We start from the raw sequence: 288,358 nt of genomic DNA, 5'->3' as shown, positions 1-288,358 counted from the left end.
AGTCATGAAAATAAAGAAAACTCTTTGAATGAGCAGGTGTGTCCAAACGTTTGGTCTGTACTGTACATCACATGGGATAGGAGAGGGCTCTTATGACCTTGGGCATATCCGGGAGCTTCCTCATAATGCCTTGCAGCTACATCACATGGAATAGGACATCCTACAGAAGGGACTATCATAGTTTGTGTAAAAGCCTATGCAGAAAAGGCAGCGGCTATTTGAGGTGAACTTGAGTGTAATGTGCAGATAGTGTTTGACAACACAGCATTAAACAATGGTCACCATGCATTTACTTTTAGCCATATACTGTATGTTCAAGTCATTATGACAGTATTTAGGCTGTATTTTCCATAGCTGTCTAGAAAGACAAGGACCACACATCTAAAAATCATATATTGATCTAATGCTGCAAGGCAAAAATTTACAAAACTTCAACATGAAGTTCTTAGTTTAACTTTCTGATCAGATTGTATGAAGTCCGTTGCCACATCATGGTAAACCTCTCAGTGGGTCCCTAACTTCTTATAGTCATGCGCCAACCGTTCTCACAGCAATAGTATACCTGCAGGGTGGTGACTCATACCACCCATGTTGCAAAGCTGATTCCTCATAATTGCAGGCCAAACCAATCCACATGTACAGCACTACAACAACAAAGGCCACCACACAGCACCAACACCAAATGAAAGAAGCTGAAAAATGTGAGTGTTAAAGGGGTTTCTACTGGCAATTCTGAGATTGGCCGGAGCAGTGAAGAAAAATAAAAAATGAGGTGTGGTCTTAAAGCAGGAGAATGATACTTTTATAGTTTTACTGTGGCTGTCATCAGCAACAATTTCTGTGATTGGTTGGAGTCCCGTTTCCCTCTCACCCTCTGTGCCAGTGTCTGTGATTGGTTGCCTTCACACTAGCTGTTTGTGTCCAGAAGTGGAGAGTAAAAATAAATAATTTTATAAAAAGGGCGTAGGGTCCCTCGTATTTTGATATCCAGTGAAGATGAAGCAGACAGCTATAGGCTTCAGCCTCTATTCTGCACTTTATCGTGCCTGTGTATCAAAATACAAGGGACCCAATGCAGGTTTTTTTTATTTAAATAAATAATTTAAATGTTGTCTCATACCTAGCCAAGATAAAGCGGACAGCTGGGGGCTGGTATTGTCAGGCTAGGGAGGCCCATGGATCTTGGGCCCTCATCAGCCTTTAAATAGCAGCCTGAAGTCACCCCCGAATTGTTGCATCCATTAGATGCACCAATTTGGATGCTTTACCCGGCTCATCCTGATTTCCTAGGTGCTATGGCAATAAGGGATTAATGACAGCTGTGATTCATCAAAAAATCACAGCTGTCATCAATCCCAATGTTAGTAATGGGGAGGAGTATATGAGAGACCGCTTACTAACCCTGCAAGTCATAAGAAATAAACACAAAACACTGAGAAAAATCCTTTATTAAAAAAAAACCCCTTTCTCCAATTTATTAACCACAAAACAGCCCTTCGATGCCAACGTAATGTACACGAGGTCCCACAAGGATCCCGGCTCTGCTACATTGAGAGGTATTCATGTGCTGCTACATTAGAAAATGTGACCGTTCACTGCAGCATCAGGGACACATTGACGGAGCTGCAGCTGTGATAAATGACGTCACTGAGCTGACCAGATTAGACAATGTGCGCGCATTTTTGCATTGCAGACATGTCTGGACCAAATCTCCAGTTCCTGGCAAAAAAATCCAACCCAAAATCACATCAACATGCCTGTGGTATTGGTATGGGTTTTGCCATGAGAAGCTGATTTGGTGCAGAAATATCTGCAATCAAATACTGAACATGTGCACATAGCCTAATCCAGCGTTGAGTTAAATTACATCATCTGAGGTGATATCACTGAGGTTAATAAGTTCATCTCAGGTCAGTTCACTTGAGGTTACAGCTGGAGTAGTGTGAGAACTAACAACTGTGATCTCCAGTCAACTAAGTGAAGCCACTACCCACAGCTGTGGCTCCATCAGTGTGTCCCTGATGCTGCTGTGAATGGTCATATTTTCTAATGTGACCACATACTGCAACCTCAAAATATAGCAGAGCTGGGATTGTTGGGGGACCTCCTATGGATTACATTGAACCTGCAGGTTTTTTTTTGAGTGTTCATAAATTGGAGAAAAAGGATGTTTTGTAGTGGGGTTTTTTTTAAACCAAATTTTTCTGTGTGTTTTGTATTTCTTTCTTTCTACTTACAAGATTTATAATGGAAGATGTTTAATACACCACTCCTCATTTCTAACCTTGGGATCGATGACAGCTGTGAATGTTGTTAACCCAGATAGAGGCATTTGAGTTAGGGTCCCGGTACATTGAGATAAATCTTGTCGCTGGTTACCAGGTTCACATGCATACATAAACTAAATATCTCTTTTTCAAATATTCCTATAGCAGTAATGCAATACCAGAGTTCCCTTTTTCATTGTTAGCATTCTAGAGTGCAGCTGTATGTGTTTTGTAGTTATGTTGTGCTTTCACCTAGCACCTGTTCACACCTGTTTGATGTGTGGGTCAGTCTTTTTGATATATTTGTATTTAGATTTCTTTCTGCTTGAGCACTTCACCTTGTAACCAGGCTGTGTTCATACCCCTTTATAGCTTCATCTTACCTGTCCAGACATGTAGGTTTTTAACCCAGATAGAGGCATTTGAGTTAGGGTCCTGGTATATTGAGATATATCTTGTCTCTGGTTACTAGGCTTACATGCAATGGTAAATACATAAGCTAAATGTGTTTTTTTTTTTGTTTTGTTTTTTTTTCCAAATATTCCTATAGCAGTAATGCAAAACCAGAGTTCCCTTATTCATTGTTAGCATTTTAGAGTGCAGTTGTATGTGTTTTGTAGCTATGATTTTTTGACAAATCACAGGTGTCATTCATTTCTTTTATTTCCCCAATTGCCACCGCACTAAGGAAATCGAGATTAGCTGGGTAACCCTTGAAATTGGTGCATATAATGGATGCAACAATTCAAGAACCATGGGCCTCCCAAGCCTGAGAGTAACAGCCCCAACTGTCTGCTTTATCTTGGCTGGTAATTAAAAATATGGGTGACACCATAATGTTTTGTTAATTATTTATTTAAATAAAAAAAAACAAAACGTGTGAAGTCCCTCTTATTTTTATACAGAGCCAAGATAACGCACACAGCTGGTGGCTGCAGTCTGTAGCTGACTACTTTATTTGCACCAGGTGTCAATACACAGAGGACCCTATGCCATTTTTTACCAAATAATTTATTTATTTTTATGTCCCACTTCTTGACCTAGACATCTAAAGTCAGGGCTAGAGATGAGCGAACCGGTCGCGCTTCGGCTCGAGTTCGGTTCACCGAACGGAGGTCTCGTTCGAGTTCGGTTTGGCGAACCGGTTCGGCGAACCACTCGAACCACATAGGAAACAATGGCAGGCAATCGCAAACACATAACAACACCTAGAAAACACCCTCAAAGGTGTCCAAAAGGTGACAAACAACTCACAACACAACACAAACACATAGGAAAGTGACAAGGACATATACTCATGCGAAAACAAAAGAGCTGGACAAGGAAAAAGAGAAGGAGACACAGATATATGAGTATATGCAAGGAAACATCAATGCAATTACTGTGCAACTTGAGCCCTGCTCATTTTAGGCTTCCAATCTGGATAAATTGCCTGAGCTTGCCACGTACGCCTTGGGGATCTTGTCGTGTCCTGCAGCCAGCGTTCTCTCGGAACCTGTCTTCAGTGCTGTTGGGGGTTTGCTAGCAGATAAGCACACGCGTCTGTCCACTGACAATGTGGACATGGCTCTCAGAGGACTTTTCTTCCCCTGGGTCATCCAGGGAGGCGAAAGGCACGCGTATTTTTGAGAGTGCTTCATGCAAAGCATCTTTTTCATTTTGAAAAGGGGGATCAACTGATGCCAGTCAAGTGGGGTGTGTGTGGCCCAATTAGTGGAAACGAGGGAGACTGTGGTTGTAGTCCCCTCGCTGTGTTTCTAAAAGAACCAAGATGAACAAGTCATGCATCTCAGAGGACTTTAATTCCCCTGAGTCAGCCAGGGGAGGCGAAAGGCACGCGTATTTTTGAGAGTGCTTCATGCAAAGTATCTTTTTCATTTTGAAAAGGGGGATCAAGTGAAGACAGTAAAGTGGGGTGTGTGTGGCCCAATTAGTGGAAACGAGGGAGACTGTGGTTGGAGTCCCCTCGCTGTTTTTTACATGCTTTTCGAAGGGCATGACATGCCTAAGAGGTTTAGTTTCAGCATCTCAAACTTGTTGGCTACAAAAAGGCTGCCTTTACACCCTTTTGTCACCGAGGATTTTCGAGACCTTATGCCCATTGCAGTGCCCCAAGAGCCGATGGCCATTTGCCACTCCTTCTCCAAGAAAGGGGTGCCCGAGCTAACACAGCAGGTCTCACACAACATCACCGCTTCCTTTAGAAACTCTGTGTGTGACAGGGTGCATTTCACCACAGATACTTGGAACAGTAAGCATGGACAGGGGCGTTACATGTCGCTGACTGGGCACTGGGTAACTATGGTGATAGATGGAGAAGTGTCTGCTGTACAAGTCTTTCCGTCCCCACGAGTTGTGTGCTTCAATCCTTCATCTGTATGTACAAGTTCCTCCACTGCTTCTGCCTCATCAACCTCGTGTTGTTCCTGCACCTCAGCCCAAACCCTGTGTGGTCAGGTCACCCTTCCTTGTAATTGCGCCCAAGGAATCCCACACACTTCCTTACTATGCTGGCAGCAGAGCTCAAGGCCATCAGGCGGTCAAATGTTTACTTTGAAATGTAGGGGCAATGTGAGATACCGCTGAGGAGTTGTGGACGGTTAGCGCTGTAGAGTGAGACCGAGTTTCATCAATGGTTGTCTCCACTCAACCAGCAGCCAGGGAATGCCGGGTGCGACAATGATGCTAAACAGTCTGCGGCCCTTTTTCAGGGCAATGTGACACACGTGCCTTGTATGGCTCACGTGTTGAATCTCCAGCAATTTTTAAAACACTATCCCGGCCTACATGTCCTTCTGTCGAGGGCACGGTGTAACGCCTGCCTGGATCGACACGCTCAGACGGGCTGTAAAGGATAGGCTAGATGGAACCCACTCACCAAGCTGGACACCCAGAACCCTGAAACCCTTTAACTCCTATACAGTGATGTTGAATGACACAGGGCCCAAGTTGATCAATACCTGTGGAAGGCTGCAGTTCCAGAGAATAGTAGTCATGCAGGGTCAAAACATTAATTGAGGAAGAGGAACAGAATGGGAGGGACAGGACTTAATCAGAAAACAAGCAGAGGTGAAATGCAAATCGGCCAATGAGGTACCTAAAAAGCAAGCAGGAAAAGTAGTCAGGTAGCAAGCACACAAAATCATAAAACTGAACTGGGGGTAACAGTAACCAGAGGTTCATAGCTATGTCTGGCAGTGGTCTGCAGACAGGAGGGGCCTAAAAAAGGGTGTGGTGTCTTCCCATTGGTTGTAGCTGAATGATGGTACTTCATCTGTGAGATACCCACCACCTACATTCAGCCATTGGTTCTGCATATGTCAAGGTAACACATCCCAGTGGGTGAGCATAACCTGCGTCCACCTGCGCTGCTGGCGTCGACTCCTCTCCCATCATCAGCACTATGCATGAAAGGAACACGTTGTCACCTTGCGACAGGAGTACAAATTGACGTAGCGGACTACGGTGGTGACTTAACAGCCGTGTGCGGCAATGATGCAAACATGGCAGCGTGCCTTCGTCAGGCCAATGTGACACACGTGACTTGTATGGCTCACGTGTTTAATCTGATTCTCCAGCAATTTTTAAAACAACATCCCGGCCTACATGGCCTTGTACAGCGGGCACACTCGCTATGTGCTCACCTCCATCGTGCGCACACAGCAGCTCAACAACTTTCATCACTCCTGAAGTTTTAAGCTCTGGCGGTTAAACGTCTGAAATGCGATGTTCCGACACGCAGGAATTTTAATCTGCACATGTTGCAGCGTCTGTGGCAGCACCGCAGAGCCCTGCTGAAATACGGTATGACGTATACCCTGGGCTAACTTGATCCAGAGGTGGTGCAGATCACGCTGCTGGAGTGGTGTCAGATCGAGGACCTATGCACCCTGCTACACAGTTTACAAATGTCGACGAAGATGTTTAACACTGGCGATGACATTCTCAGCGTGACAATTTTGGTCATCTACATGCTGGAGCACACTGTAAGCATTATTCAGAGTCAGGTGTTGGTCCAAGAGGAAGGGAGGAAGTACAGGAGGAGTCATATGCAGAAGGGATAATAAGATCTACAAGGTCCAGACGGTCAGCGGCACCTTGGCGGCAGTCATGGTACGGTGGGGGAGAGGGATTATCAAGGGAGCATAGTATCAGCAAAACAGTTGAGGAAGGTGCAGGAGCCCAGGAAGAAATGGAGGACGAACTGGCGATGGGCATGGAAGACTCAGCAGATTAGTGAGAGCTTGCTCACATTTTGGTTGTGCGAGGTTGTGGGGAGAGGGCAGAGGAAGGAGGCACGATTCTCACCTCTCCGCCACCAACACACCAAGGACTTGGTCCTCCTAGATGCTCAAGACACATGAGCGCCTTCTTGCTGCACTACCTACAACATGACCCTCGGATTGTTCGAATTCCAAGTCATGCTGACTACTGGGTTGCCACACTGTTAGATCCCCGGTACAACACAAAATTTTGCAAAATAACTCCTGCCATAGAAAGGGACGCACGTATGCAGGAGTATCAGCAGAAGGTGTTACGCAATCTTACATCTTCTTTTCCACTAAACACCAGTGGTGCACAGAGTGAATCTCAATGCTTTGTCATGGATAGGAGGAAATGGTCTTACTTGTCCACATCTGAGGGACCGAGGGCTGGCTGCTGTGCTGAGACGACGTTGAGTACGGTGTCTCTGCAGAGTTGCATTTTTGGTCATATACAAACTGAGTTGAAAAGGACAGATGCTGGTGGAAAGGGGAACAGGTGTGTTGGAAAGGGTAAAAAAGTTTGTGTCCATGGGTTTGGTGGTTAAGCAACATTAACATTTGCTGAAGAAACAACATCTGGTATGGTGGGACTGTCAGATTTGGATAAGGTGGTATATACTGTTACCGCTATATAAAAAATATTAAGAAGAAAAGAAAGAGAAAAGTATATATCCCAATCGCCATTCGGTGTTCACCATGCTCACAGATGGAAAAGGAGAGGTTGGCAACTGGAAGGTTAGGTGGAGGATACAGAGCAGGTTGACTCTCAAACAAATAGTAGCCTGAACCGAGTTAGACGCAACTCGGATCTGGAGACTTGGAGCCCTGTTAGCGTGACAGGGTCCACACGACCACCCAGCCCCGGAACTCCCTGTTAACAACACAGGGGCCATTGGTTATGCTGTCTGTGTGCGTAGAGGACACACCTGTGGACAGCAGGCGCATCAGCAGCAGCAGGCCTGTTTATGCCACTGGGCTGCACTAGCAGGACTGGTAGGACAGGAGCTGTTCTTAAACGTTCTGTGTTACCAACTGTGGCTGCGTCGATGACCTATCCCTGCCTACCTCTGGCCTAATGCCACAATGGGTTCAACACATGGAGGTGTGCTCTTTCGGAGCATAATAGAAGACTGGGCACTTTCTTCTTGGCTCCAGCCCCTTTTATAACCTGGGTCCGCCCGAAACCAGGGTGGACCACAATGCACCTCCTGGAGACAAAAGCAGAGTGACACGTCATGAGTGGCATAACTAGCGTCCTATTTTGACAGCCACTTGAATGATGACCTCATGGCTGCCACAACCAAAACACCTCAACAGTCATCGTCTGACCAAAAACAATGAGGTGACAAGTCATAGGGGCGGGCCTCTGCAAGCCTGTTAGGAGTGGCCTGGCCAAATTGTCAGGACACCTGATGCCCTGTGGTCTATATGGGCCCCCCACATCAGGGGCAGGGCCAAAGAGTTCATTACCCGACCTAGCCTCTGATGCAGTAAGTGCCTGAGCATGCTCAGTAGCATGAAATACAGCTTCTGAAAAAAAGATAATCCGCTTCAGCATGCTCTCTAGGCACAACACAGGACTTAGACCCGGCACGGAGTGCAAGTACCTGTGCAAAGAGGCTTTTTGCAGTAAGTGTGAAGCACCACAGGTATTGTTTTGGTGCATTACCTTCAGGGACTCCACGTGGAGGAAGAGTCTGGTCACACTTAGGTTGCTTCTTTATATGTATTTTCGTGACGCCACTCTCGGTATTGCGGTGAGTGGGGACCGCCACTGCAGTGTAAGGGGACACCTGGGGCTGATGTTGGGTGCAGTTAGTTTTAGTGGCCTCCCGAGAGTGAGTCAAGCACCAGGGCCCTGTGTAAGTGTGTTGAGCCACAGGTCGCAGAATGACTCAGGCACAGTCCAAACGAGCATGCGCTGTAGCCCAAAATTAATACTTTGCCTCAGTAATGACACAGTCAGGCAGAGCATGCTCAGCTGGTGAAACACTGGAGTTAGGCTGCGGCTGGGGTAAATCGGCACACAGGAAGGAGCAACCGCGGAAACACTTCGTTCAATTGTGAGGGGAGTCATTTTGGAGTTTGGTGAGGAGTACCGTAACGCCAGTGAGCAGCATCCTGTGCCACAGACCAACATTTTTCCGGTGCTGTCTATACTGTTAACCATGATAGGAGCGTAAAGTCTGTATTTATGGCAACTGGACATCACAGTACCCGGGTACGGTAGGCTGTGCCCAGAGAGTAATGCGGGCACGCAACACTTTGTTTTATTATGAAAACACATATCTGTTCTGGGTAGGACGACTATATAGACAATCACACTTGCTGCCTCTGCACTGTCAAATTGTCACATACAGTTTAAATCATAAAGGGACAGCGACACATGTTTGCATTGAATGTTGCTTTTCAATATTTCCATGACTGTGTTGCAGAGCTGTATGGTTTGCATTCACACTGTTATCATCTGCATTATCTGTGAGGCTTCAGCTAACAAGGGTCTTCAGAGTGGGTGATGTGTTTTGTCTATGTTTAGGTAGATAACTGGGAAGCTCTTGTGATGCGCCACTAGTAAGTTGTCTTCGCACACACACACACAAACACACACACACAAACACACAATTACTGCTGCTACGCAGAGGGCTTAGCAGGTAGTAGGCCACTGAATAGATTGTTCTATTATTTCAATTTAATGCATGGTTCTTATTGTTTGTTTTGGGAAAGTGAAAGAATTATTTATGAACCCAACTGCAAACAGTGCTTTTCCTGTTGCCTGGTTTTGCTGCATAGTGTCGATCCCACCAAATACAAGACTTAAAATGAAGTATAAGTCGCAAAGGGAATTTCACTGTGCTACAATGCGGCCTAGCGGGGCTGTGCAGCCACCGCCTGCTCCATCAAGTGCATCTGCGTGCTCTTCATCCTCTGTGACTGTGGGGACAGCAGTCACACATGCTTTTTCACGATGAACTTCCACCCCGTTACCCGTAAGCGGGAGTGTGATTGGCAGGTCATCACTTGTTTTGGAAGTGGAAACAGATGGTATTGTTGAGCTGTCAGACATCAAGAGAACCACCATTGGATGAAGGCAACATTATATCCACGCCTGCACCTTCGTAACAGATTGGCTACCTGCAGTTAATTATTGCGTTCCAGAAATGGAAAGGAGTGTAGAATGCACATGTGTTGTACCTTGCTTGGCAGCAAAGGAACACTAACTTAGTATTCCAGACAATTTTAGGATGGCAGAAAAAGTGTCAGCTCTTTGGGCAAATTAAATAGCGAGGGAAAAGTGGGCAGGTGGGTACAGTGGCCGTGTACTGTGGGTACCAGGACAGTAAAGAAAGCCTCACTTTCTATCCCTCCTAATGATGAAATGCAGCAAGGAATTCCCTGAGTTTTGGTATAAAAATAGTGTTGCAAAATGTGCATGAGGGTGTAATGCAGAGGTGCTAGAAATAGCTTGGCACCAGTGGGGCACAAATGGAGTACAACAGCCACTTTTTGGATGCCACTAAGTTTACTCAGTGTTTGCTAGTATAATAGCTTAGTAACAATGAGCTTGAGTGTGCAAAGGGCAGGAGGGTACAGTGGCCGGGTTGTGGGTCAGTGTACAGGAAAGGAAGCCTCACTTTCTATCCCTCCTAATGGTAAAATGCAGCGAGGAAGTCCCTGAGCTTAGCTACACAGACGCTGTTATCTTCTGTAGCTGTTAAAATCTGTTTCCACGGCCCTGACTGTCTCCTATGGCTCTGAGCCTGCTGTAATTAGCCCTTACAAGGGCTAATAGAAACTTCTATCCCTATACTGTATAGCGCTGTGTGTGGAGCGTACACAGCAGTATCGGAGACAGGAGATACGCCAGCGGTGACTGACACCCAGACGCAGAAGAGATAATGGCGTCCGGACGGGCAGATGCCCGTTTTTATAATGCAGGGACATGCGACATGGACATCCTATCACACATGCCGTTGCTTCTCTGGCTAAAAGTCCACTTAGCTGTGTGTGTGTCTGGGATTGGCTGACATGCTGGCCCGCCCCACTACACACGCGCACTTAGGGAAGGAAGACAAGGAAAAAAAAAAAATGGCGATCGCCATTATCCCAGCAGCAGTGATCTGAATGTGCTGTTCCCGCACACTATACGCTGAAATTTCATAATAGTATGAGTCACAGAGTGACTTACACTATTACAGCGGAAAGCCAGCTAGTAATTAGCTTGGCTTTTTGCTGCTAGAACTGTTCTCGAACGTGACTAGAACTATCGAGCTTTAGCAAAAAGTTCGAGTTCTAGTTCGATCTAGAACAGCCCCCAAAATCACAACAACCGCGAACTGGAGAACCACGAACCGCGCTCAACTCTAGTCAGGGCAACCAATCACATACACTGGCACAGAGGGTGAGCCGGGAAATCGTGCTGTTCCCATTCAGTTTCAACACTTTCCCATTCTCTGCAGCATTTTTACACCCCTTCTAGGCCTCCCAAGTTCCTCCAGAAAAATTATTTGAGGTTCTCATTGACTTGGATTAGGTTCGTTATTTGGTACAAATACATGGACAATAGAAATTATTTGGCATGAAGAATCGAAACCAGAATATTTGACTATTCATAATGGATAATAATTCTGCACTAAATCTGCATCTCCTGGAAAAAAACATACTGATACCACATGCATTTTGATGCGGTTTTGGCATTGGGTTTTTTGCTAGGAGCTGCAGATTTAAAGCAGATATTTCTGCAACCAAATGCTCAATGTGCTCACATAGTCAGATACGGTAGTCTGGCATTAAGTTCAATGAGTTCTCCTGAGGTGAGGTCACTAAATTTAATGAGTTTACCTCAGGGCAGTTCACCTGAGGTCACAACTGGCCTAATGTGGGAACTCACTTATGTCACTGCTCACAACTGTGACTCTGCAATGCGTCCCTGATGCCGCAATGCTTTGTCAAGATGTCTAATATAACCACGAACTGTGACTTCAGGATGCAGTAGAGCCAAGATCATTGTGATACCTCGTATGGATTACGCATGATCTGCAGGAGTGTATTGGGGGTTAAACATTGGAGAAAGAGTGTGGGCTTTTTTAATAAGGGATTTTTTGCTTTGTTTTGTGTTTATTTCTTTTGACTTGCAGGATTAGTAATGATGTGGTAATTAGAGTTGAGCGATGTTCGAGATTAGCCAATTTCATGTTCAAGGGATTTTGGGGGTGCTCAAGATTGAACACGAGCTTTATGCTAAAAGCTCAATAGCTCGAGTTACGTTCGAGAACTGTTCGATCGGCAAAAAGCCTAGCTATTTACTAGCTGGCTTTTCACTGTAATAGTGTGAGTAACTCTGTGATTCACACTATTATCTAATTTCAGCGTATAGTGTGCGGGGGAGACGCGTTTAGATCAGTGCTGCTGGGATAATAGCATTTTTTTTTTTTTCCCTAAGCGCGTGTGCAGGGGGGCGGGCCAGCATGTCAGCCAATCCCAGAGACACACACAGCTAAGTGGTCATTTTTGCCAGACAAGCAAGGGCATGTGTCATAGGCTGTCCATGTCACACTTGAGGAGGTCAACAGAGGCGGTGGAGGAGGTAGCAACTGACGACGAAGTTACCTTGTGCCTTCCTGGACAAAGTCAGAGTACTGGTAGCACGTCTACAACTGCATCCTCTGCCACCACTCTGCCTCTGAGCACAAGTCGGGGTGGCTCTGCAGGTCGCATGTCCTCTAAGCCTTGCCTAGCCTGGTCCTTTTTTGACCTTGCAAAGGATCTCCCAAATAATGTGATCTGTAAAATTTGTAGTGAATCTATTAGTAGAGGCAAAAAGCTCACCAGTTTGACAACTTCTTCAATGAATCCTCATATGAATACAAGCATAATTCCCAGTGGGAAGCTCACTGTGCTGCAATGTGGCCTAGCGTAGCAGGCCAACCACCACCTGCCCCTTCCAGTGCATCCACGCGCTCTTCATCTTCTATTACTGTAGGGACAGCTCTCACACCTGGTTTTCCACGCGCACCTTCCACCACTGTAACCGCAACAGGCAGTTTGCTTGGTAGGTCGTCAGTTGGTTTGGAAGGGGAAACAAGTGCGGGTGTACAGCTCTCTCAGACATCGATAGCACCAACGTTGGATGAAGGCAACATCATGTCTACGCCTGCACTTTCCTCACAAACCTGCATTTTTCCAGGGACACACTACTCACCACCGTCTACACACAGCAGCCAGATCTCTATCCCTCAGATGTGGACAAATAAAAGGCCATTTCCTGCGACCCATGACAAAGCTAAGAGGTTGACTTTATCCCTCTGTAAGCTCTTGGCTACCGGAATGCTTCCTTTCCGCCTGGTGGACACACAGGATTTTTGAGACCTTATGTCCGTCGCAGTGCCCCAGTACCAGATGCCCAGTCGCCACTACTTCTCCAAGAAAGGTGTGCCTGCGCTACACCATCATGTCACACACAACATCACCGCTTCTTTGAGAAACTCTGTTTGTGAACGGGTGCATTTCACCACCGATACTTGGACCAGTAAGCATGGACAGGGGCGTTACATGTCGCTGACTGGGCACTGGGTAACTATAGTGATAGATGGTGAAGGGTCTGCTGAACAAGTCTTGCTGTCCCCACGACTTGTGCGTCAATCCTCTGTATGTATAAGTTCCTCCAACGCTTCTGCCTCTTCAACCTCATCTGGGTCCTCCACCTCCGCCCCAAGCCTGCCTGGTCAGGCCACCAGCGTTGTAACTGCGCACAAGGAATCACGCACACCTCCTTACTATGCTGGTAGCAGAGCGCAATGGCATCAGGTGGTCTTTAGCTTGAAATGTCTTGGAAATAAGAGTTACACAGTGGCTGAGTTGTGGGCAGCTCTGCTGTTCGAGTTTCATAAATGGTTGTCTTCACTCAACCTGCAGCCAGGTAAGGCCGTGTGCGACAATGCTGCAAACCTGGGTGTGGCCCTTTGCCTGGGAAAGGTGACACACGTGCCTTGTATGGCTCATGTGTTGAACCTTGCTGTCCAGCAATTTTAAACACACTATCCCGGCCTAGATGGCCTTCTGCATGAAAACTGTCTGCTCACTTCCGCCATTCAACCGCCGCAGCTGAGCGACTTGCATCGCTCCAGAAGTCTTTCGGCCTGCCGGTTCATCGCCTTAAAGGCGATGTGCCGACATGCTGGAATTCGACTCTCCACATGTTACAGCGACTGTGGCAGCACCGCCGAGCACTGGTGCAATACGTCATGATGTATAGCCTGGGCCAATGAGATGCAGAGGTGGAGCAGATCACCCTGTTGGAGTGGTCTCAGATCAAGGACCTATGCACCCTTCTGCACAGTTTCGACATGGCGACGAATATGTTTAGCGCTGACAATGCCATCATCCGCACGACAATTCCAGTCATTTACATGCTGGAGCACACGCTAAACACTATTCGGAGTCAGGGGGTGGTTCAACGGGAAGGGGAGGAAGTACATGAGGATTCATATGTGCAAGGGATAATAACATCACCAAGGTCCAGATGTTCATCATCACCAAGGCGGCAGGCATGGGACGGTGGGGGACAGGGATCAACAAGGGCGCATGGTAGCAGGCGAAATGTTGAGGAAGGTGCAGGAGAACATGAAGAAATGGAGGACAAACTGTCCATGGACATGGAAGACTCAGCAGACGAGGGAGACCTTGTTTACATTTCAGTTGAAAGAGGTGGGGGGGAGATGTCAGAGGAAGAAAGCACGGTTCCTCTATGCCACAAACACAGCAAGGATTTGGTCCGCATGGATGCACAAGACACATGAGTGCCTTCTTGCTGCACTACTTACAGCATGACCCTCGGATTGTCAAAATTAGAAGTGATGATGACTACTGGCTTGCCACACTATTAGATCCCCGGTAGAAGTCCAAATTTTGTGAAATAATTCCAGCTATAGAAAAGGACGCACGCATGCAGGAGTATCAGCAGAAGCTGTTACTCGATCTTAGCTCGGCTTTTCCACCAAACCCCAGTGGTGCACGGAGTGAATCTCCCAGTTGTAACTTGAGAAACATGGGACGGTCTCATCATCAACAGTCTAACCGTACCAGCAGCACCGTATCTGCTGCTGGTAACAGCAATTTTATTGAATCGTTTCATATTTTTTTTAGACCATCCTTTGGGAGAGGGGAGCCAGCACGATCTGAAAAATGGCATGCATCATATAAAAAGTGCAAATTCACAGATTTATTCCAACTGTACTGTAATATAAATGAGATTTTTAGCAAATAATTGATCAATTCTTTGAGCCACCCCTGCCAACGTCACGGCAAATCTCAATAGGGGAGTCCTACTCTATATTCTGTATTTCATGTGCCATGCGGCCTCCTAGATAAAGTTAAAAGCAGAACCATAATGGAGCACACATACCTGTAACCTGTATATATAACCGCTTCTATGTTGCAAAAGAGGCAATAGTGGATAGAGGCCAGCCCAGGTCCCAGCATGTGGAGCAAGCTCTACACATACCAGGACTATATCAGAACTGGCCCTGACTGACTGTAGTTATGCTACAAATTCTGGTGACTGACCATCACCATACCATGCATGCCTGATCTTGGTTTGCAATATATTCCTCCTGTTGGTAGCTGTTCACATTCAGTTGCCTCACCCTTTCCACAGGCATTGCTAATTAAGCACCATACTTGGATCTGGTCCGCCTTTATCAATGGTTGCTGTCTGGTACTGGGAGGGTCAGTTCTGATATAGTCCTGGTATGTGTGGAGCTTGCTCCACATGCTGGGACATGGGCTGGCCTCTATCCACTATTGCCTCTTTTGCAACATAGAAGCAGTTATATATACAGATTTCAGGTATGTGTGCTCCATTATGGTTCTGCTTTTAACTTTATCTAGGAGGCCGCATGGCACATGAAATACGTAATATAGGTTAGGACCCCCCTATTGAGATTTGCCGTGACATTGGCAGGGGTGGCTCAAAGAATTGATCAATTATTTGCTAAAAATCTCATTTTTTTTATTATAGTACAGTTGGAATAAATCTGTGAATTTTCACTTTTTATATGATGCATGCCAATTTCAGATCGTGCTGGCTCCTTTTTCTTAGACCATCCTTTGCAAGGCCAACAAAGACAAGAAGTCTGACACATAGTCAACGGCTGCAGAGGATGATACAGGAGTATCTCCAAATGAACATCGATGCCATGACTTTGCAACTGGAGCCTTGCTCATTTTGGGCTTCAAATTTTGAAAAATGGCCAGAGCTCTCCAGTTACGCCTTGGCAATCTTGTCGTGTCCAGCTGCCAGCGTTGTCTCTGAACGTGTCTTCAGTGCTGCTGGGTGTGTGCTGACAGATAAGCGCACGCGTCTGTCCAGTGACAATGTGGACAGACTAACGTTCATCAAAATGAACAAGTCATGGATCCACAAGGACTTTACTAACCATGTGTCATCCTGGGGAGAGTAAATGCTTGTGGATTTGGAATGTGCTTGATGCAAATCTACCTGTCAAGTTTGCAACTAGGGCACAAGTGCTGCCACTGAAGTGGTGTCTGTGGGGCCCAATTTTTGGAAAAAAGGGAGACTCCGCTTGAAGTAACCCTTGCTGTGTTTTTAAAAATGGGCCAAGATGAACAAGTCATGGTTCAGCAAAGACTTTGCTATACTTACCCCAGGGTCATCCTGGGAACGGTTAAGTATGGCGTATTTTGGAATGTGCTTGATGCAAATGTACCTGCGAAGTGTACAACTAGGGCACAAGTGCTGCCACTGAAGGGGTGGGTGTGTGTGGGGCCCAATTTTTGGAAAAAAGGGAGACTCCGCTTGAAGTAACCCCCTAAAAATGAGCCAAGATGAACAGATATGGGATCAGCAAAGACTTTCTTAGACCTTCCCTGGTGTCATCCGGGCGACAGCTAAGGCTGGCGTATTTTGGAATGTGCTTGATGGAAATCAAAACATCCTGCTTGCAACTGAGGCACAAGTGCTGCCACTGAAGGGGTGTCTGTGGCCCAATTTTTGGAAAAAAGGGAGACTCCGCTTGGAGTAACCCTTGCTGTGTTTTTAAAAATGAGCCAAGATGAACAAGTCATGGTTCAGCAAAGACTTTTCTACCCACCCCAGTTTCATCCTGGGGATAATTAAGGCTGGCGTATTTTTTAATGTGCTTGAATCGAATCTACCTGTCAAGGTTGCAACTGGGGCACAAGTGCTGCCACTGAAGGGGTGTCTGTGTGGCCCAATTTTTGGGAAAAGGGAGACTCTGCTTGGAGTAACCCTTGCGTTGTTTTCAAAAATGATCCAAGATGAACAGATCTGGGATCAGCAAAGACTTTGCTACCTACCCCGGTGTCATCCTGGGGACAGCTAAGGCTGGCATATTTTGGAATGTGCTTGGTGCAAATCAAAACATCCTGATTGCAACTAGGGAACAAGTGCTTCCACTGAAGTGGTGTCTGTGGGGCCCAATTTTTGGAAAATAGGGAGAGTCTGCTTGAAGTCCCCTTGCTGTGTTTTACATGATTTTAGAAGGGCATGCCATGCCTATATCTGTGTGTCCTCCTCTTTTTCCTCGTCCAGCTATTTAGTATTCGCATGAGTATTTGTCCTTGTTACTTTCTTATGTGTTTGTGTTGTCTTGGGAGTTGTTTGGCACCTTTTGGACAACTTTGATAGTGTTTTCCAGGTGTGTTTAGGGGTTTGTAATTGCCTCCCATTGTTTTCAATGGGTTCGAGAGGTTCGTCGAACGGATCGTCGAACGGGGCACCGTTTGACGAACGGAACCGAACTCGAACTCTAGGGGGGTGGCTCATCTCTAGTGGTAATCCCTCAGGGGGGTGATCCATCCCCATTACTAATCTCAGGCTTGATGACAGCTATTACTTTATGACAATCCCCTTATATTACCATATATTTTGGTTAACCCTTTACCCCTTCGGTGATTTTCTGTTTTGTTCTTTTTTTCATTTTTGTTTTTTTCTCCCCTGCTTCTGAGAGCTGGAACTTTTCCGTCAATCTTGCCATATGAGAGCTTGCCTTTTGTGGGACGAGTTGTACTTTGAAATGAAACTATGAGTTTTAGCATAGAGTGTATTGGAAAAATGAGCAAAAATTACAAAAAAGTATGATTGCGTGATTGTGTGTTTTTGTGCTATTTTATTCATTTTGTTCACTATATGGTAAAACTGATGTGTCAGTGCGATGTCTCAGGTCGGTACGAGTTCATAGGCACCAAACATATATAGGTGATTTGAACTTTTAGGGGTTTTTTTTAATATTTTTTTTAACTTTTTTTTTTTATTTATTTTACTAGTCCCCCTAGGGGCCTATAAGGATCAGCAGTCTAATTGCTTGTTCATTTCTCCTGATCAGAGCTGTACATTACCATGCTTATGCAGATCAAAGGTTTTGCAAATGTTAAATGGCGTATGCTATCTACAGTGTTTCTGCCCATTTTGCGCTTCAGAAGCTGAATGGTGCTCCTTCCCTTTTGAGCGCTTCTTTTCACCCAAACAGTAGTTTTCCACAACATATAAGGTATCACTATGCTCAAGAGAAATTGCACAGCAAATTATATTCTTCAGTTACCCTTGTGAAAATGCAAAATTTGGGGTTAAACATTTTTGTGTGAAAAAGTAACATTTTAATTTTTTTACTTCCATAATGCTTTAAGTGCTGTGAAGCATCTAAGAGGTTAATAAAATTTTTGAATGTGGTTTTGAGTAGATTAAGGGGTGCAGTTCATAGAAAAGTGTCACTTTCCGTATTTTCTGTTGTATAGGCCCCTCAAAATCATTTCAAATGTGATGTGGTCCCTAAAACAATTGTTTTTTAAATTTTGTTGGAAAAATGGGAAATGCTGATAATTTTTTTTAACTAGAGATGAGCAAACCTAAACCGTAAGTTTCGGTGTTTGCACCAAAAACGAACTTTACAAGAAAATCAGTGTTCCGGTTATGAGTTTGGGTGCTTTACGTATGCTAACCGCTTAATCAAGCATCGCTGTGCTCGGGTACGCAACAGTGCCCAGCCCAGTGCGAGCCACTTACTGTTTGAATAGTCCTCAATGGGGGTAAAAACAACTTTATTGGATGTAGTGTGTACAAAAAAAGATGAAAAAAACCAAACCCTCCATCTTATGGAAGTGTTCTGTTTATGGCTGGCTGTATGTGGGCGGAGAGCCGGACTGCCCAATCAATATCTTTTAGGTCAAGACAGTATCTCAAAATTAATTTTATCTAAAGTCCGGCTGAACCCAACAAACCCAAAATTCAACAGGTCCGATCATGTCCACTTTTAACTCTTCCAACTTCCTAATAAAAGAAAAAAAAATTAACCCCTTCAGCCCCCGGGCGTTTTCAGTTTTTGTTTTGTTTTTTTTTTGCTCCCCTTCTTCTGAGAGCCGTAACTTTTTTATTTTTCTGCCAATCTTGCCATATGAGGGCTTGTTTTTTGTGGGACAAGTTGTACTTTTAAATTAAACCATAAGTTCTACCATATAGTGTACTGGAAACCAGTAAAAAAATTCCAAGTGTGGACATACTGCAAAAAAAGTGTGATCGCACAATAGTTTTTGGGATATTTTATTCACCATGTGCATTATATGGTAAAACTAATGCGTAATTGTGATGACTGAGGTCGGTACAGGTTTGTAGACACCAAATATGTATAGGTTTACTTGTATCTAAGGGGTTAAAAAAAATCACAAGGTTGTCCAATAAAAGTGGCGCACGTTTTGCGCCATTTTCCGAAACCCGTAGCGTTCTCATTTTTCGGGATCTATGGCTCAGTGATGGCTTAATTTTTGCGTCTCGAGCTGACGTTTTTAATGGAATCATTTTTGCGCAGATTTTACTTTTTGATCTCCTCTTTTTGCATTTTGCGCAAACCTTGCAGTGACCAAAAAACGTAATTTTGGTGTTTGGAATTTTTTTGCTGCTACACCATTTTACAATCAGATTAATTGATTTTATATTTTGATAGATCAGGCATTTCTAAATGCGCGATATCAAATAAGTGAATATTTTTTTAACCCTTTAATTTTCAATGGGGTAAAAGGGGGGTGATTTGAACCTTTTAGGTTTGTGGTTTTTTTTTATTTTTTTAAACTTTTTTTGGGTCGTATGCTGATGTAAAGTAGATATGTGGAAAATGTTATTTATCAACTATTTTGTGTGAAATAACTCTCTGGTTTAAGGGCATAAAAATTCAAAGTTTGAAAATTAAAAAATTTCACATTTTTATGTCAATTTAATAATATTTTCATATAGAATCACCAATCCAAAATTTACCCATAACATGAAGTACAAGGTGTCCAAAAAGTTATCTCTGAATCCCTGGGATTTATTGGAGCATTCCAGAGTTATTTCCATGTAAAATGAAACTTGTCAGAATTGTAAAATTTGGCCTTGTTAGGAAGGTGAAGTCAGGCTAAAAGGTGATTGGTTAAAATAAGAACCTTCCAAGTCCTTACATTTTACACTGTATGATTTTTGGATACTCTGTTCATTTCTGTTTTCTACAGTTCTTCTATATTGCATTACTGTCCCCTCTTTTTTGTTTTGTGTGCTCCAGCACTCCTCCCTTTTGACCTAGGTATTTTTACATTAGCAGGAGACCGCAAGAGGGGTTTGGTCTATTTCTTTTTTTTCAACTCATTGTGAGAACATGTGAAGGTGAGTTTTTTAGATCTATTCACTTGGTGTTGGTGTAGTTTCATGGCCTTTGTTGCTGTGGCTTTGTGGCCCGAATTCATGGGGGCTCAGTCTTGCAATATAGTTGCTAATGGGCAACCAGGTTACCCACCATTCAGGTGCACAGCAATAGTGGGTAACACACAGCGCTGCACCTTCTTAGGCTAGATTCATACAGAGAGGTTTGTCGGGACATAGCAACGAGCTCCATAGAATCTAATAAAATATTAATTTAAGAACCTTATGGTGAGTTTTGTACATTTTTGCCTAGCAGCATGAGATCATGGTATGATTTTTCTGACAGTTCTGGCTTTCACGGGCTTCTACTAGCGCTGATCATGGGCTTCTACTGTCACAGGTCATGGAGGTCACCAATCTTCCTCCCAGCTCTGTCACAGATATTACTCTCAACCTAGGTCACCAATCTTCCTCTCAGCTCCGGCCTTCTCTGGGATCTGACTTCTCTAAAACCCTTCTGTAGTGATGGGGCTGTAAGCCCATTTCACTGCCACATGACTTTCCTCAAACAGGATTCTAGGACCAAATCCTGCCCTCTTGACCTGGCAAGGCCTTTTTAGATTTAGTAACTGCAACTCAACTGAGACCTGATTTGGCATCTTCTATAAATTCTTCCTCATGGAAAACACACACTCAACTCTTTTAGTTCCTCTTTGTTCTTATTACCTTTAGCCAGGAGATGGTGATATTTCTTGCAGACACTATGAAAGGTTACCTGTGTGTGTTCTCTTCTTAGCTGACTGTGTCTTCTTATTACCCAACTCTAGAACACATTCCTAGAGTGTTATACACATTTTCTATTAACAATTTGGAGGCTTTTCAGTAATTTAAATTTGTGCAAATGAATTTTATAAGAATTGAGTAAAAAAAGTTAATTGGCCAAGCAGGTGATTACACATTTCAATAGATTCACTCGTGTCTACTCTGAATGGTTGTAGAAGAATTTCAGAATTGTTTTAGGCACTTCCTAAACTTAGTCTGAACTGGTGCAAACTGAACATAATATAAGATATCAAAAAAAACAGTTGCACTCAAGTAAAGGGAAGAAGAAAAAAATGGAAGGATGTAAATAGTGAACATTGGAAGGTGAATATGCATTATTGCACAGAAAACATTTTTTTGGGAAAAATGAGTTACACAGCAAATAAAAATGGCTAAATTTACTTAAGCCCAATTACCACGTCAAGGTGTAACTCTCAACTGGGTCCTAATCTAATTTTTATGCCTTTCATCATGTCCAAACTGACCTCTTTTATGGGCTAGAAAAGAACCAGCAAACCTGCTATGTTCAGTTTGCCCTAGTTCAGACTATAAGTTTAGGAAGTGCGGTCAATTCTTCTATTTTATACTATGGAGTCATGTCCTTTGTCTGTGCACTCCTCCCAGTTACTTCAGGTGTTTTAATTTTTATTTTGCAGGTTCTTTTCTAGCCCATAAAGAGATCAGTTTGAACATGAAGACAGGCATACAAATTAGATTAGGACTCAGTCCTCTTTTCTATTCAGCTATATTATTTCACTGAACTATGGACAGCTAACACTATCACAGTCCCCCAAGACTTTTCAGACAGACTTCTGCCTAGAAATAGCTGCATTACTCTTGTAATGAAATTTTTACAAAAATAAATAAATGAGCTAAAATTCCAAGAATTGTTAGTAAAGCAAGTATTGCCAAATCAGATATTTCTATAATCTTGCAAGAGAGGAAGTGAAAACAATGTTAAGCAACAAAGATGGAAGTATCTGAGAAGCATGACAGCCTAAAAGAAAAAAAAAAAGATGGCACAAACCATAAAGAGGAAATAATCATATAGGAGAGAAACAAGAAGGTTCTGATCATCTACCACATTTCCTGGTTGGAATAATTATCATGTTCAATAGACTCAATGGTCAGAAGAAGAATTTGCTGGATCCTAACAATTCCACAATACATCGATGATCTACCACAAGCACTTTCTACTGAAGAGTTTTATGTGGTTAATGAATTACTAAGTGTTTCAATTGCAACTTGAGCACAGGAGGTAGAACCACCAGCGGGACAGTCTAACTTATGAACCTCTTTTATGGATATTTATAAATTAACTTATATATCAATATATCCATAAAACATTGTCTTAGCATATAAGCTAAAATTTAGTTTAGTGTCTCAAATTTAATATCAAGAACATGTCCCAACAAGTTTACTGTAAATCGTGCAAATGTCTAATCCAATATAAATGTAAAATCAGAATTTGAAAGTATGATGCTAAGAAGTTTTAGCAAAAAAGGACACAAATGTTGCACAAAAAAAGAACCATTAACGAAAGATATTGGGGTAGTCACTTAATACATGACATGCCAAATGCTTAGTGATGACAGATTAGGGCACATATGGATGTGTTAAGTGAAGGCCCAAAGCAGAGAGAGAATTTGTAGAAAACTGGAGAAAATAGCAGACATCAAGGGTGTCAAGAAGAGAAACGATCAACAATTTTGTTGATGGGTGCCAGAAGTAAGCTAAACCAAATGTTGAGCCATTAGCAGAAAAGATGGAGACTTCTGAGCTATCCATTCAAGTATTTAAGTGATTCATACATGAGCATATCTTTATTATGTAAATTCTGTTGGATTCTTCCACAAATGCAAGTCGGGAAGGTGTATCCTCAAAATTTCACAGCCAAGGTTTAATCAATCTATTAGAGAGAATGAAATGGAGCAGTCTGACACACTTGGCCACTTTATATGGCAGTGGTAGCATTGATAAAAGGACAACTTTAGTTGCCCAGGATAGATCAAACTCATAAATATGAGCTAAGAGCAAATTGATTTTCCTCTAGTCGCACTGGATGTGCTCCATGGTGCCCCTTCACTCTCCATAGCTCCAACATAGGTCAGACGTGGAGAAAAGACAAAGTGTAAACTAGGAGTCAGATATTATATACTTAAACTCTTTAAATTGTTTTCTTATATTTTGCAAAACACAGAAAGTTTACATGATAGATTACATGACTTTTAACATTCCTCTGAAATAAATAATTACATTTCCCATGTGACAATGAAGGCTGGTATAGAATTCTTCCTCTAAGGAGGAGGCTATACATTCAAGGTGTCAAATCAAGGCCCATGAGCAAACTCCAGCCCATTATGCCATTGTATGTGGTGCATGAAGTCAGGACACAGAAAGACTGCCTCTCCACCTGTCTTGAATGAAGAGCTAGACAGAGCTGTGAGGATGTGTGCAGAAGAGCTGAAAATCAAAGCTGTCACTCAACCCTGAGTGGGCACCATCCTCCTCTAACAAGTCCTGCCTATGTTCTATAAAGTGAACGCGGTCAGTCAGCACAAAAAGTGAACTGGATCAGCCAGCATAAAAAATAAATGCGGTCAGCCAGGACAAAAAGCGAATGTAGTCAGCCACCACAAAAAGTGAACGCGGTCAGCCAGCATAAAAAGTAAACATGATCAGCCATCACAATAAGTAAACGGGGTAAGCCGGCACAAAAAGTAAAAATGGTCAGCCAGCACAAAAAGTGATCGTGGTCAGCCAGCACAAAAAGTAAATGCGGTCAGCCAGCATAAAAAGTGAATGCGGTCAGCCAGCATAAAAAGTGAATGCGGTCAGCCAGCATAAAATGTGAACACGGTGAGCCAGCACAAAAAGTACATGTGGTCAACCAGCACAAAAAGTGAACACAGTAAGCCAGCACAAAACGTAAACTGGATCAGCCAGCACAAACAATGAATGCAATAAGGCAGCACAATAAGTGAACACAGACAGCAAACACAAAAATTAACAGTCAGCCAACATAAAAAGTGAATGCAGTGAACGCAGTCAGCCATCACAACCAATAAACGCTGTCAGCAACCCCAAACAGTGAACATGTCAGCCAACACTAAAAGTGAATGCACTCAGCCAGCACATAAAATAAACACATTCAAACAGCAAAAGAAGTGAAAGCAGTCAGCAGTCTTAGAACGTAAATGCATTGAACTTATTAAGCTAGTACAAAAAGTGAATGCTTTCAGCCTGCAGAAAAGATGAACATAGGAATACAGTCAGCCAGCCCAAAAAGTGAGTGCAGTCAGCAAGCACACAAAAGTGAACAAAGTAAAAGAGTCCAGCTCATCGTTGGTATCACTGGGAAGCAGTTTGGAGCATGAAGACATGGCTGGCCTCAGCTATGTGGCACTAGTGGGGTTGCAAAGGGAACCGGTAGACAACAGAGGGGGCTCTGCAAGGGGTGAGAAGTTCACTTTTATTTGCTGCTCCTGCAGTGCACAGGTTCCAGCAGGAGGTGCCCTCCCCTCTTCTGTGCTCTGTATTTTGTCTGCTCCCATCTTCACCTGAGAGAGAGGAGAGAAGCACCTCATATGCTCCAGCCGGAGAAGCTGCTGAAAATATCCACTGCTCTCCTTGAATGACTTCTATGTAGGTGAGTATAATGTGATCATGTGTTATGTGCTGTCTGCATGTGTTATGTATAAGATGTGTGTGTCCTGTATAGTGTGCAATGTCTATCTATGCCTTTATACAGTATCGATCTATTATCTATCTATCACTTTATATAGTATCTATCTATGTGTGTCACGTATAGGGTATAATGTATCGCCCAGGGATATGGTGTACTCACTTCCGGGCCATACGTATACAGGGGATGCTGTGTCACAGGTGTCAGTTGGCCGTGACCCGGTTCTGTGCCCTGGGGTTCTTTTTAAAAGGGAGTATTTACAAGGGAGGATAGTCAGTGTGATGCCACCTGCGGGTTGCGGCCAAAATGGTGGAACCACCGCTGCTGGATGGGTGCTTCCTAGGGCTGATAGTAATGACAGTTGTGGTGGTAGGCCCTCTGCAGGTAGGGCTGAGCCCTGGGACATGTATGGTGGAGCTTTCGCCAAGAGAAGGAGACCACACCATAGTTGTAAGTTATCTTTCCCTTACTCATTGTTTGGGGCCCACGGACGGCTGGTTCAGGTCCCTGTGGTTCCAGTGCCAGCTTGTTGACTCGGTTGCTTTGTCCCCGGCACTCTGAGTGTGTGGTTGAACTCCGTAGCGCGGAGCTGTTGCGGGTCCCAACTGTCCTTTTGGTAGCCTCCTTGTCCGTACGGCGGGCAGTATGGACCCTGTGGGGCCGAACTGTGTTCCAATCCCCGATCCTTTCTTTACTGCTGATGCCCCCGGATCTGTGGGTCAGTGAGGTCCGCGAAGGTCCCCTCACTGTGCAGGTATTTGCCAGGCTGTATGAAACTGATGCCTGACTTAGGGCCCTGTGCCCTGTGCATGCACAGGTCCCAGCGGTACGTGGGTGTACCTGCCCTGGCGACCTCTCTCCTGTGCCCCCGGGTCACTGCTTACATGACCCATCTCTAGGCACGTCTTTCCTCTTTCACTCTCTCTGACTGAACTGACTGTCCCCTCCCACCAGGCTGTCTAGTCCCCTGGACTGACCCCGCCCTCTGGGTGGCCATTTCTGTGCTGTCCAACTAGCAGTGACCCCTGGTGTGGAGTGAGGAGACTGGGATTTGAGGTGTGCAGTTGTTGCTGTCACTGGTGCTCCAGGTCCCAGGGGGTAGGCCCTGCATCCTTGGAGAGGATGCAGTTCCCTGCTGTGCCCTGAGGTCTTCAGGGGCGCTACAATAATATAGGCAGAGGCACAATGACCGGGCTTGTGACTGATGTTAGGCTATTGCTATTTCTTTTATACTTATACACCCTGCTTATGCCCTGCACCTGTGTAATGTGAATGTGTGTTATATATTGGTTGAATTTACATGTTTGTAATTCTGAGTATTTTAAAATATGTAAATACTTCTTTCTTCTTTCTTTTTTCATATGTTCACTGAAGTTGTTGCTTACTAACTTTTTAATGAGGTCCTTTAGTACTTCTCATCATTTTTTAATAATTCTGAGTATTGACCTGCCGTATCCTAAAGGTGTGTAATATGTGCTCTGTTAGGATTTTACTTGCAGATTCGAGTGATCATGTGCCGAATGATTTCTACCTTCCTGTTTATCTCACTTGAAAATTATAACAATGAGAGAAGCAGCAGGAGACATCATTCAGCAGATGACTGCACATTGCAAATCGCATGTGAGTGATCACATGACGACCACTGAAAGTGGAATCCTAACAGTGTATATCACATTGGAGTGCAGCAGGTCAGTGTGCAGACTGTCAAACCCAGCATAGACACAGCACAGTCCAGGGCAGCAGAGCAGGGAGAAGCTGCAGGGACTGGCCTCCTGGGTTCCGCATCCTGGTCACAAATTAATATTTTATCTGAAATGCAGCAGCATCAGAGTAAAACATACACGACTCCAATAATGGAGCTGATGTATAATTCCTTCCACCAGGGGTTGTGCAGGAAGAATCAGATTCCTTATCTTGTGGCAAAATAACAATGGAGCCACATACTTAGGCTAGTTTCACACTTGCGTTGAACGGTATCGGTATGTGTTGCATATAGTGGCACAACGGATTCAACGGATCGTACAAAACAACGGAATCAGCCTTTTTTTTTTTTTTACACAGTTTCACTGGCGGCAGACTATTGTGAACGATCAGCTAATCGCTCCCAGCAGCCGGTCGCTGGGTGATCAGCTGATCGCACCCAGCAGCAGCCGGTCGCCAGGTGATCAGCTGATCACTCCCAGCGCCGGGTGATCAGCTGATCGCTCCCAGCGCCGGGTGATCAGCTGATTGCTCCCAGTAGCCGGCCGCCGGGTGATCAGCTGATCGCTTGGCCGCCGAGAATGTGTGCGGGGGGCGGAGTGCGGAGTGGGTGGTGCCGAGCAGGGCCATGGCGCTGAGGACAGGTGAGTGTGTGTGTGTGTGTGTGTATGTCTGTTTATGTGTGTGTGTGTGTATATATATACATGCGGAGTGGAGTGCGGGAGGGGGCAGAGCCGAGCGGGGAAGTGTCGGGCTCCCTGCACACGTGGCCAGGGTAAATATCGGGTAAAGCACTTTGCTTGGTTACCCGATATTTACCTTAGTTATGGGTACAGGGAGCCTGAGAGAGCATGCGCAGTGAAATCCTAAGGATTCCGCTGCTCAAAAAAACGTTACATGCTGCGTTCCTCCCGCTGTGCGTAAGCAACGCAGTGTCTTGCCCAGCGGAAACAACGCAGGTCCTTTTGGTACAATCCGTCATCCATACAAGTCTATGGGAAACAGTGGAATCCGTTAACGGATTCCGCTGTTTTCCAAAAGGGCGAATTGTGACGGAAGGAAAACAACGCAAGTGTTAAAGTACCCTCAGAGATGAGCAGAACTGTGGAAGTTTGGGTTCTGCGGGTTCAGCCGGACTTTATATAAAGTTCTGTTCTGGACTGGACTTGACCTGAAATCCAATGGAAGTCACTGATTGGGCAGTTCAGGTCTCCGCCCAAATGCAGCCAGCCATAAACAGACCACTTCCAGGGAGGGAGGGTAGATTTTCTTTTTGTTTGGTGTACACTACATCTGATTGCGCTGTTGTTACCCTCAGTGCACACCATTCAAACACTGCAAGCGGCTCCCTTTATGAGCTGGATAGCTGCATTTACAATTTTGGAAGATTCTGGAGAAAAAAAACAGTAGAAGAAAGAAAAAATGCAAAAAGAAAATCTCACAAACCAAGAAGCACATTTTGTGTGCAGTTTATCACAGATCAATCAGTTCACAGTTAAGCTATGTTCACACAGGACGTTTTTGCAGCATTTTTTTCCTGACCAAAACCTGACCTTGTGGCAGGATGTCCCCTGGGAGTCATCTGCAGTTTTGGTGGCATTTTTTGTGGCATTTTTACAGTGTTTTTTTTATGTGATGTCAAGACCTGAAAGGATTTAAGAGTACCCGAGTGCTGGGCTGGGCCGGTATTGACCTGGATCCGGCACTCGGGTAGTTAAAAAAAAGAGGTAGAAGTAAAAAAAAAAAAAGTAAAGCAAGCATGCTATACTTACCAGTCTCTGTAGATGCTAGAGTGTATGGGCTCCTTCCAGGTATGACGTCATTCAAACAGGCCGCTATCACATGGTCACGCCACTAACATGGACAGAGCCCATACATTCTAGGATCATCCATACCTGCTCCCGCAGCCCCTCCTACTTGTAATGTCGCTCATTAGCCTCATGAATATTCACTGCTTTCCCCCTCCCCAACTGGAGTCTGCGAATCTATTGTACAGTAAAAAATAAATAAAACTGACGTAGGGTCCCCCATATTATGATACCCAGCAAGACAAAGCATACAGCTACAGCCCCCAGCTGTGGGCTTTATCTTGGCTGTGTATCAAAATAAGAGTGACCCAGCTGTTTTTTTAATTATTTAAGTAAATAATTAAAAAAACAAACAGTGTGCGGTCGCCTCCAATCTTGATACCCAGCCAAGATAAAGCCCACAGCTGGGGGTTGGTATTCTCAGGCTGGAGAGACCCGGCCTAAAAATATCAGCCTGCAGCCACCCAGCATTGTCACATTCATTAGATATGACAATCCCAGCACTTTACCTGTCTCTTCTCGAATTGCCCTGGTGTGGTGCCAATCGAGGTAATAAGGGGTTAATCGCAGCTCATAGCTGCGACTAAGCCCTAGATTGGTAATGGCAGGCGTCTATGAGACCCCCCATCACCAATTTATAATAAATGAAAAGAAATAAACAAAACATTGAAAAAATCCTTTATTTGAAGTAAAATGCAAAAGCCCCCTCTTTCACCACTCTATTAACCCCCAATACCCTGCAGCTCTGAAGTAATCCACACGAGGTCCCACGGCGATTCAGCTCTGCCACATCTGAAGATCGCAGCGAGTGCCATAGAAAAGGACTGCCTGCTGTGATCTCCAGAGGATGAATGAGCCACACGATCAGTGGTCACTTCACTCAGCTGATTCCTAGTCACAGCTGGCAATACCTGTGACCAAGAATAGCCTGAGTGAGATCACCGGTGAATGAGCGGCTCACTCACTCTCTATGTAGACCCACAGACTGGGTCTGTGATTGGTTGCAGTCAGATGCTGGGGGCACATATGACTGCAACCAATCACAGATGAAAGCAGTGAATATGGAATGAGCGGGGAAGTGGAGGGGCTGTGGGAGGTACAGCCTCGCCGGTGATTCAGTAAAATTGCGAGCCTGCTCCAATCTCCCTGTCCCCAGCACCATTTAAGTGCCAGCCAGATACCCTGGATCAATTACAGGTATCTAGTGAATGTGGACTTGCAGGGTATCTGTGAGTCCACCTGACACTAGGGTGAAAAACCGTAGCAAAAGCGTTGAAAATAATTGACATGTTCATTCTTTTCAGAACACAGCAAAACCGGTGGTATTTCACAAAACCGGTAGGAAGAAATCATGATGTGTTTTTGTGTGCATGAAATTACAGAAATATCATAGACTTTGCTGGTACTGTAAAAAGCAGCATTTTATTAGCATGGATTTGCATAAAACCAAGGCAAATCTGCAGCTAAAAAATGCTGCAAAACCTGACCAAAAATGCCCTGTGTGAACTTTACCTTACACTGACTGTGCAGGTCCAGCACCTTCCTATCACTTGAATCTTGGATTATTATTCAGACTTAAGGGTACTTTACACGCTGTGATATCGCTAACAATTTATTGTCGGGGTCACGGTGTTTGTGACGCACATCCGGCGTTGTTAGCGACATCGCAGCGTGTGACACATACGAGCGACCATAAACGATCGCAAAACAGACAAAAATCGTTGGTTTTGGAGAGGTCGTCCAAACACCAAATATCATTATCTGCTTAGTTGCGATGTTGTTCATCAATCCTGTGGCATCGCACATCGCTATGTGTGACACCGCAGGAGCGACGAACATCTCCTTACCTCCGTCCACCGGCAATGAGGAAGGTAGGAGGTGGGCGGCATGTTCCGGCCCCTCATCTCCGCCCCTCCATTGCTATTGGACGGCTGCCATGTGACGTCGCTGTGATGCCGCACGAACCGCCCCCTTAGAAAGGAGGCGGTTTGCCGGCTAGAGAGACGTCGTAGGGAAGGTAAGTCCGTGTGACGGGGCCTAGCGATGACGTGCGCCATGGGCAGCAATTTGCCCGTGTTGCACAACCGATGGGGGCGGGTACACTCGCTAGCGATATTGCAGCATGTAAAGTACCCTTTAGATTACAACTCTTATTTTCAATCTGTCTCAGACCTGCATTAGCAGAACAAAATCAGACTTAGGCCTTTATAGCCTTGTGATCTTACTTAGTATCCCTAGGTTTTAAAATACAGAAATCACCACTGCTTTGCCTGTTAATATATATTTTATAGTCTTTGTTATAGTTCCCCTTCATAGGCTGTGTTATACCATGTGACTTATGAAAGGCATAGGTCCAGAAAATTTTAACAGTGGCAAAAGTTTTTTCATTTTAACCATTTATCAATACATATTCAAGATACAGTTATATAATCAATATGGGCTTGAAAAGCAGTCTCTCAGCTTTAATTTAAGGGTATTCACATACTAGTTGGAGGAAGAGATTAGGAATTACAGCTTTTAAATATGTAGCTGTCTCTATTTTAAGGGACCAAAAGTAATTGCACAATTATCTCAAAGCTGCTTAATTGGCTGGATGAGCTACTCTGTCATTAATCCACCATCAATTAAGCATTTTAAAGGTCTGGAGCTGATTCCAGGTGTGGCATTTGCATTTGGAAGCTGTTGCTGTGAACCCACAAACCCACAACATGCGGTCAAAGAGCTCTCAATGAAAGAGAAAGAGAACATCATTAGACTGAAAAAAATAATAATATTAGTAATATATCATAAAATCATATCATAATCAAAATCATTAAATAGTATTATATCAGAACTAAAGTCCTCAGTGGTTGATACCTTTTTATGGCTAACTGAAAAGATGGTAATAATAGTAAGCTTTCAAGACTTCTCAGGTCTCTTCTTCAGGCTAAATATAACACAAAATCTGAAGAGTCACATATTTATACACAACAGGACATAGAATGGGGCAGTAAATAAAACAAGTTATGTGAAGCAGAACTATCAGTATGGCAAGGGGGCAAACTGTTGCGGCCTTAAATATTGCAGCAGTTCAGTGTGAAAGTTTTATTGTCCTCTGATTGAGGTCTGGTCCAGGGCTGTGATGCCCCTGGATGGTCTGAGGAGCCCATCTCTTAATTGATGTAAAAATACATGAATCCATGAGACACATTCATGCCTGCTCTGAATGTGTCAAAGGTAATCATAAGTTTGTACTCCCATAGTCTCCTGTCTCTCTGGGACTTGAAGTTACCTTTCAATACCAGCAATTTCATGACCATGATGCTGTGGTCTGGGTTACAAAGGTAGGTCTATCCTAGGGTAAGGATATATCTACCTGTGACCAACGAGTTTGGCGTCACTTTCTTTCGGTTGCTCTCCACCCCTCTGCTTCAATTGGACAGCTGTTGTGTGAAAAGGAGGCGGTTTGCCGGCCACAGCGACGTCACTAGGCAGCTAAGTATAGTGTGACGGGTCCTATTGATGTTGTGCGCCACGAGCAGTGATTTGAATAACCGATGGGGGCAGGTGCTTTCACCCACGACATCGCTAGCGATGTCGCTGCGTGTAAAGCAGCCTTAAGGGGTACTTTGCCGAGCGCGATAGTACCTGCCCTTGTCGCACATGCGATATCTTGTGATAGCTGCCGTAGCGAACATTATTGCATATAGCAGCTTCACACGCACTTACCTTCCCTGCGATGCCGCTCTGGCCAGCGACCCGCCTCCTTCCTAAACATCCCGCCCACCTCCTTCCTTCTGCATTGCCGGTGGAGGCAGGTAAGGAGATGTTCGTTGCTCCTGCGGCTTCACACACAGCGATGTGCGCTGCCGCAGGAATGAGGAACAACATGGTATCTCCTATTGGTGCGACATTATGGAAATGACCGACACGACACAGGTCACCAATTTTCGACGCTTTTGTGATTGTTTATCGGCGCATCTAGGCTTTACACGTTGCGACATCGTTACCGACGCCAGATGTGCGTCACTTTCGATTTGACCCCGATGATATCGCAGTAGCGATGTCGCTGCGTGCAAAGTACCTCTAAGTCTTTGGCATCAAACAGTAGGTAATCTTGTGTGGTTGTTTCTGACATCAGGACTTCACTCTTTGGCTGCTGCCCTCTTCAGCATTATTTGAACTTTTTCTGAGCATTCTTTTTACTTTCAATCCTCACAAATCAATTCACACCTTGTTCACGTTTGTTGGGACCGGTGAATTTCGGTAAATTTGAAATCCAATCAATTTGCAGCTCAAAACGCACATTTCTTGTTATAAGTTTTGGTCTCTATGGTCGTATCGTATGCGATTTGCAACTCCCCTATCTTATGTGCAGCACGTTCAATTTGTTGAACGTGCCGCACAAACGATTAACCCCCTGTCACACGTACTTACCTTCCATATGACCTCGATGTGGGCGGCGAAAGTCCACTTCCTGGAGTGGGAGGGACGTTTGGCGTCACATCGACGTCACGCGGCAGCCGGCCAATAGATGTGGAGGGGTGGAGCTGAGCGGGACGTAAACATCCCGCCCACCTCCTTCCTTCCGCATTGTGGGCCGGGAGCCACAGGAGGCAGGTAAGCTGCTGTTCATCGTTCCCGGGGAGTCACACACTGCGATGTGCGCTACCCCGGGTACGATGAACAACTTCACGTTCAATTAATCAGGAATGAACGACATGCATGCGATGAACTTTTTTTTGTTCAATCGCAATTGCACGTCGCTGTCACACGCTACAACATACCTTACGATGCCGGATGTGCGTCACTTACGACGTGACCCCGCCGACACATCGTAAGATATCTTGGAGCGTGTAAAGCAGGCTTTAGACATATGTTGGAATGTAATTTGCTGTCAGCTGATTTTGAAAAGCTTATGAGAGTATAAAATAAAAATATATATAAAAAAACAGAAGGAAATGTTGAAATAATTTACAGCTGTATATGTATCATGGGACAGAAAGTAAAAAAGGTCCAGTTGACGTACACTGCAATAATATTTGAGGCTGATTATCTGACTATAAGTGTCCATCTTGCCTTGTTCTTCAGTGCGGGTCTTAGGCGGGCTTTGCACGCTGCGACATCAGTAACAATGTGTTACCGATGCTGCAGCGATAGTCCCGCCCCCGTCGCACGTGCAATATCTAGTGAAAGCTGCCGTAGCGATTATTATCGCTACGGCAGTTTCACACGCACATACCTGCCGTGCGACGTCCCTCTGGCCGGCGACCCGCCTCCTTCCTAAGGGGGCGGGTCGTGCGGCGTCACAGCGACGTCACACGGCAGGCGGCCAATTGAAGTGGAGGGGCGGAGATGAGCAGGATGTAAACATCCCGCCCATTTCCGTCCTTCTCATTGCAGCCGGCGGCAGGTAAGGTGAAGTTCCTCGCTCCTGCGGCTTCATACACAGCGATGTGTGCTGCCGCAGGAGCGAGGAACAACATCGTACCTGTCGCTGCACCGGCATTATGGAAATGTCGGAGGCTGCAGCGATGATACGATAACGACGCTTTTGCGCTCATTCATCGTATCAAAAAGGATTTGCACGTTGCGATATCGACTGCGACGCCGGATGTGCGTCACTTTCGATTTGACCCCACCGACATCGCACGTGCAATGTCGCAACGTGCAAAGCCGCCCTTAGGCTAAAGTGGGATGTAGGAGGTGACACTGAGCAATTACTAAAAGTCCCAGAGAATGAAACACCAAGAGCCACTACGTGAAAATCAGTGAGGTCGGGATGTAATTCCACTAAAAAATGAATAAGGAATAATATCCGATACGCGTCTTTTTGATCTAACCTGTCATTTTTATGGATATATTTATTGCCGTCACATAAATTATTTAATACGTTGTGAATAAATTTATATTTCTTATGGAGTTCGGTTGCTGGAGTCCTGCTCTGGAAAAAATGTTATGTGAGCTAAACATATTCTGCTTGAACTATACTACTGTCACAGCCAAGGATAAAAACTATACCGGCCATATAATACAATAGAAAGGGGAAATGGTGACCCCTGACAACAACCTGCAGCCCACTCTCACTGCCCTCCCTGACCCTATACAGCTTCTGCACTTGTTGCTGAGCTGGATACCTCACCCTAAGCAAACCCTGATCTGGGCCTCAGGAGGAGGAATTAGAGAACACCCACATGGAGGACGCCATGAAGCGTGCTGTGGGAGGGTGACGGCAGTGAGTGAGTGGCATCCCTGCAGGGAGGAGGGCTAGCAGTGCAGGGATGCCGACGCTACAATATCTCTAATATGTCATCACGCTCTGCATTCCTAGTCTGCACCCACAAAGAAATATAAGTCAAAATACTGAGAGAGCAGAAAGCCCAACTTCAATCAATCTCAATGTCTCTTTCTTAAAGAACCAGAGCTACTATCACTAACCTATTCAGGTTTACATATGCAAAAAGGTAAAAAGACTGTACACAAGGCTTAGAGAAAAGGTATAATTTATTAAATCCAGAAAGTACAAAAAGGATAAAAGAAGTTAAAATAGGACTTTTAGTGAGAGGACCAGCAGGTGGTGTACTCACACCACAACTCAGTGATCAAGATAAGAATGAAAAGATGGCTGAACGACTGCACCATACAGAAATGCCCGCCAAACACTGCACATATTATTATATATACAGTCATATGAGAAACTTTGGGCGCCCCTATTAATGTTAACCTTTTTTCTTTATAACAATTTGGGTTTTTGCTATTTCAGTGTCATATATCTAATAACTGATGGACTGAGTAATATTTCGGAATTGAAATGATGTTTATTGTACTAACAGAAAATGTGCAATCCGCATTTAAACAAATTTTGACCAATGCAAAAGTATGGGCACCTCAACATAAAAGTGACATTAATATTTTGTAGATCCTCCTTTTGCAGAAATCACAGCCTCTAGTTACTTCCTGTAGCTTTTAATGAGTTCCTGGATCCTGGATGAAGGTAGATTTGACCATTCCTGTTTACAAAACAATTCCAGTTCAGTTAGGTTTGATGGTCACCGAGCATGGACAGCCGCTTCAAATCATCCCACAAATTTTCAATGATATTTAGGTCTGGGGACTGGGATGGCCATTCCAGAACATTGTAATTGTTCCTCTGCATGAATGCCTGAGTAGATTTGGAGCGGTGTTTTGGATCATTGTCTTGCTGAAATATCCATCCCCTGCGTAACTTCAACTTCGTCACTGATTCTTGCACATTATTGTCAAGAATCTGCTGATACTGAGTTGAATCCATGCGACCCTCAACTTTAACAAGATTCCCGGTGCCGGCGTTGGCTACACAGCCCCAAAGCATGATGGAACCTCCACCAAATTTTACTGTGGGTAACAAGTGCTTTTCTTGGAATGCCGTGTTTTTTTTCCTCCATGCATAACGCCTTTTTGTATGACCAAACAACTCAATCTTTGTTTCATCAGTCCACAGGACCTTCTTCCAAAATGTAACTGGCTTGTCCAAATCTGCTTTTGCATACCTCAGGCGACTGTTTGTGGCGTGCTTGCAGAAACGGCTTCTTTCGCATCACTCTCCCATACAGCTTCTCCTTGTGCAACGTGCGCTGTATTGTTGACCGATGCACATTGACACCATCTGCAGCAAGATGATGCTGCAGGTCTTTGGAGGTGGTCTGTGGATTGTCCTTGACTGTTCTCACCATTCTTCTTCTCTGCCTTTCTGATATTTTTCTTGGCCTGCCACTTCTGTGCTTAACAAGAACTGTACCTGTCTTCTTCCTTTTCCTTACTATGTTCCTCACAGTTGAAATTGACAGTTTAAATCTCTGAGACATCGTTGTATCGTTCCCCTGAACAACTATGTTGAATAATCTTTGTTTTCAGATCATTTGAGAGTTGTTTTGAGGAGCCCATGATGCCACTCTTCATAGGAGATTCAAATAGGAGAACAACTTGCAAGTGGCCACCTTAAATACCTTTTCTCATGATTGGATACACCTGCCTATGAAGGTCAAAGCTCAATGAGGTTACAAAACCAATTTACTGCTTTAGTAAGTCAGTAAAAAGTAGTTAGGAGTGTTCAAATCAAGAAATTGATAATGGTGCCCATACTTTTGCACCGGTCAAATTTTGTTTAAATGCGGATTGCACATTTTCTGTTAGTACAATAAACCTCATTTCAATCCAGAAATATTTCTCAGTCCATCAGTTATTAGTAGTGATGAGCGAGCATGCTTGTTACTACTCGGTACTCGCACGAGTATCACTGTACTCGGTCTACTCGGCGGGGACCGAGTAATCTCGCGATACTCGTGCTGTACTCGTGGTCTTCATTTCTGCATGTTGGCGCTCTTTTGAGAGCCAGCCCTCATGCAGGGATTGGCTGGCAGACCACTGCAATGCCACAGCCCTGTTAGTTGTGGAATTGCAGTGATTGGCCGGCCTGGACAGCGTGACCGAGCCTTTATACCGGCCGGCGCGCTGTGCTCTGCTCACAGCTATCCAGACAGTCAGTGCAGGGAGAGTGTTGCTGCTTCAGGGAAAGCTTTGCGGCCCTTTATAGTTATTTCCGTAGCAGGGCTGCAAACAGTGTGACCAAAAGTCCTTCTCAGGACTATTCTAGTTGTATACAGGCAGGCAGGGTATAGCCAGGTCGGAGTACAGTAGCAGAGTCCTTCTCAGGACTATTGTTGCTATATACAGGCAGGGTATAGCCAGGTCTGAATACAGGCTAGTGACCAGAAGAGTCCTTGTCAGGACTATTGTAGCAGTATACAGGCAGGCAGGCAGGCAGGGTATATATAGCCATTCCTAGTGGTGACCGTATACCAGCCTTCATCATATCTGGGGCTGGTGTACACAGTCTAAAACAGTCCAGATAGTGTCTGACTTGTCTGTAATTGTCGCTCCCCAAAAAAACCTGTTAGGTTCTTAGTGCGTCCGTGCTTGGTTTTTAAAACCGCACGTGTGTGCCTGTCGGTGGCAGCGTACAGGTGCACTTGTGTGCAATTTCCACAAACTTTGATATAACGCACAAGTAGTGAATACACGTCAGCACAGCATTGCAAAATGCGCAAGGGCATTGGCAAGGAACAAGGAAGTGGACGTGATGGTGGTGCAGGCAGAGGCCGAGGTCGTGGGCAAGCTCTAATTTCGCCACAACAAAGGGCCACATCTAGTCGCTCGCACGTCCTGTCCCAAATTCTTGGGGACCGCAGCAGTACACCGCTCTTGAACCAAGACCAGTGTCAACAGGTTGTTAGTTGGATAGCAGATAATGCTTCCAGTCAGATTGGCACCATCACAAACACTCTGTCTTCTACACGGTCAAGTGTCAGTAGCCGTGATACTGCACCGCACATTTCTGAACCTGATCCTCCTTCCTACCACCAGGCTGAGTACACGTCCTCCTCGGACATTAATGATCCCACACTTGGACACTCGGAAGAGCTGTTCACGTTTCCATTCACACATTCTGGCCTTTCGCCAGCTCATATTGAAGTGGGTCATGAGGAGATCGTCTGTACAGATGGCCAAATATTTGAGCAGCCACGTTCTCACGAAGTTGGCAATGTGTCTCAACAAGTGGTGGACGATGATGAGACACAATTGTCAGGAAGTCAGGAGGAGGAGCAGGGTGCGGAAGAGGAAGACGACGTGGTGGATGATCCAGTAACTGACCCAACCTGGCAGGAGGATATGCAGAGCGAGGACAGCAGTGCACAGGGGGAGGGAGGCGTAGCATCACAACAGGCAGTAAGAAGCAGGGTGGTGGCCCCAGGCAGAAGTCAGGCAACCGTTCCCCGGAACAACACGACGACACAAGGTGCCTGTACAAATGTTAGGTCTTCCCGAGTCTGGCAGTTTTTTAAGTTGGCTCCAGATGATTCTAAAAAGGCCATTTGCAACACCTGCCGTGCCAGCATCAGCAGGGGTACCAAAACTAGCAGCCTGACCACCACCAGCATGATCAGGCACATGTCAGCCAAGCACCCGACTTTGTGGGAAGTACAACAGAGTCGAGGAGCAGTGCTTGCTGATGTCACTGCTACGTCTTCGCTGGTTGTGCATGCGAGCCAATCCCCTGTCCATGCTGCCTGCGAACAAGCCTCCTCCACTCCTGCACCTGCAGTTGCCTACGCAGAAAGAACACCATCATCAAGCACGTCCTTGTCCCAGCGCAGCGTTCAGTTATCCATTCAGCAAACCTTTGAACGCAGGCGCAAATACACTGCCAACACCCCACATGCCACAGTTCTAAATGCTAACATTTCGCGACTGCTTGCGCTGGAAATGTTGCCTTTTAGGCTGGTGGAGACAGAAGCATTCCGCGACCTGATGGCGGCAGCTGTCCCACGTTACTCAGTCCCCAGCCGCCACTATTTCTCCCGGTGTGCCGTCCCCGCGTTGCATAACCACGTGTCACAAAACATCACACGTGCCCTGAACAACGCTGTTTCACCCAAGGTCCACCTAACCACAGACACGTGGACAAGTGCTTGTGGGCAAGGCCGCTACATCTCGTTGACGGCACACTGGGTTAATATTGTGGAAGCTGGGACCCAGTATGAGCGAGGGACGGAACATGTCCTTCCCACACCAAGGTTTGCAGGCCCTACCTCAGTCAGTGTTTCACCCACACTCTACAGCTCAGGAATGTCATGCTCTTCAGCCTCCTCCTCCTCCTGCGCATCCTCATCCACTGTACCCTCCACACCAGTCCCAAGCTGGAAGCACTGCAGCACTGCCTCGGCGAAGCGGCAACAGGCTGTGCTGAAGCTAATCTGCATCGGTGACAAACCCCACAATGCAGAAGAGGTGTGGACAGCTCTGAAACAGCAGGCAGATCACTGGCTCACACCTCTGAACCTAAAGCCAGGAAAGGTCGTGTGTGACAATGGCCAGAACCTGGTGGCGGCTTTGAGGCGAGTCCAGCTGACACATGTTCCATGCGTGGCCCATGTGCTCAACCTCGTGGTTCAGCGGTTTATAAAGTCATACCCAGAGCTGTCTGATCTGCTGGTAAAAGTTCGCCGCCTGTCTGCACATTTTCGAAAGTCAGCTACTGCTTCAGCCGGCCTTGCCGGCTTTCAGCGCCGTTTGCATCTTCCGGCTCACAGACTGGTGTGTGATGTCCCCACGCGTTGGAATTCAACTCTGCACATGTTGGTCAGGATATGTGAGCAGAAGAGGGCAGTTGTTGAGTACCTGCATCACCTAAGCCGTCGGGAAATGGGTCAAACTACACACATAACACCTGAGGAGTGGAGATGGATGTCAGACCTATGTACCATCCTCCAAAACTTTGAGGACTCCACCAAGATGGTGAGTGGTGATGACGCCATTATTAGCGTCACCATACCGCTACTCTGCCTTCTAAAACGGTCTCTGCTGAAAAACAAACATGATGCATTGCAGGCGGAGCGCGATGAGTTGCAGCAAGAAACAGTAGTGGGTGTGGGTGATAACACACAGCCCAGCCTCGTCTCATCACAACGTGCAGTGGAGGACTATGACGAGGAGGAGGATGAAGACATGGAGCAACTCTCCGGCCAAATTGAGGATATGACATGCACACCAGTCATATCCTCGGTTCAGCGTGGCTGGCCAGAGGACAGGGTAGATGAGGAGGAGGAGGAGGAGGAGGAGGAGGAGGAGGAGGAGGAGGACAGCATGTTCAGTCATCTTGTTGGTCAGGCTACTGAAGTCCTGGCTGTTAAGAGTCTGGCGCACATGGCTGACTTTATGGTAAGCTGCCTGTCTCGTGACCCTCGCGTTAAGAACATCTTGGCCGACAATCATTACTGGTTGGTAACACTGTTAGACCCACGCTACAAGGAGAACTTTTTGTCTCTTATTCCCGTGGAGGAGAGGTCAACCAAAATGCAGCAGTTCCGGAAGGCCATAGTCATGGAAGTAGGCAAAGCATTCCCCTCACAAAACGCTAGTGGCATAGGTCAGGAATCAGTGGACAACCGAGGCGTACAGCCGAGAGAGGCACAAGTCCAATCCGCCAGAGGTAGGGGAACAGTCTTTAAGATGTGGGACAGTTTTCTCAGCCCCTCACGTACCACAGCCCCTGAGGTGCGGGGTAGTGCCACAAGAAATCCTAAGTTTGCCCAGATGCTGAAGGAGTACCTTGCAGATCGAACAACTTTACTCCGACATTCCTCTGTGCCTTACAATTATTGGGTATCCAAGCTGGACACGTGGCATGAATTGGCTCTCTACGCCTTGGAAGTCCTGGCCTGCCCTGCCGCTAGCGTTTTGTCAGAGCGTGTTTTTAGTGCCGCAGGTGGATTCATTACAGATAAACGCACCCGCCTGTCAACTGAAAATGCTGACAGGCTGACTCTGATCAAGATGAACAAGGGTTGGATTGGGCCAGACTTCACCACACCACCAGCAAATGAGAACGGAATTTAAAGTTTGCCATGTACCTCCAGTCACCCATGGGTACACACTTCTGGACTTTGGATAATCGCTGGACTGCTCCTCCTTCTCCTCATGCGCCACCATGATGACCGTTACAAATTGCAATACTTAGGCCTTTGTTTCAGGTATACCCCCAGTGGTAAATTTTTTCGCCCATTCTTTGCAGAATGGACATTACAACGACAGGAGACCCGCTCCTTTGCAATGGGAACAATGTTTTGAGGCCCTCATGCACGTCTCTACCCAGGGACAACGTGGAGCCTCCCAATTTTTGGCTGCCCTGCCTAAGGGCTATACTATAATACACCCACTTCCTGACAATGGACACTTAATGTTTTGAGGCCCTCATGCACGTCTCTACCCAGGGACAACGTGGAGCCTCCCAATTTTTGGCTGCCCTGCCTAAGGGCTATACTATAATACACCCACTTCCTGACAATGGACACTTAATGTTTTGAGGCCCTCATGCACGTCTCTACCCAGGGACAACGTGGAGCCTCTCAATTTTTGACTGCCCTGCCAAAGGGCTATACTATAATACACCCACTTCCTTACAATGGGCACTTCAAGTTTACAGGCCCTCATGCACGTCTCTATCCAGGGACAATGTGGAGCCTCTCAATTTTTGGCTGCCCTGCCAAAGGGCTATACTATAATACACCCACTTCCTTACAATGGGCACTTCAGGTTTACAGGCACTCATGCACGTCTGTATGCAGGGGCATTGGTGAACCTCACAATTTAGGACTGCCCTGGCAAAGGAAAATACTACAAAGACTCACTTCCTCAAAATGGGCACATTAGACTCAAGAGGCCTTTATGTACGTCTCTTCTCAGGGACATCGGAGTGCCACACAATGTTTTACGTAAAATCTTTCATGTATTGATCTCAAAAAGTAACATACACCAGCTCTATCTCACTATTGGGTATGTGCCCTTAACATTTCCGCAATGAAAATTCATTTTGGTGTCATTTTGGAAGGTTTTCTGGTGAGTCCGTAAAAATGGCGTAAAACGCGGACAAAATTGTTCACAGCTGTGAGTTTTGAGTGATATATGCTTCAAGGGGTCTTCCCCATGCTGTTGCCATGTCATTTGAGCACTCTTCTGAGACTTTTGTGACATTTTTAGGGTTTCTCCATGCTGCCGGGGGGTCATTGCACAAAAATACTCGGGTCTCCCATAGGATAACATTGGGCTCGTTGCTCGGGCCGAGTACACGAGTATCTTGGGAGGCTCGGCCCGAGCTTCGAGCACCCGAGCTTTTTAGTACTCGCTCATCACTAGTTATTAGATATATGAAACTGAAATAGCTGTTGCAAAATCCCAAATTGTTATAAAGAAAAAAGGATAACATTAATAGGGGAGCCCAAACTTTTTCATATGACTGTAAATAGCTGCCATAAGACGTGCTCTAAGGACCAAATGTCCAAGTAACAACAAAATATGCGGTGCCAGAGTACACATCAGTAGGCGCAAGTGAATGAGCTGAAACGCTCTTCAGCACAGTAATAAATGAGTCATATAACTGAGTTGATGAGATGAGGATCAAGGAAAAAAGAGGAAACCATATAATTATATATGCGGTGTTTGGCGGGCATTTCTGTATGGTGCAGTCGTTCAGCCATCTTTTCATTCTTATCTTGATCACTGAGTTGTGGTGTGAGTACACCACCTGCTGGTCCTCTCACTAAAAGTCCTATTTTAACTTCTTTTATTCTTTTTGTACTTTCTGGATTTAATAAATTTATACCTTTTCTCTAAGCCTTGTGTACAGTCTTTTTTCCTTTTTGCATTCATGCTCTGTATATGGCTTCATCCATGTACCTATTATGGCACGGTTTGACACTCCGTGTATGTTGGTTGTTCTAACCCTATGTCAGGTTTACATATGCAGGTACAATTATTAGGGCTAGAAAACTATAATATAGTAGTACAGGGAATAAATAGATATTAATGGTTGCCCCTATAATAGTGCAGATCATAAAGATATCTGTTTCTATAGGTTACTCTTAAGGCACCGTTACACGCGGCGACTTCGCCAACTAGATAGCACTGGGGTCACGGAATTCATGACGCACATTCGGGCTCATTAGCGATGTTGTTGCATGTGACACCTACGAGCGACCGCTAACAATCAAAAATACTCACCAAATCGTTGATCGGTGACACGTCATTCATTTTCAAAATATCGTTGCTGGTGCTGGACGCAGGTTGTTCGTCGTTCATGAGGCAGCACACATCGCTACGTGAGACACCCCGGGAACGACGAACAACAGCATTCCTGCGTCCTCTGGCAACGAGGTGGGCATTTCATTAATTCAGCTGGTCTCCGCCCCTCCGCTTCTATTGGTGGCCGCTGTGCGATGTCGCAGTGACAGTGCACGAACCTCCCCCTTAAAAAAGAGATTGATCGCCGTCCACAGCAACGTCGCTAGGAAGGTAAGTCCGTTTTATGCGTCCTAGCGATATTGTTCGCCACAGGCAATGATTTGCTCGTGACGCACAAACGATGGGGGCGGGAGCTTTCGCTAGCAACATGGCTAAGGATGTCGCAGAGTGTAAAGCAGCCTTTAGAATTAGTAGTTCTCTTTATATGCAAAGTTGTTTTTAAGTCCTAAAGTCATTGAAAGTCCTTGTAATATCATTTTACGAAACAATTTTCACTGGAAACAGCACAGTTCTTACTCATGGCACCATTTCCCAACAACATACCTTTTCCCATGTAAATAAAGTTAGTAATATATTAATTGCAACATCTGAGCCCTGTGGTTTGACAACTAAAATGACCTTGATGTTTCCACACTTTAAGGCCGGTTTCACACATCCGGCTTTTCGCTTGTTTGCCGGATCCGGCGCTCTCCCGTACAGACAATACAGTACAGTGACAGCGCTGTAACTTCCGGGTCACATGTGCCGGTCACATGACAGCATGTGACCGGCGCTTGTTGCGCTGTCACTGTACTGTAGTCACTGTATGGGAGAGCGACGGATCCGGCAAACAAGCGAAAAGCCGGATGTGTGAAACCGGCCTAAGCCAACACTTCTCAAACTATGAGTTTTGACTCCATGGTTGGTTAAGTGCTAGTTCGTATTAAATATAATGTTACATAAAGGAGCATTTTTTACTGGCAGATAACTCTGCCTGCGCTTAGGGTACAGATTCACTTGCATTTGGCACGGATGAGAGCAATCTGATAAAACATCAGACTGCTCTCCCACCAGTGCAAATCTATGGGGCAGTGTCCATCAGCAATTGAGTTCTTATACCATATCGGCCTGAGAAATGAGAAATCGCCAACCAGAAAACCTACTGTGGGGAACCACACATGAGTGAGTCTCAAGAGCTGTTGACATATTCTATCCCATGTGCTTCAAAGATTCCCAGACTGAAGAGGAGAAAAGCATTTTTACTGATACCCAAAATCTTTGTGAGTTCGATCCTGACCTGGACGAAGTAGGGTCCCAGCAGGATTCTGACTCACACAGAGACAGACACACATAGCCACACAGAGACAGAGAAACAGAGACACACACACACACAGACACACAGAGGGACAGACACAGAGACATACATAGAGGCAGACACACACAGAGATACATATATAGAGACACAAACCGAGACACACAGAGAAAGAGACACAGAGATACACACAGAGACACAGACATACAGAGACAGACACACAGAGACACAGACATACAGAGACAGACACACAGCGACAGACACAAAGACAGAGACACACACACACACACACAGAGACACAAATAGACACAAAGAGACAAAGACACAGAGACAGACATACAGAAAGAGACACACAGAGACAGTCACACAGAGACTGAGACACACAGAGACAGACACAGAGAGAAAGATAGAGGCAGACAGAGACAGAGATGGAGACAGACAGAGAGGCAAGCAGACAGGCAGAGGGAGACAGAAAGAGAGGGAGACAGAGAGTCAGACAACCAGTCAGAGAGGGAAACCAGTAGTCAGAGAGGGAGAGAGGGAGAGTGGTAGAGAGGAAGAGTGAGCGAGACAGAGAGAAAGTTTGTTACTATCCCGGGCAACGCCAGGTACTACAGCTAGTTTATACATGTAAATGAGATCTCCTCTGAGACGTATTTTTTTTCTAAGCTAAACAAATCCAACTCTTTCAACCTCTCATCATATTTGAGGCCTTCCATTCCTTTCAATAATCTAATTGCCTGCCTTACTAACCATACCTTCTTAATATCCTTTTTAAAATGTTAAGCCCAAAACTGCATCCTATATTCCAGATGTGGCCTTACAAGTGATTTATAGAGAGGTAACAAAATGTTGGGATCACGGGATCTAATCTGTCTTTTTATACTCCCTAAAATTGTGTTTGCTTTTGCAGCTGCTGCCTGACATTGAGCGCTGCTGCTCATCTTACTTGTAATCTAAATGCACAAAACTTTCTCATGTTCTGTAGTCCCAAGTTTACTTCCATTTAATGTATATGCAGCTATAGGATTACTCCGTCCTAGGTGCATTACTTTACGTTTATCAAAATTGAATATCATTTGCCAAATGTCTTCCTATTCGGACATCTTTTACAGATCTTTTTTTACAATTGTATTATCATGGTTCATTTTGAATATCCTACATAGTTTGGTGTTGTCAGTAAATTAATTTTTGGAAATGTGTAGACTCCGAGTAGAGTAGAGTCTCCAAGTTTGCTTTTCTCTGTAGTGCCAGTGGTCAGAATGCAAGAGGCATACGCCGGTCTGTCATCTTGCTGTCTCTGGTGAAAATAGAAATGCTGGTTCAGGCCTTTTTCCAGGAGAAGTCCCATGCAGTCATGTTGCTTAGTTGGAATATTTGTAGTGTGCCAATTGTTGCACATTTCCTGTTGCCTTACCTTTAATTTTTGGAAATGTGGATACTTCAAGTAGGGTCTCCAAGTTTGCTTTTGTCTATAGTGCCAGTTTTCTGGAAGCAAGAGGCCTATGGCTGTCTCTCAAGTATCTGTTGAACTTTAAAATTGAAATGCCATGCCACATCCTGTGTGTAAGTCATCACAATTGGGCAGAGATTAAATGAATATGCATCGGATAACAAAGTGACGCAGCTGCATAGTTGTGGAACATTATCCAGGCTGAGTTTGATAAATGACTGTCGCCACTGAACCTGGAATCAGGGAAGGCCATGTGCAATAACGGTGCAAACCTAGTGGCGGCACTACGCCTGGGCGACATCACATATGCACGGCATGGATCAACCTAGTTGTTCAGAAATTTCTAGGATACTATTATGTCATGAGTCACTACTGCAGAAGGCAAGGTATCTGTGGGCTCATTTTTTAAAATTGAAATGCCGGGCCACAACCAGTGTGTTGTTTGGACCATACCTGACCGTTGTGCAAAGACATTATGGGGCGGGGGGGTATTGATGCTGCAATACTGCTGTCTGCCTGAAAGGTTTTTCAATGTCGAGACTCCAAGATGTGTTTCCATTAGTGATGAGCAAATGTATTCAACTATTCATCACTATTCGCTATTTGCAGAATAGTGCATTATTTGGGCTATTCATATATTGCGAGTAATGGTGTATTCACCTCACTATATTCGGATGTCCGGCTTAGCCATTTTAGCGCCCGATGTGCAACCAATATACAAGCAGAGCTTCTTAACCAATCACAGTAATGCCGCAGCCATCTTGTTTGTTGTATTACTGTGAATGGCTAGCCGCTCAGCATCATAAGGTCTATAAAAGACCTTCCGCCGCCATTTTGCACACATTGCATCAAGAGCCAGCATTGTATCAGCGTAGAGATAGCGCGAGCAGCTGATAAGGAGATTGTAGACCTCTTAATAACACAAAAAAGCCCGTTTCAGGGCTACCAGCAGTGTAGGTTAGTGTAGCGTATGAAGGGACAGATTTCCATGCAGGGACAGTGTTTAAGCAGTGTTTGTCACTACCTAGAGAAACCAGATACAATAGCTCTTTTAAGAGCTGATAGCACTGAAAAAGTCACAGTAGGGAGGGAGAGATTGTGGATTAGGTAGGGAATGTTTCCACAATATTTAAGGGTTCACAGCCTGCCTTGTTGCGTCCAGTTCAGCCACATTAATACATTGCTAGTGGCTTTTGCAAATATTACAAAGCAGTGATTTAGCAATCAGTGCTGCCTGATACAGTAAATGCAGCAGTCCTGTTTCCACAATATTTAGGGGTTCACAGCCTGGCTTGTCGCATCCACATCAGCCACATTAATACGTAGCTACTGGCTTTGCAAATACAAAGCCGTGCTCTAGCAATCAGTGCTGCCTGATACAGTAAAGCACCGTTCCTGTTTACACAATATTTAGGGATTCACAGCCTGGCTTGTGCCGTCTTTCCACATCAGCTATACTAATACATTGCTAGTGGTCTTTGCAAATACAAAGCAGGACTGCTGCCTGATTTTTTTTGCTGCCTGATTTTAGTTGACATTGGCCTGAATGCTTTTCTCTTTTCATATTTTTTTCTAGCATTTTGTGAAAGAGAGGGGGTTTTTTTGTTTTTGTTTTTTTTTGCAAACAATTTTTTTTCCATGGTTTACTGACATATACTTGAATATCAAGAAATTAAGATCAGGTACTCTCTCCTGTCCCTCTATTCTCATGATTGCTCACTTATATACAGATAACCGCTTGATAGTGCTCACTGTTATGGCACTGTTTTAGCTCACGTTATTCACATGACTTTATAGAAAGCACCAAGATTCATCTTATTTTTTCTTTTTCGCCATAATGATAGAAATTCATTATTATTTCTCCACTACATAGAAATATGAAAAATAAAAAAAATAATAAAAAATAGAAAAATTTTATTCACAAAAAATTTTTTTGTTCACAAAATATGTTGGAAGTTCCTTTTGAAATGGTTTTTCATGATTTGATTTCTGTTGTGTTTTATTTTAGACAGTTTATTGAAAAAGGCAATTGATGTTATTAGCCGAAACGTTTTATACAACTGTCAATTCTGGATGATCTAAAAATCTTTTTGTTGTGAATAAAGTGACGAATTTTTCAAACAAAGAATCTTGTTTTTTTCCTTTTGAGTGCCGAAGTTTGAGAGACTGTTTGATTTTATTGTAGATGTAAGCTCTCATGAGCAAGGTTGCCTTTTTTGCTATAATTATTGTATTTTCTATAACTGTTGCTTGTATATGAGCCTGTGAATTGTAAAGCGCTGCGGAATATGTTGGCGCTATAGAAATAATAATAATTATCATTATTATTACTGAGGTGCTTGGCTGCCATGTGGTTCCGCATACTGGTGGTTCTCAGGTTGCCTTTGCCCTGGCTATTGCTCAACTTGGATGGAAGATGCTACAGAGTACAATGTTTTTCTCTGAAGGACTCTAAGAAAAAACTTCCAGATAATGGCTGAAGGCCCCCTTGCCCTGACTTGGGCCACAGAGTGGGTGCTCATCGGAACAGATGACCCAGTTCTTACTCTGGGCAAACCACTACCCCTTGGTGCCTGTGTTGGTGCTACATATCCATCTTCCCCCTGTGATGCTGTGCTGGCTTTGCATGTCAGTGGTCCAGATCCGATCAGTAGACTCATCATCGACTACCTCGTCTTCCATCTCATCGTCCTTCCCAGGTGAGATTGTTGGCTGACCTGATGGCAACTGTGTATCGTCATCATCATCAGCTTCCACCACTGGAGACAGTAAATCAGGTTCCTCAAACCGGCTTTCTTCTGGCTGTAGGTCCTCAAATACTTGCACAGCAATAAAAGCAACCTCCTCACGTCCCTCTTCAATGCTACATGGTGGGAGGCCAGAGCCAACCAAAGGATACGTACAAAACAGATCCTCAGAGTGGCCAAGCTTGTGGTCATATGTCTCCTGTGACTGATGATGGGGGGAGGAAGGAGGACCAGGTTGAGGATTGGATGGGCCAGCCTTCTGTATATCCACAGTACACTATGTGGTCATGGAAGATTTGTTGCTGCTTGAGTAATGTGAAGAGACCTTGTTGGCTGCCATCCAAGACAGAATCTGCTCTTGCTTTTCTGGCTTACACACACATTTACATTCCAGACTGGAAAAATTGAGGAAGAGGAGGAGGAGGGCAAAGCCCAATGCCACAATGGGTGCACTGTAAACTGCTATGGAATATGTATTCCATCATCTGAGTCTCAATGGGGGAGCGACTGCCCACATGTTTAAGTAAGAGCAGTCCCTCCCAAACGTATGTTATTGGGCCCTCACCAAACTCAGCTTTTCTGACATGTGAGAGCCTCTGAAAACTTGAATTGAGGGCCGCAGAATGACATGGAGGAGGAGGGTAAAGCCCACCGCCACAATGGGCACATTGTAAACTGCTGTGGAATATGTATTCCACTACCTGAGTCTCAATGATGGAGGCCCTACCCAAATGTATAAGTAACAGCAGTCCTTTCAAAATGTATTTTACAGTACCATTTGAGGCCCATCAGGTCAAAGATCAACATACCAATGAGCACATTCTAGATGGCCTTGTGAAGTACTGGGGAATAGCTAACTAGAAATTATGTATGCCAGAGGGACCTACAAAATGTATAAATCAGGGGCCTCTCAATTGTAAAAGTAAAAAAAAATTCAATACACTACGTGTGAACAACCACTAAAAGGGATATTTTTGTTTCTCCAAATTATTTAGCCTTATATACTGTACGAATGATTATGCAGGAAAAATCTGGCGTAATAATATGACATCCTTATTCCCAGAAACCATATGTGAGTCAGAAATGCATGCAGACATCTTCAGTTTCATCACTTTCCCATCCATTTCAGCCTTTTCTTTAGGCCCACAGACCTCTATGTTGGGTCCAGCAGAAAATGACTCCCATTTCCAATTGACTTGCATTGTAATCGCTATTCAGAACAAATACGCGAGTATTACAAAGTACTCGTTGTGAGTATAGCGATTACAAATATTACAGTTCTCACTCATCCCTAGTCTCCACATTGTGTCTTATCTGTACCAGTAGGGGTATGGGAGCATTAGCCCTATACCTGTCTCTCATCCACCTCTATATTTCTTATCTCAATAGTCTAGGAAGCTAATAGCTATGCCAAAACAGTGGTACTTCACTCTTAAACATATATATGCTGTTTTTGACCCTCCTAAAGGTGTTTTCTTCGACTTTTGTTTGGCCTTCCATTTCATCCAATGGGGTTCTTTAACCCCTTCACGACCGCGGGCAGTAAAATTACGTCCTAAATGTCATGACTAGAGTTGAGCGCGGTTCGTGGTTCTCCAGTTCGCGGTTCGAGTGATTTTGGGGCCTGTTCTAGATCGAACTAGAACTCGAGCTTTTTGCAAAAGCTCGATAGTTCTAGAAACGTTCGAGAACGGTTCTAGCAGCAAAAAAAACAGCTAATTCCTAGCTGGCTTTCCGCTGTAATAGTGTAAGTCACTCTGTGAATCACACTATTATGACATTTCAGTGTATAGTGTGCGTGAACAGCGCCTTCAGAACACTGCTGTTTGTATAATGGCGATCGCCATTTTTTTTTTTTTTTTCCTTGTCTTCCTTCCCTAAGCGCGCGCGTGTAGTGGGGCGGGCCAGCATGTCAGCCAATCCCAGACACACACACAGCTAAGTGGACTTTTAGCCAGAGAAGCAACGGCATGTGTGATAGGATGTCCATGTCACATGTCCCTGCATTATAAAACCGGACATTTTCCTCCAGGACGCCATTATCTCTTCTGCGTCCTTGGTGTCAGACATCACTGGCGCAGCTCCGTCCTGAGTCCTATCGCCGATACTGCTGTATGCGCTCCATACACAGCGCTGGACAGCTTAGGGATAGCACTTTCTATCAGTCCTTTTAAGGGCTCGTACCGGCAGGGTCAGAGCCATAGGTGACAGGTCCTAAAAACAGTGACAGCGTCTGTGTAGCTAAGGTCAGGGATTTCCTCCCTGCATTTCCCCATTAGGAGGGATAGAAAGGCAGGCTTCCATTCCTCTACCCAGACCCACAACCCTGGAACTGTACCCTCCTGTCCTCTGCACACTCCAACTCATTATAACTAAGCCATTATACTAGCAAACACTGAGTGTACCTAGTGGCATCCTAAACGTGGCTGTTGGACTTCTGTATAGTTCCAGTAGTGCACAGATATTTGCAGAGCACGTCTGCCTGCATTGCACACTCAAACTCATTATAACTAAGCCATTATACTAGCAAACACTCAGTGAACCTAGTGGCATCCTAAACGTGGCCGTTGGACTTCTGTATAGTCCCAGTAGTGCAAAGATATTTGCAGCACGTCTGCCTGCATTGCACACTCAAACTCATTGTTACTAATACATTATAATACCAAAAATTGAGTAAACGTAGTGGCATACAAGAAGTGGCTGTTGTATTCCATTAGTGCCCCACTGGTGCCAAGCTATTTCTAGCACCTCTGCATGACACCCTCCTGCTCTGTTTTTAATAAGCTATAATGATAGCAAAAAATACTGCAACTTAGTGGCATCATAGAACTGGCTGTTGGACTCCTTTATTGTGCCACTTGTGCCAAGCAATCTCAAGCACCTCTGCATTACACCCTCATGCACATTTTGCTATGCTAATTTTATAGCAAACTCAGGGAATTCCTTGCTGCATTTGATCATTAGGAGGGATAGAAAGTGAAGTTTCTTTTACTGTCCTGGTACCCACAGAACACGGCCACACGGCCACTGTACCCATCTGTCCACTTTTGCCACGCTATTTAATTTGCCCAAAGAGCTGACTCTTTTTCTGCCTTCCTACAATTGTCTGGAATACTAAGTTAGTGTTCCTTTGCTGCCAAGCAAGGTACAACACATGTGCATTCTACACTCCTTTCCATTTCTGGAATGCAATTATTAACTGCAGGTAGTCCAGCCAATCTGTGACGAAGGTGCAGGCGTGGATATAATGTAGCCTGCATCCAATGATGGTTCTCTCGATGTCTGACAGCTCAACAATACCTTCTGTTTCCACTTCCAAAACAAGTGATGACCTGCCAATCACACTCCCTGTTGCGGGTAAAGGGGTGGAAGTTCAGTGTGAAAAACCATGTGTGACTGCTGTCCCCACAGTCACAGAGGATGAAGAGCATGCAGATGCACTTGATGGGGCAGGCGGTGGTTGCACAGGCATGCTAGGCCGCATTGTAGCACAGTGTAATTCACATTGCGACTTATGCTTCATTTTAAGTCGTGTACAGGGTGTGATCCCCAGTATGCAGCAAAACCAGGCAACAGGAAAAGGACTCTAGGCAGTTGGGTTGATAAATGATTGTTTAACTTTACCAAAAGAAACAATAAGAACCATGCATACAATTTAAATAATTGAACAATCTATTCTGTTGCCTACTACCTGCTAATACCTCTGCGTAGCAGTAATTGTGTGTTTGTGTTTGTGTGTGTGTGTGTGTGTGTGTGTGTGTGTGTGTGCAAACACGACTTATCAGTGGCGCATCACAAGAGCTTCCAAGTTACCTACCTAAACATAGACAAAACACATTACCCCCCCTAAATACCCTTGTTAGCTGAAGCCTCACAGATATTGCAGATGATAACAGTGTGAATGCAAACCACACAGCTCTGCAACACAGTCATGGAAATCTTGAAAAGCAACAGTCAATGCAAACATGTGTTGCTGTCCCTCTATGATTTAAACTGTACGTGACAATTTGACAGTGCAGAGGCAGCAAGTCTTAAGGCTACTTTACACACTGCGATATCGGTCCCGATATCGCTAGCGTGGGTACCCGCCCCCATCTGTTGCGCGACACGGGCATATCGCTGCCCGTGGCGCACAACATCGCCCAGAGCCGTCACACATACTTACCTGTCCGGCGACGTCGCTGTGACCGGCGAACCGCCTCCTTTCTAAGGGGGCGGTCCGTGCGGCGTCACAGCGACGTCACTGAACCGCCGCCCAATCGCAGCGGAGGGGCGGAGATGAGCGGGACGTAACATCCCGCCCACCTCCTTCCTTCCGCATAGCGGCCAGGAGGCAGGTAGGGAGACGTTCCTCGCTCCTGCGGCGTCACACGCAGCGATGTGTGATGCCGCAGGAACGAGGAACAACCTCGTTACTGCTGAAGTAACGATAATTGGGAATGGACCCCCGTGTCGCCGATTAGCGATTTTTCACTGTTTTGCAACGATGCAAAATCGCTAATCGATGTCACACGCAACGGCATCGCTAATGCGGCCGGATGTGCGTCACGAATTCCGTGACGCCAACGACTCCGCATTAGCGATGTCGTAGCGTGTAAAGCCCACTTTATTGTCTATATAGTCGGCCTACCCAGAACAGATATGTGTTTTGCTAATAAAACAAAGTGTTGCGTGCCCGCATTATTGTCTGGGCACAGCCTACCGTACCCGGGTACTGTGATGTTCAGTTGCCAGAAATACAGACTTTACGCTCCTCTCATGGTAAACAGTATAGACAGCACTGTAAGAATGTTGGTCTGTGGCACAGGATGCTGCTCACTGACGTTACAGTGCTCATCATCAAAGTACAACACAACTCCCCTCACAATTGAACGAAGTGTTTCCGCGGTGGCTCCTTGCTGTAACACACACTTTTAGCTTTTCCTTCTGTTCATAGACAGCATCTCCAAGTCCACACCCGAAGAGCAATTTTATATTGCTATAGTGACCAAAGGCAGATCCAAAAAAACAGCAGCCCCTTGTGTGTAGTCTGCAACAATGCATGCAATGAACGGCAAATAAGCATATTGCGTTGACAGTTGCTAAAGCTGAACAATACACCTTCACGCTGTCAATTCATATCCATGTGATACTTCATGGAGGAAGTACTCAAAAGTGTGAGTTTTTGCCTTCTACTTTCAGGTTGTTGACAAATCTTACAGATTCCATGACTTGGGTGATCCTTTGCGATGTCCAAAAATTCACAGGCTAGGAAAGGCTTACAGCCCATGCGACCTGCATAGCCAACACGACTTCTGCTCAGAGTCAAAGTTGTGGTCCAGGATTCAGTTGTTGACGTGCTTCCAGTACTTTGTCTCTGGCCAGGAAGACGCAACGTAACCTCGTCGTCAGTAGCATCCTCCTCCACCTCCTCTGCTGACCTCATCGACTGGCTGACTTTGGTTTGACAGTAAGTGTGGTCTCCAACCTCATCAATAACCCTGTGTGTTTTCATTCCCCTCGTCCTGAGTCCTCCGAGACAACCTCTTCCTGCCCTGACCGAATAGTAAAGTTGTCATTCCAATCAGGTATCTGTGCTCCTCATCATGTTCCCCATTGTCTCCACCAGGAGGATTTACTTTTTGGAAATGAGGGTGTAGATTAGGCTCAGCACCTTCTTCATCGGGGCCTGGATCCCACTCACAAAGCTTCTGGCCATCTGCGCAGATCATTTCCCCTGTCTCATGGAACTCGCTACCTCAACACGTCAGATTATCTGCTACACCCGCAAGCTTTAAACTCAATCTGAAAACTCATCTGTTCAGAAATGACTATAACCTTCAATGACACCACCACCATACATACTTGACGCTCAACCTAAACCACTCCTACTGTCTCCTCCCAAAAATCCTTTAGAATGTAATCCCGCAAGGGCAGGGCCCTCTTCCCTCTGTACCAGTCTGTCTATAGTTACTTGTATATGTATTCTGTATGTAACCCCCTTCTCATGTACAGCACCATGGAATCAATGGTGCTCTATAAATCAATAATAATAAAAATAATAATAACTTCCTTGTCTGTACTCATTGCAGCTTTGGAGCAGACCTCTGATTCCCAGGCTATAGTGCGACTGAACAGCTATGCAAACTCAACTATCTCTGTCACCCCATACTCAGCAGGGCTGGTGGAAACTTGAGAGCTGTTAGGAAGCAAGTGCGATTGGATTGACACCACAGAGGAATGGAGTATTTGGGATCTTGAAATTGGGGTGGAGGAGAGGCAACTTTATGGAGCACTTCAGATCCATTGAAGCAGTTGCTGTTTTGGCCTCATCTACATTTGTTAGCGATGGTCGTGTCCATGAAAAAGGGATCATATCAGATTATCCATAGGAAGAAGTACACCTGTTCTTTTGAATGGTATTTGTTGTTACAAAACGGTGACGCCTTAAACGCAAGCAGCCTGCTGCGGTTTCAGTTGTGCCCAGGCATCAGCTGCCATTTAGGCCTGTGCCTCGGGTTGTCCAGCTGGCTGCTTTCTCCTCCACGTCTAAGTGTGGAGAGGCAGCTAGTGCGCATGCGTGTGCCGATTTACCCCAGCCGCAGCCTAACTCCAGTGTTTCGCCTAGTGAGTATGCTCAGCCTGACTGTGCCATTCCTGAGGCTAAGTCTTCATTTCGGGCTACAGCGCATGCTCCCACACTTAGTGCGAAAAGCCTCTTTGCACAGGTACTTGCACTCCGTGCCATGTCTAAGTCCTGTGTTGTGCCTAGACACCATGCTAAAGCTGATAGTCTTTTTTCAGAGTCTGTATTTCATGCAACTGACCATGGTCAGGCACTTACTGCATCAGAGACTAGGTCCGGTAATGAACTCTTTGGCACTGCCCCTGATGTGGGGGGCCCATTTAGACCACAGGGCATCAGGTGTCCTGACGATGTGGCCAGGCCACTCCCAAATGGCTTGCAGAGGCCCGCCCCTATGACTTGTCACCTCATTATTGATGGTCAGACGATGACTGGTGAGGTGTTTGGGTCATGACAGCCATGAGGTCATCATTGAAGTTGCGGTTCCAAATAGGACGCTAGTTATGCCACTCATGACGTATCACTCTGCTTTTGTCTCCAGGAGGTGCATTGTGGTTCACCCTGGTTTAGGGCGGACCCAGGTTATAAAAGAGGCTGGAGACAACAAGGAGGTGCGCAGTCTTCTATTATGCTCCGAAAGAGCACACCTCCATGTGTTGAACCCATTGCGGCTTTAGGCCAGAGGTAGGCAGGGATAGGGCGTCGATGCAGGCCGCCACCACAGTTGGTAACGCAGAACGGTTAAGACCAGCTCCTGTCCTACAAGTCCTGCTTGTGCAGCCCAGTGGCTTTAACAGGCCTGCTGCTGCTGATGCGCCTGCTGTCCACAGGTGTGGCCCCAATGCACACGGTCAGCGTACTGAATGGCCCCTGTGATGTTAACAGGGAGTTCCTGGGCTGGGTGGGCGTGTGGACCCTGTGACGCTAACAGGGCTCCCAGTCTCAAGATCCGAGTGGCGTCTAACTTGGTTCAGGCTACTATTAGTTTCATAGCCACACAGCTCTGTATCTGTGGCGCCCCTGACCTGGTCAGGGACCACTGAGTACTGCACCCATGCTGGGGACAGTACAATACAGGTAATCCAGAAGGCTGACTGGGGTGTGGAACACAGGCGCATAGTGATCAGGTCTCACACATGTACCCATGAGAGGACCCCTGGGGATCCCAGGAGGGGGCAAGCCTTCACCTTCACTGGAATAGTGGAGGGGGTAGAGCCTCCATCTCCTCTCAGGGGGTGTGGTAAGAGAGTCTGGTTGCTAGGTGGCGTAGGCAAGAACAGGAGAGGAGGGGCAGTGAGTCAGTTAGAGCAGAACTCCAGAGGGCTCAGTGAGGAGCAGACCTGTGGGGCTGTTGCTGTCTAACAGCGCCCGCGCAGTGGCTACAGACGGGGGAGAACGGTCAACTAGGAGTGCTGCCTGAAAGCCAGCTTCAGCTAGAGAGTGCACGGAGTGGGAAGTAAGGAGACTGCTAGAGAGCACCAGGCCCAACCGGGCGGCAGATCCCGAAGCGAGGATAGATTCACCTTTCCCTGCTAAACCTGCCGGTGTGGGGCTCTTAAAGCCCACACCACAACACTACAAAAGCCGCAGCCACGTAACCGCAGTGAAGGCCCATAGGTCATAGGAGGCAAGAGGCTGGAGTGGCCTGGTCCGGGGAACAAGCACACGGCAAACAAGAAGGGGAGAGAGGCTTGGAGCATCTTCCCTGGGTGACCCCCATAGGGACTCAAAGTCGGGGTCACCCCAAACCACCAAGGGCTAAGGAAGGCGAGTCAGTAGTCACCCTCATAAAGTCAGCCTGAAGGATACCTGGTTCCCACCTGGTTAATCTCAGCTACGCCCGGGTTACTCACCCTGCCACCTGAAGTGAGTAAAAACCCTGAAAGACATCCTGCCTGTGTGGTCATTCTGCGACTTGTGGTACTACAAACCTACACAGGGCCCTGGGGCTTGCCTCACTCTCAGGAGGCTACTACATCTAACTGCACACACCATCAGCCCCAGGCGACCCTCAACCTGCAGTGGCGGTCCCTACTGGCCGCAATACTGAGAGTGGCGTCACGATCAAAACAGAAGATTTCCTACCAGTGACGGAGATCCAGCAACGTGGAGTCCCTGAAGGTAACGCACCGACACAACACCTGCGGGGCTTCACATCTGGCGTCACGAACAGGATAAGGACTAGACCTGTTCAGACAGGTGACCATGTGCCTAGGCGGTCCGCTTGAAAAATTGGAAGCGCCGCCATATTGCCACCATGAAAAGCGCGCTGAAAAACAACAGCAGCCCGCGCTGGGAGAAGTTACCGCCCACGAAGAGGTGTGGCTACCCAGAGATCCCCTGCAGAGTCCTGACCTCGCTGATGAAGAGAGCGGAAGCGTCCAGAGACGGCGGAGCAGAAGGGAAGCCAGCAGCTTGCTAATGAAGATGGCGTCTGAGAGCAGAGATCCAGAGCCAGGCTCCGCTGCCTGGTGGTGCCGGGAGCTTGCTATTTTCTGTGACCAGCTGGAGGCTAGGATTGTGCGACAGCTCAGGGAAGAACGCACGGAGCTCCTGGAGATGGCTGCGGCGGTGCGGACCTACGAGGAGGGAGCCGCGCGACGCCTGCCAGACCGAGCGGCGACGACGCAGACCCCGATGCTGCCACAGATGGGTGAGTCGAGTGATGCCCCGGCCAGCGCAAGTGCCCCGGCCCCTGCTGCCACGCTCGCGGTCCCAGAAGAGGCGCCCGGCGCGGCGACGCTGGACCAGGCCGCAGCCACGCTAGAAGCGGCCCGCCAAATCCAGGCCGCCGCAGCGATGCCCCGCCTGTCCCGCAGGGCTCCGACCACCACGGCAGTGCTCATCCGTGCTGCAGGTGTGACGCTGACCCAGGCTGCCACCCTGCTGAACCCGGTCCGCCAAGACCCCACCGCAGCAGCGACGCTCGTTCGCGCCGCAAGTGAGATGCTGAACCAGGCCGCAGCCCCGCCAGGTGCGGCCCGCCAAGCTCCGATCGCTGCAGCGACGTCCAGCCCAGCCTGCACAGAGCCCCCTGCAACAGCGACACTGATCCAGGCCGCCGCCATGCCAGGCGCGGCCCGCCAAGACCAGGCCGCCGCCATACAGGGCGCGGCCCGCCAAGACCAGGCCGCCGCCATACAGGGCGCGGCCCGCCAAGACCAGGCCGCCGCCATACAGGGCGCGGCCCGCCAAGACCAGGCCGCCGCCATACAGGGCGCGGCCCGCCAAGAAGAGAAGACTACCTCACTATTTTCCCCGGCCTGCAAGGCCAGAGCAGACACCGCTCCCCAGTCCAGAGAGGTCCCTGCCAGGAAGACCCTGATAGGAGAGGACCCCGCATACTGGAAGCTGAAGGCTGATCTGGAGGCCCAGTTCCCGCAAGAGATGGTGGATCGGTACCTGCTCCCTCCGCATACCCCCAAGGAGATTCAGGCAACCCCTGCAGCCGCGCCAGAGAGTCCACCGCCCAGACCAGCTGAAGAGAGCCCATCCCCAGCACTGCCACAACCAGAGTGCAGTGAAGAACTAAGGGGGAGAGGAGGCCAGGAAGCAGAAGGGCTGAATCCGACGCCAACCACAGACAAAGATCCTACAGATGAGACAACCACAGACAAAGATCCTACAGATGAAACAACCACGGACGACGACGGAGAGCAAGAAAGTCACAGGTGCCGGTGCCCTACATGCCCACGCCCTAGTGAAAAAGAGGAGTAAAGTAAAGGAAAGTAAGAAGATTTGACCAGTTAAAGTTTGAAAAGTTTTGTTTGCAACGTTTAAGAAATGCGCCCACAAAAACTATTGTGAGAAATAAACTTTAAGGCTATGAACTTGCTATAGCCACAAACTCTCGCAGTGTAAAAAGTTACGCCAGTGGCACCACCACCAGGGCCAGCCTGTTTAGGGGCTTGGCTCGTCTGCAACCAGGAGGGGCCCGTCCGTATATAGGGCCTTGGCTCACCTGCGACCAGAGAGCACGCCTGTTTATGGGGCCTTGGCTCACCACCACAAAGAGGGTACCTGGTCAGCACCAACTGTGGAGGCCGCCTCTGCATCCTGCCAGAAGAGGCTGAAGGCGCGGATCCACCAGGCCAGGTATACCCTGAAACCACCAGCCCATGAAAGCCGCCTCTACATCCTGCCAGAAGTGGCTGAAGTCGCGGCCAACGGGAGAGGAAGATTGGAGGAAAGGTCTGGGGAAACGGATGGCCCAGACCTGGTTACCAACAGGACCGGTGACCTGCCTCCTGAGAGGGTTTTGGGTGGGTTAACGGACTTGTGGGTGGAGGGTGGTGATGTCTGATATCTGGTGGTTTTAAAAATGTTTTACATGTTTTAATGTTTTATGCATTTTAAAATGTTGTCTTGCAGCCCGAGGACGTGCTGGTGATAACTAAGGGGGAATGTGGCGCCCCTGACCTGGTCAGGCACCACTGAGTATTGCACCCATGCTGGGGACAGTACAATACAGGTAATCCAGAAGGCTGACTGGGGTGTGGAACACAGGCGCATAGTGATCAGGTCTCACACATGTACCCATGAGAGGACCCCTGGGGATCCCAGGAGGGGGCAAGCCTTCACCTTCACTGGAATAGTGGAGGGGGTAGAGCCTCCATCTCCTCTCAGGGGGTGTGGTAAGAGAGTCTGGTTGCTAGGTGGCGTAGGCAAGAACAGGAGAGGAGGGGCAGTGAGTCAGTTAGAGCAGAACTCCAGAGGGCTCAGTGAGGAGCAGACCTGTGGGGCTGTTGCTGTCTAACAGCGCCCGCGCAGTGGCTACAGACGGGGGAGAACGGTCAACTAGGAGTGCTGCCTGAAAGCCAGCTTCAGCTAGAGAGTGCACGGAGTGGGAAGTAAGGAGACTGCTAGAGAGCACCAGGCCCAACCGGGCGGCAGATCCCGAAGCGAGGATAGATTCACCTTTCCCTGCTAAACCTGCCGGTGTGGGGCTCTTAAAGCCCACACCACAACACTACAAAAGCCGCAGCCACGTAACCGCAGTGAAGGCCCATAGGTCATAGGAGGCAAGAGGCTGGAGTGGCCTGGTCCGGGGAACAAGCACACGGCAAACAAGAAGGGGAGAGAGGCTTGGAGCATCTTCCCTGGGTGACCCCCATAGGGACTCAAAGTCGGGGTCACCCCAAACCACCAAGGGCTAAGGAAGGCGAGTCAGTAGTCACCCTCATAAAGTCAGCCTGAAGGATACCTGGTTCCCACCTGGTTCATCTCAGCTACGCCCGGGTTACTCACCCTGCCACCTGAAGTGAGTAAAAACCCTGAAAGACATCCTGCCTGTGTGGTCATTCTGCGACTTGTGGTACTACAAACCTACACAGGGCCCTGGGGCTTGCCTCACTCTCAGGAGGCTACTACATCTAACTGCACACACCATCAGCCCCAGGCGACCCTCAACCTGCAGTGGCGGTCCCTACTGGCCGCAATACTGAGAGTGGCGTCACGATCAAAACAGAAGATTTCCTACCAGTGACGGAGATCCAGCAACGTGGAGTCCCTGAAGGTAACGCACCGACACAACACCTGCGGGGCTTCACATATCCTCCACCGAACCTTCCAGTTGCCAACCTCTCCTTTTCCATCTGGGAGCACGGTGGACACTGACTGCTGATGGGGATATATACCTTTCTCTTTCTTTTCTTATTAATTTTCGTTATATAGCGGTAACATAGTATATACCACCTTATCCAAATCTGCCAGTCCCACCGTAACAGATGGTGTTTCTTCATCAAATGTTACTTTTGCTTAACCACCAAACCCACGGACACAAACTTTTTTACCCTTTCCAACACACCTGTTCCCCTTTCCACCAGCATCTGTCCTTTTTCAACTCAGTTTGTATATGACTAGTGATGAGCGAGTACTAAAAAGCTCGGGTGCTCGAAGCTCGGGCTGAGCCTCCCAAGATACTCGTGTACTCGGCCCGAGCAACGAGCCCAATGTTATCCTATGGGAGACCCGAGTATTTTTTTGAAATGACCCCCCGGCAGCATGGAGAAACCCTAAAAATGTCACAAAAGTCTCAGAAGAGTGCTCAAATGACATGGCAACAGCATGGGGAAGACCCCTTGAAGCATTTATCACTCAAAAGTCACAGCTGTGAACAATTTTGTCCGCGTTTCACGCCATTTTTACGGACTCACCAGAAAACCTTCCAAAATGACCCCAAAATGATTTTTCATGGCAGAAATGTTAAGGGCACATACCCTATAGTGAGATAGAGCTGGTGTATGTTACTTTTTGAGATTAATACATGAAAGATTTTACGTGAAAACATTGTGTGGCACTCCGATGTCCCTGAGAAGAGACGTACATGAAGGCCTCTTGAGTCTAATGTGCCCATTTTGAGGAAGTGAGTCTTTGTAGTATTTTCCTTTGCCAGGGCAGTCCAAAATTGTGAGGTTCACCAATGCCCCTGCATACAGACGTGCATGAGGGCCTGTAAACCTGAAGTGCCCATTGTAAGGAAGTGGGTCTATTTCAGTATAGCCCTTTGCCAGGGCAGCCACAAATTGGGAGGCTCCACATTGTCCCTGGATAGAGACGTGCATGATGGCCTGTAAACCTGAAGTGCCCATTGTAAGGAAGTGGGTCTATTTCAGTATAGCCCTTTGCCAGGGCAGCCAAAAATTGGGAGGCTCCACATTGTCCCTGGATAGAGACGTGCATGATGGCCTGTAAACCTGAAGTGCCCATTGTAAGGAAGTGGGTCTATTTCAGTATAGCCCTTTGCCAGGGCAGCCAAAAATTGGGAGGCTCCACATTGTCCCTGGATAGAGACGTGCATGATGGCCTGTAAACCTGAAGTGCCCATTGTAAGGAAGTGGGTCTATTTCAGTATAGCCCTTTGCCAGGGCAGCCACAAATTGGGAGGCTCCACATTGTCCCTGGATAGAGACGTGCATGATGGCCTGTAAACCTGAAGTGCCCATTGTAAGGAAGTGGGTCTATTTCAGTATAGCCCTTTGCCAGGGCAGCCACAAATTGGGAGGCTCCACATTGTCCCTGGATAGAGACGTGCATGATGGCCTGTAAACCTGAAGTGCCCATTGTAAGGAAGTGGGTCTATTTCAGTATAGCCCTTTGCCAGGGCAGCCAAAAATTGGGAGGCTCCACATTGTCCCTGGATAGAGACGTGCATGATGGCCTGTAAACCTGAAGTGCCCATTGTAAGGAAGTGGGTCTATTTCAGTATAGCCCTTTGCCAGGGCAGCCAAAAATTGGGAGGCTCCACATTGTCCCTGGATAGAGACGTGCATGATGGCCTGTAAACCTGAAGTGCCCATTGTAAGGAAGTGGGTCTATTTTAGTATAGCCCTTTGCCAGGGCAGCCAAAAATTGGGAGGCTCCACGTTGTCCCTGGGTAGAGACGTGCATGAGGGCCTCAAAACATTAAGTGTCCATTTTAAGGAAGTGGGTGTATTATAGTATAGCCCTTAGGCAGGGCAGCCAAAAATTGGGAGGCTCCACGTTGTCCCTGGGTAGAGACGTGCATGAGGGCCTCAAAACATTAAGTGTCCATTTTAAGGAAGTGGGTGTATTATAGTATAGCCCTTAGGCAGGGCAGCCAAAAATTGGGAGGCTCCACATTGTCCCTGGGTAGAGACGTGCATGAGGGCCTCAAAACATTAAGTGTCCATTTTAAGGAAGTGGGTGTATTATAGTATAGCCCTTAGGCAGGGCAGCCAAAAATTGGGAGGCTCCACGTTGTCCCTGGGTAGAGACGTGCATGAGGGCCTCAAAACATTAAGTATCCATTTTAAGGAAGTGGGTGTATTATAGTATAGCCCTTAGGCAGGGCAGCCAAAAATTGGGAGGCTCCACGTTGTCCCTGGATAGAGACGTGCATGATGGCCTGTAAACCTGAAGTGCCCATTGTAAGGAAGTGGGTCTATTTCAGTATAGCCCTTTGCCAGGGCAGCCACAAATTGGGAGGCTCCACATTGTCCCTGGATAGAGACGTGCATGATGGCCTGTAAACCTGAAGTGCCCATTGTAAGGAAGTGGGTCTATTTCAGTATAGCCCTTTGCCAGGGCAGCCACAAATTGGGAGGCTCCACATTGTCCCTGGATAGAGACGTGCATGATGGCCTGTAAACCTGAAGTGCCCATTGTAAGGAAGTGGGTCTATTTTAGTATAGCCCTTTGCCAGGGCAGCCAAAAATTGGGAGGCTCCACGTTGTCCCTGGGTAGAGACGTGCATGAGGGCCTCAAAACATTAAGTGTCCATTTTAAGGAAGTGGGTGTATTATAGTATAGCCCTTAGGCAGGGCAGCCAAAAATTGGGAGGCTCCACGTTGTCCCTGGGTAGAGACGTGCATGAGGGCCTCAAAACATTAAGTGTCCATTTTAAGGAAGTGGGTGTATTATAGTATAGCCCTTAGGCAGGGCAGCCAAAAATTGGGAGGCTCCACGTTGTCCCTGGGTAGAGACGTGCATGAGGGCCTCAAAACATTAAGTGTCCATTTTAAGGAAGTGGGTGTATTATAGTATAGCCCTTAGGCAGGGCAGCCAAAAATTGGGAGGCTCCACGTTGTCCCTGGGTAGAGACGTGCATGAGGGCCTCAAAACATTGTTCCCATTGCAAAGGAGCGGGTCTCCTGTCGTTGTAATGTCCATTCTGCAAAGAATGGGTGAAAAAATTTACCACTGGGGGTATACCTGAAACAAAGGCCTAAGTATTGCAATTTGTAACGGTCATCATCATGGTGGCGCATGAGGAGAAGGAGGAGGAGTCCAGCGATTATCCAAAGTCCAGAAGTGTGTACCCATGGGTGAGTGGAGGTACATGGCAAACTTTAAATTCCGCTCTCATTTGCTGGTGGTGTGGTGAAGTCTAGCCCAATCCAACCCTTGTTCATCTTGATCAGAGTCAGCCTGTCAGCATTTTCAGTTGACAGGCGGGTGCGTTTATCTGTAATGATTCCACCTGCGGCACTAAAAACACGCTCTGACAAAACGCTAGCAGCAGGGCAGGCCAGGACTTCCAAGGCGTAGAGAGCCAATTCATGCCACGTGTCCAGCTTGGATACCCAATAATTGTAAGGCACAGAGGAATGTCGGAGTACTGTTGTTCGATCTGCAAGGTACTCCTTCAGCATCTGGGCAAACTTAGGATTTCTTGTGGCACTACCCCGCACCTCAGGGGCTGTGGTACGTGAGGGGCTGAGAAAACTGTCCCACATCTTAAAGACTGTTCCCCTACCTCTGGCGGATTGGACTTGTGCCTCTCTCGGCTGTACGCCTCGGTTGTCCACTGATTCATGACCTATGCCGCTAGCGTTTTGTGAGGGGAATGCTTTGCCTACTTCCGTGAGTATGGCCTTCCGAAACTGCTGCATTTTGGTTGACCTCTCCTCCACGGGAATAAGAGACAAAAAGTTCTCCTTGTAGCGTGGGTCTAACAGTGTTACCAACCAGTAATGATTGTCGGCCAAGATGTTCTTAACGCGAGGGTCACGAGACAGGCAGCTTACCATAAAGTCAGCCATGTGCGCCAGACTCTTAACAGCCAGGACTTCAGTAGCCTGACCAACAAGATGACTGAACATGCTGTCCTCCTCCTCCTCCTCCTCCTCCTCCTCCTCATCTACCCTGTCCTCTGGCCAGCCACGCTGAACCGAGGATATGACTGGTGTGCATGTCATATCCTCAATTTGGCCGGAGAGTTGCTCCATGTCTTCATCCTCCTCCTCGTCATAGTCCTCCACTGCACGTTGTGATGAGACGAGGCTGGGCTGTGTGTTATCACCCACACCCACTTCTTGCTGCAACTCATCGCGCTCCGCCTGCAATGCATCATGTTTGTTTTTCAGCAGAGACCGTTTTAGAAGGCAGAGTAGCGGTATGGTGACGCTAATAATGGCGTCATCACCACTCACCATCTTGGTGGAGTCCTCAAAGTTTTGGAGGATGGTACATAGGTCTGACATCCATCTCCACTCCTCAGGTGTTATGTGTGGAGTTTGACCCATTTCCCGACGGCTTAGGTGATGCAGGTACTCAACAACTGCCCTCTTCTGCTCACATATCCTGACCAACATGTGCAGAGTTGAATTCCAACGCGTGGGGACATCACACACCAGTCTGTGAGCCGGAAGATGCAAACGGCGCTGAAAGCCGGCAAGGCCGGCTGAAGCAGTAGGTGACTTTCGAAAATGTGCAGACAGGCGGCGAACTTTTACCAGTAGATCAGACAGCTCTGGGTATGACTTTATAAACCGCTGAACCACGAGGTTGAGCACATGGGCCACGCATGGAACATGTGTCAGCTGGCCTCGCCTCAAAGCCGCCACCAGGTTCCGGCCATTGTCACACACGACCTTTCCTGGCTTTAGGTTCAGAGGTGTGAGCCAGTGATCTGCCTGCTGTTTCAGAGCTGTCCACAGCTCTTCTGCATTGTGGGGTTTGTCACCTATGCAGATTAGCTTCAGCACAGCCTGTTGCCGCTTCGCCGAAGCAGTGCTGCAGTGCTTCCAGCTTGTGACTGGTGTGGAGGGCACAGTGGATGAGGATGCGCAGGAGGAGGAGGAGGCTGAAGAGCATGACATTTCGGAGCTGTAGAGTGTGGGTGAAACACTGACTGAGGTAGGGCCTGCAAACCTTGGTGTGGGAAGGACGTGTTCCGTCCCTCGCTCAGACTGGGTCCCAGCTTCCACAATATTAACCCAGTGTGCCGTCAATGAGATGTAGCGGCCTTGCCCACAAGCACTTGTCCACGTGTCTGTGGTTAGGTGGACCTTGGGTGAAACAGCGTTGTTCAGGGCACGTGTGATGTTTTGTGACACGTGGTTATGCAACGCGGGGACGGCACACCGGGAGAAATAGTGGCGGCTGGGGACCGAGTAACGTGGGACAGCTGCCGCCATCAGGTCACGGAATGCTTCAGTCTCCACCAGCCTAAAAGGCAACATTTCCAGCGCAAGCAGTCGCGAAATGTTAGCATTTAGAACTGTGGCATGTGGGGTGTTGGCAGTGTATTTGCGCCTGCGTTCAAAGGTTTGCTGAATGGATAACTGAACGCTGCGCTGGGACAAGGACGTGCTTGATGATGGTGTTCTTTCTGCGTAGGCAACTGCAGGTGCAGGAGTGGAGGAGGCTTGTTCGCAGGCAGCATGGACAGAGGATTGGCTCGCATGCACAACCAGCGAAGACGTAGCAGTGACATCAGCAAGCACTGCTCCTCGACTCTGTTGTACTTCCCACAAAGTCGGGTGCTTGGCTGACATGTGCCTGATCATGCTGGTGGTGGTCAGGCTGCTAGTTTTGGTACCCCTGCTGATGCTGGCACGGCAGGTGTTGCAAATGGCCTTTTTTGAATCATCTGGATCCAACTTAAAAAACTGCCAGACTCGGGAAGACCTAACATTTGTACAGGCACCTTGTGTCGTCGTGTTGTTCCGGGGAACGGTTGCCTGACTTCTGCCTGGGGCCACCACCCTGCTTCTTACTGCCTGTTGTGATGCTACGCCTCCCTCCCCCTGTGCACTGCTGTCCTCGCTCTGCATATCCTCCTGCCAGGTTGGGTCAGTTACTGGATCATCCACCACGTCGTCTTCCTCTTCCGCACCCTGCTCCTCCTCCTGACTTGCTGACAATTGTGTCTCATCATCGTCCACCACTTGTTGAGACACGTTGCCAACTTCGTGAGAACGTGGCTGCTCAAATATTTGGCCATCTGTACAGACGATCTCCTCATGACCCACTTCAATATGAGCTGGCGAGAGGCCAGAATGTGTGAATGGAAACGTGAACAGCTCTTCCGAGTATCCAAGTGTGGGATCATTAATGTCCGAGGAGGACGTGTACTCAGCCTGGTGGTAGGAAGGAGGATCAGGTTCAGAAATGTGCGGTGCAGTATCACGGCTACTGACACTTGACCGTGTGGAAGACAGAGTGTTTGTGGTGGTGCCAATCTGACTGGAAGCATTATCTGCTATCCAACTAACAACCTGTTGACACTGGTCTTGGTTCAAGAGCGGTGTACTGCTGCGGTCCCCAAGAATTTGGGACAGGACGTGCGAGCGACTAGATGTGGCCCTTTGTTGTGGCGAAATTAGAGCTTGCCCACGACCTCGGCCTCTGCCTGCACCACCATCACGTCCACTTCCTTGTTCCTTGCCAATGCCCTTGCGCATTTTGCAATGCTGTGCACTGCTGACGTGTATATTCACTACTTGTGCGTTATATCAAAGTGTGTGGAAATTGCACACAAGTGCACCTGTACGCTGCCACCAACAGGCACACACGTGCGGTTTTAAAAACCAAGCACGGACGCAATAATAACCTAACAGGTTTTTTTGGGGAGCGACAATTACAGACAAGTCAGACACTATCTGGACTGTTTTACACTGTGTACACCAGCCACAGATATGATGAAGGCTGGTATACGGTCACCACTACCCTGCCTGCCTGCCTGCCTGTATACTGGTACAATAGTCCTGACAAGGACTCTTTTGGTCACTAGCCTGTATTCAGACCTGGCTATACCCTGCCTGTATATAGCAACAGTAGTCCTGAGAAGGACTCTGCTACTGTACTCCGACCTGGCTATACCCTGCCTGCCTGTATACAACTAGAATAGTCCTGAGAAGGACTTTTGGTCACACTGTTTGCAGCCCTGCAACTGAAAAAGCTATAAAGGGCCGCAAAGCTTTCCCTGAATCAGCGACACTCTCCCTACACTGAATGTCTGAATAGCTGTGAGCAGAGCACAGCGCGCCGGCCGATATAAAGGCTCGGTCACGCTGTGCAGGCCGGCCAATCACTGCAATTCCACAACTAACAGGGCTGTGGCATTGCAGTGGTCTGCCAGCCAATCCCTGCATGAGGGCTGGCTCTCAAAAGAGCGCCAACATGCAGAAATGAAGACCACGAGTACAGCACGAGTATCGCGAGATTACTCGGTCCCCGCCGAGCAGCCCGAGTACAGCGATACTCGTGCGAGTACCGAGTAGTGACAAGCATGCTCGCTCATCACTATATATGACCAAAAATGCAACTCTGCAGAGACACCGTACTCAATGCCATCTCAGCACAGCAGCCAGCCCTCGGTCCCTCAGATGTGGACAAGTAAGACCATTTCCTCCTATCGATGAAAAAGCATTGAGATTCACTCTGTGCAGCACTGGTGTTTAGTGGAAAAGTAGATCTAAGATTGCGTACCACATTCTGCAGATACTCCTGTATACGTGCGTCCCTTTCTATGGCAGGAGTTATTTCGCAAAATTTTGTGTTGTACCAGGGATCTAACAGTGTGGCAACCCATCAGTCAGCATGACTTGGAATTCGTACAATCCGAGGGTCATGTTGTAGGTAGTGCAGCAAGAAGACGCTCATGTGTCTTGTGCATCCAGGAGGACCAAGTCCTTGGTGTGTTGGTGGCAGAGAGGTGAGAATCGTGCCTCCTTCCTCTGCCCTCTCCCCCCAACCTCGCACAACCGAAATGTGAGCAAGCTCTCACTCATCTGCTGAGTCTTCCATGCCCATCGCAAGTTCATCCTCCATTTCTTCATGGCTCCTGCACCTTCCTCAACAATTTTTGCTGATATTATGCGCCCTTGTTAATCCCTATCCCCCACCATGACTGCCACCTAGGTGCCGCTCACCGTATGGACCTTGTACATCTTATTATCCCTTCTGCATATGACTCCTCCTGTACTTCCTCCCTTTCCTCTTGGACCAATACCTGACTCAGAATAAAGAATGGCCGGAGCACTGACCCCCCCCTCCCCCCGGGCATGTGTGGAGGCCAGCATGACACTGATTGGAGTGGAGGTCATGATGTCACGGGTAGGGGAGGGGGAGTAAGTCAGGGTATAGTAAAAAGGTGAAGCTGGGGGAGGAGCGGCACTTTTCCCGCTCTGGGACACCAGTGAGAGTCCCCATCCCTGTACCTGCTATGGACGCCGGGGATCAGCTCCTGGAGCGGCTGAGAGCTGCTGCTGGGACCATCCCCCCAGGTGGCTGCAGAGCCTGATAGCAAGGATCTTCGGTGGGAGTCCGGGGGGGGGGGCAGGGACGGCACCCCTGCGACAGCGGCGCCCCCGGAGGTCTGGACTGGCAGAGAGGCGGTCACCTGACCTGACTCCCAGGGCCCAGCGTCGCCACAGAAGCCCCCTCCGGGGACCCTCCAGGCCGGACGCCACGAGCTGCGAGGTCCGGCAGGCCCCGGCCTGGGAGGAATTCAGACGGGCGGCTGGGCCCGGCGGCAGTCGGCAGGCCTACGCTGGAGTTGGGGGCGGGGCCTGCTGCTGCCTTGTCGGCGAGTGACGTCGGCGGTGCGGCGGGGCGCTCTGGTGATGTACCGGCCGAGCGCCCTGAGCCTCTCCTCCCTGCAGCGATAGTATCCCGGATGGATCCCTGTGAGGTGGGCGGAGCCAGGCGGCTGCGGTCGGAACTACATCGGGCCTGGCATTCAGGGCCTGCGGCTACAGAGGCCCTGTCTGGGAGAGGGGCCACATGGAGCGGAGCAGGGGGGGCCGTGCTTGGAGAGCCCTGAGGATAATATGCAGCTCCCCCTGTTGGTCGGCGCTACTGATCGTCATGTCCAGGATATGCGGCCGGCGGGGCCTCGGGCCGCGCGGCTAAAACAGCAATGGAGCAGAGTCGGATGGGAGGAGCCAAGTCATGCTAGATCGGCAGGAGGGACGTCAGGATACAGGTGGTCCGGCTGGCGAGGTTATACCTTTGTGCAGCCTGGTGAGTATGATTACATGTTTTGTTTGTCTTCACATGCTGTTTAGGTACACAGTAAAGGGGGGGTGACGGGTCAGCTGGGGTTCGGTTTGGGGGTGCCAGCGGGTGTTAGGGGGAATGCGTTGAGTGGGGAGTTGTCAGAATTGAAGTTGCGTTCGCCAGTTGCGGGCCCGGATTAGGGGCCAGGAAAACCCTGGCGCCAGTGGCGGCTTGGGTTAATTTGTCCGTCATTGCGGCTAGTGAGTCCAGTTGGGAGTGTCTCTTCCCCAGTATTAGTGGCAGTTCAGACTGAAAGGAGTAAGGAGGTGGCAAAAATTTATTTTGAGAAAGGGGGAAAAGACGATAGCAAGAAGGAAGATGGGGAGAAGTGGCGATGGCACTTGATTCCTCAGACTTATGCTAATAGGTTTAAGGCGTTGCAGTTTGGGCAAGAGTAATTGGCGACAGGCGCCAGAGAATAGTTTTCAGTGGTTTTGCTATATGGGCTCGATTGGTGAGGCCTATAGGATTTATGGGGGGTAGACCTGGATCCGTTATGAGGAGCAGTGTCATCAGAGGATGGCGACCGTCCATCCATAAGATGGGATCAGAAGGATATAGGCTTGTGGTTGCGGGTGATGGCGGCAGCCAGATATGGGCAGTCATTTCAGGGCGGGGCAGGGTTCCCCGGCCGGTCAGGAAGTTGGGGTGCCGGTGGTCAGTACGGACAGACAGGGTCCTAGAAGTCAAGTTCGTGTTGGTAAGTTAATGAGGGGGAAGGCAAGTCAGTGACACTTGTCGTTGTTTGGACATCTCCGCACCTATTGTAACGGAGCATCCCATGGGATGTCCAAGGGTCAGACACCGGTGAGCTTAGTTGCGATGCTGCCGTACTTAAATAGGGATCCTGTTAGGGCCAAAGCTGAGGTTTGAGGTTGGGTTTTGGGGAGGGTTTCAGGATTCCTTCCCCTGTTTTTGAAGTTCCAGGGACAACCAGGAATCTCCCTCGGTGTATCAGCATTTGGCGCTGGTAGGTGGAAAGTTAGGAAAGGAGGTGGCGTTGGGGAGAATGGGGGGCACAGTTAGTCACCCCCCTACCTTTTCTTATTTTGTGGTTTCGTCATTCGGGGGGGGGGCCCAAGGAGGAGCCAGGTAAAGTTCGGCTAATCCACCATTTGTCTCATCCCAGGGGTAGGTCAGCGAATGATGGTATACTGGCTGAGCTTCGTTAGGTGTTGTATACGTCGTTTGATGAGGCTACAAAGTAGGTAAAGAGTTGTGGGAGGGGTATGTTGATGGCAATAGATGGATATTGAGGCAGCTGTCCGGCTCTTACCAGTTCATCCAAAATTGTGTTCGTTATTAGTTTGTTTTTGGAAGGGAAATTGTTTTGGAGACCCCTGCTTGCCAATGGGTAGTGCAGTATCGTGCACATTTGTTGAAACCTTTTGTTCTTTTTTAGAATGGGGGGGGCGTGATGTTTCTGGTTTGGCATCACTGGTACCTTACCGGGATGAATTGTCGGTGTGTGGGATTGGCTGTTTCGGCACAGGCACAAGAATTCTAGCAGCAATGGAATGGATAGCGAGAGGCTTTGGGGTGCCTTTGGCACCTGGGGAAGAACTGTTCGGCCAAATACCTGTATTTAGTTTATGGCCATTGTAATTGACTCAGTGATTTGGGAGGTTCGGCTTCCTGACGACAGGTTGCCACGCTTAAGGTTGAGGTAGCAAGGGCATGCCGGGTGAGGAAGTTACAATTAAAGGAGGTTTAATCGCTATTGGGGGAAACTTAATTTTGCGTGTCGGGTAAGGTCAATGGGCCGAGTTTTCACGTCGGCTAGCTTGCGCGACAGCTGGAGTGCTTGCTCTTCACCCCTACATAAGTTTGTCGGAGGAACATTGAGCGGCCTTGTTGGTTTGGGGAGAATTTTTTGAGGAGCAGGACAATGGTGGTTCGTTGCTTAAGGATGAGGTAGTGGTTAATTTCAAATTGGAATTGTTTACGGATGCTGCGGGTGACTCAGGTTTCGGGGCCTTTTTTCAGGGTCAGTGATGTGCGGATTGGTGACCAGAAAGTTGGATGGCGGAGGGGTTGACAAGGAATGTGTCGCTATTGGAAATTTTTTCCGATGATGGTCGCACTCCATTTGGGGAGTGACCAGTTGTGGAATAAGTAGATCCGGTTCAACTGGGACAATATGGGGGTGGTGCTAGTGATTAATAACGGCTCGGCATATTTTACCCAAGTTGTTCGGGTGTTGCGGCGGTTGGTTTTTATTTGTTGGGAAATTAATACGGGTCACAGCAGCTCAGGTACCAGGTATAGAGGACCTAATAGCGGATTTCCTTTCCTGTTTCAGTGAGATTGTTTCCGGGATTTTGCGGTAGTGGCGGACGGCAGCAGCTTGTAGTCCCCTGCGCAGCTTTGGAGCGTGGTCTTCAAGCAGCAAGACCACGGATTCAGGCAGTTTGACTGGTACCACGTGGGCGGCGTATTAGGCCACATGGGTTCCTGGGAGTGGTGGTTGGGTGGTGGCATGATGAATGAGGATTCCCAGTTAGGACTGTTCCTGGGAAATCGGGGGAGTGGCGATAACAGGTTGGTCTTCCACGAAGTTGAGTCATTTGATTACAGGGTTGGCATTTGGTTTCTGGTTGCGAGGTGTACAGGATTGGGAACAAATTTTTGGGTTGTTCAGGCGTTGAAGGGTGTGCATAGGGGCCATAGGTAGACGGCCTGTGTGATTTAGCTTATTGGAATGTTTGGGTAGGGAATTAAGGTATCATTGTTGCGGTTGGCTTTTCGTTGGCGGTTTTTCAGGGCTTGGTGTATTGGCGAATTGGTATTTCCCAGGGTGACGTGCCCCGGGGGCTTGGGTAATAGTGACGTCCTATTTTTGGAGCATGGGGATCGAATTTTGGATCCAGAAATAAAAAATGGATAAAGTGGGGGCAGGCGGGTTCGTTTAGGGAAGGTTATGGCATCAGGTATGTGCCATTGGCAGTGCGTTTTGAGCTTTGCAAAGGTCCACCCGAGTCAGGATGGCCCATTGTTATGTCTCGAGGACGGGTCTTTTTGTCCAGATATTAGTTCATTAGTGTTTTGTGGGCATGTTTGAAATCATTGGGTCTGGTTGGCGAGGTTTGCGTTGCATTCTTTTCGTCTTGGGACGGCAGTGGAAACCTCTGGGTGTGGTCTCCCTGCTAAGACAGTTAAACAGATTGGTCAATGGAAGTCTCAGCGTTGTAAGTCGTGGGTTCGCAATGTTTCAGGGGCAATTGATCGGAAGACTGGTTCTGATGGAGGGGGGGGTGTGGGGGTGTCATTCTTTGGGGTGGTATTGGAGCTACTTGGTAATTTTGTTAGTGCTTTGTTTTTCAGACACCCCCCCCCCCCGTTTTTCCAGCCTGGTCTGGATCTTGGGCCATTCTAATGTGTGCTGGGGAACACAGAGAGCGGATACGAGAAGGAACAGGAGACAGCTAAATTTTGTCGGAGGGATAGGGCTCCTGTCGGATGGGTTGGAATCAGGGGTATGGGGTGGAATACGGTGTTGCAGGGGGTGCATAACTATGCTCATTTGGGCAGGCCCCCTGACATTTTGGTTTTACGCGTCGAGGGACCTATTTGGGTGAGCGGCTTTCTCGGACTTTGATAAAGATACTAAGCATGACTTGTTGCGGTTATGGGTGTCTTTTCCAGGCGTGATAATTGTGTGGTGGGACATTGTTCCAAGAAGGGTTTGGGCGGAAAGCATGGTCTGTGGAGAAGCTGAATAAGGTGCGGGTGAAAGTTAATAGGGTTATCTCAAAAAATTTGGGGGCTGCAACGTGGGAGTCGCAGCTCGGCTTTTTGAGCTGGAGCGAGAGGATGACGAATTTTGGTAGGCGGATGGGGTGCATTTGAATGCCGTACGGATTGATTGTGGGCACTTGGATTGCAGGGAGGTATTGAGCGAGCTTTGCTATTGAGGGGGGGTCTCAGGCACTTGAAGGTTATCAAGGTGCCCTCGTTGTGGCAGGTTTTTGGTGGGTCCTTGAAGTTGGTTCTAAATTGGTTCGGGGAACCCATCCGGGTATGGATCCCCTCATTGGCAGAATGGTTGGTCACCTGGTGATTTTTGGGGGATCCCGACGGGGTATGTCGGGGCCCCCGTGGGTGTTTTTGGTGGTTAATGAAGGAATAACCCTTACACTTTGGTGCTCCTGAGCCAGTGTGGGTAACGGCTGGGAGCAATTTGGTTATATGGCTTGGTTATGGGAATCACCAGGGTTTTAGCTTCAAGGACCTTACCACAATGCAAAATTTTACATGTTATGTATTTGTTTAATAAATGGCTGCTATGGCCAAAATTATCCAAAGATAAATTGGTGTCTGAGTGGTTATTAGCAGATAAGGGGGAATTGGAAAAGGGGTGTGTGTGCCTAATTATTATTGGCCGGAATCTACAATTCCAGGGTCAAGAATGGCCGGAGCACTGACCCCCCCCCTCCCCCCGGGCATGTGTGGAGGCCAGCATGACACTGATTGGAGTGGAGGTCATGATGTCACGGGTAGGGGAGGGGGAGTAAGTCAGGGTATAGTAAAAAGGTGAAGCTGGGGGAGAAGCGGCACTTTTCCCGCTCTGGGACACCAGTGAGAGTCCCACCCGCCCTCCCTAAAGACTTTGAGTTCGCAATGGGCTGCAAGTTTTGTGGGAGGCGATATGGAAGTTTATCGGGTCGTAGTGGCCTGGTGGCAGGTTTTTGGTGGGTCCTTGAAGTTGGTTCTAAATTGGTTCGGGGAACCCATCCGGGTATGGATCCCCTCATTGGCAGAATGGTTGGTCACCTGGTGATTTTTGTGGGATCCCGACGGGGTATGTCGGGGCCCCCGTGGGTGTTTTTGGTGGTTAATGAAGGAATAACCCTTACACTTTGGTGCTCCTGAGCCAGTGTGGGTAACGGCTGGGAGCAATTTGGTTATATGGCTTGGTTATGGGAATCACCAGGGTTTTAGCTTCAAGGACCTTACCACAATGCAAAATTTTACATGTTATGTATTTGTTTAATAAATGGCTGCTATGGCCAAAATTATCCAAAGATAAATTGGTGTCTGAGTGGTTATTAGCAGATAAGGGGGAATTGGAAAAGGGGTGTGTGTGCCTAATTATTATTGGCCGGAATCTACAATTCCAGGGTCATGCTTACAGTGTGCTCCATCATGTAGATGACCAGAATTGTCACGCTGAGAATGGCATTGCCAGTGCTAAACATCTTCGTCGACATTTGTAAACTGTGTAGAAGGGTGCATAGGTCCTTGATCTGACACCACTCCAGCAGCGTGATCTGCACCACCTCTGGATCAAGTTAGCCCAGGGTATACGTCATACCATATTTCAGCAGGGCTCTGCGGTGCTGCCACACACGCTGCAACATGTGCAGATTCCAATTCCTGCATGTCGGAACATCGCATTTCCGGCATTTAACTGCCAGACCCTAAGGCGGGCTTTGCACACTACGACATCGCAGCCCGATACTGCGATGCCGAGTGCGATAGTGCCCGCCCCCGTCGCAGCAGCGATATGTGGTGATAGCTGGCGTAGCGAAAGTTATCGCTACGCCAGCTTCACACACACACTCACCTGCCGTGCGACGTCCCTGTGGCCGGCGACCCGCCTCCTTGTTAAGGGGGCGGGTCGTGCGGCATCACTGCGACGTCACACGGCAGGCAGCCAATCAGAGCGGAGGGGCGGAGATGAGCAGGATGTAAACATCCTGCCCACCTCCTTCCTTCCGCATATCCTACGGAAGCCGCAGTGAGGCCGGTAGGAGACGTTCCTCGCTCCTGCGACTTCACACACAGCGATGTGTGATGCCGCAGGAGCGAGGAACAACATCGGACCGTCGCGTCAGCGTAATCATGGATTACGCCGACGCTGCACCGATGATACGATTACGACGCTTTTGCGCTCGTTAATCGTATCATCCAGCCTTTACACACTGCGATGTCGCATGCGATGCCGGAAGTGCGTCATTTTCAATTTGACCCCACCGACATCGCACCTGCGATGTCGCAGTGTGCAAAGTGCCCCTAAGACTTCCGGAGCGATGAAAGTTGTTGAGCTGCTGGGTGCGAAGGATGAAAGTGAGCACATAGCAGCGTGCCCGCTGCACAAGGCCATGTAGGCCGGGATGATATTTTAAAAATTGCTGGAGAATCAGATTCAACACGTGAGCCATACAAGGCCCGTGTGTCACATTGCCCTGACGAAGGGCCGCAGACAGGTTTGCATCATTCCCGCACACGGCTGTTAAGTCACCAACGTAGTCCACTCAATCAATTTGTACTCTGGTCCCAATGGGAAGACACAACACCCTTTTTTAGGCCCCTCCTGTCTGCAGACCACTGCCAGACAAAGCTATGAACCTCTTGTTACTGTTACCCCCAGTTCAGTTTTATGATTTTGTGTGCTTGTTACCTGACTACTTTTCCTGCTTGCTGTTTATGTACCTCGTTGGCCGATCCGCATTTCACCTCTGCTTGTTTTCTGATTAAGTCCTGGCCGTCCCATTCTGTTCCTCTTCCTCAATTAATGTTTTTGACCCTGCATGACTACTATTCTCTGGAACTGCAGCCTTCCACAGGTATTGATCAACTTGGGCCCTGTGTAATTCCAAATCCCTGTATAGGGGTTAAAGGGTTTCAGGGTTCTGGGTGTCCAGCTTGGTGAGTGGATTGCCTCTAGCCTATCGTTTACAGCCCATCTGAGTGTGTCGATCCAGGCAGGCGTTACACCGTGCCCTCTGCAGAAGGCCATGTAGGCCGGGATAGTGTTTTAAAAATTGCTGGACAACCAGGTTCAACACGTGAGCCATACAAGGCACGTGTGTCACATTGCCCTGAAGAAGGGTCGCAGACTGGTTTGCATCATTGTCGCACCCGACCTTCCCTGACTGCTGGTTGAGTGGAGACAACCATTGATGAAACTCGGTCTCACTCTCCAGATTTAACCGTCCACAATTCCTCAGCGGTGTCTCACATTTCCCCTATATTTCAAAGTAAACATTTGACCGCCTGATGGCCTTGAGCTCTGCTGCCAGCATAGTAAGGAGGTGTGTGGGATTCCTTGGGCGCAGTTACAAGGAAGGGTGGCCTGACCACACAGGGTTTGGGCCGAGGTGGAGGACCCACACGAGGTTGAGGAGTCAGAAGCAGTGGAGGAACTTGTACATACAGAGGAAGGATTGACACACAAGTCGTGGGGACGGCAAGACTTGTACAGCAAACCCTTCTCCATCTCTCACCATAGTTACCCAGTGCCCAGTAAGCAACATGTAACTCCCCTGTCCATGCTTACTGGTCCAAGTATCTGTGTTGAAATGCACCCTGTCACACACAGAGTTTCTCAAGGAATCGGTGAGGTTGTGTGCGACCTACTGTGGTAGCGTGGGCATGCCTTTCTTGGAGAAGGAGTGACGACTGGCCATCGGCTCTTGGGGCACTGCAATGGGCATAAGGTCTCAAAAATCCTCGGTCTCAAAAGGGTGTAAAGGCAGCCTTTCTGTTGCCAACAAGTTGCAGATGATGAAACTCAACCTCTTAGGCAAGTCATGCCCTTCGAAAATCATGTAAAACACAGCGAGGGGACTCCAACCACAGTCTCCCTCGTTTCCACTAATATGGCCACACACACCCCACTTGACTGGCATCAGTTGACCCCCCTTTTCAAAAAGAAAAAGATGCTTTGCATGAAGCACTCTCAAAAATACGCGTGCCTTTCCCGTCCCCTGGCTGACCCAGGGGAAGAAAAGTCCTCTGAGAGCCATGACTTGTTCATCTTGGTTCTTTTAGAAACACAGCGAGGGGACTCCAACCACAGTCTCCCTCGTTGCCACTAATTGGGCCACACACACCCCACTTGACTGGCATCAGTTGACCACCCTTTTCAAAATGAAACAGATGCTTTGCATGAAGCACTCTCAAAAATACGCGTGCCTTTCCCGTCCCCTGGCTGACCCAGGGGAAGAAAAGTCCTCTGAGAGCCATGACTTGTTCATCTTGGTTCTTTTAGAAACACAGCGAGGGGACTCCAACCACAGTCTCCCTCGTTTCCACTAATTGGGCCACACACACCCCACTTGACTGGCATCACTTGATCCCCATTTTCAAAATGAAACAGATGCTTTGCATGAAGCACTCTCAAAAATACGCGTGCCTTTCCCATCCTCTGGCTGACCCAGGGGAAGAAAAGTCCTCTGAGAGCCATGACTTGTTCATCTTGGTTCTTTTAGAAACACAGCGAGGGGACTCCAACCAGTCTCCCTCGTTTCCACTAATTGGGCCACACACACCCTACTTGACTGGCATCACTTGAGCCCCATTTTCAAAATGAAACAGATGCTTAGCATGAAGCACTCTCAAAAATACGCGTGCCTTTCCCGTCCCCTGGCTGACCCAGGGGAAGAAAAGTCCTCTGAGAGCCATGACTTGTTCATCTTGGTTCTTTTAGAAACACAGCGAGGGGACTCCAACCACAGTCTCCCTCGTTGCCACTAATTGGGCCACACACACCCCACTTGACTGGCATCAGTTGATCCCCCTTTTCAAAATGAAAGAGATGCTTTGCATGAAGCACTCTCAAAAATACGCGTGCCTTTCGCCTCCCCTGGCTGACCCAGGGGAAGAAAAGTTCTCTGAGAGCCATGTCCACATTGTCAGTGGACAGACGTGTGTGCTTATCTGCCAGCAGACCCCCAGCAGCACTGAAGACAGGTTCCGAGAGAACGTTGGCTGCAGGACACGACAAGATCCCCAAGGCGTACGTGGCACTCTCAGGCAATTTATCCAGATTGGAAGCCTAAAATGAGCAGGGCTCAAGTTGCACAGTAATGGCATCGATGTTTCCTTGCATATACTCATATATCTGTGTGTCCTCCTCTTTTTCCTTGTCCAGCTCTTTTGTTTTCGCATGAGTATATGTCCTTGTCACTTTCCCATGTGTTTGTGTTGTGTTGTGAGTTGTTTATCACCTTTTGGACACCTTTGAGGGTGTTTTCTAGGGGTTTTTATGTGTTTGTGATTGCCTGCCATTGTTTCCTATGCAGTTCGAGTTTGGTTCGTCGAACGTTCGACGAACCGAACTCGAACGGGAGCTCCGTTCGGCGAACCGACCTCGAGCCGAATCGGGACCGGTTCGCTCATCTCTAGTGGTGACCACTAAGATGTAGCATGTCAATTCTTTCTGCGTTTTTTCCCTGCATTTGGGAGGACTGGCAGATCAATCCCTTGCTGACTCGGGGTCGGTGGGGGATTGATCCCTAGTATCTGGCCAGATGGTGGTCCCCATGTAAAGTCTATGGGGAGCAGTATCCGGCACAAAGGGTTAGGAGAAAGCGCTTCATTCTTACTGAGTCACTGGGGTGGCTGTCACACTGCTCCCGTGGCCTATCATTTTTCTTTCCGGGCCACTCACCAGGCTAGTACATATTCACTGCTTCCCTCACCTGGCTTCTGTGATTGCTTGTAGTCAGACGAGCCCCCACGCTTGGTGACAGCATGTCTGAGGCGTCCAATCACAGATGTCGGTGAGCAGGTTTATATCGTACAGTAAAATAACTAAATAATAAATAAAAAAGTTGGTGTAGGATCCCTCCATATTAAGATACCAGCACAGATAAAGCTCGACAGTTGGGAGCTGGTATTCTCAGGCTGGGGACACCCATGGTTATTGAGCACCCCCAGCCTAAAAATATCAGCCAGTAGCAAGTCAGAATTGCCGCATCCATTAGATGCGACAGTCCCAGCACCTTACCCAGCTCTTCCTGATAGCCCTGGTGCCAGTGACAATTTTGGTAGTTAGGGAGTTAATGGCAGTCACTATGTCCTCGATTAGTGATGGTAGGCATCTATGAGACACACCAATCACTAATCTGTAAGAGAAAGTAAAGAAACATAAACACCAAAAAAATCCTTTATTTGAAATAAAAGACAAAAAAACCCTCTTTCACCACTTTATTAACCCCAAAAACACCCCTGCAGGTCCAATGTAATCCACACGAGGTCCTACGATGCTTCCACCACTGCTAAATCTGAAGCTCACATTGAGCATCATAGAACATGACTGCCCACTATGAGCTCCATGCAGTGACTAAAGTGAGCCATGCCACCAGTGTTGACGTCACTCAAGTTAGCTGCGGGCCACAGCTGGAATCCTCCACCTGTGACCACAAATCACTTGAGGTATATCAGATAGCAGGAGTAAAGCAGGTTTAAATACCGCGCCAAACCACAGGAGTCCAGATGATGTTATTAAATTTCTTTCCTTTATTTTCACAGGTCTACGCGTTTCGAGGACATATCCGTCCTCTTCCTCAGGACAATGTAACAGAGAATACTATAGCTATAGTATTCTCTGTACATTGTCCTGATATACCTCTTCGTTGCGGGACTGCTGACTTCCACGCTACATATATGCTTGCTAAGGGGTTGTGACTGGCACAACCCTACCAGGTGAGTGCTTTAATTTGCATTCACCCCCTTGTGTCATACCGGGTAAGACCCTATTGCGCCTTCTCTTTCCACAGCTCCTTTTGCCACAAATCACTTGAGTGACCTCACTGCTGATTGCGCGGCTCACTTCAGTTGCTGCATGAAGCTCACAGTGGGCAGTCATGTTCTATGGCACTCACCGTGAGCTTCAGATGTAGCGTTTTTGCCGAGGGTGTGTTTTTTGGAGCCAAAAGCATGCATCTTTGTGGTCACAACAAAAATGCAACATGCGCACCTAGCCTTAAGTGTGTGGCCACTACTTTTTTATTGATAGCTTATCTAAATAGTTTTCTCTTATTTGTTACTTATCTTGGCCCACAGACAATGCCAAGTGCTCATTGGCCACCAACACTACTTTACCTGATAATATTCTGATAATATTCTTCTTCACCCAACTAACAGTTCAATGATGTCCAGTGTATACAGTAGAGATAAGTGAATCTGCCAAAATTTGAATTCTCCAAATTGTGCAAATTGTCTCTCCAGTAAAGGAGACAAACTCTAGCACAGCGCCACCTATTGGAAGTAGCGATCCTAAAAGTCACAAGTGGATTTTCGACAATCCTTTGCAATATGACTCAGGATATATAAGCCAGATCAGAATCCCAATTTGCAGACACGGTGTTTCGGGGTGCTTGCCCCTCGTCAGTGCAAAGTATGGGGGTGTCTGATCTGGCTCATGAGAAAGCTATGTGGGGACCACGGGGGAACACTATTCTCCTTAAGGAGACTTTGCAAGCCAGTCTGGCTGCCAGGTAAGGGGACTTATAGCTGCAATGCCCCTCTGGGAAATATTCAAATTGTCTCTCCAGTAAAGGAGACAAACTCTAGCACAGCGCCACCTATTGGAAGTAGCGATCCTAAAAGTCACAAGTGGATTTTCGACAATCCTTTGCAATATGACTCAGGATATATAAGCCAGATCAGAATCCCAATTTGCAGACACGGTGTTTCGGGGTGCTTGCCCCTCGTCAGTGCAAAGTATGGGGGTGTCTGATCTGGCTCATGAGAAAGCTATGTGGGGACCACGGGGGAACACTATTCTCCTTAAGGAGACTTTGCAAGCCAGTCTGGCTGCCAGGTAAGGGGACTTATAGCTGCAATGCCCCTCTGGGAAATATTCAAATTGTCTCTCCAGTAAAGGAGACAAACTCTAGCACAGCGCCACCTATTGGAAGTAGCGATCCTAAAAGTCACAAGTGGATTTTCGACAATCCTTTGCAATATGACTCAGGATATATAAGCCAGATCAGAATCCCAATTTGCAGACACGGTGTTTCGGGGTGCTTGCCCCTCGTCAGTGCAAAGTATGGGGGTGTCTGATCTGGCTCATGAGAAAGCTATGTGGGGACCACGGGGGAACACTATTCTCCTTAAGGAGACTTTGCAAGCCAGTCTGGCTGCCAGGTAAGGGGACTTATAGCTGCAATGCCCCTCTGGGAAATATTCAAATTGTCTCTCCAGTAAAGGAGACAAACTCTAGCACAGCGCCACCTATTGGAAGTAGCGATCCTAAAAGTCACAAGTGGATTTTCGACAATCCTTTGCAATATGACTCAGGATATATAAGCCAGATCAGAATCCCAATTTGCAGACACGGTGTTTCGGGGTGCTTGCCCCTCGTCAGTGCAAAGTATGGGGGTGTCTGATCTGGCTCATGAGAAAGCTATGTGGGGACCACGGGGGAACACTATTCTCCTTAAGGAGACTTTGCAAGCCAGTCTGGCTGCCAGGTAAGGGGACTTATAGCTGCAATGCCCCTCTGGGAAATATTCAAATTGTCTCTCCAGTAAAGGAGACAAACTCTAGCACAGCGCCACCTATTGGAAGTAGCGATCCTAAAAGTCACAAGTGGATTTTCGACAATCCTTTGCAATATGACTCAGGATATATAAGCCAGATCAGAATCCCAATTTGCAGACACGGTGTTTCGGGGTGCTTGCCCCTCGTCAGTGCAAAGTATGGGGGTGTCTGATCTGGCTCATGAGAAAGCTATGTGGGGACCACGGGGGAACACTATTCTCCTTAAGGAGACTTTGCAAGCCAGTCTGGCTGCCAGGTAAGGGGACTTATAGCTGCAATGCCCCTCTGGGAAATATTCAAATTGTCTCTCCAGTAAAGGAGACAAACTCTAGCACAGCGCCACCTATTGGAAGTAGCGATCCTAAAAGTCACAAGTGGATTTTCGACAATCCTTTGCAATATGACTCAGGATATATAAGCCAGATCAGAATCCCAATTTGCAGACACGGTGTTTCGGGGTGCTTGCCCCTCGTCAGTGCAAAGTATGGGGGTGTCTGATCTGGCTCATGAGAAAGCTATGTGGGGACCACGGGGGAACACTATTCTCCTTAAGGAGACTTTGCAAGCCAGTCTGGCTGCCAGGTAAGGGGACTTATAGCTGCAATGCCCCTCTGGGAAATATTCAAATTGTCTCTCCAGTAAAGGAGACAAACTCTAGCACAGCGCCACCTATTGGAAGTAGCGATCCCCCGTGGTCCCCACATAGCTTTCTCATGAGCCAGATCAGACACCCCCATACTTTGCACTGACGAGGGGCAAGCACCCCGAAACACCGTGTCTGCAAATTGGGATTCTGATCTGGCTTATATATCCTGAGTCATATTGCAAAGGATTGTCGAAAATCCACTTGTGACTTTTAGGATCGCTACTTCCAATAGGTGGCGCTGTGCTAGAGTTTGTCTCCTTTACTGGAGAGACAATTTGAATATTTCCCAGAGGGGCATTGCAGCTATAAGTCCCCTTACCTGGCAGCCAGACTGGCTTGCAAAGTCTCCTTAAGGAGAATAGTGTTCCCCCGTGGTCCCCACATAGCTTTCTCATGAGCCAGATCAGACACCCCCATACTTTGCACTGACGAGGGGCAAGCACCCCGAAACACCGTGTCTGCAAATTAGGATTCTGATCTGGCTTATATATCCTGAGTCATATTGCAAAGGATTGTCGAAAATCCACTTGTGACTTTTAGGATCGCTACTTCCAATAGGTGGCGCTGTGCTAGAGTTTGTCTCCTTTACTGGAGAGACAATTTGAATATTTCCCAGAGGGGCATTGCAGCTATAAGTCCCCTTACCTGGCAGCCAGACTGGCTTGCAAAGTCTCCTTAAGGAGAATAGTGTTCCCCCGTGGTCCCCACATAGCTTTCTCATGAGCCAGATCAGACACCCCCATACTTTGCACTGACGAGGGGCAAGCACCCCGAAACACCGTGTCTGCAAATTGGGATTCTGATCTGGCTTATATATCCTGAGTCATATTGCAAAGGATTGTCGAAAATCCACTTGTGACTTTTAGGATCGCTACTTCCAATAGGTGGCGCTGTGCTAGAGTTTGTCTCCTTTACTGGAGAGACAATTTGAATATTTCCCAGAGGGGCATTGCAGCTATAAGTCCCCTTACCTGGCAGCCAGACTGGCTTGCAAAGTCTCCTTAAGGAGAATAGTGTTCCCCCGTGGTCCCCACATAGCTTTCTCATGAGCCAGATCAGACACCCCCATACTTTGCACTGACGAGGGGCAAGCACCCCGAAACACCGTGTCTGCAAATTGGGATTCTGATCTGGCTTATATATCCTGAGTCATATTGCAAAGGATTGTCGAAAATCCACTTGTGACTTTTAGGATCGCTACTTCCAATAGGTGGCGCTGTGCTAGAGTTTGTCTCCTTTACTGGAGAGACAATTTGAATATTTCCCAGAGGGGCATTGCAGCTATAAGTCCCCTTACCTGGCAGCCAGACTGGCTTGCAAAGTCTCCTTAAGGAGAATAGTGTTCCCCCGTGGTCCCCACATAGCTTTCTCATGAGCCAGATCAGACACCCCCATACTTTGCACTGACGAGGGGCAAGCACCCCGAAACACCGTGTCTGCAAATTGGGATTCTGATCTGGCTTATATATCCTGAGTCATATTGCAAAGGATTGTCGAAAATCCACTTGTGACTTTTAGGATCGCTACTTCCAATAGGTGGCGCTGTGCTAGAGTTTGTCTCCTTTACTGGAGAGACAATTTGAATATTTCCCAGAGGGGCATTGCAGCTATAAGTCCCCTTACCTGGCAGCCAGACTGGCTTGCAAAGTCTCCTTAAGGAGAATAGTGTTCCCCCGTGGTCCCCACATAGCTTTCTCATGAGCCAGATCAGACACCCCCATACTTTGCACTGACGAGGGGCAAGCACCCCGAAACACCGTGTCTGCAAATTGGGATTCTGATCTGGCTTATATATCCTGAGTCATATTGCAAAGGATTGTCGAAAATCCACTTGTGACTTTTAGGATCGCTACTTCCAAATTGTGCAGATATTTTGGTAAAAAAAAATGTTTTGCAACTAAGTTAATGTGAACTAAATGCCCCATAATATGTTCTTGGGTATCTTTAGACATAAAAAATCAACAAACAAAGAATTACACTCACTGTTGACCTCTCCGGTCCAGTTCTCAAAGGCGCCTCTTCTTTCTCCCATCATATCTCTGACTTGTTCACTATCGGCAGGACATCTGGCTATGGTCAGGCCTCGAAAGTCCCTGTGCATTGTACATTATGGGCTACCACAATGGAAAAAAATGGTACTGAGGAACGGATGTTAAGCAGTGAACAGCAATCTCTGCTGTCTGGTCTTTTTTTTTTCAATCAAGGCTCAAAGGTAAGTGCATGTTGCATGTCCATGACGTCATGAAGTGTGATGGAAAGTGAACTATGAGGCATGGTCCTATCTTGAAGTAAATGTACCGCCCCGCGCTCGGCTGCAGCCGAGCCGCTCGGATCCGGGCTCGTTGGTTGGTGGCTCAAGTGCCTTCGGACCCGGGGTCACTTCGCTCTGAAAGGATGCTGGCGCTACGTAGGGGGGTAGTAGGTAGGTAGGTAGGTGTACGGCCGGAGCCGTGTTTGAGTTTGTGATGCCACCCACGGGATGTGGTGAAGGTGTAGACACCACCGCTGCAGTTACGGGGCACCCAGGGGAGATGGTTATGCAGCAAGATGTTAACCCCTCCGTGGGCAGGGATGATGGCCCCGGGAGCCGTTGGGGAGAGCTGGGTGGTGCAGGGCGGTGTGCGGCCAGATGGCACTGTTGTACTCACTGTTATTGACACACACAAGTTTCTGGTAAACAAAGTTGATGGTGGTCGGTGCCCGCAGCCGCTGCGTCTGGTCCCCCACCCCTTTCGGAGGTCTTTGCCTTTCTCCTGCACTGTGTAGTGTATGTGTAGACTGCCTGCGCTTCAGCGACGGGAGTCCGCTCCCTGGCTGTATGTATGTCGGGTAAGCCCGTTTGCCCACAGACGCTGGCCCGTGAGATCTCTCTGCCTCTGCGGTGGCTTTCTATACCCCTCGGTGGGCTGTTGTATTCAGTCGGGACTTGGGTGGGAAAGGACCTATAGTCCAGACCACAATCAGTGAATTAACTCGGTCCAGTGGATTCTGGACCTCGTTTCAGGGTTTGAGTACCCCCCTGTGTGCTCTGGTATCAAGTACCCCCTCCACCTACAGGTTGAGCAGGCCAACTCAATGGGCCCCTGCTCTGGGAACCTGTAAACCCGTGCGGGCCTGGTACCTCCCTGGCAGTCCCCATACGCAGCCACCCCTTTGCTCTTTCTAGCCTTGGTTGGATTTCGGGCGACACTACCAGGTAACCGATCTCCCCCATCGGTAGCCACTGCACGTGTGCTGTCAGATTGTGACAGGCTCCAGGGTCTGCTTCCTGCGACTGCTCTCCCTGAGCTGCACTCACTAACTGGCTCACTACTCCCTTTCCACTGTGCCTGCCTACGCAACTTGGCAACCAAGCTCTCTACCACACCCCTTGAGTGGACATGGAGGCCACGCCCCCTCCTGGATTCCCCAGGGGTCCTTATCAAAGGTAGATGTGGGAGACCTGATTACTATGCGCCTGTGTAATCACACCTCGGTCAGCCTTCTGGATTACCTTTATTGTACTGCCCCCAGCATGGGTGCAGTACTCAGTGGTGCCTGACCAGGTCAGGGGCGCCACACTGGCATTGGCACCTTTACATAAAATTAGTATGGAAACAAATTTTGACTTGTCTATGGTAAATCATTAATGAGAATCACCTGTGATAATTTGTCAATGAATTAGCCAATGAATGATGACTTTAGTGTTTTATAAAGCCACCTGGTTGGCCCTGTTCCTTTGTTACAATGGTGAAGACAAAATAGAACTGCTATTATTAGCAAACACAAGACTTCCAAAGGGTATAAGGCCATCTCCAAACACAATGGTATCCCAAGGTCAACAGTGTGCAATGTTATTAAGAAGCTTTACAAGCATGGAACCATCAAGAACATCCCTGGACATGAGGGAAAAGGAAATTGACAAGAGCTGTTTTTGAAGTTTGGTGCGAATAGTAGAAAAACACCACGTCAAACATCCAAAGACCTGAAGGTCAATCTGGAAGAGTCTAGGGTCATGGTTTCAACAAGTACCATACGCCACACACTAAACCAAGCAGAGTTTTATGGGCGAAGTCCAAGGAAAAAAAACATTGCTGAAAAAAGACATAAAAAGGAACAACTGATCTTTGACCGGGAGTACCTTAACAAACTACAATCCTTCTGGGAAAATGTTCTATGGGCAGATGAAACAAAAATAGACCTTTTTTGGCAATGCAAAGCAACATTTTGTTTACAGACGGTGGAAAAGAACACCTTACCAACAGTTAAGCATGGTGGAGGATTCATAATGCTTTGGGGTTGCTTTGCCGCGTCTGGTACTGGAGGACTTGACTGTATCACAGGAGTCATGAAATCAGAGAAGTATTAAGATATTTTAGAGAAAAATGTCCTACCCAGTGAAAAAAAACTTGGTTTGAGTCGAAGATCATGAGTCTTCAAGCAAGACAATGACCCAAAGCACAAATCCAAAAGTATACAGAAATGGTTGAAAAATAAAAAAATGGACTGTTTTAAAATGGCCAGCAATGAGTCCTGACCTCAATCTCATTGAAAATATTTGAGGTGAGCTGAAATCTACCATTCTGAAAAAGAAATCTGCAAACATTCAAGAGCTTGATCAAACTGGAAGGGAAGAATGAGAGAATACCAGCTGAGAAGTGCAAGAAGCTTAAATATGGCTACAAGAAACGTGTGGAGGCTGTTAATGCCAAAGGGTGTGCAACCAAGTATTAATCAGGACGGCCTTTATTGCTGCACTTGGTGTTTATTCTATTTCTTCTTTGAAATTGCAACATGCAAGCTAACAATGTTTTATTGCTGTATTACTTTGGCCACTAACTAAAAAAATCCAGAGGATAGAACTTTGGTGTATTTCCATTTATTTCTAAAGATTTTGTAAAGTCTACGAAAAAAATGAAGAGATGCCAATAATGTCGAGCAGCACTGTATCTGTATATGGCACTTTGTAAGCCTCTTGAAAAAGCCTCATTGCAGAGCCGAAATGTCGCACACTATTTGTTTGTAATAAATCCACACTTTATCGATATTTCAAAGACTCGGGTGCTGTTGCCTTTTTCAGAATTTTTTGATTTCTTTCAAGATATTATTCCACCCCCATGGCAATGTGTTCAGGTCATTCCGGTTAGTACCAGAAGAAGGGGAGTGCGGTCTCCTTTATATGATGTGTGCTCTACCTTACATTATCTAAGGAAACAAAAAAGCCGGTCTGATGGAACACTAAAAAGGAAGAATAAACCAAAGGATTTTTAAAAAATTAGCCAACCTTTTATTAACGGTCCATTATGAGCCACAACGCGTTTCGACAACCAGTATGTTGTCTTCCTCAGGTGATATAAGACGTTAACACATATAAATAAAATTCTAAACAGTCTAATGGGTGTGCCATTCCTAATTAGATGGTTAACCCTACAAAACCTGGACCTTATTATATGCATAAATTTGAAAGATGTATATGTAAACAGTACAAAAACCTTTTCAATGAAAACAACATTCTAGAAAACCTTAAAAAATTATTTATAAATAATACGATATAAAAAAAAATTTCCCCTTATCCAAAAATTAACACACACCTATAAATATACAAAAAATAAACACAAACCTATAAATATAACCCTTAAAGATGAGCAGTGGATAAAAGTTTTTTTTAGTTTGCAATATCGCTCGTACTCCTCACTGCGCTCCTGTCTTATTTTTCTTATTCACCTTACATTATCTGGCCACACGGATCATTCCTCTTCATTCACCACATCTGATCTATTTTAGAAATGATAATACACTTTGATCCTCTCTTCCCCTTTTCTTTTTTTCTAAGAAAACAAAGCTCTTCCTCTTTAATTCTCGTACATCCAATAAAGGAACCACCGCGAGGCATACCTCTGACTTCCTCCTCTGTTCTCTTCCTCTTTCTTCGCAAAAATATATTAGCAAAAAATAACAAATAATGATTCAGATAGACAAAGAATCCGGATGATTACTGATCAACAGATCATCAATCCCCATCTACAATGAGATTTTCCATCCTGATCCTTTGTTGCCTCCATGGTAAGTCACTTGATTTTGAGAGGGGTTGATAAAAGTGAAAAAACAGGGTCTACGTAAAGTCTTATTTCACAAAATGTCTGCTTTCTAGACTATTACCTTATCTAATATACAGTGACAAGCAAAAGGGTAACACTTTTCACTTTCAGACACCATATCTCACCATACACTACAGCTTTGAGTGTGAGACAACCTTCATTTTATAGACAATCATCTTGACTATTTCATTCAAAAATGTGACTTGCAGCTATTTAGCGTATGGTTAGTTATGCAGATTCTTGTCATGTCACTGCATTGTTACTGATTTGCTCTTAAAAATCTAAACTTTAATTCTTATTATTTTGGTAGTATGTTATAAATCCACCTTTGGCTTTCAGCAGTGCCTGAATCCTTTTGGGCATGTTCTAGATCAGATTCAACATGTATCATCTGAAATCTGATCCCAGGTCTTTTCTACATGTTCAAAATGTTGTAAATTGTCATTGAACCATTTCTTCGCCAATCTTGATGCTTTAGGTCGTTGTCCTGCTGGAACACTATGTTGTCTTTTTCATACCATAATACTTGAGTATACAAAGTAACTTGCCTTGTAGGATCCCCACATAGAGCGTAGCATACATACCACCATTGCTCCTGGTCAAGTGTCCAATGCCTTAGGCTATGAAAAAAAACATATAATCAGGCTTCCTCCACTGAACTTGATAGCTCCTTTAACTTCTTGATCCTTTTTCCTGCTTCTTCCAGACCTATCTGCACCCATCAGAGCCTAGTCTACTGATTTTCATCTCATTTCTCCAAATCACCCTTTTCTAATCTTCTACTGTCCACTTTTCATACTTCTTTGCAAGTTCAAAGCTAACACTTCTTATGACAATGAAGCTGAAGCGTCTTCACCTTTTTTCAGTCCACCATTCCCAACTTGTGTAATGTGCATCACATGGTGCTTGCATGGATGTCTATGATCTCACTATTATGAAGCATACAAGCCACCACCATTGCTGGGTTTGTCACTCCAGAACTGATAGGCTTGTCGACTCTGATATTTTGCCTGGACGTCCACGCCTTGGCCTTTGAATGGATGGATGGATGGACTTCATTTCACATATTTCCAACTGTCATGGCCTCACATGATGTAGGTTGATAATTTCCTTGGCTGAGAGATTATTATCGATGAGCTGAATGATGCTGTTTGTCTTTTCTTCTGAAATCGACTTCATGGTGGCTTCTCGATTTAAACCAGTGACCTTTCAATTGGGAACCAACTAAATAAAACACTGCACTATTGTCACGCTCCCCGGGTCCTCACCCCCGCTCCCCGGCTCACCTGCCACGCTGCCCGCTCCTCAGCCCCCGGATTCCGTCCGTCCCAGGCCCCCTGGTCCCCGATCCCGGCGCCCGACGGCTTCCCAGGACCTGGCCGGCTCTCCTGCGTCCTCCTCTCAGCCTCCTTCCCTGGCTTCTGGCACCCGGGCGGCGCGCATGCGCGTTAGGGCGCGCGGTCACTGACCCTTTCTTAAAGGGCCAGCGTCCATTAACAGGAAATGAGGTTGAACAGGTACTGGGTATAAAGGGGGTTATTGTCCAAGGGGGCGGGGCCTGATCTTCGTGTTCCCTGAACTAGGAGTCAGGTCTCCTGGTGTTTATGTGCCTGTACTCACCTATCTCTCTTTGTAGAGCCGTACCTGCCTCGCCATCCAGTCAGCCGTATCCTGAACCCCGCACACTGTCCGTCTGCCATCTGACAGTCCGTACCATCTCGGATCCCTGCGGTGACCCGTCATCTCGCTCCTGAGGTTCCGGACCCCGCCTGATATCATCTCGGCTTCCGAACCTGAGCTACGTCACCAGGACTACCATCTGTGACTCCGTGGTCCCAGGGACTCCTCCGCTGCCTTCACTTGCACGGACTGTTCTGCTGCCCATCAGTGCTTCAGCTGCCGGACTCCCTACCACCATCTTCGAGTTCGGTCCAGTGGATCCACCTCCTGGGTCTGCCCGACCGCCCGGCCGTGACAGTAAGATCAGGCCATGGATCCCGCTGCAGCACTAGCGGCCTTGCAAGAGGAACTCCAACGTCAGCATGAAGTCCAGACCCGCATGTTGCAATTTATGACCTCCGTGGACACCCGCCTGTACACGTTACAAGCATCAATGACGCCTGCGGCACCCAGGTCCCCAGCTAGGCAAGCCATGGCTCCCGCACCAGTGGCAGCCTCTTCAGATGCTTCCCGTCTCCGTTTGGCGTCACCACCTCGTTATGCTGGAGATCCCAAGACCTGCAGGGGCTTCATAAACCAGTGTTCCCTTCATTTCACGCAGCTGCCACATCTGTTCGCCTCTGACCAAGCCAAGGTCGCCTTTATAATGTCTCATCTGGAGGGCGAGGCGCTGGCGTGGATGAACCCCTTGTGGGAGAAGGAGGACCCCATGACCAAGAACCTTCAAGACTTCCTGCAGGCCTTTCGCAGCACCTTCGACGAGCCGGGACGCGCCTCTGCGTCTGCTTCATCCCTCCTCCGCCTACGTCAAGGAACACTGACGGTGGGCCAATATGCCATCCGTTTCCGTACTTTGGCTTCTGAACTCGGGTGGAATAATGAGGCCCTGACAGCCGCCTTCTGGGAAGGACTCTCGAGTCGCATCAAGGATGAGTTGGCGGGTCGTGACGTGCCCTCCACCCTAGATGCCCTGATTGCCCTAGCCACTCGAGTGGACATTCGTTTCCAGGAACGCTCCAAAGAGCTGTATCGAGAGAGACGCGCTTCACGGCTGAGGCATACCTCGACTCCGGAGCAGCAGGCAATTTTATCCAGCAGGCCACGGTGGACAAGTACCAGCTGCCTGTTACTCCACTCGAGAAGCCCCTAGTGATTGCCTCGGTGGATGGGAGACCCCTCTCTGATACCATCTCCTGGATCACCAAGCCGGTGGAATTGCGTATAGGTGCTCTGCACACCGAGAACATCGCTCTCTACGTCCTTCCACACATGTCCCATCAAATCCTGCTGGGACTTCCTTGGTTGCGGACACACGAACCATCAGTCAGCTGGGGTACTGGCGAGATCACTCGTTGGGGCTCTGCTTGTCATGAGAGATGTCTAAAGTCCCTACAACCAATCCGACGTCCCCCGGCTCCAGAGAACCTACCGGAACTGCCCTCGGCCTATTGGTCCTTCGCGGACGTTTTTGACAAGAAGGAGTCTGAGGTACTTCCGCCACACCGTCCCTACGATTGCGCCATCGACCTGCTCCCAGGAACAACACCACCTCGAGGACGGATATATCCGTTGTCTCCAGCTGAAACCAGGGCCATGTCCACATACATCACGGAAAGCCTGGCAAAGGGATTCATCCGGAGATCCTCCTCTCCTGCGGGAGCAGGCTTCTTCTTCGTTAAGAAGAAAGAGGGTGACCTTCGCCCATGCATTGACTACCGGGGCTTGAATCAGATCACCATAAAAAACAAGTACCCCCTACCGCTCATCCCCGAATTGTTCGACCGGCTTAGAGGAGCCCGTGTGTTCACCAAACTGGATCTTCGGGGTGCCTACAACCTAGTTCGTATCCGCTCTGGGGACGAATGGAAGACCGCATTTAATACTCGCGACGGGCACTACGAGTACTGCGTGATGCCCTTCGGTCTGTGTAACGCTCCTGCCGTATTCCAAGAACTGGTGAACGACATTTTCCGGGACCTCCTCTACCTCTGTGTAGTAGTTTATCTGGATGACATCCTTGTCTTCTCTCCGGACCTCCAGACCCACAGAGAGAACGTAAAGCTGGTTCTACAAAGACTGAGAGAGAATCGTCTCTACGCCAAATATGAGAAGTGCGTCTTTGAGCAGTCTTCTCTTCCTTTCCTGGGATACATCATCTCGGGTACTGGGTTGCAGATGGATCCAAAGAAGGTCTCCTCCATACTCAACTGGCCTCCTCCTTCTGGACTGAAGGCAATCCAACGGTTCCTGGGATTCGCCAACTACTACCGCCAGTTTATCCCGCACTTCTCCGCCCTGACTGCTCCTCTCTCCGCTTTGACCAAAAAGGAGGCTAAACCAAAGGACTGGTCACCTGCGGCCAACGCCGCGTTTTGCTCTTTGAAGCGAGCTTTCGCCTCCTCTCCTGTACTCCACCGACCGGAGTTAAACCGCCAGTTCACCTTGGAGGTGGATGCCTCCTCCTCAGGAGCCGGAGCAGTGCTCATGCAAAAATCCTCCTCCGGGAAGATGGTGACTTGCGGTTTCTTTTCTAAGAGCTTCTCAGCACCTGAACGGAATTACACCATCGGTGACCGAGAATTATTGGCGGTCAAACTAGCTCTGGAGGAGTGGCGTTACCTCCTGGAAGGAGCAGTGTACCCCGTGACCATCTACACGGACCACAAGAACCTGGAATACCTGCGGTCCGCTCAGCGACTGAACCCACGGCAAGCCAGGTGGTCCTTATTCTTTGCCAGGTTTGACTTCCAGCTCCACTTCCGACCCGCGGACAAGAATGTACGCGCCGATGCCTTGTCTAGGTCCCTCATGCCCATGGAGCAGGAGGAAGAGACTACCCAACCTATCATCCCTCCTAGCAAGATTGTTCCGGTGGCTCCCGTCACTCTGGCCCAAATACCACCCGGGAAGACCTATGTCTCGGAGACCGACAGGCTAAAAGTGTTACACTGGGGTCATGCCTCAAAAACAGCCGGCCATGCAGGCCAGAAGAGAACATGGGGTGCGATTGTACGCCATTACTGGTGGCCATCCCTTCGCACTGACGTCGCCGCCTTTGTCTCTGCCTGCTCCTCTTGTGCCAGGAACAAGACGCCCAAACACCTGCCCTATGGCCGTCTTCTGCCTCTACCGATACCCTCAGTTCCGTGGCAACACATAGCTATGGACTTTATTACGGACTTGCCATTGTCATCCGGACACACAGTCATATGGGTCGTGGTGGATCGGTTCTCTAAAATGGCCCATTTCGTCCCTATGGCTGGACTGCCCTCTGCTCAGGAACTCGCGGACGCCTATATACAACACATCTTCCGCTTGCATGGCTTTCCATTGCACATCGTATCAGACAGAGGAACTCAGTTCACTTCCCGCTTCTGGAGGGCTCTCTGTAACCATCTGGGAGTGACTCTGGACTTTTCATCTGCATACCATCCTCAGTCTAATGGCCAGGTAGAGAGGGTCAATCAAATCTTGACCTCTTTCTTACGTCACTACGTCAATGCCCATCATGACGACTGGTCCGCCCTTCTACCTTGGGCTGAATTCTCCCACAACCACCACTTCAGTGAGTCGTCCTCCAGCTCTCCCTTCCATGTTGTTTACGGGCTTCAGCCTTCCATCCCATTGCCTGTATCCCCCTCTTCGGATGTCCCTGCTGCAGATACAGTAGCCCGTGACTTTGCAAACATTTGGGACTCTGTCAAATCGTCCCTTGGGCGTGCTTCCCTGCGGATGAAAAGACACGCCGACAAGAGACGTCTGGACCCTCCGTGTTTCTCTCCTGGAGACCTCGTCTGGCTTGCTTCCCAGTACGTCCGCCTGAAGATACCATCATACAAGCTGGGTCCTCGCTACATTGGGCCGTTTAAAGTCCTCAGCAAGATCAATGAGGTTTCCTACAAGCTACAGCTCCCGGCCACGATGAGGATACCCAACTCATTCCACGTCTCCCTGCTCAAGCCGGTTATCCTTGGTCCCTTCTCCGATGCTGCCAGTCCGGCCCCTCCACCTATTGCCGATGACGACATCTATGCGGTAAGGGATATCGTGGCCATGAAGACCGTACGAGGTCGGCAGTTCTTCCTGGTGGACTGGGAAGGGTATGGTCCTGAGGATAGGTCTTGGGAGCCCAGGGAGAACGTGGGCACTCCTCTTATCCGTGCCTTCATGTCCCGGTTGCGGGGTGGGGGGCGTGGGGGGGGGGGTACTGTCACGCTCCCCGGGTCCTCACCCCCGCTCCCCGGCTCACCTGCCACGCTGCCCGCTCCTCAGCCCCCGGATTCCGTCCGTCCCAGGCCCCCTGGTCCCCGATCCCGGCGCCCGACGGCTTCCCAGGACCTGGCCGGCTCTCCTGCGTCCTCCTCTCAGCCTCCTTCCCTGGCTTCTGGCACCCGGGCGGCGCGCATGCGCGTTAGGGCGCGCGCGCGGTCACTGACCCTTTCTTAAAGGGCCAGCGTCCATTAACAGGAAATGAGGTTGAACAGGTACTGGGTATAAAGGGGGTTATTGTCCAAGGGGGCGGGGCCTGATCTTCGTGTTCCCTGAACTAGGAGTCAGGTCTCCTGGTGTTTATGTGCCTGTACTCACCTATCTCTCTTTGTAGAGCCGTACCTGCCTCGCCATCCAGTCAGCCGTATCCTGAACCCCGCACACTGTCCGTCTGCCATCTGACAGTCCGTACCATCTCGGATCCCTGCGGTGACCCGTCATCTCGCTCCTGAGGTTCCGGACCCCGCCTGATATCATCTCGGCTTCCGAACCTGAGCTACGTCACCAGGACTACCATCTGTGACTCCGTGGTCCCAGGGACTCCTCCGCTGCCTTCACTTGCACGGACTGTTCTGCTGCCCATCAGTGCTTCAGCTGCCGGACTCCCTACCACCATCTTCGAGTTCGGTCCAGTGGATCCACCTCCTGGGTCTGCCCGACCGCCCGGCCTTGACAACTATTAAGGGATGTGAGAACAGGTTGTAAATATCACAGGGTGGCAGGGGAGAACAGGGGAGCAGGGATCCTAAACTGGCCCTCAGGCTAAGCAGGGACTAGCTGTCCGTACTCCTCGAGATATGTATAATAGTGACAATGTACGGGCCTCCTACCCCTGCTCCTGACCAGCCCTGATCTAGTATCCCTTCCCTCCTGACCCAAGGGGAGGTGGCCCGGACAGGAGCGTTTAAACACCAACAGTGATAGACAAACAGGGGAAACCAAAACTCTATCACACAACATAATCATACAACGTAATCAGACAACATGTGATAAGGAGGGAAACTAAAGCAGCTAGGAAAAATCCTTTGGACAGCTTGCCGTGCATTTTGGCCTTCAGAGCTGCCTTCAATTGGTCCAAATGTTCAATGCAATACCTTATATTGATGGTGGAAACCTTTTGAAGAAAGTCCACTAGCAGCACACCCTCCATGTCCCAGAACACAGACGCCATCACCTTAGTGGCTGATTCTTTCACCCTGAACTTCTTTGGATGAGGAGAACCACTGTGCCTCCAGTCTTTTGACTGCTCCTTATTGTCAGGGTCATAAAAATAAATCCAGGTCTCATCCATAGTGACCAGTCGATCCCGGAAGTTCTTATTAGTCCGAAACGCTGACAAATGGACCGGGAAGTTCTCACTCACATGCTTCTCTGATCTGTTGAGGACCCACTTTGAAGATCGCTTCATCATGTCCAAATGTTCATGGATAATGACACAAACACGTTCACGGGAAATCCCCATGATGTCTTCTATTGCTTTAGCTGAAATTTGTGGATTCTCCAGTATGTGGTTGTGCACAGCATCGACGATCTCCGGAACAACAACTGCTCTCGGTTGTCCAGGACATTCCGCATCATTGGTCCTGAAGTGGCCCGTTTTAAATTTGGCAACCCAGTTCTTAACTGTGGAATATGAAGGGCATTGATCCACCAATGCCTGCGACATATCACTATGAATATCCTTCACAGACTTTCCTTGCAGAAACAAGAATTTTATCCCTCCTCTGCTCTCAATTGCTGTGAATATTGCATTATACGCCACCATTCTGTTTTCCCGCGTGAATAGAACACTGTTGCCATAAGCAACAAACACAACATTTTGGAAACATATATTACACACATAAGGCTTTCATGTGATGTAACATTTATTACCATAGAAACAAAAAAAGATCACAAAGCCAAAAACTTATCAGCAACCCTCGTATTAAACATGCACACAGATGAGGTTTGCACATGGCACCAGTCACACAGGTACGTGTGATACAGAGTGTCTGGCTTTGCCTATTGTATCAATCACAAGAAAAGCGCTTGACCAAGGGCACTCACTCCAGATTTAGAGTAATATAATACGATTTTTATTTGTGTATCAAAAGGTGACACCCACTGCCCCTGATGAAGCTAACATAGCGACACGCGTTGGGCCAGGTTCTCCACCTCTATTTTCAGATAGGGAATCACCATGATAGGGATTCCCTATCTGAAAACCATGATAGGGATTTTCTGCCTATGAGGCATTGCAGTTGCTGCTCTGACTATTTGGTCACAATGCTGCTTGAAAGATAGAATGTCTGTCTCAACGTATACCTATTTATAAGATGGTTATATCTCTGATTCATTATCTGTATTGTTATACATTTTGAACTATCTATGGTGATTCTGGTGCAATATATTTTTGAGAGGATTTATTCTGTATTGGGTCTCATTACCATTGTCCTTGGTGTTTTTTAATATGTCTGCACTGTGTTGTATTTTGTATGTGTGTTTTTAAACTTTTTGATACACAAATAAAAATCGTATTATATTACTCTAAATCTGGAGTGAGTGACCTTGGTCAAGCGCTTTTTTTGTGATTGATATGGTTGGCTTTGCTTGACAGGTGCACCCCCCTATTCCTGATAAATCTGCCGTATAAACTATGGCTGTGCACTTCTAATTGGTTTTCTTGTATGGCTTTGCCTATTGATGATGCCCATATTATTACATCACCTTCCTTACTCTTCTCCTGAATAGCCCTGATCTAATACCCCTGCTCTCCCTCACCCAAGGGGAGGACAGGAGTGGCAGAACCTACAGATAAGGACAAACAGGGAAAACCAAAACTCAATCACACAGCACGTTGACATAGAGCTATTAGACAACAAGTGATAAGGAGTTAAATAAGAGCAGGGAAGGAAAAAAAAGAGAACCCCACAAAGCAATAAAATCACCATCAGGACTAAAGCTAAAGCTATAGTTGACATGGGAGGACAGGCTCCTCCATCTTAAAGGAGGGGAGTGACTGTGAAAGGTCTCCCACAACATGTGATCCAAGAGGTAACCAGAAGATTAGCAGAAATTAACTTCTGCTAAACCGATCACTAATGAACACACAGCTGGTCGACACCCGAGCCTTCCTGTGCAACCCAGAAGCACCAGAGAAAGTATAGAGAGGAGCGTCAGAGTCTGTGGTCTGAACAGTGTCTGATGCCACCATGACACTTGTTGAGCCTAGAGCAAAGCGCCATGTGTCAGAAATTTGCGTTATACAGGAAAAAATTCATACAATTGTAGCAAAGCAGTTACAATTTGGTAACATGACAAGAATCTGCATAACTAATTATATGCTAAATAGCTGCAAGTCACATTTATGTATGAGACAGCAAAGATGATTGTCTATAAAATGAAGGTCATCTCACGCTTAAAGCTACAGTGGATGGTGAGATATGGAGCGTGAAAGTCAAAATGGCAAAACATTGTTACTCTTTTGCTTGTCACTGTATGTCAAGTGAAAATACTTACTGGTAATATATATAGATGTGTCATTCTTTCCATTTTTTTACATCATCAACTTATCCTAAGATGTGAGGTAATAAATGACCAGTTTAAGAAAACTATATTGCATCAGTGAGAGATCACACATGGGTTTGCCCGTAATGCTTTGCATTTATTACATTACTTGTTATATCACAGCCAATCAGGAGAAACTATCATAGCCTGTATAAAAGCATAAGCAGGGAATGCAGCAGCCATTTTATGATGAGTCTGGATAGTGATAAGATGTTTCAGCTAAAAGCTTAAGTATAGCAATAGAGAGGTAAAGACATAAAACACTCAAGAAATTATATTGATCGTGTGTGATGAAAAGAGAATATTGTTATAGTTTTAAGCGCAATTAGAGGCTTTGGAATACTCTTGAGTTTCCATGAATTGATTTGCTGTAAAATTCAATGGAACTGTCAAATCTTAATTTCAGGAGATTCATTTATCTGTAGTCATGATATTGTATTGAAATTGTATTGTTAAAAATTGAATTCCTTCAGTGGGGATGACACATCTGAGGTGGCACAGCCTAATTGTGGGTACAAAGGAACCTCACGTCACGGCACTGATGTTAACCAATATGCGTGCCAGGGGGGATTATGCCCTGTGGACATGCGTAATAAAGAACTGGAGACAGGTTACACTATGGAGATAACCGTGACTTGTCATCTGGTTTTCCTTGCTACTGACCCTCCCTCTTAGTATATTAACCGGTGAGTAAAGAACTAATATGACATCCACTTATCTTAAGGCTATGTGCCCACGGGGGACAGTGTGCTGTGATTATATCCGCAGGACATTCCGCAGGAGCTCCCAGAAAACCGCAGCACAACTTTGTCTGTTTCAATGCTGCGGTTTATTTGTGGAATGTCCTGCGGATATGCTGCGGGCATTCTGCATTGAAGATACAGTACCATGGCTTCGGCACTGCATCCTCAATGCAGAACAAGTGCTGCAGTGAACGGGGGAGTTCATACTTGCCTCTATCACACAGCACTTCTCTCCGGTGTCTGTCAGCGTCTCTGCACTGTGCAGGAGAAGGTGGGCGGGCCTGAACTACCTCTGGCTGTCACATGACCGGAGCTCGTGCAGGCCCCGCCCACCTCCTCCTTCCTGCTCATGGATCCACCGCGCTCCAGCCTCCTGTACACCGAGGGAAAGTGACCGGGTGTCTGCTATCAAAGCAGGTAAGTATGGGATCATCCGCAGGTAAATCTGCAGGAATAACTGACATGCAGTTATGTGCGGCTGCAGGATATCCGCAACATATTCCGCAGTCGCATATTCTGCAGCGTGGACACAGACACTCCACATGTCCCATAGGATAACATGGGGAGTGTCTGTACATGGTAAAACCTGCGGATTTATCTGGAAAATCCAGATGAAGCCGCAGGTTTTCCGCGGCAAAATCCGCAGAAGCAAGCTCCCGTGGGCACATGGCCTTAGGGTATTACCCACAACATGTGACCTCCTGATGAACCTTAAGAGAAGGGCAAATGTGACGCCCTGGGCAAGCCAGGGGTCACAGGTCATTGCACCAACACACCCTACATCCCCAGTTAGGAACATCAAAGCTAAACTAAAATCCTTGTTGCCTTCCTCCAGAGGCTGATGTTCACACCAGGGGGTGGGCCAGGCGGTTGGCTCCGCCCACCGAGGAGTTCACAGCTCTGGAGGCGGGAAAAAAACCAGGAGTTAAGCTAGGGAGGTGAAGGAGTAAACAGCTAAGATGAGCTAAGGAAGTGAAAGTGGTGAAGCGAAGCGAAGTCTGGGGAAAGCAAGTGCAGCCGTCCGTGGGAACCGTTTTTCCAGCCGTGTGGTTTACCGAGAACTGTGTCACCGTCTCAGGCTGAGTGAGTACCACAGTGCCGCAAGGCACAGCGCTGCCCCCGCGTCCCTGCGCCCACCAGGCCCTGCATCTCCCATCTCATCACCGGGCCCCGGGATCACCAACCCCTACCCACGGAGGGGCGATACATCAACTAGCTGCTCCCCCACCATCACTCCCGGGATCCCCACACCGAGCAGCGGTGGTGCTAACAAATCACCACAACCGTGGGTGGCGTCACGGACAATAAACAATCCCCACACCCAACAACCCCCTTTCACTCACGGGCGAGGAGCGCCGCTCGAGAACCCCCGGGATCCGGCCCACAGCTCGAGCCACCACTGAGCAGCGGCAGCAGCTGGACCCGAGCAGGGGGGTGAGCGCAGTGCTGACACCCTCCTCCCCGCCCGCGACACAAACGTGTCAAGAGTGTGTTCTCTTTGGGACCCCAGTTTGTTAAGGGAGGTACAAATTTTTGTTCTGGCACTGGCACCGTAATATATGGCATTTATTGTCTTGATTGCTGCATGGACTGACATTTTCACATACTGAGATCCATTGTATACCTAACATTGTTGATGAGGGAGTAATGGTTTTGGTATATACAGTGGAACCTCACTTAACGAGTAACCCAGTAAGCGAGTATTTTTCTGAACGAGCAAAGCTTGCTGTAAATTTGTAACTCGGTTTAGGAGAAAGCTTTGCTGTACGTGCAAAATACTCACCGCACATACTTCCAGTTCCATACATCCACCGCGCTCTAACCCGCACTTGCAGTCCACACAAACACACACAAGCACGCACAAACACACATAAACACGCGCACACACACATATTATGCTCATGTGACGCCCTGGACTAGCCAGGTAGTCACAGGTAGGCCCTTGCATTACACCCGTCCCCTAAAAAGGTAACAGCAGCCAACCTAAAAACCCTGAGTCACCCCTCTCAGACTTGACGTTCACACCCGGGGGCAGAGCCAGGCGGTTGTCCATGCCCACCAAGGAGTTCGGAGAGCCGGAGGCGGGAAAAACAGAGTAGAGCAGAGTAGAGCAGAGTGGAGTGAAGGAGAGGAAAGGAGAGTGGAGTTGTGAGGAGTAAAACGTTTGTCAGGGATCTGGGTCATAGCACGGATATCCTGTGGCCAGGAGGCAGACGATGGTTGCTGCCTGCAGGAGACAGGAAGACGGCTGGTGGAACCGTAAGGGACCGGGACAGGGTAGTGTGGCCCGCCGGTACCAAACCGGGGAGCCGACTGGAAACCGGAGCACCAGAGGGGTACTCAGACCCAGAACGAGGTCCAGAAGCCACTGGACCACGTCGAATTCACTGATTGGGGTCTGTAACTTAGGTCCTTTCCCGTTCCAAAACCCGAAAGACGGCAATAGCCCACCGAGGGGGATAGAAAGCCACCGCACAGGCAGAGAGATCCCACAGGCCAGTGCCTGCGGGCAAATGGACTCCTCTGACACATACACGCTGGGGAGTGGACTTCCGTCCCTGAAGCACCAGCAGTCAGAAACTACAAAAGAGGTGCAGGAGAAAGGCGGGGACCACCGAACCGGGTGGTGGACAAGACGCAGCCGGCTGCGGGCACCGACCACCATCCTTTTGGTTTACCAGAGACTCTGGTGTATCTGTCATAGTGAGTACAACAGTGCCATGCGGCCGCGCACCGCCCTGCACTGCACAGCCATGACATACTCCCCAAACGGGTCCCGGGGCCACCATCCCTGCCCACGGAGGGGTTAACATCTTACTGCACGACCATCTCCCCCGGGTGCCCCGTAATTGCAGCGGTGGTGTCTACACTTTCACCACGTCCCGTGGGTGGTGTCACGAACTAAAAACACGGCTCCGGCCGTACACCTACATAACCACCCCCCATCGAGATCGCCAGCCATCCCCTTGCAGAGCGACGTGACCCCCGGGTCCGAAGGTGCTCGAGCCACCCACCAGAAACGAGCCCGGACCCGAGCGGCTCGGCTGCGGCCGAGCGCGGCGCGGTACACTCACCTTACCTTCCGTTCCATTCCCTCGCCGGCTCATGGAACTTGTAGTTCATCCGTACACGCTATTTTCCGCTCCCAGCATGCTGACGTCAAAGGCAGGAGCTGCTTGCCTCTGATTGGCCAGTGTGCTGCCTTTGAGTAACGGCTGACAGGGGAAGGTCCAGCCTCATCGCGAGGCTTGCCGATACACATCCTGTAGCGTTGAGGGAGGAACTTCCGCTGTCAGCCGCTACTCAAAGGCAGTGTGCTAGCCAATCAGAGGCAAGTGGCTCCTTCCTTTGACGTCAGCACGCTGGGAGTAGAAGATCTGGCATCGGTCGCGATGGTTACCCGATACACAGCATGTATGGGCGAACTACAAGTTCAATGAGGCCGGCGAGGGAACGGAAGGTAAGGTGAGCATAATATGTGTGTTTGTGCGTATTTCTGCGTATTTGTACGTTTGTGGAATGGGACATTTAACAGGTTGTGGAACGAATTGTCAGCATTGCAATGATTTCCTATGGGAAAACTTGCTTTGCTGAATGAGTAACTTGGTTAACAATCACACTCCCAAAACGGATTGTTCTCATTAACCATGGTTCCACTGTACTAAGTTGTAGACTAAGTGCTACCATTCCATTAAACCTCCTGTTCCCTGGTAGCACAGATTGATAGGTGCTTTGCAGTTGTCAACCTTGTGATTGATTTTTTTGTGTGCTGTATCTTTAAAGATGTATTGGTTCTGAGGAATGGAACCACATGCTATTATAAATTATATATAAGTAATTATGTGTTCTATTGGTGTGGGTATTGTTGCATATTTAGATACATAGGGATTGTGCTGAGAAAGGGAGGGACAGTCCACATTGAGCAAGGGTGCCATTTTGCTTGTGTCCTTAGGGTGGAAACCTCCGCTGTTAGAAAGGGAAAGCCACCAAGTGCTTATTAGGGTCTCCTAGCCATCATATAATGATTTCTGCACCTCCCATACTCTCTAATCTACATCTCAACTGACAGAGTGCAGCCATAGAACATGAGTGCCTGCTGTGGGCTTCAGGCTGAAGCTGAGCCTCGGTGATCAGCGGTGAAATCACGAAGGTTATTTGCGGTCACAGCTGGAGGTTCTTATGGCCTTCCACCTATGACTGCAGGTATCCTGACCTCAGGGGAACTCAATGACCTCATCTCAGGTGAGATCACTAAGTTCACAAACATGCATCCCTGGCAGAAAACTACCAAGAGATGCAGATATGGTGCTGAAATTTCTACAGCATATTCCTGCAGCGAATCTACAACTCCGGACAAAAAAAAGAATAAAAACTGCATGATAATGCATGGGGGTTTTGATGCATTTATTTGTCAGGAGCAGATGTAGTTTTAATTTGTTGAGGGTTTTTTTGCCAGGTGGTGATAAATGGGTGCATGATTATCCTGAGAAAATGCAGCACCAAAGCTGCATCTCTTGATAAAAAAATGCACAAAAACGATTTTTGACGCTGCTTCGTTGCAGTTTTGTACTAGAAGGTACAAATTTGGTGCTGAAATGTCTGCACCAGATTTCAGCAGCAAATTTGCACCTCCTAGGATAAATCCAAACCAAAATGATATCAAAACAGTTTTTGTGCATTTTTTTTCAAAAGAGATGTAGATTTGTTGCTGAAATTTCTACAGCATGTTGATGCACACCAAATGTACACCTCCTGGCAAAAAAACCCAACAAATTAAAATTGCATCATAATGGATTCAGTTTTGATGTGGCTTTTTTTTTTGACAGGAGATGTAGATTGGGTGCAGGAATATGATGTAGAAATTTCAGCACCAAATCTACATCTTTTGACAAAAAAAAAATACAGTTTTCTACCAGGAGATGTAGGTCTGTGAACTCAATGACCTCAAATTAGGTGAGGTAACTAAGTTCATTAAAGTCTCCTGAGTTCAGGTTATCTGTGGTCACAGGTGGAGGGGTGTGCAATTCTCTAAAATGCACTATTCAGGACAATTTGAATAATTCCCAATACACACATTTTTCTCCAAATCTGCTCCCTTGTATCATGTTTCCCCCCTCTCCATGAACATAATAGCCCTCTGTATCTGTACTTGTAAATAATGGCTGGTGACCGGTTTATGCAGCGCTATATGAATTTCCTATTTATTATACCAATGGTCAGACCAGACAATACAAGCACTTTTTATCATTTACCTTTTGTGTCTCCCCCATTTTCCTATACAGTAGCTTGTAGGAGCTTGTAGGAACCTCACTCCTTTTGATATCTGTTGAATTATGTGTTACTGTAAGAACAGCCCCTATAGTATATTGAATAATAAGATGTAATATTAGTTTATGTAGCACCACTCAGCAACACCCATATCCAATCCGGAGGCAACTGAGCAGAGAAGAAAATGTGAGGAGGAAATAGGAAGCAGCCGCATCTCCCAGCCTGCAGGGCCAGCGAGGGGAGGGAGAAAGAACTACAGAGTATGAAAAGAGAAGAAAGTGTAAGGCTGCTGAGGTGTATATAGAGGCTTTGGTTTGTGGGGTGTATATAAAGGCTGCTGGGGTGTATATAAAGGCTACTGGGGTGTATATAGAGGCTACTGGGGTATATATAGAGGCTTCTGTGTGCGGCGGTGTCTGTGTGCGGCGGTGTCTGTGTGTCACGAATCAGCGAAGCATGGATCAAATACCGCGCCAATTTGTGGCCGGACTGTGCCTGTCGCTGATTTGTCGCGAGCGGCTGGCGCGACCAATCAGCAATGCGGGATTTCCATTACAGACAGACAGAATTAGACGATTATATATATAGATGGTATGGTATGGGGTCTCATTTGCATTACAGTATGAAATGGATTCAATACAGTCTACAATTTTTTATTTTATTTTTTTATTTTCCTTAATCCAATTACAGGCTTTGCAGTTTTGTGATTTGTTGCAAATCGATTTCCTGCAATTCAAATTTTTGGAAAATGTTGTCAAAGCCAACGAATTTGAACTTCAGAAGATTCAATCATATCTAGTGATGACAGATTGAGGACACTCCGAGACACATCAAATTTTTCCACAACTGAATTTATTTATTGGGGAGCATGAAGTCGACGGGGTGGATCTTTGGATGATGTTTTCCAGCAACACAAATCCTTAGTGAGAATTTATCAGGAGCTAAAACACCTTATCTGTTGCAGATTTCATATACGTGGTCTTCCTCACTAATATTCTGCCTCTCTTAAAGCGCTCTATGCTTTGGGGTTTGGGGCACAGAACCACACGATGGTGGGTACTAGATACACCTTACTGTAACACTCTTATCCAAACATGACATGCTGATCTTTTCAAGCCATTTCAGTGTAGACAATGGTATAGAACAAGAAATCAGCTGATCGATTCTCGGAGGATCAACTTTGAGTTGAAATTACTGAAATTCATAGCAGTGCCCCACCATTTTGTTGACCCATATAGGGACCCCAGATGGCAAAAAAAATAACAACTCAATGGTCACTGCTTCAGCCTCCACGCATCCCCTTTCCTGCCTTCCGCTCCTCTCCTTTTTGCAATCACTAGGCACAGCTTCATCCTCTTCACTAAAGGTCAGAAATTCTAGCTGCGCTCAGGCCTGGGAGTTGCTATACGTTGTAACTTCATGACATCACAACGTGTAGCGTGACCTTACAACATTGGTGTCAGAAATAGTGGCCTATATTGAGGTGTGGGCTGTGGACATGAGGGTGCCTGGAAAGAGCTATTAGGTTTTCTTTTATATATGTTATGTTTATTATGCTCTGGGGTCTAGAGCAGAGATGAAAGCATTTATTCGCCGCTCCAGTCCTTGCTCCAGGTCGGTGCACGCCGTCCATGGATAGAGCTGTGCAAATTTCCTGCCCTCCTAGGATCCTGGGCTCAACTTATGATTTGCTGTACTGGTGCGTCATGACCTTTGTGCTGCACGGCGCACAGATGACATCAAGCCAGTGAATAAAATGCCACAGCCAGAAGGACAGGAAATTCACTTAGCTCTTGACCACAGCCAGAGCGCACCGATCTAAATTGTGAGTTAATGGTGCACAAAACGATCCACTGTTCGCTCTACAGAGAAACAAGAGTCTAATTAGGTGACGTTCATACTATTAGATCAGGTGAGCCTCCAAGCTGTACTTCATCTGTGCACCATACAGAGACAGGAACTCTAATATGCAAGGTCTAACAGAAAGGGGCCTGGCTGCATCCTGTGCAAAAAAAATATGAGTGTGATGGTTCACCTCCCCGTCCACATGGCTAGGGGGTGGGGCCTTCTCCCGGGCCTCACTTCCAGAGCCTGGACGCCTTAAAAGCTGACAATTCCAGTGAACCAGCGCCGACTATAAGCTTAGCGCTGCTTTGACTGTGATTGCTGGTCCTGTGAGTGATATCCTGATCTGTCTGTTCCTGTGCCCCCGTGCCCTTGTCTGTGTTCCGTCCCCTGGTTGTCCCTCCAGTCCTCTGTCCCCTCTCCTACCTCCCCACTCGGTTGCTTCCCCCGGTACTGATCTTGGCCTGACTTTGACTCCGCTTTCGCTCGTTCCTTCGGTCCTGCTTCTGCCCGTACGGTGTTTGACCCAGCCTGCTTGACCATTCCTCACACGCGCTGCAGCTCTCTTTCCCAGCTGTGCTGTGAGGCAGTGTATGAGAACTCTGTGTATTTACTTCCTGGTTTTCATTGCTTTGTGTTGTGTCTTCTGCTGCAGAGCTCTGGCTCCCCCTGGTGGCAGCTTGACAGTATAGCCGGCCTAAAATATGCATTAGTTTTCCCATAGGAAATTAATGCCGGTTACCTTGGTAGTGGGATCCTTCTATGCATTTTGAGGAATACTATAATGGACCCACTTAGTACTTTGTGTGAGCAAGTGGCCAACCTCACTCAGTTGGTTCAGGATTTGGCTGCAGAGCATTGCACCCTGGTAGCTTCACATAATATGCTGCAGAGTGAGGTCTCCGCCTCCGCGAGGACCACCTTAGGGGCATCTACCTTACGAAATGTGGGTTGTCATAGTCCCTTAACACTCTCGAGCCCATGGTGATGCGCCCCGATAAATTCTCTGAGGAGAAAAACCTATTCCAGACGTTTAGAGAGAGCTGCCAACTCCTTTTCATTCTCCAACCTTGGTCTTCGGGGGACGAGACTCAGCGGGTGGGGATCATTATGTCGTTACTTAGAGGGGGTCCCCAGGCCTGGGCGTTTTCCCTACCTCCTTCGGCCCCAGAACGACATTCGGTTGACCTCTTGTTTGACTCCCTCGGGGTGATATACGATGAACCAGACCGAGTACGGGTGGCTGAGGACAGGATTATGTGTCTCACTCAGGGGAATCACACTGCGGAGCAATATTGTTCTGAGTTTCGGCAGTGGTCCACTGAAGTATGGTGGAATGATTCTGCACTCAGGTGCCAGTTCTGGAGAGGTCTTTCGGACTCACTGAAAGATGCCTTGGCTCTGCACCCTCCTCCCAGTACTTTGGACGAAGCAATGATGGAGGCAGTTCTCATGGACCGTAGATTACGGGAAAGAAGGGGTACCATTCGTGAGATTCCTCCCTCTCTGCCTAGGACGCCTTCTTTGCCAGCTACAGAGCACATGGAAGTCGGAGCCATCAGTCCGGACGAGAAAGAGAGGAAAAGACGCCGGGATCTCAAGCTGTGTTTCTATTGTGGACACCATGGACACTGGAGGAAGGACTGCCCAGCTTGCCCCCCCGCTAAACAGTCGGCAGGAAACTTCTAAGTCTGGGTAACGGCCGAGGAGGTTGCCCAGACTATCAGGTACCTTTCCTCTCCTCCAATAAGATACTTCTAAATGTTGCCCTCCATGTCAAGGAGTTGGTCTGGTCAACTACTGCCTTTGTTGATTGTGGATCCGCTATGAACTTCATTGACTCTAGATGTGTTCAAAGATTAGAGTTAGGGACAGTGAGGTTAGATGGACCTATCCAACTCCTGGCAATTGATAAAACACCATTGTCTCAAAACTTCATTTGGTTTTCTACAGAAAAGTTCACTCTGGTAATCGGGTCTCTGCATTCTGAACTGATTTCTTGTTTTGTAATGGACAACCTCCCTGCTGACTTAGGGGTGCTTCACACATAGCGACATCGACAACGACGTCGCTGTTACGTCACCATTTTCTGTGACGTAACAGCGACCTGGTAAGTCGCTGTTATGATCGCTGCTTAGCTGTCAAACACAGCGACGCAGCAGCGATCATAACATCGCTACATGTGCAGAGAGCAGGGAGCCGCGCACACTGCTTAGCGCTGGCTCCTTGCTCTCCTTGCTTCCCTACACATCGGGTTAATTAACCTGATGTGTACTGTAGCTACATGTGCAGAGAGCAGGGAGCCGCACACACTGCTTAGCGCTGGCTCCTTGCTCTCCTAGCTACAGTACACATCGGGTTAATTAACCCGATGTGTACAACAGCTACATGTGCAGAGAGCCGGAGCCGGCAGCACAGGCAGCGTGAGAGCTGCAGAGGCTGGTAACTAAGGTAAATATCGGGTAACCACCTTGGTTACCCGATGTTTACCCTGGTTACAGCTTACCGCAGCTGCCAGATGCCAACTCCTGCTCCTTGCTCGCTTCATTTCGTCGCTCTCTCGCTGTCACACACAGCGATCTGTGTGTCACAGCGGGAGAGCGCCTTTGAAGAAAACGAACCAGGGCTGTGTGTAACGAGCAGTGATCTCGCAGCAGGGGCCAGATCGCTGCTCAGTGTCACACACAGCGAGATCGCTAATGAGGTCACTGTTGCGTCACCAAAACCGTGCCGTAGCAGTGATTTCGGTAGCGATCTCGCTATGTGTGAAGCACCCCTTAGTGTTGGGGTATCCTTGGTTAATGTTGCATAATCCCGTTATTGATTGGGAATGTCAAACCATAATCAAGTGGAGTTCTGGCTGTCATAAAAGGTGTTTAAAATCCATATCTGTGTCCTCCGTAAGTCCTGAGGGTCTTCCGGAATACCTGATGGACAACGGAGATGTATTCTCGGAAATAGAGGCCGAGGTTTTGCCACCTCATCGCCCATATGACTGTGCCATCGATTTGATTCCCAACTCCAAATTGCCCAAGGCCCGTTTATATCACCTCTCAGGTCCAGAAAGGGCTGCTATGAAGTCTTACATATCCGACAGTATACGTAAAGGGCATATCCGTCCTTCTTCTTCCCCTGTGGCCGCTGGGTTCTTTTTTGTAAAGAAGGATGGAGGGTTACGGCCGTGTCTCGATTTCCGCGAATTGAACAAGATTACCGTGAAAAACACGTATCCGCTTCCACTCATCCCTGATCTCTATAATCAACTCTCTGAAGCCTGGTGGTTTACCAAACTAGATCTCAGGGGAGCCTATAATCTTATTCGTATCAGAGAAGGGGATGAGTGGAAAACGGCCTCTCTTACGTCAGAGGGGTTATTCGAGAATTTGGTGATGCCCTTCGGTTTATCAAATGCTCCTGCAGTGTTTCAAAATTTCATCAATGATGTCTTCTCTGATTTTATTGGTCGTTTCGTGGTCATCTATCTCGATGACATATTGATTTATTCTGTCAACAAGGAGACGCATATTACAATGTCTGTTCTGTATTACAGAGGTTACGTGATAATCAATTGTTTGCCAAGCTTGCAAAATGTGTTTTTTCTGTTCAGGAAATAGCCTTTCTTGGGTTACTCCTTTCTCGTGATGGGTTTAAAATGGACCCGGGGAAAGTGCAGGCTATCATTGACTGGGTGCAACCCAGGGATATCAAGGCGTTACAACGCTTTTTGGGTTTCGCCAATTATTATCGGAGGTTTATTAAGGGGTTTTCCCAGATTGCCAAGCCCTTGACCGACCTTACACGGAAAGGGGCGGATCTGCAGAACTGGTCTCAGACAGCTGTCCAGGCCTTCCTTGAACTCAAGAATCGGTTCAAGTCCACCACGGTACTGGTACAGCCCGACCTCAAGGCGCCATTTATTGTGGAGGTGGACGCCTCAGAGGTGGGGGTGGGGCAGTTCTCTCTCAGGGTCCTGCTACTCTAACCAATCTGCGACCTTGTGCATTGTTTTCCAAGAAATTCACTCCGGCTGAGCGGAATTATGATGTGGGGAACCGCAAATTATTGGCAGTAAAATTGGCATTCGAAGAATGGAGGCATTTTTTGGAGGGTGCGACTCATCGTATTACAGTCATCACTGATCATAAAAATCTTGCGTATATCGAGTCGGCCAAGAGACTAACGCCTCGACAGGCAAGGTGGGCCCTTTTTTTTTCTAGATTCCATTTTACCATTACTTTTCGGCCTGGGTCCAAAAACGTGCAGGCGGATTCCCTATCCCATAGTTTGGACCCGGTGTCCCATCCAGCGCTTCCTTCCTCCATTCTTCCACGAGGGGTAGTGGTCATCCTTGTCATCCGAGTTGGAGGCTGAGGTTCGGGAAGCCCAGTCCTTAGCGCCATCCTCCGCTCCAGACATTAAATTGTTTGTCCCTTTGCACCTTCGGTTACGGGTATTACAAGAGTTCCATGAGTCCGTACTTAGTGGCCACCCAGGCATTACAGCCACTCGCAGGGCTGTTGCTCGACTGTTTTGGTGGCCATCTCTTCATTTGGATGTGGCTCGTTTTGTTTCTGCCTGTGCTATATGTGCCCGTGCTAAGGTATGTCGTAACCGGCCAGCTGGGGAACTGGTTCCATTGCCTGTTCCTGAAAGGCCATGGACCCACTTGTCCATGGATTTCATTCCGGACCTTCCTGTCTCTAATGGCATAACTGTGATCTGGGTGGTGGTGGATCGCTTTAGTAAACAGGCACATTTCGTTCCCCTCTCGAGTCTACCTAATGCGGTGACCCTTGCCAACCACTTTATCGACCAGGTGGTTCGGTTACATGGGTTGCCCCTGATTATTGTATCTGACAGGGGGGTAAAATTCATTTCTCGGTGTTGGAGGGCCTTGTGCAGGCGGTTGGGGATTGAGTTGTCCTTCTCGTCTGCCTATCATCCTGAATCCAATGGGCAGACGGAGAGGACGAATCAGACCCTTGAGCAAATCCTGCAGTTCTTGGTTTCTGCTCAGCAGGAGGATTGGTGTACATTTTTGCCCCTTGCCGAGTTTGCATTTAATAGCAGAGTCCACCAGTCTACGGGTACGTCTCCCTTCTTCTGTAATTACGGGTGTCACCCTCACTTCGGGGCCTTCTCCAGAGTAGATTCGGGGTGTCCAGGGGCCGACTCCGTTGTTCAGAGTCTGGGGGAGGTATGGAAGGAGGTACGATGGTGCATCGAGACTGCTCAGCGGTCCCAGAAAGACCAGGCAGACAAACGGCGTTCTCCAGGACCGTCCTTTCAAGTGGGGGACAAAGTGTGGCTGTCCACTCGGAATATTAGGCTTAGTGTTCCATCTGCTAAGTTGGGTACTAAGTTTATAGGACCCTATTAGGTCATCGAAGTGGTCAACCCAGTGGCCTTTCGGCTGCAACTGCCCCAGACCTTGCATATTCCTAACGTATTTCATACCTCCTTGCTTAAGCCATTTGTTCCATCGGTGGTGGATTCTCAGACCCCTCCGGCTCCTATATTGGTGAATGATGAGGAGGAGTACGAGATCCAGCGTATTATCGATTCTCGTTGGGTTCGTAGTTCCCTCCAGTATCTGATCCATTGGAAGGGTTACGGTCCGGAGGACAGGTCTTGGGTGCCGGCTCGATCCGTGCGGGCCGATCGGTTGACTGCGGCTTTCCACCGGAAGTTTCCTGGAAAGCCCGGGGGTCCGGTGGCCCCCCCTTGAAGAGTGGGTACTGTCATGGTTCACCTCCCCGTCCACATGGCTAGGCGGCGGGGCCTTCTCCCGGGCCTCACTTCCAGAGCCTGGATGCCTTAAAAGCTGACAATTCCAGTGAACCAGTGCCAGCTATAAGCTTAGCACTGCTTTGCCTGTGATTGCTGGTCCTGTTAGTGATATCCTGATCTGTCTGTTCCTGTGCCCCCGTGCCCTTGTCTGTGTTCCGTCCCCTGGTCCTCCCTCCAGTTCTCTGTCCCCTCTCCTACCTCCTCACTCGGTTGCTTCCCCCGGTACTGACCTTGGCCTGACTTTGACTCCGCTTTCGCTCGTTCATCCGGTCCTGCTTCTGCCCGTACTGTGTTTGACCCAGCCTGCCTGACTATTCCTTGCACGCGCTGCAGCTCTCTTTCCCAGCTGTGCTGTGAGGCAGTGTATGAGAACTCTGTGTATTTACTTCCTGGTTTTCGTTGCTTGACAATGAGGTTTTTTGTTGGTAGTATGGCCAGAATAAGGAAGAGTACAACCCTCGTCACGGTTGTAGGTCACTACACTAAATATAGCATCAAAAAAGAAAGGAACAAGTCTTGCACCACTAATCCACTGCTGTTACCCTGTGATCACTCACTTGTGCGAGAGGTGTAGCTCCAGCATACGGTACCATCCGGCTGCAGGGTGCACGTCAAAGAAGGATCAAGTCCAGAATATCCAAGGTAAGAAAGACAGACTGCACTCAGCTGCTGTGGCGGTGAATTTTATTCCAGAAATAGGTGCAGGATAAAATAGGCGAGTGGAGACCTGGATGCGGGTCCCTCACAGAGGACGACGGCCATTTCGCCTGCCAATCAGGCTTCCACGGGTCCACATGTGGGGACGTAAAGACACTCCTTAAAAAGGAGCTGTGCGCCTTTTTATACTGTTTAAGGCCCCCTTCACATGTCCGTGAAAATCACGCATGTGTCAAAGGTGCATTTTCCCCTCCGTGTGCCGTGTTTATGGCACTACACGTGTTCTCCGTGTGTTATACGTAATAACACACGGAAAACGGAAAGCCCCGCCTTACTTGTTTCTTCCGGAGCTGTCTGTGGTGCTGACTGACAGTGTCCAGCACAGGCCACGCTCCGCTGACGCTGCTTCCGGCCCCCAGTGAAGAAGATGCGTTGTTCAAATTCACTGGGGGTTGGATGCAGGTGACAGCCGCGGCAGAGACTGCAGGGACGGTAGAGGTAAGTATGTGTTTTTTTTATTTTAAAAATGACACTTGTGTTTCTCCGGCGCGTGTCATGTGGGCCCGCATCCATACTACATCCGTGTGGTACGTGTGTGGGCCGCGTGACACCCATGCTGCCGGAGAAACACGGACATGCATCCGTGTGGAGCATACGGGCTCACGTGTGCTCCACACGGAGGCACGGGCCAATGGCTGCACACGTGCGTGCACATAAACCCATTGATTTGAATGGGTTTACGTGTACCTGTGTCTCCGGTATATGCGGGCATGGACCTAGCACGTACCGGAGACACGTGAGTGTGAAGGGGGCCTAATATCAACTAAACAATCAAAAATAAAATATTTGAAAAACATTGGATTTTATCATTCTTCTCTAATTCCTTCATGTGGTTTATTACAGGAACCTGCTGGACCTCACGTTATTGTGTTTACCAACCAAAAACCCTCTACGTGAGGGAAGGAGATTCAGTCACCATACCGTGTTCATTCACCTATCCTGAGTATTACCGGGGCAGGTCACAAATTATAGTAAATTGGGGGAAGCAAGATGGTCTAAACTGTAACTATATCCAGAACCCCATCACAGACAGTTCTGGAAATATTATGGATGGTTATAAAGACTGGATCTCTATAGTGAAGCCTCCTGATAACAACCAGACCGAGTCTCTCATAATCCGGGAACTGAAAGCTTCAGATGGAATCACCTTCTGCTGTCGAGTAACTATGATCCGACCTAGCAATACATGGAATGACAAATATGGCACCTCTCTACATTTTGCAGGTACGTACATTTAAAGGAAGGGTGTTTTGTTTTTTTATATTTGTATTAATAATAGTGATTATGAAATCAAGTCTTTTCAATACAAAATTAAAATCACTGTTTATTTAGTTTTTATTTAATTCTAGCTTTACTGAAGCACTGGGCGCTGCCATAATGGATTTGGTGTTTGTAACGACAGTAACTCACCTCTTTATGGCAGCCCCCTGTGCATAGAAGACAGTGGTCGGATTCCAACCCCATTTAGTAACATTAGAGAAAGCGTCTGCTGTGACCTGGACGCGCCCCCTGGGCTGTCCAGATCACAGCAGAGGGAGGAGATCAGCACCATCTTTGTGGAGAACCCAGTGTGTGCACTTTCCCCCTGTCACCCGCCGGAATGAAAGGGGTGAGTACCGGCGCCGGGCAACGGTAATTACTTACTGGTGTGCTGCTCCCCACTCGCGACCCCCCCAGCACTCTGCAGTGACACCCCCTTCCCCCCGCACTCTGCTACGGCCCCCCTCCCCCGCACTATGCCGCGACCCCCTTCCACTGGAATATGCCATGACCCCCCCTCCCGCGCACACTGCCGTGGACCCCCCTCCCCCGCACTCTGCCGCAGACCCCTCTCCGCGTGTGCTCACCTGGGGCCTCCGCTGCGCATACTGTGATGTCTGACAGGACAGGCTGCCGAGGCGCAGGTTTGAGGTGAGTGCATGCGGCATTAGGAAATAGTCAGTAGGCAATGGGAGGCATTGGGAAGCAGTCAGTAGGCAGTGTGAGGGGCATTGGGAAACAGTGTGGCGTGTGTTCTGTGGAGCACTATGCAGCTGGCCTTAGTGACACTTTAGACAAATTGGGACCACTTTGTGGTCACCAACAAAATGGCTCCGCACTGTGATCCTAAACTTCATCTTCCCTTATCCCTTGGAAACACCCAGATTGGGAGGGGGAGCTGTGACATCACACACAGGAGAGCAGATTCTGCCCACTTTTACTGCAGCTGTAATGTGAGATATTTCTACAGTACTTTTACAGTGAGATTTCAGCAGCTGCACCCCCTAGTGTTAAAGAGTGGAATATATCAAACTTTAATTTTTTGTTAGATATTTTTCTCAATTAAAAACAAATAATTTTATTTAACCCCTTCAGCCCCCGGGCACTTTCCGTTTTTGCATTTTTGTTTTTTGCTCCTTTTCTTCCGAGAGCCATAACTTTTTTATTATTCCGTCAATCTTGCCATATGAGGGCTTGTTTTTTGCGGGACGAGTTGTACTTTTAAATGAACCCATAGGTTTTACCATATATTGTACTGGAAAACAGCAAAAAAATTCCAAGTGTGGAAAAACTGCAAAAAAAGTGTGATCGCACAATAGTTTTTGGGATGTTTTATTCACCGTGTTCACTATATGATAAGACTAATGTATCTATGTGATGCCTCAGGTTGGTGCGAGTTTGTAGACACCAAACATGTATAGGTTTACTTGTATCTAAGGGGTTAAAAAAAATTCACAAGTTTGTCCAATAAGAGTGGCACACGTTTTGCGCCATTTTCCGAAACACGTAGCGTTCTTATTTTTTGGGATCTATGGCTCAGTGATGGCTTATTTTTTGCGTCTCAAGCTGACGTTTATAATGGTAGCATTTTTGTGCAGATGCTACGTTTTGATCGCCTGTTATTGCATTTTGCGTAAAACTTGCGGCGACCAAAAAACGTAATTTTGGCGTTTGGAATTTTTTTACCACTACGCCGTTTACCAATCAGATTAATTGATTTTATATTTTGATAGATCGGGCATTTCTGAATGCGGCGATACCAAATATGTGTATATTTTTTTATTTTTTAACCCTTTAAATTTCAATGGGGGGAAAGGAGGGTGATTTGAACTTTTAGGGTTTTTTTTTATTATTTTTTAAAACTTTTTTTTTACTTTTTTTTTATTTTACTAGTCCCCCTAGGGGGCTATAGCGATCAGCAATCCGATCGCTATTATCTATCTGCTGATCACAGCTATACAGCTGTAAACAGCAGATTCAGTCACTTTGTTTTTCCCTCTGCTCTCGGCCGAGGGAAAACGAAAGTGAAACATCATAGCTGCAGGCGTCATCACATGACCCTGTGCTACGATGGCAACCACCGATAGTCACGTGCTAACGCACGTGACTTCCGGTGGGGGCGGCGGTAAGTAAAAAACATGGCCGCGCGCATTTAGATCTTGCTGCCAGACTTTGGCAGCAAGATTTAAGGGGTTAATGGCCGCGGGTGGAAGCGATTCCACCCGCGGCTAGCAGGCACACATGTCATCTGTTGAAAACAGCTGATATGTGTGCCGACCGCCGCTGCCTGCCCGCGGCAGGGGGCGGGGCTTAACGGGACACGATCCTTGACGGATAGCTCCGTCCAAGGTCGTGAAGGGGTTAAACATTTACATTTTTTCAGTTATTGAATTTTTTTTTTTCTTCTCTTTAAGTAAAAACAACATATATTGTCCTAAAATGTAATTACACAGAGTGAAAGGACTGTATGCTTTATTTTTCCTGAGCCCAAATTTCAGGGTCAGGTGGAGGCCCAGTATTGGACCAACATCAATCAGCAAGTTATGGCTTATCCGATACATAGGGGATAATTTGCATTGTTGGGAATAACACTTTGAGGACAGGTTTGGAATCACTGAGCGTGGCAACAAGATTTATTCACTCACCCTATCACAATAATCACCACTGTTTCCTTAGTCCAGAGATCAAATTAACCCATTGGCTAGGGTAAGTTGTACAGCTTAAAATGAAAACTGGATTCTCCACAAAAATATATTTTCTGTTTATTACATTTTCATTAAAAAGTCATCACATCAGGACAAACATCATTGACGTGTTTTGACTTCAACAGTCTATATCGTAACTGTTAGACCGTTGAAGTCAAAACACGTCTCACCAATGTTTGTACTGCTGTGATGGTCTTCTTAAAGAGATTGTCCACTACTTTTACATTGATGGCCTACCCTGGCTGATCAGCTGTTCCCGATGCAGCCAACCACAACAGGTAGCCGGAAATGTTCAGGTCCGGATCTGCTCCGTATTCTGATAGCTGCTCTGACTAGTAGTCACCTCCTACTGATATGAATGGAAGACGCATATGCAGTACCCGGACACCGCCACTATCAGTTGACAAAACAGCTCTGGAACTGAGCATTTCCGGCCAACTGATATCACCAGTACCAAGAACATGCTCGAACTAGGGATGGACCGGCTTGAGGCCAAAAACACAACTAAACAGGGGAAATACAATAATAAACAAGAGGTACAATGGAAACACTTTTACAATGGTGGGCCCTAGTGCTAGTAAAAGGAAAGATGGACACCTCCCCATTTACCTGCCGTTGTATCCTGCACTCCAAGGCAGTCTATATACAGGTACCTCACTTGTTCATGAGCCGGAACCGGAAGCCCTGAGATGACCCCAGAATAGTCCCTGGCTGGGGTGTGAGCAGGTGACGGACACTAGCCTCACCGCTATGCTGAACGAACACACTGGGAAAGGAAAACAGGCAGGGGCAAAACACCACAACAGACTGCTGCAGTCAAAACCAATACTACAGCCATATCAGCAACTCTAAGGCCAGCTTCACATGGTACGATCTATCGTGTGATCGCACGAGCGATCGTCCCCGCCCCCGTTGTTTGTGCATTACGGGCAATTAGTTGCCCGTGTCGCACAAAGTCGTTAACCCCCGTCACACGTACTTACCTCCCGGACGACGTCTCTGTGGGCGGCGAACATCCTCTTCCTGAAAGGGGGGGGACGTTCGGCGTCACAGCGACGTCACACAGCCGCCAGCCAATAGAAGCGGAGGGCGGAGATGAGCGGGACGTAACATCCCGCCCACCTCCTTCCTTCCGCATTGCCAGCGGGACGCAGGTAAGCTGTGTTCGTCATTCCCGTGGTGTCACACGGAGTGACGTGTGCTGCCTTGGGAACAATGAACAAACGGAGCACAGAAGGAGGACCAATATTTTGAAAATGAGCGACGTGTCAATGAGCAACCATAAGGTGAGTATTTTTGCTCGTTCACAGTCGTTCGTAGCTGTCCTTGTGCGCACGCTGCAGATTTACCGCAGATTTTGCCACGGATTTGCTGCAGAAAATGTGTCTAACATTTCTGCAGTCATTCCCCAGCAAATCCTATAGGTTTTAGAAATGCTGTGCACAGTCTGTGTTTTTTTATACCCGCGGATTTACCCGAGGATTTTCCTCTGCGGAATTAATGAGCATGTCACTTCTTTTCCACAGGTACCTGCGTTTTTTGCCATAGATAATGTTAAAAAACCGCAGGGACAAACTTGCGGAAAATCCGCAGTAAATCCACGCAAATCCGCGGAAAACCACGGTAAAACCGCATGCGGACTTAGTTGCGGTTTTGGTGTGTATTTTTTTTTACCGCGGGTGCGGGATTCTTTAAGAGGGTCCGGTTTATTCTTAAGAAAAAGGCACTTTCTAGTGCGCACATGGCCTTAGAGAGGGTTTCAGCAGCTCCTTCTTCCTCCAAGACCAGAATTCAAATAAATCAAGAATAATCACCACCCTCTGCTGTTAGCAGAGGGAATACAATGGAACTCGGAGTGGTCAAAACTGGAAACACCTGATCAGTAGTCTGAGGCTGCTGCAAAGCAAACTGACATTAACCTTCTCTATTCCAAAGGAAAAAGAACACATTTATATAGCAGAGTCTCACCAGGTAAACGGAGACTCAGATCCAGACCTGTCACTAATATCTTACAGCAGAGAGATGACTGTGACATTGATGGTGCGAGGTGTCCGATTTATTCTAATTATAGGCCATCATTGTAAAAGTAGTGGATAACATCTTTAATGAAAATCTAATTAAAGGAAGATACAGTGCCTTGTGAAAGTATTCAGCCCCTTGAATTTTTCAACCTTTTCCCTATTTCGGGCTTCAAACATAAAGATAAAAATTTAAATTTTCTGGTGAAGAATCAACAACAAGTGGACACAATTGTGAAGGTGAATGAAATTTATTGCTTATTTTAAACTTTTGTAAGAAATAAATAACTGAAAATTGGGGCGTGCAATATTATTCATCCCCTTTACTTTCAGTGCAGCAAACTCACTCCAGAAGTTGATTGAGGATCTCTGAATGATCCAATGTTGTCCTAAATGACTGATGATGATGAATATAATCCACCTGTGTGTAATCAAGTCTCCGTATAAATGCACCTGCTCTGTGATGCTCTCTGTGCTTTACACAGAACACTGAGACTATCATGAAGACCAAGGAACACAACAGGCAGGTCGGTGATACTGTTGTGGAGAAGTTTAAGTTTTGGTTACAAAAAAATTTCTAAAACTTTAAACATCCCAAGAAGCACTGTGCAAGCGATCATATTGGAATGGAAGGAATATCATTCCACTGCAAATCTACCAAGACCCGGCAATCCATCCAAACTATCATCACACAAGGAGAAGACTAATCAGAGATGCAGTCAAGAGGCCCATGATCCCTCTGGATGATCTGCAGAGATCTACAGCTGAGGTGGGAGAGTCTGGCCATAGGACAACAATCAGTCGTACACTAAAGAATATTTTCATCTCATGGATGGATATTGGGAATATCATCCCAACCAATGGAAAACCCAAATGGAATCAATTACATATCAAAAAAAAAAAAAAAAAAATCAGAGCCAAAATAGTGAAAATACAAAATTTTTATTAGATAAATAAAAACATAATCAGAAAATGTGCCCAGAATGCATAATACACAATTACAGTAATATGATGAGGTGGTCAGGTGAGGATCCCAGTGGGGAGGCTCATAAATGGTACTCAAAAAAAAAAATATGAAAAATAATAATAATCGTAAAGTTTGTCATATGTAATAGGTGCAAATCAAAGTGAAACATGGATAAATGGCATAAGCTGTCCAAATACTATAATAATCAGTGATCAGTATAGTTTACTAAAATGTATAATTAAATGCCATAAACCACTAGCCATCCATAGAAGGAAAAAGATGTGAAAAATTCCTTGGGAATAATAGAATCACCCAGTTTGGGAGGAGAATGTAATCAACTGCCAAACTTTATTCAAATCTAAAGAGGCACACAAAAGAACCCTTTTGCCCCCTGTAAGGGGAAAAAAAAAGGGAGTGAAAGTTACGCTGCAAAAGTTTAGTACACTTAAAATACCCCCATCATAGTAAAAATGTAAAGGACTAACCTGGTATGGTAAAGTCTCATAAATTGAGTGAGAGGGGGAGAGAATTTAAAGACAGGGCAGTGAACTGAGAACTAATGCAGAGAAACAATGCACCAAAATTACAAAACTAAAAATACATCACATGGTTAATGGGAGTGAAAGGTATTACCCATAGTAACGCTAAGTCAGAGCCTCCACACTTTCCTAACGTATGTTTCGCCTGTTGCTTTATCGAAGTGTGGAGGCTCTGACTCAGCGTTACTATGGGTAATACCTTTCACTCCCATTAAGAATGTTATAAAGTATGTTAACTTTACCATTATCCTTTCTGGTTATAATAACACTTGCAAGGACGTGCTGTGTTTAATCAAGGAGGAATGTAGTGCCCCTGAGACCCTCAGGGCACTACAGGAAACTTCATCCTCTTGGGGATGCAGGACCTACCCCCTGGGACCTGGAGTACCAGTGCCGATTTCACCAAAGCACACTCAAAATCCTAGTTCTCCACTCCACACTGGGCATAGAGGGTTAACCACGTAAAGGGGATGGTCACCGTGGGAACAAGTCCCTGGGTTTAGCCAGCCTAGTGGGAGGGGTCATCAGTCAGTCTAGAGAGTGGAGCACACAGAAGAGGTGTGCGGACGTGCCTGAGCTGGGTCCGTGTAATGGTGACCCCGGGGGCACAGGAGAGAGGTCGCCAGGACAGGTACCAGAGATACCGCTGGAACGGAAGCATGAATAGGGCACAGGGCTCTAGGTCAAGTGCAAGTTTTATACTGTTTGGCAAATACCTGCCTGGTGAAGACACCTTGACGGACTTCACCGAACCAAATAATCCGGAGGCATCAACAGTAAACTAGGATCGAGGTTCGGACACTTACCTCCCCACAGGGTCCGCACTGCCCGCCGTATGGAGAAGGAGACTGTACCCGAAAAGGGACAGTCAGGGCCCCCAAATGCTCTACGCTACGGGGATCTAATCAACTGAGAGTGCCGGGGACACAGCAACCTGGGTCACTACATTGGCTCTGGTCCTCCAAGGGACCTGAACCAGCAACTCCTGGGTCCACAGTGAGTAGAGACTGTTAAAGACAACCTGGTGTGGTCTCCGTTATTACTCCCGTACATCTCCCAGGCACAGCCCTACCTGTGGAGGGCCTAACATCATTGCTGTAATCACCGCCAGCTCTGGGAGTACCCACATTCAGCAGCGGCGGTTCTCCATCCTTAACCGCAACCTGCAGGTGATGTCACATGACAAAAACTCTTATCTCCCCTGTAAATACTTCCATTACAAAAAGGGGCCTAGGGCACGGGACCGGGCAACGGCCACCAGAGTGACATTCCCAATTACCAGTACTGCCTGGGACCGAGTACCCCCTTCCCTGGGCGACACGTAGCCAGGATTTGCTCTTTAATCATTATCTCTGCTTCCCTGATTATTCTGTATTTATTTTTTTTTTTTATAAATCTGATGCAAAAGTGCTATATTTACTAAACCTAAAGAACCGCCCTGGGGAATCCTCTGAACCACACCCACTTGGAAAAGACCATAAAAATTAGCACAACATAATTAGTAGAGATGAGCGAACCGGTCGCGGTTCGGCTCGAGTTCGGTTCGCCGAACGGAGGTCTCGTTCGAGTTCGGTTCGGCGAACCGGTTCGGCGAACCACTCGAACCCATAGAAAACAATGGGAGGCAATCACAAACACATAAAAACACCTAGAAAACACCCTAAAAGGTGTCCAAAAGGTGACAAACAACTAACAACACAACACAAACACATGGGAAAGTGACAAGGACATATACTCATGCGAAAACAAAAGAGCTGGACAAGGAAAAAGAGGAGGAGACACAGATATATGAGTTTATGCAAGGGAACATCGATTCCATTACTGTGCAACTTGAGCCCTGCTCATTTTAGGTTTCCAATCTGGATAAATTGCCTGAGCTCACCACGTACGCCTTGGGGATCTTGTCGTGTCCCGCAGCCAGCGTTCTCTCGGAACGTGTCCTCAGTGCTGCTGGTTGTGTGCTGACAGATAAGCACACGCGTCTGTCCACTGACAATGTGGACAGACTAACGTTCACCAAGATGAGCAAGTCATGGCTCTCAGAGGACTTTTTTTCCCCTGGCTCATCCAGGGGAGGCGAAAGGCACGCGTATTTTTGAGAGTGCTTCATGCAAAGCATCTTTTTCATTTTGAAAAGGGGGGTCAACTGATGCCAGTCCAATGGGGGGGTTGTGTGGCCTAATTAGTGGCAACGAGGGAGACTGTGGTTGGAGTCCCCTCGCTGTGTTTCTCCAAGATTCAAGATGAACAAGTCATGGCTCTCGGAGGACTTTTCTTCCCCTGGGTCAGCCAGGGGAGGTGAAAGGCACGCGTATTTTTGAGAGTGCTTCATGCAAAGCTTCTTTTTCATCTTGAAAAGGGGGGTCAACTGATGCCAGTCAAGTGGGGTGTGTGTGGCCCAATTAGTGGCAACGAGGGAGACTGTGGTTGAAGTCCCCTCGCTGTGTTTTACATGATTTTCAATGTGCATGACATGCCTAAGAGGTTTAGTTTCAGCATCTCAAACTTGTTGGCTACAGAAAGGCTGCTGTGGCGCCCCTGACCTGGTCAGGCACCACTGAGTACTGCACCCATGCTGGGGACAGTACAATACAGGTAATCCAGAAGGCTGACAGGGGTGTGGTACACAGGCGCATAGTAATCAGCTCTCACACATGTACCCATGAGAGGACCCCTGGGGATCCCAGGAGGGGGAAAAGCCTTGACCTTCACTGGAATAGTGGAGGGGGCCAAAAGCCTCCATCTCCTCTCAAGGGGTGTGGTAAGAGAGTCTGGTTGCTAGGTGGCGTAGGCAAGAACAGGAGAGGAGGGGCAGTGAGTCAGTTAGAGCAGAACTCCATAGGGCTCAGTGAGGAGCAGACCTGTGGGGCTGTTGCTGTCTAACAGCGCCCGCGCAGTGGCTACTGACGGGGGAGAACGGTCAACTAGGAGGGCTACCCGAAACCCATCTTCAGCTAAAGAGAGAGAGCACGGAGTGGGAAGTAAGGAGACTGCTAGAGAGAACCAGGCCCAAACGGGCGGCAGATCCCGAAGCGGAGATAGATCCAGCTTTCTTTTGCTAAACCTGCCGGTGTGGGGCTCTCAAAGCCCACACCACAACACCACAAAAAGCCGCAGCCACGTAGCCACAGTTAGGGCCCATAGGTCACAGGAGGCAAGCAGCTGGAGTGGCCTGGCCCAGGCGACAAGCACACGGCAAACGAAGGGGAGAGAGGCTTCAGCATCTTCCCTGGGTGACCCCCATAGGGACTCAAAGTCGGGGTTACCCCAAACCACCAAGGGCTAAGGAAGGCGAGTTAGTAGTCACCCTCACAAGTCAGCCTGAAGGACACCTGGTTCCCACTTGGTTCATCCCAGCTACGCCCGGGTCACTCACCCTGCCATCAATTGTGAGTAAAAACCCTGAAAGACATCCTGCCTGTGTTGAGTCATTCTGCGCCTTGTGGTACTACGCATCTACACAGGGCCCTGGGGCTTGCCTCACTCTCAGGAGGCTATTCCAACTAACTGCACTCACCATCAGCCCCAGGCGTCCCTCAACCTGCAGTGGCGGTCCCCACTGATCGCAATACTGAGAGTGGCGTCACGACAAGAAGAAGATCTCCTACCTGTGACCAGATCCAGCTGAGTGGAGTCCCTGAAGGTAATGCACCGACACAACACCTGTGGGGCTTCACATCTGGCGTCACGAACAGGATAAGGACTAGACCTGTTCAGACAGGTGACCATGTGCCTGGGCGGTCCGCTTGAAAAGTTGGAAGCGCCGCCATATTGCCACCATGAAAAGCGCGCTGAAAAACAACAGCAGCCCGCGCTGGAAGAAGTTACCGCCCACGAAGAGGTGTGGCTACCCAGAGATCCCCTGCAGAGTTCTGACCTTGCCAGCTATGAGAGTGGAAGCGTCCAGAGACGTCGGGACAGAAAGGGAGCCAGAAGCCTGCTGCTGGGAGAGGAGCTGCTGAAAGAGGCAGAGCAGAAACTGAACAGCTTGCTATCAGAGGCAACGGCGAGTCCACAGCTGGAGAGTCGTGCAGAAGAGGGCGCAGAAGAAATGGCGTCTGACCGCAGAAATCCAGAACCGGGCTCCGCTGCCTGGTGGTATCGGGAGCTGGCCCAGTTCTGCGACCGACTGGAGAACCGGGTTGTGGAGCAGATCCGGGAAGAACGGATGGAAATGCTGGAGATGACCGCGGCGGTTCGGGCCTATGAAAGGAGAACCGCGCGCCGAGTGCCAGACAGGACGGCGATGACGCAGACCCCGATGCTGCCACCGGTGGGTGAGTCGAGTGATGCCCCGGCCAGCGCAAGTGCCCCGACCCCTGCTGCTACGCCCGCGGTCCCCGAAGAGGCGTCCGGTGCGGCGACGCTGAAGCAGGTCGCAGCCACGCCAGGCGCGGCCCGCCAAGCCCCGGCCGCCGCAGCGATGCCCTGCTCGGCCCACCACGACCCGGTCCCTGCAGCAACGCCCAGTCCGGCCCGCAAAGAACCGGCTGCCACCGCGACCCTCATCCGCGTCGCAGGCGTAACGCTGACCCAGGCCGCCGCCCTGCTAGGCCCGGCCCGCCGAGACCCCACCGCCGCAGCAACGCTCGTCCGCGCCGCAAGTGAGGTGCTGAACCAGGCCGCAGCCACGCCAGGCGCGGCCCGCCAAGCCCAGACTGCTGCAGCGACGTCCAGCCCAGCCTGCACAGAGCCCCCTGCAACAGCGACACAGATCCAGGCCGCCGCCATCCAGGGCGCGGCCCGCCAAGACCAGGCCGCCGCCAGCCAGGGCGCGGCCCGCCAAGACCAGGCCGCCGCCATCCAGGGCGCGGCCCGCCAAGACCAGGCCGCCGCCAGCCAGGGCGCGGCCCGCCAAGACCAGGCCGCCGCCATGCCAGGCGCGGCCCGCCAAGAAGAGATTACCTCATCATTTACCCCGGCCTGCAAGGCCAGAGCAGACACCGCTCCCCAGTCTCAGGAAGTCCCTGCTAGGAAGTCCCTGATAGGAGAGGACCCCGAATACTGGAAGCTGAAGGCTGACCTAGAGGCCCAGTTCCCGCAAGAGATGGTGGATCGGTATCTGCTCCCTCCGCATACCCCCAAGGAGATTCAGGCAACCCCTGCAGCCGCGCCAGAGAGTCCACCGCCCAGACCAGCTGAAGAAAGCCCATCCCCAGCACTGCCACCAAAGGAGTGCCAAGAAGAACTAAGGGGGAGAGGAGGCCAGGCAGCTGAGGAGCTGACTCCGGAGCCACCAGCAGTGGATCTATACTCAGAGCCGGAGATGTTACCCTATTCCCGTTGGGATGAGGAGGACTTGACACCGTCTGCTGATGAAGACCAGCCCAGAAACCTCACCTGGGGCCCTGCAGGCATTGAGGTAACAGCCCAGCAGAACCCAGCCCGCAAGACCAGGCGTCGCAATAGAACAACGCTGTCCCCTGCACCACAGTCTCCAGAGCAGAGAGAAGTCACAGCCAGAGACCTACAGGAGAAAAGGTTACTGAGAAGGTCCAAAGCCCAGGTCAGAGGACCCCTTTGCAGAGGAGTAGTGGAGGATTTCAATTTGAAAAGTGGATATGGATTCATTGTAGCCCCTGGTATCAAAGAAGGGATATTTGTCAACAGAAGAGATGTGAACGCTCATCTGCCTAGAGGACACCCTGGCAGAAACTTAAAGATGGGAAATTCAGTACAATTCACTATGCATGAAGGCGAAAGAGGACTGTACGCGCTTGACGTAGCACTATGCACCAGCAAACCTTACAGCCACCCCATGCTACAAGAAAGAAAAGACAGAGATAAAGACACAGATGAAGATCAAGAGAGAAAAGACAAGGAACCTACAGATGAAACTACCTCAGACGACGACAAAGAGCAAGGAAGCAACAGGTGCCGCAGCCCAACAGGCCAAAGCCCTGGTGAAATGGAGGAGTAAAGTAAAGAAAGAAGTTATCAGTTAAAGTTTTGAAAAAGTTTGTTTTGCAACGTTCTCAAGTTCAAGTAATGTGCCCACAAAAACTATTGTGAGAAAACCATAAACCTTAAGGCTATGAACTGGCTATAGCCACAAACTCTCGCAGTGTAAATAGTTACACCAGAGGGCACCACCACCACCAGAGTCAGCCTGTTTAGGGGCTTGGCTCGTCTGCAACCAGGAGGAGCCCGTCCGTATATAGGGCCTTGGCTCACCTGCGACCAGAGAGCATGCCTGTTTATGGGGCCTGGCTCTCCACCACAAAGAGGGTACCTGGTCAGCACCAACTGTGGAGGCCGCCTCTGCATCCTGCCAGAAGAGGCTGAAGGCGCGGATCCACCAGGCCAGGTATACCCTGAAACCACCAGCCCATGTAAGCCGCCTCTACATCCTGCCAGAAGTGGCTGAAGCCGCGGCCAACGTGAGAGGGTTTTGGGTGGGTTAACGGACTTGTGGGTGGAGGGTGGTGATGTATGGTACCTGGTGCTTTTAAAAATGTTTTACATGTTTTAATGTTTTATGCATTTTAAAATGTTGTCTTGCAGCCCGAGGACGTGCTGGTGATAACTAAGGGGGAATGTGGCGCCCCTGACCTGGTCAGGCACCACTGAGTACTGCACCCATGCTGGGGACAGTACAATACAGGTAATCCAGAAGGCTGACAGGGGTGTGGTACACAGGCGCATAGTAATCAGCTCTCACACATGTACCCATGAGAGGACCCCTGGGGATCCCAGGAGGGGGAAAAGCCTTGACCTTCACTGGAATAGTGGAGGGGGCCAAAAGCCTCCATCTCCTCTCAAGGGGTGTGGTAAGAGAGTCTGGTTGCTAGGTGGCGTAGGCAAGAACAGGAGAGGAGGGGCAGTGAGTCAGTTAGAGCAGAACTCCATAGGGCTCAGTGAGGAGCAGACCTGTGGGGCTGTTGCTGTCTAACAGCGCCCGCGCAGTGGCTACTGACGGGGGAGAACGGTCAACTAGGAGGGCTACCCGAAACCCATCTTCAGCTAAAGAGAGAGAGCACGGAGTGGGAAGTAAGGAGACTGCTAGAGAGAACCAGGCCCAAACGGGCGGCAGATCCCGAAGCGGAGATAGATCCAGCTTTCTTTTGCTAAACCTGCCGGTGTGGGGCTCTCAAAGCCCACACCACAACACCACAAAAAGCCGCAGCCACGTAGCCACAGTTAGGGCCCATAGGTCACAGGAGGCAAGCAGCTGGAGTGGCCTGGCCCAGGCGACAAGCACACGGCAAACGAAGGGGAGAGAGGCTTCAGCATCTTCCCTGGGTGACCCCCATAGGGACTCAAAGTCGGGGTTACCCCAAACCACCAAGGGCTAAGGAAGGCGAGTTAGTAGTCACCCTCACAAGTCAGCCTGAAGGACACCTGGTTCCCACTTGGTTCATCCCAGCTACGCCCGGGTCACTCACCCTGCCATCAATTGTGAGTAAAAACCCTGAAAGACATCCTGCCTGTGTTGAGTCATTCTGCGCCTTGTGGTACTACGCATCTACACAGGGCCCTGGGGCTTGCCTCACTCTCAGGAGGCTATTCCAACTAACTGCACTCACCATCAGCCCCAGGCGTCCCTCAACCTGCAGTGGCGGTCCCCACTGATCGCAATACTGAGAGTGGCGTCACGACAAGAAGAAGATCTCCTACCTGTGACCAGATCCAGCTGAGTGGAGTCCCTGAAGGTAATGCACCGACACAACACCTGTGGGGCTTCACACTGCCTTTACACCCTTTTGTCACCGAGGATTTTCAAGACCTTATGCCCATTGCAGTGCCCCAAGAGCCGATGGCCATTCGCCACTCCTTCTCCAAGAAAGGGGTGCCCGCGCTACCACAGCAGGTCGCACACAACATCACCGATTCCTTGAGAAACTCTGTGTGTGACAGGGTGCATTTCACCACAGATACTTGGAACAGTAAGCATGGACAGGGAAGTTACATGTTGCTAATTGGGCACTGGGTAACTATGGTGAGAGATGGAGAAGGGTCCGCTGTACAAGTCTTTCCATCCCCACGAGTTGTGTGTCAATCCTTCCTCTGTATGTACAAGTTCCTCCACTGCTTCTGCCTCATCAACCTCGTGTTGGTCCTGCACCTCAGCCCAAACCCTGTGTGGTCAGGCCACCCTTCCTTGTAACTGTGCCCAAGGAATCCCACGCACCTCCTTACTATGCTGGCAGCAGAGCTCAAGGCCATCAGGCGGTCAAATGTTTACTTTGAAATGTAGGGGAAATGTGAGACACCGCTGAGAAATTGTGGACGGTTAGCTCTGGAGAGTGAGACCGAGTTTCATCAATGGTTGTCTACACTCAACCAGCAGCCAGGGAATGCCGGGTGCGACAATGATGCAAAACAGTCTGCGGCCCTTCTTCAGGGCAATGTGACACACGTGCCTTGTATGGCTCACGTGTTGAATCCGAATCTCCAGCAATTTTTAAAACACTATCCCGGCCTACATTTCCTTCTGTCGAGGGCACGGTGTAATGCCTGCCTTGATCGACACACTCAGACGGGCTGTAAAGGACAGGCTAGAGGGAACCCACTCACCAAGATGGACCCCCAGAACCCTGAAACCCTTTAACCCCTATACAGTGATTTGGAATTACACAGGGCCCAAGTTGATCAATAGCTGTGGAAGGCTGCAGTTCCAGAGAATAGTAGTCATGCAGGGTCAAAAACATTAATTAAGAGAGACAGAATGGGAGGGACAGGACTTAATCAGAAAACAAGCAGAGGTGAAATGCGAATCGGCCAACGAGGTACATAAACAGCAAGCAGGAAAAGTAGTCAGGTAACAAGCACACAAAATCATAAAACTGAACTGGGGGTAACAGTAACCAGAGGTTCATAGCTATGTCTGGCAGTGGTCTGCAGACAGGATGGGCCTAAAAAAGGGTGTGGTGTCTTCCCATTGGTTGTAGCTGAATGATGGTACCTCATCTGTGAGATACCCACCACCTGCATTCAGCCAGTGGTTCTGCATCTGTCAAGGTAACGCAGCCCAGTGGGTGACCATAACCTGCGTCCACCTGCGCCGCTGGCGTTGACTCCTCTCCCATCATCAGCACTATGCACGAAAGGAACACGTTGTCACCTTGAGACAGGAGTACAAATTGACATAGCGGACTCCGGTGGTGAGTTAACAGCAGTGTGCGGCAATGATGCAAACATGTCTGTGGGCCATCGTCAGGGCAATGTGACACACGGGCCTTGTATGGCTCACGTGTTTAATCTGATTCTCCAGCAATTTTTAAAACAACATCCCGGCCTACATGGCCTTGTACAGCGGGCACGCTCGCTATGTGCTCACTTCCATCGTTTGCACCCAGTAGCTCAACAACTTTCATCGCTCCTGAAGTCTTAAGGTCTGGTGGTTAAACGTCAGAAATGCGATGTTCCGACATGCAGGCATTGGAATCTGCACATGTTACAGCGTCTGTGGCAGCACCGCAGAGCCCAGCTGAAATACGTTATGACGTATACCGTGGGCTAACTAGATCCAGAGGTGGTGCAGATCACGCTGCTGAAGTGGTGTCAGATCAAGGACCCATGCACCGTTCTACACAGTTTACAAATGTCGACGAAGATGTTTAACACTGGCGATTCCATTCTCAGCGTGACAATTCTGGTCATCTATATGATGGAGCACACTGTAAGCATTATTCGGAGTCAGGTGTTGGTCCAAGAGGAAGGGGAGGAAGTACAGGAGGAGTCATATGCAGAAGGGATAATAAGATCTACAAGGTCCAGATGGTCAGCGGCACCTTGGCGGCAGTCATGGTACGGTGGGGGAGAGGGATTATCAAGGGCGCATAGTATCAGCAAAACTGTTGAGGAAGGTGCAGGAGCCCAGGAAGAAATGGAGGACGAACTGGCGATGAGCATGTAAGACTCAGCAGATGAGTGAGAGCTTGCTCACATTTCGGTTGTGCGAGGTTGTGGGGAGAGGGCAGAGGAAGGAGGCACGATTCTCACCTCTCCGCCACCAACACACCAAGGACTTGGTCCTCCTGGATGCACAAGACACATGAGCGCCTTCTTGCTGCACTACCTACAACATGACCCTCAGATTGTACGAATTCCAAGTAATGCTGACTACTGGGTTGCCACACTGTTAGATCCCCGGTAGAACACAAAATTTTGCGAAATAATTCCTGCCATAGAAATGGACACACGTATACAGGAGTATCAGCAGAAGGTGTTTCGCAATCTTAGATCTGCTTTTCCACTAAACACCAGTGCTGCACAGAGTGAATCTCAACGCTTTGTCATGGATAGGAGGAAATGGTCTTTTTACTTGTCCACATCTGAGGGATCGAGGGCTGGCTGTTGTGCTGAGATGCCATTGAGTACGGTGTCCCTGCAGAGTTGCACTTTTGGTCATATACAAACTGAGTTGAAAAAGGACAGATGCTGGTGGAAAGGGGAACAGGTGTGTTGGAAAGGGGAAAAACATTTGTGTCCGTGGGTTTGGTGGTTAAGCAACAGTAACATTTGCTGAAGAAGCAACATCTGTAATGGTGGGACTGGCAGATTTGGATAAAGTGGTATATACTATGTTACCGCTATATAAAAAAATTAAGAAGAAAAGAAAGAGAAAGGTATATATCCCAATCGCCATTCGGTGTCCACCGTGCTCCCAGATGGAAAAGGAGAGGTTGGCAACTGGAAGGTTAGGTGGAGGATACAGAGCAGGTTGATTCTGAAACAAATAGTAGCCTGAACCGAGTTAGACGCCACTCGGATCTGGAGACTGGGAGCCCTGTTAGCGTCACAGGGTCCACACGACCACCCAGCCCAGGAACTCCCTGTTAACAACACAGGGGCCATTGGGTACGCTGTCCGTGTGCGTAAAGGACACACCTGTGGACAGCAGGCACATCAGCAGCAGCAGGTCTGTTTATGCCACTGGGCTGCACTAGCAGGACTGGTAGGACAGGAACTGTTCTTAAACTGTTCTGCGTTACCAACTGTGGTGGCGACCTGCATCGATGACCTATCCCTGCCTACCTCTGGCCTAAAGCCGCAATGGGTTCAACACATGGAGGTGTGCTCTTTCGGAGCATAAAAGAAGACTGGGCACCTTCTTGTTGGCTCCAGCCCCTTTTATAACCTGAGTCCGCCCCAAACCAGGGTGGACCACAATGCATGTCCTGGAGACAAAAGCAGAGTGACATGTCATGAGTGGCATAACTAGCGTCCTATTTGGAACCGCCACTTGAATGATGACCTCATGGCTGCCACGACCAAAACACCTCAACAGTCATCATCTGACCAACAACAATGAGGTGACAAGTCATAGGGGCGGGCCTCTGCAAGCCTGTTGGGAGTGGCCTGGCCAAATCATCAGGACACCTGATGCCCTGTGGTCTATATGGGCCCCCCACATCAGGGGCAGGGCCAAAGAGTTCATTACCGGACCTAGCCTCTGATGCAGTAAGTGCCTGAGCATGCTCAGTAGCATGAAATACAGTTTCTGAAAAAAAGACTATCCGCTTCAGCATGCTGTCTAGGCACAACACAGGACTTAGACCCGGCACAGAATGCAAGTACCTGTGCAAAGAGGCTTTTTGCAGTAAGTGTGAAGCCCCACAGGTGTTGTGTCGGTGCATTACCTTCAGAGACTCCACGTGGAGGAAGAGTCTGGTCACATGTAGGTTGCTTCTTTATATGTATTTTCGTGACGCCACTCTTGGTATTGCGGTCAGTGGGGACCGCCACTGCAGTGTAAGGGGACACCTGGGGCTGATGTTGGGTGCAGTTAGTTTTAGTGGCCTCCCGAGAGTGAGTCAAGCCCCAGGGCCCTGTGTAAGTGTGTTGAGCCGCAGGTCGCAGAATGACTCAGGCACAGTTCAAATGAGCATGCGCTGTAGCCCAAAATGAAGACTTTGCCTCAGGAATGACACAATCAGGCTGAGCATACTCAGTTGGCGAAACACTGGAGTTAGGCTGCGGCTGGGGTAAATCGGCACATGCATGCGCACTGGCCGCCTCTCCACACTTACACGTGGTGGAGAAAGCATCCAGCTGGACAACCCGAGGCACAGCCCTAAATGGCAGCTGACGCCTGGGCGCAACTGGAACCGCAGCAGGTTGCTTGTGTTTACGGCGGTACCAATCTGTAACAACAAATAACAGCTAAAATAACAGGTGTACTTCTTCCCGTAGATAATCTGATATGATCATTTTTTCACGGACACGACCATTGTTAAGAAAAGTAGAGGAGGCACCAAAAGAGCAGCTGCTACAATGGATGTCAAGTGCGCAATAAAGTGGGCTCTCCTCCACCTCAAGTTCAATATCACAATTACTACATTCCACAGTGGTGTAAACCCAATCGCACTTGCTTCATAACTGCTCTCAAGTTTCCACCAGCCCTGCTGAGTATGGGGTGACAGAGATGGTTGAGTCTGCAGAGCTGTTCAGTCACACTGTAGCCTGGGAATCAGAGGTCTGCTCTAAAGCTGCAGTGAGTACAGACAAAGAAGTTCTTATTATTAGTATTATTATTATTATTATTATTAATATTTATTTATAGAGCACCATTGATTCCATGGTGCTGTACATGACAAGGGGGTTACATACAGAATACATATACAAGTAACAATAGACAGACTGGTACAGAGGGCAGAGGACTCAGCCCTTGCAGGATTACATTGTAAAGTATTTTGTGGAGTAGACAGTAAGTGGGGTGTAGGTTGGACAGAAGCTCCGCACCGTGGTGGTGTCATTTAATGGTTATAGTAATTTATGAACAGATGAGTTTTCAGGTTCCGTTTGAAGCTTGCGGGTGTAGCAGATAATCTGGCGTGTTGAGGCAGTGAGTTACAGGAGACAGGGGAAATGATCTGCACAGATGGCCAGAAGGTTTGTGAGTTGGATCCTCCAGGCCCCGATGAAGAAGGTGCTGATCATAATATACACTCTCATTTCCAAACCGTACATCATCCTGGTGGAGACAATGGGTAACATGATGAGGAGACTCAGATACCTGATTGTAACGTCAACTTTGCTATTCGGTCAGGGCAGGAAGAGGTTGTCACGGAGGACTCAGGACGAGGGGAATGAAAACACACAGGGTGATGATGAGGTTGGAGACACCACTTACTGTCAAACCAAAGTGAGCCAATCGATGACGTCAGCAGTGGAGATGGAGGAGGATGCTACTGATGACGAGTTTACATTGTGTCTTCATGGACAAAGACAAAGTACTGGAAGCAAGTCAACAACTGAATCCTCAGCCACAACTCTGCCTATGAGCATAAGTCATGTTGACTATGCAGTTCGCATGGGCTGTAAGCCTTGCCTAGCCTGGGAATTTTTTGGACATAGCAAAGGATTAGCCAAGTCATGTAATCTGTAATAATCTGTAAGTAGAAGGCAAAAAATTTTCAACTTTGAGTACTTCCACCATGAAGTGTCACATGGATATGAATTGAGGATGTATTGCTCAGCTTTAGCCACTGTCAATGCAACATGCTTAGTTGTCGTTCATTGCATGCATTGTTGCAGACTACACACAAGGGGCTGCGTTTTTTTTGTTGCTGCTTTTGTCTGTTTGGTCACTATAGCAATAGCAAAACCATCTTCGGGTGTGGACTTGGAGATGCTGTCTATGAACAGAAGGAAAAGATAAAGGTGTGTGTTACAGCAAGGAGCCACCGCGTAAACACTTCGTTCAATTGTGAGGGGAGTCATTTTGGAGTTTGGTGAGGAGTACCGTAATGCCAGTGAGGAGCATCCTGTGCCACAGACCAACATTCTTCCGGTGCTGTCTATACTGTTTACCATGATAGGAGCGTAAAGTCTGTATTTATGGCAAATGGACATCACAGTACCCGAGTACGGTAGGCTGTGCCCAGACAGTAATGCGTGCTCGCAACACTTTTTTTTATTATCAAAACACATATCTGTTCTGGGTAGGACGACTATATAGACAATCAGACTTGCTGCCTCTGCACTGTCAAATTGTCACGTACAGTTTAAATCAGAGGGACAGCGACACATGTTGGCATTGACTGTTGCTTTACAAGATTTCCAGGACTGTGTTGCAAAGCTGTGTGGTTTGCATTCACACTGTTATCATCTGCATTATCTGTGAGGCTTCAGCTAACAAGGGTATTCAGAGTGGGTCATGTGTTTTGTCTATGTTTAGGTAGATAACTGGGAAGCTCTTGTGATGCGCCACTAGAAAGTTGTCTTCGCATACACACACACACACACAAAAACACACAAACACACAATTACTGCTGCTACGCAGAGGGATTAGCAGGTAGTAGGCCACTGAATAGATTGTTCTATTATTTCAATTTAATGCATGGTTCTTATTGTTTGTTTTGGGAAAGTGAAACAATCATTTATGAACCCAACTGCAAACAGTGCTTTTCCTGTTGCCTGGTTTTGCTGCATACTGTGGATCCCACCAAATAGAAGACTTAAAATGAAGCATAAGTCGCAATGGGAATTTCACTGTGCTACAATGCGGCCTAGCGTGCCTGTGCAACCACCGCCTGCCCCATCAAGTGCATCTGCGTCCTCTTCATCCTCTGTGACTGTGGGGACAGGAGTCACACATGCTTTTTCACACTGAACTTCCACCCCGTTATCCATAAGCGGGAGTGTGATTGGCAGGTCGTCACTTATTTTGTAAGTGCAAACAGATGGTATTATTGAGCTGTCAGACATCGAGAGAACCATCATTGGATGAAGGAAATATTATATCCACACCTGCACCTTTGTCAAAGATTGCCTGGACTACCTGCAGTTAATTATTGCGTTCCAGAAATGGAAAGGAGTGTAGAATGCACATGTGTTGTACCTTGCTTGGCAGCAAAGGAACACTAACTTAGTATTCCAGACAATTTTAGGATGGCAGAAAAAGAGCCAGCTCTTTGGGCAAATTAAATAGCGTGGCAAAAGTGGACAGATGGGTACAGTGGCCGTGTTCTGTGGGTACCAGGACAGTAAAAGAAGCCTCACTTTCTATCCCTCCTAATGATCAAATGCAGCAAGGAATTCCATGAGTTTGTTATAAAAATAGCGTAGCAAAATGTGCATGAGGGTAGAATGCAGAGGTGCTGGAAATTGCTTTGCACCTGTGGGGCACTAATGGAGTACAACAGCCACTTTTTGGATGCCACTAACTTGCAGCATTTTTTGCTAATATTATAGCTAATTAAAAAATGGACAGGAGGGTGTAATGCAGAGGTGCTCTAAATAGCTTGGCACCAGTGGGACACTAATGAAGTCCAACAGCCACTTTTTGGATGCCACTAACTGGCAGCACTCTTTTCAATTAAAATGGCTTTGCAAAAATGTGCAGGAGGGGAGAATGCAGAGTTGCTGGGACTTGCTTGGCACAAGTGCCACAATAATGGAGAACAGCAGCCACTCTTTGGATGGCACTAACTGGCAGCACTCTGCAATTAAAATGGCTTTGCTAAAAAGGGCAGGAGGGTACAGTGGCAGGGTTGTGGGTCTGGGTAGAGGAAAGGAAGCCTCACTTTCTATCCCTCCTAATGGTGAAATGCAGCGAGGAAATCCCTGACCTTAGCTACACAGACGCTCTTATCTGTAGCTGTTAAAAACTGTTTCATCGGACCTGACTGTCACCTATGGCTCTGAACGTGAAAAGAACAGAGAGGGCGATCCGGCACAAATCCTCCTTATGTTAAAACATTCGAGTCTTTATTTGAACATCATTAAAAACATCGTGAAGACCGAAAAATCGCTTAGATGGTATAGGTACAAATCATGAAGGCTTTACGCGTTTCGGACTATTAATAAAAACAAACAAGTCCTTAATCATAAGTGTCTCATGAATCCAAAAGAGCTACTGAAATAGACTGAATCATTAGAGCCCATCGAATGTTTTAACATAAGGAGGATTTGTGCCGGATCGCCCTCTCTGTTCTTTTCACGTTCCTTGTTACCGGTCGGGATAGACCGAAGGATTCCAGGCACCCGCAAGGCTGAGCAGTCCGGGCAGCAGGTGAGCTGAAGAAACCAGTTTTTATATACCTATGGCTCTGAGCCTGCTGTAATTAGCCCTTACAAGGGCTAATAGAAACTTCTATCCCTATTCTGTATAGCGCTGTGTGTAGAGCGTACACAGCAGTATCGGAGACAGGAGCTGCGCCAGCGGTGACTGACACCCAGACGCCGAAGCCAGATAATGGCGTCCTGGGGGAAAATGTCCGTTTTTATAATGCAGGGACATGTGACATGGACAGCCTATGACACATGCCCTTGCTTGTCTGGCAAAAAGTCCACTTAGCTGTGTGTGTGTCTGGGATTGGCTGACATGCTGGCCCGCCCCACTACATGCGCGCGCTTAGGGAAGGAAGAAAAGAAAAAAAAAAATCGCCATTATCCAAACAGCAGTGATCTGAATGCGCTGTTCCCGCACACTATACGCTGAAATTTCATAATAGTGTGAGTCACAGAGTGACTTACACTATTACAGCAGAAAGCCAGCTAGGAATTAGCTTGGCTTTTTGCTGCTAGAACCGTTCTCAAACGTAACTCGAGCTAACGAACTTTTAGCAAAAAGCTCGAGTTCTAGTTCGATCTAGAACAGCCCCCAAAATCACTCAAACCGCGAACTGGAAAACCACGAACCGCGCTCAACTCTAATAATTAGACCCATATCTCTGGAACCAGATGATGTATTTACAAAAAAAAAAACAAAGAATGGAATCCTCAGAGGATCAGCAGGAATAAAATAAGAGCAAACACTGAACATTTCTGAGCTAGAAACAGATCCTAATGAAATATAATGTCTTCTCTACAGTATATGCTTTTTGTGTATTAATCACAATTTTTGTGTTTAAAGGTGAGAAACGCACATCTCAGCTAGAAGAATTGATCGCTGTCCCGGGAGAAGAGTTGATCATCCCCTGTCATTACCCTCTAAAGACCTTGGGGAAGGCTCGAAAAGTGTCCTGGTATACGGGAGAAAGCGAATTATGTTCATATAATAAGAATAAGATTTATGAATGGCCCCAACAACACAAGAATGAAGAATATTCACTGGTGAACTTCCCTGAAGACGTCTCTCTGCGCATACATCAAGTTCAGAAAGTTGAATACGTCCATTTTTGTTGCTTTGTGACCATAAGTGATAAAGAAATACCAAGCAGATTTAGCACAGAGCTGATCACCGCAGGTAAATATTGGGGTATAAAGGGGGTCTTTGGCGTCCTTTCTCTTCAGCTAAATGAGAATGGGGATTATTATGCAGCTGTAATAGAGCCACAGAAAATGAGAGATCTTCTCATCCATTCCTGTGCTGTGTATTTCAAACCTATATGCTTAAGGCCTCTTTCACACATACGTGTCTCCGCTACGTGTTTGGTTCATTTCCTCACGTGCCGGAGACACGGGCACACGTAGACCCATTAAAATCAATGGGTCTGCGCACACGTGCGTTTTCTGCCATACACCGTGTGTACATATGGAGCATACGTGTGTCTGTGTGCTCCACATGTAGATATGTCCGTTTTTCTCCAGCATCACGGGTGTCACACGGACCGCAAACGGACCACACGGAGGTGTTCCGTGTGACACGCGCCGGAGAAAACACACGTGTCTGAGAAAAAAAATAACAAATCTTTACTCACCTTCTCCAGCCCTCCTGTCTCTGCCGCTGCTGTCATATGCTGAAATTGCGACTTTTCAAAGCTTTTACACTCCATTTGCGGCATAAAAGCTGTGATGGATCAGTCCAAAAACCTTGCCGGCAATCAGGATAAAGCAAACCTGAATCCAGTGCAATCCTACCCTGACATAAAAAGCAATTTTATTGAAATCTATGAGGTACAGACAAATGGACTCAACAATTGGATTCAGTAATCTTCATGGTTAAAATTTTTCAGTCCTTAGTCATAGAATAATTGCACATTTTCAGTTATTCATCATGCTTTTACATAGAACTGACATATGTAGGCTATACTTTCCTTCTGCTGAAAGTTTTGAAAATTATTGTTTTGTGACTTTGCAAACCACCCCCCAGATGCTGGTGTTCCCAGCGCCTCTTATTACTACCTATTACAATACAGAATAATGGGCCTCACATATCCCTCCATGCAGTATAATGGGCCCCACATAACCCTCCATACAGTATAATGGGCCCCACATAGCCCTCCATACAGAATAATGGACCCCACATAGTCCTCCATACAGAATAATGGCCCCACATAGCCCTCCATACAGAATAATGGGCTCCACATAGCCCTCCATACAGAATAATGGCTCCACATAGCCCTCCATACAGAATAATGGGCTCCACATAGCCCTCCATACAGAATAATGTGCCCCACATAGTCCTCCATACAGAATAATGGACCCCACATAGCCCTCCATACAGAATAATGGGCCCCACATAGCCCTCCATACAGAAAAATGGACCCCAAATAGCCCTCCATACAGAATAATGGCCCCACATAGCCCTCCATACAGAATAATGGGCCCCACATAGTCCTCCATACAGAAAAATGGACCCCACATAGCCCTCCATACAGAATAATGTGCTCCACATAGCCCTCCATACAGAATAATGGACCCCACATAGTCCTCCATACAGAAAAATGGGCTCCACATAGCCCTCCATACAGAATAATGTGCCCCACATAGTCCTCCATACAGAATAATGGACCCCACATAGCCCTCCATACAGAATAATGGACCCCACATAGCCCTCCATACAGAATAATGGGCTCCACATAGCCCTCCATACAGAAAAATGGACCCCACGTAACCCTCCATACAGTATAATGGGCCCCACATAGCCCCCCATACAGAAAATGGACCCCACGTAACCCTCCATACAGAATAATGTACCCCACATAGCCCTCCATACAGAATAATGGGCCCCATATAGCCCTCCATACAGAATAATGGACCCCACATAGCCCTCCATACAGAATAATGGGCCCCACATAGCCCTCCATACAGAATAATGGGCCCCACATAGCCCTCCATACAGAATAATGTACCCCACATAGCCCTCCATACAGAATAATGGGCCCCACATAGCCCTCCATACAGAATAATGGACCCCACATAACCCTCCATACAGAATAATGGGCCCCACATAGCCCTCCATACAGAATAATGGGCCCCACATAGCCCTCCATACAGAATAATGGGCCCCAAATAGCCCTCCATACAGAATAATGGGCCCCACATAGCCCTCCATACAGAATAATGTACCCCACATAGCCCTCCATACAGAATATTGTACCCCACATAGCCCTCCATACAGAATAATGGGCCCACATAGCCCTCCATACAGAATAATGGGCCCACATAACCCTCCATAAATAATAATGGGCTCACATAGCCCTCTATACAGAAAAATGGCCCCACATAGCCCTCCATACAGAATAATGGGACCCACATAGCCCTCCATACAGAATAATGGGCCCCACATAGCCCTCCATATAGAATAATGTACCCCACATAGTCCTCCATATAGAATAATGGGCCCCACATAGTCCTCCATACTGAATAATGTGCCCCACATAGCCCTCCATACAGAATAATGGGCTCCACATAGACCTCCATACAGAATAATGGCCCCACATAGCCCTCCATACAGAGTAATGGGCCTCACATAGTCCTCCATACAGAATAATGGGCCCACATAGCCCTCCATACAGAATAATGGCCCCACATAGTCCTCTATACAGAAAAATGGGATCCACATAGCCCTCCATACAGAATAATAGCCCCACATAGCCCTCCATACAGAATAATGGCCCCATATAGCCCTCCATACAGAATAATGGACCCCATATAGTCCTCCATACAGAATAATGGGCCCACATAGCCCTCCATACAGAATAATGGCCCCACATAGTCCTCCATACAGAATAATGGGATCCACATAGCCCTCCATACAGAATAATGTGCCCCACATAGCCCTCCATACAGAATAATGTGCCCCACATAGCCCTCCATACAGAATATTGGACCCACATAGTCCTCCATACAGAATAATGTCCCCACATAGCCCTCTATACAGAATAATGGGCCCCACATAGCCCTCCATACAGAATAATGCGCCCCACATAGCCCTCCATACAGAATAATGGGCCCCACATAGCCCTCCATACAGAATAATGGGCCCCACATAGCCCTCCATACAGAATAATGGCCCCACATAGCCCTCCATACAGAATAATGGACCCCACATAGCCCTCCATACAGAATAATGGACCCCACATAGCCCTCCATACAGAATAATGTGCCCCACATAGCCCTCCATACAGAATAATGTGCCCCACATAGCCGTCCATACAGAATAATGGACCCACATAGTCCTCCATACAGAATAATGGCCCCACATAGCCCTCTATACAGAATAATGGGCCCCACATAGCCCTCCATACAGAATAATGGCCCCACATAGCCCTCCATACTGAATAATGGGCCCCACATAGCCCTCCATACAGAATAATGGACCCCACATAGCCCTCCATACAGAATATTGTACCCCACATAGCCCTCCATACAGAATAATGGCCCCACATAGCCCTCCATACAGAATAATGGCCCCACATAGCCCTCCATACAGAAAAATGGGGCCCATATAGCCCTCCATACAGAATAATGGGCCCCACATAGCTCTCCATACAGAATAATGGCCCCACATAGCCCTCCATACAGAATAATGGGCCCCACATAGCCCTCCATACAGAATAATGGGCCCCACATAGCTCTCCATACAGAATAATGGCCCCCACATAGCCCTCCATACAGAATAATGGGCCCCACATAGCTCTCCATACAGAATAATGGCCCCACATAGCCCTCCATACAGAATAATGGGCCCCACATAGCCCTCCATGCAGAATAATGGGCCCCACATAGCCCTCCATACAGAATAATGGGCCCCACATAGTCCTCCATACAGAATAATGGACTCCACATAGTCCTCCATACAGAATAATGGGCCCCACATAGCCCTCCATACAGAATAATGGGCCCCACATAGCCCTCCATACAGAATAATGGGCCCCATATAGCCCTCCATACAGAATAATGGCCCCACATAGCCCTCCATACAGAATAATGGGCCCCACATAGCCCTCCATACAGAATAATGGGCTCCACATAGCCCTCCATACAGAACAATGGGCCCCACATAGCCCTCCATACAGAATAATGGGCCCCATATAGCCCTCCATACAGAATAATGGACCCCACATAGTCCTCCATACAGAATAATGGACCTCACATAGCCCTCCATACAGAATATTGGACCCACATAGTCCTCCATACAGAATAATGTCCCCACATAGCCCTCTATACAGAATAATGGGCCCCACATAGCCCTCCATACAGAATAATGCGCCCCACATAGCCCTCCATACAGAATAATGGGCCCCACATAGCCCTCCATACAGAATAATGGGCCCCACATAGCCCTCCATACAGAATAATGGCCCCACATAGCCCTCCATACAGAATAATGGACCCCACATAGCCCTCCATACAGAATAATGGACCCCACATAGCCCTCCATACAGAATAATGTGCCCCACATAGCCCTCCATACAGAATAATGTGCCCCACATAGCCGTCCATACAGAATAATGGACCCACATAGTCCTCCATACAGAATAATGGCCCCACATAGCCCTCTATACAGAATAATGGGCCCCACATAGCCCTCCATACAGAATAATGGCCCCACATAGCCCTCCATACTGAATAATGGGCCCCACATAGCCCTCCATACAGAATAATGGACCCCACATAGCCCTCCATACAGAATATTGTACCCCACATAGCCCTCCATACAGAATAATGGCCCCACATAGCCCTCCATACAGAATAATGGCCCCACATAGCCCTCCATACAGAAAAATGGGGCCCATATAGCCCTCCATACAGAATAATGGGCCCCACATAGCTCTCCATACAGAATAATGGCCCCACATAGCCCTCCATACAGAATAATGGGCCCCACATAGCCCTCCATACAGAATAATGGGCCCCACATAGCTCTCCATACAGAATAATGGCCCCCACATAGCCCTCCATACAGAATAATGGGCCCCACATAGCTCTCCATACAGAATAATGGCCCCACATAGCCCTCCATACAGAATAATGGGCCCCACATAGCCCTCCATGCAGAATAATGGGCCCCACATAGCCCTCCATACAGAATAATGGGCCCCACATAGTCCTCCATACAGAATAATGGACTCCACATAGTCCTCCATACAGAATAATGGGCCCCACATAGCCCTCCATACAGAATAATGGGCCCCACATAGCCCTCCATACAGAATAATGGGCCCCATATAGCCCTCCATACAGAATAATGGCCCCACATAGCCCTCCATACAGAATAATGGGCCCCACATAGCCCTCCATACAGAATAATGGGCTCCACATAGCCCTCCATACAGAACAATGGGCCCCACATAGCCCTCCATACAGAATAATGGGCCCCATATAGCCCTCCATACAGAATAATGGACCCCACATAGACCTCCATACAGAATAATGGCCCCACATAGTCCTCCATACAGAATAATGTGCTCCACATAGCCCTCCATACAGAATAATGGCCCCACATAGTCCTCCATACAGAATAATGGCCCCACATAGCCCTCCATACAGAATAATGGGCCCCACATAGTCCTCCATACAGAATAATGGCCCCACATAGCCCTCCATACAGAATAATGGCCCCACATAGTCCTCCATACAGAATAATGGGCCCCACATAGTCCTCCATACAGAATAATGGACTCCACATAGTCCTCCATACAGAATAATGGGCCCCACATAGCCCTCCATACAGAATAATGGGCCCCACATAGCCCTCCATACAGAATAATGGGCCCCATATAGCCCTCCATACAGAATAATGGCCCCACATAGTCCTCCATACAGAAAAATGGGCCCCACATAGTCCTCCATACAGAATAATGGGCCCCACATAGTCCTCCATACAGAAAAATGGGCCCCACATAGTCCTCCATACAGAATAATGGGCCCCACATAGCCCTCCATACAGAATAATGGCCCCACATAGCCCTCCATAGAGAATAATGGCTCCACATAGTCCTCCATACAGAATAATGGGCCCCACATAGCCCTCCATACAGAATAATGTGCCCCACATAGCCCTCCATACAGAATAATGGGCCCCACATAGCCCTCCATACAGAACAATGGGCCCCACATAGCCCTCCATACAGAATAATGGGCCCCATATAGCCCTCCATATAGACCCCACATAATTATTCATACAGAATAATGTACAGTATAGACAAGATACTGATTGGAGACCCATCACAGAGTCTTGAGATTTAAAAGCATATTAGGCAGATAGCAGGACATTGGCATCACTTATCCCCACCCCCATTTCCGCATACTGTATACATATGGTCCATGCCACATACAGGTTGTGGCCTTGGATTTCCATTTTAAAAAGTGAGCACACAGCGACTGAGCCTTCTACAGCAGCAAATTCATGCCGGAATAGTGCCCTAGTAATTTTTGTACAACCTGGTTGAGGACATGATCTGTGCAATGCACATCTGTGAGTGCCGCCATCGGGTTTGCACTGTTGTCACACATGGCCTTTCCTGGCTCCATGTTCAGTGGAGACAATCATTGATCAAACTTGGCCCAGATAGTAGTCCACAACTCTGCAGCTATTTGACTGCATTCTCCAATGCATATTACTTTTATCACTGCCTGATTGCGTTTAGTTACACACAGAATGTGGCCTGGCATTTCCATTTTAAAAATCAAGAGATTTATAGGTGACAGGATTAGGCAACACACCTGCCAATTCAGACAAGTGATTGGTGACCCATCTTGGGGTCTTAAGATTGAAAAATAATTCAGGCAGACAGCAAAACAGTGGCATCAACTGTTTCCCCAAAGTGTCTTGGCACTTCAAGGTGGTATGGTCCATGCAACAAACAGGAAGTGGACTGGCACTTTAATTTTAAAAATCAAAACGGGGATTACTAACAGGATTAGGCCTCTTGCTCCCACACCCCTGCCAGTACAGATAAGATACAATTTTTAAACCTTACTTGGAGTCTCCAAATCTCCAAAAATTTAAGTCATACAACAGGAAAAGTGGTAACAATAGGCACAAACTACAAATAGTGGAACGTTGCAACATGGATGCATGGGACCAGCCCTGTAACAAGGCCTGAACCAACATTTCTACCTTCACCAGAGACAGCAAGATGACAGAAAGACATAGGCTTCTTGCTTCCAGTCGATCTTTGGCACGATAGACAAAAGACATTGGGAGATCCCACTTGGAGTCTCTACATTTCCAAAAATTAAGGTCAGACAACAGGAAAAGGGGCAACAATTGTCACAGACTACAAATAGTCCAACGTCGCAACATGGATGTGTTGGACCAGCCCTGTAGCAAGGCCTGAACCAGCATTTCTACCTTCACCAGAGACAGCAAGTTCACAAACAGGCATAAGGCTGGCACCCCCAGACATCTGGCACTACACCATCACCTAATCTGCACAGTCTGGGACTGGGATGACAAAGTCATTGGACATCCATGACTTAATGGCACTTTACACACAGCAACATCGCTAGCGATGTCGCTGATGAAAGCACCTGCCCTCGTCGGTTGTGCATCACGGGCATCGCTGCCCATGGCGCACAACATCACTAGGCCCCATCAGACATACTTCCCTGCCTAGTGACGTCGCTGTGGCCGGCGAACCTCCTCCTTTCTAATCTGCGTCCTGCAACAGCAACGATAATTGGGATTAGAACGGCGTGTCAACGATCAACGATTAGGTAAGTAATTTTGATCGTTAACGGTCGTTCCTGCGTTTCACATGCAACAACGTCGCTAACGAGGCTGGATGTGTGTCACAAATTCCGTGACCCCAACAAAATCTCGTTAGCGATGTCGTTGTGTGTAAAGGGGGCTTTATTCATCTTTATGAAAGTTAGGTGTTCTTGATATTTAAAAACCTGTCAAGAAAACAGCAGTACAGTAGCATGAATTTCCACACTCCCCATAGAGTCTCTACACAGCAGGGATGTTTAGTTCATGCAACACACAGGCTGTGGCTCAGCATTTCAAGTTTAAAAATGAAGACATGCATGAGTGACATATGAAGGCCTTTTGCTCCCAGAAGCCTGGCACTACCCACAAGACACAACTTTGATACACATCTTGGAGTCTCGACATTTAAAAACCTTTCAGGCAAACAGCAGTACAGTAGCTTCAATTGCCACCCTCTCTATAGTATTTTTGCATGGCAGGGAGGTACGGTCCAGGCAACATGTGGCCCGGTATTTCAATTTTAAAAGTGAGCACACAGTGACCGTACCTTCTGAAGCAGCTCATCCAGGACATAATAGTGTCCTAGAAATTTGCATACAACAAGGTTGATCCATGCAGTGCACGTGATGTCACCCAGGCATAGTGCCACCACTAGGTTTGCACCATTATCGCTCATGGCTTTCCCTGGCTCCGGGTTCAGTAGCGACAGCCAATTATCAAACTTGGCCTGGATAGTGTTCCACAACTCTGTATCTGTGTCACTGAATTCTCTTAATTTAAGCAGTCCCAAAATTGCGTTTACTTACAGGATGTGGCCTGGCATTTAAATTTTAAAATTCAACAGATGCCTGAGTGACAGCCGTAGACCTCTTGTTCCCAGAATACCGGTACTACAGACAAAAGCAAACATGGAGACCCTACTTAGAGTTTCCACATTTCAAAAAAATAAGGTAATGCTACAGGAAAAGTGGCAAAAATTGGCACACAATATAAATAGGCCAAATAAGCAAGATGGCTGCATGGGACTGGCCTTAGAACAAGTCCTGAACCACCATTTCTACCTTCACCAGAGACAGCAAGATGACTGAAAGGTGTAGGCCTCTTGCTCCCAGACCACTGAAACTGCAGTCAAAAGAGAAGGTTGAAACCCGACTTGGAGTGTTGAGATTTAAAAACATTTCAGGCCGACAGCAGGACAGTAACATCAATTGCCCCCCCCCCATTTCATCATAGTGTCTTTGCACAATGATACGGTATGGTACATTAGACACACAGGATGTGGCTTGGCATTAAAACATCAAAAATCAAGAGATGCATGACAGACTGGCACAGCAGACAAAACAAACTTGGAGACCCTACTTGGAGTATCCTCATTTACAAAAAATAAGGTCAGGCAACAGGAAAAGTGGCAGCACTTGGCATACAATACAAACAGTCCAACAAAGCAATATGGCTGCGTGTGACCAGCCTTGGAAAAAGGCCTGAACCAACATTTCTATCTTCACCAGAGACAGCAAGATTACAAAAAAGTGTATGGCTCTTGATCCCAGAACACTGGCACAGCAGACAAAATACAATTTGGATATCTGTCTTAGAGTATTGAGTTTTAAAAATATTTAAAGCAGACAGCAGGATAGTGACATTAATTGCCCCCCACCCATTTTTCCCTAGAGTCTTTGCAGCAGGGAGGTGTGACGACATGGACTCTCATGGGTTAAAGTTTCTTAACATTCAGCCAGACGTATTGTTCTTTTGTGTATTACCTCATGTTTGCTTAGCTATTGTTTCTCCAGACCCTTCCCGTAATCATTGTAATGTAGTTGTGTATTGCTAATGTGATTACCTTAGTAGCCATTGTCTAGTCTGTGACTTGCAGATTTCATGTAGATATCCTCAGTCTTTCTACCCATGTCATTTAAATGAACATTATCCATGTAGCTTGAAATTCCTCCAATGGGAGAAACAATCTTGTCCAACCAATCCGATGAGGACGCAGTGTATCCAAGTGGAAGGCTGTGGCTATAAAAGGGATTTCTTTAAGTCACCAGGTTGTTGTTGTTGATGGATGTGCATGATCCAGTCTAAGCTCTTACGAGCTGGCTAGAGGATCAGGATACCTTGTGGCTTCAATCTAGGGACTTCGGTTCCGATTGGAGACCATATCCACAGTCTAAGGATTTCGACTCCGGCTGCCAGGATTATATCATCATACCAGAGACTACTTGAGGAGGAAACCCAGGTTGGGACAAATCGGTCACCTGGTACAGACTTTGCAGACCTCAGCCAGCTTCCTAAATCCGGCATTATTCCAGTCACGGTGGGTGCCCACCGAAAGTGGGGTGCTGCTGGATGGGAGTAATTAGCCCTGGAACCTCTGAGGCATGGACATTCTAAATCTCTGGTGAGCCAGCGGAAGGGTGAGACTCTGTTGCCTGTTACATTTGTGTGTTTTGCTGGTTATGTGTTATGTGCCGTTAATTTTTTGGGGATCCAATAAAGTCTTAATATTGTAATTCCCTCACCCTTTGTTGTCTGAGTAGTGCTCCGCCCACGGTTAAGGAGGTCGTGCGTTCAGTTGGGATGAGCCCTGAGCCACGCTGTCTTTCTAAAGGCGGCTGGTTTATCGGACGAGAGCACCCACTGAGCCCCGTGTCTCCACAGGAGGTATGATCCATTCAACACACATGATGTGGCTTTGCATTTAAATGTTAAAAATCAAGAGAATGACAGACCGTCGTAGGCCCCTTGCTCACAGAAGCACGTCACTACATCATCGCCTAGTCTGCACAGTCTGGAATTGGGGTGGCAAAGTCAGTGGACATCCACAACTTGTTCATCCTTATGAATGTTAGGTGGTCTATGCTTTCAGGGGCCAGCTGGATGCGCTTATCTATCAATACACCGCCAACAGCGCTGAACACACGTTCTGAGAGAATGCTGGCTGTTGGGCAGGCCATAATGTCCAAGGAGTGCCTGGTGAACTCCATCCACTCTTCCATTGTTGAAGACCAAAATGCAAAAGGGTCCAATCCACCCTTATGGCATTCATTTTAAGCTCTAGAACTCTAGATACTCTGGCACTATCCTTTGCAGTAACTCACTATGTGTCAGACTTCTACTGTCTGTTGCTGGTTCATGCGATGGTGTAAAAAATGTGTCCCAAAAATCACAGAAATTGCTTCTGCTACATGAACTGCCTCTGCTAATGTTTCTACATTAATGACGTGACGTTACTGTGGTTGGAAATTTAGAATGCACGCGGTGTGCCTCCTTGCTGTCTTGTGGAAAGGTACTGTTAAGATGGTCTACAAGCTTGTTTCGATACTCCAGCATCCGAGCCTCGCTTTCCACAGGTGGAAGCATCTTGCTAAATTGACTATTGTACCATGGATATAACAGAGTAGCAACCCAGTAGCCAGCACTATTTCTAATAGTAACGATACGGACATCATATTACAAACAGTGACGTAAGAAGGTGCTCATGTATTGGACGCTTCCATTTGGTCCAAGAACATGTTGTATTGGTGGCGCGATAATGCTCAAGTTTGACTCCTCCATCCCCTCCCACCAACCATGGACAAAACACATGAGGTTAATTATGTTTTTCGTCTCCGGCGTTTTTTGCACCCATCACCTCTTTCTCCTCAATTTGTTCCTCGGCTCCTTCACTACCAGTATGTCTGTTACCATGAGCCCACCTCCACTGATAGACCACACCATCCTGTGACACCCACCACTGCGATGACTGTCCAGGCTTTACAGGAAATAGTATCCCTTCATCATCCTCCTTTGCTTCCTTCTCTTCCTCTGGGACCTCCACCTCCTCCGGCAGACTATTCAATGTGTGCTCCAACTTGTTTTTTTGGGACTGCTTTGATAGTGGTTTAAGCTTAATGTATGGTGCAATTCAGTGACTTTAGCCTATAGAGATGTAGATTAGAAAAAAACAAAAAAGCCAGCACTAAATGTGCACTTCAGCACTAAAAATTCCAACTCTATATATTATAAATTTGAGATTTTTGGCAAAAATTGCAATTTCTTGAGCTACCCCGCCACGTCACAGCAAATCTCTTGGGGCAGTCCTACACTAAAATATTTTTTATAAAATGTGCCATACGGCCTCACATATGAAATAGTAGAACTGCTCTTAGCAGCACTCACCTGGTGTTTTTCCATCCCGTACCCATGACTGAGTCATGGCTGTGGGCGGGACAGGTCCGAGCAAATGCTGCATGAAGTAAATAGCCTGTGGACAAAGCCTGATGACTGAATGTGAACAGTCACCAACCACCAAAATCTAGAGAGGTGGAATACATCCCAAATTGGGGTGCATAGCGAGGTGGGGTCAGCCACCGACCAATTCAATGAAGAAAAAACAAAAAGCCAGCACTAAATGTGCACTACAGCAGTAAAAATTGTAGAGATGTAGAATTAGTAGCTTAGGGCTACAGACGTAGGCCCTGACTTGTCAATATCCTTTCCCATATTGGGTAACAAGGGCCACATGTTAGTAGAAGGAGTGTTATTTCCTTGAAGTCTGGTATACTGAGAGTTTATTGATTGCTGTGTTTGAGAACTAAAGATTGCAATTCTTCAATTGTGATAAGCTTCCCCTGTATTTCCCTACCCCCTGACTGTGTGTTAATAAATTTGGTTACGTCATCACTGTGTCTTCCTTCTCTGTGCACTGCATCTGGATCTTGCACTCATTACACATACAAGGCACATGTGAGAAGTTGACCAGGCTTATGGCCACTAAAAGGTTTGCATCATTGTAGCACACAACGTTCCCTGGCTCCAGGTTCAGTTGAGACAGCCATTGATCAAACACGGCCCGGAAAATGGTCTACAACTCTGCAGCTGTGTGACTGTGTTCTCCAATGCATAATAATTTCAGCACTGCCTTGGCTGAGCTGTATGAAGGTGGGGGGATGCTCTCTGCACTCTTGGAATGCATGTTACATTAAGAGAGGTTGAGGGTGCAGGTGGGGGGCCTTGAGGAGGTGGTAGATCCAGAGGTTTGTCCCACAAGCCTGGGGGATTTCAATATTTGGGAAGCAGCCTCTTTCCCACCAGCCCCAACAGCCACCAAAATAACCTAATGCCCAGTTAGCGAGATGCAACGCCCTTGGTCATGCTTGCTCATTTAGGTGTCAGTGGGAAAATACACCCTGGGAGGTAGAGGGTTTTTAAAGGAAAAAGTAATCTTGGCTGCAACTTGATGGTGTAGCGCAGGCAGAGCTTTATTAGAAAAGTAATGGCAACTGGGCAACTGGTACTCAGGAACTGCAATGGCCAGTGGGTTTCAGAAACCGTCCGTATCCCCCAGGCAGAAAGGCAGCATTTCCATGGACTACAGTTTCTATATGGTGAAGTTCAAACACTTTGCTTTGCCATGTGTGGGAGGAAATGTTTTTTTACATGACCAACACTGCAGGACTTGGGGCCAGTTGCTGTGCTGAGAGAGGGTGGTATAAGGTGTACACGACCAACTAGTGGACTGTGAGTGAGGTGTAGGGGGAGATGTAATGCTGGTTTGAGAATCATGTGGTGTGCTCGGTGTCTCATATGGATCAAAAACACTAGACATGGTCACTTCTGTAAAACCTGATGAACCCTCACTCAACCTGACTGTAGAGGATAAACAAGAGGAGGTGCTAGGGTTGGAGAACTTTGTTAGAATAGTTTCAACAGTGATGCAGGAGGAGGAAAAAGAAGCAAACGAGGTTGATTTGATGGCCAGTGGTTGGATAGGCATGTTAATATGCTTTTTAGTGCAGTGAGATTCCCACAGTATTGAATTTTGGTTGCACATGTGCCTGTTCATGCATGTAGTAGTCAAATTATTAGAATTTTTTACTCTACTGAGTTGTTGATTACAATGCTGGCAGATAACAAAAGTTGGATAATCTTTTTTGGCTTTAAAAATGGCCTAGGCTAGGAAAACCTTTCTGCAAATTGCAGACCACTGATGGTCACAGCAAAAGTTGTGGCTGAGGATGCAGTGCTTCTCATGGTTGCATCAGTATGTGTTTTTGTGGGATTCACCACCATAACAACCTTGCCTTCCTCCTCCTCATCTGCGGAGCTACTCAGCTGTAAGCCTTTGGGTTCAGAGCAAGTGGGATCTACAACTTCATCCTCATTCTCTATGTTGCCCCCCTCCTCCTATTCCTGACCTCACATCACAGGACAGTACACATGCACTACAGTTATCAGCATCTCATCACCTTCACCTCTACCTCCGGAGATTATCCGTTGACGAGTGTCAGGATTTTGCTTGGACCTTACTTTATCCAGGCCATCATCCAACTCACAAATATTTAGGGCATTGGTGCAGATGCTTTCCACTTCTTCAATCTTGGAATTTTTGGAGCTGACCTGTGATGTCCATGCAATAGAATGTGTGAACAGTTTTTGAGATCTGCATATGTATGTATTACCAAAGTCAGTTTGCCAGTTGGAGATTTGTGATGAGGGCTCAAACAAGTGTAATTGGAGTGGCACCTCTGAGGAATGAACTGTGTAGGATGTTTAGGTGTGGTAATAGGAGGAGAGGTCACTTGATGCAGCACTTGCCATCCACTCCTGCACCTGCTGTTTATCAGCTTCAGTTGGAAATTGAAGCAATGTGTAGCTGTCAAAAAAATCTAGTGTAGTAAGCTGTCCAATAACGGAAGTTGTTCTCATTTCTCCTGGAATAGCATGAGCCGGTGTTTGCTCACTAAAACTGTGACTAACAGAACTTCTCACATGTACGCCCCCAACACCCCACCTATTCCCTATTCCACGACAACCTCGTTGTGATTTACCATTCATGGTTGATGTACCCTTCCCCTTTCAAAAAGATGTTTTGCAAACCTATGCCCACACCTGTCAGACACCTGACACAAAAGATAAATTATTTGTTTCCTGCCTCAGTTAATGTTATGAAGGCGCTAAAAAGTAACAATACCTACAAATTCGTTTCACTGCCTAATTTGGAGCAGACACGGAAAATTGCCAAGAAGACCTTTTTAGCTTCTTCAATAGCACATTTTCAGCAGGCACTAAAACAATACCTATAAATGTGTTTCACTGCAGAATATTGAGGAGGCAATTAAAATTGCCAAGAACAACTTTTTAGCTAGTTGGCTAGAAAATTTACAACAGGCCAGGCACGGCTAACTAGCAATACCTATAAATGTGTTTCACTGTGGAATTTTGAGCAGGCAACTAAATTTCCAAGAACCACTTTTTAGATACTTCCCTAACTTTTTATTCCAGGCACTGTTAACTAGTAATACCTATAAATGTGTTTACATATTTTTGAGCAGGCAGTAATACACAGCAATACCTATTTAGATGCTTCCCTGGTTTAGCAGGCACAACAAGTACCAATCCCTATTTCTATCATGAAATTTGCCGATTTGTGGCACACACACACCTTTCCCTACACTGCTCATACCTATTGTAAACTATTGTTCTCCTATCTATCTCATCTACCTAGCATTAAACCCCTAGCTAAGCTCACAGTATGGTATCACCGGCAGAAGCACCTTCCTTAGCGAGTAATATTCATAAAATGGCGCCAACACAAAAAGTCCACAATTTGTATGCAGATGGACATGTGAATTAGGCAGCCAATCACAGAAGCCCTTGTGTCTGAATCTTGTGGATGTTTGCTGCACCATGATTGGTTGCAGGAACATATAGAAATAAAGTTAAGAAGAAAAAAAAAGTCACCACGCGCCAAAAGGCTTCTCCTGGGTCCCCACCCCCTCCACTGATTTTACACATCTACCTGGCTTCAGACAGGACCACAATGTTATTACAAAAGCAATTTTTGGAAATGTGGTCAGTGTTTATGGGCTAAAAACAAACAAACCAGAAGATCGCCAACTTTTATTGCAAATGCTCGATTTGCCGAGCCAACCCCGACCATATTAAAGGCCGCTTTACACGCTACGACATCTCTAGCAATTGCACCCGCCCCCATCGTACATGCGATATAGTGTGATCGCTGCCGTAGCGAATATTATCGCTACGGCAGCATCACACGCACTTACCTGCCTAGCGATGTCGCTGTGACCGGCGAACCGCCTCCTTTCTATGGGGGCGGTTCGTTCAGCGTCACAGCGACGTCACAGCAGCGTCACCGAACCGCCACCCAATAGAAGCGGAGGGGCGGAGATAACCGGGACGTAACATCCCGCCCTCCTCCTTCCTTCCTCATTGCGGGCGGCCGCAAGTAAGGTGAGGTTCCTCGTTTCTGCAGTGTCACACGTAGCGATGTGTGCTGCCGCAGGAACGACGAACTACTTCGTACACCGAGCAGCAGCGATATTCGAGAATAGGGGGAGCATGTCACCGATGAGCGATTTTGAACAAGTTTGCGACGATTCAAAATCGCTCATAGTAGTCACACTCAAAGACATCGCTAAAGTGACCGGATGTGCGTCACAAATTCCGTGACCCCAACGAGATCGCTTGAGCGATGTCGCAGCGTGTAAAGCGGCCTTAAGGTTTGTACCAAATTTAACATTGGCGAACGTTTACTAAACAGGTTTGTTCATTTTTAGTCATAACGGCAATTCATTCGTCAAAAAATAAATCATCTTATGATGACTACTGTTAAGTGGAAAAAAATAGGCTTTGGAAGAAAAACAAAGGAGAAGCTAAAATTGCCTGTGTCATAAAGATGCTAATTGTAATTTGTTTTAATATATAAATTGTGTTTTTGTAGATTCCTCATCCCCCCCTACTGAGACACAGACAGATGAAATCACAGCTCATGAAGGACAGTCTGTGACACTAAACTGCTCCGACAGCCGATATATGGAGAGTGATGTTCTAGGGGTTAATATTTACTGGAGAGTAGGCAATATAAGTGGACCTTACGCCTACCACCCCTACAAAGAAATGGTCCATCCCAGATATAGCGGGAGAACAGAAATAAAAGGAGCAGCGGATCTCCAAATACGGGGGCTGCAGATGGCAGACGACTCCATATATTACTGCGTCTTAATGCCAAAAGTATGTAAACAAGATCACACATATCGAAAAGTCATTCAGTATGGAAAAAGGACCAGACTTATTGTGACAGGTAAAATAAAAATGTTAATGTTTTTATTCAATTATTAACCTAAATTGAAATGGTGCTTTCCACAGTTTTGTTTAAATCAATAGTACAGAGGAATATAAGAAAACTTGTAAAGTATATTATCAGACAAATCTGCTTATTTTTTAACCCCTTTACTGTAGCGCCCCTGAAGCCTTCAAGGAGCTACAAGGTACTCCATCCCCACCAGAATGGAGGATCTACCCCCAGGAACCCAGAAGGCCAGTGCCGGTAACAACCAAACAATCCAGTTAATCCCTGTTTTTCCCCAAATTCCCCATAGACTGGTGCCAGACTACATTTGGACCTATGGATGGACACTTAGAGGTAGAGCCGATCCAGTCCACTAGACAACCACGTGGGAGGGGCAGACAGTGGACAATGAGACAGAGTAGTCTGTGACAGGGAGAGAGAGAGGAAGCACTGACAGGAATGTGACAGTGACCTGAGGGCCCAGGCGGTTGGTTGCCGGTGGAGTACGGTGGAGTACTCCCGGAGCCACGCACTAACAGGGTATAGAATCTTAGGTCAGGCAAACGCTCCAGGCAGACCTGATAAAAATTTGCACAGTGAATGGACCATCAAGGACCTCATTGACCTTGAAGTTCGGGACACAGTAGCAACGGGAGAACCGGGGACAAGGACCAGAGACTCTGTCCCCACAGGGTTCACGCTACCGTCATACGGACTACTGTTAAGAGACTACCAGGAGGGGACCCCCAGCCGCTCCAAGCCACGGGGACCCACCAACCAAAGACCGGTGTAAGGGAAAGAAGCCACCAAGTCACTGAACTGCCACTGGGACTAAGGGGACCTGCGATTGAAACCAGCCAGCGTCAGATGACCAGTTTCCAGCTTACTGTGAGTAAAGGAACCAGTTACACTGCAACCCCTTGCGTGGCCTACCTTTTTTCAACACCCATCTACATCGCCTATCCTCTGGTGCCTGGCCCTGCTTGTGGAGGGCCCAACATCCAGGCTGCCACTAACACCAGCCCCAGTAGCAAGAACTTTGCAGCGGCGGCTCCATCCACATAGCCGCAACATCGCAAGTGGCGTCACGTATAAACTTTCTTTTAAACTCTCATGTAAATATTTCCCCTTTTTAAAAAGCACCCAGGGCACGGGACCGGGCAACGGCCACCAAGTGACATCTCCCCAGCAATACACCGCCCGGGACCGAGTACCCCATAACCCTGGGCGACACATTACGATCTAGGATGTATCTACACGTCTTTGTCATATCTGTCCTTTAACTGCGTGCTCGCCTGGTGCGCCCACATTATTTCCCTCGCATGTCTGCTGATCTGATCACCAGACATGCAACTCACAGGCGTGGGTGATCTCAAATCTGCCCACGCCTGCTACCCCCTTATATTACGCTGTCAAACTCTTACATCACGATCTAATGTGCTCTGGCAGATATCATACTATTCCCTACCACCATTGGTGCCCCCCTCAACATGATGACAGAGGAGCCATTGATTGGCATGACAGTGTCAGTAGATGACTCTTGTCGCTGTCATGATTCACTTACTGTAAATACCGGCAGAGCGTGGCACTCACAGGATTTCAGCATGTTTGCTGAAGCATCACTCTGATTAAGAGACATAAAATCAATAAAAAATGTAAAAAAAGTTTTAAAAATATGAAAAAAGAACTAAAAGTTCAAATCACCCCCCTTTTGCCCCATTGAAAATAAAATAATAAGAAAAAAACCTAAACATATTTGGTATTGTCGAGCTCAGAAATGCCCGATATATCAAAATATAAAATCAATTCATCTGATCGATAAAAGGCGCAACAAGAAAAAAATCAAAATGCAAGAATTACGGGGTTTTTTTTTTCTTTGCAACATTGCATTAAAATGCATAACAAGGGATCAAAGTGTTGCATTTACCCAAAAATTATATGATTAAAAACACCAGCTTAAGATGCAAAATATGTCATCACTGAGCCCCAGATCCAGAAAATTAAGAACACTACGGGTCTTGTAAAATGGCAACAAAGCTACAATTCTTTTTTTTTTTTTTTCGCAAATTTCCAATTTTCTTTCACCACTTAGATAAAAGTAAAACTATACATGTTTGGTATCTAGAAACTCATAATGAGCTGGGGAATTCTAACACAAGGTCAGTTTTACCATATAATGAACATATTAAATAAAAAATCCAAAAAACAATCATGCAATTTCACTTTATTTGCAATTACACTGCACACAGAATTTGTTTTCCAGTACAATATGGGACAAATTAATGGTGTCATTCAATAGTACAACTTGTCCCACAAAAAAACAAGCCCTCAAGTGGTGTATTGATGGAAAAATCAAAAAGTTATGGCTCTTGGAAGAAAGGGAGGAAAAAAAACAAAATGACAAATGGAAAATCACCGGGGGGAGGGGGGGGTGAGGTTAATTTATAAGACACTTTTTCTCTAATCCCTTGACTCCTAAAATCATCATATGATCTGTAAAAATAGTTTACCTCTGTCTTGGTCAAAGCAAGATGGACTGCCAGGACATTAAGGTGTCAGTATTCAGCCCCTATTGAGAGATGAGAGAACCTTTCAAAGTTCAATTCACTGATCTTTACTGAGCTTTCCAGTGTTTGCCCACCTATTCGACAAACAGATCAGCGAAATACTGAACCCATTGAATTGAATGGGAGGCTGAACTTATGTGTTGTAAAATAGCGTAGAGGGGCTGTAAAAGAACATAAAGCAGGACATATTTACCGAGTCTGTAACTCCTCCCGTAGTTGTAATTGCTCCTGTAGCTGTACTTTGGGGGCCGCTTATTATCCCACATACATATTCACTGCTTTCCCTGCTCACCAGTGTCTCTGATTGGCTGCTGTCAGACTCTACCCCCAGACAGCGTCTATGATTGGATAGAATCACAGACACTGTCTGTGTGTCTCTATCGTGGTATAAAATAATAGGTAATCGGTAATTCTGTTTTCCAGTAGTCCCTCAGGACAGCATCAGAGGAGGTAATCACCCTTGACCTATGCCAGATCAGGATCACAGAGAGGCTAAAAGGCAACTCCCCACCTCCACCCTCCAGTGTATTTCAAAGTACTTACAGAAGGATGGATACAAATGGTTTATACCAACAAATAGAAACTCATCTGCAAGATAAACCCTAAGGGGGAAATAAGAGTGATGTCCAAAGGGACTACTCGATGCGGAATTACCAATTACCAGTAAGTGTAATTCTTAATTTCCAGAATGTCCATCCAGACAGCACCACAGGAGCAATACCCAATAAATAGCTCAGGGTGGGTACAAAAGCCTTAAAAACCCAAGTTCCGTGCAAGAACTAGGTTAGACATATTGATCAATCTGTAAAATCAGAAATATGTGGTGCATCTTAAGGTTTCCTTTCGAGGAATAACATGCCTGGTTTTAGATCCATAACATCCAGAAAAAGCAAAGCTCTGATGAAACATTAGAATGACCAAATCTTTGATAAATACTTTTTGTCTGCTAGAAAACTGCAAAGGTAAATCACTATAAGGAGTGTCTGATATATTATCTATACTACTAAATACTCAGAATAAATGTGGTAGACAAATTAAACTGCAGAAATCAGATATAGTGAGATACATCAGTGTTGTATTACAACATCGGCCAGGAAACGTAGAAACTGTTAGGCCTCTGTCACACATCCGTGAAAAACCACGCACGTTTTTCACAGACGTGTCAGAGGTACATTTTGCCCTCCGTCACCCGTGTTTATGGGCTACGTGTGTTCTCCGTGTGTTATCCATGATAACACACAGAGAACGGGAACTTTCTACTCACCGGTCGCTGTCCATGGTACTGATCTTCTGTCTCCGGTCCTGCCGACTCCCCGCTGCTGCTGCTTCCGGCCGCAGTGAAGTGAATATTCAATGAGCATAATGTTGGCAGCAAGTGATAGCAGCGGCAGAGACAGGAGGGCTGGGGTAGGTGAGTAATGTTTTGTTTTTTTGCTCACAGACACGTCTTCTCTCCGGCGCGTGTCACACGGGACCGCATCCACACTACATCCGTGTGGTACGGGTGCGGGCTGTGTGACACCTGTGATGCCGGAGAAAAACGGACATGTCGGCGTGAGAAACACACGGACACACGTAAGTACGGAACGGACACACGTTCCGTTCCAAAATACTTACGTGTGTCCAAACCATTAGGAATACATAGGTCCACGTGTTTATGTATCTCCGGTACGTGAGAAAACTGTCAAACACGTACCGGAGGCACGAACGTGTGACAGAGGCCTTAGATGAAGCATTCTTATGAACACTGCAACCATAGAATAGAAGTTAAAGTCCTCTAACAGCACATCAAAGTGATAAAGAAGTTCATGATAACAACGACTGTTGTAGACCAATAATAAACTTGTTCATGCTTAGTAAACCAGGACAGTACTTTCATAAGCTCTCCTAGGCTCCAGAATGACTAGCTCTGGTTAAATACTTACCGGACCACCAGAGGTCACATTCTGGCCCCAGAAGCCCAAAGACTTTTATAAATAAGTGCCCAGGCCTCTGGTAAAGAGACGACCCTCATTAAAAACAAAATACATGTAGAATTGTAGCCTGGAAGGCACGTTTGTTGGCATTATCAAGCCAGGATCATCATCAGACCATGTGAGGGAGAAGCAATGTTCATCATTCGTTAGGTGCTGACGCTAATTACAGAGGGGTTATGGACTCTGGATTTTATTAAAGTGGCCTGGATAAATGTAGATAGCCAAACCTCATACACATATACAGTATATGAGAAGGAAGAACTGACTTGCTATAGCCAAGGCTTCTAATACAGTCCCTTAGTTCTACCCAGAGCTAGTGTAAAGAACCCATTGCCACCTGGGCAGACAGCATAACTAGGAATGAACTATACTCCATTAGTGTGAAATTGCCTCTATACAAGTCACTAGTGTGGACATACTACCCAGTGTTCAATGGTGAAAAGGGGACATCTAGAGGGCAGAGGGTCTCTTCCAATCCCAGAGTGAGTCTTCATTTGAAAGCGGTGGTACCATGGATATTATCCTGTGAGAACAGCGAGCCTAGGAGGGAGACTATGGCTGCCACTAGATGTTGCATTATTTGATTCATGAGAAAACCTCACAGGTTATTTACACTAGTTTCGGTTTGTGGAACATTGGTCCAGTAAGCTAGTCTGATTGCCATATGTGGAGTCAGAAAGGAACCCTTCCCCTTAATATGGGGCTATTATTATAATAAGCGTGATGCAAGGCCAGAGGCACAAGGCGCAAGTTACTAGAGGCACAAGACCCGAGAAGCAAGACCTGAGGAGCAAGGCATGAGGCAAGAGGTGCACGGTGAAAAGCCAGAGGCTCACGGCACGAGGTGCAAGACCAGCGCTATGAAGCACAAGACCCGGGTGCGCGAGGTGCAGATCCGTAGGCACAAAGCTCAAGCTTGGAGGCACAAGCCTGGAGGCACAGGGCACAAGCCCAGAGGCACAAGGCACAAGCCCAGAGGTACAAGGCAGAAGCCTGGGGGCATGAGGCACTAGCCTGGGGGCCATGCAGCACAAGCCCAAAGGCACAAGCTTGGAGGCACGAGGGACAAGATCGGGAAGCACAACGCAAAACCCCATAGGGCACAAGCCAGTGAAGCTTTCAACCAGGGGTGCAAACTGTGAAGGTCAATTGAGAAGCAGTGAGTCCAAAGCCACAAAGCTGAGAGACCCCAACTGTCCCAAGGTGCAAAGCCAGAGGTGAGCAGAGAGGCTGGAGCCATGTGGCATGTGGGCACAGCTGTGCGGTGAGGTTGGAGCTGTGATAAGGCCAGAGCCGTGAGGCACGAGGCCGTAGCCGTGAGGCACATCAGACTTACCCTTTAGAGAATAATCCATCAGTGGAATCAGGATAAATCTACTTCCTGAGTGGTATCTCAAATTTCAGATTAGTCCCACCTGAACCAATTAATTCACCTTGAGGCCCAGCTGGAGGGTAGCTTCCATATTTGAGATAATGGCCTACATCCATTATTATGCGCCCTTCTTTAGAAGGAGTAGTCAGACAGAACCTGGTCTGGTGAGATAATAGTGGCAACATCTGAGTGTTATTATGAACAGTTCCATTTTGAAGCTCAAATATGAGGCCCTGCTTGTCCCTAACATAATATGAGGCAGTAAACTCAGACATGCGACATAATCTTGCTACTGAACCTGAAGGGAAACTTTTCTGCATGAGGCCCAGGATTTGCATAAAGGTGAGTACCTTGAGTTCGCCCAGAGGCCTAGCACATTTGTCGCGGGCGCGGAGGACGCCGCTGCGCTGCGCTCGCCAACGCTCGAGTCCGGCGCTGCTGCGATGACGGCTCGGTGGCTCGAGCGGTGGGCTGGATCCGGGGACTCAAGCGGTGCTCCTCGCCCGTGAGTGAAAGGGGATAGTTTGGTTTGAGGATTTAGTCCGTGACTCCACCCACAGGTTGTGGTGAAGGTGGGCACCACCGCTGCTGATGACGGGGATCCCGGGAGCGGTGATAGGGAGCAGCTGGGATGTTGTTTTCCCCCTCTGTGGGTAGGGGTTGGTGGTCCCGGGGCCCGGTGAGGTGACGGGAAGGCAGGGTTGGTGAGGTGCAGGGTCGCAGGGACAACTCGGCGCGGTGCCGGATGGCACGGTTGTACTCATTCAGCCAGAAATGAGGGTTCGGAGGAACTGCAGCAACCTGGAGGATTTCCGTGTTCATGCACTCGATCTCTCCAGCAGATTCAAAGCAAGGGGTTACCCAAAATGAGTCATATCCTCAGCCTACCAGATGACCTCCAACATGAACCAGGAGGATGCCCTAGGACCCAAGAATGAGGCCAAAGTTGGAACGGTAAATTTGATCTCACAATATCACAATCAGTGGCAGGATGTTTATACAATTCTCAATAATAACTGGGGTATCCTATGGAGTGAGGAAAGGCTTTGTGCCTTTATCTCTGAAAAACCTAAAATGGTTGCCCGCAGAGCTAGGAATATGAAATCATTCCTAACCTCTAGCCACTTTCGGAGACAGACCCAGAACTTGGGGAGGGGTTCAAAGGTTGTTGGAACTTTCCCTTGTGGGGATTGCACGGTGTGCCAATTCATGGTTGCAGGAAACCAATTCCCTCTACCTATTCCCCCTGGTCAGGTTTCCTGTCGGTCGTATTACAATTGCCGGTCGAAGAATGTGGTCTATGTGTTGAAATGTGATTGCCCTAAACTCTATGTGGGTCAAACCACCCAGGAGCTACGACGCAGACTACAGCAACATATATCCAATATCAACACAGCAAAAGAGGATCTGAGAAAGGGTAAGACCGTGTCATCTGTGGCTATGCACTTTCTCACATATCATGGTGGTCGTACCAGAAGTCTCAAAGTCCTTGTGGTTGATGCTGTAAATCAGGGTATCGGGGGGGTGATGTGGTCAAGGAGTTGCTACGAAGGGAATCAAAATGGATCTACACACTCAACAGCCTTGCACCACATGGCATCAATGAGGAAATTTTGTTCAATGGTTTCTATGAAACCTTCTAATCATTGTTTGTCCATTATTGTTTTAGGTTCATCCCTTCCGGCTGTGGATACTCCTTTTTCTCCCGCCGCCCCCCCCTCCATCTTTGTTTACTGTGGCGCTGTCCCTATCACCGACCACAAGGACGTGTTTATGACCAGTGGCATTTTCCTCTCCAGATGCTGCATTGAATGGAGTACTACCCTTGGCCCGGGAATGATTAATCGAACTTTGATCCAATTTCTTGAAGAATTTTATAAGACTGCACATCAAGCCACCATGGTCGCCTTTTGAAGGGCTCCATTGCTCTACTCACAGGACTTTTTTTGCTGTCGCCTACTAATGTCTGTTGGTGCCCTGCATCTCTGTTTATAATGGATGCGCCATTTGCAGGATTTTAATGGGGTACCTCCCTTCTTCCACTCTCAGCATGTACCAGTGTGGTACACTCCTAAAATATTGTGGCCTGCCTCATTTTTCTCTCAACAGGTTGTACAAAAAACAAAAAACCAGCAGAAAGCAAAAATTAAAAAAAAAAAAAAAAAAAAAAAAAAATTTTATTACATTTTTTTTTTTTTCCTGTTGCCTACTAATGTCTATTGGTGCCCTGCATCTCTGTTTATAATGGATGCACCATTTGCAGGATCTTAATGGGGTACCTCCATTCTTTCACTCTCAGCATGTACCAGTGCCAGTACCAGTTTGTTTGTTTTTTTTGTTTTTGCTTTGTTTTGTTTTTTTCTGCGATTAATTTGCTGTATTTTTTGTGATCAACCTTTTGTCCCTCTCTTGGGTCTCTAAATACACTCTGCTGAATCTATATATGCCTGAATCTATATATACCTGGTTTCATGGGCATGAAATTTGTGAGAAAAATGTGTGTGTTTTTTGGGGGGGCCCCTCCATTTTGGGAGTTGTGCGTTTGTTGTGACTCTGAATGGGATCATTGATATATGACAATTTCTGGTGCATCCACTTACCAACACAGTGTTTACTGCTTGTGAACATTCAAATAAGGTTATGTGAAACCTGATATGCTGCCTGCATGGCATTACCTATTTCTGACACATGTGCAGACTATATCTTGTTGTAGTCAATATTATTCGGCATTTCTCTTGAGTCTGCTCATGAGTCCTAACATTAGCGTATCCCTTTATACAAGTCGGCCCTCTGTTCCCACAGACACCGCTCTTTATTGAGAACCTTCATTCCTTCCCCCCCCTCCCCCCCTTTTTCGGCCGGCCATGACGAGCGCTCCCCATACTTTCCACGTATGCGTTTGACCGTGGGCCTAAACGCATGCGTGGTTTGTTTCAGCGTTGTTGGTATTTATTAGCAACGCCTTTTCACTTCTTGCTGTTTCTGGCCTGCATGCTGGGTCCTACCTCCTTGCTGCTCACACAGGTGATTCATATTGTCTATTTAGTATTTTACCCTTTAAATAGTACACACATATGTCTTAGTGGTGTTAATGTCTGCCCTTGAGAAAGCTACCAAGAGGTAGCGATACGCGTGGGGCCACCCATATCTGGTCCACCACCCTTTCTTGCCCTGCCCCGGACGGTTTTTTAGCATCTTTTGCTGCACCCTCCTTGAGGTTTTGGTATGTCATCCCAAGAGATTTTCCTTAGTTGCTCTCTGGGCTTTTCTTTATTACTTTAGCCCGCTTGCTTGATTATCTAAAACCTGTTTGAAATGCTTGCTGGGTGTCTTGCTCAGGTCTTTGTGAATTTGTGAACTGTACAATTTTTGATCTTGTTCATTTATTTTCTGCTGCTCACTTTGCCATGGGCCAGCCAGTTAATTTCATTTGAGTACCTGTGGGATCCTCGGCATAAGCTGCTATTCTATTTTGTGGAAAGTCTCCTCTCCTTGTGGCACAAATATAGGGGTATTTCAGGGTTTGTTCAATATTGACTACAGCCTTTTGGCATTGGACCAAGAATATACATTTTTCAATGTGAGTATCTCTCAAGTGCATTAGTGCTTTTAATTGATTTTAGATGTCCGTATTTGTGTGTATTCGTTTATCGGTATTTTTTCACTTTCACTATGTGTTTTATGTGTGTTCTATTGACAATAAAACATTGATAATTCTTAATAATACTTCATAAGTGGTGATCCCATTTTTTAGGTACGTCTTTTTCTTGTTCTTGCCACATTCAGCCAGAAATGTACGCAAAGTCTCTAGTAAACCAAACGGCTGGATGGACGAGTCCCGCAGCCGGCTACTGTGGCTTCTCCCGGACGGTTAGTGGTGGCTGCCTTTCCCTGCACCTTTGTGTTTGTTTGGCTCCGGTGGATTCCCACCAGTAACCCGCTCCCCGGCGTATGTATGTGCCGGAGGAGCCCTTTTGCCCGCAGGCTCTGGCCCTTGGAATTCTAGCTGTGGCGGTAGCTGTGTTTCCTTCTGCTGGTCGGACGGTTGCCTTCTATCGGGACTTGGCTGCTAGGAAACCCCTGGGGTTCCGGTCACTGACGGATTTGACCTTTGACAGCGACTCCAAGCCTGTTCGGGGTCCGCAGGCCCTGCCTGTGTGTGCTGGCTTCACTTCGCTCCCCGGTTCGGTACCGGCGGGCCACCGCCCGACTCTGGTCCTACGGTTCCGCGTTGATTCGCCTCTCCTGCAGACGGCCACCACCGTCTGCCAACCTTGCTCTTAGTGCCCGGGCCACACACCCGGACACGGTCAGTCTGCTCCTCCACTACTACTTCCCTCCTCACTCTGGCACTTCCCTAACTGAACTCTACTCTGACTTCCTTTTCCCGCCTCCAGGACTGTGAACTCCTCAGTGGGTGGGGCCAACCGCCTGGCTCCACCCCACCTGGTGTGGACATTTGCCCCTGGAGGGAGGCAACAAGGATTTTGTCTCTGGCTGATGTGCCTGTCTCGGGGTGGGGGTGTGTGTTGCAGTACCTGTGACGACCTGGCTAGTTCAGGGTGCCACACATTCACAGTGCACCTACCTGTGCAGTCTCTACCCTGGCATAGCCTCACCCCTTCCTTTCACCTCCGAACCTTAGAGGATCAGAGGAAGCTGGTGTCACAGTCAGGAATACTGCATCATTGCAGATGGTGTGCTGATAGCTGAGGGACCTCTCTTTGGGAGGTGTCAGCTCCGGACCGCTAGACAGAGAAAAGGGAAGTCCAAGACCCCCCGATCTCACTGAGCCAATTCTGATACAGCGAGTGATGGCTGAGGGACCTCCCTTTGTGAGCTGTTGACCCTGTGCCTCTTGACAGGGAGAAGGGAAGGCCAAGACTCCCTAATCCCCCCATGGAATCATTATCAATGAGGGATAGAGTCACAGGGGGGAAGGACAGGCGCATCTGTCACACACTTCCCCAGGTTCCCAGGTGATTGCGAGTAAGGAAACCCCCATGTATCTACCCCTCACTACTAACGATTCAACGTTTTGGTTGAGATTGTTTCTCATTGCTGTTTCTTAGCAGTTACCTTTTTTTGTCCTATTGGACTATACTGTGATTGTTGTGGTCTGATGTGACAAGTGGGCTTGGTGGCAAGTTTTGATACTAGTTGGTAATTGTCACAGCCCACCGTGGCACTGATTACTTAGCCACCTCTACATTTGTTGACTGTTTTGTATTGTTTGTCATTGGGTACTCTTTTAATGATTTGTTATTAAAAGCTAAATTTTAAATGTATTATCTCCACCCTTCTGTGTTACATTAAATTTATTTGTAGACTTTGATTCCAAACGCTGGTTTATTCCAGCCATGATAAAACCCGACAGCTGGGAGCTGGGATTCTCAGGCTAGGGAGACCCATGGTTATTGAGTCCCCCAGACTAAACATAGAAGCCTGCAGCCACCCAACATTACCCCATCCATTAGATGTTACAATCCTGGCACTTCTCGATTGCCCTGGATCGGTAGTAATCGGGAAAAAAAGGGGTTAATCGCAGCTCCCTGCTGCCACTAAGCCTTATATTAATAACGAGATCCCCATCAGTAATGAGTAGTAATGAGCAGATACTACCATCCTCGGTACTGTTAATTATAAGTGCCTGGGTGCTTAATACTCAAGTCGTGCAAGTCAGACACTCAGATGGGCTCAACTGAAGTAATGAGTATAATGGAAGTCAATTATTGGGCAATTTGTCTCTCCACCCACTTACAGCCAGCAATAAACAGAGCATTTATGGGGGAGGGAGGGTGTTGTTTTTTTTCGGTTTTGGGCACACTACATCCGAAAACTTTGTTTTTTCCCCCATTGAGATCCATTCAGAGATTGCAAGTGGCTCTCACTGAAATGCCAGCTCCCATCACTGAAGACAGCCTGTGCTTTGTGGTTAACATATCGTGAATGACACATTCAAGCACCTGCGATACTCGGCCGAACACTGAGTGCACGCAAGCACAGTGATGCTCGATTGACTATCGAGTAGTGGCGAACATGCTCACCAATCATTAGTATTGAGTGAGCACTACCATGCTTGGGTGCTCAATATTCATAACAAGCATTTTGACTCTCGGATAGGCTCGAGTTGTATACTGAGTATACAAGCATGGATAACAGAAAAAGAAGATAACAGTCTGAGGACGTAAGAACCAAAATTGTGGAAAAATATCAACAATCTCAAAGTTACAAGATCATTTACAGAGATCTTGATAATCCTTTGTTTTGTAAGTCTGCCACTCTGTAAAGGGAAGATGAGCAAAGTAACACTTTTTATTCTGTGGGGGGTTTTTTGTACTCATTGTAAATTAAAAAAAATTGTATTTTTTAGAATTTGTTTGTCAGTAAAGCCTGCTTTACATGTTACGATTTCGCATACGATATGTGTGGCACGTTCAATTTTGTTGAATCTGCCGCACAAATGATTAACCCCCGTCACACGTACTTACTTTCCATACAACCTCGATAAGGGCGGCGAACGTCCACTTCCTGGAGTGGGAGGTACGTTTGGCGTCACAGCGACATCACGCGGCAGCCGGCCAATAGAAGCGGAGGGGCGAAGATGAGCGGGACGCAAAAATCCCGCCCACCTCCTTCCTTCCGCATTGCTGGCCGGGAGCGACAGGACGCAGGTAAGATCTGTTCATCGTTCCCGGGGTGTGACACACTGCGATGTGTGCTGCCTCGGGAACATTGAACAACCCGATGTGCAATTTATGAGGAATGTACGATGTGCGTGCGATGAACGTTTTACTGTTCAATCGCAATCGCACGTAGCTGTTACTTGCTACAATATAACTTACGATGCCGGATGTGCGTCACTTATGACGTGACCCCGCCGACACATCGTAAGATATATTGTAGTGTGTAAAGCGGACTTAATATATAGTTTATTCCCAATCTATGCTATTTATTAAAATATTTAAAACTGGGCAAAGTAAACATGAGTTTTTGGAAATTTGAAGGATTAAATCAAAGCACACTTAAACAGCATCATCCATACATGAGATGATGTAACAGTTTCCAGCAACACACAGCTATATAACACTGTTCCAGGAGATTGAAGGCTTTAATACTGTTCACACAGGGCTTCCAGAATAACATTATAGTCTGTTCACAGATTATCTTCTCTCCATATACAGAGTCTTTTTCCTTACAATGTGAATGCACATAGAGTAGAACACTATACCTTATGCAGTGATGTGAGTGGGATGGGTGAATCCTGTGGTCCCTTCTCTTCTATACTTCTGCTGCAGAACAGTTTGCTTTTGAACTATCCTGAGCTGTTCTCCTCTCCTGGCAGTCTCTGAACTGAAATAGACAGGAATCAAGCTGTGGATATAAGGACCGCAATAGGGTCTTACCAGCGTAAAATATGGTGACTTTTAATAGGAAAACCGCTCACCTGGAATCGTTGTGAGACTCACAACCAGTATAGAGACTTATAACAGCTGCAGCCGATTCCAAGTGCCAAAGGCAGAAGCAAAACAAGAACCAGGATGATTGTGGTATACTCCGCGCTGCTGTACAAAGAAACACTCCAAAAAAGCAATGTGGATGGTTTATTCTACGCGTTTCAAAGAGATATCCCCTCTACTTTCTCAGGAAAATCCACCGATAAACATAACAGAGATAGTGATACATTGTTATATGGGAAAAAGGAACCCGCCCAACAAGCACATGATAAGGTCAAAGTTCAAGGGATCACATGTGTTATCTACATGGCATTGCAGAGGAACCAACCTACACATTGCAAAAGCTTGATACTTCCTGTCTGCTGCTGCAGGCTTAACTACCCAGTTGCTCGATGATTTTAGATCATTTGTGTAGTTCTACTTGTCACATTTGTCCAGGCTCTGCAACATAATCAAGAAGCTTACAACCCACGGCACTGTAGCTAATCTACCTGGATGTGAACAGCAGAGAAAAATTGATGAAATGTTGCAATGCATGATAGTCCAGATGATAGATAAGCAACTGCAATCAATTTTCAAAGAAATTCAAGTTGTTCTACAGGCTCAGTGTGCATCAGTGTCAGCACAGACTATCTGTTCATATTGGAATGAACAGAAATTCTATGGCAGGAGGCCCAAGAGATCACCACTGCTGACACACAGACATAAAAAAGCTAGACTGCAGTTTGTCAAAATGTACATGGTTAAGCCAAAATCCTTCTGGAAAAGTATCGTCTGGACATATGAGACCAAAATACAGCTATTTGGTAAAGTGAATCATTCTACTGTTTCCCAAAAATATGAGGCCTACAAGGAAAAGAACACAGTACCTACAGTCAAATATGGTGGAGGCTCAGAGATGTTTTGGTTGTTTTTCTGCCTATACCACTGTGTGCAAAGCATCTTGAAATCTGAAGATTGCCAAGGAGTTTTAGGTGGAAAAGTTATGCCCAGTGTCAGAAAGCTGTGTTTGCGTCCTAGGTCATGGGTCTTCCAGCAGGACAATGACTCTAAACATACTTAAGGAAGTCCCATAAATGGATAGAAAGAAAGAAAGGGATGGATAGTTTTGAAGTGGCCGCAATGAGTCCGGATCTAAATCTACATTGACTCCTGTGGACAGATCTGAAAATTGCTGTTGGGAGAAGAGAAGACGCCTTTAAATATGAGAGACCTGGAGCAGATTATAAAGAAGAATCTGAAATTCCAGGTGAAAGTAGTAAGAAGCTGTGGACGGGTATAGGAAGCGATTGATGGCAGGTATTTATTCCAAAGAATGTGCAAATAAATATTAAGTTGAAAAAGACAGCAATTTTGTATGGGTCATTTTTGGATTCTTGTTTAAAATTATGTCCAATTTGCATTTTTTCCTCTGTTATTTTGTGTTGCTCAAATACACACAAAGGAAATAAACATGTGTATAAGAAAACATGTATAATTGCAATAATTTTCTTGGAGAAACACTATCTGGAACAATTTCAAGGGTGCCATGACTGTACATACTATGTATTGTAGATACAGTATTTTATGCTGGCTTCCATGTTTCACTTGCAATCTATCAATTTTGTAATTGCTTTGTCTACAGAACCTCCAAATGTCCTTGGTGATTACCAACTTGTGATCATTATCTCCATCACTGTGGCCGCCCTGTTACTTATCCTGTGTGTGATCTTGGTTATTTTAAAGAAAAGAGGTAAGAGGATTTTTTCAGCGTTCCTTCTACTGGTTTCTACTCCAAAGTCTTCTTTTATGAACAATTCTAGTCTTTTGTAATGACATTTTTTCAACTAGGGCTTTAGGTTGTGTTTGTAACACCTTCATGACCTTTGACATACATACCTTTGAGGTACGTCAAAGGCAATTTCCCTGCCTTTGATGCATGTTTGCACCTCAATTTGTCCCAAAGAAAAAGTCCCACAAAACACAAGCACTTGTACAGCTTTGTGGATGGATAAATAAATAAAGTAATAGCTCTTGGAAGAAGGGGAGGAAAAAAACAAAAGCACAAAAAGGAAAAATCATACGGTTGGGAATTCATTAAAGGGAACCAATCATCAGGATTTTCGTTTATAACCTAAAGCCAGTGCTATACTGGCACTATCAGGCTGATTCTATACATACCTGCAGTGGTCATCTCGATGCTTAGGTTTTGAAATCCAAAAAAGTAAAGTTTATAACATCGGCAGCTTCTTGAGTGACAGCAGCTGAGGATCAGATAATATCTGGGGGGAATTCATACTTATCCCCACCCCCTGTTAGAATTAGCATAAGTATTATACTATCAATGTAACTTTTCTCTTCCAGGACCTGTGGTGAGGTCATACCCATGAAACCAGAAGGGGCGGGGCCTCAGACAACAAAACTGATATCAGAAAGCAACATTTTCCTATTGCTGAGACCCCGCCCCTTCTAGTCACATGGGTATGACCTCACCACAGGTCCTGGAAGAGAAAAGTTACATTGATTGTATAATACTTATGCTAATTCTAACAGCGAGAGGGTATAACTCTGAATACACCCCAAGAAATTATCTGATCCTCAGCTGCTGTCACTCAAGAAACTGACGATTTTATAAACTTTACTTTCTTGGATTTCAAAACCTAAACATCCGAGCTGACCACTGCAGGTATGTATAGACTCAGCCTGATAGTGCCAGTATAGCACTGGCTTTAGGTTATATATGAAAATCCCAGTGATTGGATCCTTTTTACGGGGCTTAACTTTTTAGAAACTTAAAATTGGAAAGTGCTTTTAAAAACAAGCAGCTGTGTATTGTAATTCTTATTAAAAATCCCCAACAAGGTTTTTAAATATATTGTATACCGCTAGGTTACCATCTACCTCTGCTGTCTGCAAGAATGGATGTTTTCCTAAGCAAGAAGTGTGCACGTGCAAGCTGTTTTCTGTAAAGCTTGTGAGTCCTGCTCTGATGCTAGTCAGATCAGTGTCCTTGACATTCTCCAACATGGCAGAGACAAAGAATCCTCTACTAGCAGCATCAGAGATTGTACACTTAAAAAGATTGTCCAGTACTTTTACATTGATGGCCTATTCTTAGGATAAGTCATCAATGTCTGATCGGCCGGGTTTCAACATTCAGAACTCCAGATGCTCGGAACTGAGCACTTCTGCCTTCGTCACCGAGAACAATTGATCGACGGGGGGCGGAGTGTTGGACGCCGGCCGATGAGACATTGAAGACCTTTCCTAAGGATAGGCCATCAATGTAAAAGTAGTTAACAACCTCTTTAACACCAATAACACAACTGATTCACTGGTCTGAACTGTAAATATTTAGGAGTTCACAATTCTTTGCCATGCAGGAAGCCGGGAAGCAAAGTAATGTTGTGCTCCTGAAGAAAGAAGATGATAACAATCCTTTGTCTCCATCTTTACTTTTCCACTCTTGCACCAAATCTTCATTTCATCTTGTGTTCCACAAAGTTGAAAGATGAGGTCCATGCTTTTATATGTAGCACTCCTTTATAAGTGAATGCCTCTATTGTCATAAGGTGAAACAAAGAGATTTCTGTGTTTGTTGTCATTGTCGTTGTTGTGGTTGTCATTATTGTTGTTGTTGTCGTTATTGTGGCATTCTGTGGGAATCTGAAAAGGACATTTTGGTACAATTCTCATTAAGTGTAATATTATGGAAATATGTATTCAAAGGAAGAATACCAGGACTAAATACAAGAGCATATAACAAGTCAAAGGCTAAATTGTATATAAACGCAGGGACTCTTTATGTCTTTATAGACTTGGCTTTGATTGACCATCTACATAATTGATTGGAGTTTTTATGGGCAATTTTCAAGCACATTAGACAGCACATTCATGCTGTAAATTCTTTAATTTTTCAATTGTTGAGTACTTACAGTATGTATTTTCTTGCCTGAAATGTTTGGTGTAACTAATCTACAAGAGCTTATTTCTCAATATCATGTGAATGACATCAATCTTAGCTTTTCTTTGAAATCAGAATGAAGGTACAATCTTTATTTGTTTGAATGAAAAAGCATTAGAAATTTTTTTTACATCCTGGTTCTGTATCTGTGTAAAAAAAATTCAAATTTATATTTTCAATTTCTGAAAAATAGAATCATTGTTACAGCGAGAATGGATCTTCTACGCTTTATTTTCTCTAAATGCATTTGCCTTCTTTGTCAAATACAAAACCCAAATGTAATTTTGCTTATATTTTTCAGCAATCATTTGTAAAAAGAAAACTGTGTAAGTATCAAAATTCCTTACTATGCAATAAAAATCTAGAGTTAATTATTCCATTCTACACAATTGGGGAAAAAAGCAAATAATTACAAAATATTGCTTATAGCTTAATGCTATACACCTTCCCACAATTTTTTTGAATTGTTCATTTGCTTTGTCTAGTTCCTTTCTCTGCTTTCGTCACTCCATACTGTAAGTGTCCGAAAAAGCAGCAGAGAGTAGAGGTTTGTATATAGATCTACACATTGCTGAGTGGGAAAAAAAACACATTATTTCAATGAGGGAGAAGAAATAGGTAGTAGATAAGGAGGGGGGAAAAAAGAGAAAATTGGAGTGGGGTAGAAGTTGTGCTGATATTTGAGATAATACAGTCCTCTATATAGACACAAAGATTACACCCAGCCTATATTACTGAGAGAAACACAGTTATTATCACTGGAAGAGACACACAGACCTCATATCCAGCCTATATTACTGGGAGACATGCAGACCTCACATCCAGCCTATATTACTGGGACAAACAAACAGACCTCATATCCAGCCTATATTACTGGGGGAGACACACAGACCTCACATCCAGCCTATATTACTGGGGGAGACACACAGAGCTCACATCCAGCCTATATTACTGGAGAGACACACAGACCTCACATCCAGCCTATATTACTGGGGGAGACACACAGACCTCACATCCAGCCTATATTACTGGGGGAGACACACAGAGCTCACATCCAGCCTGTATTACTGGAGAGACACACAGACCTCACATCCAGGCTATATTACTGGAGAGACACACAGACCTCACATCCAGCCTATATTACTGAGAGAAAAGGACATACCTCACATGTAGCCAATATTAATAAGAGAGACACAGACCTCACATCCAGCCTATATTACTGGGAGAGACACACAGACCTCACATCCAGCCTATATTACTTGGAAAGACACACAGACCTCACATCCAGCCTATATTACTGAGAGACACACACCTCACATCCAGCCTATATTACTGAGAGAAAAGGACATACCTCACATCCAGCCAATATTAATAAGAGAGACACAGACCTCACATCCAACCTATATTACTGGGAGACACACAGTCCTCACATTCAGCCTATATTACTGGAAGACACACAGACCTCACGTCCAGCCTATATTACTGGAAGACATACAGACCTAACATCCAGCCTATATTACTGGAAGACACACAGTCCTCACATTCAGCCTATATTACTGGAAGACACACAGACCTCACGTCCAGCCTATATTACTGGAAGACACACAGACCTCACGTCCAGCCTATATTACTGGAAGACACACAGTCCTCACATTCAGCCTATATTACTGGAAGACACCCAGAGCTCACATCAAGCCTATATTACTGGGATAGAGGCCACAGGGTTCACATAAAGCATAAATTACTGGGAGAGACACTCAGAGCTTACATCTAGTCTATATTACTGGGAGAGACACACAGAGCTCACACACACAGCCTATATTACTAAGAGAGATACAGCTATTATTACTGGAAGGGACACACAGACCTCACATCCAGCCTATATTACTGGGATGGAGGCCATAGAGCTAACATCCAGCCTATATTACTGGGAAAGACACACAGACATCACATCCAGCTTATATTACTGGGAGAGACACACAGAGCTCACATCCAGCTTATGTGCCGCCCCCGAATCAGCAGCAAGCCGCTGCTCAGATCCGGATCCACGGTGGCTCGAGGTGTCTCCGGACCTGAGGGTCGGGGTTGCGTGGCCACTCAGAATAAAGGGGGTTTATTTACAAGGGATGGTGTGGACAGTTTGTGACGCCACCCATGGTGCGTGGTAAGATGGAGTACCACCGCTGCGATTGGGAGTTCCCAGTGGCGATGGTGTGGGCAGCCAGGTGTTTAACCGCTCCACGGGTAGGGGGGATGCCCCGGGACTCGGTGATGGTGACAGGGAGGTGCCGTGGGGACGGTAAGGGTCACTTATTTACTCACTCAGTCTAATAACGCTGACACCGACAACTGTGGTAAACCAAAGTTCTTGACTCCGCTGCCGCTGGGAGGGAGCACGCCTGGATCCCGTGCCCGTTGGTGTTGCCTGTTGTACCTTTTCCTTGGCACTTTTTCTTGTAACTGGTCTCTTTAGCATAAAACTAGTCGGGTCCCGCTCACCAGTATGGTTAACTGGGTGAGCTTGCTCTCAGGGTTCGCGCTTGGGATTTTCTGGACTATGTAGTGGGAAAGTCCTATCCCCCGCGCTAGTACCCCAATTTTTGGAGCAGGTGGAGGACGGATCTTGTAGGCTCTGTCCTCGTCAGGTAAATTGCCAGGATGCCTTCCTGATCTAGGGTCCACGTACCCCGTCATGCCCTGGCCCCTGCTCAGTGATGGCACAAGGCCGCCGGCTGTCCTCCTCGACAGTCCGTGCCCCTTGTCACGATCCCCTGCTACCAGGCCCAGACCAATATCTGCCACCTAGTAGCCTCAGGGAGCCCAGCTCCTGACCTCTCCTCTTGAGAGTCAATTTTCTACTTACTGTCTCTTGACACTCCTGACCTCCCCTTAACCAACCTCCCAAGTGCACAACCCTATTCCCTTCAGGTTAGCTACTGGTGTGTCTGGTGGGTGTGGTGCAGAGTGTTCCTAGGATTTTGATTAGCTTGTTCTTGGCAACACCAAAGGTCAGGGACCCGTAGCCAAGGAGGAGGTGGATATTGCACAGAAGGGCAGATTGCACAATACCTTGTGATGACCTGATAGGCTAGGGCATCACACTTATATTACTGGGAGAAACACACAGAGCTCACATCCAGCCTATATTACTGGGATAGACACACAAGGCTCACATCCAGCCTATATTACTAGGAGAGACACAGAGACCTCACATCCAGTCTATATTACCGGGAGAGACGCACAGCTCACATCCAGCCTATAGTACTGGGAGAGACCCACAGAGCTCACCTCCAGCCTATATTACTGGGAGAGACACACAGAGCTCACATCCAGCCTATATTACTGGGAGAGACACACAGAGCTCACATCCAGCCTATATTACTGGGAGAGACACACAGAGCTTACATCCAGCCTATATTACTGGGAAGGACACACAGAGCTCACCTCCAGCCTATATTACTGGGAGAGACACACAGAGCTCACATCCAGCCTATATTACTGGGAGAGACACACAGAGCTCACATCCAACCTATATTACTGGGAGGGACACACTGAGCTCACAACCAGCTATATTACTGGGAGGGACACATAGAGCTCACATCCAGCCTATATTACTGGGAGAGAACCACAGAGCTCACCTCCAGCCTATATTACTGGGAGAGACACACAGAGCTCACATCCAGCCTATATTACTGGGAGGGACACACTGAGCTCACAACCAGCTATATTACTGGGAGGGACACATAGAGCTCACATCCAGCCTATATTACTGGAGAGACACACAGAGCTCACATCCAGCCCATATTACTGGGAGACACACACAGAGCTCACATCCAGTCTATATTACTGGGAGACACACACAGAGCTCACATCCAGTCTATATTACTGGGAGACACACACAGAGCTCACATCCAGTCTATATTACTGGGAGACACACACAGAGCTTACATCCAGCCTATATTACTGGGAGAGACACACAGAGCTCACATCCAGTCTATATTACTGGGAGAGACACACAGAGCTCACATCCAGCCTATATTACTGGGAGACACACACAGAGCTCACATCCAGCCTATAATACTGGGAGAGACACACAGAGCTCACATCCAGCCTATATTACTGGGAGACACACAGATTTCCCATCCAGCCTATATTACTGGGAGACACACAGACCTCACATCCTGCCTATATTACTGGGAGTGACACACAGACCTCAAATCCAGCCTATATTACTGGGAGAGTCACACAGAGCTCACATCCAGCCTATATTACTGGGAGAGACACACAGAGCTCACATCCAGCCTATATTACTGGGAGAGACACACAGAGCTCACATCCAACCTATATTACTGGGAGGGACACACTGAGCTCACAACCAGCTATATTACTGGGAGGGACACATAGAGCTCACATCCAGCCTATATTACTGGAGAGACACACAGAGCTCACATCCAGCCTATATTACTGGAGAGACACACAGAGCTCACATCCAGCCAATATTACTGGGAGAGACACACAGACCTCACATCCAGTCTATATTACTGGGAGACACACACAGAGCTCACATCCAGTCTATAGTACTGGGAGACACACAGAGCTCACATCCAGTCTATATTACTGGGAGACACACACAGAGCTCACATCCAGTCTATATTACTAGGAGACACACACAGAGCTTACATCCAGCCTATATTACTGGGAGAGACACACAGAGCTCACATCCAGTCTATATTACTGGGAGAGACACACAGAGCTCACATCCAGCCTATATTACTGGGAGACACACACAGAGCTCACATCCAGCCTATAATACTGGGAGAGACACACAGAGCTCACATCCAGCCTATATTACTGGGAGACACACAGATTTCCCATCCAGCCTATATTACTGGGAGACACACAGACCTCACATCCTGCCTATATTACTGGGAGTGACACACAGACCTCAAATCCAGCCTATATTACTGGGAGAGTCACACAGAGCTCACATCCAGCCTATATTACTGGGAGAGACACACAGACCTCACATCCAGCCTATATTACTGGGAGAGACACACAGAGCTCACATCCAGCCTATATTACTGGGAGAGACACACAGAGCTCACATCCAGTCTATATTACTGGGAGACACACACAGAGCTTATATCCAGCCTATATTACTGGGAGAGACACACAGAGCTCACATCCAGTCTATATTACTGGGAGAGACACACAGAGCTCACATCCAGTCTATAGTACTGGGAGAGAGACACAGAGCTCACATCCAGCCTATATTATTGGGAGAGAGACACAGAGCTCACATCCAGCCTATATTACTGGGAGAGACACACAGAGCTCACATCCAGCCTATATTACTGGGAGAGACACACAGACCTCACATCCAGCCTATATTACTGGGAGAGACACACAGAGCTCACATCCAACCTATATTACTGGGAGGGACACACTGAGCTCAGAACCAGCTATATTACTGGGAGGGACACATAGAGCTCACATCCAGCCTATATTACTGGAGAGACACACAGAGCTCACATCCAGCCTATATTACTGGAGAGACACACAGAGCTCACATCCAGCCCATATTACTGGGAGAGAGACACACAGAGCTCACGTCCAGTCTATATTACTGGGAGACACACACAGAGCTCACATCCAGTCTATATTACTGGGAGACACACACAGAGCTCACATCCAGCCTATATTACTGGGAGACACACAGAGCTCACATCCAGTCTATATTACTGGGAGACACACACAGAGCTCACATCCAGTCTATATTACTGGGAGACACACACAGAGCTTATATCCAGCCTATATTACTGGGAGAGACACACAGAGCTCACATCCAGCCTATATTATTGGGAGAGAGACACAGAGCTCACATCCAGCCTATATTACTGGGAGAGACACACAGAGCTCACATCCAGCCTATATTACTGGGAGAGACACACAGAGCTCACATCCAACCTATATTACTGGGAGGGACACACTGAGCTCAGAACCAGCTATATTACTGGGAGGGACACATAGAGCTCACATCCAGCCTATATTACTGGAGAGACACACAGAGCTCACATCCAGCCTATATTACTGGAGAGACACACAGAGCTCACATCCAGCCCATATTACTGGGAGAGACACATAGAGCTCACGTCCAGTCTATATTACTGGGAGACACACACAGAGCTCACATCCAGTCTATATTACTGGGAGACACACACAGAGCTCACATCCAGCCTATATTACTGGGAGACACACAGAGCTCCCATCCAGTCTATATTACTGGGAGACACACACAGAGCTCACATCCAGTCTATATTACTGGGAGACACACACAGAGCTTATATCCAGCCTATATTACTGGGAGAGACACACAGAGCTCACATCCAGTCTATATTACTGGGAGAGACACACAGAGCTCACATCCAGCCTATATTACTGGGAGACACACACAGAGCTCACATCCAGCCTATAATACTGGGAGAGACACACAGAGCTCACATCCAGCCTATATTACTGGGAGACACACAGATTTCCCATCCAGCCTATATTACTGGGAGACACACAGACCTCACATCCTGCCTATATTACTGGGAGTGACACACAGACCTCAAATCCAGCCTATATTACTGGGAGAGTCACACAGACCTCACATCCAGCCTATATTACTGGGAGAGACACACAGAGCTCACATCCAGCCTATATTACTGGGAGAGACACACAGAGCTCACATCCAGCCTATATTACTGGGAGAGAGACACACAGAGCTCACATCCAGTCCATATTACTGGGAGACACACACAGAGCTTACATCCAGTCTATATTCCTGGGAGACACACACAGAGCTCACATCCAGCCTATATTACTGGGAGAGACACACAGACCTCACATCCAGCCTATATTACTGGGAGAGAGACACACAGAGCTCACATCCAGTCTATATTACTGGGAGAGACACACAGAGCTCACATCCAGCCTATATTACTGGGAGAGACACACAGAGCTCACATCCAGCCTATATTACTGGGAGAGAGACACACAGAGCTCACATCCAGTCTATATTACTGGGAGAATGACACACAGAGCTCACATCCAGTCTATATTACTGGGAGACACACACAGAGCTCACATCCAGTCTATATTCCTGGGAGACACACACAGAGCTCACATCCAGCCTATATTACTGGGAGAGACACACAGAGCTCACATCCAGTCTATATTACTGGGAGAGAGACACAGAGCTCACATCCAGCCTATATTACTGGGAGAGAGACACAGAGCTCACATCCAGCCTATATTACTGGGAGAGACACACAGAGCTCACATCCAGCCTATATTACTGGGAGAGAGACACACAGAGCTCACATCGAGTCTATATTACTGGGAGACACACACAGAGCTCACATCCAGTCTATATTACTGGGAGACACACACAGAGCTCACATCCAGCCTATATTACTGGGAGACACACACAGAGCTCACATCCAGTCTATATTCCTGGGAGACACACACAGAGTTCACATCCAGTCTATATTCCTGGGAGACACACAGACCTCACATCCAGCCTATATTACTGGGAGAGAGACACACAGAGCTCACATCCAGTCTATATTACTGGGAGAGACACACAGAGCTCACATCCAGCCTATATTACTGGGAGAGACACACAGAGCTCACATCCAGCCTATATTACTGGGAGAGACACACAGAGCTCACATCCAGCCTATATTACTGGGAGAGAGACACACAGAGCTCACATCCAGTCTATATTACTGGGAGAATGACACACAGAGCTCACATCCAGTCTATATTACTGGGAGAGACACACAGAGCTCACATCCAGCCTATATTACTGGGAGAGACACACAGACCTCACATCCAGCCTATATTACTGGGAGAGAGACACACAGAGCTCACATCCAGCCTATATTACTGGGAGAGACACACAGAGCTCACATCCAGCCTATATTACTGGGAGAGACACACAGACCTCACATCCAGCCTATATTACTGGGAGAGAGACACACAGAGCTCACATCCAGCCTATATTACTGGGAGAGACACACAGAGCTCACATCCAGCCTATATTACTGGGAGAGACACACAGAGCTCACATCCAGCCTATATTACTGGGAGAGAGACACACAGAGCTCACATCCAGTCCATATTACTGGGAGACACACACAGAGCTTACATCCAGTCTATATTCCTGGGAGACACACACAGAGCTCACATCCAGCCTATATTACTGGGAGAGACACACAGACCTCACATCCAGCCTATATTACTGGGAGAGAGACACACAGAGCTCACATCCAGTCTATATTACTGGGAGAGACACACAGAGCTCACATCCAGCCTATATTACTGGGAGAGACACACAGAGCTCACATCCAGCCTATATTACTGGGAGAGAGACACACAGAGCTCACATCCAGTCCATATTACTGGGAGACACACACAGAGCTTACATCCAGTCTATATTCCTGGGAGACACACACAGAGCTCACATCCAGTCTATATTACTGGGAGAATGACACACAGAGCTCACATCCAGTCTATATTACTGGGAGACACACACAGAGCTCACATCCAGTCTATATTCCTGGGAGACACACACAGAGCTCACATCCAGCCTATATTACTGGGAGAGACACACAGAGCTCACATCCAGTCTATATTACTGGGAGAGAGACACAGAGCTCACATCCAGCCTATATTACTGGGAGAGAGACACAGAGCTCACATGCAGCCTATATTACTGGGAGAGACACACAGAGCTCACATCCAGCCTATATTACTGGGAGAGAGACACACAGAGCTCACATCGAGTCTATATTCCTGGGAGACACACACAGAGCTCACATCCAGTCTATATTACTGGGAGACACACACAGAGCTCACATCCAGCCTATATTACTGGGAGACACACACAGAGCTCACATCCAGCCTATATTACTGGGAGAGACACACAGAGCTCACATCCAGTCTATATTACTGGGAGAGAGACTCAGACCTCACATCCAGCCTATATTACTGGGAGAGACACACAGAGCTCACATCCAGCCTATATTACTGGGAGAGAGACACACGGAGCTCACATCCAGCCTATATTACTGGAGAGACACACAGACCTCACATCCAGCCTATATTACTGGGAGAGATACACAGAGCTCACATCCAGCCTATATTACTGGAGAGACACACAGACCTCACATCCAGCCTATATTACTGGGAGAGATACATTCACCTCACATCCAGCCTATATTACTGGGAGAGACACACAGACCTCACATCCAGCCTATATTACTGGGATAGAGGCCACAGGGCTCACATAAAACCAGATACAGCTATTATCACTGGATGTGACACACAGACCTCACATCCAGCCTATATTACAGGGAGAAAAACATTTTCAAACAAGAGAAAATCTTGGAACTTACAAAAGGTCTCATATGAGGTGATCTGAAAATGAATGATACTATGAAGATTGCAGAATAAAACTTGGGATTTTACTATTTCAAAGCAACCATCATGATATGTTAAAATCTGTCAAACAGGTCTATAGAATCTTATTAAGGAAATTTTTACCATATTTACTGAAAATAAAACTATACCAGTAAATCTGAAACATTTCAAATATTTGCAAAAACAAATTTTTCCAATTTAAGGCCTCACTCACTGTATCTCATCGTGTATCGTCTGAGTTATTTGCAGATGTTATTTACTCCATTTTAAACTTTTATCTGATCCTAATGTACCTTTTAAGGCTTTACCTTTCATACACAAACAAAAGCTTTTCTTTTATTTCAGAATGAATATTAATTTGAATTTATAATGTGAAAGGAAACTGAAATATAAAATTTCAAATTTCAAATTAATTTTAGTAATATACATTTTAGTCATATACAGGTTGATCTTAGTCTCAGCCGTCCTCTGACAAAAACATCTGAAGAAGACGCCCGGATATGGAAAAACAGCAAAGTCTAATCTGGCCTTTCTAATTGTCAGGCTAATTAATGGTTGTTACCTTGTGATGAACCTTCTGTATTTGATCCTATGAAGTCTTCTCTGTATGATAGACTTAGAACTTAGATACGGAAATGCCTTCTTCCTGGGAGTGGGTGAATGTTATGAATTGGTTTTCTTCACCATGGAAAGGATTCTGCTATCAACCACCATAGTTGTCTTCCATTGACGTCCAAATCTTTTTGAGGTCCTAGTTCACCAGTGCCCTCTTTTTTTTGCAGGATGTACCAAACTGTTGATTTGGCCGCTCCTAATATTTCTGCTATATCTCAGATGGATTGCTTCTTGTTTTCAGTCTAATGATGGTCTGTTTCACTTTCATTGAGAGCTCAACTAACCTCATGTTGTGGTTTGACAGCAACAGCTTCCAAATGCAAATGCCGCACCTGGAATCAGCTCCAGAACTTTCACCTGCTTAACTAATGACAGATTAATGGGGGAGTAGCTCACACAGCCCATTAAAGAGCTTTTGAGATAATTGTCCAACTACCTTTGCACCCTTGAAAAGTGGCAGCTACGTATTAAAGATCTGTAACTCGTAAACCCTTCCTCCAATTAGGATGTGAATGATCTCATATTAAAGCTGAGAGTTGGCACTTGAAGGCCATATTGATTATAGGACTGTATCCTAAATTTATTTTGGTAAACAGCTAAAATGCCAAAATTTATGTCACTGTCCAAATATTTCAGGGTCTAAAGGCCGCTTTACACGCAACAACGTATCTAACGATATGTCATCGGGGTCACGGAATTCGTGACGCACATCCAGCATTGTTAGCGATGTCGTTGCGTGTGATACCTATGAACGAGTGATAACGATCAGAAATACTCACCTAATCGTTGATCGTTGACACGTCGTTCATTTTCAAAAAATCATTGCTCGTTTTGTACGCAGGTTGTTCGTCGTTCCTGAGGCAGCACACATCGCTACGTGTGACACCCCGGGAATGACGAACAACAGCTTACCTGCGTCCTCCGGCAACGAGGTGGGAGTGTCGTTCATGCGGCTGGTCTCCGCCCCTCCGCTTCTATTGGTGGCCCACTGTGTGACGTCACCGCACGAACATCCCCCTTAGAAAAGAGGTTGTTCGCCGGCCACAGCGATGTAGTTAGGAAGATAAGCAAGTGTGACGCGTCCAAGCGAGATTGTTCACCACGGGCAGCGATTTGCCCGTGATGCACAAACGACAAGGGTGGGTGAGATTGCTAGTGTGGCGCCCCAGGACCTGGTCGCCACAACAGCATTGCCCTCCCAAAGGGTTAATGCTGAGCCTGGAGGTAATTGGGAGATCTATTGGCCAGTAAGTTAACACCCAACACAGTTCTCCCTCCGTCCAGCAGAGGGAGCTCTGAACCTGGAACTTCAGGGAGCATTCCTTAAGTCTGGCTGAAGGGAGGAAGTAGTAGTTAGTCTGGAGACAGGAGTGAAAGAGGACAGACGGAGAGTAGTGCTGCCTTGTGGAACTGGGGCCTAGAGCTGGAATAGCTTGGCCCAGTGAAGCAAGAGGTGCAGAGAGGCACAGAGGAGACTCGGACATCGGAGTCTGTGGTTGCCAGGGCATAAAATCCATCCCTGGTAGCTGAATCCGGAGGGCAGGAGAGCTGCAAGCCCCCTGGCCCAGAAGCAAACTGAGGGTACAGCTGCATCCCAAGGGCCTGGTGTGGACTCCAGCAGAGAAGCACCAGAGAGGGCCTGCGCAGTCTACCCCACAGAAAAAGGGACGAACCACCAGTCCCAGCAGCAAGAGGGCCATTGCTAAATTAAGAGTGCAGGGTCCTAAACAGCAAAGAAAGATTAAGGAGTAGGCCTCATACTCAACTGGCCAAAGATCACCCCAGGCACTTCCAGGCCGGCCGGACCACCTTTACCATCTGTGACGGTCTCCCTGGACTAAACTTCTGCCGAGTAAAAGAGGAGAAGGTAAAGAGACTACTGTTTGTGCCTGTTTCTTTCATTGCTTGTTGGCCCTGCACCGTGCTAGTCACACAACACCATAGACTTCCACAAGCACCAACTGTGTCCCGGGGCACCGCTCCACCTGTGGGGAGCAGTACCACCATTGCTGCCACGTCATCACCCCGGAGGCCTTACACAGCAGCGGCGGCTTAATAGCCGCATACCACAGGTGGCGTCACGAACACAAACTTAAAGTCATCAGCCACATATTTAACTGACACCCACCAGGGCCACGGAGCCAGGCCCCGCCACCACTGACTACCTCCGGACTAGTCCGGCCCGGCACCGGGTGTCCCATAGCCCTGGGGTGGGTGAGTCAACTTTTGGCGTCACGAACAGGATTTCGTGCCCGGTCACACCGGGTACTGTGCGCCTGCAGGAATTGTGCTTAAAAGACTGTGTACTGTCTGCAAACTGCCGCCGCCATTAGCCTCGCCGAGCGCAGGAAGAAGGGGGGCGTGCCTGACAAAGAGCGCGAAGGGAGTGCGCCATCAGAGCAGAGCGCTGTTAACCCTGCGCGACCCAGAAGGAAATTTGAAAAGTGAACGGAGCCTGGTAAGGTTCACTAAGGGGGAGGAAGATGTCCGACTCAGAGGGAGGGCAGGTGGCTGCCATAGCCCGAGACGCCGCAGCACCAGCCGAAGCAATCCCAGTCGCCGTCGCCCCAGCCCCTGCTGCAGCGCCGGTAATGCCGATCACAATGCCGTACATCCCAGGAGCAGAATGGCTGCCGCAGTACTCCGGGGAGTCCCATACCTTGAGCGACTTCAGAGAAAGCCTGCACAGCTTGTTCCGGGTGTATCCGCTGACTGAGAGCCAGAAGGTGGGCATATTAATGGGACAGCTAGCCGGCGCAGCCCAGCGTGAAGTGAAGTCCTGGCCTCATACAGATAAAGGGACAGTAACCCAGATATTGGCCAAGCTAAAGAGTACTTTTGACACCCGCACCGCAGCAGAGATAAAGATGAGATTCTTTGGGTGCAAGCAGCGGGCCACAGACAGCATAAGGGACTATGCCTTAAACTTACAGGAGGCCCTGAAAGCAGTTAAACAGGTGGACCCAGAGAGTGTACGTGAAGAACACAAACTCCTAACTGAGCAGTTCATAGAGGGGCTCCGGTCAGATGCCCACAGGACCCAGCTGCGTATCATGGTCCTGCAGAACCCTGCTCTGGACTTTGCAAAGTTTAAGGACCAGGCCATCCGGGTACTGAGAGAATCTACACCGAATGACCCGGTAACCCTCCGGCCTCTTGCTATCACGTACCCCGGGGTGGTGCCTGCAACACGAGCTGCTGCAGGGGCTGAGGCGCAGTCCCTGGATAAAGATCCCACTGCAGAGCTCAGACAGCAGGTCCAGGAGCTGACAAGGACTGTAGCTGCCCTTGCCAAGACCGTGCAGTCTCTACAAGTGGCCCCATCGCCTGCAAGAATCGAGTTGGCCTCCAGCCCAGATGACGTCCCATTGATGCGACAGAGGAGGATTCCGCCGACCCGAGGAAAAGACACAGACCGGTATGATTCAACAGGACAACCGATCTGCCGCCGCTGCAGCCAGGCGGGCCACATTGCACGACGCTGTCCTTTAAATGTGCCGAGCCTGGGGCCAGGAGCCAACCCCCAGGTGTAAGGAAGCCCGGCTCAAACCCCAGCCGCAGCAAGTATGTGGGAGGACGACCGGTCCTTCCCATTATGCTGGATGGGATCCCTTTGAATGCCCTCCTGGATACGGGGTCCCAGGTAACAACCATCCCCTACAAACTGTACAAAAGATATTGGGCTGATTCAGACATTGACCATGGCCCAGACGATGATTTAACAATTGTGGCCAATAATGGTCAGCCCTTACCTCAAACTGGGTACAAAGAAGTAACCATTAAAGTGGGGCGGGTAGAATTGCCATGTCAGGGGATGATAATTGTAGATATTGATCGCAAAGAATCTGACCCACTGCTAACCATTGGTACAAATATGATAGAAAATTGTATTGCCGAAGTGATAATTTTGTTGCAACAGGCGTCTGAAACCGCCAGCTCCGGGCAGCAGCGTGCCCTGCAGAGGGAGATCAGAGCCCTGATGAGGAGGCAGCAGGTAGAGCTGGCCGGAGGAGAAATTGGCAGTGTGAGGGTAAGTGACCCCCTCCCCATTGCAATACCCCCAAGAAGTGAAATGTTGATATGGTGTCGGGCAGCAATAGGCCTCAAGGGTCAGGATTACCATGCCTTGGTAGAACCGGTGTATTCAGACAGTAGGCCTGGAGTCCTGGTAGCCAGAGGGGTAGCAGACGTCCGCAAGGGGAGAGTGCCCGTCCGTGTCCTGAATTGTGGGGAGGAGGAGGCCAAATTGCCCCGGTACGCCACTGTAGCAAAACTGTACACTGTCAGCAACAATACCATCAAAGCAGTGGAACCCTTGATCCCATCCGACCAGGCGGAAGACAATGACTCTAAGGGGCAGCTGGAAGACTGGTGCCAAAAATTACATGTGGGCACCGACTCCACCCCCTCACACCAAAAGCATGGGGTTTACCGGGTGGTACAGGAGTACGAGCGGGTCTTCAGCAAACACCCCCTAGATTTTGGGCAGGTGAAAGGGGTTAAACATCAAATCCCCACGGGTGATCATCATCCCATTAAAGAGAGATACCGCCCTGTACCCCCCGCACAGTATCAGCGTGCCAAAGAAATGTTGTGGGAAATGAAGGAGGCTGGGGTTATCAGAGATAGTTGTAGCCCCTGGGCAGCTCCACTAGTGCTCGTAAAGAAAAAAGATGGTACAATGAGAATGTGTGTAGATTACAGGCAAATTAACCGCATTACACATAAAGATGCTTATCCACTGCCCAGAATAGAGGAGTCACTAACAGCCTTAAAGTCAGCTAAGTATTTCTCCACCTTGGATCTCACCAGTGGGTATTGGCAGGTTCCCGTGGCAGAGGCGGATAAGGAGAAGACTGCATTCACGACGCCAATGGGCCTCTGCGAGTTCAACTGTATGCCATTCGGGCTCTGCAACGCCCCAGGGACATTCCAAAGGTTGATGGAGTGCTGCTTGGGCCACCACAACTTTGAAACCGTGCTGTTGTACCTGGATGACGTCATAGTCTACTCCAAGACTTATGAAGACCACCTGAAGCACTTAGCAGAAGTGTTTGAGTCTTTGTCGAAATATGGCCTGAAGATCAAGCCGTCCAAATGCCACCTCTTGAAGCCAAAGGTGCAGTACCTGGGTCATGTGGTCAGCGCAGAAGGTGTGGCACCTGATCCGGAGAAAGTCACCGTAATCAAGGACTGGCCAAGACCCACGACGGTAAAAGAGGTGCGGCAGTTCCTTGGGCTGGTGGGCTACTACCGAAGGTTCATTGATGGTTTCACAAAGATAGCAGCGCCCCTTCAAGATCTCCTGGTGGGCCAGCCAAAGCAGGCTAAGAAGCAGAGCCCTCCATTTGAATGGAGCAGCCAACTAGAAGCATCCTTTGTCCGGCTGAAAGGGGCTCTCACGGGAGAAGAAATTCTGGCCTACCCTGACTACAGCCAGCCGTTTGTACTGTATACAGACGCCAGCAACGTGGGCCTGGGAGCAGTTCTGTCCCAGGTGCAGGGAGGCAGAGAGAGGGTGATAGCGTACGCCAGTAGGAAGCTTCGGCCCACAGAAAGGAATCCAGAAAACTACAGTTCCTTCAAGCTGGAGTTCCTCGCTATTGTTTGGGCAGTGACTGAACGCTTCAAGCACTATCTGGCATCGGCCAAGTTCACCATCTTCACGGACAACAATCCGTTGACACACCTGGCAACAGCCAAGTTAGGTGCGTTGGAACAGCGATGGATGGCCCGGCTGTCTAACTTTGACTTTACCATCAAGTATCGGGCTGGCAAGAAGAATAACAATGCTGATGCGCTGTCCAGAATGCCTCACTTACCCGAGTCTGGAGAAGACCTGGATGAACTCGAAGAGATAGAGTTACCGGCTTTCCATCACCAAGGTGTTTCCCAGTGTGAGCATGCTGTAGGAGTGAAGCGCTCGAGCCAGCACGAGGTCTCGGTCAACCCATTACTCCACCATAATTGGGAAGAGACACAGAACGGTGACCCGGCCGTGCGATTGGTCAAAGAGAAGCTAGCACAAGCTGAGACCCATCTTGGCCCAGATGCTCCAGAAGAAGCCCAGCAGCTGTGGAAGGAGAGGGGACGACTGTTCACATACCAAGGCAAGCTCTGCAAGAGATATGTCAACTGGCGAACAAATGAACTCGTCTGGCAGATAGTGGTCCCACAGAGGGATGCTCCAATGGTCCTAGCAGCTTATCATGATAACGCAGGACACTTCGGGTGGAAGAAGTTGGAGACCCTACTCCGCGAACGGTTCTACTGGGTGCACATGAGAAAGATGATCGAGAAGTGGTGCCGAGAGTGTAGTCCATGTAACCTGAGGCGGAAAGATGATGCCAGCCAAAGGTCTCCCCTACAGCCAATTGTCACGAAGCAGCCCCTGGAGTTGGTGGCCCTGGACCACGTGAAGTTAACACCAAGCCGGTCAGGCTATGTGTACGCCCTCACCATTGTGGACCATTACTCCCGTTTCCTGGTAGTAGTGCCCGTGAAGGACCAGACAGCCAGAACAGCAGCGAGAGCATTTCAGGCCTACTTTTGTCGACCTCACGGTTACCCTGAAAGGGTACTGACTGATCAGGGTCCTGCATTCGAGGCCGAAGTGTTCCAAGAGTTCTGTAACCTGTACGGTTGTAAGAAAATCAGAACCACACCGTACCACCCCCAAACCAATGGATTGTGCGAGAAGATGAACCATGTGGTTATTGACATGCTCAAGACTCTACCTTTGGAAGAAAGAAACCAATGGCCAGAAAAGTTACCAGATCTGGTAGACTTGTACAACCATATCCCGGTAAATTCGACCAACTGCAGCCCTGCTTACCTGATGCGAGCCAGACCTGGCAAGTTACCTGTAGACTTTGAGATGGGGACTGTGTCACCTGACGCGGTTCAGGAAATGAAAGATTGGGATTCAGAGCGGCAGCAGCGGTACCGTAAGGTCCAGGAATGCGTAGAGAGGGCCTTGTCTCAAGCAAGAACGAGACAAGAGCAGCATTACAATCAAACAGCCCCAGCAACTCCCTTAGCACCTGGAGAACAAGTCCTCAAGAAGAAGCGGAGGATGCATAAATTGGATGATCAGTGGGAAAACGAGCCCTACACCATTATCCCCTCCAACTTTGACAACAGTAAGGTATGCCTCATAAGCAAGGATGAAGGCAAGACCTATCAAGCAGTCTCTCGAGACCGCCTGAAAGCGTGCCCTGAACGGTGCAGAATCCAAAGAGAAATGGAAGAAGTACAAGGAAGTCCCCAAAGTCAAGAGAAAGAGGGGGAGATGATCCAAACAATCCTTGGAAAATTCCCCAAAACTTGGACCCGAATAAACAATGCCATAGTGGTACCAGTTTTGACGTTTCCGCAGTTGGTTGAGCCAGAAACAGAAGAGGTTCCGGACCCACCTAAAGAACCGTCCGCTCCAACACGAGATGACACGCCAGCAGTGGAACAGGAGGATCAACCCCCTGTCAGTGGTGAACCTGTCATACCCTTGGCGACTCTTAGACCACATAGGCAATCATCACGCTTACCTATCGGGGTTAGGCCTACCTGTAGTGCTGAGGTAGAAGACACACCAAGTAGTCAGGGACAAACACCAGAGCTACGCAGGTCTCAACGCAGCACTCGGGGACAACCCCCTCCAAGGTATAGAGAGTCAACTGTATAAGGGAAAAAGAAGGAGTATTTATTAGAATGTAAATAGTTATGCGAAATGTCTGTAATGTTGTGTACAAAATGTTTTTCTTTTTCTTTGATTGCGAAAATGGACAATTGGGCCACTGGACTATGGGTGGCCAACACCTAAATTGTAACAACAGGAAGATGAAAAATCGACCGCAAACAGCTGCTATGCCAAACAATTTCTTTTTTATTCAAGCGTTCTTTTCATCGGTGCAGATAAAAATGCGGGAGGTGACTAGGATGCGAGTCCCTCCAAAGGACGACGGCCGTTTCGTCTGTAAGCCAGACTTCTACGGGTCCACGTCGGGGAATGGCCGCACGCACCTTATAAAGGGGAGTGCATCCAGGCCACATCACCGCACATTAAAAACAGAGGAATGCACACATGATAGTGATTAACATAAGTGCAGACAACACATCCCATTTAAAACATGGTCATACAATCAATGTGACACACATTTCAAAAACAAACATGAAAACAGGGGAAAAAAAAAAAAAAAAAAAGGAAAAAATTCACCTGAAAGGTACAGAGGCATTTATCAATGTCATATCAATACATAACCCATTATGTTCATATTATTCTTTTTAATGACATAACCACTCATTTATCAAAAGATCCAAAATGAATCCATCACTCGAAAATAATTTGCAAAAAATCAGTTTTATGCAAGCCGGTATTATAAGAATACCGCTAGGTCGTTACGGTCATTCAAACCCAGGTTTCCCTGCGCTCCAAATTTTATTATCATACTTGCTTCTTTACGTAGCAATAACTTATGGAGATCGCCCCCTTGTGGAGGCAGGGAAACCTGGACTAGTCCTGCAAAGCGCAAGATGTTGGGATTACCTTCATGTGCTGTGCGAATGTGTTCTATTAGCCTAGGAGAACCTTTACCTGTGGAAATCGATTTATAGTGCTCCCTAAAGCGTATGTACATGCACCTTATTGTCTTCCCTATATAAAATCTTCCACAGGGGCATACAATCACATAAACCACATACTTCGTCTTGCAGGAAATAAACTGCCTGACCTGGTGAGAAAAGGAACCAATTTGAAGAGATGTACCAGTGAGATGTAAGGCGCAAAACTTGCAGTGACCGCAGCGAAAATTCCCAACGGGCGAACATTTCTCGAGCCATGTGGACTGACAGGTCACCCTGTTTTTCACCAGCAGATCTCTCAAATTATTACACCGTCTATAAGAGACTAGGGGTCCTGCATCTGTCATACTCTTTAGATCCGGGTCGTTGGCAAGGATATGCCAATTCTTTTTTATGGCTTTTTTTATTACTCCATCTAAGGGGCCAAACCTAAAACTGAACATAAACCTATTTACGGCATTGTTCGTTTTTCTCACCTTTTTTGCCTTTGCCTGACTATGTGACAATTTTCCAATACCAGAAGATTGGCTGACCCATAGATTTTCAGAACTCTCAGAACACGCCTTCTCATACGCAGAATCAATTAATGTACTAGGGTAACCCCGTGCCAATAACCTTGATCTTAAATCCCCAGCTTGTTCTTCAAAAATCTCTTTTACATTATTGATCCTCCTTAGTCTCAAAAACTGAGAGTAGGGTAAAGCTACTTTAGTATGAGTGGGGTGGGCACTCTGAAAGTGCAGTAACGAGTTAGAGGCAGTTGGTTTCCTATACATCCTTGTCAATATTAACCCTTCTTTCACTTCTACCTCTATATCCAAAAATGTTATAACGTTGCCTCCAAAACATGATGTAAACGACATATTCATGGTGTTTGTACTATTAAGGTAGGTGACAAAACCTGGGAACGCCTCCTCTGTACCATCCCACACCATGAATATGTCGTCAACATATCTGAGGAACAACTTCACGTGCTTGAGAAATGGGTTTGTGCTAACGAAAACGTATACGCTCTCAAAAAAACCCAAAAAAATATTAGCCATAGCGCACGATACGGGGGTACCCATTGCAGTACCCCCGCACTGGACGTACCATTTATCCAGGAACATGAATGCGTTTTTTGAAAGCACAAAATTCAAAGCTTCACCTACAAAATCGCAATACAACTGCGTTTTTCCACTGCGAGCCACTGTCTCCCTCACTGCCTGTACACCCAGGTTCTGGGGTATCCGTGTATACAGGCTTTCCACATCGATGGACACAAGATTAAACCCCTCCTGCCAATCAAAACCTCTCAACAAAGATATAAAATCGTTACTATCCTTCACATAGGAAGGGATTCTTTCCATCAGAGGCCTCAATAACCAATCAAGATAGTGGGACAACGGCTCAGTTAACGAACCGATGCCAGCCACTATCGGGCGGCCAGGGGGGTTGACACTATCTTTGTGTATCTTAGGTATAGCATACCAATGGGGTTTTGTGGGAAATTCTGGAATTAATTTTTCGACCTGAGTGCTAGTGAGAAAACCGAGTGTTACATATCTCCCCAATAAGCGTGTTAATTGCTTCTTATACTCAGTAATGGGGTTAGATTGTAAGGGAGTGTATGTATCACGATCCTGCAGATGCCTTAAGCATTCTTTAATATAAGCGGTGCGCGTTAACAACACAATATTACCGCCTTTATCCGCTTGGCGGAATACTGTGTCATTCCACGTGCGCATTATTTTTACCGCTGCCGCTTCTCCCTCATTAAGATTATTATCCATTTTGAAATATAGCAATGCCTCCACATCCTTGACAACTGCTTCCTGAAACACATCAATTAAATTACCATGGGCCACCGGGGGGAAAAAATTAGATTTCACCCCCTTAGTGAATCTACCACATTCATTAGTGTCACCACCTGGGTCAAAAGGCTTTTCGCCCTCGGGGTCATTCAGACTCAACAGCAAACCAGCGGCCTGGGTTACAGTGGAGTCAAAAGCCCCCGTGATATCCCAATCGCACCCCTCAGTTGTGCAAGGTTGGTGACCCTCAGGGACTATAGTGGAAGTGGTCGACGTCTGGTGAAAAAACTTATGCAAGTGCATTTTCCTTGTGGCTTTATATAAATCAATTCTGAATTCAGAAAAATCAAACTCTTCTGGCACGCAAAAATTTAAACCTCTAGATAGGACGGCTACCATATCATCGGTCAACACATGTTCAGACAGGTTAACAACATTACTGGCAGAAGGAGAGAGAGAGGGTGACAAATATTCTAATTCTTCCATGAGACAAATTTTCTCTTGTGACCTCTTCCCCTTGTGCCTCTTCCTGCCCCCCCTACGGATGCGTTTCCTAAAGGGGCAGGATTTGGCCCAACTTGAGGGGTCACCATTCTAGAGGGGCCTGGAACCACATCCTCAGAGCCACTGGACTCCGATTCAGTGGTCCAGTACCCTCTTTCCTGGTTACCCAATTTTTTGTTTTTTATATAAGGTTTTCTTTTATAATTTTTAGTGCGATCTTTTGTCCAACAGAAAATTTGTCCCATTTCGTAATCTTTTTTATCTCTCATAAACTTTTCTCTTTTTTTAATTTTAATCTCTGTCTGAGTGTCAATCAATTTTTTGTCCAAATTCTGTATGAATGTTAACCATACACCCTCAGTGACACGTGAACGAGTGTCTTTTTTCAAAACGTCCAGCTGTATGTTCAGAGCTGAATATTCCTCCTCATTTTTCTTCAAGACCAGCTGTAGCAGCCTCATGGAACAATCATGCTGAATGCTCTCCCATTCTTTAGTAAAGTTTTTATCATCTTGAAAATGGGACAATGTTTTTATCACTCGGAGGCCCCTAGGGACCCTGCCGCAATCAACATAAGACTGTAACGACTTTATAGTCCAAAATAGACGCACCTCTCTGTCAGAGAGGGAATATATCTTATTTTCGAGTGTTTTAATGCCAAGTACCTCAGTGTCCTTTTTTAGATTGCATTCCTCGAAAAAGGAAGCCGCATCGATCCTCCCCGCCTGTACACCTGGAACGTCCACAGAACTTGCGCTTTCATTGTCCATCAGTTCCATCGTGGCCACCGCAAATGTGATAAAACACACAGTCTCTTGCGAACTTTGGTACTGAGCCCGGCAACAGCGTGCAAAAAAGACTCCAGAAAAGAATCCAAATATACTGTAGCAACAAGTGAACAAGTCCTGCACCGCCTGCCCTCAGATTACCTCCAAGTTCAGTGGCTCACGTGCTGATGACTGCCATGTAGCGCTGGTTTGCAGGCGCAGCGTGCTGGTCGGTATTGAGCAGCTAGGAGATCCAACAACAGGAAGATGAAAAATCGACCGCAAACAGCTGCTATGCCAAACAATTTCTTTTTTATTCAAGCGTTCTTTTCATCGGTGCAGATAAAAATGCGGGAGGTGACTAGGATGCGAGTCCCTCCAAAGGGACCTAAATTGTTCATAGTTAGCACCAGTGTGCTCAACACCCCTGAAGAAAAACCCATCCGGCGTGCATAGAGTGGGGTCAACAATGCTCTGACGCACGCCAAGAGCCTACGTTGGGGGTTTGATCGCGGCGGGTCCCCCATGGAGCAGTGTAATGGACACCCGGCAGGGAGCCACACTGGACTCTTATAGTAATGTTTAAGTTTGTAACGTTCAAGTAATGCGCCTCCCATAATGGGATGAAATGTTCTAACATGTCATGTTTGTTTCTACAGTCCGGGAGTACTGAATTTAACTAAGGGGGAGTGTGGCGCCCCAGGACCTGGTCGCCACAACAGCATTGCCCTCCCAAAGGGTTAATGCTGAGCCTGGAGGTAATTGGGAGATCTATTGGCCAGTAAGTTAACACCCAACACAGTTCTCCCTCCAGCCAGCAGAGGGAGCTCTGAACCTGGAACTTCAGGGAGCATTCCTTAAGTCTGGCTGAAGGGAGGAAGTAGTAGTTAGTCTGGAGACAGGAGTGAAAGAGGACAGATGGAGAGTAGTGCTGCCTTGTGGAACTGGGGCCTAGAGCTGGAATAGCTTGGCCCAGTGAAGCAAGAGGTGCAGAGAGGCACAGAGGAGACTCGGACATCGGAGTCTGTGGTTGCCAGGGCATAAAATCCATCCCTGGTAGCTGAATCCGGAGGGCAGGAGAGCTGCAAGCCCCCTGGCCCAGAAGCAAACTGAGGGTACAGCTGCATCCCAAGGGCCTGGTGTGGACTCCAGCAGAGAAGCACCAGAGAGGGCCTGCGCAGTCTACCCCACAGAAAAAGGGACGAACCACCAGTCCCAGCAGCAAGAGGGCCATTGCTAAATTAAGAGTGCAGGGTCCTAAACAGCAAAGAAAGATTAAGGAGTAGGCCTCATACTCAACTGGCCAAAGATCACCCCAGGCACTTCCAGGCCGGCCGGACCACCTTTACCATCTGTGACGGTCTCCCTGGACTAAACTTCTGCCGAGTAAAAGAGGAGAAGGTAAAGAGACTACTGTTTGTGCCTGTTTCTTTCATTGCTTGTCGGCCCTGCACCGTGCTAGTCACACAACACCATTGACTTCCACAAGCACCAACTGTGTCCCGGGGCACCGCTCCACCTGTGGGGAGCAGTACCACCATTGCTGCCACTTCATCACCCCGGAGGCCTTACACAGCAGCGGCGGCTTAATAGCCGCATACCACAGGTGGCGTCACGAACACAAACTTAAAGTCATCAGCCACATATTTAACTGACACCCACCAGGGCCACGGAGCCGGGCCCCACCACCACTGACTACCACCGGACTAGTCCGGCCCGGCACCGGGTGTCCCATAGCCCTGGGGTGGGCGAGTCACTAGCAACATCGCTGCGTGTAAAGCAGCCTTAACTGTATGTATGTGCAATGTTATTTAGCCAAGTACATTTTTTCTTAATTAATGAGTGTTTTCATGATTTTTCCCTTCCTAGACCAAAGCAAATAAAAACCTCTGATAATGCAGAAGAGGGTAAGTGATATTGCAATACTCATTAGTATTCTTGAATTTATTTTATTAAAAAAATAAAATAAAATCAATTTCTCTATTCCATTTTAAAGATGCATCCTGAATCTAAAAGGTTTCTTCATTAGGAAAATGTCTACACTTCTTTTGGCTGATTTTCCATGATGACTATTTGGTGCATTTTTGATGTTACAAATTTTGTGAACCCAATGGGTAAATTAGGTTAATTGTGTTTTTTCATTGTATTTTTGTGTCTTGTTATAGTATTTTTTTATTGTCTTTTTTTCACTACTGCAGTTTGTCTCTTTTTCTTATGTCATGTTTTAAATGTGCTTTGGATATTTCCTGTTTCTTGTGACTTTATTAATAAAGTCATTTCTGAAATGCATGCACTCTTATTGCATTCCAGCTGCTTTGAGGGAATTTGTCAGCAGCTTTTTCCTATGTAATATGAAGACAACATGACATAGGTACAAATATACTGAATTCAATGATGTGTCACTTTTCAGGTTGTGTGCTGTTGTTTACTTAAGGCTTCTTTCACACGTCAGTGAAACACACATGTCATTAACTGACATGTTAAAAATGCATATGTCCTTCCATGTGCTGTGATTACACAGCACACATGTGTTATCCATGTGCCATCCATGATCCATGATTAGTGATAGCACATGAAGATCATGTATTCCAAACTCACCTGTCCTCGCTCCTGCTGTCCGTGGTGCTGAATTTCCAGCTCTGCTGTGTCCGGCTGCGCGGTCTCCCTGCTGAAGCTACTTCCAGGTTGGCTGTGCAGTAAATATTTATGAGCATAATTAGCCAGCTTGGAAGCAGCAGCCAGCAGGGGCCGGAGACAGCATCGATGGAGAAGGTGAGTATAAAAATTATTTTATTTCAAAGATACATTTTTTTCTGGTACGTGTTACATGGATCACACCACAGTGTGGTCCCTGTGACATCAGTGATGCCAGAAAAAACAGACTTGTGTCCATGTGGAAATAAGGACACGCGTGTACGCTGCATGGAAACACGGTCAGTGAAAAATCACTGATGTGTGAGCAGACCCATTGATTATAATGGGTCTGCGTATATCAGTGATTCTGGTACGTGTAAAAGCTGCCACATATGTACCAGAATCACTGACGTGTGAAGTAGACCTAAAATGAACATTTTATCACCAATCACTGCTCAGACTACACCTCATGCACCTGCTAGTCCGAACACGTCCCAGTACTGATTAGCAGCCCATCATCAACAGGCAAAGGATAATATACACAGTTGAGTGGGTGGGCGAGATTAGCTCTCCGAGATCTGCTTCATTGGACATCACAGAATGCTGTGTAAGAATGACTTCACCCAGTGAACTAAAGGCCGCTTTACACACTGCGATATCGGTACCGATATCGCTAGTGTGGGTACCTGCCACCATTGCCCAGACCCATCACACATACTTACCTGCCTAGCGACGTCGCTTTGGCCGGCGAACCGCCTCCTTTCTAAGGGGGCGGTCCGTGCGGCGTCACTAAGTGGCCGCCCAATAGAAGCGGAGGGGCGGAGATGAGCGGGACATAACATCCCGCCCACCTCCTTCCTTCCACATTGTGGCCGGCGGCAGGTAAGGAGAGGTTCCTCGTTCCTGCGGTGTCACACGTACCGATGTGTGCTGCTGCAGGAACGAGGAACAACTTCATTACTTGTGCAGTAACGATAATTGAGAATGGACCCCCATGTCACCGAAGAGCGATTTTGCCTGTTTTTGCGACGATGCAAAATCGCTCATCGGTGTCACACGCAACAACATCGCTAATGTGGCCGGATGTGCGTCACAAGTGACCCCAACAACTCCGCATTAGCGATGTCGTAGCGTGTAAAGCCCCCTTAAGTAATATATAAAGTCAGAGTCTCTTTTCCTACATTATGTTCATCTCAGATGAGATAGCAAAAAGCTGGTGACTAATGATGGGCGAGCAGTGTAGTGCTCAGTGCTCGGTACTCGTAATGGTGAGTGAACACTACGATGCTCTTTACTGGAGTCAAGCAGGTCCAACGCTTGGATGGGCTCAACTCCAGTAACGAGCATTATGGAAGTCAATGATTGGGCAGTTCAACTCTCCGGCCACATACAGCCAGCCATACACACAGGGTTTCTGGGGGAGAGAGGGCTTTTTATTGTTTGTTTTTTGGATACACTACATCCGAAAACAACAGTGAGAGCCATTCAGAAACTGCAAGTGCCTCTTACTAGAGCCTGTGCTTTGTGTTTGACGTTTCATGAAGGATACTTCTGAGCACCGAGCGCACCCAAGCACTTTGATGCTCGATCACGTTCGCCCATCATTATATAACACATTATTATTATTATTATTTATTTATAGAGCACCATTGATTCCATGGTGCTGTACATGAGAAGGGGGTTACATACAAAATACATATACAAGTTACAGTAGACAGACTAGTACAGAGGAAAGAGGGCCCTACCCTTGCGGGCTTACATTCTATAGGATTATGGGGAGGAGACAATAGGTGGGGTGTAGGTCAGGCGGCAGCTCCGCACGGTGGTCGGGCGGCAGCTCCGCACGGTGGTCGGGCGGCAGCGAGTTCATTGTAGATTGTAGGCATTTCTGAACAGGTGAGAAATGATATGTGTGAACATACCCTAATAAGTAATTAGAATGAATTGATTATATGTCCTTTGTCTATAAGGAGAATTAACATAATAACATAAACCTCTCAAGAATGGTTAAAGATGGATAACATGACAAGGGTGGATAAGAATCCTAATCCCCCACACAGAAATTCTGATGATGTAGATTAAGAACATTACTAAATCTGGGTAAATTGTAATAAATATTAAATCACAATTCACATTCTAAGAACATATTACAACCTGCAAACGCCAGGCTTATACTTAATTTTTTCTTTTTTTTCTATGTCTCGATTTTGGCTTATATGACATATTTTCTATTTTTTATTTCCAGAGGAATTACCTTTAGAAGAAAGGCCATATTGTGAGATTTCAACAAAGGTCAGAATCTGGGTTACCCCAAATATATTATATTGCTCCTTTGGTTTCTATTACTTCCTATACTTTGAGAACCTGATATAAATTTTATGTGACAGAATTGGTAGGCAGCAAGTTGAAGATACATTTGTGTATTGAGTGGTTCAGAAATGTTTTTGCTAAAGATATGTACTGAGATATTTCCATAAGAAAGGTATCAGAAATAAATTAAAAAAAAATGATAGTCACTTTGCCCCTCACCTGTTCTGGCACCAAAACCTCCCCAGTACTTTGCTGCCTGCTCGCTTGCTCTCTCCAGCTCCAGTCTTGTCTTTCATCTTAAAACCATGATTTTCATGCAGGACAATGCTCCATCACATGCATCCAACTACTCCACAGCGTGGCTGGCCAGTAAAGGTCTAAAAGATGAAAAAATAGGGACATGGCCCCCTTGTTCATCTGACCTAAACCCCATAGAGAACATGTGGTCCCTCATAAAATGTGACCTCTACAGGGAAGGAAAACAGATGAGATCTGGTCACAATCAATAATTAAACCTCACATGTAGAATTATTTGTCTGTGGAAGAGAAAGTGCACATAGGGTCTTACCAGGTATAAGGTTTCGCAAATATGGTGCCAAAGCCACACTCACTTCTTGAAGTTGTGTCAGGCACAACTCCTTGATGCACATATATCAAAAAATGGTCAGCATCAGCACCGAAGCGAGAGATAAAACAATATGGATAAAGGAATCCGGGTTTAATGCTGCGCTAGAAACCACATGAATCCAGGAGTATGTGATGAAATCCTTATTCTTTATTTCTGCAGGTCTACGCGTTTCAAAGACATATCCGTCTTCTTCGTCTTTTGTCCTGATGAAGAAGACGGATATGTCTTTGAAATGAGTAGACCTGCAGAAATAAAGAATAAGGATTTTATCACATACTCCTGGATTCATGTGGTTTCTAGCGCAGCATTAAACCTGGATTCCATTATCCATATTGTGTTAAACCTCACATGTAGTGAGAGGCACAGTAGTCAAATGTTTCAGGGTCAGATACCAGGAGAGTACATCAAGATTAAGAGGATAAACAGAGGCGTAGTCAGATCACGGTCTGGAGTCAGAATGCATGGAGTGTAGAGGATCAAAGGAGAGGGATGAAGCAAAAGGTCAGTCAAACGAAGTCAGAGGTCTGGTAGTAAAAGATCAATCCATGCCTCACAGATAACTGAGGAAAAAGAACCACTGAACAAAAGGCTAAGACTGGCAGTGCTCTGGGATAAATTGCTCAGTCAAGTAGCTGGGCAATTACTGGGAACAGGGAACATCTGAAAAATTCCAGCACCACCAAGTATGAGATTGGATAACTGGGCTGTCAATGAAAACACTGACGACTCAGCACGCCCCAGCTCCAGGTTGGATGACTGAGCTATCACTTACCCAACTGACAGCTCAGCATGCTTCCCTGATCACTGAGAGGATGAATCGTGACATGTAGACTGTTGATTCTTAATCAGTTCCGGAAGCACTGAAAACTGAAAAGAAGAACTAGTCTAGTAGGAAACCAGGTTGGGAGCCATGGAACCATCACAGGTGAAGGGTACTGTGAGGGCATAGGGATATTCTGAGCTATAAGTCATATCCCTATAGCCGCCATCTTGTGAAGCTTCAATCAGTGTGCTAATGAACCTGAGGAACCTGTCTGGTTAGGAGTAGCTTGAGCAGAAAGCAATCCCATGTGATATGGAAATTAGTTGAGCTGTGAACACAAAAGGAAAGGAAGACCCCCTTCTGTGACACTGTGGAAGAAGTTTCTTACTAATTAACATGCCTCTGTACTTCTAGACAGACCGGCACCAGGAATAAATGTTCAATATCTCGTGAGCCGTGCTTCCTATAAATATGTCAAGCAGAAATATGGCATCGGGGCAGGCTAACAACTCCAGCACATATTTTATATAAGTGTGGGACCTCTGTAGGTAGCCCAAACTTGATATTGGATACTGCTTATGACAGGCTGCAGACCACAGAGACTCTCCTAATAGCATTACCACAACTGCCCATGGCAGAAATAACAGGCTGCAGATCCCAGTCACATATCTGCTAGCATTCCAAATACTGTCAATGAAAAGAGTGAAACTATAATCTATCTCTATTCATCTCAGGTGCTAGTTACTGATGAAGGCCATGTTTGGGCCGCAACGTCTGACTTGACTAAACTGAGTATGAAATAATAAAAAATCATCATATTTTACTGAATTCAGGAGCGCCTTGTATATATTACTACTGTACATGGTCTGGAAACCTACCTGAGCACCCTGGTAACTAGAAATTCGGTAAAAGTGCCTTATCCTTTTGAACAAACTTGATATTGGGCAGTGGGGCACCAGCAAACTAGCCATGCATCCTATCATTTTGAAGGTAAATTCCTAACTGAAAAAATGAGAGCATTGGCGTCCACCTACGACGTTCATCGTAGGCAAAACTATGGCCAATAATCCCTTTGGATATTATTTTGACTCAAGGCAGGGAGAGTGGCAGTGCTTCCCTCTGAGGTCACTAAGGTAGGAGGGGACATGGATTGAGTCAGGTTGATAACCTCAGTGCAGCCATTCTCAGGTTGTTCTTGCTCGGGGTCGTGTGTCTGAGAATACATGTGAGGAAGTTCCTGGAAACCTGGTCGAACAGTGCCCCCCTGTGGCCAGACGCATAAGGTAACTGCATGATCTGCCTCTGTTTGTAACCATGCCTTATTTGTAGATGTACTCTGACCTATGTATATATTTTGTAGATTCCGTATTGTATATATTGTAGTTTCTACTGTGGCTTAGGCCGATTAAAATATATAATTAATCTTGGGCTGTTCTGTTATCTCGATCTTGAATCCCACGTCTGTGTGCTCGGCTTATTAGTTACTGAAATCGGTTGGTGGCAGCGAATTTATGCTAAGGATCATTTTGGGCGGCCAGTGCGATTTAGGGAGGTTTTTATATATTCCGTCCGCTGAGGTCGGGGGAATATATACCTTACTCTCACCGGGAGCCCTTCAGTTATCGGCATAGTAGAATAGCGGCCTCCTTGCTTATTGTCGGGCAATTCTATAATTGGCCTGACTATAAGAGTGGCGCTAGAGAGCGCGTCACGTGCGCTGTTTGTCGGTCGGACGGGAGGTAGAAAGGAAGTGCGTAATTTCCGCTTCCTACCCCCCGTTCGTGGCAGGTACGGTGAACATTATGATTTTATATTTTTTTAACACTTCCCAGGCTGAAAAAAAATCCAATAAAATGGCGGCCAGCTGGCTACCAATTTGCTTCATTTGAATTAAATAAAACTGTCTGATGATTCTGACTTTTGTGACATTCTAAGCAAATTTAATTTTCCTTGAATTGATTCCTTCATCTCATGTTTTAGAAGAATAATCTAATGTGAACCCCCACGCTTTGAACTCTTCATGCTAAACTTGGTTTCCCATATAGAAAGTGGTGTCTGGTGGTTCTCTTTTTTCCGCGAGACAGACTCAACCGATAAAAAATTGTACAGTCTGCACCTGTCCGGCTCATCATATAAGCTGGATAGAAGTGATAGAGATGAGTAAAATGGGTAATACTGGGTAAGGTTCTGACAAAATTTAACTGAACTGATCATCAATTTTGTCTTTATCAACACTTCCTATTGATGAGGCCCAAAATAGAAGGTATACTACATTTTGTAATATTGTCCATCGCGGTTTAGCTTTGAAACAGGATATTTTGCCACTGAAGATTTTTGATGATGATTCTTAATAGAAATAATTTCTTTCAGAACACAAAATATACTCAGTCAATGGAGGGCAGAGACGATGAAATGGAAGAGATGATGGAGAGGAAGATCGATGACCAGGTAAGCGGCATCAGATATAACGAGCATGAACCATGCCAGCAGATCCTCTCCTCTATTTTCTGTATATACCGTTGATTATGCTGTTCATTATCAGGGGAGAGCATGTCATTGGTGCAACCTGTGCAGCCGCACTGGGACCCAAGAGGGAAGGGGGCCCCACTATCACTTCTAAATAAGGTGGAATTATGTACTATGAAGAGCTAATGGACTGCAAAAGGTCCAGATAGTGTTCTTGCACAGGGAATCTCTTCTGTCTGTGTCCACTAGTGACGAGGGAGAAATTCAATTTGTTATGTCATTTTATTATTTTCCAGTCATTTTATAGCTTGAACTGTAGACTTAGGGGTACTTTACACGTTGCGACATCGATAGCATTGGCTAGCGATGCCGAGCGTGATAATACCTGCCCCCGTCGCACATGCGATATGTGGTGATTGCTGCGGTAGCAAACATTATCGCTACGGCAGCTACACACGCACATACCTGCTCGGCGACGTCACTGTGACCGCCGAACAATCCCTCCTTCAAGGGGGAGGTGCGTTCGGCATCACAGAGACGTCATCGCGACGTCACTAATCGGCCGGCCAATAGAAGTGGAGGGGCGGAGATGAGCGGGACATAACATCCCGCCCACCTTCTCCCTTCCGCATTGCCGGCGGGACGAAGGTAAGGAGATGTTTGTCGCTCCTGCGGGTTTACACACAGCGATGTGTAGACCTGCAGGAACGACAAACAACATCGTACCTGCGGTCAACCCGAAATTATGAAAATGTCCGACGCTACACAGATCACCGATTTCCAACGCTTTTGCAATCATTTATCGGCGCATCTAGGATTTACACGTTGCGATGTCGTTACCGGCGCCGGATGTGCGTCACTAACGACGTGACCCCGACGATATTCCGGATGCGATGTTGCAACGTGTAAAGTCCCCCTTACTTAGATAAGCAATTGTCTGGGATGAAGTGTTAGGTTACATATACACTGGCCGATAACCAATCAAATTCTAACCCTCCAGCTAATGATGGGCGAATATGCTTGTCTCTGCTCGATACTCGATTGAGCATCAGAGTGCTTAGGTACGCTCTGTGCTCGGCCGAGTATCGCAGATGCTCAGATATGTCATTTATGAATGATCCAACACAAAGAGTAGGTTCCCTTCACTGAATGATGGGAACCGGCACCTCAGTGAGAGCCGCTTGCAGTATCTGAATGGCTCTCACTGGAGGTAAAAACAAGTTGATTGGATGATGTGTGTAAAAGAAAAACCCCAGCCCACCATAACCCGGAAATACTCTGTTTATGGCTCTATGTGAGCAGAGAGCATGAATGCCCAATAATTGACTTCCATTATTCTCGTTACGCGAGTTGAGCCCCTCCATCCAACCTGTTCGACTCAAGCATGTCTGATCTATGAAGAGGTGTACTCCTCTTGTTTGGCATGCCTGATTCATGAAGAAGTGTATGCCTCTCATCTGGAATGCCTGATTCATGAAGAAGTGTATGCCTCTCATCTGGAATGCCTGATTCATGAAGAAGTGTATGCCTCTCATCTGGAATGCCTGATTCATGAAGAAGTGTATGCCTCTCATCTGGAATGCCTGATTCATGAAGAAGTGTATGCCTCTCATCTGGAATGCCTGATTCATGAAGAAGTGTATGCCTCTCATTTGGAATGCCTGATTCATGAGTGGATGTATGCCTCTTGTACAGAATGCCTGATTCATAAAGAGGTGTATGTCTCGCATCTGGAATGCCTGATTCATGAGTGGATGTATGCCTCTTGTACAGAATGCCTGATTCAAAAAGAGGTGTACGCCTTTTTTCTAGCATACCTGATTCATGAAAAGGTGTTCGCCTCTCATCCGCCATGCCTGATTCATGAATAGGTCTACGTGTCTAGTCCGGCGTGCCTGATTCATAATGAGTTGTATGCCTCTTGTCCCCATGCCTGATTCATGAAGAGGTACACGCATCTCATCTGACATACCTGATTCATAAATAGATGTACACCGCTCATCCGCCATGCCTGATTCAGGAAGATGTGAATGCTTCTCATCCGCTATGTGTGATTCCTGAAAATGTGTACACATGTATGTTTCTCGTTTAGCATTTACGATTCATGAAAAGGTGTGCGCCTCTAGTACGGCATGTCTGATTCCTGAAAAGATGTATGCCTCTCATCCATCATACCTGTTTCATGAAGAGGTGTACGCCCCTTCATAAATAAGAAACATCCTACTCCAGCCCATTTAGCAATAGAGAGGGGTGCACAACATTAACAGAAATAAACACTTGAAATAGATCCCTCTGTGTGTAATGACTCTATATAATATATAGGAATAGATCCCTCTGTGTGTAATGACTCTATATAATATATAAGAATAGATCCCTCTGTGTGTAATGACTCTATATAATATATAAGAATAGATCCCTCTGTGTGTAATGACTCTATATAATATATAGGAATAGACCCCGCTGTGTGTAATGACTCTATATAATATATAGGAATAGATCCCTCCCTCTGTGTGTAATGATTCTATATAATATATAGAAATAGATTCCTCTGTGTGTAATGAATCTATATAATGTATAGGAATAGATTCCTCTGTGTGTAATGACTCTATATAATGTATAGGAATAGATCCCTCTGTGTGTAATGACTCTATATAATATATAGGAATAGATCCCTCTGTGTGTAATGACTCTATATAATATATAGGAATAGATCCCTCTGTGTGTAATGACTCTATATAATATATAGGAATAGATCCCTCTGTGTGTAATGACTCTATATAATATACAGGAATAGATCCCTCTGTGTGTAATGACTCTATGTAATATACAGGAATAGATCCCTCTGTGTGTAATGACTCTATATAATATATAAGAATAGATCCCTCTGTGTGTAATGACTCTATATAATATATAAGAATAGATCCCTCTGTGTGTAATGACTCTATATAATATATAGGAATAGACCCCGCTGTGTGTAATGACTCTATATAATATATAGGAATAGATCCCTCCCTCTGTGTGTAATGATTCTATATAATATATAGAAATAGATTCCTCTGTGTGTAATGAATCTATATAATGTATAGGAATAGATTCCTCTGTGTGTAATGAATCTATATAATATATAGGAATAGATCACTCTGTGTGTAATGACTCTATATAATGTATAGGAATAGATCCCTCTGTGTGTAATGACTCTATATAATATATAGGAATAGATCCCTCTGTGTGTAATGACTCTATATAATATATAGGAATAGATCCCTCTGTGTGTAATGACTCTATATAATATATAGGAATAGATCCCTCTGTGTGTAATGACTCTATATAATATACAGGAATAGATCCCTCTGTGTGTAATGACTCTATGTAATATACAGGAATAGATCCCTCTGTGTGTAATGACTATATATAATATATAGGAATAGATCCCTCTGTGTTTAATGACTCTATATATAATATATAGGAATAGTTCCCTCTGTGTGTAATGACTCTATATAATATACAGGAATAGATCCCTCTGTGTGTAATGACTATATAATATACAGGAATAGATCCCTCTGTGTGTAATGACTCTATATAATATATAGGAAAAGATTCCTCTGTGTGTAATGACTCTATATAATATATAGGAATAGATCCCTCTGTGTGTAATGACTTTATATATAATATATAGGAATAGATCCCTCTGTGTGTAATGACTCTATATATAATATATGAGTTTCCCTTTTTGTAGTGAATTACTGAAATAAAGTAACTTTTTGTTGATATTCTAATTTACTGAGATGCACTTGTAAAGTTGCCTATTAAGTGAGTGTAAGAGTAAGAGTTAGGCGGGCTTTGCATGTTGCGACATCGCAAGCCGATGCTGCGATGTCACACGCGATAGTCCCCGCCCCCGTCGCAGATACGATATCTTGTAATAGCTGGAGTAGCGATAATTATCGCTACGCCAGCTTCACATGCACTGACCTGCCCTGCGACCGTCGCTCTGGCCGGCGTCCCGCCTTCTTCCTAAGGGGGCGGGTCGTGCGGCGTCACAGCGACGTCACACGGCAGGTGGCCAATGGCGGCGGAGGGGCGGAGATGAGCAGCATGTAAACATCCCGCCCACCTCCTTCCTTCCGTATAGTCGCTGGCAGCAGGTAGGAGATGTTTCTCGTTCCTGCGGCTTCACACACAGCGATGTGTGCTGCCGCAGGAACGAGGAACTACATCGTGCCTGTCGTGGCACCGGCATTATGGAAATGTCGGAGCCTGCACCGATGATACGATAACGACGCTTTTGCGCTCATTAATCGTATCATCTAGGATTTACACACTACGACATCGCAAATGACGCCGGATGTGTGTCACTTTCGATTTGACCCCACCGACATCGCACCTGCGATGTTGCAACGTGCAAAGCCGCCCTAACAGTAAGTGAAAATACTGGAGATATCTGCCTCTTATAAGTTTATAGAAATATATTTTTACATATAAAACGATAAATACATTTCTAAGAGTCTGCCAGTGCCGGGCACGCTGCATGATTTATTACTATTTATTGGAAATATTAATATACAGTATATTTATATTTCCTCGTAGGAGAACATTCTTTATACTGAACTGAACAAAGCCAAGCTGCAACCAAGAAATCCATCTTCACAACAAAAGCCGGAAGAACAAACTGTCTACGCCGCGGTCATCAGTCCTCAGTCCAGGATTTAAGTTCAGCAAATCTGTTGAATTTAGACAGAAAATTCAGATTTTGCTTTGAGTTTTTATGATGTGAATCAAATGCGCTATAAACTGTTATACTATAAGGATCCATACGCCAGCGGATAACAAACATATGTATAAATCTCTAATATATAGATTTGAATATATGTATGTATGTATGTATATATGTGTGTATGTATGTATGTATGTGTGTATGTCAGCTAAAGAAATCTGCACCGTCTCATTTACCATCACGAAATTTTGCAGAGATGCCTCATTTGACTTAGGGAACATCATTGACTATGTTTTAAGGGGAAATTTTAAAGCCGCGCTTTACAGTTATTCGCCAAAAAACCTGCATCCATTAAAGTCAAAGGAACTGGGAGCCACAATGCAGCCTGAACTTCAAAAGAATGTTGGCATGTCACAATGCAGCCACTGAAAAAGAGAAAGACAGGAAAAGACAGACACGGAAAGGGACAGACAGGGAAAGAGACAGACAGGTAAAGATACAGGCAGGAAAAGATACAGACAGACAGAGAAAGAGAGAGACAGACAGACAGGGAAAGAGACAAACAGGGAAAGAGACAGACAGAGAAAGAGACAGACAGACAGGGAAAGAGAGAGAGACAGACAGGGAAAGAGACAGACAGGGAAAGAGACAGACAGAGACAAAGATATAAAGAGAGAGACAAAGAGACAGACAGACAGAGAGCGACAGACTAAATGGTGCTTACACGCTGCAACATCGCTAACAATATATCGTCGGGGTCACATTGTTACTAGTGACGCACATCCGGCGCCGGTAGCGACATTGCAGCATGTGACACCAAGGAGCGACGATCAACGATCGCAAAAACGTCAAAAATCGTTGAGTCGTCTCTCCTTTTCATAATATCGTTGGTGGTGCATGCCGCTGGTTGTTCATCGTTCCTGCAGCGTCACACATCGCTATGTGTCACACCAAAGAATGACGAACATCTCCTTACCTGCGTCCACCGGCAATGAGGAAGGAAGGCAGTTGGCGGCATGTTCTGGGTGCTCATCTCCGCCCCTCCTCTGCTATTGGGCTTACTGACGCAGCAATGACTCTAGTGATGTCGCAGCATATAAAGCACCCTAAAGACTGGGAGAGAGGGGGAAACAAAGAGACCATTGCTATCCTGGGCAACGCCGGGTACTACAGCTAGTCAAAAATAAAGAAATGTACGCTCACCACATCCTTATCTGCTTCGCAGACCTGTTTTGGTCAAGTCATATTCTTCCGGTGCCGTCTTCAATGGACCACATTCTGAAACACCCATTATCTTTGGTGTCTCCTGCGCTGACCAGATCATGGTGTTATGTCAACATGTGATACACATTTAGACATTGCATGGCATGGGTCAAGGTCTAAGGCAGCCGCCCGGGAGTCCTTCTCCTAAAGCCTGAATTGCACTAACGGTGCTTGAGATTTTTTTTATATAATATATACTATAGCTGGCAAGTGGCTTCCTAGTGGAAACATCTTGAGGAATGGACATGCTTCTTCTTTTAACCATTTCAGAGTGTCCAAACCATGAAACGGTTAAAGGAATGACATAAGATAAAATATGTACACAGCAATGTCGTTTTTACTTTGCTGTGTGTTACTTGTATATTCATTTTTCTGGCAGGTTTGCAGCGTTTTTTTCCCAGCAGGTTACAGGTGGAATCCGTCATATAAGATGCTGTATGCACAAACTGTGAAATAAAAGCATTTCCTTAAGCAGATTGTCCTTGGAAAACTCATTTTATGTGAATGTGAACATAGTATCTAGCCTAGCAATGCTGCTATAATAGTAATAATCATAATATTACGTTTAATTCCTAAGCACCAACATATTCCACAGCACTGTACTGATCAAAGGGGACATGTATAGACAATAAAGACATTACAGAGTGATTCATATCTAACAATTCAAACAAGAGGAAATAATAGGAGTGACATGAAAGGTAAAAAGCAATGATGGGCAAGCAGTATAATGGCTGGTGTTCAAAATGATGAATGATCACTACGATGCTCAAGTGCTCGTTACTGGAGTCGAGCAGGCCAGATGCTTGGATGGGCTCAACTCAAGTAACGAGTATTATGGAAGTCAATGGTTGGGAAGTTTTGCTCTCCACCCACATACCAGCCAGCCATAAAAAGGGCAAATTTCTTTTTTTGGACACGCTACATGTGAAAACAATGTTTTTACTCCCGATGAGAGTCATTCAGAGACTGCAAGTGGCTCTCCCTGGGGTGCAGACTCACATCATGCAGTGAAGCAAACCTGAGCTTTGTGGTCACCGGCAACACACCTGAGCACCCGCAATCTATAGCCAAGCACCACGAGTAATCGAGCATCTCGAGTACCGAACAGTGGTGAGCACACTTGCTTAACACTGCTTGTTATGTCATCAGTATACTGACTACCGGGGTTCCACCAGGAATAAGGTAACCTTCATCAAGCACTGCAACACACAGGGTACATTCCCTGACAGACGTTCTGTCTCTTATCCATATTATGTAAATAAAAGCTTATAACCTGACTTTAAATTCATCCATTGGTTTTATAAATTACTCTTTTGATAGCTGGAACCCTCCCAAATTTGATTTAGGTTATGAAAATAGAGTTGCTGCAAAGCTGAAATATTGATCATTTAATGAACACAGAAAGGTCAGATTTTGGCAAGACAAAAGTTTTGTTGCCTTGTCACATAATGGACCAAGTCCTAGTTTACATCCTCACCTGTGCTCACTAAATGATCGGTTAATTAGTGGGTTTTGTATTAAAAGAAACCCAGCACCCCAGACCTTCACTTGAACTGCAACTTGACCCCTGACAACATGCCAAAAATCCACCCTGTGACCAAAGCCTTGATTATCAAGAGGCTGAAGACCATATCCACTGCAGAGGTGGCTAGCACCTTTAATGTGTCACAGCATAAGTACAAAGAATTAAAAAAAGCTTTGAAGAGACTGGAGATGTTTTTGACAAGCCCAGGTCCGGCAGATATCACAAGACAACTGCTCAGGAGGAACGTGTGTTGGTTAGAAAATCCAAAGCCAGCCCCTCTTCCACTGCAGCAGAGCTCCAAAAGGCCTGGTCACCTCGAGTCCCTGTGTCAAACTAGAACAGATTGTAGGATTCTATCTCGAAATGGCCTCCATGGTCGAACCAGTGCCCAGAAGCCAGCACTAAACAAAAGGCAATTAAAAAAACATGTGGCATTTGTCAAGTCCCACAGCCTGCTAAACAGATGGACGCTGGAAAAGTAGCAGAAGGTGGATTTCTCTGATGACTCTTCAGTTGAATTACACCACAGCCACCACAAATGCTGCAGGAGACATACTGGAGCCCGTATGGATCCAGAAAACAGTTAAGTTTGGTGTGCAAAGATCATGGTCTGGGGTTATATTCAGTATGGGGGTGTGCAAAACATTTGCAATATCAATAGCCTAAAATATCAAGAAGTATTAGCTACCTCTTACATTCCCAATAATAAAAGGGGTCAAATTCTGCAGCAGGATGGTGCTCCATCTCATACATCCATCGCTACAACAAAGTTCCTCCTGGCAAAGAAAATCAAGGTACTCAAGGACTGGCCAGCCCTGTCACCAGACATGAACATCATTGAGCATGTTTGGGGTAGGATGAAAGAGGAAGCTTGGAAGACAAAACCAAAGAATCTAGATGAACTCTGGGAGACATGTAAGACTGCATTCTTTGCTATTCCTGATGACTTCATCAATAAATTGTATGAATCATTGTTGAACCGCATGGATGCAATCCTTCAAGCTCATGGAAGTCACACAAAATATTAAATATGGCTCTAATAACACCACAACTTAATTCACCAATGTTAGGCAACAATCTTTGTATTAGAAGTTAATTATTTGTTTGAATTTCATATTACTTTCTGTGGGTAACAAAACTTCTGTCTTGCCAAAATCTAACCTTTGTGTGTTCATTAAATGATCAATATTTCAGCTTTGCAGCAACTTTATTTTCCTAACCTAAATCAAATTTGGGAGGGTTTCAGCTTTCAAAAGAGTAATTTATAAAACCAATGGATGAATTTAAAGTCAGGTTATAAGCTTTTATTTACATAACATGGATAAGGACAGAACTTCTGTCAGGGACTGTATACTGGGAACATGATTCAATGGTGGGTCCAGGTGCTAGGGAGAAGGGAGCGGATTCCCCTCCTGTTTTTGCTTGAGGCTGTTGGCTGCACTCCCTAACATCCCTATATGTGTTCCTTCACTCCTTAATTGCCCTGACCTCACCCTGGCTAGTGAGAAGGCCAGTAAGAGCATTAGTTTTATCACTGAAATAATCCAACACAAGGGTAGGAAGACAAACAGGGTAAAAAAAGATACAAAGGAAAACACACCAAGCAACTCCAATGCAGCTTATCTCACAGGTGCAATTGTCACAAAACTTTGCTTCTCCCAGAGACCGTCCCCTTCCAAAGTGAACAGCTTAGATATGAGAATCTATAACCTACATCAGAAGTTAAGACACGTGACTATTTATCGCAAAGGGGAGTGGTCATAGAGAGCTGCACCTGAGATTAAAGCTCCAAAAGATAGCTAGATAGAAAAGAGTCCTTTACCCCCACAGCACCAAAGAAAGCAAATACATTTAAACATAAGATGCAGACCTGTGCACAAAAAGGTGCTGTGATATTCTGGTCCCAGACTCACCATAGATCCCAGCACAGGAGGGCACACACATGACATAGAATAAATAAATAGGGGTATTCCAATAATGAACCAGTCATAAGATAGTAGTTTTTTGTTTTTATGTAGTTTTTTTGTATTCAGTACAAACAGGGAGTGGCCCCCTTCTCAGCGAGCTGGACATTTCATTCTGTGAATCCCCCTGACTGTGTGTGTCCTGTTGGGACCCGGTCGCTCTCAGCCCTTAGCCACATTGAGGCCTATTTTAGACCCATGGTAAGGTTTTAATATTAGAGAGTGTAGGTACTATCCCAACTGGGTACACCTTGACGTTTGGTGGGATAGCTTTATGCTTTTTTTGATCAAAAACAGTGTTTACTAAGTACCCTATGTTTATATGCACTATGCTTTTATTTAGTTACAGCAGGGTATGTTTTCACAATTTTTTTTCCTTGGTTTCTCTTTGTCTCATGGCCAGTGTGAACATGGTCTCACAAGTACCATGTATACCATCTCATACTCCGGCTCACTTTTTTGTTTTTATGTAGTTTTTTTGTATTCAGTACAAACAGGGAGTGGCCCCCTTCTCAGCGAGCTGGACATTTCATTCTGTGAATCCCCCTGACTGTGTGTGTCCTGTTGGGACCCGGTCGCTCTCAGCCCTTAGCCACATTGAGGCCTATTTTAGACCCATGGTAAGGTTTTAATATTAGAGAGTGTAGGTACTATCCCAACTGGGTACACCTTGACGTTTGGTGGGATAGCTTTATGCTTTTTTTGATCAAAAACAGTGTTTACTAAGTACCCTATGTTTATATGCACTATGCTTTTATTTAGTTACAGCAGGGTATGTTTTCACAATTTTTTTCTTTGGTTTCTCTTTGTCTCATGGCCAGTGTGAACATGGTCTCACAAGTACCATGTATACCATCTCATACTCCGGCTCATTTTTTTGTTTTTATGTAGTTTTTTTGTATTCAGTACAAACAGGGAGTGGCCCCCTTCTCAGCGAGCTGGACATTTCATTCTGTGAATCCCCCTGACTGTGTGTGTCCTGTTGGGACCCGGTCGCTCTCAGCCCTTAGCCACATTGAGGCCTATTTTAGACCCATGGTAAGGTTTTAATATTAGAGAGTGTAGGTACTATCCCAACTGGGTACACCTTGACGTTTGGTGGGATAGCTTTATGCTTTTTTTGATCAAAAACAGTGTTTACTAAGTACCCTATGTTTATATGCACTATGCTTTTATTTAGTTACAGCAGGGTATGTTTTCACAATTTTTTTCCTTGGTTTCTCTTTGTCTCATGGCCAGTGTGAACATGGTCTCACAAGTACCATGTATACCATCTCATACTCCGGCTCATTTTTTTGTTTTTATGTAGTTTTTTTGTATTCAGTACAAACAGGGAGTGGCCCCCTTCTCAGCGAGCTGGACATTTCATTCTGTGAATCCCCCTGACTGTGTGTGTCCTGTTGGGACCCGGTCGCTCTCAGCCCTTAGCCACATTGAGGCCTATTTTAGACCCATGGTAAGGTTTTAATATTAGAGAGTGTAGGTACTATCCCAACTGGGTACACCTTGACGTTTGGTGGGATAGCTTTATGCTTTTTTTGATCAAAAACAGTGTTTACTAAGTACCCTATGTTTATATGCACTATGCTTTTATTTAGTTACAGCAGGGTATGTTTTCACAATTTTTTTTCCTTGGTTTCTCTTTGTCTCATGGCCAGTGTGAACATGGTCTCACAAGTACCATGTATACCATCTCATACTCCGGCTCATTTTTTTGTTTTTATGTAGTTTTTTTGTATTCAGTACAAACAGGGAGTGGCCCCCTTCTCAGCGAGCTGGACATTTCATTCTGTGAATCCCCCTGACTGTGTGTGTCCTGTTGGGACCCGGTCGCTCTCAGCCCTTAGCCACATTGAGGCCTATTTTAGACCCATGGTAAGGTTTTAATATTAGAGAGTGTAGGTACTATCCCAACTGGGTACACCTTGACGTTTGGTGGGATAGCTTTATGCTTTTTTTGATCAAAAACAGTGTTTACTAAGTACCCTATGTTTATATGCACTATGCTTTTATTTAGTTACAGCAGGGTATGTTTTCACAATTTTTTTCCTTGGTTTCTCTTTGTCTCATGGCCAGTGTGAACATGGTCTCACAAGTACCATGTATACCATCTCATACTCCGGCTCATTTTTTTGTTTTTATGTAGTTTTTTTGTATTCAGTACAAACAGGGAGTGGCCCCCTTCTCAGCGAGCTGGACATTTCATTCTGTGAATCCCCCTGACTGTGTGTGTCCTGTTGGGACCCGGTCGCTCTCAGCCCTTAGCCACATTGAGGCCTATTTTAGACCCATGGTAAGGTTTTAATATTAGAGAGTGTAGGTACTATCCCAACTGGGTACACCTTGACGTTTGGTGGGATAGCTTTATGCTTTTTTTGATCAAAAACAGTGTTTACTAAGTACCCTATGTTTATATGCACTATGCTTTTATTTAGTTACAGCAGGGTATGTTTTCACAATTTTTTTTCCTTGGTTTCTCTTTGTCTCATGGCCAGTGTGAACATGGTCTCACAAGTACCATGTATACCATCTCATACTCCGGCTCATTTTTTTGTTTTTATGTAGTTTTTTTATATTCAGTACAAACAGGGAGTGGCCCCCTTCTCAGCGAGCTGGACATTTCATTCTGTGAATCCCCCTGACTGTGTGTGTCCTGTTGGGACCCGGTCGCTCTCAGCCCTTAGCCACATTGAGGCCTATTTTAGACCCATGGTAAGGTTTTAATATTAGAGAGTGTAGGTACTATCCCAACTGGGTACACCTTGACGTTTGGTGGGATAGCTTTATGCTTTTTTTGATCAAAAACAGTGTTTACTAAGTACCCTATGTTTATATGCACTATGCTTTTATTTAGTTACAGCAGGGTATGTTTTCACAATTTTTTTTCCTTGGTTTCTCTTTGTCTCATGGCCAGTGTGAACATGGTCTCACAAGTACCATGTATACCATCTCATACTCCGGCTCACTTTTTTGTTTTTATGTAGTTTTTTTGTATTCAGTACAAACAGGGAGTGGCCCCCTTCTCAGCGAGCTGGACATTTCATTCTGTGAATCCCCCTGACTGTGTGTGTCCTGTTGGGACCCGGTCGCTCTCAGCCCTTAGCCACATTGAGGCCTATTTTAGACCCATGGTAAGGTTTTAATATTAGAGAGTGTAGGTACTATCCCAACTGGGTACACCTTGACGTTTGGTGGGATAGCTTTATGCTTTTTTTGATCAAAAACAGTGTTTACTAAGTACCCTATGTTTATATGCACTATGCTTTTATTTAGTTACAGCAGGGTATGTTTTCACAATTTTTTTCTTTGGTTTCTCTTTGTCTCATGGCCAGTGTGAACATGGTCTCACAAGTACCATGTATACCATCTCATACTCCGGCTCATTTTTTTGTTTTTATGTAGTTTTTTTGTATTCAGTACAAACAGGGAGTGGCCCCCTTCTCAGCGAGCTGGACATTTCATTCTGTGAATCCCCCTGACTGTGTGTGTCCTGTTGGGACCCGGTCGCTCTCAGCCCTTAGCCACATTGAGGCCTATTTTAGACCCATGGTAAGGTTTTAATATTAGAGAGTGTAGGTACTATCCCAACTGGGTACACCTTGACGTTTGGTGGGATAGCTTTATGCTTTTTTTGATCAAAAACAGTGTTTACTAAGTACCCTATGTTTATATGCACTATGCTTTTATTTAGTTACAGCAGGGTATGTTTTCACAATTTTTTTTCCTTGGTTTCTCTTTGTCTCATGGCCAGTGTGAACATGGTCTCACAAGTACCATGTATACCATCTCATACTCCGGCTCATTTTTTTGTTTTTATGTAGTTTTTTTGTATTCAGTACAAACAGGGAGTGGCCCCCTTCTCAGCGAGCTGGACATTTCATTCTGTGAATCCCCCTGACTGTGTGTGTCCTGTTGGGACCCGGTCGCTCTCAGCCCTTAGCCACATTGAGGCCTATTTTAGACCCATGGTAAGGTTTTAATATTAGAGAGTGTAGGTACTATCCCAACTGGGTACACCTTGACGTTTGGTGGGATAGCTTTATGCTTTTTTTGATCAAAAACAGTGTTTACTAAGTACCCTATGTTTATATGCACTATGCTTTTATTTAGTTACAGCAGGGTATGTTTTCACAATTTTTTTTCCTTGGTTTCTCTTTGTCTCATGGCCAGTGTGAACATGGTCTCACAAGTACCATGTATACCATCTCATACTCCGGCTCATTTTTTTGTTTTTATGTAGTTTTTTTGTATTCAGTACAAACAGGGAGTGGCCCCCTTCTCAGCGAGCTGGACATTTCATTCTGTGAATCCCCCTGACTGTGTGTGTCCTGTTGGGACCCGGTCGCTCTCAGCCCTTAGCCACATTGAGGCCTATTTTAGACCCATGGTAAGGTTTTAATATTAGAGAGTGTAGGTACTATCCCAACTGGGTACACCTTGACGTTTGGTGGGATAGCTTTATGCTTTTTTTGATCAAAAACAGTGTTTACTAAGTACCCTATGTTTATATGCACTATGCTTTTATTTAGTTACAGCAGGGTATGTTTTCACAATTTTTTTCCTTGGTTTCTCTTTGTCTCATGGCCAGTGTGAACATGGTCTCACAAGTACCATGTATACCATCTCATACTCCGGCTCATTTTTTTGTTTTTATGTAGTTTTTTTGTATTCAGTACAAACAGGGAGTGGCCCCCTTCTCAGCGAGCTGGACATTTCATTCTGTGAATCCCCCTGACTGTGTGTGTCCTGTTGGGACCCGGTCGCTCTCAGCCCTTAGCCACATTGAGGCCTATTTTAGACCCATGGTAAGGTTTTAATATTAGAGAGTGTAGGTACTATCCCAACTGGGTACACCTTGACGTTTGGTGGGATAGCTTTATGCTTTTTTTGATCAAAAACAGTGTTTACTAAGTACCCTATGTTTATATGCACTATGCTTTTATTTAGTTACAGCAGGGTATGTTTTCACAATTTTTTTCCTTGGTTTCTCTTTGTCTCATGGCCAGTGTGAACATGGTCTCACAAGTACCATGTATACCATCTCATACTCCGGCTCATTTTTTTGTTTTTATGTAGTTTTTTTGTATTCAGTACAAACAGGGAGTGGCCCCCTTCTCAGCGAGCTGGACATTTCATTCTGTGAATCCCCCTGACTGTGTGTGTCCTGTTGGGACCCGGTCGCTCTCAGCCCTTAGCCACATTGAGGCCTATTTTAGACCCATGGTAAGGTTTTAATATTAGAGAGTGTAGGTACTATCCCAACTGGGTACACCTTGACGTTTGGTGGGATAGCTTTATGCTTTTTTTGATCAAAAACAGTGTTTACTAAGTACCCTATGTTTATATGCACTATGCTTTTATTTAGTTACAGCAGGGTATGTTTTCACAATTTTTTTACTTGGTTTCTCTTTGTCTCATGGCCAGTGTGAACATGGTCTCACAAGTACCATGTATACCATCTCATACTCCGGCTCATTTTTTTGTTTTTATGTAGTTTTTTTATATTCAGTACAAACAGGGAGTGGCCCCCTTCTCAGCGAGCTGGACATTTCATTCTGTGAATCCCCCTGACTGTGTGTGTCCTGTTGGGACCCGGTCGCTCTCAGCCCTTAGCCACATTGAGGCCTATTTTAGACCCATGGTAAGGTTTTAATATTAGAGAGTGTAGGTACTATCCCAACTGGGTACACCTTGACGTTTGGTGGGATAGCTTTATGCTTTTTTTGATCAAAAACAGTGTTTACTAAGTACCCTATGTTTATATGCACTATGCTTTTATTTAGTTACAGCAGGGTATGTTTTCACAATTTTTTTTCCTTGGTTTCTCTTTGTCTCATGGCCAGTGTGAACATGGTCTCACAAGTACCATGTATACCATCTCATACTCCGGCTCACTTTTTTGTTTTTATGTAGTTTTTTTGTATTCAGTACAAACAGGGAGTGGCCCCCTTCTCAGCGAGCTGGACATTTCATTCTGTGAATCCCCCTGACTGTGTGTGTCCTGTTGGGACCCGGTCGCTCTCAGCCCTTAGCCACATTGAGGCCTATTTTAGACCCATGGTAAGGTTTTAATATTAGAGAGTGTAGGTACTATCCCAACTGGGTACACCTTGACGTTTGGTGGGATAGCTTTATGCTTTTTTTGATCAAAAACAGTGTTTACTAAGTACCCTATGTTTATATGCACTATGCTTTTATTTAGTTACAGCAGGGTATGTTTTCACAATTTTTTTCTTTGGTTTCTCTTTGTCTCATGGCCAGTGTGAACATGGTCTCACAAGTACCATGTATACCATCTCATACTCCGGCTCATTTTTTTGTTTTTATGTAGTTTTTTTGTATTCAGTACAAACAGGGAGTGGCCCCCTTCTCAGCGAGCTGGACATTTCATTCTGTGAATCCCCCTGACTGTGTGTGTCCTGTTGGGACCCGGTCGCTCTCAGCCCTTAGCCACATTGAGGCCTATTTTAGACCCATGGTAAGGTTTTAATATTAGAGAGTGTAGGTACTATCCCAACTGGGTACACCTTGACGTTTGGTGGGATAGCTTTATGCTTTTTTTGATCAAAAACAGTGTTTACTAAGTACCCTATGTTTATATGCACTATGCTTTTATTTAGTTACAGCAGGGTATGTTTTCACAATTTTTTTCCTTGGTTTCTCTTTGTCTCATGGCCAGTGTGAACATGGTCTCACAAGTACCATGTATACCATCTCATACTCCGGCTCATTTTTTGTTTTTATGTAGTTTTTTTGTATTCAGTACAAACAGGGAGTGGCCCCCTTCTCAGCGAGCTGGACATTTCATTCTGTGAATCCCCCTGACTGTGTGTGTCCTGTTGGGACCCGGTCGCTCTCAGCCCTTAGCCACATTGAGGCCTATTTTAGACCCATGGTAAGGTTTTAATATTAGAGAGTGTAGGTACTATCCCAACTGGGTACACCTTGACGTTTGGTGGGATAGCTTTATGCTTTTTTTGATCAAAAACAGTGTTTACTAAGTACCCTATGTTTATATGCACTATGCTTTTATTTAGTTACAGCAGGGTATGTTTTCACAATTTTTTTTCCTTGGTTTCTCTTTGTCTCATGGCCAGTGTGAACATGGTCTCACAAGTACCATGTATACCATCTCATACTCCGGCTCATTTTTTTGTTTTTATGTAGTTTTTTTGTATTCAGTACAAACAGGGAGTGGCCCCCTTCTCAGCGAGCTGGACATTTCATTCTGTGAATCCCCCTGACTGTGTGTGTCCTGTTGGGACCCGGTCGCTCTCAGCCCTTAGCCACATTGAGGCCTATTTTAGACCCATGGTAAGGTTTTAATATTAGAGAGTGTAGGTACTATCCCAACTGGGTACACCTTGACGTTTGGTGGGATAGCTTTATGCTTTTTTTGATCAAAAACAGTGTTTACTAAGTACCCTATGTTTATATGCACTATGCTTTTATTTAGTTACAGCAGGGTATGTTTTCACAATTTTTTTCCTTGGTTTCTCTTTGTCTCATGGCCAGTGTGAACATGGTCTCACAAGTACCATGTATACCATCTCATACTCCGGCTCATTTTTTTGTTTTTATGTAGTTTTTTTGTATTCAGTACAAACAGGGAGTGGCCCCCTTCTCAGCGAGCTGGACATTTCATTCTGTGAATCCCCCTGACTGTGTGTGTCCTGTTGGGACCCGGTCGCTCTCAGCCCTTAGCCACATTGAGGCCTATTTTAGACCCATGGTAAGGTTTTAATATTAGAGAGTGTAGGTACTATCCCAACTGGGTACACCTTGACGTTTGGTGGGATAGCTTTATGCTTTTTTTTGATCAAAAACAGTGTTTACTAAGTACCCTATGTTTATATGCACTATGCTTTTATTTAGTTACAGCAGGGTATGTTTTCACAATTTTTTTTCCTTGGTTTCTCTTTGTCTCATGGCCAGTGTGAACATGGTCTCACAAGTACCATGTATACCATCTCATACTCCGGCTCATTTTTTTGTTTTTATGTAGTTTTTTTGTATTCAGTACAAACAGGGAGTGGCCCCCTTCTCAGCGAGCTGGACATTTCATTCTGTGAATCCCCCTGACTGTGTGTGTCCTGTTGGGACCCGGTCGCTCTCAGCCCTTAGCCACATTGAGGCCTATTTTAGACCCATGGTAAGGTTTTAATATTAGAGAGTGTAGGTACTATCCCAACTGGGTACACCTTGACGTTTGGTGGGATAGCTTTATGCTTTTTTTGATCAAAAACAGTGTTTACTAAGTACCCTATGTTTATATGCACTATGCTTTTATTTAGTTACAGCAGGGTATGTTTTCACAATTTTTTTCCTTGGTTTCTCTTTGTCTCATGGCCAGTGTGAACATGGTCTCACAAGTACCATGTATACCATCTCATACTCCGGCTCATTTTTTTGTTTTTATGTAGTTTTTTTATATTCAGTACAAACAGGGAGTGGCCCCCTTCTCAGCGAGCTGGACATTTCATTCTGTGAATCCCCCTGACTGTGTGTGTCCTGTTGGGACCCGGTCGCTCTCAGCCCTTAGCCACATTGAGGCCTATTTTAGACCCATGGTAAGGTTTTAATATTAGAGAGTGTAGGTACTATCCCAACTGGGTACACCTTGACGTTTGGTGGGATAGCTTTATGCTTTTTTTGATCAAAAACAGTGTTTACTAAGTACCCTATGTTTATATGCACTATGCTTTTATTTAGTTACAGCAGGGTATGTTTTCACAATTTTTTTCCTTGGTTTCTCTTTGTCTCATGGCCAGTGTGAACATGGTCTCACAAGTACCATGTATACCATCTCATACTCCGGCTCATTTTTTTGTTTTTATGTAGTTTTTTTGTATTCAGTACAAACAGGGAGTGGCCCCCTTCTCAGCGAGCTGGACATTTCATTCTGTGAATCCCCCTGACTGTGTGTGTCCTGTTGGGACCCGGTCGCTCTCAGCCCTTAGCCACATTGAGGCCTATTTTAGACCCATGGTAAGGTTTTAATATTAGAGAGTGTAGGTACTATCCCAACTGGGTACACCTTGACGTTTGGTGGGATAGCTTTATGCTTTTTTTGATCAAAAACAGTGTTTACTAAGTACCCTATGTTTATATGCACTATGCTTTTATTTAGTTACAGCAGGGTATGTTTTCACAATTTTTTTCCTTGGTTTCTCTTTGTCTCATGGCCAGTGTGAACATGGTCTCACAAGTACCATGTATACCATCTCATACTCCGGCTCATTTTTTTGTTTTTATGTAGTTTTTTTGTATTCAGTACAAACAGGGAGTGGCCCCCTTCTCAGCGAGCTGGACATTTCATTCTGTGAATCCCCCTGACTGTGTGTGTCCTGTTGGGACCCGGTCGCTCTCAGCCCTTAGCCACATTGAGGCCTATTTTAGACCCATGGTAAGGTTTTAATATTAGAGAGTGTAGGTACTATCCCAACTGGGTACACCTTGACGTTTGGTGGGATAGCTTTATGCTTTTTTTGATCAAAAACAGTGTTTACTAAGTACCCTATGTTTATATGCACTATGCTTTTATTTAGTTACAGCAGGGTATGTTTTCACAATTTTTTTCCTTGGTTTCTCTTTGTCTCATGGCCAGTGTGAACATGGTCTCACAAGTACCATGTATACCATCTCATACTCCGGCTCATTTTTTTGTTTTTATGTAGTTTTTTTATATTCAGTACAAACAGGGAGTGGCCCCCTTCTCAGCGAGCTGGACATTTCATTCTGTGAATCCCCCTGACTGTGTGTGTCCTGTTGGGACCCGGTCGCTCTCAGCCCTTAGCCACATTGAGGCCTATTTTAGACCCATGGTAAGGTTTTAATATTAGAGAGTGTAGGTACTATCCCAACTGGGTACACCTTGACGTTTGGTGGGATAGCTTTATGCTTTTTTTGATCAAAAACAGTGTTTACTAAGTACCCTATGTTTATATGCACTATGCTTTTATTTAGTTACAGCAGGGTATGTTTTCACAATTTTTTTCCTTGGTTTCTCTTTGTCTCATGGCCAGTGTGAACATGGTCTCACAAGTACCATGTATACCATCTCATACTCCGGCTCATTTTTTGTTTTTATGTAGTTTTTTTGTATTCAGTACAAACAGGGGGTGGCCCCCTTCTCAGCGAGCTGGACATTTCATTCTGTGAATCCCCCTGACTGTGTTTCCTGTTGGGACCCGGTCGCTCTCAGCCCTTAGCCACATTGAGGCCTATTTTAGACCCATGGTAAGGTTTTAATATTAGAGAGTGTAGGTACTATCCCAACTGGGTACACCTTGACGTTTGGTGGGATAGCTTTATGCTTTTTTTGATCAAAAACAGTGTTTACTAAGTACCCTATGTTTATATGCACTATGCTTTTATTTAGTTACAGCAGGGTATGTTTTCACAATTTTTTTCCTTGGTTTCTCTTTGTCTCATGGCCAGTGTGAACATGGTCTCACAAGTACCATGTATACCATCTCATACTCCGGCTCATTTTTTTGTTTTTATGTAGTTTTTTTATATTCAGTACAAACAGGGAGTGGCCCCCTTCTCAGCGAGCTGGACATTTCATTCTGTGAATCCCCCTGACTGTGTGTGTCCTGTTGGGACCCGGTCGCTCTCAGCCCTTAGCCACATTGAGGCCTATTTTAGACCCATGGTAAGGTTTTAATATTAGAGAGTGTAGGTACTATCCCAACTGGGTACACCTTGACGTTTGGTGGGATAGCTTTATGCTTTTTTTGATCAAAAACAGTGTTTACTAAGTACCCTATGTTTATATGCACTATGCTTTTATTTAGTTACAGCAGGGTATGTTTTCACAATTTTTTTTCCTTGGTTTCTCTTTGTCTCATGGCCAGTGTGAACATGGTCTCACAAGTACCATGTATACCATCTCATACTCCGGCTCATTTTTTTGTTTTTATGTAGTTTTTTTGTATTCAGTACAAACAGGGAGTGGCCCCCTTCTCAGCGAGCTGGACATTTCATTCTGTGAATCCCCCTGACTGTGTGTGTCCTGTTGGGACCCGGTCGCTCTCAGCCCTTAGCCACATTGAGGCCTATTTTAGACCCATGGTAAGGTTTTAATATTAGAGAGTGTAGGTACTATCCCAACTGGGTACACCTTGACGTTTGGTGGGATAGCTTTATGCTTTTTTTGATCAAAAACAGTGTTTACTAAGTACCCTATGTTTATATGCACTATGCTTTTATTTAGTTACAGCAGGGTATGTTTTCACAATTTTTTTCCTTGGTTTCTCTTTGTCTCATGGCCAGTGTGAACATGAGCTCACAAGTACCATGTATACCATCTCATACTCCGGCTCACTTTTTTGTTTTTATGTAGTTTTTTTGTATTCAGTACAAACAGGGAGTGGCCCCCTTCTCAGCGAGCTGGACATTTCATTCTGTGAATCCCCCTGACTGTGTGTGTCCTGTTGGGACCCGGTCGCTCTCAGCCCTTAGCCACATTGAGGCCTATTTTAGACCCATGGTAAGGTTTTAATATTAGAGAGTGTAGGTACTATCCCAACTGGGTACACCTTGACGTTTGGTGGGATAGCTTTATGCTTTTTTTGATCAAAAACAGTGTTTACTAAGTACCCTATGTTTATATGCACTATGCTTTTATTTAGTTACAGCAGGGTATGTTTTCACAATTTTTTTCCTTGGTTTCTCTTTGTCTCATGGCCAGTGTGAACATGGTCTCACAAGTACCATGTATACCATCTCATACTCCGGCTCATTTTTTTGTTTTTATGTAGTTTTTTTGTATTCAGTACAAACAGGGAGTGGCCCCCTTCTCAGCGAGCTGGACATTTCATTCTGTGAATCCCCCTGACTGTGTGTGTCCTGTTGGGACCCGGTCGCTCTCAGCCCTTAGCCACATTGAGGCCTATTTTAGACCCATGGTAAGGTTTTAATATTAGAGAGTGTAGGTACTATCCCAACTGGGTACACCTTGACGTTTGGTGGGATAGCTTTATGCTTTTTTTGATCAAAAACAGTGTTTACTAAGTACCCTATGTTTATATGCACTATGCTTTTATTTAGTTACAGCAGGGTATGTTTTCACAATTTTTTTTCCTTGGTTTCTCTTTGTCTCATGGCCAGTGTGAACATGGTCTCACAAGTACCATGTATACCATCTCATACTCCGGCTCATTTTTTTGTTTTTATGTAGTTTTTTTGTATTCAGTACAAACAGGGAGTGGCCCCCTTCTCAGCGAGCTGGACATTTCATTCTGTGAATCCCCCTGACTGTGTGTGTCCTGTTGGGACCCGGTCGCTCTCAGCCCTTAGCCACATTGAGGCCTATTTTAGACCCATGGTAAGGTTTTAATATTAGAGAGTGTAGGTACTATCCCAACTGGGTACACCTTGACGTTTGGTGGGATAGCTTTATGCTTTTTTTGATCAAAAACAGTGTTTACTAAGTACCCTATGTTTATATGCACTATGCTTTTATTTAGTTACAGCAGGGTATGTTTTCACAATTTTTTTCCTTGGTTTCTCTTTGTCTCATGGCCAGTGTGAACATGGTCTCACAAGTACCATGTATACCATCTCATACTCCGGCTCATTTTTTTGTTTTTATGTAGTTTTTTTGTATTCAGTACAAACAGGGAGTGGCCCCCTTCTCAGCGAGCTGGACATTTCATTCTGTGAATCCCCCTGACTGTGTGTGTCCTGTTGGGACCCGGTCGCTCTCAGCCCTTAGCCACATTGAGGCCTATTTTAGACCCATGGTAAGGTTTTAATATTAGAGAGTGTAGGTACTATCCCAACTGGGTACACCTTGACGTTTGGTGGGATAGCTTTATGCTTTTTTTGATCAAAAACAGTGTTTACTAAGTACCCTATGTTTATATGCACTATGCTTTTATTTAGTTACAGCAGGGTATGTTTTCACAATTTTTTTTCCTTGGTTTCTCTTTGTCTCATGGCCAGTGTGAACATGGTCTCACAAGTACCATGTATACCATCTCATACTCCGGCTCATTTTTTTGTTTTTATGTAGTTTTTTTGTATTCAGTACAAACAGGGAGTGGCCCCCTTCTCAGCGAGCTGGACATTTCATTCTGTGAATCCCCCTGACTGTGTGTGTCCTGTTGGGACCCGGTCGCTCTCAGCCCTTAGCCACATTGAGGCCTATTTTAGACCCATGGTAAGGTTTTAATATTAGAGAGTGTAGGTACTATCCCAACTGGGTACACCTTGACGTTTGGTGGGATAGCTTTATGCTTTTTTTGATCAAAAACAGTGTTTACTAAGTACCCTATGTTTATATGCACTATGCTTTTATTTAGTTACAGCAGGGTATGTTTTCACAATTTTTTTCCTTGGTTTCTCTTTGTCTCATGGCCAGTGTGAACATGGTCTCACAAGTACCATGTATACCATCTCATACTCCGGCTCATTTTTTTGTTTTTATGTAGTTTTTTTGTATTCAGTACAAACAGGGAGTGGCCCCCTTCTCAGCGAGCTGGACATTTCATTCTGTGAATCCCCCTGACTGTGTGTGTCCTGTTGGGACCCGGTCGCTCTCAGCCCTTAGCCACATTGAGGCCTATTTTAGACCCATGGTAAGGTTTTAATATTAGAGAGTGTAGGTACTATCCCAACTGGGTACACCTTGACGTTTGGTGGGATAGCTTTATGCTTTTTTTGATCAAAAACAGTGTTTACTAAGTACCCTATGTTTATATGCACTATGCTTTTATTTAGTTACAGCAGGGTATGTTTTCACAATTTTTTTCCTTGGTTTCTCTTTGTCTCATGGCCAGTGTGAACATGGTCTCACAAGTACCATGTATACCATCTCATACTCCGGCTCATTTTTTTGTTTTTATGTAGTTTTTTTGTATCCAGTACAAACAGGGAGTGGCCCCCTTCTCAGCGAGCTGGACATTTCATTCTGTGAATCCCCCTGACTGTGTGTGTCCTGTTGGGACCCGGTCGCTCTCAGCCCTTAGCCACATTGAGGCCTATTTTAGACCCATGGTAAGGTTTTAATATTAGAGAGTGTAGGTACTATCCCAACTGGGTACACCTTGACGTTTGGTGGGATAGCTTTATGCTTTTTTTGATCAAAAACAGTGTTTACTAAGTACCCTATGTTTATATGCACTATGCTTTTATTTAGTTACAGCAGGGTATGTTTTCACAATTTTTTTCCTTGGTTTCTCTTTGTCTCATGGCCAGTGTGAACATGGTCTCACAAGTACCATGTATACCATCTCATACTCCGGCTCATTTTTTTGTTTTTATGTAGTTTTTTTATATTCAGTACAAACAGGGAGTGGCCCCCTTCTCAGCGAGCTGGACATTTCATTCTGTGAATCCCCCTGACTGTGTGTGTCCTGTTGGGACCCGGTCGCTCTCAGCCCTTAGCCACATTGAGGCCTATTTTAGACCCATGGTAAGGTTTTAATATTAGAGAGTGTAGGTACTATCCCAACTGGGTACACCTTGACGTTTGGTGGGATAGCTTTATGCTTTTTTTGATCAAAAACAGTGTTTACTAAGTACCCTATGTTTATATGCACTATGCTTTTATTTAGTTACAGCAGGGTATGTTTTCACAATTTTTTTCCTTGGTTTCTCTTTGTCTCATGGCCAGTGTGAACATGGTCTCACAAGTACCATGTATACCATCTCATACTCCGGCTCATTTTTTTGTTTTTATGTAGTTTTTTTGTATTCAGTACAAACAGGGAGTGGCCCCCTTCTCAGCGAGCTGGACATTTCATTCTGTGAATCCCCCTGACTGTGTGTGTCCTGTTGGGACCCGGTCGCTCTCAGCCCTTAGCCACATTGAGGCCTATTTTAGACCCATGGTAAGGTTTTAATATTAGAGAGTGTAGGTACTATCCCAACTGGGTACACCTTGACGTTTGGTGGGATAGCTTTATGCTTTTTTTGATCAAAAACAGTGTTTACTAAGTACCCTATGTTTATATGCACTATGCTTTTATTTAGTTACAGCAGGGTATGTTTTCACAATTTTTTTCCTTGGTTTCTCTTTGTCTCATGGCCAGTGTGAACATGGTCTCACAAGTACCATGTATACCATCTCATACTCCGGCTCATTTTTTTGTTTTTATGTAGTTTTTTTATATTCAGTACAAACAGGGAGTGGCCCCCTTCTCAGCGAGCTGGACATTTCATTCTGTGAATCCCCCTGACTGTGTGTGTCCTGTTGGGACCCGGTCGCTCTCAGCCCTTAGCCACATTGAGGCCTATTTTAGACCCATGGTAAGGTTTTAATATTAGAGAGTGTAGGTACTATCCCAACTGGGTACACCTTGACGTTTGGTGGGATAGCTTTATGCTTTTTTTGATCAAAAACAGTGTTTACTAAGTACCCTATGTTTATATGCACTATGCTTTTATTTAGTTACAGCAGGGTATGTTTTCACAATTTTTTTCCTTGGTTTCTCTTTGTCTCATGGCCAGTGTGAACATGGTCTCACAAGTACCATGTATACCATCTCATACTCCGGCTCATTTTTTTGTTGTTATGTAGTTTTTTTGTATTCAGTACAAACAGGGAGTGGCCCCCTTCTCAGCGAGCTGGACATTTCATTCTGTGAATCCCCCTGACTGTGTGTGTCCTGTTGGGACCCGGTCGCTCTCAGCCCTTAGCCACATTGAGGCCTATTTTAGACCCATGGTAAGGTTTTAATATTAGAGAGTGTAGGTACTATCCCAACTGGGTACACCTTGACGTTTGGTGGGATAGCTTTATGCTTTTTTTGATCAAAAACAGTGTTTACTAAGTACCCTATGTTTATATGCACTATGCTTTTATTTAGTTACAGCAGGGTATGTTTTCACTATTTTTTTCCTTGGTTTCTCTTTGTCTCATGGCCAGTGTGAACATGGTCTCACAAGTACCATGTATACCATCTCATACTCCGGCTCATTTTTTTGTTTTTATGTAGTTTTTTTGTATGCAGTACAAACAGGGAGTGGCCCCCTTCTCAGCGAGCTGGACATTTCATTCTGTGAATCCCCCTGACTGTGTGTGTCCTGTTGGGACCCGGTCGCTCTCAGCCCTTAGCCACATTGAGGCCTATTTTAGACCCATGGTAAGGTTTTAATATTAGAGAGTGTAGGTACTATCCCAACTGGGTACACCTTGACGTTTGGTGGGATAGCTTTATGCTTTTTTTGATCAAAAACAGTGTTTACTAAGTACCCTATGTTTATATGCACTATGCTTTTATTTAGTTACAGCAGGGTATGTTTTCACAATTTTTTTTCCTTGGTTTCTCTTTGTCTCATGGCCAGTGTGAACATGGTCTCACAAGTACCATGTATACCATCTCATACTCCGGCTCATTTTTTTGTTTTTATGTAGTTTTTTTGTATTCAGTACAAACAGGGAGTGGCCCCCTTCTCAGCGAGCTGGACATTTCATTCTGTGAATCCCCCTGACTGTGTGTGTCCTGTTGGGACCCGGTCGCTCTCAGCCCTTAGCCACATTGAGGCCTATTTTAGACCCATGGTAAGGTTTTAATATTAGAGAGTGTAGGTACTATCCCAACTGGGTACACCTTGACGTTTGGTGGGATAGCTTTATGCTTTTTTTGATCAAAAACAGTGTTTACTAAGTACCCTATGTTTATATGCACTATGCTTTTATTTAGTTACAGCAGGGTATGTTTTCACAATTTTTTTCCTTGGTTTCTCTTTGTCTCATGGCCAGTGTGAACATGGTCTCACAAGTACCATGTATACCATCTCATACTCCGGCTCATTTTTTTGTTTTTATGTAGTTTTTTTGTATTCAGTACAAACAGGGAGTGGCCCCCTTCTCAGCGAGCTGGACATTTCATTCTGTGAATCCCCCTGACTGTGTGTGTCCTGTTGGGACCCGGTCGCTCTCAGCCCTTAGCCACATTGAGGCCTATTTTAGACCCATGGTAAGGTTTTAATATTAGAGAGTGTAGGTACTATCCCAACTGGGTACACCTTGACGTTTGGTGGGATAGCTTTATGCTTTTTTTGATCAAAAACAGTGTTTACTAAGTACCCTATGTTTATATGCACTATGCTTTTATTTAGTTACAGCAGGGTATGTTTTCACAATTTTTTTCCTTGGTTTCTCTTTGTCTCATGGCCAGTGTGAACATGGTCTCACAAGTACCATGTATACCATCTCATACTCCGGCTCATTTTTTTGTTTTTATGTAGTTTTTTTGTATTCAGTACAAACAGGGAGTGGCCCCCTTCTCAGCGAGCTGGACTTTTCATTCTGTGAATCCCCCTGACTGTGTGTGTCCTGTTGGGACCCGGTCGCTCTCAGCCCTTAGCCACATTGAGGCCTATTTTAGACCCATGGTAAGGTTTTAATATTAGAGAGTGTAGGTACTATCCCAACTGGGTACACCTTGACGTTTGGTGGGATAGCTTTATGCTTTTTTTGATCAAAAACAGTGTTTACTAAGTACCCTATGTTTATATGCACTATGCTTTTATTTAGTTACAGCAGGGTATGTTTTCACAATTTTTTTCCTTGGTTTCTCTTTGTCTCATGGCCAGTGTGAACATGGTCTCACAAGTACCATGTATACCATCTCATACTCCGGCTCATTTTTTTGTTTTTATGTAGTTTTTTTATATTCAGTACAAACAGGGAGTGGCCCCCTTCTCAGCGAGCTGGACATTTCATTCTGTGAATCCCCCTGACTGTGTGTGTCCTGTTGGGACCCGGTCGCTCTCAGCCCTTAGCCACATTGAGGCCTATTTTAGACCCATGGTAAGGTTTTAATATTAGAGAGTGTAGGTACTATCCCAACTGGGTACACCTTGACGTTTGGTGGGATAGCTTTATGCTTTTTTTGATCAAAAACAGTGTTTACTAAGTACCCTATGTTTATATGCACTATGCTTTTATTTAGTTACAGCAGGGTATGTTTTCACAATTTTTTTTCCTTGGTTTCTCTTTGTCTCATGGCCAGTGTGAACATGGTCTCACAAGTACCATGTATACCATCTCATACTCCGGCTCATTTTTTTGTTTTTATGTAGTTTTTTTGTATTCAGTACAAACAGGGAGTGGCCCCCTTCTCAGCGAGCTGGACATTTCATTCTGTGAATCCCCCTGACTGTGTGTGTCCTGTTGGGACCCGGTCGCTCTCAGCCCTTAGCCACATTGAGGCCTATTTTAGACCCATGGTAAGGTTTTAATATTAGAGAGTGTAGGTACTATCCCAACTGGGTACACCTTGACGTTTGGTGGGATAGCTTTATGCTTTTTTTGATCAAAAACAGTGTTTACTAAGTACCCTATGTTTATATGCACTATGCTTTTATTTAGTTACAGCAGGGTATGTTTTCACAATTTTTTTCCTTGGTTTCTCTTTGTCTCATGGCCAGTGTGAACATGGTCTCACAAGTACCATGTATACCATCTCATACTCCGGCTCATTTTTTTGTTTTTATGTAGTTTTTTTGTATTTAGTACAAACAGGGAGTGGCCCCCTTCTCAGCGAGCTGGACATTTCATTCTGTGAATCCCCCTGACTGTGTGTGTCCTGTTGGGACCCGGTCGCTCTCAGCCCTTAGCCACATTGAGGCCTATTTTAGACCCATGGTAAGGTTTTAATATTAGAGAGTGTAGGTACTATCCCAACTGGGTACACCTTGACGTTTGGTGGGATAGCTTTATGCTTTTTTTGATCAAAAACAGTGTTTACTAAGTACCCTATGTTTATATGCACTATGCTTTTATTTAGTTACAGCAGGGTATGTTTTCACAATTTTTTTCCTTGGTTTCTCTTTGTCTCATGGCCAGTGTGAACATGGTCTCACAAGTACCATGTATACCATCTCATACTCCGGCTCATTTTTTTGTTTTTATGTAGTTTTTTTGTATTCAGTACAAACAGGGAGTGGCCCCCTTCTCAGCGAGCTGGACATTTCATTCTGTGAATCCCCCTGACTGTGTGTGTCCTGTTGGGACCCGGTCGCTCTCAGCCCTTAGCCACATTGAGGCCTATTTTAGACCCATGGTAAGGTTTTAATATTAGAGAGTGTAGGTACTATCCCAACTGGGTACACCTTGACGTTTGGTGGGATAGCTTTATGCTTTTTTTGATCAAAAACAGTGTTTACTAAGTACCCTATGTTTATATGCACTATGCTTTTATTTAGTTACAGCAGGGTATGTTTTCACAATTTTTTTCCTTGGTTTCTCTTTGTCTCATGGCCAGTGTGAACATGGTCTCACAAGTACCATGTATACCATCTCATACTCCGGCTCATTTTTTTGTTTTTATGTAGTTTTTTTATATTCAGTACAAACAGGGAGTGGCCCCCTTCTCAGCGAGCTGGACATTTCATTCTGTGAATCCCCCTGACTGTGTGTGTCCTGTTGGGACCCGGTCGCTCTCAGCCCTTAGCCACATTGAGGCCTATTTTAGACCCATGGTAAGGTTTTAATATTAGAGAGTGTAGGTACTATCCCAACTGGGTACACCTTGACGTTTGGTGGGATAGCTTTATGCTTTTTTTGATCAAAAACAGTGTTTACTAAGTACCCTATGTTTATATGCACTATGCTTTTATTTAGTTACAGCAGGGTATGTTTTCACAATTTTTTTTCCTTGGTTTCTCTTTGTCTCATGGCCGGTGTGAACATGGTCTCACAAGTACCATGTATACCATCTCATACTCCGGCTCATTTTTTTGTTTTTATAAGATAGTAGCTGTACAAGTACAGGTATAAAATGCAGTTGAGTACATGAAAGGTTAGGCTACTGATGATAGAACAGATGCTGAGGAAAACATAGGAAGGAAGGACAGGCAATAGTTAGGTTTGTGAGGCGAGGTGATAAGCCAGTCTAAAGAGATGTGTTTTTACAGCACATTTAAAAAATGGATACTAAAAATTAATCTGCTTTTCTAGCAGAACTGGCTCAGCAAGAGAGAAGTCTGGGAGAGAGGTGTGGGAAGTTCAGAATATAGAAGTTAGACTTAGGTCACTTAGGTCATTAGCAGATCAGAGACCGAATGTAGGGTGGTAGAGATGACGGAGAACATGTAGAGTGGTGCAGAAGTGTGGAGGGCTTTATGGGTGAGAGATACGTTTATATTGTACTATATAGCTGTAAGGAGGTGGACAGTTGCTGTTGTTGCTGTTACGTTCCTGCCGCTGAATACACCGATTGTGTTGTGTAGTGCAATGTGAATTTACATCTTTTTCAAATATTGTGCCATGTTGAATTTAATGTAATGGGATGAATTGCAATGTGTTCTCATGTAATGTATAGTGTAGCCTGTGATATCTAGAGCTGATTGTTGTGTAATGTGTAATGTAAAGCAAGTTAATCTTTAGGAAGTTACCAGACTATAGGGTTAGTAATAGTTGAGCGTTAGGATTTGCTCACAATGGGAGGGTTTAGTTGATAGGGTAAGGGATGGTTCATTCTAAAAAAAGTTTGTGATAATCCAGTGTGTGCTAAGTAAAGACATTTTCTGTAGGTTGTCGAGGCAGTATGCAATGGATGACTTTTGGCAAACAGAGGAAGGAGACCAGAAAGGAGATAGAGTCATTCTTAAGTGTTGGCATAATGTCAAGATTAGAGACCGACCCTTGAAAAAAGTAGCCCCAGACAATAGGAGCCTGAGGACTCTGACCCCTAACTATCAAGGTAACTGGTTATACGTAACTGGCATGTGAATGCAGTTGGCTTACTCTGGTGGATTCTCCCTAAGCATCCCAGACCCTGCTCTGGCACCAGTGGCTATCCTTTAACCCATCTCCTTTATGAGAAGAAGAGAAATGTATATGGGAGGACAAGGCTCTATTCTGGCCATAGTGACAGAACCCTCAAACCTCTCCTCTACTAGGAGACTGGACGGGCAACCACTAGAAGGGAAAGTGGTTGTCACAAATTGGACTGTAAGGTTAGATTAAATTTTACTGGAACTCACACAGGACCAGTAAGTTTGGAAAAAATTCAGTTAGACCTAATATTTTGTATTGATTAGCCTTGTACTGTTGAAACGTGCTGGAAAATTTGTGCACAATATCTGGTATATCAAGATGTTGGCAAAAATGAACTCCTGGGTAAAGAACCATTGATTGAAAAAAACTGGTGGTCTCCTTGCAAAACTGAGTTAACAGAGAGGAGTAGAGAGGGGTGATTAATTCCGCGCCAAATAATCACTGTCCAGATGTCAGATTAACGTGTCTTTATTGTTGGCATAGGTCTACGCGTTTCAGGAGCTCTGCTCCCTTCCTCAGGACCGTCAGAAACATCAAATGTGATTCTTTGGTGCTTGACGGTCCTGAGGAAGGGAGCAGAGCTCCTGAAACGCGTAGACCTATGCCAACAATAAAGACACGTTAATCTGACATCTGGACAGTGATCATTTGGCACGGCATTAATCACCCCTCTCTACTCCTCTCTGTTATCTGCCACTTGGGTGGCTGCAGCCTTGATCAAAGTTATACACGCGAGTAAAGTAGTTGTGACTGTCACAACTGCATCTGGTGAGTATATTACTCCCCTCTCCTCTCCCCGCATATATTGGGGTAATACCCTATCTGCGCTTTTATTTCCACAGTTTTTTCTGTTTGCAACACTGAGTTGTCATTTGGTCTTTGCCAGCCAAAGTCAGTGTCTACATACGGCCTGAAATGGTGAACAGCCCACACTACACAAGTCTAAACACTCAGTCAGCACCAGTCCTTTCATCCAGCATGCCAGGGCATCTTAAATCAATCCCTCACCCATGTCTATCGCCCCACAGCACTCTAGATAGCTGATAAGTAACCAGTGCAATGACTGGCACAGGGTGGAGGCATCGATGTTAGTGGTTGGACAGAAATATCACTGTGGTTGCTGCTCAGGATGGATTCGAGAGGGGACAGGGAGAGCTTTTAATAGAATGTTCCAATAGTCCAGACAAAAATGAATCAGAATAGTAAGAGTTTTTGCAGACTCAAAGGTAAAAAAGGTGAAATTCTGGAGATGTTTTTGAGGTGCTGTTGACATCAGCAAGTGATTCTTTAGATACAGGAAGTGAAGGAAAGTTCTGAGTCTTAACACCAAGATAGAAAATGTGCTGATGAAGAGCTGAGATGGAATGACCCATGGAAATGGTAACATTGGGATTATGATGGTTAGTAAGGGAATAAAACACAAAAAAATCCATTTTGGAGAGATTTAGTCTCAGATGGAAAGAAGATATGATGTTAGAGACAGTGGACAGATAATCACTGTTATTTTATAGTAATACAGGGGTGAACTCAGGAAAAGATGTGCATAATTGTGTGTCATCAAGATATAGATGGTGCTAAAAACAGAATCTACTGATGGTCTCTTCAATAGTGGCAGTGCATTAAGAAAAGAGGAGGAGACCTAGAACTGTAGTCGGTGGAACCTAGGTAGCAGGGTCGGATTGGCCATAGGGCAATTCTGGCTAATGCCAGAAGGGCCGGACCCTGCAGTGGCCTACTTGATCAACAGCCACTCTCTATTCTGCTGCATGCAAAGCGGGCAGCATTAGTTTGCCTTGACCACAATCATGGTGCGCTACACAGCTAAAATCAGCAGGATCAGGTGGTGGCGTGCTCTGTGCTGCCCCCTGGTCCTGCTGATTAGACAGTGGTCGTAATTCGAGCCTCTATCCGGCCCACGAGATGTGGAAGTCCTTCGTTGCTTCCTGATCTGTGTAGCACCATGACTGGGCCTTGAAGTGCGGCAGCATAAGGATGTCAGTACATTGCTGACATCATCACACGGTGCGCAGAGATATGTCGGGTACCGGTAACGCTCCACGGAGCCGAAGATGAAAAGTTTTATCAATGTGGATGAGTGGGGAGGGGATTAAGGCACAAGATGGGTGAAAGGGGGCATAGCTTTGCAAGAGAAGATGGGCAATGTGTGTCTGTAAGGGGGGGATTTTGTACTGGAGCAGTGTGGAGAGGAATATTTTGGAGAGGAACTGTGTGTGACAATATGATGGAAAAGTGCAGCCTGGGGGGGAATATGATGGCGAGGGGCAGTCTGGGAAGAATATGATGGAGAGGGGAAGCTTGATGTGAATATGATGGAGAGGGGCAGCATGGGGGGAGTATGATAGAAAGGGGCAGCCTGGGGGGAATATGATGGAGAAGGGCAGCCTGTGGGGGATATGATGAAGAGAGGTAGTGTGAGGGGAATATATTATAGAGGGGCACCATGAGGGGAATCTGATGGAGAGTGGCAGCGTGGGGTGAATATGATGGAGAGGGGCAGCATGGGGGGGGAGTATGATGGAGAGGAGCAGGCTGGGGGGCATATGATGGAGATGGGCAGCCTTGGGGGATATAATGAAGAGGGGTAGTGTGAGGGGTATATGATATAGAAGGGCAATTTGAGGGCAATCTGATGGAGAGGGACAGCCTGGAGAGAATATGATGGAGAGGGGCAGCGTGGGGTGAATATGATGGAATGGCAGCATGAGGGGGAATATAATGGAAAGAGGCAGCGTGAGGGGAATATGATGGAGAGGGGCAGTCTGTGAGAGGGGGAGTTGATGGAGAGAGGCAGCATGGGCTGAATATGATGGAGAGGGACAGCCTGGGAAGGAATATGATGGAGAGGGACAACATGGGGAAATATGATGGAGAGAGGAAGCCTGGGGGTAATATGAAGAAGATATGCAGGCTGAGGGGGGAATATGACAGAGAGGGGCAGCATGATGGGGAATATGATGGAGAGGGGCAGCCTGGGGGGAATATGATGGAGAGGTTCAGTTTGTGGATGGGATATTTTGTTAAGGAAGCGCTGCAATTATTTTTTCAGGGATGCAGCATAGAAGGAAGTGCTGCGGAAGGTGGAGATGAGGGAAATGTGGACACACAAGCTCTGTGTGCGACATCTCATCATGGTGTCTTTACTTCATGGAGATACAAGACACGAAAACAACTGTGATCTGAGAAGACATCACCTATAAGGTACCTGCATGTAAATATTTTTGAAACTGCCTGAGTGTCATCAGTACTGTGGTTCCTGTATGCTCTGGAGTCTGATGATGACTGATAACAACTCTCAGCATCTCCTTACCATTCTTCAGGACAACCTGGGGGTCCCAGAGGTTTGTGCAATATAATTGTACATGGGGCAAAGATTGGTTATTTATTCATGCACTGATGGTAGTTCTGGCTCTGCATTCATGTGCTGACGGTTCTGGTGCTGCAGTCTCAAGCTAACTGTGGTTCTGGTGCTGCAGTCATGAGCTAACAGTGGTTCTGGTGCTACATTTATGTGCTGACCTTGATTCTGGCTTTGCATTCATGTGCTAACGGTGGTTGTGGCATTGCTTTCATGTGCTGATGGTGGTTCTGGTGGTGCTTTCATGTGCTGACCTTGTTTCTAGCTTTGCATTCATGTACTGACCCTGGTTCTGGCTTTGTATTCATGTGCTGATGGTGATTCTGGCTATGCATTTGTGGCGCCTTGGACTAGCCAGGTCGTCACAGGTAAGAACACACATACACCCCATCCCCCAGACAGTAAGATTAGCCAAACACAAATCCTTGTTGCCTCCCTCCAGGGTCTGGTGTCCACACCAGGTGGGGCGGAGCCAGGCGGTTGGCCCCGCCCACTGAGGAGTTCACAGGCCTGGAGGTGGGAAAAGGAAGTCAGATCAGTTAGGGAAGTGAAAGTGTGAGGAGTGAAGTGAAAGTGGAGGAGTAAACTGACCGTGTCCGGGTGTGTGGCCCAGGCACTAAGAGCAAGGTTGGCAGACGGTGGTGGCCGTCTGCAGGAGAGGCAGATTGACGCGGAACCGTAGGACCAGGGTCGGGCAGTGGCCCGCTGGTACCAAATTGGGGAGTGAAGTGAAGCCAGCACACCCAGGCAGGGCTTTTGGACCCCAACCTGGCTTGGAGCCGCCGACAAAAGATCAAATCCGATAGTGACCGGGACCCCAGGGGTCTCCTAACAACCAAAGTCCTGATAGAAGGCAACCGTCCTCACCGTGAGGGTATACAGCTACCGCCACAGCTAGAGACCCAAGGGCCAGCGCCTGCGGGCTAACCGGACTCCTCCAGCACCTATACACCGGGAAGTGGACTACCGTTGGGCAACCATCATAGTCAAAAGCACACAAAGGTGCAGGGAAAGACAGCCACCATCACCTGTCCGGGGAGAGACACTGCAGCTGGCTGCGGGACCCGTCCATCCAGCCGTTTGGTTTACCGGAGACTTTGCCTGTTTGTTACTGAGTGAGTACACCTGTGCCATCCGGCACCGCACCGCGCTGTCACTGCGACCCTGCACATCGCCAGTCCTGCCTCCCCGTGTCACCACCGGGCCCGGGACCACTAACCCCTACCCACGGAGGGGAAAACAACATCCAAGCTGCTCCCTACCAATGCTCCCGGGATCCCCGTCACCAACAGCGGTGGTGCCCATCTTCACCACAACCCGTGGGTGGTGTCACGGACTCAATTCCCAAAGCAAACACCCCTTTTCACTCACGGGCGAGGAGCGCCGCTCGAGTCCCCAGATATGGGCCACCGCTCGAGCCACTGAGCAGCAGCACCGGACCCGAGCGTTAGCGAGCGCAGCGCCCCGCCGCCTGCGACACATTCATGTGCTGAGGGTAGTTTTGGCTGTGCATTCATGTGCTGAGGGTGGTTTTGACTGTGCATTAATGTGCTAACGATGGCTCTGGCTGTGCATTCATGTGCTGACCTTGGTTCTGGTGCTGCATTCATGTGCTGATTGTTCTTGCGTTGCATTTATGTACTGATGGTGGTTCTTGAGCTGCATTCATGTACTGACGCTGATTCTGGTGCTGCATTCATAACGTACTGCTCTGTTCTGTTCAGTGGTTCTGGTGCTCCACTTATGTAATGACAAAACAATCTTCATGGCTAAGTTAAAATGTAAAAATGTTTAAAACTTTATTTTGAGATTATGTAGAGAATTTGGCGAGATTCTAATCCAAAAACAATGTAAATTAGCATAAGTTCATATTTATTTTTTGAGCAGAAACTGAGCAGAATCTCACCAAATCCTCATTAAATCCTTAAAACTTTATTCCAGGGATGCATTAATGTACTGATGGTGGTTCTAGTGATGTATTCATTTAAGTACCCCTTACATGATACTCACTGCGCTTGATGTCTGATGCTTACTTATTGTTATAAAAATTAGAAACTGCTGTTGTGCCTGGTGTCTATAATTGATTGGTTGCAGGGCTGTCATTGTGACGTGACATCAGCATTGCAGTCAATAGTGAATAAAGCAGTTTGATTTCAAACAAAACAATCCAGGGAATGGGTTTCCAAAACCGGAAAACCACTTTAAGGGTCTGTGCACACAGGGTATTTTAAACTGAAGCAGAACTATCAAGTTTATGAAGCAGAATATGCTGAAAATCATGGTGTTATTTTCATGACCCATCTCCTGTGTAGTTTTACAGTAGTTTCCTAGGTATTTTTATTCTGTTTTTTACCATCTTTGTTTGTTTGTTTTTTTTAGTGTTTTCCCATTGTTTTTCTCATGTTTTTTATGGCACTTCTAAGAAAAAGCGATGGTAAAACGCAATAAAACGTCCGGGCATCTTTCGAGCCTTCCTATTGACCTGCATAGTAAAGTACAGAGCGTCTTCCGAGTGGCAAATACCAGAAGACTGTGGCGGTCACTTCTTTTAACCACTTGGTGGTTTTAGAAACCTGAAGTGGTTAAAGATGCTCAAAAGCCTGATCCTGTGCACAGCAATAGATGCAGATATTCATGCATTTGAGTATTTTTCATAGTAGTTTCCATGGTGGGATCTGACCCCAAAAATGTCATTGCACCTTCCCTAAGTGGTATGTGTCCAAAATTAGCATTAGTGAAAACTACAGCTTCCTTCCATTCCCCCTTTCCAAAAAAAAAGCAAAGTTATGGGTCCCAGAAATTGGTGAGAAAACATCTGATTTTGCATCCCTGCCCATCAGCAATATGAAGAGACCACAGCACTATGAAGAGCAGCGTCCTCTTCATTATCTATGAGCTCTGTAGGGAAAATAGCAGCAAATAGATCAATAAATAGGCCTGAGCTGTAATACTGGACGCAGCCGTGACTGCATGTTATATGGTCGTGTTAAGGGGGCTTTACACGCTGCGACATCGCTAATGCGGAGTCGTTGGGGTCACGGAATTTGTGACGCACATCCGGCCGCATTAGCGATGTTGCTGCGTGACACCGATGAGCGATTTTGCATCGTTGCAAAAACGTGCAAAATCGCTCATCGGTGACATGGGGGTCCATTCTCGATTATCGTTACTGCAGCAGTAACGATGTAGTTCGTCGCTCCTGCGGCAGCACACATCGCTATGTGTGACGCCGCAGGAACGAGGAAGCTCTCCTTACCTGCCTCCCGGCCGCTATGCGGAAGGAAGGAGGTGGGCGGGATGTTACGTCCCACTCAGCTCTGCCCCTCCGCTGCTATTGGGCGGCCGCTCAGTGACGTCGCTGTGACGCCGCACGGACCGCCCCCTTAGAAAGGAGGCGGTTCGCCAGTCACAGCGACGTCGCCGGGCAGGTAAGTATGTGTGACGGGTCTGGGCGATATTGTGCGGCACGGACAGCGATTTGCCCGTGTCGCGCAACAGATGGGGGCGGGTACCCACACTAGCGATATCGGGACCGATATCGCAGTGTGTAAAGTGGCCTTTACACAATCTACAAGTGCACAAAGATATTACACATTCACCACGTGAAAAGTGGGCCTGTGCACCCCGATATGCTAGGGCTGAATGCGAGTCCCATTCCGGCCATGCTCAGTAGTAAGTAGAAGAGGAGAGGAAGAGAAGCCAGTAAATTATTGAGTAATGAAGTGGTCAGAGAGGTTTTAGGTAGGGATGATCGAATACTTCGGTTATTGGGCTTCGCGAATATTTTCCAAATAGGTCGCCTCTATTCGACAATTCGCGAATGTTCGATGAGTAATGTAAGTCTATCGGAAACCCGAATAACAACTATTCAGAACTATTCAAGCTTCCCATAGACTTACATTGCGCATCGAATAGTCGAATAGCGGCGAGGTATTCGGAAAATATTCGCGAAGCCGAATAATCGAAGTATTCGATCATCCCTAGTTTTAGGTAATCCAAGAGAAAGCTGTGTCCTGGAGCCTAATAAAGAGGAGCATAGTGAAGAGGAGCTGGTGATCCACAATGTCAAATGTAGCAGAGAGATCCAGTAGAATCAGCAGGTAGTACAGGACAATAGATTTTGCTGTTAATAGATCATTAGAGACTTTAGTAAGGGCAGTTTGTGTATAATATAAAGAGTGAAGACCGGATTGTGAAGGATCAAGCACTATCTGAGAGTCAGCGGATTAGATGAGCGTGGACAAAGTGTTCCAGAAGTTGAGAGATGAAGGAATGATTAGAGACCAACCTGTAGATAGCAAAGTACTTCTGGTCAAAGAATAGTTTTTTAATAAAGGTGTTATTGTGCCGCCCCCGTGTCAGCAGCCGGGCTGCTCGGATCCGGATCTGCGGCACCTCCTGGCACTAAGTTTACTTCTCTGTTGGTCTTGGTAGTATGGAACTAGTCGGGTCCTGCTCCCCAGTGTGGCTAACTGTGGGAGCTTGCTCTCAGGGTTCACGCTTGGGATTTTCTGGACCGTTTTAGTGGAAAGTCCTATCCCCCTCGTTGCGCTAGTAGCCCGATTTTGGAGTGGGAGGAGAGCGGATCTTGAAGGCTCCATTCTCCTCGGGTAAATTGTCAGGTTGCCTGAAGCTACTCCCTGACCTAGGGTCCACATACCCCGTCGTGCCCTGGTCCCAGCCCGGTGATGGTGCAAGGCCGCTGGCAGTCCTCATTGACAGTTCCGTCTGCTACCTAGATAGCTTCCTAGGAGCCCTGCTCTTGACCTCCTCTCTCCTTCACTTCCAACACAACACTCTCTTCAACTGGCACTCCTGACCTCCCCTAACCAACCCCCCAAGTGGGCGACTCTATTCCACTCAGGCCGTCCACTGGTGTGCTTGTTGGGTGTGGTGCAGAGTGTATCTAGGATTTAATTAGCTGATGTAGGCAACACCATGTAGTTGGGGACCCATAACCAAGAAGGAGGTGGATATTGCACGGGAGGGCAGATTGTGCAATACAACCTGATAGTCCAGGGGCATCACAATTTGGTGGCAATTTGAAGGAGGAGTGAAAGATGCAGGATGAAAGAGAGAGGATAAATGTTTTATTTAGGTAGGTAGTGATGATATCAGGGGAGAAGAACTGGAGGAGATGAGAGGGAAGAAAGTCACTGGTGCACATGGAAGGGAGAGAAGAAGCGAGGAGTCTGGTAACTTTTTATTTTGTGACCGGTTTAAAGATTTAAAGGTGGATAATAGTAAGCATGATGGAATAATGGAAGGAAAAGAATCTATTTTATTGGGGGATTAGAAGAGCATATTCTGTTGGATATGCTACATTATTTCTCTCAATTAATTGGCCGGATCGTCAGCACTGATGTTGGTGATCTTGGTCTGCACTGTAGGACTAAAGGGCCATTTACACGCTGTGTCGTCGCGAACGATATATTGTCGGGGTCACGGTGTTTGTGACGCACATCCGGCGTTGTTAGCAACGTCGCAGCGTGTAACACATATGAGCGACCTTAAACGATCGAAGAAGAGGCAAAAATCATTGGTATGTGAGACGTCGTTCACTTACCAAAAATTGTTGCCTATTCAGTAGCGAGGTTGTTTGTCGTACATCCGGCAGCACACACCTGCGGCCGCCCGCAATGAGGAAGGAAGGAGATGGGTGGCATGTTGCATCCCGCTCATCCCCGCCCCTCCGCTTCTTTTGGACGGCTGCCATGTGATGTCGCTGTGACGACGCACGCACTGCCCCCTTAGAAAGTAGGCAGTTCACCGGCCACAGCGACGTCGCAGGGAAGGTAAGTCCATGCGATGGGTGTAAGCGATTTTGTGCGCCACAGGCAGCAATTTGCCCATGACGCACAACCGACGGGGGCGGGTACGCTCGCTAGCAATATCGGTACTGATATTGCAGCGTGTAAAGTACCCTTTAGGAGGGAGTGTATCGAAAAGTAACTTTGGATTGTTGGAAAGGGAAGTGATGAGGGTGGTGAAGTAGACTTGTTTGACAAAAGGGCACAGTTAAATTTTTGACCATAAACTTCTAAAGGATGAACTATTCTACATTACATATTTTTCTTCACAAATGTTTGCTACACCTAAGGGACCACTGGAGAACATGTGTTTGCAATCTGGGCCAGGGTTGCCAACATCTGTGCCGGGTTGCGCTTTGGCTTCATCAGAGGCACATTGCAGTGTCTTATTCTAATGTTTCAAAGTAAATTCAGGACAGAAAATGGAGAAGATTGAGACTAATGATGACTGTAAATTCTTCATTAGTTGTTGGGTAGTGTTGGCACACATAGTCCTAATTCATGGCACAACAATGAATAATTCCGCCTCTGTGAACTGGAAGAACAGATGGAATATTTAATGGAGCAAATTAAAGGTCTGGAGATGTTGCAGCTATTGTACCATGTTTAGTGCATCGCTGATCACAGTAGCATCATCAACATGTGGATGCAAAAATAGAAAAAATTGAAGCAGCAGTCACCGATTGTGTCCATGAGTCTTTATTTTAAATCCATAAGATCACCAAATTGTGGGATACAGGGAAGTGGGAGCAAGGAATGTCTGGACGACGGCCGTTTTGCGCATGTCAAGCCATGCTTCAACAGGTCTAATTTAAGACCTGTTGAAGCGTGGCTTGACACATGCTAAATGGTCATCATCTAGATGTTCCCCGCTCCCACTTCCCCGCATCCCACAATTTGGTGATCTCATGGAGTTAAAATAAAGAATCATGGACACAAATGGTGAGTGCTGCTGCTTCAATTATTTCCATATCTGCATTGCTTTTACTCTGTGCAGCGCGCCACCTATAGTCCTTCTTTTTACTACCAGTAACATGGCCAAGTGGAGCTAGTGGGCAAGCGGTTAGTGCTGGACGTCTACATTGTTGCAAGTTATCATCAACATGTGACCTGATATTGTTGTGTTGAAAAACTGCTCCTGGGACACTTTGGAGAAATGGTTGCACCACTGGTTCCACAACCAAGTCAACCAGCTCTGTCCTCACCTATTGTACCATCACCCATTCCCTGTAGACTGTGAGCCCTCGCGGGCAGGGTCCTCTCTCCTCCTGTACCAGTCTGTCTTGTACTGTTAATGATTGTTGTACGTATACCCTCTTTCACTTGTAAAGCGCCATGGAATCAATGGCGCTATAATAATAAATAATAATAATAATAATGTACCGCCAAGCTGTTAGTGCACCTTGAATAATAACTAAAGGGAACCAGTTACAAAAGATTATGCCACCACATTCCATGATCCTGACACCACACTCAATACACCACACCATGTCTCTCGATTTCCACTATTCCATGACTTTTCTTTGGTGTTGCAATTTCAATGTTAAGGAGATTATCTATAATCTTAAAGGGAGTGTTTGGCCTTTGGATAAAAGTCTGCAGTCACTATATATGACTGCAGACTTGTGAATCCTCACCGCACGTAGTGTGCGCACTGTCAGGATTCCTTGGTGCTGGCAAGTATGAGATTTGCTACTAACAACCACGTTCTGACTAGATGTATCCAACCTTACTCAATTCACTTGTATTGAGTGAGTCTGTGCATGTCTAGTCGGCATGTCACTGCATGCATGCAAATCACATAGTTGCAGTCACGCACTCACCTGTTCACAGTGCCAGCACCAATGAATCCTGACATTGCACATACTGCATGCTGTAAGATTTCACAAGTCTGCAGTCACATGTCTAGTCGGCATGTCACCACATGTATGCAAATCACCTCACAGTATGTAGTGTGTACACTGTCAAGATTCTTTGGTGATGGCAAGTATGAGATTTGTATATTTCCAACCACATTCTGACTAGACGTATCCGACCTTACTCAATTAACTTGTACTGAGGGAGGCTGTACATGTCTAGTCGGCATGTCACTGCATGTATGCAAATCACATAGTTGCAGTCACGCACTCCCCAGCTCACAGTGCCAGCACCAAAAAATCCTGACAATGTGCACATTGCACGCTGTAATAATTCACAAGTCTGCACTCACATACAGTGATTGTAATTTTACACTACAACACTGGACAACCCCTTTAAGCCATACTAGAAGAAACTGAGAATTCCTCTATCAACCCAACACTATTAGATGTATCATGGAGTCTATTTCTATCACACACATGGATCATACCATCATAGAGGCCGACATGTTTATTTATAAGAGAAAAAAAACTTTCAAAGCTGCTTTATTTCACCAATAGACTTGTCTTCTCCTCCTTCTCTAGATCTCATATGAGTTGTGACTGAGCTACAAGTCAAAATCTGAGAAAGGCCGGAGTCACACTTGCGAGAGACTCGCGCGAGTCTTGCAGCGCATCACCCGTCATGGCCGTACACTCTCCGGACAGGAGTGTCTCAGCTGCATAGAAATACATACAGCCGATCTGTTCCTGTCAGGAGAGTGCGTGGCCATGCCGGGTGATGTGATACGAGACTCGCGCGAGTCTCTCGCAAGTGTGACTCCGGCCTAAGGGGTCATTCAGACATCAGATTTTTCCACAGGCATGAAAAACAGATCAACTTTTTGGAATCGGAGTGTGGTCCGAAAGTTATTAGTTTTTTCACATATGTGGGGAAAAGAAAATTCTCCACCTTCTCCATTCTGACAGTGCATGAAAATCAAACCATACGCAGATGTTTTCCAAGTACGAGCAAATTTACTTCCTTTACCCACAGACTTACATTGATGGTTTTGATCCGACACTCGACATGTGAATGACCCCATAGACTATCACAGGTGTGAGTGCTGTCTGGGAAAACCACACATAGCCACGGATAGCACTCGTATGGGAAAAACTGAATTAGACCTTCGTATGAGGATTATTTGGTTCTATAGAATAGACCCTCATCCCATCCCAAGTCTCAGGTGTAAATTTGGCTGTAGATGATTATATTTTTCATTTTGTGCATTGAAGTTGTCTTTTGGTATTCTGAATATATAGATGGAAATTACTGTGATTTATTCCATTTTCTAAACCTCTGCATAGAGAATATTACAATACTAGTGTGTACAGTGTTGGACTGGCTACCGGAGGAACCTCCAATAATACCAGTCCTGGCTGCGGTTACCTGGATTGAACTTTGGAGCTTTCACCCGAGTGCAGCCTAGACTGAACCCGTAGTTAGCAGGACTGAACCGCGAGCACCGACTGATTTTCCGGTGATTGCGGTTCAGTTTATGGCAGCTGCGGACAGGCTGGGCTGAACTTCAAAGCTGTCACCTGAGCTCTGGAGTTCAGCCCGGCCTGTCCACAGCTGTGACATGAACTGAACCGCAATCGCCGTGAAATCAGTTGGTGCTCGCGGTTCAGTCCTGCAAACCCCGACTTCAGCCCAGGCTGCACTCCGGAGCTCAGGTGAGAGCTCCAGAGTTCAATGCAGATAACCTCAACCAGGTATGGTATTACTGGAGATTCCTCCGGCAGCCAGTCCGATTCTGAGTGTGTATTCTAACAATAATAGCAGAATAAATGCAAACAGTTATACAATCTCATGTGCATAATATGAGGCATGCCCAGGTTTTATATCATTGGTATTTATAGTAAAACAATGCTAAAAGGAAAAGTGCCAGCGACATGAAGAATTTACAGGCTATGTAGGATACAAAAATAACTGTGGTTGGATGTAGGTGAGGCTGGACAACATCTGAAAAATATAAAAAAGACAGAACATAGTCATTAAGGCACTGTGCAATATGATAAATCGATAGACCAATGGACAAACAGACAGAAGGATAGACAGATACAGTGACGAGAAAAAGGGTAACAATGTTTGAACCTTTGAATTTCAGGCTCCATATCTCACCATCTTCTACAGCTTTGAGCGTGAGACGACCTTCATTTTATAGACAATCATCTTGGCTATCTCATAGTTCTCCTTCACACATCCCTGTCTCCGATATGTGTGACATCATTTTCACACATACTGGAGTCATGAACACATGTAGACACATTAAAATCAATGGGTTTGTGCACATAGTCCATGTTTTGCAAACGTGTGTCCCACACGTAAACATGTAAATTTTCCGCTTGCAGCGCGAATGTCACATGGACTGCACACTGATATGATCAATGTGACATCAGTGTGACACGTCTTGTAGGAAACACATATCACTGAGAAATAAACGTATTTTTATACTTACCTGTCTCCAGCGCTGCTATCATACTTGCTTCTTGGCCCGCTCATTATGCTCATGAATATTCACTACAGTGCCTGAAGCATGGGGGTGGAAACATCATGCTTTGGGATGATTTTCTGCAAAAGGGACAGGATTACTGCACCATACTGAAGGGAGGATGGATGGGGTCATGTATCATGAGATTTTGGCCAACAGCCTCCTTCCCTCAGTAAAAACATTTAAGATGGGTCATGGCTCGGTCTTCCAGCATAGCAATTACCCTAAATACACATTCAGGGCAACTAAGGAGTGGCTTTGTAAGAAGCATTTCAAGGTCCTGGTGTGGCCTAGCCAGTCTCCTGACCTGAAACCAATAGAAAATCTTTGGAGGAGCTGAAACTCAATGTTGTCCACTGACAGCCCCGAAACCTGAAAGATCTGAAGAAGAGCTGAATGGAGGAGTGAACTGAAAGATCAGAAGACTTGTATGGAGGAGTGACCTGAAAGATCTGGAGAAGATCTGTATGGAGGAGTGAAAAAAAAAAAAGGAAATCCACAGCACCTTGGTCACTTACTATGTTGCCTGTGCAAAAACCACAATCAGCAACTCAGGAACGCACGTCCATAACTAAGGTATCACTTGGTGTCACATACCATAAGAGAAAGATGACAGCGTTCCTCCGGGTGAAAAAAATAAGTTGTTTTTTATTCCATCAGATGAAAAACAGCAACGTTTCGACCTGTGGTCTTTGTCAAACATGCTTGCCAAAGACCACAGGTGGAAACGTTGCTGTTTTTCATCTGATGGAATAAAAAACAACTTATTTTTTTCACCCGGAGGAATGCTGTATGGAGGACTAACCTGAAAGATCAGGAGAAGATCTGTATGGAGGAGTGACCTGAAAGATCTGGAGAAGATCTGTATAAAAGAGTGACCTAAAAGATCTGGAGAAGATCTGTATGGAATAGGGACCTGAAAGATCTGAAGAAGGTCTGTATAGAGGAGGGACATGTAAGATCTGGAGAAGATCTGTATGGAGAAAAGACCTGAAAGATCTATAGAAGATCTGTATGAAGGAAAGACCCAAAAGATTTGGAGAAGATCTGTATAGAGGAAAGACCAGAGAGATCTGGAGAAGATTAGTGATGAGCGAGCATGCTTGTCACTACTCGGTACTCGCACGAGTATCACTGTACTCGGGCTGCTCGGCGGGGACCGAGTAATCTCGCGATACTCGTGCTTTACTCGTGGTCTTCATTTCTGCATGTTGGCGCTCTTTTGAGAGCCAGCCCTCATGCAGGGATTGGCTGGCAGACCACTGCAATGCCACAGCCCTGTTAGTTGTGGAATTGCAGTGATTGGCCGGCCTGCACAGCGTCACCGAGCCTTTATATCGGCCGGCGCGCTGTGCTCTGCTCACAGCTATTCTGACAGTGAGTGTAGGGAGAGTGTCGCTGATTCAGGGAAAGCTTTGCGGCCCTTTATAGCTTTTTCAGTTGCAGGGCTGCAAACAGTGTGACCAAAAGTCCTTCTCAGGACTATTCTAGTTGTATACAGGCAGGCAGGGTATAGCCAGGTCGGAGTACAGTAGCAGAGTCCTTCTCAGGACTATTGTTGCTATATACAGGCAGGGTATAGCCAGGTCTGAATACAGGCTAGTGACCAAAAGAGTCCTTGTCAGGACTATTGTAGCAGTATACAGGCAGGCAGGCAGGCAGGGTAGTGGTGACCGTATACCAGCCTTCATATCTGGGGCTGGTGTACACAGTGTAAAACAGTCCAGATAGTGTCTGACTTGTCTGTACTGTAATTGTCGCTCCCCAAAAAAACCTGTTAGTAGGTTATTATTGCGTCCGTGCTTGGTTTTTAAAACCGCACGTGTGTGCCTGTTGGTGGCAGCGTACAGGTGCACTGGTGTGCGTTTACCAAACTATTATATAACGCACAAGTGTAGTGTATAATACACGTCAGTCAGCAGTGGCTGATAGTGTCAGAGTTCTTAATTTTTGCTCCTAAAACCTGTGTTAGGTTATTATTGCGTCCGTGCTTGGTTTTTAAAACCGCACGTGTGTGCCTGTTGGTGGCAGCGTACAGGTGCACTGGTGTGCGTTTACCAAACTATTATATAACGCACAAGTGTAGTGTATAATACACGTCAGTCAGCAGTGGCTGATAGTGTCAGAGTTCTTAATTTTTGCTCCTAAAACCTGTGTTAGGTTATTATTGCGTCCGTGCTTGGTTTTTAAAACCGCACGTGTGTGCCTGTTGGTGGCAGCGTACAGGTGCACTGGTGTGCGTTTACCAAACTATTATATAACGCACAAGTGTAGTGTATAATACACGTCAGTCAGCAGTGGCTGATAGTGTCAGAGTTCTTAATTTTTGCTCCTAAAACCTGTGTTAGGTTATTATTGCGTCCGTGCTTGGTTTTTAAAACCGCACGTGTGTGCCTGTTGGTGGCAGCGTACAGGTGCACTGGTGTGCGTTTACCAAACTATTATATAACGCACAAGTGTAGTGTATAATACACGTCAGTCAGCAGTGGCTGATAGTGTCAGAGTTCTTAATTTTTGCTCCTAAAACCTGTGTTAGGTTATTATTGCGTCCGTGCTTGGTTTTTAAAACCGCACGTGTGTGCCTGTTGGTGGCAGCGTACAGGTGCACTGGTGTGCGTTTACCAAACTATTATATAACGCACAAGTGTAGTGTATAATACACGTCAGTCAGCAGTGGCTGATAGTGTCAGAGTTCTTAATTTTTGCTCCTAAAACCTGTGTTAGGTTATTATTGCGTCCGTGCTTGGTTTTTAAAACCGCACGTGTGTGCCTGTTGGTGGCAGCGTACAGGTGCACTGGTGTGCGTTTACCAAACTATTATATAACGCACAAGTGTAGTGTATAATACACGTCAGTCAGCAGTGGCTGATAGTGTCAGAGTTCTTAATTTTTGCTCCTAAAACCTGTGTTAGGTTATTATTGCGTCCGTGCTTGGTTTTTAAAACCGCACGTGTGTGCCTGTTGGTGGCAGCGTACAGGTGCACTGGTGTGCAATTTCCAGAAACTTTGATATAACGCACAAGTAGTGAATATACACGTCAGCAGTGCACAGCATTGCAAAATGCGCAAGGGCATTGGCAAGGAACAAGGAAGTGGACGTGATGGTGGTGCAGGCAGAGGCCGAGGTCGTGGGCAAGCTCTAATTTCGCCACAACAAAGGGCCACATCTAGTCGCTCGCACGTCCTGTCCCAAATTCTTGGGGACCGCAGCAGTACACCGCTCTTGAACCAAGACCAGTGTCAACAGGTTGTTAGTTGGATAGCGGATAATGCTTCCAGTCAGATTGGCACCACCACAAACACTCTGTCTTCCACACGGTCAAGTGTCAGTAGCCGTGATACTGCACCGCACATTTCTGAACCTGATCCTCCTTCCTACCACCAGGCTGAGTACACGTCCTCCTCGGACATTAATGATCCCACACTTGGACACTCGGAAGAGCTGTTCACGTTTCCATTCACACATTCTGGCCTCTCGCCAGCTCATATTGAAGTGGGTCATGAGGAGATCGTCTGTACAGATAGCCAAATATTTGAGCAGCCACGTTCTCACGAAGTTGGCAACGTGTCTCAACAAGTGGTGGACGATGATGAGACACAATTGTCAGCAAGTCAGGAGGAGGAGCAGGGTGCGGAAGAGGAAGACGACGTGGTGGATGATCCAGTAACTGACCCAACCTGGCAGGAGGATATGCAGAGCGAGGACAGCAGTGCACAGGGGGAGGGAGGCGTAGCATCACAACAGGCAGTAAGAAGCAGGGTGGTGGTCCCAGGCAGAAGTCAGGCAACCGTTCCCCGTAACAACACGACGACACAAGGTGCCTGTACAAATGTTAGGTCTTCACGAGTCTGGCAGTTTTTTAAGTTGGATCCAGATGATTCAAAAAAGGCCATTTGCAACACCTGCCGTGCCAGCATCAGCAGGGGTACCAAAACTAGCAGCCTGACCACCACCAGCATGATCAGGCACATGTCAGCCAAGCACCCGACTTTGTGGGAAGTACAACAGAGTCGAGGAGCAGTGCTTGCTGATGTCACTGCTACGTCTTCGCTGGTTGTGCATGCGAGCCAATCCTCTGTCCATGCTGCCTGCGAACAAGCCTCCTCCACTCCTGCACCTGCAGTTGCCTACGCAGAAAGAACACCATCATCAAGCACGTCCTTGTCCCAGCGCAGCGTTCAGTTATCCATTCAGCAAACCTTTGAACGCAGGCGCAAATACACTGCCAACACCCCACATGCCACAGTTCTAAATGCTAACATTTCGCGACTGCTTGCGCTGGAAATGTTGCCTTTTAGGCTGGTGGAGACAGAAGCATTCCGTGACCTGATGGCGGCAGCTGTCCCACGTTACTCGGTCCCCAGCCGCCACTATTTCTCCCGGTGTGCCGTCCCCGCGTTGCATAACCACGTGTCACAAAACATCACACGTGCCCTGAACAACGCTGTTTCACCCAAAGTCCACCTAACCACAGACACGTGGACAAGTGCTTGTGGGCAAGGCCGCTACATCTCGTTGACGGCACACTGGGTTAATATTGTGGAAGCTGGGACCCAGTCTGAGCGAGGGACGGAACACGTCCTTCCCACACCAAGGTTTGCAGGCCCTACCTCAGTCAGTGTTTCACCCACACTCTACAGCTCCGGAATGTCATGCTCTTCAGCCTCCTCCTCCTCCTGCGCATCCTCATCCACTGTGCCCTCCACACCAGTCACAAGCTGGAAGCACTGCAGCACTGCCTCGGCGAAGCGGCAACAGGCTGTGCTGAAGCTAATCTGCATAGGTGACAAACCCCACAATGCAGAAGAGCTGTGGACAGCTCTGAAACAGCAGGCAGATCACTGGCTCACACCTCTGAACCTAAAGCCAGGAAAGGTCGTTTGTGACAATGGCCGGAACCTGGTGGCGGCTTTGAGGCGAGGCCAGCTGACACATGTTCCATGCGTGGCCCATGTGCTCAACCTCGTGGTTCAGCGGTTTATAAAGTCATACCCAGAGCTGTCTGATCTGCTGGTAAAAGTTCGCCGCCTGTCTGCACATTTTCGAAAGTCACCTACTGCTTCAGCCGGCCTTGCCGGCTTTCAGCGCCGTTTGCATCTTCCGGCTCACAGACTGGTGTGTGATGTCCCCACGCGTTGGAATTCAACTCTGCACATGTTGGTCAGGATATGTGAGCAGAAGAGGGCAGTTGTTGAGTACCTGCATCACCTAAGCCGTCGGGAAATGGGTCAAACTCCACACATAACACCTGAGGAGTGGAGATGGATGTCAGACCTATGTACCATCCTCCAAAACTTTGAGGACTCCACCAAGATGGTGAGTGGTGATGACGCCATTATTAGCGTCACCATACCGCTACTCTGCCTTCTAAAACGGTCCCTTTTGAAAAACAAACATGATGCATTGCAGGCGGAGCGCGATGAGTTGCAGCAAGAAACAGTAGTGGGTGTGGGTGATAACACACAGCCCAGCCTCGTCTCATCACAACGTGCAGTGGAGGACTATGACGAGGAGGAGGATGAAGACATGGAGCAACTCTCCGGCCAAATTGAGGATATGACATGCACACCAGTCATATCCTCGATTCAGCGTGGCTGGCCAGAGGACAGGGTAGATGAGGAGGAGGAGGAGGAGGAGGAGGAGGAGGACAGCATGTTCAGTCATCTTGTTGGTCAGGCTACTGAAGTCCTGGCTGTTAAGAGTCTGGCGCACATGGCTGACTTTATGGTAAGCTGCCTGTCTCGTGACCCTCGCGTTAAGAACATCTTGGCCGACAATCATTACTGGTTGGTAACACTGTTAGACCCACGCTACAAGGAGAACTTTTTGTCTCTTATTCCCGTGGATGAGAGGTCAACCAAAATGCAGCAGTTTCGGAAGGCCATACTCACGGAAGTAGGCAAAGCATTCCCCTCACAAAACGCTAGCGGCATAGGTCAGGAATCAGTGGACAACCGAGGCGTACAGCCGAGAGAGGCACAAGTCCAATCCGCCAGAGGTAGGGGAACAGTCTTTAAGATGTGGGACAGTTTTCTCAGCCCCTCACGTACCACAGCCCCTGAGGTGCGGGGTAGTGCCACAAGAAATCCTAAGTTTGCCCAGATGCTGAAGGAGTACCTTGCAGATCGAACAACTGTACTCCGACATTCCTCTGTGCCTTACAATTATTGGGTATCCAAGCTGGACACGTGGCATGAATTGGCTCTCTACGCCTTGGAAGTCCTGGCCTGCCCTGCTGCTAGCGTTTTGTCAGAGCGTGTTTTTAGTGCCGCAGGTGGAATCATTACAGATAAACGCACCCGCCTGTCAACTGAAAATGCTGACAGGCTGACTCTGATAAAGATGAACAAGGGTTGGATTGGGCCAGACTTCACCACACCACCAGCAAATGAGAGCGGAATTTAAAGTTTGCCATGTACCTCCACTCACCCATGGGTACACTTCTCGACTTTGGATAATCGCTGGACTGCTCCTCCTTCTCCTCATGCGCCATCATGATGACCGTTACAATAGTTAGGTCTTTGTTTCAGGTATACCCCCAGTGGTAAATTTTTTCGCCCATTCTTTGCAGAATGGACATTACAACGACAGGAGACCCGCTCCTTTGCAATGGGAACAATGTTTTGAGGCCCTCATGCACGTCTCTACCCAGGGACAACGTGTAGCCTCCCAATTTTTGGCTGCCCTGCCTAAGGGCTATACTGAAATACACCCACTTCCTTAAAATGGACACTTAATGTTTTGAGGCCCTCATGCACGTCTCTACCCAGGGACAATGTGGAGCCTCCCAATTTTTGGCTGCCCTGGCAAAGGGCTATACTGAAATAGACCCACTTCCTTACAATGGGCACTTCAGGTTTAAAGGCCATCATGCACGTCTCTATCCAGGGACAATGTGGAGCCTCCCAATTTTTGGCTGCCCTGCCTAAGGGCTATACTGAAATACACCCACTTCCTTAAAATGGACACTTAATGTTTTGAGGCCCTCATGCACGTCTCTACCCAGGGACAATGTGGAGCCTCCCAATTTTTGGCTGCCCTGGCAAAGGGCTATACTGAAATAGACCCACTTCCTTACAATGGGCACTTCAGGTTTAAAGGCCATCATGCACGTCTCTACCCAGGGACAATGTGGAGCCTCCCAATTTTTGGCTGCCCTGCCTAAGGGCTATACTATAATACACCCACTTCCTGACAATGGACACTTAATGTTTTGAGGCCCTCATGCACGTCTCTACCCAGGGACAATGTGGAGCCTCCCAATTTTTGGCTGCCCTGGCAAAGGGCTATACTGAAATAGACCCACTTCCTTACAATGGGCACTTCAGGTTTAAAGGCCATCATGCACGTCTCTATCCAGGGACAATGTGGAGCCTCCCAATTTTTGGCTGCCCTGCCTAAGGGCTATACTGAAATACACCCACTTCCTTAAAATGGACACTTAATGTTTTGAGGCCCTCATGCACGTCTCTACCCAGGGACAATGTGGAGCCTCCCAATTTTTGGCTGCCCTGGCAAAGGGCTATACTGAAATAGACCCACTTCCTTACAATGGGCACTTCAGGTTTAAAGGCCATCATGCACGTCTCTACCCAGGGACAATGTGGAGCCTCCCAATTTTTGGCTGCCCTGCCTAAGGGCTATACTATAATACACCCACTTCCTGACAATGGACACTTAATGTTTTGAGGCCCTCATGCACGTCTGTATGCAGGGGCATTGGTGAACCTCACAATTTAGGACTGCCCTGGCAAAGGAAAATACTACAAAGACTCACTTCCTCAAAATGGGCACATTAGACTCAAGAGGCCTTCATGTACGTCTCTTCTCAGGGACATCGGAGTGCCACACAATGTTTTCACGTAAAATCTTTCATGTATTGATCTCAAAAAGTAACATACACCAGATCTATCTCACTATTGGGTATGTGCCCTTAACATTTCCGCCATGAAAAATCATTTTGGGGTCATTTTGGAAGGTTTTCTGGTGAGTCCGTAAAAATGGCGTAAAACGCGGACAAAATTGTTCACAGCTGTGACTTTTGAGTGATAAATGCTTCAAGGGGTCTTCCCCATGCTGTTGCCATGTCATTTGAGCACTCTTCTGAGACTTTTGTGACATTTTTAGGGTTTCTCCATGCTGCCGGGAGGTCATTTCACAAAAATACTCGGGTCTCCCATAGGATAACATTGGGCTCGTTGCTCGGGCCGAGTACACGAGTATCTTGGGAGGCTCGGCCCGAGCTTCGAGCACCCGAGCTTTTTAGTACTCGCTCATCACTAGAGAAGATATGTATGGAAGAGTGACCTGAAAGATTTGGAGAAAATCTGTATGGAGGAGTGACCTGAAAGATCTGGAGAAGATCTGTATGGAAGAGTGACCTGAAAGATCTGGAGAAGATCTGTATGGAGGAGTGACCTGAAAGATCTGCAGAAGATCTGTATGCAGGAGTGACCTGAAAGATCTGGAGAAGATCTGTATGGAAGAGTGACCTGAAAGATCTGGAGAAGATCTGTATGGAGGAGTGACCTGAAAGATTTGCAGAAGATCTGTATGAAAGATTAACCTGAAAAATCTGGAGAAGATCTGTATGCAGGAGTGACCTGAAAGATCTGGAGAAGATCTGTATGGAAGAGTGACCTGAAAGATTTGGAGAAGATCTGTATGGAGGAGTGACCTGAAAGATCTGCAGAAGATCTTTATGCAGGAGTGACCTGAAAGATCTGGAGAAGATCTGTATGGAAGAGTGACCTGAAAGATTTGGAGAAGATCTGTATGAAGGAGTGACCTGAAAGATCTGGAGAAGATCTGTATGGAGGAGTGACCTGAAAGATTTGGAGAAGATCTGTATGGAGGAGTGACCTGTAAGATCTGGAGAAGATCTGTATGAAGGAGTGACCTGTAAGATCTGGAGAAGATCTGTATGGAGGAGTGACCTGTAAGATCTGGAGAAGATCTGTATGAAGGAGTGACCTGTAAGATCTGGAGAAGATCTGTATGGAGGAGTGACCTGTAAGATCTGGAGAAGATCTGTATGAAGGAGTGACCTGTAAGATCTGGAGAAGATCTGTATGGAGGAGTGACCTGAAAGATTTGGAGAAGATCTGTATGGAGGAGTCAAAATCCCTACTGCAATAAAATGCAAATTAATTATTTAAAAATCCTACAATGGGATTTCCTGTCGGTCACAGTTGAAGTTACCTACGATAAAAATGACAGACCTCTCCTTTCTGTGTAGTTGGGGAAACGTGCAAAACCGGCAGAGGATCAAATACTTATTTTCCCCCTGTACTGTATGTAGTGACCTCATTTTTTAAGGTTAAACATTTTTTATTTTGTTAGAGGATGAGAATTTAAAACAAAAAATATTTCTCCCAGCTTCTACCCCAAATAAAATAAATACATTTTACACCTTTACCCCTTTACACCTGTTTTACTTTTTGCATGACTACTTTCATATTCCGATCTGGCAGTGGTACACCACGCAACAATACTATATAGTCTGTTGCAGCCTTTTCAGGTGGTTTTCGATGTACTGGCATTTGTTTTACATGGTCATTTCATTTTTAACCAGAGGAAATTAATGTTAAGAAATGATTACAGTAAATTGAGACATTTAGTGCTGCAGTTCAGTTTCATCACACCTGTTTCAATTTTCAAATTGGAGACAAATTCACATTGATATTATAGGCAGGCTGATGGTGAAGCATCATTTTTGTAGGCTAGGTGTGACAGCAAAGTTCTGGACATGAATAATGTGTTATTGTCACGCTGCAGTCTAGGAACAGTCCTGCGTAAAGCCCGCTTTACACGGTACGATTACACATACGATATCGTATGCGATGTTACACGCCCCCATCGTATGTGCGGCACGTTCAATTTGTTGAACATGTCGCACAAACGATTATTTCCCGTCACATGTACTTACCCGTCCATACGACCTCGATGTGGGCAGCGAACGTTCACTTCCCGGAGTGGCAGGGACGTTCGGCGTCACATCGACGTCACACGGCAGCTGGCCAATAGAAGCGGAGGGGCGGAGATGAGCAGGACGTAAACATCCCGCCCACCTCCTTCCTTACGCATAGCCGGCAGGAGCCACGGGATGCAGGTAAGATCTGTTCATTGTTCCCGTTGATCGGGTGTCACACACTGCGATGTGTGCTACCTCGGGAACATTGAACAACCTCACATTCAATTTTTAGGAATTGAACGACGTGCGTGTGATGAACGTTTTTTTCGTTTAATCGCAATCGCACGTAGGTTTTACACGCAACAATCTTACTTACGATGCCGGATGTGCGTCACTTATGACGTGACCCCGCCGACACATCGTAAGATTTATTGTAGCGTGTAAAGCCTGCTTTAGGCCAAACACACAACATAAATGAAGAAAAACACCACGACAAGACAAATGGTACACCGGGAACACTTTAACAACAGTGGGCCCTAGTGCTAGTGAGAGGGAAGAAGGAAAGCTCCTCCACTTACCAGCCGCTGTACCCTACACTCCTAGCAAGTCCCCATACAGGTTCCTCACCTGTCGCCGAGTCGGAGCTTGTAGCCCTGAGATGACCCTATGATAGTCCCTGGCTAAGGAGTAGGCAGATGGAGGACGCTAGCCTCATCACTGCACTGAAACAACACACCAGGAAAGGAAGAGAGACAGGAGAAAAAAACAACAACAGTCAGCTACACTCAGCACCAAGATTGCAGCCACCACAGCAACTATGGCGGAGGGTAACAGCAGCCCCTTCTTCTTCCAAGACTACAATACAAATGAATCAAGAATAACTGGCACCCTCTGCTGGTAGCAGAGGGTATATAAAGGGACCTGGAGTGGTCCCAAACCAGAAATATCTGGGATGGTAATGGCCCTGTTTGCTGCCAAGGAATACTGCAATTAACCCTACAGCTGCCAAAGGAAAGGAAAACACATTTAAATACCAGAGTCTCAGGGAAAGTGAGACTCCAACCAAAAACCTGTCACTAAATTCCTATAGCAGAAAGAGAACTGTAACAGTTATACTTGTGTTATTTTCCAAACATTTTTTATTGATTTTACAAAATTTTTATACAATATCGCATCAAAAAAGTGTATGATTTGCAAAAGACAAACTTTGAACTGTCCGAATATGTCAAAGAGGAGGGTAAAATCCCCCTTTCTATCTCAAGTCCATCTTCAGATTACATTGATATAAAATAAATCAAGATAGGAGAAACCAAACATAACATGCCATAACAAACCCTCGAGCCCCAATGTCATTCTTTGCAATTTCTGGTGTCGATGTCGAGTCTTGAAAGTGTCATATCCTCTTACCCCTGACCTTCACCTTATTCCCCGTTAAACAATCCTCAGTTTTCCCAAGCTACCCTGTATGTCATTCAGAAGGTACCACTCCGTTTGCCTGAAAGGTGTCACTAGATGATTTATTTCTTCCTGTTTGCAGTAAATTTCGATGAAAGTTTTCCATCTCCTGAAAAACTTGGTTGTCTTATTGTCTCTGTCCCTTTCTGCTTCTAATCTCTCCATCCTCAGAAGATTGTGTAACTCACCAATGACTTCCCCTGTGGATGGGGCCTCCTCCTGTATCCAGTGCCTTAAAATGCATCTTTTGGCTATCATGGCTACGTCGTGTATGATTGCAAATGCCTTTTTGTCCTGGTTGTTTAGTCCCCCTCTGACTCCACCCTCAAAGAAGTGGAAAATCCACACCATTAGCTCTGATTTACAGGAAATTCTCCATGTTGTCTGGACTAATGTTCTGACTTGGTTCCAGAACCTCTTTATCGTCCTGCACTCCCACAAACCATGTAGCATGTCTGTTTTTTCTGTGTGGCATTTAGGGCACCGTGTCTCTCTGCTCGGAATGTTGAAACCCCAAACAGCCCTGTGCAGTATCCTAAATTGAGTGTCTCTCCAGCTCTCATTGGTGACTTGTTTTCGCATCTGGACCCATCCTTTCAGTATGTCCTCCACCACTTCTTGACCTTTCATTTGTTTTTTCCATGCTAAGAGTGTCCGACTATCTTCCCGGGATATCAGCACACCTCTAAATATTCGGTAGATTCGAGAGACATTTAAATTTGTTACATTGTCCTCCATAAGCTCATCAATCATACTTTTATTCAGTTCCCTTCCAATCTCACCAAGCTCTCTCATTATTCCATGCTTCAATTGTTCGTATTGGATAATGTGGCAGCCGTTCAGATTGTACTTATCGAGCACTTCCCGACCTGTCATCCATCTTCTCTCTTCCACATTCATAATATCTATCGTTCTCTTAATACCCCTCTCTTTCCATTTGAGGAACAGTTTATTCTCCCTCCCCTGGGGGAAGCCTGGTGATGCCCAAGGATTCAGGTATTTTGATACCTTCCATGAAAGACCAAGCTTCCGTCTTACCAATCTCCAGGTCAACATAGTGTCTCTGAGTATAACTGAGTTTTTTATGTGACCTTCGACCTTGGACAGCGGGGAATGGAGAATAGACGTTAGATCCCATGGTTCTACATATTTAAGTTCCGTACCATAGTCTGAATGTCTGCTCGTGCCTCTCAGCCAGTCAATCACGTGTCTCATGATACACACTATGTTGTACCCTCTGACATCCGGGAAATTTATCCCTCCCTCCTCCACTGACTTCATCAGTGTACGCAGCTTTATCCTGGGTTTCCTTCCCCTCCAGATAAAATCCGCATACGCTGAATTGAGTCTGCTGACATCCTTTAATGTTAACAATAACGGGATGGTCTGAAAGGGGTACAGCAGCCTGGGGAAGCTCATCATTTTTATGAGATGGCACCTTGCCAATAATGGCAGGGGTAATCCCTTCCAGCCCTTCAGCTGAGTTATGATTTTTCTGATCAGTGGACCAAAATTCATTTTATAAATTGCCTGCGCCGTCCTCCCTATGTGCACTCCCAGGTACTTGACTGATGTTTGTGCTACTGGGATTCCACTTACATGCCCCTCATTTAAGATGCCCCTGGTTGGCCCTTGGTCCCCGTGTAGGAATAACAGTTCACATTTCTTTTTGTTTAATTTAAAACCTGAAAAGGCGCCAAATTTTTCTATCATGCTAAGTGTCCGGGGCAAGTCCGCCTCAGGGTCCCCCATATATAGAATCACGTCATCAGCAAAAAGCGCTAACTTCATTTCTGTTCCCCTTATGTTGATCCCTTTGAAACTGCTATGGCCCTGCAGCACTCTTGATAGGGGTTCAATTGCCAGGTTAAATAATAGGGGGGATAGCGGGCATCCCTGTCTCGTCCCTTTCATCAGGGGGAACACATCTGACAGAAAGCCCGGGGTGTGGATCCTTGCTCCCGAGTTAGCATATAAGCTGTTAATATAGAGTCTCATCTTACCTAATATCCCCACGGCCTCTATCACCTTATCTAGCCAGATCCAGTTGACATTGTCGAACGCTTTTTCAGCGTCTAGTGTGACTAACGCTGGGCTTGCCCTCCCCTTCGTGCGCCCCAGTCTAACCGCATCAACCACTAGAATAGTCCTCCTAATGTTGGTCACCGCACTTCTCCCTTTTATAAACCCTACCTGATGTTCTGAAATTAATCTAGGCAGGACCGTAGCCAATCTATCAGCCATGATTTTAGACATTATTTTTAAGTCCTGGTTGATGAGCGAAATGGGCCTATAACTCGAAGGGTCGTCCAGGTCCTTGGAGCCCTTAGGTATTAGTTTAATGTATGCTATATTGGCGTTTTTAGGAATTTCCATTCCCCCCAAGATCGCATTAAAAACTGAAGTTAAGTCCGGGGAAATCTGTTCCCTGAGGGCTTTATAGAATTCGCTATTGAAACCATCAGGTCCTGGAGCCTTGTTAGTGCTAAGTTCCCCGATTGTTTTTGCAACCTCTTCCTCTGTAATATCTGCGTTTAAGATTTCCAGTTCTGCCTCCGTTAAGTTGGGTAGTTGGGCTTGCCTTAGCCACTCCGCCTCATCAGTCATGTCGTTATGTCCTGGCCCGTATAACTTTCTGTAATAGTCCCCCAGAGCCTTATTAATTTCCTTGGGGTCCGAGGTCACCTCCCCACCCTTTGTTTTCAATTTAGAAATTACCGTCATCTTTCTGTTACCCCTTGCTAAATTTGCCAGCATCCTCCCCGCCTTATTCCCAAATCTATGTAAATCGGCCTCTTTATATGACCAAAATAACTGTTCCTTTTTTTTTGCCCACTCATCAAAGTCTCTCTTGGCTGCCACCCACCTATCTTTTGCCGTGACCGATCTCACTGTCAGATAATTAGTGTATGCCAGTCGCACTGCCTCGCTGTGAGAGTTGTATTTCGCGTTCGTCTTTCGTTTGATCATGGCCGCATACCCCACCAAACGTCCTCTCAAGACCGCTTTCGCCGCCTCCCAGAATAATATTGGAGTCGCCCTATGCTCCTTGTTATTTTCTGAGTACTCTTCCCACCATTCTTTTATTATTTTATGGAAGTTATCCTGTCTGAGGAGGAACGACGGGAATCTCCAGATAATGTCTGATCCTCTCTTGAATTTCTCCCTAAGGTCCACTCTCACCGGACTGTGGTCCGAGATCACCATGTTTTCAATCATGCAGTTTCGCACGCCATTCGTCAGCTCCAAAGACAGCCAAATCTGATCTAGACGAGACCAGCTGTTATGCGGGTGAGAGAAATGCGTGTATTCTCTGTCATGTGGGTGGGTTAACCTCCATATATCTTTCAAGCCTATATCCTCCAATGAAACCTCTCCATAGGCTGAGCCCTTGTCCCCATGACTCAACTCACCCTCTCCCTTGCTTCTATCTTCCTCTGAGTCTGGCACTGCATTGAAATCCCCCGCCACTATGATGTTAGGTTCCTTGTCTGAAAGAATTATGGTTTTTATTGTGTCATGGAACTGTTTCTGCTTCGAGTTTGGGCCATAGATATTATATATACTGAGTGTTCCCGCTGGACTAGTAATTGTTAGATGTTGCCATCTTCCTTGAGCATCCTCCTCCTGAGCCACTACCTCATGACTAAGCTGTTTGTTTATCAAAATCATTGTGCCCGCCTTCCTTCCCACTGCCGCTGCCCCATAAACTGAACCCACCCAGTATTTCTTCATGCGGAAAAAATCTTCCTTCCCCAGGTGTGTTTCTTGTAATAAAGCAATATCAGTTTTTAATCTTTTCAAGTGTCTTAGTATCATTGCCCGCTTGTTGGGTGATCTTAGACCCTTAACATTCCACGTTGTCAGTTGCACCATGACTGTCCAAATAAATTGCTCTTATCGATATTACCCTTCAAGACCTCGACTGAAAGAAAAATGTGACTATCAACCCTGCCTTCACAAGTGACTCTACCAGAATGACATTTCTTTTCCCTAACTTGTAAATGAACCCTTATACAACATATAAAAATTATGAATCCTACAACATTAGAACAGGTTATCCCTTTAAAAGGACTTTCGGCTCTTTTTGCCATGTTAGTGACTTCCCTTCTTCCTGGCCTAAATATGAGTCTCCCTAGTCACCCCCCTGATACGCAAATTCTAAGTTTTATCCCCCCAACAAAATACAACGGCCTTAAGTATTAAGCAAGGATTAACACATTATGTCGTATAAAATATGACCTTAGCGAGAGTTCGTCTGTTGAAAAAGTCCTGGTTTTGTGGGACCATCCTTTCAACCCGTTCGGATCCACTGTACTAGGGTCTGAAAAGCAGTCCAAAAAAAGAGAAGCAGAGCGGGAAAGAGAAAAGAGAGAGAGTAGAGGAGGAAGGTCAGAGAGAGAGAGAGAGAGAGAGAGAGAGAGAAAAAAAAAAAAAAAAAGAGGAGAAGAGAGGGAAGAGGGAAAATAGAGAGGGGAAAAGGAGGAAAGAAAAGAGAGAGGGGAAAGAGAGGAAAGAGAAGAGAGAACAGAAGAGAAGAGAGGAGAAGAAGGAGAAAGAGGAGAAGGAGGAGACACAGGAGAGGGAGAAGGGAGAGAGAAACAGGGGGAGGAGAAGAGGCAGAGAGAGCAGGAGAAGCAGGAGGGGAAAAGGAGGGAGAAGGAGAAGAGAAAGAATAAGAAAGAGGGGAGGGAGGAGAGGAGCCTCTCATCCTCCCCTCTCCGCTGTCACCGAAGATAAGAAATGCGATTGGTCCTCTCTCCCCCCGCCCTCCCCACATCGACCCCCCCCCCGTCCCGATCCCCCCCTCTGGTCGAGGGGAACGAATAAGAGCCAATAGAAATAAGTTCAAGAGTCATCACATGTCTTGGTGGCTCTCAAGAGCGCTTCTCCCTGGTGCCCGGTCTGGGACTGGGTTGCTGAGTTGGGCTCCGATTCCCCTGTCCGCTGGTCTCAGGTTGTGATTGCGATTGTCTGTCGTGTAGTCCGCCCTCTCTTCCTGTACCTGAAGGGGATCCTCCTCTGTAAGTTCCTCCCTCTTTAAATCTCCCCTCCCGTTCCTCCGGTCCTCCTCCGTCATGTTCTGACATAAGGATGTCTTCCGCCTCCTTGTGGTCTTTGTAATACGAGAATGAGCCATTGGAGTTCCTGACCTTCAATATGGCTGGGTAGAGTAGTTGGCATTTTACTCTTTTGTTGTACAGGAATGTGCACAGTTTACTGAAATCCTTCCTCCGCTTGGATACATCAACGGAATAGTCCCCAAAAATCAACAGTCTGTTTCCTTGGTATTGTAGAGGCCGTTTGCGTTCTCTAAAAGCCTTCAATATTTCTTCTTTGTGTTTGTAGTCTAGGTACTTGACTATCACCTGTCTGGCTCTTGGAGGGGATTTACCGTTTGTATTTGTATTTTGTCCATTTCCTTTGTTCACCTCCTGTTGCCTCAATGGTCCCACTCTGTGGGCTCTTTCCACTCTAAATTTTGCTTTTATACCCAACGCCTGTGGTAGTTCCGCTTCGCAGATGTTGTCTAGCTGCCCCAGAGACACCGTTTCTGGCAGCCCCACAATGCGGAGATTGTTTCGTCTCGACCTGTTTTCTAGGTCCTCTGCCTTGGCTTTCAGGTGCTCGTTGGATTGTATTAGAGTTGCTATTTGCTCTTGCATGGTCAAGATTGCCTCCTCAGAGTTAGAGATTCTCTGCTCTGTTTCTGTCAGCCTGTCAGAATGGTCAGTCAATTGCTTCTGCATGGCGGCTAGTGAAGTTTGTATTGCTGTCTCTATGGCTGTTTTTATTTCCTTAGACAGATGAGATGTCACTTCTATTGCCAGTTTTTTATAGTCCACATGGAACTCTTGTATTTGCTTGCTTTGGCCAGCAGGTGGTGCTGGTTTCCTAGGCCTTCTTGGTTGTGCTGAGCCTCTGCCTCCCTCTGGTGACTGATGGGATTGAGGTGGCAGTGAATCCTGCTGCTTCTTGCTTCCTTTACCAGGGATGCCAGAGGATGTGCTCCTCCTGTAATGTGGTTGTCCCCGTTTACCCCCGCTCTCTCTCCTCTGTCGGCCTGTACACTCCTTTGGCCCTCTCACTCCTCCTTCACCCCCCCCCCGTCTCAGCAGGCCCTCCCTCTCTCAACTCTCCCTCCACATCTCCCTCATCCTCCCACTGCGAGCCGCCCTCCTCTGACCCCTGTAGCCATCTCCCTCCAGCTCCGCTTCCCCCTGCCTCCTCGGCTGTGTCCTCCGTTGCTCTGCCGCTCCGGCTTACATCCATCGCCACGCTCCCCTGCACCGCTGACTCCGCCCCCGACAGGCACTCCGGCGCCATGTTCGCAGCTTCCACCTCGTTCGTGTCAGCAGCGTCGCCGCTTCTCCCGGTTCCCTCGCCGCCACCAGCGCTCCTTAGAAGGTACCTATCCATCGCCGCTGGTCTCCGCTTCCCGTCTGTGTGGTTTTCGCCGCTTGCACAGCTGCGGGGGGCTTCTCTCCGACTGATTCTTCCAGGGGGTGGCGGGAGTTTCTCCCTCAAGCGTCCACCTCAGCCAGGACCGGAACCGGAAGTCCGTTATACTTGTGTTATAAATATATGTTTAAACAAAATGTGGTACTGGCAATAAAAAAAAAAAAAATCACAAAAAATTAAAGTGTCAGCCCCCAGCAGCAGCGTTACCAACACTGCTGGGAATTTCCATTCCTATTTTTTAAAATCCATAGTATTCCTTGATCACTGATTCACGGAGACAGCCAGGACTTAGGGGTACTTTGCACACTATGACATCGCAGGTGCGATGTCGGTGGGTTCAAATCGAAAGTGACGCACATCCAGCATCACTGTCGACATCGGAGTGTGTAAATCATTTTTGATACGATTAACGAGCGCAAAAGCGTCGAAATCGTATGATCGGTGTAGTGTTGGTAATTTCCATAATTTCGGAAGGACCGATGTAACGATGCTGTTCCTCGTTCCTGCGGCAGCACACATTGCTGTGTATGAAGTCGCACGAGCAAGGGACATCTCCTACCTGTGTCCTGCGGCTCACAACGTCTATGCGGAAGTAAGGAGGTGGGAGGGATGTTTATGTCCCGCTCATCTCCGCCCCTCCGCTTCTATTGGCTGCCTGCCGTGTGACGTCGCTATGACGCCGCACGACCCGCCCCCTTAGGAAGGAGGCGGGTCGCCGGCCAGAGCGACGTCGCAGGGCAGGTAAGTGCGTGTGAAGCTGCCGTAGCGATAATGTTCGCTACGGCAGCTATCACAAGAGATCGCAGCTGCGACGGGGGCGGGGACTATCGCGCTCGGCATCGCTACCATCGGCTTGCAATGTCGCAACGTGCAAAGTACCCCTTAGACTCCCGGAGGTAAGTAGCTTCAGACACCATAGAAAAATTATCCAGCATTTCCATTCCTGCCATAGTTGTACCAAATGAAGTTCACTCATTTGCAACTGGGCAATGTATTAGGGGGGATGAAGTGGAGGGTGTAATGGAATGCCTGCCACAACATTAACCATAGCCTGGTAGACATGTGTCTAAACAAGTGATCATTTTTGCACCGTTTATACAATTTCGGCAGCTAAAGAAGTCTGAAAATGCTGTGTGTCGTTAAACAGGCTGCTGATTAACACTGCTTGCCATGAGTTTACAGTCAGAAAAGTTCACTTGGACATTAATAAGGCTATGCGTTCATTGCTAGAGCTCAAAAGGTGTTCAATATATGCCTAGGAGACCTTAAAGGGAACCTCTCACCACTTTTTTGCCCTATAAGCTGCAACCACCACCACCGGGCTCTATATACTAATATACTGTATATAAGAGCCCAGGTCACTGTGATAACATAAAAAAAACACTTTATAAAATTTACCTAACGGTCGCGTGGTTGGCCATATGGGCGTCTCTGTTCTCCGGTGCCGGCGCCTCTTCTTTTGGCTATCTTCGTCCTCTTTCTGAAGCCTGTGTGATCTACGTCATACACACTCGCCGGTCCTGCTCAGGACCTGAATGCCATCAAGTGTGTATGACGTCAGACTCGTCATGCACCGTGGCTAGTTAAGGAGAACAAAGATGGTCAAAAGAGGAGGCGCCGGCACTGGACAACGGAGAAGCCCATATGGCCAACCGCGCGACTGTTAGGTAAGTATTATAAAGTGTTTTTTATGTTCTCACAGTGGCCTGAGCTCTTATATACAGCATGTTAGAATACTGTATATAAGAGCCCAATGGTGGTGGCCACAGCTTATAGGCCAAGAAAGTGGTGACAGGTTCCCCTTAAGGCTAATTTCACACATCAGTTTTTTTCCATCAGGCACAATCCGGAAAAAAACGGGTAAAACGGATCCGGCACCAGATCCGTTTTATCCCAATTGATTTGTATTAACGCCGGATTGTGCCTGATGGCCTTGCGTTGCATCCGGCTTCTGCCGGATCCGTCATAATTGCCTAAAGCGGCGGCCGGAGGGAACGTATCTTGTAACGTTTTTTTGTCCGGCAAAAAACCGCATCACGCCGGATCCGACGCGATACGGCGTGTTTTACAATGGAAGCATATGGACGCCATAATGCGGTAAAGAACGGATGCGGCCATCGTTTTTGTAAACTGAGCATGCTCCAATGTATTGAAAAAAACAGATTCAGCAAATAAAAAAACGAAAAGGATGCAAAAACGGATGCGCCGAATTTTTTTGACGGATCAGGTATATTGGAACCGTCAAAAAAAAGGATCAGGCACATCAGTTTTTGCATATTCTGTGCCGGATCCGTTGCATCAGGCACACGCCGGATTGTGCCTGATGCCAAAAACTGATGTGTGAAATTAGCCTAAGACCTTATACGCCTTGGAGACCTCACAGTTTTATTCATGTGCTTTCCAGGCAATTATAAGCTTTTCAGTAGTACAATAAATAAATAATTTATTAGCTGCAAATCAAAGGGCTCGTGTGACGAAACAGCCTCACATGAGCCCCAGGAGAGCAAGTGCCGACAGTGCTGCAACAGCGCCAACACCGTAGGTGAGTATGAGTGGTTTTTTTTAACAGGGTCAAAAATGACCAATGAGAAGGGATTTTTTAGTTTGACCTCTATAAAATAACTATTTTAAGTGTTGAGAGATGTCTACTGTAAAGCCATTATATTTTCCAAGAACTATGGTATTGATTATTTTATACAAGTTTGTTTCATAGTTCGATTTTACCTGTGACAATTAGTCTGGAGCCCTCTCCATACTGAATTAGTCTTTGGTAGTCGGCCTTTCCTTTACACATTTTGAACATCACAAAGCAGTAATAGATGGAGTCGTCTGATGTCTGCAGCCCCCGTATATGGAGATCAGCTGCTCCTTTTATTTCTGTTCTCCCGCTATACCTGGGATGGACCATTTCTTTGTAGGGGTGGTAGGCGTAAGGTCCGCTGATGTTGCCCGCTCTCCAGTAAATATTAACCCCCAGGACTTCACTCTCCATATATTGGCTGTAGGAGCAGTTCAGTGTCACAGACTCATCTCTATGAGCTGTGATATTATTTGGTTGTGTAACAGTAAAAGAGAATGGAAAACCTAGAAATACACAAGAAATTAAAACATCCCAGTGGAAAATACAACAATTAAAACTATACTTGAGGGACAAATCATTATATACTGTACACTCATTGAATATAACTAATTATCTAGAGATTGAGTATGCAGGATTCTTGGGATAGAAAAGTGTACAAATGAAGAAGAAGACTCCATGGGATAGATTATAGAGTACTAGAGGAGCATAATTTAGGACTAGGAATGAGTGAACCCGAACTGTAAAGTTCGGGGTTCGTACTGACTACCTTGTGCCTAGAGATGAGTGAACCCGAGGTTCGGTGTTCGGACTTATATGAGAAAACAGAGTTCAGATTCAGAGTTTGGGTGCTAGATGTATAGATTTCACTCTTGAGAGCATTGCTGGGCTTGGGTACACTTGGTGCTCCGCCCAGTGCCTGCAGCTTGCGGTGCTTGAATGGCTCACACTGTGGGTAACAACAGCGTGATCAGAAGTGATCTGTTCATGGCTGGCTGCATGTGACCCAAACTGCCCAATTAGTGACTTTCATTGGGGTTCATGTCAAGTTCAGGTCCAAACCAAACTTAATTTAAAGTTCGGCTGACCCTGCCGAACCGAACTTCAATGGGTTCGCACATCTCTACTTGTGTCCGGTGCTGAACCCCTGAACATGGACTTTTTACTGTATATAGGGTTCCTGTTCGGTTTTGTCATCTGAATAAAGTTTGTTGAAAGGCATTGAATAAGCAAGCTTTTCAAGTGTGGGCACTTCCATCCCCATCACAGCCATGTCAAGTATTGGCATGGCTGTGATTGCCCAGTGTACAATAGTTAAAAAAAAAATTACCTGGGCTCCCGCCCTATGTTTGATGACCAGTAAGGGTAAAGCAACAGTTACAAGCTGCAACCCCCAGTAGTCTGCTTTACCGTGGCTGGTTATCAAATATAGAGGGGATCCCATAATTTAACCCCTTCACGGCCGGCCACTTTCCGTTTTTTGGGGTTTTTTTGTCATTCTTCTTCCGAGAGATGTAACTTTGTTATTTTTCAGTCAATATAGCCGTGTAAAGGCTTATTTTTTATGGAATGAGCTGCACTTTTAAATGAAATCATGCGTTTTACCATATAGTGTACCAGAAAATGGTAAAAATTCCAAATGCGGAAAAATTGAAAAAAAAAGTACAATTTCATTATTGTTTGTGAGATTTTATTCACAATGTTCACTATCTGGTAAAACTGATGTGTCGTTTTGATGCCTGAGGTCGGTGCGAGTTTTTAGACACCAAACATACATAGGTTTACTTTTATCTAAGGGGTTTAAAAAAAATCAGAAGTTTGTCCGAAAAAAGTGGCATACATTTTTGTACCATTTTCCGCAATCTGTAGCGTTTTTATTTTTCCGGATCTATGTTTCAGTGCTGGCTTATTTTTTGCGTCTCGAGCTGATGTTTTTAACTATACAATTTTTGCGCAGGTGCTACATTTTGATCGCCTGTTATTGCATTTTCCGCAAAATTTGTGGTGACCAAAAAACGTAATTTTGGCATTTGGAATTCTTTTGCCACTACGCTGTTTACCGATCAGATTAATTGATTTTAGATGTTGATAGATCGGGCGTTTCTGAATGCGGCGATACCAAATGTGTGTATATTTTTTATTTTATTTTTTTAACTCTTTAATTTTCAATGGAGGGTGTTTTGAACTTTTAGGGGTTTTTTTAAATTTTTCAAAACTTTTTTTTTACTTTTTTTTATAACCCCCCCTAGGGGGCTATATGGATCAGCAGCTTGGACGCTTGTTCCTTTCTCACAATCAAAGCAGCATCACTCAAATCGGGAGAAATGCTCATCTCTTGTAATAACCAGTACTCGCATGCTAGTTACAAGACCTATGTTACTGCCCTATGTGAGCTACAGGAGTCATCACATGACCATGTGCTACCATGACAACCACCGGATCCACGTGATCACATCACGTGACTTCCGAGAGAGGCCGGTAAGTAAAGTTTTTAGCGCCACTTAAGGGGATTGGCAGAACGTGATTCCGCTCATGCCTGTCAGGCACACATGTCAGCTGTACAAATCAGCTGACAAGTGCGCTGATCGCTGCGGTCTGCTTGCAGCAGAACACGGGGTAAATTAACACTATCACCACTAGGACGTAATATTACTGCCCGCGGTCATTATTAAAGAGGTTATCCACTACTTTTTGAGTAGTGTGTGAGGCTATTCATCATATTTGGTATGTCACATGCAGTTATCAGCATTAACTACTATTCATTTGGCGTCCAATTGATTATTGTACCATTTTATATGGATACTGGAAATGATAAAATGTAAAATGAAGATATTTCTTAGATTGCATACATCCTATGAGTACATAAAGAGATTTTTACAATGTTATTGAATTGCATTTATATTAATACCTCGCTATATTATACATTCTATATCAGATGTGTGACTATATAGGTAAAAATTATCTTACAAATTAAATCAATTATGTATTTTATATAACTTATGCTGAATTTATAATTTAGCATATCTGGTAAAAATTCATTAACATGTACTAATTCATTGCAATCATCATCCTGTGCCACCTTTCCTGATGTCTATGCCCCCCAGCACACCAAAAGATCCTTTCTCGTTTTTTAATTGTCTGTGTGTTTTTATATTTTTTAATGAATCAATAAAATTTATAATTATTATTCCTATGATTGCCTTGGTTGAATACTGTTTTTGGGCTATATATCCACTACTTTTACATTGATGGCCTATCCTTAAGGCTGCTTTACACGCAACGATTTATCTCACGATATGTTGTCGGGGTCACGGTTTTCGTGACGCACTTCCATCGTCGTTAGTGACGTCATTGCGTGTGACACCTATGAGCGACTATGAACGATAGTAAAAATAGCAAAAATCGTTGATCGTTGACACATCAATCAGTTTCAAAATATTGTTCGTCGTTTAGAACGCAGCAGACATATTGCTACGTTTGACACCCTGCCAACGACGAACAAGATCGTTAGTGCATCCCTCATCAGCGACGCGGGCGTGTCATAATGAGCAATGCTCCATGCCTCCTCCGCTCTAATTAGTGGTACCAACTGCGTTCTGATTTCATTGGGAGGAATGCTGTGTGACGATGTCCAAATGACTGCCTTGGTCAAACAGTATATCGCTGAACGATGTTGCGTCGTTTGTGAGAAGAGTACGTGTGACCGCTACAAAACGACCTATGAGCGATCTCAGCAAATCGTAGCAACAATCTGGGAGTGTCACATTGCTAACGAGATCGCTAGCGATTTCGTTGCGTGTAAAGCGGCCTTTAGGATAGATCATGAATGTCTGATCGGTCGGGGTCTTACATCCCGCACCCTCGCCTATCAGCTGTTCTAGGACCAGAAATGAGCAATTCCAGAGCTGCTCTGTCTTCTGATAGCGGCTGCAGGCTGGTACTGCACATCCGCCTCCCTCTCAAATGAAAATGAGGCAGATGTGCAGTACCCGGCCACTACCTGTTGACAGGTATGCTTCAAAACTGAGCATTTCGAGCCACTTTCTGCCACCGCCAGGACTGAGAACAACTGATCAGTGGTATGGGGCTTCGGCTGATCGGACATTAATGAGTTGTCCCAAATTTAGGTCATCAATGTTAAAGTAATGGACAACCTCTACAAGTGTGCATCAAAAGAAAGTGTCCTCTTCTACCTCTGGTATACAACACAAAGCATTATTTACCTGCGATGGCCAATGTTGTACTTAATTTGCTTTCAGTTTTTCCTTTACTGGTGGTCACTTTGCAACAATAATGTGGGACTTCAAATTGCTGAACACTGTGTATACGCAGAGAGACATCTTCAGGGAAGTTCACCAGTGAATATCGGCTGTATGTCTGTGGTTGGTCCCAGGTGTAAAGTAGATCTTTCTCACTGTAGACACATCCATCATAATCTCCCATATACCAGGACACTGTTCGAGCCTCCCCCAGAGTCTCCAGTGAGTAATGACAAGGAATGATCACTTCTTCTCCGGGGATAGCGATCACTTCTTCTAGCTGAGATACCCACTTCCCACCTAAAGACAGAAGACATTTCATAAATATCCTATTAATAAATATCATTATTAATGAAACTCTGGAAATCTCTGATTATTATTAGTAATGATGAATCTGTCAAAATTTGAATTAGGGAGATTTGCTCAAATGTATTTAGGAACTTTGATTTCCATCGAATTTGAAGCAAATCGAATGAGCACCAAGTTATATTAGGAGAAAGCTGTTTATCAAGTTTCAACTCTAGAGAACAATAAACCATCGTATTCACTTCTCACCTGTGTCTGCCATCGTGGCTCTTTGATGTTCCTCCACTGGCATTCTGATGGACCTGTTCTAGCTTCAGACTCTTCACTCTGTGTTGGTGGTTTTGGCACCAGTTAAGCCTAGATGTGCCGCCAAGGCCTATGGGGTACGTATATTTACGGGGACAGTTCACGGGGTGGCCGTTGCCCGGTTCCGTGACCCTGGGGGTTGCTTTGAAAAGGGGTTATGTACATGGGAGCATGTACAAAGTTTGTATCGTGATGCAATTTGCAGGTTGCGGTTATAGTGATGGAACCTGACGCCACTTGCGGGTTGCGGTTATGGTGATGCTGCTCAGTTTCTCACCGCTGAGGCTGATATTAGTGGCAGCCTGGACTCCTCTCACTTCCACTTACTGACTCTACTCACTGTCTGCCCCCTCCCATCTGGTTGTCGTCTAGTGGACTGGATCGGCTCCACCCCTGGGGTTGCCATCCATTGGGTCCAATTCTAGTTTGTCACGAGTCGTTAGAGATCGGGAAAACTGGGATTATAGTCTGTTTTGGTCTTCCAGGTTCCTGGGGGTAGGCCCTGCATCTTTGACAGGATGCAGCACCTTGTAGCTCCTGATGGGTTCAGGGGCGCTACATAGACACACGTTATGATGTAATTATGTCATACCATGCCCCTCTCCACATGACTGTGTTTGGCAGTGCACATTAAGGAGTTGTGACATCAAAACTTGCATCAAGGCCTAGCTGGTGCCAGCAGCAGTGAAGAGGAAATTCAAGACAGAACAGTAAGCCAGTTGAGGACTGGTAGAGACTTGGGGCAAATGGTGCAGATGAGAGTCTAAGGGAGTGTGATATTTCATTGTTTTTTAGCCCTTTCTTTGACTCGTATGAATCTAACGAAATGAAAACCAACAATGCACATTTTTTGTGGATTCACAAGTATTGAATTGTCACAATATTTGGATTCGATAGAATCCACAAATTCAAGGCAATTAAAAACAAATTCAATTAGTTTAAAAACAATTGCTTCATCCTTAAAGGGGTTCTCCAAAAATTGTTAAAAGAATAAATTAGTACAATAAAAAATAGACATTTAAATATAATTTTTATTTCCAAATACCTTTTAGTTATTAAAAATCAGAATTTTAAAAGTAACCTGTCATATAAAAAAAAAACCTTATTAATTATTCTGTTTTCTCCGATGATGTCTTTTGTGCATCGGTGGGGACTTGGGGGTAAGATCTTCTACTTCTTCTCCACCCCTCCACCTACCTCATTGGTTTCTTTTACAAGTCATTGATTGTTCAGTGACCTGTCTTCTTTTTTTAAAGTCTGCGGCACTGACACCATCATTGTGGTGGGTGGCGCATGCGCAGTGTGAATCTGCGGCAAATCTGCAGGTCTTCAATAAAATGGCACCAGAAGCTGCACGTGTGTAGATTGAGATGTCAGCTCAATGACCTCTTCGTTAAGCTGAAATCTCAATCTGCACATGTGATACCCCTGGCACCATTTGAAAACAATCTGTAGAATCACACTGTTCAATAAAATGGTGCCAGGGTGTCATATGCACTGATAGTGATTTCGACTTAAAAGGAACATGTCATGTCACAGGGCGGCACGGTGGCTCAGTGGTTAGCACTGCAGTCTTGCAGCGCTGGGGTCCTGGGTTCTAGTCCCACTCAGGACAACATCTGCAAGGAAGTTTGTATGTTCTCCCCGTGTTTGCGTGGGTTTCCTCTGGGTTCTCCGGTTTCCTCCCACACTCCAAAAAACATACTGAGAATTTAGATTGTGAGCCCCAATGGGGACAGTGTTGTCACTGTATGTAAAGCGCTGTGGAATTAATAGCGCTATATAAGTGAATAAATAAATATATATATATGTTCCCTATGCCCTCTCATTCAGTAGCATTCATAACTCTATGACAAAATGCCCTGCCTCACCGGCCCTGTGTAATGTTATTCTGTAAAATCAATGTTTAAAAAAAGGATTTATAAACTGTGCTGTTCCTATGCAAATTAAGGCCTTGACTGTCATGCTGTACAAAGGGTTGGTAGGATGTAGTACAGCATATTCCCCACTAGGTGGCAGCAGAGTAGTGGAGAGACAAAGTAACACAGTAACAGGAAAGCAGCTGAAGTACAGCAGATTAACTTCAGCAGGAAGATAACAGGCTAACCACCAGGGGGCAATAGAGTAGTCAAACAGTCATGGTCTAGCCAGGAAAGTCAAGTCAGTGCAAAAGGAGGATTGAAACTAAGTTAGCAAATAGAATGGAGTCAGAAGCCGGGAGATCAGGTATGCAGAGGGAAACACAAACAACAGACAGGAGCGGGAAGTCAGGGGCTGGGACATACGGACGAGCGGGGAAGGGTACAGGTCAGGGCACAATAACAAGGAGTCAGATCAAACAGGAATTCTCACCAGAGCTAGTCACAGACTGTAGAGCAAAACTATAACCAGCACCAGGATGCAATTGCAAAGACCAGATAAAGTGTCTGCTGAAACCAGAACTAGGCTGATGGGAGTTAACCCTTGACGTGACCATGCTGGGTCTGGGAAACTCTGGTGCAGAGAATCCCGTTCCTGGATCATGACATTGACTAGTCAATGTGATTTTGGTTTCCCCAGACTAGTTGGCCCTCTTTCCATGTTATCACGCCCATGTGGGCATGATAATATGATTTCCACAAGACAGCGTTATCGTAGCTCCTGGAAATCTCATGTGCACACCTTTGTTCATTGACATGGAACTTCTGAAATGGGGTATAAGTGTCCCAGCTTCATCGAGAGGCACTGTGCAGGATCAGAAGAAAAAGTTCTGCACTTCCAATCATGCACAGTGCGTCTCGCTGAAGCTGGGACACGTATACCCAGTTTCAGAAGTTCCATATAAGTGAAGAAAGCCGCGTGCAGATTTCCAGGAGCTGGCAGTGACACAAACTGATGGAAATCATGTAATCACGCCCAGATGGTGCACATCCACATCTAATGCAAGTCTATGGAGAAAATCTGTGCATAAAACTCAGTGTATCCGACAGAGAAATTGACATGCTGCGGATTTGGAACACACACTGCAGGTCAGCTTACAATGAGGAAAAAGAAGCATCGTGGGCAGGAGAGTCTATAAATCCCATTCACTTTGCTGGAACAGTAAGATGCTGTGTTTTTGACACAGGAAAAATACACATCATCAAACACTCACCTAATAGTTATCATGGGCACAGAGCCATAAGGCCCCGTTACACGCTACGATATATCTAATGATATGTCGTCGGGGTCACAGAATTAATGACACACATCCTGCATCGTTAGAGATGTCGTAGCGTGTGTCACCTCCGAACGACTGTTAACGAGCAAAAATACTCACCTTATCATTGCTCATTGACACGTCATTCATTTTCATAATGTCGTTCCTCCTTCTGCGCGCCGGTTGTTCGTCATTCCTAAGGCAGCACACATCGCTACGTGTGACACCCCGGGAACGACGAACACAGCTTACCTGCGTCCCGCCGGCAATGAGGAAGGAAGGAGGTGGGCGGGATGTACCGGACACTCATCTCCGCCCCGCTGCTTCTATTGAGCAGTCGCTGTGTGACGTCGCTGTGACGCCGAACGTCCCTCCCCCTTCAGGAAGAGGATGTTCGCTGCCCACAGCGACGTCGTTAGGGAGGTAAGTATGTGTGACGGGGGTTAAAGACTTTGTGCGCCACGGGCAACGAATTGCCCATGATGCACAAACGACGGGATGGGTGCAATCGCTCATGCGATCACACGATATATCATAGCGTGTAATACCGCCTTTAGACTTACCGCCAGAGATGGTAGTACAGTTCATTTTTTTCCTCAAAGAAATAAACAGTCATACATTCTCTTCACTTTTTGCCTTGATCTGTAATGCACGTACTTATAAAGTATTATAGAAAATTTGTTATTACCAGCAAAGTGTAGAGAGGTCCCATAGGTGTCGTACCAGGTGTAGCTGAAGGGTAATATAGTTGCTCTACAGCAGAAGGTGATCCCATCTGAAGCTTTTACTCCTCGGATTATGAGAGATTCCGTCCGGTTGTTATTAGGAGACTTTATTATAGACATCCGGTCTTTATACTCATCCATAATATTCCCAGACCCGTCTGTGATGGACTTCTTGATTTTGGAGCAGGTTGGACCATCTCGCTCCCCCCAATTTACTATAATCTGTGACTTCTCTCTGAGTTCCTCAAGATAGGTGAATGAACACGGGACGGTGACCGAATCTCCTTCCTTCACGGAGAGGGTTTTTGGTTGGTAAACACAGAAATTGTTTAATGTCCAACAGGTGCCTTTAAAAAAATCACATGAGAAATGAGAAAAAAAATTGAAAATCATTCAATTTAAATTTATAATATTTGAGTTCAAAATTAATTATTTCATAGATTTTTCAAAATGAACAACTGAGATACTGCAACCAAACACCATTGATTTTCCCAGTCTCCGTACACAGCCCACGGCATAACCGGGGATGGACTTGTCTGTCAGAGAAATGAAATTCTCCCTTCGTTGGTCTTCGGCTCACAACCAGCTCTGAGGCACAGCCGGATAGATTGGCTGTCAGTTTAGTACTGTACAGACAGTAATACTGTATAATAAGTAGATCAACCAGTGTGGGATCTACAAAGATCATATAAGTAACATATAGAATTGTGATTACAAAGATAATTACCATTTATTAACAAAAAAGAGTGTTCACCATAAAAAATCCATTTAGAGATAGTGCTAAAAGCCACATGCATTGTTTTTCATTTTGAAAAACTAGAAAAATTGTTCAATAACTTGTATGTACTCCAAAATATGTATATACCAAAAAAATTAAAATCAAAGCAGCATTTCTATTTTGTTTTTTATTCCAACTCAAAAAAAGGCTTTGGCTACTTGACATAAAAAAGTAAACCTGAAATACTGTAGCTAGCACGTGTTTTTTTAATCTTACTGAAATCCAACCGGGGTGATTTTTTTTGCATGTGCTTAAATTCAAATTTGAAAGATTTTCTTGAATTTCACCCATAAATTGGATTTCCATTAAAGGGAACCTGTCAGCAGAAATTTTGCATTAAATCTAAAAGATTCCCCTTCTGCAGCTCCTGGGCTGCATTCTATCAAGGTTCCTATTGTTATAGTGCCCCCTTTTAGATCAAAATAAATACTTTATAAAGTGGTACCTTTTCGTATGCAAATCTGATCGTTACTCTGCCTCCTGCTGCTTTACGCCGTCCCCCATCGCTCAATTTCATACCTCATGACGCCGCCCAGTGCGCCCGAGGTCTCGCGCATGCGTCGTGCCACTCTAGCGGGACTGTGCATTGTGCACAGTGTGACCGCTGGTGATGTGTTGCGCAGGCATGAGATTATGGGCGGGTACTTGCTGATGAAAATCACAGCACCGCCCAAAATCTCACGCCTGCACAACACGTCACCAGCGGTCACACTGTGCACAGTGCACAGTCCCGCTAGAGTGGCACGGTAAATGCGCGAGACCTCAGGCGCACTGGGCGGCATCCTGAGGTATGAAATTGAGCAATGGGGCACGGCGTAAAGCAGCAGGAGGTAGAATAATGGACACCAGACAGCCCGCCCCCATGTACGATTAACAAGATTTGCATACGAAAAGGTACCACTTTATAAAGTATTTATTTTGGTCTAAAAGGGGGCACAATAACAATAGGAACCTTGCTAGAATGCAGCCCACGAGTTGCAGAAGGGGAATCTTTTAGGTTTAGTGCAAAATTTCTGCTAACAGGTTCCCTTTAAATGTGCACCAATCTCATGGAAAAATGTTAAAGAAAATGAAAAAAAATATATTCTCACCTCACCCCTTCACCTATCCAGTTGCCACAGTTCCCCACCTGGTTCTCTGCTGGATTGCTCTGTTTTGCTCAGTTCTTCTCCAGACTCGGAGAGAGCATGTCAACGGACAGACAAAAAGTTGTTGGACAGAACAGATGAGGGACAAGGTGAGTATATTTTTTTTTAAAGCCTCTATTGGCCCTAAAAAATATATCCTGCAAAGTAATGGCTTGAGTTGAGTAAATCCAACTGCAAAAAAAATCTACCGTAATTCAGGCAAATCCAGATTTTTGGTGAAATCTGTAGGAAATTCCATTTACTTCGATTCGGTCATCTGTAATCATTAGGGATGAGCTAATGTATTCGCCACTATTCGTTATCGGACGGATAGCAGACTAGTCTCACCATTCCATATCCGACGGATAAACTATCATCCGCTCCGATACTTTCATTTTCATTTCTGACTTCCTGGTGCCTTTTTCCAGCCAATAAACACATCTGATGTTGCTTGACCTCACAGTAACGCTGCAGCCATCTTGGTTGTAGATTTACTGTGATTGGCTTGGCAGCACAGCGTCATAGGGGCTATATAAGCCAGCGGCCATTTTGTGAACACGCAGTCATGTATTGTGTGTGGGAGAGCATTCTTAGATCCAATTAATAAATAGTCTGTTACGAACCGGCGCCGCCATAGCCGCAAGCAGCCTGCGGCGGTTCCTGTTGCGCCCAGGTGCCGGCTGCCATTCTTAACCGTGCCTCGGGTCGTCCAGCTGGCTTCTCCTTCCACCACGTCTAAGTGTGGAGAAGCGGCTAGTGCGCATGTTCACGCCGATTTAGCCCAGCCACAGTCTAATGTGGGCGTCACACGGTACGATCTATCGTGCAATTGCACGAGCGATCGTACCCACCCCTGTCGTTTGTGCAGTTAGTTGCCCGTGGCGCACAAAGTCGTTAACCACCTGTCACACGTACTTACCTCCTGGATGACCTCGCTGTGGGCAGCGAACATGCGGCTGGCCAATCGAAGCGGAGGGGTGGAGATGAGTGGGATGGAACATCCCGCCCACCTTCTTCCTTCCGCATTGCCGGCGGGACGCAGGTAAGCTGTGTTCGTCGCTCCCTGGGTGTCACACGGAGAGACGTGTACTGCCAAGGAAGCGACGAACAACCGGCACACAGAAGGAGGAACGAGATTATGAAAATGAGCAACGTGTCAACGAGCAACGATAAGGTGAGTTTTTTTGCTCGACTACAGTCGTTCTGAGGCCGGTTTCACACATCCGGCTTTTCGCCGGTTTGCCGGATCCGGCGCTCTCCCGTACAGACAATACAGTACAGTAACAGCGCTGTAACTTCCGGGTCACATGCGCCGGTCACATGACAGCACGTGACCGGCGCTTGTTGCGCTGTCACTGTACTGTAGTCACTGTATGGGAGAGCGCCGAATCCGGCAAACCGGCAAAAAGCCGGATGTGTGAAACCGGCCTGAGGTGTCACATGGTACGACATCTCGAATGATGCCGGATGTGCGTCACGGAATCCGTGACCCCGGCGACATATCGACCGATATATCGTACCGTGTGACGCCCGCATAAGTCCGGTGTTTTGCCTAGTGAGCATGCTCAGCCTGATTGTGTAATTTCTGAGACTAAAGCCCGCTACACATGCTTCAATATAGCTCACAATCCATCGTTGGGGTCAAGTTGTAAGTGACGCACATCCGGCATCGTTTGTGAGGTATCTGCGTGTGACACCTACGTGCGATCAGGATTGAACGCAAAACCGTTGATCGCAAACACATCGTATCTTTGTCTAGAATTGAGCGTTTTGTTGCACGAACCTAGTGAATTGTAACGTGTGACATCCCTCATACGATTTTGGTGTCTGATGCTATGTGCGCAGGTGTGCGCTCTGCACCGCAGCTTAAAAAAGGTCCGTTTCAGAGCGCAGCTGAAAAGCTGCGTTCTGAAGCGCCTCACAATGTCTGTCATTCACTAATCTCTGTCAGTCGGTCACTATCTCTGTCCCTCACTCTCTGTCCATGTCAGTCTATCCCCCTCTCTCATATACTCACCGATCCCCGATCCCCGGCGCTGCACGGCGTTCACACTGCTCCGGCGGCTTTTACTGTTTTGAAAAAGCCGGCCGCCCATTAAACAATCTCGTATTCCCTGCTATCCCCGCCCACCGGCGCCTATGATTGGTTACAGTGAGACACGCCCCCACGCTGAGTGACAGGTGTCACACTGCACCCAATCACAGCAGCCGGTGGGCGTGTCTATACTGTGTAGTGAAATAAATAATTAAATAATTAAAAAAAACGGCGTGCGGTCCCCCCCAATTTTAAAACCAGCCAGATAAAGCCATACGGCTGAAGGCTGGTATTCTCAGGATGGGGAGCTCCACGTTATGGGGAGCCCCCCAGCCTAACAATATCAGCCAACAGCCACCCAGAATTGCCGCATACATTAGATGCGACAGTTCTGGGACTGTACCCGGCTCTTCCCGATTTGCCCTGGTGCGTTGGCAAATCGGGGTAATAAGGAGTTATTGGCAGCCCATAGCTGACAATAAGTCCTAGATTAATCATGTCAGGCGTCTATGAGATACCTTCCATGATTAATCTGTAAATTACAGTAAATAAACACACACACACGAAAAAATCATTTATTAGAAATAAAAAACACACACATATACCCTGGTTCACCACTTTAATCAGCCCAAAAAAGCCCTCCATGTCCGGCGTAATCCAGGATGCTCCAGCGTCGCTTCCAGCGCTGCTGCATGGAGGTGACCGGAGCTGCAGAATACACCGCCACTCCGGTCACCTCCACGCAGGTAATGAAGACAGCCGCGCGATCAGCTGCTGTCACTGAGGTTACCCGCTGTCACTGGATCCAGCGGTGGCCGCGGGTAACCTCAGTGACAGCTCAGGTGATCGCGCTACTCACCTCAGTTGCTGCGTGGAGGTGAGAGGAGCGGCGGTGAGTAGCGCGATCAGCTGAGCTGTCACTGAGGTTACCCGCTGTCACTGGATACAGCGGTGGCCGCGGGTAACCTCAGTGACAGCTCAGCTGATCGCGCTACTCACCTCAGTTGCTGCGTGGAGGTGAGAGGAGCGGCGGTGAGTAGCGCGATCAGCTGAGCTGTCACTGAGGTTACCCGCGGCCACCGCTGGATCCAGTGACAGCGGGTAACCTCACTGACAGCTCAGCCGATCGCGCGGCTGTCTTCAGTTGCTGTGTGAAGCTGACCGGAGCAGCGGCGGTGTATTCTGCAGCTCCGGTCACCTCCATGCAGCAGTGCTGGAAGCGACGCTGGACCATCCTGGATTACGCCGGACATGGAGGGCTTTTTTGGGCTGATTAAAGTGGTTAACCAGGGTATATGTTTGTGTTTTTTATTTCTAATAAAGGATTTTTTTCGGGTGTGTGTGTTTATTTACTGTAACTTACAGATTAATCATGGAGGGTGTCTCATAGACGCCTGGCATGATTAATCTAGGACTTATTGGCAGCTATGGGCTGCCAATAACTCCTTATTACCCCGATTTGCCAACGTACCAGGGCAAATCAGGAAGAGCCGGGTACAGTCCCAGAACTGTCGCATCTAATGTATGCGGCAATTCTGGGCGGCTGTTGGCTGATATTGTTAGGCTGGGGGGCTCCCCATAACGTGGAGCTCCCCATCCTGAGAATACCAGCCTGCAGCCGTATGGCTTTATCTGGCTGGTTTTAAAATGGGGGGGGACCGCACGCCGTTTTTTTTAATTATTTAATTATTTATTTCACTACACAGTATAGACACGCCCACCGGCTGCTGTGATTGGGTGCAGTGTGACACCTGTCACTCAGCGTGGGGGCGTGTCTCACTGTAACCAATCATAGGCGCCGGTGGGCGGGGAAAGCAGGGAATACGAGATTGTTTAATGGGCGGCCGGCTTTTTCAAAATAGTAAAAGCCGCCGGAGCAGTGTGAATGCCGTGCAGCGCCGGACATCGGGGATCGGTGAGTATACGAGAGAGGGCTGCTCAATTCAGTTACTCAGGAGTTTAGCGGTCACCGGTGAGTCCTTCATGGGTGACCGCTAATCAGGACGCGACAGAGACAGAGCCGCAGCATGACCATGAAGTCGGGTGAAGTTCACCCGAGTTCATTCTGACAGTGCGGCTCTGTCTGTGTCTGCTGTCATCTGCCATTCACCGCTGCTACATGGCTGTCTGTGTCTGCTGTCAGCGGCCATGTAGCAGAGCTGAATGGCAGATGACATAGTAAAAACGCATCCCTACACATTACACATGCTTGTCAAGTCAATAAATAAAAAAAAAAAAAGGTGCCCAATGCATACGTCACAGAACACATGATCTAAAGGATCGCACACAAAATTGATCAATTTAACATAGACTACTAACGCACGTGTGACAGCAAATGAACGACCTACGTGCGATCTCATAAGATCCCGTATGCAACCTGGGCGTGTCACATCGCAAATGCGATTGTACAACTAATTGCAACGTGTAAAGCAGGCTTAAGTCCTCAGTTCAGGCTACTGAGCATGCTCCCACAATTAAACCTAACAGCCTCTTTGCACAGGTACTTGGACTTCGTGCTGTGTCTAAGTTCTGGAATGTGCCTACTGAGCATGCTCAGGCAGATAGTCTGATTTCTGAGTCTGTTGTTCAGGCTACTGAGCATGCTCAGGCACTTAGTGCATCAGAGGGTAGGTCCGTTAAGGACCTCACTGAGCATGTTCGTGAGGTGGCAGGCCCTGATAGGGCAGAGGGTGTCAAGTGTCCTGATGACGTGGCCACTCCGGACTGGCTCGCAGAGGCCCGCTCCTATGATCTGGTACCTCACCATTGGTCGTCAGATGATTACTGGTGAAGTGTTTGGGGCGTGGCAGCCATGAGGTCATCAATGACATGGCGGTTCCGGATAGGCCGCTGGTGACGTCGCTGATGACATGGCACTCTGCTATTGGACCTTGGTGGTTCCACCCTGGGTTTGGGGTGGACCCAGGTTATTAAAGGGGCTGGAGACAACATGGAGGTGTGCAGTCTTCTCATATGCATTTAGAGTTCATGTTGGCATAAGTCTTGTTGGAAGTGGTAGGTAGGGCTAGGCGAACGGTGCCTGTCATGCCAAGACTCGTGGCTCAGCATATGAGGGTCAGGCGCCGTGCTTCCTTGCTACCGTTCCTGTTGTGCTATAGCAGTCCAGTGGAGTTAACTGGGCTACGGCTGCTGCATCAACTGTCCGATTGTGCCTCCTACGCACACGGACAGCATACCTGCTGCGTCACCTGTCCAAGAGTGCCCTTTACGTACACGGACAACGCACCTGTTGTGCCACCTGTCCAGTTGTGCCTCCTTCGCGCACGAACAGCATACCCCAGGACCCCTGTGGAGTTAACAGGGTGTTCCAGGATTGGGTGTGTGAACCTATTATCCTCCTTGGCTTCCCAGTCAACGCTACTGGTGTGATCCCTTGGCCTGACATGTGGTCTACACACGTGGCCATTCGAGTAGTGACCACAAATGCTAATCAAAGGACCACTCGGCCTGTCGTGTCTGACAGGGCGCTGTCGCAGCGGTCTTCTTGGTCAACGCTACCTGGTCACCATCCGGCCTGATGTGTTCCTGCACACGTGGTCGGGGTTGCGCCAATTCCGCCGAAATGCTAACTGGGTTGTCGTCCGGTCTGACTTGTCCCTACACACGTGACCGGTTCCCTGGGTTATCTCAGAGCCATCCAGCTCTATAATCTCCGCCTAACCCACAGGGTGCCAGCAGCTCCATTACCATCTGGAGCACGGTGGGCCCCGACTGACGATTGGGATATATACCCCCTGGTCCTAATCTGCCGGTCCCCCGTAACATAGTCCTTGTAAAGGCTGAACACAATGTCCAGTAGCTGCTAGCAGCTCCAAAAATTGCTTTTTTGACAAACAGAAGGCAAGTCTTTCGGTCTCTCTCTGTCTGTCAGTGTCTCCCTCACCCCCCTCTCTCATACTCCCCCATCACTGACCGATTACCGGCGTGGCGCTGCACGGCTGTCACACTGCTCCGGTGGCTTCTCCAGCTTTTGAAAATGCCGGTCGCTCATTATTCCATCTCCTATTCCCTGCTTCCCCCGCCCACCGGCGCCTATAATTGCTTGCAGTCAGAGGTGCCCCCACGCTGAGTGACAGCTGTCTCACTGCAACCAATCACAGCCCCCGGTGGGCGGTTCTATGTTGTGCAGTAAATGAAATAAATAAATAATTTTAAAAAAACGTTGTGCGGTCCCCCCAAATTTTGATACCAGCCAAGATAAAGCCACATGGCTGAAGCCTGGTATTCTCAGAATGGGGAGCCCCACATTATGGGGAGCCCCCCAGCCTAAAAATATCAGCCAACAGCCGCTCGGAATTGCCACATCCATTAGATGCGACAGTCCCGGCTCATCCCAAATTGCCCTGGTGCGGTGGCAATCGGGGTAATAAGGAGTTAATGGCAGCCCATAGCTGCCACTAAGTCCTAGGTTAATCATGCAGGCATCTATGAGACACCCCCAATTATTAACCTGTAAGTGAAAGTAAATAAACACATACACCCGGAAAAATCCTTTATTTGGAATAAAAGACAAAAAAACACCCTCTTTCACCTCTTTATTAAAATCCTAAAATACCCCTCCAGGTCCTGCATAATCCACACGAGGTCCCACGACGCATCCAGCTCTGCTATATAAAGCTGACAGGAGCGGCCGTGGAACACCACCGCTCTTGTGAGCTCCACGCAGCAACTGAAGTGAGCCATGCAATCAGCAGTGACGTCACTCAGGTGACCCGTGGCCACCGCTCTCAGGTGGAGGACTGCAGCTGGCCGCGGGTAACCTGAGTGACGGCATCGCTGATCGAGCGGCTCACTTCATTCACTCAGGGGGTTGCAGTCACCAGTGAGTCCTCAACTGTGATCACAAATCAGGCCATGGCACACAGACAGAGCCGCATGATGACGATGAAGTCGAGTGAAGTCCATGCTCTATGCTCTGCTTGCTGTCAGTGAATAGAAACATTGCCCACCATCTCTGCTTGCTGTCATTGAATGGAAACATTCCCCAAAACGTCTGCTTGCTGTCAGTGAGCGGAAACATTCCCCATCATCTCTGCTTGCTGTCAGTGAATGGAAACATTCCCGATCAGCGGTTTGGATGCATTTTTGATAGTGCGGTCCCACTCAGTTCTGTTACATCCCCATAAAACATGGCTAGCTGCAAGACAGAGACGCGCGATCAGAATGAATTTGGATGAACTTCACCCGACTTCATTGTCATTGCGCGGCTCTGTGTGTGCGCCGCAGCCTGATTTGCGATCACAGGTGAAGGACTCACCAGTGACCGCAAATCCCCTGAGTGACTGAAGTGAGCAGCGCGATCAGCGGTGCCATCACTCAGGTTACCTGAGTGACGTCACCGCTGATTGCGCGGCTAACTTCAGTTGCTGCGTGGAGCTCACACAGAGTGGCGGTGTTCCACGGCCACTCCTGTCAGCTTCATGTAGCAGAGCTGGATGCATCGCGGGACCTCATGAGAATTACGCCGGACCTGGAGGGGTATTTGTGGATTTTAATAAAGTGGTGAAACAGGGTGTTTTTTTTGTCTTTTATTCCAAATAAAGGATTTTTCGGGTGTATGTGTTTATTTATTTCACTTACAGGTTAATCATTGGGGGTGTCTCATAGATTCCTGCCATGATTAACCTAGGACTTAGTGGCAGCTATGGGCTGCCATTAACTCCTTATTACCCCAATTGCCACCGCACCAAGGCAATTCTGGATGAGCCGGGTAGAGTCCCGAGACTGTCGCATCTAATGGATGCGGCAATTCCGGGCAGCTGCTGGCTGATATTTTTAGGCTGGGGTGCTCCCCATAATGTGAGGCTCCCCATCCTGAGAATACCAGTCTTCGGCCGTGTGGCTTTATCTTGGCTGGTATTAAAATTTGGGGGGACAGCACGCCTTTTTTTTTAAAATTATTTATTTATTTTACTGCACTGCATAGACCCGCCCACTGGCGGCTATGATTGGTTGCAGTGAGACAGCTGTCACTAAGTGTGGGGGCACGTCTGAATGCAACCAATGATAGGCACCGCTGGGAGGGGAAAGCAGGGAATACGAGATGGGATAATGAGTGGCCGGCATTTTCAAAAGCTGGAGAAGCCGCCGGAGCAGTGTGATAGCCGTGCAGCACCACGCCGGTGATCGGTCAGTGATTGGTGAGTATGAGAGAGGGGGGGAGAGACCAATAGACAGACAGAGAGAGACCAAAAGACCTGCCTTCTGTTTGTCAAAAAAGTGATTTTTGGAGCTGCTAGCACCTACTGGACATTGTGTTCAGCCTTTACAAGGACTATGTTATGGGGGGACTGGCAGATTAGGACCAGGGGGTATATATCCCAATCGCCAGTCGGGGCCCACCGTGCTCATTTGAGAGCTGTTCTGGCGACTACGTAAACACCGCGTGCTGCTCTGAACACATTCCAAGACATCAGAAATGCAGTCACGCACCTTCTACAGGCTGTGCCCATACTGTTTCAGCCTTTTCCCATCAAGTTCAGCCTTTTCCTCAGTCACCACAGGTCACCGTTAGGTCCAACGTGAAATTATTCAAGTTTCCAATAGACTTTCATGGTGCATCGAATATTCGCGAATAGTGCCGACCTATTCGTCGGATATTCGTTGAAGTGGATATTTTGGTATTCGATCATCCCTAGTAATCATAAATAGTCATTAGTGAACACTAATATGCTCAAGTGCTCGGCACTCGTTAAGAGCAGTTAAATGCTCGTATGGCGGTGACTTGAGCACCTGAGTACAATGGAAGTCAATGGGGGACTCAAGCAGTTTTTAAGAGGATTTTCTGCTTGATGTCAACATATACATATAATCCCATTAAAAAAATGTATTATATTGGTATTATTTTAAAAACCACCAAAATTCAGTGACAAAGATATCATAACACACACAGATAATTGTTGACAAAAAATCTCCAACAATAAAGACAATCAGAAGTACTAACGTCCAAAGTATCCCATGGGAGATATCCTAAAAAATGTGGTACCTCTGTATCTCGGCAGCTGATCCTCCCTACTGATGAAGCCACAGGGGGAACAGACAAAGGCTACAGTCCCAAATGTAAAATAGAAGCCATATACAGTAGTATACTTAGCTTCTTTAACTCTTTTGGATGTAAGTTATTCAGAAGTGATGGGAGTCCAGGTGGTCTCTTTACTGTAGAAAGAGGATCCATCCCTTGGTATACAAAAAACTGACCGGATGTAAATGCTTTCCCTTGTAATGGGAAATTTCCTCAACGCGTTTCCCCGAGATCGGTTCATCAGGAGGATCCCAAGATAATATAAAACATCCCAAAAAGCGCAATATACCAAAGGCTTGGCAGTAGGAGGACTGTCTCTGCAGGTAGGAAGAGTTCTGATCTTGTGCGTCCTGTGCAGCACGAGTCACAGATGACGTATCACCTACTCACAATATGGCATTGTTCTATATCCTAGTTTGATGTCCTGCTGCCAAGTCTTTGATACAATGTGCTTTTTCTGTCCAGGTCTGGTAGAAATGCAGAGTCCTTTAAGGCAGTGGTGGTAGTGGCCTCTCGCCCAGGGCATCTTTCCCACAACAAGGGCATTGTTACATATCCAATTGCATCCAAAAAGGATGTACCAAATATTGCACTTTGGTTCTGTATCACCCATCTAAAGATTATCAGGCGGCGCAGTATATGCACCGCAAATTTCAGTCCTGTAAGCGGTTTCCCATAAATGTAAACCTTGATTATGCCCCTGTGGTCACAGTAAGCAGGTCCGAGATGGAACCCTCATACTATGTGGATACACCTCCCTCAGTGTACCTTTAGTGACTTCAGGTGCTGAGAGCCCCACTTCAACTTCAGCAACTCTTGCAACTTCTTGCAGAAATAAACTCAGCAATCTTGAGCCCTTTGCCGTAATAACATCCAATATGCTTGGTCCCTTGCTGGTATAATGTAACCCATCCTGGGTCCCTTCCAGTAATATATGTCCTCCATCTTGGGTCTCTTCCAGTAATAATATTTTCATCCTGGTGTAATCATCCCATCCTTGCTCCTTCCAGTTATATATCCCCCACATCCTGGGCCCCTTTCTGGTATAATGTCCCCCAATCTGGGTCCTTTCCAGTAATATATGTTCTACATCCTTGGCCTTTCCAGTAATAATGTCACTCACCTGGTGTAATGTCCCCATTCTGGTATAATAATCCCATCCTGTTCTCTTCCAGTTATTCATATATCATATTCTGTACCCTATCCTTGGCAGTTCCTGGTATAATGTACCCCAACCTTGGCTCCTTATTGATATAATGTCCCCCATCCTGCAACTCTTCCAGTAATAATGTCCCCCTATCCTAGTATAATGTCCCCTATCCTAGGCAGTTCCTGGTATAATGTCCTTAATTTTGGGCTCCTTCCTTGTATAATGTCTCCCATCCTGGAACTCTTCCAGTAATAATGTCCCCTATCCTAGTATAATGTCCTCCATCCTGGGAAGTTCCTGGTATAATGTTCTTCATTTGGGGCTCCTTCCTTGTATAATGTCCCCCATCCTGGAACTCTTCCAGTAATAATGTCCCTCTATCCTAGTATAATGTCCCCTATCCTGGGCAGTTCCTGGTATAATGTCCCCCATTTTAGGCTCCTTACTTGTGTAATGTCCCCCATCCTGCAACTCTTCCAGTAATAATGTCCCCCTATCCTAGTATAATGTCCCCTATCCTAGGCAGTTCCTTGTTATAATGTCCCCCATTTTAGGCTCCTTACTTGTGTAATGTCCCCCATCCTGGAACTCTTCCAGTAATAATGTCCCCTATCCTAGTATAATGTCCTCCATTCTGAGAAGTTCCTGGTATAATGTTCCCCATTTGGGGCTCCTTCCTAGTATAATGCCCCCCTCTTCCTGGGAACTTTCCAGGTAAAATGACCCTCATTTTTGAATCTCTAATATCCAATACATGTATCAAATGTACACACTAGTTATTTATAATGTACATTACCAATAATTTAAAACCAAACGTTCAGAACATACTGATTTCTTGGTCTGTTATTGAGGAAATGTTTTCGTAACCTCCATCATAGTCATTAACGATAATATGAGATGCAAATCTTCTAACAGGGGATTCTAATGTATCTAACAGCCATATTCTAATGTATCTAACAGCCATATCTTCTGGTTCTCAGCAGAGATTCTTCACTTGTGAAGATAAAACCTTACTTTTTGATTCAGGTCCTACTCCCAACCATGCGATATAAAATGTAAAGCCGCCTCATCTTACCATGGAAGCAGCAGAAGAGCAGGATGGAAAGTCTCATCGTTAATGTGTGAAATTTGGTGGCAAATCATCAGGAAGCTCGTTCTATGTGAATCACTTATTTCTTAATTTTACAAAGCAAGAGGAAGAGACAGAAGAGGAAGTCACATAAAAGCCAAGGACGGAGATTTCATTATCATTACAGGTCTGGAGAGAAGTTTGGTAGCTAGTTTTATTTGTGACTACATTGTCAATATTTGTGGCAAGTGAATCAAAAGGTCACATTGGATGTAATTCATCTGTCCTTTGTGCGATACTTTAAAAGTTTGAGATGAGCAAATAAATTTGAGGCAGATTGAGTTTTCCTAATTTTTTAAAAAAATTTGGGATTCTTATGAATCCAGTTTTTGGGTGATTTGCTTGGTGCAAACTTAGTAAAATGGCCAGTCACCAATTTGCTGATTTGCACTTACATGTCCCTTGCAATGTCCTCATCCTCCATCTTCACTCTTTGCCAGGGCTTATGACACTGATTAGGCCTCTGTATATCATGATTTAATTTAGATGGGCTGTATGATAGAGCTTCT

General features: G+C 46.5%; 2 protein-coding genes across 2 annotated transcripts; one reads left to right on the top strand and one right to left on the bottom strand.

Annotated features, from left to right (window-relative positions):
- Window positions 1-88,432: 88,432 nt before the first annotated feature.
- LOC142302123 (uncharacterized) lies at window positions 88,433-208,069 on the top strand. Its single transcript, XM_075343208.1, has 10 exons — window positions 88,433-88,553; window positions 113,290-113,670; window positions 136,740-137,072; window positions 153,436-153,795; window positions 168,780-168,887; window positions 171,400-171,424; window positions 194,692-194,729; window positions 197,702-197,748; window positions 201,528-201,605; window positions 206,211-208,069. The coding sequence occupies exons 1-10, from the start codon at window positions 88,517-88,519 to the stop codon at window positions 206,331-206,333; spliced, it is 1,530 nt and encodes a 509-aa protein (XP_075199323.1). The 5' UTR covers window positions 88,433-88,516; the 3' UTR covers window positions 206,334-208,069.
- Window positions 208,070-244,628: 36,559 nt separating this feature from the next.
- LOC142302122 (uncharacterized) lies at window positions 244,629-287,847 on the bottom strand. The gene is made up of 5 exons (XM_075343206.1): window positions 287,796-287,847; window positions 274,552-274,935; window positions 270,038-270,373; window positions 265,961-266,320; window positions 244,629-244,876 (listed from the first exon to the last, which is right to left on the bottom strand). Exons 1-5 carry the CDS (start codon window positions 287,830-287,832, stop codon window positions 244,758-244,760), a joined length of 1,236 nt encoding a protein of 411 aa, XP_075199321.1. The 5' UTR covers window positions 287,833-287,847; the 3' UTR covers window positions 244,629-244,757.
- Between the last annotated feature and the right edge of the window lie 511 nt (window positions 287,848-288,358).

This window comes from Anomaloglossus baeobatrachus, chromosome 4 (assembly GCF_048569485.1).
Source record: "Anomaloglossus baeobatrachus isolate aAnoBae1 chromosome 4, aAnoBae1.hap1, whole genome shotgun sequence".
Taxonomy (NCBI): Eukaryota; Metazoa; Chordata; class Amphibia; order Anura; family Aromobatidae; genus Anomaloglossus; species Anomaloglossus baeobatrachus.
The sequence above is the reverse complement of the archived record's forward strand: the minus strand, read 5'-3'. Positions and strand labels throughout refer to the sequence as shown.

What these genes read in the sequence shown, in the direction of transcription:
- LOC142302123 (XM_075343208.1), top strand. Translation starts at nt 88,517, where the DNA reads ATGAGATTTTCCATCCTGATCCTTTGTTGCCTCCATG. An exon ending in GACCAGACTTATTGTGACAG is followed by an intron (nt 153,796 to 168,779) that starts GTAAAATAAAAA and finishes CTTTGTCTACAG; the next exon opens with AACCTCCAAATGTCCTTGGT. An exon ending in ATTGTGAGATTTCAACAAAG is followed by an intron (nt 197,749 to 201,527) that starts GTCAGAATCTGG and finishes AATTTCTTTCAG; the next exon opens with AACACAAAATATACTCAGTC.
- LOC142302122 (XM_075343206.1), bottom strand. Translation starts at nt 287,832, where the DNA reads ATGAGACTTTCCATCCTGCTCTTCTGCTGCTTCCATG. An exon ending in TACAACATTGGCCATCGCAG is followed by an intron (nt 266,321 to 270,037) that starts GTAAATAATGCT and finishes GTGTATTTCTAG; the next exon opens with GTTTTCCATTCTCTTTTACT. An exon ending in CTCCAGACTAATTGTCACAG is followed by an intron (nt 244,877 to 265,960) that starts GTAAAATCGAAC and finishes TATATTTTTCAG; the next exon opens with ATGTTGTCCAGCCTCACCTA.